At 43.1% G+C, this 265,969-nt stretch overlaps 4 protein-coding genes across 5 annotated transcripts; 2 read left to right on the forward strand and 2 right to left on the reverse strand.

Moving 5' to 3' along the window:
- The first annotated feature begins 42,303 nt into the window (after positions 1-42,303).
- Positions 42,304-105,770, forward strand: DYNC1LI1 (dynein cytoplasmic 1 light intermediate chain 1). Of its 2 annotated transcripts, XM_045005501.1 has the most exons (13): positions 42,304-42,527; positions 42,758-42,831; positions 66,195-66,311; positions 73,360-73,590; positions 83,410-83,579; positions 86,079-86,172; positions 88,418-88,553; positions 89,059-89,170; positions 97,078-97,137; positions 97,251-97,295; positions 98,773-98,893; positions 99,435-99,593; positions 103,015-105,770. In XM_045005501.1, exons 1-13 carry the CDS (start codon positions 42,391-42,393, stop codon positions 103,125-103,127), a joined length of 1,569 nt encoding a protein of 522 aa, XP_044861436.1. In that variant the 5' UTR covers positions 42,304-42,390; the 3' UTR covers positions 103,128-105,770. The 2 variants fall into 2 exon arrangements, with proteins under 2 accessions (XP_044861436.1, XP_044861437.1); XM_045005502.1 differs by lacking the exons at positions 42,304-42,527; positions 42,758-42,831 and adding an exon at positions 57,699-57,824.
- An 8,258-nt stretch (positions 105,771-114,028) lies between these two features.
- CMTM6 (CKLF like MARVEL transmembrane domain containing 6) lies at positions 114,029-135,858 on the forward strand. The gene is made up of 4 exons (XM_045003093.1): positions 114,029-114,271; positions 130,111-130,287; positions 132,926-133,024; positions 134,879-135,858. The coding sequence occupies exons 1-4, from the start codon at positions 114,155-114,157 to the stop codon at positions 135,017-135,019; spliced, it is 534 nt and encodes a 177-aa protein (XP_044859028.1). The 5' UTR covers positions 114,029-114,154; the 3' UTR covers positions 135,020-135,858.
- A 9,516-nt stretch (positions 135,859-145,374) lies between these two features.
- CMTM7 (CKLF like MARVEL transmembrane domain containing 7) lies at positions 145,375-181,176 on the reverse strand. Its single transcript, XM_045003094.1, has 5 exons — positions 180,809-181,176; positions 157,485-157,658; positions 152,459-152,557; positions 151,107-151,188; positions 145,375-150,781 (listed from the first exon to the last, which is right to left on the reverse strand). The coding sequence occupies exons 1-5, from the start codon at positions 180,956-180,958 to the stop codon at positions 150,768-150,770; spliced, it is 519 nt and encodes a 172-aa protein (XP_044859029.1). The 5' UTR covers positions 180,959-181,176; the 3' UTR covers positions 145,375-150,767.
- A 9,842-nt stretch (positions 181,177-191,018) lies between these two features.
- CMTM8 (CKLF like MARVEL transmembrane domain containing 8) lies at positions 191,019-238,255 on the reverse strand. The gene is made up of 4 exons (XM_045006931.1): positions 237,891-238,255; positions 204,284-204,457; positions 195,452-195,568; positions 191,019-191,115 (listed from the first exon to the last, which is right to left on the reverse strand). Exons 1-4 carry the CDS (start codon positions 238,050-238,052, stop codon positions 191,032-191,034), a joined length of 537 nt encoding a protein of 178 aa, XP_044862866.1. The 5' UTR covers positions 238,053-238,255; the 3' UTR covers positions 191,019-191,031.
- Positions 238,256-265,969: the final 27,714 nt, after the last annotated feature.

The following is a 265,969-nucleotide window of genomic DNA, read 5'->3' on the forward strand; positions in this document are numbered from 1 at the left end:
GAAACAGCTGTTTTGCGGTGCAAGCACTGAGAGCTAGGGGGGAAAAGCAAGCACGCAGCACGCTCAGAGGAGAAGGTAGAGGTGAGCTGGGCGGGGAGCTGCCGGTGGGTGCTGAATGCCCACCAATTTTTTCCCATGGGTGCTCCAGCCCCGGAGCACTCACAGAGTTGGCACCTATGTACTCCAGTATTGAGCAATACCATGTTATGCATGTCAATGAACTGTTTCAGGCATTTGCCATTATAATCCGTTTTCCTGCTTCCCCATAATTCATTTGGCTATTAAAGTCTCCACAAATAATATACTCGCCTTTGACACCCTTAACTAACTCTTCTAATTGTAGATTATCTAGCTTTTTACATGGGTTGTAAAGACTATAGGTTCCTACGAAGGTGGTATTATTCTGCAGAGGAACCTCTACAACATTGTACTCAAAACTTAAGTTCTGTACATCTATTTCAACATAACTAAGACCTTCCTTTGTAAATATACAGATCCCTCCTCCTCTTGTTATTCTGTCAGATCTGATTATATCTTACCCTGGAAGTCTTCGCATAAGTTCTCTCGCTAATCATGTTTCTTGTACACATATATCAGGTTTTCCATTTCAAAAACATTTTTCTTTAATTCCTGACCAAGTGTGGTTAAATTATGTGTGTTCCAGCAAAAAACTGTTAGAACCATGTTGTTTAAACTACTATTACCTTCATTTAAAATTACATGAATGCAGACTATTGAGAAATTGCCAATATGCAAATACTTTTCTGCCACTTTTGTTATAATTTGTATTCTTTGTCTTCCTCCCTGTCTTTCATCATAAATGCTATAAACTTCACTTTATCTACAAGCAAAACATTATCTTTCCTGCCCTAAACAGTGCATTGTTGTACCAGTAGCTGTTTTCCTTCTCTGGTATTTTCCTCCTTCTCCACATTCCACCGTGAATATCTTTTGGTAGCTACTGCATAGGAGATTTTATGGATAGTTTTAGTTTTCTGTTTCTCTCTAGCTCGTTCTGCTCCCACTGTGCTTATCCCCACAATTGCTGCATTTTAGTTCTGTTCCTTCCATACAGTTTTCGTATGCGTGTTCTCCTCCACATTTACCAAGCCTTGTTTTCCCCTTACGGCTTGTGGACGGCTACCACATGCCCAAACCTTGGACATTTATAACATCTCAAAGGGGCTGGGATATATGGTTTAAACCCAGAAGAGTTGATATCCTATACTAACCCTATTGGGTAGCATTGCATCTTTAAATGTTAAACCATGTCTCCCCCTTTCCGTCTAATTAGTTGCTTAACAAACAGCACTTGGTCCTCATCTGTACCCCTTTTAATTTTATCCTCAGTCATGCCTAGAGGAACTCCATACATTACCTCTCTTGCTTCTGTCATAAATTTAGGTAGCTGGCAAATTTCTTCTATTTTTCCTAAAAACATAGTTTTAAGTTTATCAGAGTGTTCCTTGTGTGTACATTCTAATAAATCTCCACCCTGCATTCTTTTAGCTCTTAATGTATCTGACACTTCACATTAGCCATTCTGCTGTTTCAAGGGATTAGCATCTCCTATCTCCACATCTTCAGCAAATGATTTGATAATTGTAAAATGTTGATCCTTTCCCTTATTCTTTGTATCATACCCATCTGCTCCCTTCTTTTCAGATACAGATATCGCCATTCTTTTTTCTTCTTCCTACTCTGAAGCCATTCCTCACCCCTTGCTGCTTCTCCCTCATTTTCGATCATAACTTCCAGCCTCTCCCTCTCAACCTGTATTCTCAGGTCTAGCCAGCAAGCCCAAGCTGTCTCTGAATTCCCAGCCCAGGCCCCTTCTTTTCTCAGGTTTATCCCTGAATACAGGCCCAACCTGCTCCTTCACAACTGAACTTCATCTTCCATTAGGTTTTATGAAGTCCTGGCTCTCCTGCAGGTGCTGTATGTTAATTGACCTAATTTAACCTGCTCTGCTTGGGTGGCATGGGCACCCATCACAGTTTCCTTATTCCACATTACCAAAAAGCTTTTGACCTCTAGGTGGCACTATATTACAAATTAATATATTTTCCCTTTAATACATATTTTAATATATATAAATGCAGCATTTTAAGGTGGAGTTATGGTTTAAAATGTAAGCTAATTAGTCAAAACATGTCATGTGCAGCCATTAGGAATTAATTTGGCAATCACATTCTATATACACATCACAAACTTGTTACAATTGTGGAATGAGTTCTTTTGAAGCGATAGGCAGCACATTGACCTACAGAATAAGGAATGGTGCTTCAGCACCTTTGTTTGTTTACATAGTGTAAATAAAATAACAATGGAACAGGAAGTCAGTGGAATACTTATGCTGCAACATCCTGAATAAACTTTTCATGGTGGTAGTTCTTGAAAAGAGGTAACTATCTTTCTCCCCAATCTTTGTACTCACCTTCAAAGCACTGCATGACTCTTTCCCTCCCCACACCTACATCTTTATTCTAATTTTTTAATACTATGTTTCTCCCATTTTCTCTCCTGAAAGATCCAGTGTTGTCCTCCCAGTAATTGGTCCAGTTCTTGGGAGCAGCTGAATTGTGCTTGGTGCAAAACTCGCTTGGGGTGGGGAACAAAAATGGCTTTATGGCTTTATGCCACCTTTGCAGCTCCCCAGTTTTGGTGTTGGCCAGAAGCAGTTTGGCCCCCAGTGTCAGTACTTTCAAACATCATGGGATTTAATTGGTCCTGCTTTGAGCAGGGGGTTGGACTAGATGACCTCCTGAGGTCCCTTCCAATCCTGGTATTCTATGATTCTATGATTTGGGGAAGAAAAACTAGACTATTCATATTCAATGCACTATGTGTTAAATGCTCCTCTGTGCAAAGGGCTACCACAAAGTCTATATTCCTCTCAAGCGTTCAAAATAGGATTTAAGTAAGACTTGAGTGATACTTTGCACATGGGAGCATTTCAGCATAGGTATATTATAGTCCAATCCTCAATGAGGCAAAATTTCCATTAAGGTCAACTTCCATGTGAGTAAGAGCTAAAAGATCTGGCCCTTTACTTGCTTTGACATATTTATGTAACCAAACAAAATGTCCCCTAGTTGATGCAAAGCACTGACATGCTTGCATGACAAGTTGATTTGTATCATATGCATCTGAACAATACTTTACATCCTGCCACATTGCTACCTTGTTTATTGACGAAATGATCTAAGATTCAGAAAATTGAAGACGTGTACATATATTGTATTAAATCTGTAGCCTTGAATAGACATTGGTCCTTGAGAATTTTCATTCTCGATGCTTTTCAATAAACTGTTTCATTCTGTGGAAGAGGTAAAAACTGAACATTTGATACCCTAGTGCATTTGAAACTTTAGTGAAACTGGGGGTGTTCAGTTAAAAATGAAATTAACAACTCTCCTAACATGAATGATAAATAAATGAAAAAGGAGAGAATTTACAGAATATTATTTTTTTGTTTGTGGTAGCGCTCATGATGTTTTACACATTTTTCCAGACATTCAAAAAGGAATGGGTCCTCCCTGAGGAGCTGTTGAAGTGTTTTCTCCAAAGATGTTGTCCATCTCCTACCCCTTCCACCAACTTAGGCCTGGTCTACACTAGGAGGTTAGGTCGAATTTAGCCGTGTTAGGTCGATTTTATAATGAATGCATCTACACAACCAACCCCGTTCCTCCAACCTAAAGGGCTCTTCAAATTGACTTCTATACTCCTCCCCAACGAGGGGAGTAGCGCTAAAATCTACCTTCCTGGGTCGAATTTGGGGTAGTGTAGATGCAGCACTGTGCAATTTGATGGTATTGGCCTCTGGGAGCTATCCCAGAGTGCTCCTATGTGACCGCTCTGGACAGCACTTTCGACTCTGATGCACTAGCCAGGTACACTGGAAAAGCACCGGGAACTTTTGAATTTCATTTCCTGTTTGGTCAGTGTGGTAAGCTCAGCAGAACAGGTGACCATGCAGTCCCAGAATCGCAAACGAGCTCCAGCATGGAGCGAACGGGAGACATTGGATCTGATTGCTGTATGTGGAGAAGAATCTGTGCAGGCAGAACTCTGATCCAGCAGAAGAAATGCTGATATATGTGCCAAAATCGCAAAGGGCGTGGTGGAGTATAGCGGGGCGGTTACCCTGCTCCGGCCTGGGAGGGGTTAAAACAGCCCTGGGAAAGGGCTGTCCCTGGGAGTCAATAGTTTAGGCTGATTGGGGAAGCTACCACAGCTGGGGCCACGCCCCAGTCATGCCACAGCTGGCCCTATAAAAGGCCAATGAGCCAGGAGCTGACACACTCTCTCTAGCGCCTTAGAGAGAGAAGGACCTGGCTGCCTGGGAAGGGTATCTAGGGTGGAGCAGTGTTGGGGATGGGTAGAGGGAGCTGGGGAGTTCCAGCCTAGCAAAGCCCCAGCCTGCAGGCCAAGTTAAGGGCCCACAAAGAGGGTACTAGGGCTGCAGAGGGGCAGCCCAGGAATAGACAGAGGCAGCTGGTCCAACCCCCCTTGCCGATGATGAGTGGTTTACAGACTGCCATCTGTCCCAGTGAGCAGGGGCTAAATGGAGACTGGCAGTAGCCCCTGAGGCAAGGTGGGGATATGGGGTTGGGGGTTCCCCTGGGTGAGGAGACCCAGATTGTGGGTTGCTGCTAGGGGGCAGAACCCTGATGTGAAGGGCACCGGGGTCCAGGAGGGACACAGAGGCCAGCGGTAGGCGAGACACTGGCCTGCAGAGGGTGCTCCAGAGGCTGGAAGAGCTAATTCCATGCTGACCAGCAGGAGGCACTGCGCCGGTGAGTCGTCGCCCTGCCGCATGAAGAGAGGCTACACCAGGGATGCACAGCAGTGCAGTGTGAAAATTAAGAAGCTCAGGCAAGCATTCCAAAAGACAAAGGAGACAAATGGTTGCTCCAGGTGAGAGCCCCAGACATGCCGCTTCTATGATCAGCTGCATGGCATTCTAGCGGGACCCTACCAGTACCTCAACACTCTGCGTGGACACCTGCAAGGTGGCAGCCTCACGCAACACGGATGAGGATTTTATGGAGGGGAAGAGGAGGAGGAGGAGAATGTGCAGCAGGCAAGCAGAGAATCTGTTCTTCCCAGCAGCCAGGACCTTTTCCTCACCCTGGAGTCAATACCCACCCATGGCCTATTGTTCCCGGACCCTGATGGTGGAGAATGCACCTCTCGTGAGTGCACATTTGTAACGACACTACAGGGGTTAAAAGCAATTGTGTTTAATGTTTGATTTGCCCTGGGATCCATTCGCGGCCAGTACAGCTAATGGCAAAGTCTGTTAACGTGGCTGGAGATTGAGCGGGAATCCTCCAGGGATATCTCCATGAAGCTCTCCTGGGGGTACTCTGAAAGCCTTTGCAGAAGGTTTCTGGGGAGGGCTGCCTTATTTCATCCTCCACAGTAGGACACTTTACCATGCTAAGCCAGTAGCAAGTGGTCTGGAATCATTGCAACACAAAGCATGGCAGCCAATGATCCTGGGTTTCGGTCGCATTCATGCAACATTCGGTCTTTATTTTTCTCTGTCAGCCTCAGGAGAGTGATATCATTCATGGTCACCTGGTTGAAATAGAGGAAGTTTTGTAAGGGAACAGTAATCCTCCTCTGTTTGGTGATCCCTGACACATTAGACCCCGGTCATGCTGGGCTGTTTGCACTTGGCTAAAAGGGATCATCCTGGAGAATAGCCACATTCACCCCAAAACCACAGCCCCTCCTTTTAAACGACAAACAAACTCCCATTGTGTTTAAACGACAAACACATTCCCATTGGTTGCTATGGGAAAGGAGGGTGCTGGAGTTTGAAACCATTCCCACATGTTATGAACGTGGAAGAAGCCAACCCCATGTACCCTTTGGCTTACCATGGCTGCCTGCAAACCAAATTCTGTTGCCCAGCCATGAGTGGTGTGTCACCATACCGGCAGGCGCTCAATATAAAAGGCAAAATGCAACCTTGTACCTAAAACACATGTTCTGTCTGCTGTGAATTGCTTGATTCACTGTGAAAGAGTCTCCCTTTTGTTCTCAGAAATGTATCTTCTTTAAATTCTACTCTCCCTTTTTTCCCCCTCTGCAGCTGCAAATGCTTCTGTGCTCCCTGCATCAACTCTGTCCCTGAGATTATTGCAGATTAGAAGGTGAAAAAAACACACTCGCGATGACATGTTTTCAGAGCTCATGCAGTTCTCCCACACTGACAGGGCACAGCTGAATGCATGGAGGCATTCAGTGGCAGAGGCCAGGAAAGCATACAGTGAGCATGATCAGAACACGCAGGAGGAGATGCTGAGGCTACTGGGAGAACAAACGGACATGATGCGGTGTCTGGTGGAGCTGCAGGAAAGGCAACTAGAGTACAGACCCCTGCTGCATCCATTGTGTAACTGCCTGCCCTCCTTGCCAAGTTTCATATCCTCCTCACCCAGACGCCCAAGAACGCTTGGGGGGAGGCTCTGGGCACCCTGTCCCTCAACTACAGGGGATGGCCCAAGCAACAGAAGGCTGTCATTCAAACAGCTTTCATTTGTAGTGTGGCTGCAATAAGCACTGTGGCCTTGTCCTTCCCCACCCCGTTATCAAACCCTTTGTACACCCCGGCTTCCTTTTACTAGTCAGAGTTGTCAGTGGTCTAAAGTTCTTTTTAATAAAGAAGGAATGGATTCAGAACAATAGGGACTTTATTTCCTGTGTCAGCTATGGTCGACGGGGGGAGGGAGATTGACTTACAGGGAAGTACATTCACCAAAGGGGGTGGCTTTGCATCAATGACGAACACACACAACTGTAATACCGTAGCCTGGTCAGTCATGAAACTGTTTTTCAAAGCCTCTCTGATGCGCAGCACGCCTAGATGTGCTCTTCTAATTGCTCTGGTGTCTGGCTCTTCAGAATTGGCCACCAGGCGATCTGCCTCAACCTCCCACCCACCATAAACGTCTCCCCGTTACTCTCAGAGATAGAATCATAGATTACACTGGTCTACAATTTTTGAGACGTCGTCTGCTTCAGAGATAAAATGTGCTATTTATTATGTATTTTGATGTGCTGAATTCAAATATGACAATTAAAACAACTGATTGGCTACTGTTTCTAAGATATTTAAGTTTTTACATTTTATGTCTATGTATATTGTGTAGATAGTAGAGTTTTAATCATAAATTGTAAACCTAGGTCTTTTCATGTGTTTATGGTTGCTTTACATGATAATATTTCACCTGTCCTGTTTATGTAACACTTTAAAAATCAGCAAAAGGGTTATATAAATAAAATTTATTATGAAACAAAAGGCAAAAAACTATTATGTACATAGTTTAGTCCTATTCAGTGTCTACTCAGCGCTTCTTGGCTTGTCTCTTGTATTCATTAAATGGAGCATCTCTTGTCACTGTCCAGCAATAGTCTGCAAGCATTGATGGGCTCCATTTGCCCTGATAGCGTTTCTCCATTCTTGCAATGTCCTGGTGAAATCACTCGCCGTGCTCGTCGCTCACTGCTCCGCAGTTCAGTGGAAAAAAATCTAGATGAGAGTGCAAAAAATGTATCTTTAGTGACATGTTGCAACCAAGGCTTTTGTATGTCTTGAGGAGGTTTTCCACCTGTAGTTGTCTGCCTTGTTGTTTCCGAGAAAATTTATTGCCACTAACTGGAAGGCTTTCCATGCCGTCTTTTCCTTGCCAGGCAGTGCATGGTCAAATGCATCATCTCGAAGAAGTTCACGAATCTGAGGACCAACAAAGACACCTTCCTTTATCTTAGCTTCACTTAACCTTGGAAATTTTCCACAGAGGTACTTGAAAGCTGCTTGTGTTTTGTCAATGGCCTTGACAAAGTTCTTCATCAGACCCAGCTTGATGTGTAAGGGTGGTAACAAAAACTTCCTTGATTCAACAAGTGGTGGATGCTGAACACTTTTCCTCCCAGGCTCCAATGACTGTCGGAGTGGCCAATCTTTCTTGATGTAGTGGGAATCTCTTGCACGACTATCCCATTCGCAGAGAAAACAGCAGTACTTTGTGTATCCAGTCTGCAGACCAAGCAAGAGAGCAACAACCTTCAAATCGCCACAAAGCTGCCACTGATGTTGGTCATAGATTATGCACCTCAAAAGTTGTTTCATGTTGTCATAGGTTTCCTTCATATGGACTGCATGACCAACTGGAATTGATGGCAAAAAACATTGCCATTATGGAGTAAAACAGCTTTAAGACTCGTCTTCGATGAATCAATGAACAGTCTCCACTCATCTGGATCGTGAACGATGTTGAGGGCTGCCATCAGACCATCGATGTTGTTGCAGGCTACAAGATCACTTCCATGAAGAAGAATGGGACAAGATCCTTTTGATGGTCACGGAACATGGAAACCCTAACATCACCTGCCAGGAGATTCCACTGCTATAGTCTGGAGCCCAACAGCTCTGCCTTACTCTTGGGTAGTTCCAAATCCCTGACAAGGTCATTCAGTTCACCTTGTGTTATGAGGTGTCGTTCAGAGGAGGAGGATGGGAGAAAATGTGGGTCCTGTGACATTGATGGTTCAGGACCAGAAGTTTCATCCTCTTCCTCTTCCTCGTCTGACTCAAGTGAGAATGATTCTGGTGCATCAGGAACCAGCAGTCCTTCTCCGTGGGGTACTGGGCGTATAGCTGATGGAATGTTTGGATAATGCACAGTCCACTTTTTCTTCTTTGACACACCTTTCCCAACTGGAGGCACCATGCAGAAGTAACAATTGCTGGTATGATCTGTTGGCTCTCTCCAAATCATTGGCACTGCAAAAGGCATACATTTCCTTTTCCTGTTCAACCACTGGCGAAGATTTGTTGCACAAGTGTTGCAGCATATGTGTGGGGCCCACCTCTTGTCCTGATCTCCAATTTTGCAGCCAAAATAAAGGTGATAGGCTTTCTTAACCATAGTGGTTATACTGCGCTTTTGTGATGCAAAAGTCACTTCACCACAAACATAGCAGAAGTTATCTGCACTGTTCACATAAGTACGAGGCATCTCTGCTCACTTTGGCTAAACAGAAATGTGTCCCTTTGCAAAATCAAACACTGACAAGAGAGCACGACACTGTATGATTTCTAGAGCTGATATAGGGCAATTTGTTCAGCAGAGTGATGTAAGCTTCGTTATGATTGCATCATCCATGACTTCTAGGAATAACATGATGCAGTTCATATCATGTATGACGCAATACCAGCTTCAGATTGCATCATTCATTGTTTTGCCTAAAAAGCAAGTACTGTCCAAACCCAGTCATAGATTTATTCATAGATCCAGTCAAAGATGTATTTTAGTCATTTCTGGTTTAAATTGAGATCCCTTCCCTTTATAACTCACTTATCCTCCGCTATTCCCAAGTCAAGGGTCGTATATACTGACCCAATAGCATATCTTGAAAACTAGAGCCAATCAACAATTTTAAGCATCATTTTCGTTCTCAGTGACCCAGAATTAGTAAAGTTTGACTACATTTATTTCAGAAGCATTTTGGCTGTAGAGCAGTGTTATTAGAGTTGGAAGGGACCTCAGGAGATCATCTAGTCCAACCACCTGCTCAAAGCAGGACCAACCCCCAAATGGCCCCCTCAAGGATTGAACTCTCAACCCTGGGTTTAGCAGGCCAACAGCAACCAGTAATAACAACAGGAATATTGCTTTCGCTGAGGTCTAACTTACTCCACAAACTGCGCCAGCGCCCTTTTAAACATCCAAAGGCACATTCTACCCCCATTTTGCACTTGCTTAGCCTATAGTTGAACTGCTTCTTACTGCTGTCCAGGCTGCCTGTGTACGGCTTCAAGAGCCATGGGAGCAAGGGGTAGGCTGGGTCCCCAAGGATAACAATTGGCACTTCTACATCCCCAATGGTAATTTTCTGGTCTGGGAAAAAAGTTCCTTCCTGCAGCTTTCCAAACAGCCCGAAGTTCTCAAAGATGCGAGTGTCATGCACCTTTCCTGACCATCCCACGTTGATGTAGATGAAACAGCCCTTGTGAGCCACCAGTGCTTGCAGCACCATTGAGAAGTACCCCTGGCGGTTTATGTACTCTTTGGCAAGGTGGTCTGGTGCCAAGATAGGGATATGCGTTCCATCTATCACCCCACCACAGTTAGGGAACCCCATTGCAGCAAAACTATCCTCTATGACCTGCACATTTCCCAGAGTCACTATCCTTCCTAGCAGAAGGGTATTGATTGCTCTGGCTATTTGGATCACAGCAGCCCCCATGGTAGATTTGCCCACTCCTAATTGATTCCCGACTGACCAGTAGCAGTCAGGCGTTGCAAGCTTCCACAGGGCTATCGCCACTTGCTTCTCAGCTGTCAGGCAGGTCTCATCTTGGTATTCCTGCGCTTCAGGGCAGGGGAAAGCAACTCACAAAGTTCCATGAAAGTGGCCTTATGCATGAGAAAGTTTCACAGCCACTGGGAATCATCCCATGCCTGCAACACTATGCGGTCCCACCAGTTTGTGCTTGTTTGCCAGGCTCAGAATTGGTGTTCCACTGTATCAACATGTCCCAATGCCACCATGGTATCCCAATTGCTACATCCCGGGCTTTCAGGAACGTCTGTGTCCATCTCCTCCTCATAATCTTCCTTGTGCTGGTGGCTCCTAGCTAGGTTCTGTACATACTGCAGGATAATGCGCAAGGTGTTTGCAATGCTCACAAAAGCAGTGTGCAGCTGAGCAGGCTCCATGCTTGCAGTGCTATGGCATCTGCACAGATAACCCAGGAAAAAAGGCGCAAAATGATTGTTTGCCGTTGCTTTCAAAGAGGGAGGGAGAAAGGGGAGACTGACGACATGTACCCAAAACCACCTGCAACAATGTTTTTGCCCCATCAGGCATTGGGAGCTTAACCCAGAATTCTAATTGGCAGCGGGGACTGTGGGATAGCTACCCACAGTGCACCACTCCGTGAGTCAATGCTAGCCACGGTATGGAGGACGCACGCTGCCGACCTAATGCACTTAGTGGGGACATGAACAATCGATTGTATAAAATCGGTTGCTAAAGATCAATTTCTATAAAATCGACCTAATTTCGTAGTGTAGACATGCCCTTAGTGTTCACCCTTTACTCTATTATACTATAACATTTGCAAGTATTTTACTAATAGGGTAGTAAACTAAAAGGGGATACTGTATTTCAGGGTTCGGCAACCTTTCAGAAGTGGTGTGCTAAGTCTTCATTTATTCACTCTAATTTAAGGTTTCGCATGCCAGTCATACATTTTAACATTTTTAGAAGGTCTCTTTCTATAAGTCTATAATATATAACTAAACTATTGTTGTATGTAAAGTAAATAAGGTTTTTAAATGTTTAAGAAGCTTCATTTAAAATTAAATTAAAATGCAGAGCCCCCCTGACTGGTGGCCAGGATCTGGGCGGTGTGAGTGCCACTGAAAATCAGCTCGAGTGCTGCCTTTGGCACACGTGCCATAGGTTGCCTACCCCTGCTGTATTTGCATTACTACCTACCTTTTACCAGATGTTACCTGAGCCAAAAAATGAGTCTCAATAAGAGTTCTCAAAGCAGACTATGTGCCTCCATATCGGAAAGAAAAATTTTAACATACTTTTTCATTACAAGCATTTTTTTTTTAATTTTCTAAAGATGTTTCAATAATACTGAAGCATTTTTCCCCATGCCAAACCTAACATAAGGCTGGCTATATTTTGTAGCAGTCATGCACTTTGCTAGAAGGCACTCGAATATTCCAATTAATTTTTTTGTTGCTGTTGATATAGAAGAGGCTTTGTTTATTTACTATTTTACTAACAGACTGATCCTCTGTAAAATTCACCACCCGGTGTTTTATAATACATATTTGCAGATCACATGAGTGACATCCAAATTTTTTGTTACTTATGTGAAAACCAGCAGGGAATCCATAGTTATTGACTCCCCTTATTGTGTGTGCCAAATCATATGGTCCTTACTCCAGATGGCTTCAGGATCTTAGCATGTGGCACTTTATGATTACATATGTTGTTGTTCTTTTTTGGCCTAGGTTTTAACATGCCCCGTTTTATAATATAATTAAATCCGTTGTTTGTAGCTCTGATCAATTCAGGGTGGAAGGATTTAGTAATGAAGTGTTTTTTCCTCAGGCAAGTGCACCGCAGAGTAAAAAACAAAACAAAATAGTATCTTCAGTTTATTTTCCAAGTTGCTAATACACTGAATTCTATTTGTATTTCACTGGAAATCCTATCAGCTTCTAAACACTCCAGCATCCTAACCTTTGCCCCTGGTTAATATATGTGGCTTCAGAGGAATGAGAGTTGTCCCCAGATTTTGATGCAGTCATCAAAATGCAATAGCAAAATATTTTGCCTTGTAGTTGTTTGCGGCTGCATTTGGCCCGCATATCTCCCCTTTTCACACTCTCTTTTTGTAGTTTCTAGGATGATCCTGGCAGTTCAAGTACATTTGCTCAGCTCTCTTCATGGCAACTCATATTTATCAGCCAAAATGGTAATTAGCATCCATGTTCAGCACATTGTTCACATTCCTTAAGTAAGACAACACTCACTAAAATGTGGACTAAACCAAATCCCCACACAGTTTCCTGAAGACGATATATAGCTCTAGAGACAAAGGTTTAGGATCACTGACTGTTGCAGTGTACAGGGGCAGGGTAATTCTGCTGACTTATCTTGGCATCCAGACCAGGTGCATTGTCATCAGATCCAATAATCATAGAAATGAGACATGTAGAGCTGGAAGTGACTCACAGTCCAGACTCAGACTTTAAAGTCAGAAGGGAGCATCATGATAATCTAGTTTGACCCCCTGCACAGTGTAGGCCATAGAACCTCACCCACTCATTCCTGTAGTTGGCACCATAACCTCTGAGTTACTGAAGTCTTCAAATCTTGATTTAAAGACTTCAAGTTACAGAGAATCCACCATTTACTCTAGTTCAGACCAGCTAGAAATGTGTACCCCATACTGCAGAGGAAGGTGAAAAATCTACAGGGTCTCTGCCAATCTGACCTTGGGAAAAAATTCCTTCCCGACCCCAAATATGATGATCAGTTAGACCCTAAGTATGTGGGCAAGAGTCATCAGCTAAACACCTGGGAAAGAATTCTCTGTAGTAACTCAGAGTCTCCCCCTCTACTATCCATCTCTGCCACTGGAGATATTTACTAATAGCAGTCACAAATGGGCCATATGCCACTGTAAGCAATCTCATCATACCATCCCCTCCATAGATTTATCAAGCTCAGTTTTGAAACAAGTTAGGTTGGGTTTTTTTTGTCCACACTACTCCCCTTGCCCACTTGGAAGGCTGTTCCAGAACCTCAGCCCTCGCATGGGTAGAAAATTTCATGTAATTTCAAACCTAAAATTGTTGATGGTCAGTTTATATCCATTCATTCTTGTGCCAACACTGACCCTTAATTTAAAAAACTCCTCTCGTTCCCTGGTGTTTATCCCTCTGATGTATTTATAGAGAGCAATCATATCTCCCCTCAGGCTTCGTTTTGTTAGGCTAAACAGGCCAGGCTCCTTAAGTTTCCTCTCCTAAGGTAGGTTTTCCATTCCTCTGATCATCCTAGTAGCCCTTCTCTGCACTGTTCCAGTTTGAATTAATCTTTCTCAAACATGGGAGGCCAGAACTGCACATGATATCCCAGATGAGGTCTCACCAGTGCCTTATATAATGGTAAGAACACTTCCCTATCTCTACTGGAAATACACTGTGTGATGCATCCTAGGATTGCATTAGCCTTTTTCACAGCTACCACATATTGATGGTTTATAGTCATCCTGGGATGGACCAATTCACCCACGTCTTTCTCCTCCTCTGTTGATTCCAACTGATACATCCTTAGCTTGTATAAAAAATTCTTGTTATTAGACTCTGAGTGCGTAACCTCAAGAAATGATCAAGTCTGTGCTGTAACAGGACGAAGTAAACCTAGACCATCCCTGGCCTCAGGTGTCTGTCCAACTTATTTTTTAAAACTTCCAATGATGGGGATTCCACAACCTCCTTTGGAAGCCTATTCCAGAGCTGAACTACCCTTATAGTTAGAAAGTTTTTCCTAAGATCTAACCTAAATCTCCCTTGCTGAAGATTAAGACCATTATTTCTTGTCCTACCTTCAGTGAACATGGAGAACAATTGATCACTGTCCTCTGTATAACAGCCCTTAACATATTTGAAAACTATTATCAGGTCCCCTTCAGTCTTTTCTCAAGACTAAACAAGCCTGGTTTTTTAACCTTTCCTCATGGATCAGATTTTCTAAACCTTTTATCAGTTTTGTTCCTCTCATCTGGACTCTCTCCAATTTGTCCACATCTTTCCTAAAGTGTGGCATGCATAACTGGACATGGTACTCCAGCTGAGGCCTAACCAGTCCCAAATAGAGTGGGACACTTACCTTCTGTGTCTTGACTATGACACTCCTGTTAATACACACCACAAAGATATTAGCTTTTTTCACAACTGCATCCATTGTTGACTCATACTCAACTTGTAATCCTCTATAACCCAGATCCTTTTCAGCAGTACTACTACCTAGCCAGTTACTCCCCATTTTGTAGTTGTGCATTTCATTTTTCCTTCCTAAGTGAAGTACTTTTCAGTAGGCTTTTATTTAATTTCATCTTGCTGAATTCAGACCAGTTCTCCAATTTGTCAAGCTCATTTTGAATTCCAATTCTGTCCTTCAAAGTGCATGCAACCCCTCCCATTTTGGTGTCATCTGCAAATTCTATAGGCATACTCTCCATTTCATTATCTAAGTCATTAATGAAGATATTGTGTAGTACTGGACCCAGAACTGACCCTTGCAGGACCCTACTACATATGCCCTCCCAGTTGGACAGCAAACCACTTATAACTACTTTTTGAGTATGGTCTTTAAATCATCTGTGCATCCACCTTATAGTAATTTTGTCTAGACCACATTTCCCTAGTTAGCTTATGAGAATGTCATGTGGGACTCTCTCAAAACCCTTACTAAAATCAAGATATATCAAATCTACTGCTTCCCCACTACCCACTAGGCCGGTAACTATGTCAAAGAAGGACAGAGTTTGGGTGTGGCATGATTTTACAAATCCATGCTGGTTATTCCTTATAACCTCACCTCTCGTCCAGAAGTTCTCAAAGATCATTGTTAACAGTTCTGAGATTGCTTCAGCTAGTTCTGTAAGTACTCTAAGGGTATGGCTACACTTGCAGCTGTACAGAGCTGGGAGTCAAACCTGTCTTCGTACAGCTGAGTAGGGAAAGCGCTGCAGTCTGTCCACACTGACAGCTACCAGCGCACTGTCGTGGCTACATTTGCAGCATCTGCAGTGGCATTGGGAGCAGTGCATTATGGGCAGCTATCCCAGCGTTCGGGGGGGGGGGTAGAGTGTAACAGGGAGCGTGGGGGAGAGAGAGAGTGGATTTTTGGAGCCGACACTCTGTCAGAAGCCGCAAGTTCTGCCCCCCTCCCCCACCCCTCTCTCACTCACTGAAAGCAAACATCCCTCTTTGTTTTTTTCCTCACAGACCAGATAAGCAGCCTCCCCGAAATGGACCCCCCCCCGCCCCCCGCACGCCGTGCTGCTTCTCTCCTTAAGCCCCCTCTCTTCAAGCAAACACTAGCTGTGGGCGTTCCAAAGGGAGCTCATTCACAGCAAACAGTAGCTGTGTTTGTTTTTTTGATAAGCAGCTTCGGGAGCCTGGAGTTCACAACAAAACAAACAGAGGCATCACAACAAAACAAAGAGCGTAATCTTTACTTAAAAGCATTATGGGAAGCTTCCGGAGGTCAGTTACAGAGTAGTAAGATTATTCCGTTTACACTGGCACCCCAGCGCTGCAGCACCAGTGCTATTCTCTTTATTCCTCTTGTCGAGGTGGAGTACATGCAGCGCTGTAGCCAGGGAGATACAGCGCTGTATGTGCCTTGCCAGTGTGGACGGGGAGTGAGTTACAGCGCTGTAAAGCCATCACCAGCGCTGTAACTCTCAAGTGTAGCCAAGGCCTAAGATGAAATTTATCAGTCCCTACTAACTTCAATACATCTAATTTATCTAAATATTATTTAATTTGTTCTTCCCCCTTGTTAATATCAATTGTGTGGAGTATCTGGGCACCATTAAACTTTTTAGTGAAGAGTGAAGCTAAATAGGCATTAAACATCTCAGCTTTCTTGATGCCTCAATAATTAGCTCTCCTTCTCTGTTAAGTAGAGGACCTATGTTTCCCTTCATTTTCTCTTGCTTCTAATGCATTTAAGGAACCACTTTTTATTGCCTTTAATGCCCCTTGTAGGGGCATAAAACTCATTTTGTGCCTTAGCCTGTCTGATTTTGTTCCTATGTGCTTGTGCTATTCTTTTGTACTCCTCCTTAGTAATTTCTCCATGTTTCTACTTTTTGTAGGATTTCTTTTTGATTTTCAGGTCAATAAAGAACTCCTGATGAAACCATATTGGCCTCATACTATTCTTCCTATCTTTTCTTAGCATTGGGAGTGCTAGTTCATGATTTAGCAGCAAGGTGTTCCCTGGGAAATATCCCTCCCTCTTCCACCCTCTAACTTTACCACCTCAACCAAGCTTCACAATCATCATAGCTGTGAACAGTATTAAATTGTTTGTTTAAAATGTATACTGTGTGTATGTCTATATAATATATAGTTTTTTGTCTGGTGAAAATTTTTTCCCTGGAACCTAACCCCCCGCATTTACATTAATTCTTATGGGGAAATTGGATTGGCTTAACATCGTTTCACTTAAAGTCACATTTTTCAGGAACATAACTACAATGTTAAGCGAGCAGTTACTGTAGATTAAATTTCCTACCAAAATATCATGGGCTGGATTCTGGATAAATCCACTGTGTAAATCCAGAGCAAATCCACTCCAGATTGACACTGATATAACTGAAATCAGAATCTGGTCCCAAATGTTTGAATCTCAAACAAACATGTAAGTAGCAGATCATCGAAGGAAGACATTTTATGGTTCATTTGCCTCTCACCTGTCCCAGCAATAAAATGTGTGTCTGTCAAGAGCTGGGGGAAGGAAAAGGAAAGCCTCTGGCCTGCATAGATTCTAGGTCCAGACAACAGCCAGGAGAACTTGTGTCTGAGAGAGGTTAAGTTAGGCTCTGTTCAAGTCTGTCATCTTACTGGGCAGTCTTTTGGCGCTTGCTGTTGAGGATTGGAGAGTGGGATGTTAATCATGGTTTCTGGTTCACTGAATTATCCTGTAATGACATTAGCACATATTTTGCATTCTGTGTGCAGGATACTGACTTTCCCTTTATTTGTCGCTCAGAACCAGTGAAGAGATAAGAACTGACGCTTGAAAATAATACAGTGCTATGACCCAGCTAGGATATAAGTAAGACAGTCTCATTGGATGCAGAGAATCCAGCAGCGTGAAGCGTTTTTGCCTTGTCCAGCTGGTGTCCTACACTCTCCAATGCAATTCAAAACACAAAGCTGCTTCTAGACAGCACTGCTTTGTTATTCACTTGACTTTACGAGCCTTGTCACAGTTAATTGGATTTGTGACGTGCTCAGATGTTTATTTCTTGACTCCTCTATCCTTTCCCCTTCACAACACACATGCATGTAGAAACTACAGTAGACAAAATGTCACATGTGATTTAATACAGGACCTAAAAATATGCAGCCATGCATGGATGTGCAGTGAAAACTTTAAAATGTACACGGTGTTGCATACTTAAAATATTTAATTCTGATACATTTAAATATATTTTTCACTTTGCTTCTGTTTGTTAATATTTGTACATGTGACATTGTCCTTTTATTTAATTATATCCAGGGTTATCCAGGCACTCAAATACGGACTTTCTTGATTATTTTGGACATTGTCACCATCCTGCTTGTCATTCTGACCTGTAACCTGGGCATCATCTTCAACTTGGACCTCTCTCTAGGTTCTCAAATCCAGGCTATGTCTAAGAGCTTGTCTTCACTAAGGGGTAAGTCGACCTAAGTTACACTACTCCAGCTATTATTCGACATAGCTTAGGTTGACTTGCCCCAGTGTCTTCACTGTGCTATGTCAACGGGAGATACTCTCCCGTCAACTTATCTTACACTTCTCGGAGAGGTGGAGTACCAGGGTTGACTGGAGAGCACTCTGACATCGATTTAGCGACACCCGCTGCGTTGATTGCAGCAAAATGGATCTCCCGGTAATGAAGACAAGCCCTAATTCTTGCTGATTCTTTCTGCATTCCTTCTCTGAGATATGGCCTTGCTTATCCATCCACAAAGTTAAAATTCTCATCCAAGCTTTCATCATCTTGCATCTCAATTACTGCAACTTTCTCCTCTCTGGCCTTGAAAAATGCAACCTTGCCCCACTCACATCCATTCAAAATACTGCTGCAATAATTATTTTCCTAGCCTGTTGCTTTGACTGTTACCCACTCTCTTTCCATTCCTCCACTGGCTCTCCCTTCTCTATTGCATCAAACATGTTTGTATTCACTTTCAAGACCTTCATGGTCAATCCCCACCCTTCCCATCATCTCTCATTGGCTGCTGAGCTGTGGATACCTGCCTCTGATCGCTCACTTGTTAAATTTTAAAACAAACACCTTTATGCTTTCTCCCACACTGCTGCACACTCTTGAGGAGCTCCCCATAAACATCTGCAAAGCTACCTCATTATCCACCTTCAAATCCCTCATCAACCCTCTCCTTTGCTGTGATGCCTATAAAAAACAACTAGGCTGATAGTGTGCTGAAGCTACCATTTATCACAATGACCAGTGCTGTCTCATTGTTTACTTGTGCTCCCTCTTCTATCTATAGCCACTTGTTGTCTCGTGTCTGACACTCATATTGTAGGATCATTGGGGGCAGAGACTGTCTTTTTGTTCGGTGTTTGTGCAGCACCAGCTCAATGGAGTCCTGGTCCATGACAGTAATATGGTAATACAAATAATAATCTATATAATCATCACTCTGTGTCGTTCTGAAGCCTAGAATTTCTGCGGAGTCAGTGTGAAGTGATGGAAACAGTAGAAGCATGGTTGAGGGATCTCTTTATTTTAGACCAGGGGTAGGCAACCTATGGCACGGGTGCCAAAGGCAGCACGCAAGCTGATTTTTAGTGGCACTCACACTGCCCAGGTCCTGGCCACCAGTCCAGGGGGCTCTGCATTTTAATTTAATTTTAAATGAAGCTTCTTAAACATTTTAAAAGCCTTATTTACTTTACATACAACAATAGTTTAGTTATATATTATAGACTTACAGAAAGAGACCTTCTAAAAACGTTAAAATGTATTACATGCATGCGAAACCTTAAATTAGAGTGAATAAATGAAGACTCGGCACACTACTTTTGAAAGGTTGCCGACCCCTGTTTTAGACTATCGCCAGGTTCAATCATTACTGGGATAGGTGGTCTGTTACCATCCAAGTTTTAATTTCTCAACCATTTTTTGTTTTTTTTCCTCACAAGACTTTACGAATTACACCTATGTTTTCAGCTACTAGTAATGAATAATAAAATAATAATAATAATAAATATCTAGAAAGATATTATTGCAAGCGTATGCTATTTTGAAAAAAAAACAAAGCACAGAAAATCCAAACTGGCTTTTTGGTAAAAATCTATAATTTATGGAATATTTGAGAAACCCGTGATGTTAAGCATGGCCACTGCCTACAACCATCATTTCATTATGTGTTCCATGTAATGATTTTCATTTACATTTTATAAGCCCTGATTTAGACTGTGAACTCCATGCTGAAAAATAGCTCTCAAAATGTTTACAAAGTGAATTGTGTATTACTTTTCACTACTAAGATACTTTGATGTCAATATTTGTAAATTAGCAGAAAAACAAGGAGATTGGTAACTGTGTACAAGTGACCACATGAAGCCCTTTAAAGGAAAAAGTCACGAAGGAGGGGAAATGCACTGACATCTATATACCGTAGGAAATCACTAGCAGATGTGCTAGACAGCAGTCCTTCAGCAGTATACAATGTTATAAATAACCGTGTATCTGGTTACTAAATGTTTCAGACAGACTGAAAACCCATGGCTATCCCATAAGAACTGGTCCATGCATGAGAGCTTAGTGACACAACCAACGTGACAGTCATAATGGATGTAGCAAGACCCTGTGCAGCTTCTATATTGTCTGGAGTTAGAACAATACTGAGTCATGCTTGTTACCAACACACCATCCATTCATGTATTTAATCAATGTACACATAGGGCTATACAGACCCATTTGTGTGTTTCTAACAATGTGTGTTACCATTCCTTCATAAGTTTGGGTTTAAATAATAAAATATAATGTTTACATAATGCAGTGAAGTACCAGTGTTACTAAAATATCAAAGAGAGAGCGGGACTTCAATTCAGAAAAGCATTTAAGCAAATACATAACTTTACATTTGTACTTATCTCAGACTGAAGTCAGTGTGACGGTATTATCCCCCACTCTGGGTTGCCACCTGATGTACTGGGGTACCACTGAGCCTGCCTGTTCCACCAGCCTGGGCTCCTTTACACTGTCCTGCTGAGCCAGATCCTCAAGCTTCCTCTAGCACACACACAGGTAGGGACACGCCCAGCTGCAGAAAGACAGACACATAAATCAGCTCTGCATGGGAAGAATCAGATAGGGAATTGCCCAGCACTCAAGGGCAGTCCCCCTTTGAAGAGTAAACTCAAAATTGTATCGTCTTGTGCTGCACAAAGAAGTGTACAGCGTAAGCTAATTGAATTTAGCCTCCTCCCTCAATGTGGATGAAGATATGCACAGCTTTTTGTCTTTCCCTCCTCCCATTATGAATTCCACAAACTGGCTTTAGAATAAACAAAAACAAGTTTATTAACTACAAAAGGTAGATTTTAAGTGATTATAAGGGATAGCAAACAGGTCAAAGCAGATTACCCAGCAAATAAAACAAATGTAAGCTTAAGACGCAAAAGAAACTGGTTACAAGTAGTAATTTCTCACCCTAAATGTTGTTTTAGGTATTTCTTTCACAGGTCAGACACCTTTTTCCAGCCTGGGCTCAGCTCTTCTCTCCCTCTTTTGTCTTTGTTTCTTAGATCTTTCCAGCAGTCATCCTGGGCAGGGATTCAGTGAAGAATGCACCCTGATTAACTCACTTCCCTGCCTTAAATAGGATTTACATAGGGCAGGAATCCTTTGTTTCCCAGTTTGATCCCCACCCCATATTAGTGGAAAAGTACTAGCAGTCCAAGATGGAGGCCAGGACTAGGTGACATGATCCCATGATCTGCAGTGTCAAAGCAGCCATGATTCAAAGGTTGTTTGCAGCATCCCAGGGAGGTGGGAGATCAGCATCTTCAAAGTCCTATCGTTCTCCCTAATGGCCCGTTTAGGCAGGTGTAAACCCACTTGTAATTATTACATAGTCAATATTCCTAACTTCATATACAGAAATGATACATGCATACAAATAGGATAATCATATTCGGTAAATCATAACCTTTCCAATGATACCTCACATGACTGATATTGCATAAAACACATCTTAGTTATACTCATATCATAACAATATCTCTCTGAACAATAAGGGGCATAGCGTCACAGTCAGTAGCTATGCAATCGGTGTTATGATTTACAGCAGCTGAGGATCTGGTCATTTGTAATAATATACTGCAGTAAGATCTGATATTAAATCTTTGTTCAGAAGTGTGGTGACACAACTATTTTTAATGCATAAATTTTACGGTGTGCAGTTTATGGAGATGTGAAATAGCAAGGTTCTGCTCTGTTATTAAACTGTACAAGAGTATAGGGAAATAAAAGAACAGTTGATTGATGATTAACTCTAATCACTCACGTAAAAGACAGTTGGCCTGATTCACCACTATATTACTCCAATTTTACATCAGCATAACACCACTCATTTCAAAGGCTGTAATATCAAAGTAAGCCCAGCTGTGAGTTCAGACCAAGCTTTGCTTCACTGTGTATCAGTCAATGAAGACATGCTAAGTATGTAGCATGGTCAGAATAGGAAACAATATACTATGGTGTATTAGAAGGAGATAGATGATAATACTGAAAATTGTATAATGCCTTTTTCTTAAATACAAGACGAGTCCCGGTCCACACTGCAGCTGTTTTGCACCAGTCTGCTATCAACAAAATGACTGTAATGTTAGTAGACCTGACTGTCTGGCGATTCCCCAGCCTGGGGGAAATGGAGGTCTGCCATAGTGACTCCTATGCTACCCTCACTTCCAGCCTCATTGTAGGGTGTATAAATAGGAAAAGAGGGCATGGCCAGGATATTTATTTTCCCTGATGATCCCCAGTTGTACCTCAAGACTGGCTTGGCATCTGGCCCCCCCAAGACCAGATTATAGTGGGAGGAGACATACAGGTAGCTTAATGCCACCTTTATTGCCCCACTCAACCAAGCTTCAGAATCATAATTGCTGTGTACCAGTATTAAATTGTTTGTCTAAAACTTATACTCTGTGTATGTGTATATATTGTGACAGGGTCAGGCCAGATGGCTACAGGAGAGTGACAGAAAGCAGATATATTAGCCCCAGGTTAAGTAGGTCCCCTTTCCCTGGGTACAGTAACAGGGAAGCTTCCAGAACAATCAGGAACTTTCTGGAAACAATTAAGGCAGACAGGCTGATTAGAACACCTGCAGCCAATCAAGAAGCTGCTAGACTCAATTAAGGCAGGCTAATCAGGGCACCTGGGTTTAAAAGAGAGCTCACTTCAGTTTGTGGTGCACGTGTGAGGAGCTGGGAGAAAGAGGCGCAAGGAGCTGAGAGGGAGAGGGAGAGGGAGAGGGAGAGGGAGAGGGTGAGGGTGTGGGTGTGCTGCTGGAGGACTGAGGAGTACAAGCGTTATCAGACACCAGGAGGAAGGTCCTGTGGTGAGGATAAAGAAGGTGTTTGGAGGAGGCCATGGGGAAGTAGCCCAGGGAGTTGTAGTTGTCATGCAGCTGTTACAGGAGGCACTATAGACAGCTGCAATCCACAGGGCCCTGGGCTGGAACCCGGAGTAGAGGGCGGGCCCGGGTTCCCCCAAAAACCTCCCAACTCCTGATCCAACACAGGAAGATCTCTGAGGCTAGCAAAATCCACCAATAAGCGCAGGACCCACCAAGGTAGAGGAGGAACTTTGTCACTATATATATATGTATATAATATAGTCTTTTGTCTGGTGAAAAAAATTTCCCTGGAACCCCACCCCCCTATTTACATTAGCTCTTATGGGGAAATTGGATTCGCTTAACATCGTTTTGCTTTAAGTTGCATTTTTCAGGAATATAACTACAACGTTAAGCGAGGAGTTATTGTACATTTGACTATAGTGTCCCTATTTATCATAGATATATTAACTTGCTAAAACTTGTATATTTATCATTCTTCTCCTTTTGTTTATTGTATTATATAATTCCATGTCTATTTCAGGTGGGATGGTTTTCCAGTGATTTTCTCATAGCTATAGAGTTTGACCTCTTTTAAGCCTTTCTTTTCATTGAGATCCTTTATCCACTTCTTTATCTTTGGAGCTAGCTGGTGGGGGCTTGGAACCAGGGTGGATCAGCAGCCCCCCTATCAGTTCCCCATTCCCCTAAGTTCAATTTACCATTATAAGTGGTAAATTATGTCTCCTGAGGTAAATATGGAATTGTATGATGAAATTAAAAGAGGAAAAGGAGTGTTAAATGTGCAATCTGTTTGTGATAATAAGGGACGCTATGGACCAATGTATACTAACAGCTCCAAAGATGTAAGACCAGGAAGAGTGGAAACAGCATTCTGCATTCCTTCATCTCGGACTCAAGAAAGCTGTAAGGCTATTAAATTTTGTAGCGATTTTGATGGCTGAATTGGCAGGGATAATACTGGCATTAAATTAGGTCACAGATGTGCACCCAGACACCATGGTCATTCTATCTGATTCCTTATCAGGACTACTAGCAATCAGAAATGGCATTTCACGCGGCAGAAATGATATACTTAATGAAATATTGCTGCTAACAACAGAATTGATATATTTGGATGTAATCATAGTAATAGCATGGATCGCAGCACATGGAAGGGTTGTGGGCAATGAGCTGGCAAAGTGACAAAAAATGCTGTCAAACCATGAGCAAGTTGATTTAGAGATCCCGTTAAGTAAAGTGGAGTTTAAAAATCCAATTAAAAATGAGTTAAGAGAAGAATGGCAGGAAATGTGGGCAAAAGAAATAAAAGGGAAAAGATTCTGTGAAATATGCCCAAGAGTTGAAAATGCTGATATAATTCAAGGCCATCAGAGAAACAGTTAAGTGGCTCTATTTATATTATTAACTGGCCATTGTTTCTTAAATAGTAATTTGTTTCTAATATACAAACATAAAGCTGGATTACGTGGGGTAGGTAAGATCCAGGAAACAGTTGGTACTCTCTTTACGCTCCCACAGGAGATCATCAAAAGGGGGTATTTATATGAAAAATGTAGAGTCCTTAAAGTATCAACATTTTCACTGTAATGTCTAATAAGAGCATCAGAAAAATGGGATCCTATAAAAAAGCAATACTGAAATTCTTTAAGAGTACTGGGAAAAGTGAAAGATTTTAATTCAAGAATTAATCTATGTTGTCCAGTGTTTGGCAGTCATAGACTCAGCAAGTGAGACTGCTTCACCATAAAACACAAGAAAAAGAAGGAGGCTGCAGTCACCCCCTGGGATGAGGGAGGCCGTTAGTGAGAATGAGGGAGTCCAGGGGAAGAGTAACCTCTGAGATACTGTCCTGGAGTAAGGAGTCTAGCAAGAGGCTAGGAGGGGGTGAAGCAGCCATGGGGAGGTGGGGAGGTTTCTATGGCAAACCAAGAAACAGACAAGGGAAAAGAAAGAGGCTGTGTAGGAAAGATCCCAGGAAAACAGCAATAGGGATGGAGACTGAGTAGACTTAGATTGCTGGTTATAGGGTCCCTAAGTTGGAACCCAGTGTAGTTGGCAGTCCCGAGTTCCCCTGCCAGCCATTAGTAAAGTGGCACAAACTCCTGAGCAGGGGCTGAACGCCATCTGGAGAAGGCATTTGGACAGCAGTCCTGCATCTTCTTGTCTTTCTCCAGGCACGGCATTGCCATCTTCTGCCAGCTTCTTTAGGAGATTGAGACAATGTCAAAAAAATATGAGTACAGTAGAGCAGAGTGATTTACCACAAACTAACCACAGTTTAGAGGATGGGAATTTTCATGAAGCTGATAGCACCCAAAAGCTAGATTGAATAAAAGCTAGATTGATGTCTTTGAGTATCAAACTGAGAACATGTGAAAGTTAAGGAATAATATCAGAACTAACCAGTTCCTCAGCTGGGGTAAATCACCTAGGCTAATTTCAGGCGTGGCGAGTTGTATGGGCCCGTGGTGCCCTGGCTCCAGCAAATTCAGGGCCCGGGGGGCCCGGCTCCACCAATGTTTAGGGCCTGGTCTCTCCCCCGGTCCTGCCTGCTGCCCCCGCACACCTCCCCCGGAGCGTCACCTGGCCCTGCCTGCCGGCACTGCACACCTCCCCCAAACATTTCTGCCTGCCCTGGGCAGCAGGCAGCTGCCCACTACAGCTCCTCACTGCACTCCCTTGCGGCTGCTGTTGCAGCCAGCTACAAGGGAATGGCGCTGGGAGCAGGCTGAGGCAGCTGCTGCGCCTGCGAAGGGAGGAGGGAGGCTCATTTACACCTGTGGAAAGTGCTACCACATCAGAAAGGTAGTATTTTACATCCACTTTGCATTAACTTTGCACAGGTGCAAATGACTGTGAAAGGTGCCAGAAGTGAAAAAAAATCAAGCCTTAGATGTCAAAGCACCTTACTAAGTTGGAAAGTATTATTATCCCCATTTTACAAATGGAGAAATGGAGGCACCGAGAAGTTACAGTGCATGGTTTACCCAGGAAAACACAGAGCGTCCATGGCAAAGTTATTCACAGAATCAAGGGTGAAATCCTGGCTACACTGAAATCAGTGGGAGCTTTGGTCTTAACTTCAGTAAGGCCAGGATTTTACCCCAGATCTCTTGACTTTCTTCCTCTGCTCTATTCGCTGTATACAACATTGTCTCCTCTCCTACTAGCAGAATCCAGTCCTGCTCCCATTTACTTGTCTCATGGGGCTCTGGCGGCAGGGCTGTTCCATTGCTGTGTAGACTTCTAGGCTCTGGCTGGAGCCCAAGCTCTGGGACCCTCCCATCTCTCAGGATGCTGAGCCCAGGCTCCAGACCAAGCCCAGAAGTCTACACAGCAATGAAACAGTCCCAAAGCCAAGCCCCATGAGCCCAGGTCTAGATGCTGTGTAGATTCACACTATCATCACTCTGAGAGCTAGAACCACGCTGGAGAGGACCCTGAAGGATGCCATCCACTGCCAATATGTGGAAAACCTGAAATGGAAGCTGGACCAGGGCAAGGCGTTCAAGGTGACGTGGAAGTGGGATGCCAGCAACCACTTCCTCCCCGGGGGAAGCTTCACCCGATTTGTCAACTGGAGGTTCATCCACAGGGCTCGGCTCAACTGCATCCCACTGAACAGAGGCGTCCGCCATGGGAATCGGGACAAGTGATGCAGGAAGTGCGGCTATGCCAACGAGACACTACCCCACAACCTGTGTAGCTGCAAGCCCCATTCAAGAGCTTGGCAGCTGCAACACAACACCATCCAAGATCGCCTAGTCAGAGCCATCCTGACACCCGTGGGGAAGGTTGCTGTAAACTCTGCCATCCCCGGAACCAACAGCCAACTGCGACTGGACATCATCATCACCAACGAGGACCAAAGAAGATCATCATGGTGGACGTCATAGTGCCGTTTGAGAACAGGACCCCAGCCTTCCACGATGCCTGAGCTCGAAAGGTAGAGAAATATGCCCATCTGGCTGAAAACTTGAGAGCTAAGGGTTACCAGGTCCAGATACATGCACTGATCGTCGGAGCCTTAGGCGCATGGGACCCCAGTAACGAGCGAGTGCTGAGGAAATGGGGAATCAGTCAATGCTACGCTCGGCTGATGTGGCAACTCATGGTTTCGGACGCCATCAGGTAGTCGAGGGACATCTACATAGAACACATCACCAGACATCGGCAATACCAGGAGGGATGAGCTGGAGTGCTGATGAGAAGCGCAGTCAGGAAAGTAACTGAAATACTTTCCTCATGGATTGTATTTTCTAAAGGGACAACCTACCTAATTCTCAATTATTGAGGGATAATCTCCACTCACTGATATATTTTGCGTTCCACAACCAAATCTCTGTACAACTTTTCATGAGCGATGTACCCGAGTATTTGGATTCTAATATCTAAGCTGTACTATTAAATCTATTCACCTAAATTTGGGTTATTGAGGATTATGTACTCTATTTATCATCTGACTTTTAAAAATCTAACTTTGTATTTGTGGATAATGTAAGCACTATACCTAGATGTACAGAAACTCTTTTCTCAATCTGTGTATTATATAATTTTTTTTAACATTAGCTTTAATAAAATCTTTATACCCTCAGAGAACAATTAGCACCTCACAAGATCAGGAGCTAATCAACCTAACCTTATATGCTGGTGTATACTGTGCACCTGAAAAGCTCAGATTTTAGTAGTCCATTTTTTAAATATGTTTCTTTCTGTAATATCAAAATAAAGAGCTTGCATGAAAGGAGTTTCTGTTATATCAGACTGCGTTAACTCTCCCATGAAAATACATTATGAATACAGGTTCCAGAATTGCCTTCTGTATTGGAGTCATAATAGGACATTCCATTTTGCTTTTATAAATCACAGTGGTTTCATTAAAGCACATATAGTCACTGCAGAATCTAGCAACTGTCATAGATGACTACCCAAAGGCATTGTAAACATGCATCTCCAAAGCTACCTGGGATCAGTAAACTGCACTACACTCTCCTTGAATGCTGTCATTGTGATTTTATTTAATAATCACACTTCTGAACTCCTAGCTGAGGTCTCTAGCCTTTTGCCCAAGGGTACACTGAATTCATTTTCTCTGCATGATTTAAAGAATAGTACATTAATATGTACTTTTCCTGCCACTGGCATAAAACCCACATACTCATGGGGGCTACGTGATATATAGTCCACAACCTTTTTATCCTCTCTCAATGCATTTTATTCAGTCCAAAAGTGAATACAAATAGAAAGAAAATTTCTCACAGAAAACTGAGAATATACTTACAATGCAAGATGCAACCTAAATCACCAAAAACAAAGTCAGGTTAATTACACTGCACTGTAAGTGTGCATAGGTGGAAGATGTCTGACAAAGAATGGAATCTCTGTCCCTAAGGAATTTACAGTCTAATAGTTCAGTTCTCCTCATGTCAGAGCTCTGTTCAACACAGAGGAGAGATGAGGCAAGCAGCTCCCTGATCCCGCACTGCCAAACCTTGGTATTAGAGTGGTTGAGAAGCTCCTCTAACTTACACCATTGATGCCTGTGGAGAAACATAGCAGAGTTCTGCTCCAGCATGTCCCCACTTTGCCCCAGAACACTTCTTCCCTTCCTTGACACCATGGGTGAGGGGGAGCTGGTGTAGGAGCTGGTTCTGCCTCCTGCACCCAGTATACACCAGTGGAGAGTTCCCCTGCCCAAAGGGGATTCTCCATTGGCTGGTTGTAGTTGAAATCTGTTCAGTTTGCAAGTGAATGTTGCTAAGAGAACCGAAAAGACCTGACAATCTAGCCTAAAGGCTCTGATCCTATAAACTGATCTTCATGGGTGGACCTCTGCTAGGGTGACCAGATGTCCTGATTTTATAGGGACCAGGGCCAGCTCCAGGTTTTCTGCCGCCCCAAGTGGCAAAAAAAAAAAAAAAAAGCCATGGCAGCGCGATAGTGCCGCTCCACTCTTCGGTGGCAGGTCCTTCGCTCCGAAAGGGAGTGAGGGACCCACCACCAAATTGCTGCCGAAGACCCGGACGTGCCGCCCCAATAGCGGCCGGAGGGCCACCCCTTGGTGTTGGCCACCCCAAGCACCTGCTTCTATAGCTGGTGCCTGGAGCCGGCCCTGATAGGGACAGTCCCAATTTTTGGTCTTTTTCTTATATAGGCTCCTATTACCCCCCACCCCGTCCCGATTTTTCACATTTGCTGTCTGGTCACTCTAACTTCTGCACCTCTTTGGAGCCCTATGTTTTGATTCAGAGAAGTTGCCAAATTGTTAGTCTTAGAGACTGAAAACTGCAAATTCTCCAATACACCTCTGTCATATGAAAACATTAACTGAGGTTCCTGGAGCCAGAGGATGAAACATAAGAGCCACAATATTAAAAATTAAGAGCACTGTGTGGGGTCCCAGGGAGCCAGGAGAGGCACAAGAAGTCTCTTTCTACACTTTTCAAACACTTTTGTGCAAGGACCTGCCACAGAGACTCTTGGAGCAGAGCCACTGCTTCATACTAGTGCATGTTCTAGCTTTCCCAAAGCTGGCAGGGAAGGGTAAGAGCGGGATCATAGCCAGTGCTTCCTCCCCACTGGCTAGCAGAACTGGTTAGGCTTGGAGGGAAAGGGAGCACCCACTGCACCTCTGAAGGGTTGGCAGAGCTGCCCTTGCGTACACTCCCCAGGAGCTCCAGGAGGAATTCTAGTATATTAATATTAAAAATTCTGAGGCTCCCATTGCAGTGAAGCTTCTGTGTCCCACCCCCATCCCCAGGGGCGGCTCTAGCCATTTCGCCACCCCAAGCACGGCGGCATGCCGCAGGGGGCGCTCTGCCGGTAGCCGGTCCCACGGCTCCGGTGGACCTCCCGCAAACGTGCCTGCGGAGGGTCCGCTGGTCAGAGCGCCCCCCGCGGCATGCCGCTCCAAGCACGCGCTTGGCGTGCTGGGGCCTGGAGCCACCCCTGCCCATCCCAAAGCCTTTTAGGCATAATCTAGCCCTCAATATTCATATTTCATCAGAATACATCAACATTCCTAAACATAATGGCCCAAATTTTCCTTGGAGTAATTCAACGAGAGTTAGTGAAAGCAGCTAACAAGAGCATAGCACAGAAAAATTCAGCATGCACAGATTCATTGCAGGAACCAGTGAGACCATCTTGTGCAAGCCTGGCACTTCTGTGAAAAACAGCCCTTTCATTAATGCGCTGGCAATTAGCTGGGTTTCTGTTTTCATTTTACATACCCTTGTTCCCTGACATTTCTTGTAAAGTAAAACAAAAGCTGTGCCCCTCTGCTTGTCAATGAACTGAGAAGTGAAAATGGCTTGTAGCTATAAGAACTGCTTTCAATAGCACTCACTTCTGCTAAATCTTCATGAAAGGTTAAGTAGATATGGGTAGTATCTCACCAGTCAAAACAGCAGCAAACAGATTGTAAAATGTAGAGTAGGTGCACTTTTCAGTGTGTCAGTAGAATCAGCTTGTAGTTATTTTTAACTACTTTGAAAGCTTAGCAGGCTGATACAGTTAATCTTTTAAAGGAATTGCAGGTAGTCATAGCTTAATAAATAAGGATAGTGGAGTTAAACCAATAGAAGATTGTAGTCATCCAAAAAAACCAAAACAAAACGCTTTTGTGCACTAGTATGCAAAAAACAAAAACAACACCCCTTCCCCCAACAAACACCAAAAATCTGATTATAAATCTTTTTAATAGCTTCTGGCAATCAGTCTCAATCAATGGCATGTGCCAGAGAGTCTTGTAGTCATATGAAATTGAAATGATAATTATACAAAATTATCAACAGAGTCTGTCAAATTAATGATCAAACAAGTGTATTTTTGTGTCTCCTCTCCTGTTCCAAGTGTTGCCTTACATATCCTTTGAGTAGCAAAACTGCACCCAGAGAAAACATGAGAAAGCCATGTTAACAAGCAAACACACCCACTAATGCAACATAGAATGGCCTGTACTGACAAAAACTGCTTCTTGATAGTGGAAAAGGAATGGATCAGACTAGTTTTAATTGCTCAGATCTGCTTGTATTCTCTCCTTCATAAAAAGCTGCCCAAGGTAAGAGAGGTTTAGGTGGCTTTCAAACTTTTTTACTGGTGATGCCTTTCACATAGCAAGCCTCTGAGTGTGACCCCCCTTATAAATTAAAACATTTTTATATATTTAACACCATTATAAATGCTGGAGGCAAAGCGGGTGGAGGTTGACAGCTCGCAATCCCCACATGTAATAGCCTCATGACTCCCTGAGGGGTCCCAACCCCCCAGTTTGAGAACCCCTGGACTAGAATGATGGGTGCTACTGTAAGGAACAATATTCACTGGCAGATTTGTACAGGTAAATTTGCTCAGCTCATAGCTCTATCACTATTATTTATATAGAACCAAGAATGAAAAATATTACAGTGATAACAGAAGTCAATGTTGCTGCCCCCAAATGCTTATAATCAGAGCTCTGCTACTCTTGGATATTTGGGCAGTTGAATTTGTCATCGAATCCACCACTTGAGCAGAACTGTGCAGCAGGTTTGAAACTTTCATTTAGAAAAATGTCCAACTCTTATGGTTGCAATAATAACCTCACAAATGTAAACTGAATGTAAATCAATGCTATGCTAAGTCCCCAGGCCTTCACAGAGCTTGAAACAGCTCCCTGAGAAGGATGACGTGCACCCAATCATCTCAGTGGGGTGGAAACTCGGAAACCTAATGATGACAATTGTGTGATATTTACCGGTATATCACTGCTGACCATTTGGTAAAAACACGTCACTAACGTGTTAGTGGAACATATGGAGGTACATAAGTGTACTCATCTTCAAGTTCCTAAGAAATGCCAGAGAAGGACAGAAATGTAGGCAGAGCAGTAGGAGCAGAAGATGTAGTGTTCACAAGTGGCTCTGCTTTTTTGTGTCCATTCTCTAGTACTCCCATGTTCTACTCATCCCACCATCTAGTCCACACTGATTAGCTGGCCATGCACTCCCTCCCTTCTTCCTGGCTGCGAAGGATCTGTTCCAGCCAGCAAACTTGCTCTTGTCAGCCATGCTACCACATAATGCTGCACAGCATCAGAGAACAAGGCCTCAGGCTGCCTGCCACTGACTTAACTGAGCCGACAGTTCCCTTTCACACTGGCTTTGGTTAGAAATGGCTTGTCTACACATGGAGTTATTCCTGATTAACTATCCCTAATTAACTTAATATGTGGACATTCTTATAGCCCTAACTCATTTTGAGTTGGGGAGGTTGGGTCCAGGAGTGGGCACAAGAGTAACTGATTGGTCAGTGGAACCTGTCCTGAGAAAAAAAGGAAGAGGGGACAGTTAGTAAACTTGAAGGAGACAGCAGCACAAGTAACATTTAAACTTTTAAAGAAAATCTTATGGAAGCAGCAGGACTCCCACCCCCCTGGAAATAGGAACAGCCCTAGGTTGAGAGGTACTGCCCAAGGGAGACATCAGGACACCCTTCCCCGCAGAAAGACTCACTGGGTGGATACATGACCCACTGTAGGAGGTGATGTATTATGGGGTGAGGGAAGAATGGCCATTACGGCAGAGACCCACACTGGAGGGATAGAGACCTCTGCTCCCCCAAGCAGAGCTCTGCTGGCAGGAGCAGGGCCATGTTCCCACCTCATTCCCTCCCCAGACCCTCTGAGCAGTTCCTGAGCTCAGGATAACATTCAGACCAGAACTCCTGATTTTCAAGTGCTTGAGGATGGCAATCCTGGAAATGAGCGCCGTGGATTACAGCAAGAGGATGGCTCGAGGAGAGATGGGGACAGTCACTCTCTTAACAGAGCATAGCAATCAATAATATTAATCATATTTATTATTTGCTGTTTTTATACAGTTAGGGCTTAAGTGGATCATTGTGTGTCACACATCCCCAGAGTGAACTCTGAGGAGATTGTCCCTCAAGAGGCACATTTCCTCCTGGAGCTCCCCAGTGTGCAGTGAGAGTGCTTACACTGCATCATCCCTTCAGGTGGTTCAGCATGCTTCTTTCTTTCTTAGTGACTAGCTAAGAGCTTTGCTGAACAGTACAAAGAGGGGGCAGGGACTTGGGCTCATCTTCTTCCCACCCCCATTTCCTTAGTTTGTGCCTCCCAAAGCACTAGAAGAGAAAAGAGAGCAACTCTCCTAGGTTCCCCTGCATGCTGGGACTGTAATTATGCCTGGCCTTTGCACAAGGAGGAGCAGGGCTCCTTATGCCCCTCCCCCCACACGTGCACAACTGTGCAAAGCATAGGCACAACCTGGCCTTTATATTTTTTCATTGCAGTACTAACCTTTAAAAATCAACATGCAAATCTTTTAGGCCTGGTCTACACTGGGGGGTGGGGTCGAACTAAGGTACGCAAGTTCAGCTACTCAAATAGCGTAGCTGAACTCGAACTACCTTAGTTCGAACTACTCACCCGTCCAGACGCCGCAGGATTGAAGTCCGTGGCTCCCCCGTTGACTCCGCCACCGCCGTTCGCGGTGGTGGAGTTCCGGAGTCGACGGGAGCGCGTTCAGAGTTCAATATATCGCGTCTAGATGAGACGCGATATATCGAACTCCGAGAAGTCGAACGCTACCCGCCGACCCGGGCGGGTAGTATAGACATAGCCACAGAGTATTGCTCAAAATCAATGTCATTCTCTTAAATGTTTCTGCACCAAACAGATTTACCAGGGGACAGTTCCAAAGCAAATGAAAAACATTTCAATTTCTTCTTCCACATCTCCAACATTTATTATTTTCTGTTTTGTTTTACTCTCATTTTTATGCACCAAATTCTTCCCTCATTAACATTAATGTAACAGAGTTTGAACCTCCATTCATAACTTGATTGCACTAGACAGAGTCACCTATTCATGTAATTTCAAGGATAAAACATCAATAGGATGTTTTGCCTTATTAAGAACTAACAGGTTGTGTCCTTAATGGAGAAATCACCATTCATTAGCTGCAGAAAATGGAAGGGAAATATTGCAATGAATGTCTTCCTCTACCATAAGAAACAACACATCACTGACTTAAAGTAGGAATTACCAGCCAAGAATTTCAAGGAAACACATATTTCTTAGCTCCACAGCATTTCAGTGACAGACTCTAAAATGGGAGGGGAAAAAAGGGAGGGGAGATCACTTACACTTGGGGCATATTGACTTATGTCAATAAACAAAACTTATATTATTTTTTGTATTAATAGTGAAATGGAATTAGAATTACCTACAGGAAAGTGACGAGATAACTTCTGGAGCACAAATATAATTGGATTCAGTGGGTGAAAGCTATCAGATTCACTAGCTACAGGAAATGATGAAAAGTAGAACACCAGTAAGCTTAGTTAAAATATTGCCATATTCAGAACATCGCAGTCAGGAGCCCAATGCTATGAAGTACTGAGTGCTCTACTCCCACTGATGTTAGGGTGCTCATTACCTCCCAAGAGGTGCTCAGAATTTTGCAGAATTAGGCCCCTCTGTTATTAGGAAGTAGCTATGAACACACTGGCTGTACTAATAATAGAGAACTATGGTAATACAAATAAATCATCATCATCATCCAGGTTTTTAATCTAGAGATTATCTCAGACCTGGTTATAGCCAGGTTGTACTAAGCACCTTTCTTTCAGGCCCAACAGAAGGAGCAATTAAATGCCTCTATGGAGTGTGATAGCTGGAAACAGTAGAAGCCACTACCCCAAGCAATGGGCCATATGGCAAAGTCTGATCAGAAGCTAAACCATGTAGGCTGACTGGTTCTCTGATTGCAAATGCAGGGGTGAGAGGATGGTTTGGCAAACTGCATGAGTGAGCCAGAAAGCCAGGAGAAAGTGGGCAGACAGCAAAAGAAGCAGTTGTGAGCATGGCCCTCAGAGAAAGCAGAGAGAGAGAGTTCCTTGCAGCATAGAACTGACTGAAAGGGCAGACCTGGAAATAGCAAGGAAACTGACTGCTGCTGTTTGTTTCTTCTGTGTTCAGGGAGACACCACTTTGTGAACATTCTTTGTGACTAAACAGGATTACACCAAAGAACGTATCAGACTTGTATCATCCATTTCTCTTCCTAATGCAAACAATCTAGCAAGCAAGGCCCTGAATGTTGGCTAATTGCTCGGGCAAAAGGGGCAACAGTATTTATCTTGTATGCACCTGGTCCTGCAAGATGTGGGAAACCTCCCTTAAGGTGATTAGTACCTTTGACTCCCCCTGAAATCAGTGGGGGTTAAGAACACTCAGAATTGCTGCATCAGGCCCTATATGGGATATTATGTTTTCCATGTACAAAAGGCAACTATACACTTTTGGTCTGAGGCCTCAATTCTGCAAAGCACTTAAGCACGTTTAATTTTAAGCACATGCTTAAATCCCATTGACTTCAACTGTACTTCAGCATATGCTTAAAGCTGACCATATGTTTAAGTGCTGTGCTGAATCAGGGTTTGACTGACTACTATTTTAGATTGAAGGAAACAACAAAACATAAAAGACAAAAGTAAAATCTCCATGAGAACAAACAGCCTGTGTTTCCTTTGTAACATGCTGCATTACTCTACCTCACAAAACTATAGCTATCCTTGCAGACTCTTGGAAATTTAAAAGTGTAGTAGTGTGTATAGAAAACAAAATCAGAGCAGTCACGTAGCTGCATGCTCCACAGCTTATATTACCCATCATCACGCAATATTATTGGAGAAATAAAATGATTTGTACTTGGCTCAATGGAAGATAGAGATATCATAGACAGAGCTGGTCAAATAATTCATTGTGAATAAATGAATAATATTTGTTATTAATTTATTCCATTTCACCACCCCAGATGTATTTGTTATTCTTAAGTATTCTGCAAATAGTTTATGTTAACCAATTTCAACCTACAGCAGGGGTTGGCAACCTCTGGCACGCGGCTCACCAGGGTAAGCACCCTGGCGGGCCTGGCCAGTTTGTTTACCTGCCTTGTCGGCAGGTTCAGCCAACCGCTGCTCCCACTGGCTGCAGTTCGCCGTCCCAGGCCAATGGGGGTGGCAGGAAGCGCCACGGGCCGAGGGATGTGCTGGCTGCGGCTTCCCGCCACCCCCATTGGCCTGGGACGGTGAACCGCGGCCAGTGAGAGCTGCGGTCGGCTGAACCTGCCAACGCGGCAGGTAAACAAATTGGCCCAGCCCACCAGGGTGCTTACCCTGGCGAGCCGCGTGCCAGAGGTTGCCGACCCCTGACCTACAGGTTGCTTGTATTTGCTAATTGTGGCATGTGATTGGTCACCTACGTAACATTGTCTTTTTTCTGCTTCTGGATTGGATTACTGAAGCTTTTTAAAATAATCAGTAATGCACTTCCAGTATGAATTTTCAGATGACTAATCATTCATGCTAAAATCTATGGCACTTTCAAGAATTACAAATGTTTTCATGAAAGCTCTCTGAATATTCATAACACCAAACTTGTCTTTTCATTTGCAAAAATGTTTACCTTTGTATTATTTGATGAGCTCCAGTCAAAGATATCAATGCATTTTCTTGGAAAGGCTGTGTATTCTGCTTCTTCATTGCTGCTATTTTAGAGGCATAAGAACATAAGAACATAAGAAAGGCCGTACCGGGTCAGACCAAAGGACCATCTAGCCCAGTATCTGTCTACTGACAGTGGCCAATGCCAGGTGCCCCAGAGGGAGTGAACCGAACAGGCAATGATCAAGTGATCTCTCTCCTGCCATCAATCTCCATCCTCTGATGAACAGAGGCTAGGGACACCATTCTTACCCATCCTGGCTAATAGCCATTTATGGACTTAGCCACCATGAATTTATCCAGTTCCCTTTTAAACATTGTTATAGTCCTAGCCTTCACAACCTCCTCAGGCAAGGAGTTCCACAAGTTGACTGTGCGCTGCGTGAAGAAGAACTTCCTTTTATTTGTTTTAAACCTGCTGCCTATTAATTTCATTTGGTGACCCCTAGTTCTTGTATTATGGGAATAAGTAAATAACTTTTCCTTATCCACTTTCTCAACATCACTCATGATTTTATATACCTCTATCATATCCCCCCTTAGTCTTCTAAGGGTTTGTCCTTGTCTACACTTATAACTAAACCCTAGTTAGCACTGGTTCAGCTAAAGCAATTGCTAACAACTAATGGCTGAAATGCTGCTGCTTCTTATTATAGACAAGGGCCCTGATTCTCTACTGTCTTGCACCTTCTTTAGTAATCTACATCTGTGCAGAGTGGATATAAAACTTTATCAGATCAGAATGGTAGAGGGCTCGACTACACAAAAGTTGCATTGGTTTAACTAAATCTGTTAGACCAGTGCAATAGTAGTGAAACTGGAGCAGCTCTTTATGTAGACAAGATCTCATACTCACTTTGCACAGGGTAAATGACTACACGAGGAGTGAGGCAGCCCAGAATCAGGCCCACTGCCTTTAAACTGGTTGGGGCAGCATTACGTTTAGTCCCCTTTTGCAATTTTGTTATGGGAACAAGCTGTATGGAAGGGCTGTTCCCATGCTCCATTCCTTTAATCACCGATTATGCCCCCTTTGCCACACACAAGATTTTTTTTATAGAGGTAAAAATGTGTAGAGGGGAGAAATCCCATGTAGTTGCTTTTCCCTTTCATGTAGCTGCCCCACCCTCGCCACAGTTTTTTCCAGTTTTGCTTCTCCTCCACACTACACAGCTGTAGGAAGCACAGGCAACATTGTGAGTAGCAACCTAAGTATAACAGAATCTTGCTTCTTCACAAAGATACTCTATCAAAGTAAAAGAGTAAATGTGGGCTTAATTTATCACTGTTTTGCTCCAGGCCAGATCTCACCCTGTTTCTTAAGATTGTACAATGACCAAGCATTTCCCTTTTCACTTTCTCCTTTGCAGCTCCTGAGGAAGAAGGAAAATGGGAGGATGTGTGTCTGTGTGGAAGGGTGAAGCAGTTATGCCAAACAGCCGTCATCAAGGCTGTCAAGCTGTGACAATATGAACAAGTGAGCTTTCAGAAAATTATGAGGGCATTGTGAATGTCTCTCTGAAGAGACATCCTCCATTACAAGATCCTCCATTACAAGTGGGTGAAATAGTAAAAACTACCTTAAAAATAAATCCAGAATGAGTGAAAGGGGGAGGAGCAGGGGAGAGGAAGGAGATGACTGTCTCTTTCACATGGAATTGGATTTGGCAGCTCAGCTATCACTAGATTTTTTTTTTTCAGAAAGGAATATTGATCTATGTGAAAACAGGAGAGCAGAGAAACAGCAGTATCTCTCTACAGTTCTTTCCTACAGGGATTCTTTTTTCATTATTATCATCATGTTCTTCCCCAGCACAAAGTGATGTATTTCCATTTCAGTCAGTCTTTTATGTGTTCTGTGCTTTTCTGCAGTATCTATTTATTTAAAATTGTGCTTGCTATGGTAGCCTCATTGGATACAGATATTGGTTTCATGAAGGTCCTAGGGGATGGTATTTACATAGATTTATTGCAATATATTTCATTACCACACAATCAATCTAATACAGGACACCTAGTATAAAATAGCAGGTAACACTGAGCAGCCACAATTTTATTTCCACCATCTAAATGAATTACTTGTAAAAATGTATCTCTGGCATTTTAAAAGATTCTCCACTTTGTAGGAGGGGTAGGAAGCCACACTCTCGACTGAAATAGAAAACACCTCATTCAGAGAAGGAATCTTCCCTTCCTCCTTCAAACACGCAATAGTCCAACCAACACTGGAGAAACCCACCTTAGATACTTCAGTCCTAGCCAACAACCACCCAGTGTCAAACCTCTTATTCCTAAGCAAGCTGATAGAGAAGATAGCAAAAGGTGAAATACAAGCTCATCTAACTGAAGCTAACATTCTAGACTGGGCTTAGTCTGTGTTCAGGACAGGACACAGAAACGAAACCTTATGGCACTGATGGATGATCTCTTCCATGGGTGGTGGGTGAACTCCACTTTGGGGAGGCTAGCCTGCTGGCCCCTCCGTTCTGCCCGAGGCCCCACCCCTGCCCATCAGAGCCATCCCCCGGTGGCTGGAGGAGCCCCAAGCCCCCCCCCCCCGCTAAGGCTCGAGCAACCCTGCCCCACCCACCCCAGCTGATCCCCCCCCAGCATTGGATTGACCCCCAATGCCAGGCTGAGCTAGTGATCCTCCCAGTGCTGGCCTGAGCCGCTGACCCAATTCCCACCCACCCCCAGCCAGTCCGACCCCCCCTGGGCCGACCTGAGCTCCACCCCGGGCCACTGGCAGGCCCAAGCTCCAGGCCACCAGCTGGAGCTGAGACCCCACTGGCTTCAGGGCACAGCGGGGAAGGATGGGTCTCCCGGTGGAACATGGGCGGGGCCACGGCCTGGGTCAGGGGAGGCTTAGCCTTTGATACCCGCCACTCATGATCTCTTCCTGTCAATGGTGGGCAGAGGAAAGTATTCTGAAGAGCTTGCAGCTATGGTACAGTCTCTGTTCATTGAATATACATACCCACAATTGGTCAATTCAGTCTGTAGTCTAGGAGTACTCTTGGATTCCTCACTGATACTAAGTAGCCTAAAGGCTACTTCCACCTTTTCATATTCTCTGTATGTATAAATATCTTCTTTCTGTGTGTTCCATTCTATTCATCCAAAGAAGTGGGCTGTAGCCCACGAAAGCTTATGCTCAAATAAATTTGTTAGACTCTAAGGTGCCACAAGTAAATAATAAAGCAAATAAAAGCGAAAATACATCTAACACATACTCTAGCAAGGTACAGACTTTGTTTAAGGTGTTTTTCTCACCTGTATTTAGTTACCTGAAACCACAACATGCCCCTCTCCCCTTGGTTAAATGATCCATCCTTCTTGGCTTGCAAGACCTCTGGTCTCTTGTGTCTGTCTATGATGGATGCCAAAGATAGCTTCTGTTTTTGCTTATATCTTCCAAAGTTGTACCTATCCTATAGAACTGGAAGGGACCCTGAAAGGTCATCAAGTCCAGGCCCCTGCCTTCACTAGCAGGACCAAGTACTGATTTTGCCCCAGATCCCTAAGGGGCCCCCTCAAGGATTAAACTCACAACCCTGGGTTTAACAGGCCAATGCTCAAACCACTGAGCTACCCCTTTGTTTCAAGAGGCAACATGCGTCTTGTGGGTTTCCCATCCCCTTATATGTAAATAGTTCTTCCATTGTTTTGATTCTGAAATGATTGTTTTGCTGTTTAATTTGATGTTACAGAGGAGACCTCTCCTATCTGGGAGGGAACCTGTTTGGCCACAGACTTTAAAACATAATATCATTAAGTATCCATATTTCCTCATATAGTTTTAATACATACATTTCACAATGATATTAATCACTGTGTGTCATTAGCTTTCAGAGAAGACCTCACTCTATATACTTTTATAATACAGTAATATTGTATACCACCAGTTGATTCAATTGCTTATTGCTTATTGCTTGAGGTTCAACCCCTTGGTCTTTACAGACCAGCAAACATTTGAAATGGATTCTTCTGAGGGTTACCCCTCAAAGTTAAGTTTATTCAAGCTGTGAGAAAGGTAACAGAGTCTGGTAGTAAAGGAAGAACCATGCTCTTTCCTCCCCCACTTGTGTTTTCTGAAATGTAAAATGTTGTTTCCTGACATTTCCTCCCACTGATGTCTTGATGATCCTGTTTATTGTTTATATGTAACCTGAGGTAAACACAAATTCCTTTGTTTAGGATACTCTGTTTAACAGCTCCTTCTGACATACCTAGTTTTCACACACTTTAGTCATAATTCAAGTATATGTTCAGAACTCTTAATGCTTACCGCGTACATACATAACCCAACATTATTAATGATCAGTGAGTTATTAGTTTTCAAATGATACCTCACAAGGCATATTTTGTACAAAGATCAGTACAATTGTGTGTAGGGTGTGAATACAGGAAGTGCTTAGTGTCATAAAGACACTTCACTGCACACACTTTTCCCTCTGGGGAGACAATGAGAGAACAAACAACATATGACAGATGTGTAGTCATGATGCCTAATTCACTGCTGGAAGGCACTCAGATACTACAGTTATGAGCGTAGTATAAAAACCTATATAGAAAAATGCCATCAAAGCTGCAGACAGAGATAAACATAAGGTTGTAATCTATTTATTAAATGAAATGCAAATCATATTAAAATATTGTTGCCCCTTGCAATCCAAACAGTTAACCAATATTCAGAATTGACGGGTTGTTTCTGTTACCAGGAGAAATTGATGATAGAATAAGGTATTTATTTGATGAAATCCTGTTCATTTACAAAGGATGTACACAAAGTCCTTTTTTCTTTGTAGACAGTAGGAATCAAAAAATCGGAGAGCTTCTTAGCTCACGGTTCCAAGCCTCTTTCCAGCCAGTGCACTGCCCCAAAAGCTCTCTCTCAGCACTTTTTCTTAAGGTCACACTGCAAGTGCTTTTCTTGCTGTTTCCTTGGCTGCTTCTTTCTGCATATTTCCTGGCTGCTGCTTCTCTCTGGGCAGCTCTACACTACCTACTTTGATATAACTATGTCGCCTAGGGGTGTGAAAATCCACACCCCCGAGCGACACAGTTATACCAGGTTGGCATGTATGAATATACACACTATGGTGGGGGTGAGGTGTATTGAACATTAACACATTATCCATGCATTTTAAAAATTGTATGTTTTATGTCTTTCCCAGACTTTGTCATCTTAGAAGTGTTTTTTCTTCAGGACAGGCAGTGTGTTACATTTGGAGACTGTGTAGCACATTGTACATAGTAAATAACAATGACAATCATTCTGAATCAACAGGATGGGACAAGGGACTATGATTTAAAGAGGGGGGATTTTTTTCTAGATCTTGCCTTCTTCGTTGGCCTCTCCCACGACTATCTTCTTAATAAGTAGTTTGGCCTGAGAACAGCTCACTCAGAGGACTTGTGGTGACAGAAAGGAAATTGCCTCCCTTCCCCCCCACCCCAGCTCTCTCCCAGGGAGAGTGGGTAACAGCCCTAGGTGTGGTTAGGGTGCCCATATGTCTCCATTTTATAGGGATAGTCCTGATAGTTGGGGCTTTGTCTTACCTATGCGCCTACTACCTCCTGTCTCATTCCTGATTTTTCACACTTGCGATCTGGTCATCCTAGGTCCGGTGTGTGGGATGCTGGGTGAGCCAGCCACCTGCCTGGGGCCCGCAAAAAATCCTCCCCAGCCCGTGGATAATCCCGGAGGCACGTGGAGGTGCTACTGTGGGTTCTACGCCGGGCGTGACTGGGCGCCGGGCCGCCCCCTGCGCCCCACACGCGGGTACCGGCCCCGCCCCCTTTGGCCCCGCCCCTTCTGAGCTCCCAACATCCGGGTCCCTGTCAGCCGGCCGCGCCGCCGCCCGCTCTCTGTTCTCTCTCATTGAGGCGGACGGGAGGGAGCGCAGGGAAGATGGCGGCGGCGGGGCGAGCCGGCTCCTTCGGTTCCTCTTCCTCCTCGCCGGGGCTCGGCGCGGGGGGCGGCCCGGCCGCCAGCAACAACGCGGAGCTGCGGGCGGGGGGCGAGGAGGACGATGGGCAGAACCTCTGGTAACCGCCGGGCCGCCGCCCGTTACCGTCTAGCGCCCCCGCCCCGCCAGAGCCTCCGCCCGGTGGGGGGGGGGGAGACACAGCTCCCTTCGCGGGGCCCCCTGTGAGGCCAAGTAACGGGGGGGGGCTGCTCTTGGCGGCGGCGCCCCCGCCCCCATCCCCCTGTGCGCGCCCCGCCCATCCCCGTGTCTGTCTCGGCCCCTTCCTGACCGGGCTCTGTCTCCTCTCAGGTCCTGTATCCTCAGCGAGGTGTCCACACGCTCCAGGTCTAAACTGCCTTCGGGGAAAAACGTCCTGCTGCTGGGTAAGTCGGGGAGGGGCCTGGCGCCGGGCGGCGCCCCGGTTGTGGGGAGGTGGGGCACAGTGTACGGGTTGCCAGGGGCTGGGCTAGCGCCCCACGGAGCTGCTGCTGTTTGTTGGGCGGGGCGAGTCGTGCCCCAAGTCTGGTAGCGCCTCCCCCCGTTGGGAGCTGGGGTTGCCCCCCTGAGGGGGCGGCTTTGGAGGAGGGTGGCGCTTGCCATCTGTCTTCCCTCTGGCGAGGGCGGGTCCGCAGTGTCTCTGGGAGGCTCCCTCAGCATCTCCCTCATTCAGGCCGTAAGCATGGCTGGAGATCGTGGCCAGCCCGTGTCCATAACACACACAATCTACGTCCAGAGCCCCTGCAGTGACCGCCCTGCAGTTTTTTGTTAATTGGGTGGGCGGGGTAGAGGCTGTTTAGGGGTCCCGGCTGGGTCCTGGCCACCATGTACAGGGCTTGTCAGCAGCCGTATCATCATGATGTTGTGCAGCAGCAGTGGCATCTCTCACAGTGGAAGTGTCCAAACCTTGGCTTGCTTCTGGCTGTACTTGGCGCTTACTGTGGCCTGAGGACGATCACAGTTATTTGCGGGGGGTCGGGGGGAGAACTAGAAGCTGTAAAAGTAAATAACATGCAGTCATGCAAAATACAGAAAACTTATCATGTGTGGGAAGGGACAGATTGCACTTCTTGACAGAAAAGCTATTAAACAGAGCCAAGAACAGACAACTTAAGCCTTAGGGGATGCATTGATGAATTTCTTGACTATCTTCCCTTACAACATACTAATACAAATCAGTTTGCAGAGCTGTATTAGGAAACCATGTCTCAAGATCCTGGAAGAGGCAGCTCTTGTGGTCTCCAGTGAATCTTTGTGTGGAGAGTTTGTCATGCTTATCTATTGGTTAATGTCCCTTGAGAGAGTGATTCAGATTAGTTTATTCAAAAAGAAATCAGTGTCCTTTTTCTCCTTCCCAGTATACATTTAAGTGGGGGACTTAAGATGGCCAATATGGATGAAAGTGTCATGTAAGGTTGAGGTGATGTTCTAGTGGAACTGGCATAGGTCTCATTAATTTTTAAACTTTTTTTTTGTTTTACATTGTGAAGTGGGATAGTGAGATTGATACTCCTTTTAACTGCCTCCTGTTCCTAGCTATACTGTGGTTTTTTGTCTCACATTTTCATGTATGAGATGACTGAAATGGGTAGTTAGCAGCATAGTTTTTATGGTAAGCATCTTTTGAAAGTTAAGTGGGTTGACTTATTTGTGCTGGACTGGGGAAATTTCTTTCCAGGTGTGGTCCTGGCTGCCAATATTACTCCTCTCCCCTTTCCTTTATTCTCTTCCTCTTCTAGCCTTAGAGCAGTGGTTCTCAAACTTTTTTTTTTTGTGGACCACTTGAAAATTGCTGAGGGTCTTGGCGGACCACTTAATGATCTTTCCAAATGTTTGTACTGTTGTAAAGCGCTTTGGATAAAAGTGCTATATTAAAAAAAAAAACTAACTTTTTTTGTTCTACAAATAAAAGCACACAATTCATATTTTAATATCAGTAGCCTTACCTTTCTAATGTGATGGACATGCCCTCTCTCCCCTGCCGTGTCAGCCCCCAAGCTGGGGCTGGGAAGGAAGGGGATCTCTCCCCTGCCACAGGGCTGAGGCTGGGAAGGAGGGCTGTCTCTCCCCAGCAGCTGCAGCCCTGGAGCTGGGGAAAGTTGCCTCTTTCTCTGGCCGCTGCAGCCCTGCACATCCGAAATTCCCCCCACCCTCTCTTCTCACCACATTGCCCCCTCCCACCTACCCCATATTTCCCCCAAGGCCACCACCTTACATGTGTGTCTTCTACAGTGTCCACCTAATTAGTGGAGCCACACCTGCGCGGATCCACTAATTAGATAGGTGGCCTTTCAGTTTCTTGTGTGTGGCTGCCCAGAGGAAACGTAGTTCCCTCTATCCGCGGACCACCTGAATGGAGCTCGCGGACCACTGGTGGTACACGGTCCACAGTTTGAGAACCTCTGCCTTAGAGCATATTGACCATCCATTAAAGGTCTTCAACCTTTTTACGCCCAAGATCACTTTTTGAATTTAAGGGCAACCCAGGATCTACCCTGCCCCTTCCTCAAAGCCCCACCCCACTCACTCCATCCACTCCCCTCTCTGTCACTCACCCTCACTCGCTTTCACCGGCCTGGGGTAGAGAGTTGAGGTTTGAGAGAGGGTGTGGGCTCTGGGCTGGAGTCAAGGGGTTTGCAGTGTGGGAGGGGGTTCTGAGCTGAGCCTGGGGCAGGAGGTTGGGGTGCAGGAGGGGTGCAAGCTCTGGGAGGGAGTTTGGGTGCAGGAAGGGGCTATGGGCTGGGGCAGAGGGTTGGGATGCAGGAGGGTACAGGTGCTGGCTCTGGGAGGGGGGTTCAGGGCTGGAGCAGTGTGTTGAGGTGCAGGAGGGGGTGGGGGTGCTGGCTCTGGGGGGGGGGTCAGGGCAGGGGCTTGGGGTGCAGGAGGCGGTTCGGGATGCTGGCTCCAGGTCAGGGCTGGGGGTTGAGGTGTGGCCTCCCGCTGGGCAGCACTTACTTCTGGTGGGTCCTGGTTGGGGTGTAGTGTGGCTGCCACTAAGGCAGGCTCCCTGCCTACCCCGGCCCCACTCCGATCCCCAAAGGGGCCAATGCACCCCTGCATCCCCGGGGGCGGAGGGGCGGCGGGCAGCATATGGCTCCACACGCTGCCCCTCTCTGCAAGCACTGCCCCTGCTCCCCAGGGCTGTGGGGCGCATTGACCGCTTCCAGGAGTGGTGTGGGGCCAGGGCAGGCAGAGAGCCTGTTTTAGTGGCTGACCCGCTGCGCTGCCAGAGATCGTGATTGACTGGGAGATCCTCTAGGAAGATTTTTTTTATACGGATCTGGCGGTTGTTCTTGTTGATCTTTATCATGTTATCAGGATGCTGCCTAATGCATATAGCTAGCAAAAGTGGGAATGTGGAAATGGACCCAATAGATCAGAGACTAGGACATACCTGACACTGATATCTCAATATCTGCTTCCTGAAAGCATCTAGAGGAGTGGCTGTTTAGATTGTCATCTCCTCTGCTCACTTTAGTATTGAAGGTAATAGGAGTGGTGAGGTTTGCCAATATCTCCTCTGGAGTTTCTTGCTGATAGTGGCAGGAAAATTTATATTAGACTTATGAGAAAAGGGAAGTCTTGTCCCTCCTAGTATAATTTTTATATACACATTGAACTAACTTCTGGAATGAAGGAAGGGGCAACTAATATTTTTAGCAAGTTGTCATACAGATGAATTGCAGCATGTTGAATATCATGTAGATGTCTGAACTCAGACATCTACAACTAATATCTTTAAGTAAATTGTGAAGTGGATTCAGTCAGTAGCATACAAAATTGTTCTAGTATGCACAAGGCAACTGATAGGCTCCCTAACCTGTAAGGGAACAAACCAGCTGCTTTGTCTCTGCCCACCTATTTCTCTACATTCTTATAAAGTCTATCCAGCATATTGCCACTAAAATTCTCAGCACCTGCTTTAACTATGTCAAATTCTTTGAAGCCATTCAATGAGTTCTGTTGCGTTCCACTATGCTAAAAGACATTCCTAACTTCAAGGGCTAAACACCGTTGCTCATGTTTAAACTGAATCTGGTTTTCCCCTTCTCCATGTATTTAGCTCTGCTTGATGTTCAGGATGAACAGTCTTAAGAATCAGTATTTATTTATTTTATTTATTTTTAGCCTTGTTACCTCCACGTTTTCTCTGAACCCCAAGCATCCCACTTTGCATGGCTAAACCATTTGAGTCTTTGAGAGTGAGACCCTGCTCCTGAGGAGTGGCTGCCAGGAGGTCTGGAGAGGGAATGGGAGGGATCTCAAGCCTAGCTTCCACAGTCTCCAGCTAAGAATTTTACGAAACTATAGCTAACTTATCTACTTACACTCTTCTGTTTTTGTAGTGGGGAAGGAATGGGTATGGCCACTGCTGTATCTTCTCCTTCAGCAAATAGTTTTTCCTCTGATGGAATTATTTCTGGATGACCTAGTGAGTGGCAGTGAGCTTCAGAAGTCTAGTCTAAACTTGTAAAACTCTCATGAGACTGTACCGTTCCAAGCTACAAAATCTACTTGCCTGACCTTACTATGATAATGTTAATGTGTTGGTGAAAATTTTGATGACCAAGTTTAATAGTCTGAATGAAAATAATTTCCCCTTTCATTTTAACTTGTGACATGTCGTCATTTAAAATTTTTTAAAATCATCATAGTCCTGTCAGTTCTCAAGTCATCCATAGTGTCTAAAAAAGACAAACTATACAAGACCTGAATTTTTTTTATGTGGGGGGAAAAAAAAACATAACAGAAAATTACATAAACAAAACATCTTTCAGGCCTTCTACATCATAAAGGAGCAAAAAGGCCTGTCTTTTTTTTTTTTTTTTTAAATGAGACTTAAGAAAGATTGCTTCTGCCATGTAGAGCATTGTCAACAACAAAAATGTGAGAGATGCTTGATTTGGGGAAAGGGGGAGAGTTTTTCCTTTTCCCTAGTATCAGCAGCCTATAGTCTCTTCTGGAGAAACCTGGCAGCACAATGAAATTTACAAGACTCCAGTTTTGCTTGCTGCTGCAGTCCATAACAAGGATTGAAGTCAGTGAGATTTCAGAACAAAAAAAAAAAATCAAGGTAAGGGATAATTAAAAGTGAAGATGCACACACTAGGCTGGGCAGGGAATAGCAGACACTAGATAAGGTGCAGAGATTGTGCCTCAACGAGGGTGGATGAGCATGCACTGCAAACTAGTGGTCATGTCTTACCCAGAGGCTGCAAAAATATGTGGTTGGGGCAGTAGGATCCGAGGCGAAACTTCAGTGGGAAACTTCGCATGCCTGGCTACTCCCAGCAGTCAGAAGAGTATTGTTCTGAGTGTTGCACTAGGATGCTGCCCTTCCTATATAGAATAGAAATAAAAACTAAGTAGTGGGCAGAGCTGTTTACTCGTAGCTTTGGATGAGTTTGTTTACTCTTTTGAAGTAGAGGTATTTTTAGCTGCTCTACAACTTAGAGTTTGGACATGAACCTTTCAAGCCATGGATGCAGTTCTTGTTGGCGGAAGCTGTTTTGAACGGAAAGCTTCAGCAGCATACCTGGCAGAGATTTTCTTTTGTGGGAGGGGGGCACAACCCATTTTGAACTGTATTGAATACAGGAAACACCTCGGTCTCTGTTCTCCAAGTGATTGACCATTCTTTAACATCTAGAGATGAGAAACAATGTATGAAAACTAAGTATTTTTACTGTTAAAGAGGTACTGGTTGGCCTTAGCTAACTATGACCTTTGAAGATGAAACTATTACCTCAGTACCAGAATTGACTCTGGGAGTCAGTGCAGAGCACACATATGAGCTGGCCAGCCTGTCACAGTTAGGAGACAGGCTGCAGTATGTTGTATAAGGTGGGGCTTCCCATGGCGCTCTCTACCAAATATAAGTGAACATGTTGCTGTAATCTAGTCCTAGATGTTACACAGACATGGATCACAGTAAATTGAAGGAGCGAAATGTAATCTTCCTAAACGAAGTTAGAAAAATGCATTTTGGACTGCTGTTTCTGTTTGTGTCTAGGTGTAGGCATGAGTGAAATAAGACCGAAAGTATACACCACTTTCACAGACCAGAAGGCAGATGCTCTTAATAGAGGTGCAGTTGTAGTTTCTGATAGTTAATCAAAATGCTTTGCCTTACTTGCATCACCAGAATTAAGTTGAACCAGCTACTTCTCGTATAAGCTCTTATTTCTTTCAGACAAGTGTCACCCACCTGCCCAACATCCCCTCTTTATGTAAGGGGGAATGCATGATTTCCCTCCTCTTTTAAACAGACTTCCAGGATAGCAAAGATGTTCTAAAATCAGTCTCATGAACAGGTCTTGTTCTTCCAACCATCCAATTATCATTTTAGTCCTATCAGCTATTTTTACTGATGCCTTCATATGGTCAGACTGTCTAATTAGGAACAGTAATTCAGCAAAAAATAAAAACTACAAGAGGATAGTTGCTTCTGATTCTGCCTTTTGTGGTTTGGTTCTTCAGGCTGCTGTTAATCTTTAGGTCTGTTCCACTGCACTTTCCCTCTCATCTAGGGTTTTTACTGCTTGTTAAATCAGAGATACGCTTTAAACTGCTGGAGATGTTATCTGTATGAATAAGACCATTTCTTACCTGTGAACTTATATAGGGAACAAGAGATCTGAGTTCTGTTTCTGACTTACAGATACAAGTGACTTTTCTGTTCTTATTTCTCCATCTATAAAATGAGGGTTCCTGTCAGGATCTTTGATATTTAGTACATCTTTGTAAAGCACTTACGACTTCTATTGAGCCTTGAATCCCAGGATCTCAAAGTATCACAGTTACTTCAGTCCAGAGGACCTCTTCCTATGCTAAAGTTAGATACTGCTTCTTTTTATTATCAAAGTATGGTCATATATTTATGAAATTCTTCATCAGTTTCTGTTTGAAGTTGTGGTCTATTTCATTTTTGTCTTGGGACCCAAAATACCAGCACAGTGCCCTCTATATGAGACTGTCATTATAACTCTGCCCTCTTGGACTGTTTTGAAATCTTATAAGGAAAGAGCACAAGTGAGAGAGCTTTTTTTAATACAGAACTTGAATCAAATGCATCACTGTTTACTTTTATAACTCCTACAGATATCTGCATGCTGTGCATCAGTTCTGACATTATAGTCAAAGGCTGCTGCAGGCAATTAGAAAGTTTCGGGCAGCTGATAATTAACCGTTTCTCACCTTCCACAAAGAGCAGGGCAGCTTGTGTTTCACACTCAGCACTCCTGGATCCTGCTTGTTGTGCTCCAACTGATTGGTATGTCACAGAATTCTTTGTAAACATATGTAGGGTCTGCTACCTAATGGAAAGTGGGAAAACAGCTTGCCATGCTTAGAGATTTTCTGAGAAAAGGCTCATCATTAGACAGATAATCGTGCCCAGTCATCTAATCTTGTTTAAGATTGCAGTTGGTCTCTCCTCCCTCCCCGTCCTTCCCCAAAACAAACCCCCTGCTTTCTTGATGTGAAAGTGCTAACACAGGATCCACTTCTACTTCCTTGTTTTGCTCTACCTGTTTAAAGCAGGGTGATATAGGTTGATCAGAGGCCATTTTATAGGAGCTCTGTCATGCTAGGAGAGATACTTACATATGTTGCAACCCTACCTCGCTGTAATTGTGAACTTCATATTGATTCTCTTTATTCTGAATTTTCTCCTGTCTGAGGTTCATTTGGTTTAGTGAGATGCATAATTTTTGATTGAGCATTCTAAATCAAATACTGAAAAGAGATTATTGACAGAGGATGTCTTCAAAAGGCTGTAATACCTACCTGGTCACAATCTGATAAGGGTTGGTTGATTTGGGTATTTATACTATTGGTTGCACTGTCAGTGTTCTGGTCACTTACCTTAAAGTTACCTTAAAACATTTGATATAATATGCTTGGAAAGTCAAGTGAATATTTACCACTTAATCTCTTCCAAAGTACAAAAGGATACAAATACTCAAATTTAAGTGGTCACACATTTAAAGAATATAGTATAAATGTGCATTTTTTGGTTTGTAGATAAAACGTTCTGTTTTCTTTAAGAAGATGAACAAGACACAGCTAAACAAGATGAGTTAACTGGGAGTTGACTTCATATGAGGCCCTGTAGCAAATATAATTGTTACACAAGTTATTTCTTGCTAATGATTCACCCTCCAAATAATGCAATTTGAAAAATGGGTGGATGTTTACTAAAAGTCTCCATGGATAAGGTGGAAGCATTTGCAAGTGAAAAAATGAAAAATATTTTTAAACTCTGATAGAAGACACAATTATTGATGATGTTATAAATCTTTTACGAAGAAAATTGCTCCCCCCATAATCCTCCAAAACTGTTTCCTTGTGCTGTGCCAGTTACCATTGACTTTTCTACGTCTACTCTAATTCAAGACAAAATTATTGGAGTGCTCCAGTAAAAATAAAACACCAGTTCATGCTGAAGCTTAACATTGTAGAGGTGACTTTAAGGTTTCAGGAATAGGGTATAGCTTTTGTACAGTGCTTGCTTATCTCCTTTATGGTATAAAATAAAATCTTGTCTGTAGAAAGGACATTCTGAAATCTTGTCTGTGCAAGAGAAAAATGGCTGAACTTTAGCCACTTCCATCAAAAGTATCTCTTTACTGGTGGTAGAGATGTATAAATGCTAGTATTGTAGACTGCTCAAGTGTTCAGAGAATGTTTTCATGACATAGTAAATATCTAAACTACAGGTCATTCTGTTGCTAGTACAGTTGGTGCTGCAGTGGTAAAGAAAAATGTTTATGAATTTTCCTAGTGTAGACAACATCTAATAGACTTCTCTACTAGTATGGCATTAAAGCAAACAAAAAATAGCATACAAAAACAGTAGCTGATTGTCCCTAAAACTAGTAAAACTAAATGACTTCTTTAAAATAATTATCATGAAGCCTCCTGTGCCACCACCTTTTCTGATAGACAGGTGAGGCTACCTTCTCACAGAAGACAACATGACAAAATGAATCATTCAAATCTTGGCAAAATTATAGCAACTTCAGCGACATATGTGCTTGCATAGCAGCTTGTAATAGAAAGTCTTGCCATTTGTTCATGAGTGACAAATTTAGGAAGCCCAGCTGAAAATTTGCAACAAAGAATGTAGCCATGGGTACTCCATTCCCAAATGGTGAGGGAAGCTTGAACTCTTTCTGTGGCAGACAAAAGTTTTAATTAGAACTAGCTGCTATACAACAAAATAGAGATCCTCACCGGGGGTGGGAATCAGACTACTTAAGTTGTGAAATCTGATTTATCTGCATTTTTGGAGAAATGGCTCTGCTTTTTGCTAAATTTAAAAGCAGTGGAATATCAGCTATATTTTGGCTTTTGCACTAGCGAAACTGAAAGATGTAACTTCACTTTAGTTGTAATTTAGTTATAATTCCCTGTTCTTACTTGTCTAAAATTTCTCAATTTTTCCTTTTGGTCTTAAAGTTTTTCATCTTGAAATGTTAATTAGATAAGCAGGACTTTTATAAAATGGAAAAATTCTTAAATCTCTTTTGGCACAAAACTAAACCCAAAACCAAACTTCAAAATTATAAACTTCACATGACTGGACTCACTGGGGAATGTAATTTGGGGCAAGTTTGAATTCTTTGTAGCTAAGGCCTTATCTACACTACAGAGGTAAGTCGACCGAAGTTACGCAACTCCAGCTACATAGCTTAGGTCGACTTACTGCAGCGTCTACATTGCGCTGCGTTGATGAGAGACGCTCTCTCATCGACTTACCTTACACTTCTCATTCTGGTAGAGTCAACAGGAGAGTGATCTGAGGTCGATTTAGTGGGTCTAGTGAAAGACCCGCTAAATCGATCCCTGGTGCATTGATTGCAGCAGCATTGATCCCTAGTAAGTTTAGATGTGTCCTAAGATAAGTGACTAAAATGCACTGTCACTATTCTGTGGTGTTATAAATGTAGCCATGAAATCCTGTGTAAAAGAACATTTATCAATCCCTGATGTATGAGAACTTTTCATTATGACGCATAATGGCAAAATGACTATCCAAAAAAAAATAATCTTCACATGCAGTCAATGCACAGAAGTTTGTGAGTGTTAACTATATGTGGGAAGCCTGAAGAGTCTGTTATTACATTAAGACAATTTGGGACAAAAGAAGTCTGGTCCAGGGTGCTCGCTCGCGCTCTCTCTCTCTAATATTTATATTTTTAGGACCCATTTTTCATTTTAACTTCTAGACCAGTTAACGGTTATTTGTAAATTCTCAGAATTCATTTTGTACTATCAAGTAAGTGCTTCTAATTTTGAGGAGGACGTACATATAGAAGATGGTGTAAAAAAGTGGCTAATGCCTGCTTTATGTGCAAAAGTCAATATAACATTAACTATGAAACTTCAAGTGGCACTTCCATAATACTGATTCTTATAATATCCCTGAGATGGGGAAACTAATTATTGAGAATAATCACTGGCAGCATTTGAACCAATTGTATACGTAGGTTCATGCTGCAAGGCTCATTGGACCTCCAGGCTTCTTTGGGATGCATAGCTAGTGTGAGGGAACGGAGAGAACATCACCTTTTTGGGTATTATTCTAACTGATTTTCATTGTAGATGTGCCCAAACACTTAAATCTTGGGCATAGTGTTAGGAAACACTAAAATAATTTTATATATTGGCTGGAAGTGGGTAGGAAGGAAGGTGTCAACAGTAACCTGTTTTAAAGCTGTGTTCTAGGTCTTTTAGGGGACCAAGTTTCCCCTGGCTTTATAAAATAAGGATATAAAAAACAAATGTGACCCCCATTAGATTGTCTTACCTGAGTAGTGTTCCATGCTGTCATACTGATATCCATGGTGCTTTGTTTGAAATAGTGTTCTTTTGTTTTTGTGAGTAGACAACAAGTTGGCTATTAAACATATACCTCATTCTAGCACGGAGTAGGCAAACTATGGCCCACAGGCCACATCTGGCCTGACAGCTGACTTAATCCGGCTCTCGAGCTCCCGCTGGGAGCAGGTGTGACATTCCTATCTGATGATATCTGGATCTTCTAGGTCCCTCCAATCCTTGACTCTGGGAGCCAGCCTTACCCTGCTCTGCTGTGAGAACCCCCACTCCTGGGCTGTTCACGCACAGCCTCTGGCATGTAAGCTGCTCCTTGGATTCTGCAACTGAATGAAACTGGCCAATATCTCCAGTCCCAGACACAACCCTAGGAACCTCCATCTTGCAGCATCCAGTGGGCATAACTGGATGCTGCTGCAAGCTTATATGCAACTGACTGTTATGCGTTTGTCAGTTTAACAAAGAAATTGATATGTATCAGGCTTGTTGTCCCAAGGGGGGCCTCTGACATACTGCAAACCAAACACTGCTTCAGGTAGAATAAAAAACCAAATGTATTAACTATAAAGATATATTTTAAGTGATTATAAGTCAAAGCATAACAAGTCAGATTTGGTCAAACTAAATAAAAGCAAAACACATTCTAAGATGATCTTAACACTTTCAGTGCCCTTACAAACATAGATGCTTCTCACCACAGGCTGGCTGGTTGCCCTTCAGCTAGGCTTTCCCCTTTGATCAGCGCTTCAGTTGCTTGGTGTGGTGTCTGTAGATGTTGGTGGAGGAAAGATCGAGAGAGCGTGGCAAATGTCTCTCCCTTGTATCATGTCCTTTCTTCCCTCTTGACTTTGCACCCCACAGTCCCTTCAGAGTCAGGTGAGCATTACCTTATCACAGTTTCAAACTGACCAAAGGAAGACTCCCTCCAGAATCTAACAGATTCTTTGTTGCTGCCTAGACCAGTGTCCTTTGGTCTTGTGAGGCTGGGCTGGGTTTGTCCCATGCCTGCCCTGCTGAGCTGTGAACTGCCTCTCTGTTCTTGGAGAGTTTTTTCCTGGGCTTATTTTAAGCCATGATGAGGCTGAAAATGTATTCTAACTACATACATGAAATTATAACCTTTAACAGTTACTATAACATCACTATAACAACCGTGCTCAGTGCATCATGAGCCTTCTGAAGACACCCGACATGACAAATTTTGCATTGGATACCACACTGTCATTTTACAAGGATGAACATGGGGGTGCTGGGTGTTCCTCTGAGGTACAGAGTGTCACAGCGGGCTCTGGGGCTTGCCCCCGCTCCTGCACTCCAGCTGGGCAGCGGGGTTGGTGGCCGCTCAGTGCAGCTTCCAGAAGCAGCGGCATGTCCCCCCTCCGGCTCCTACGTTTAGGGGTAGCCAGGGGGCTCCATGCACTGCCCAAGCCCCACCCCCACAGCTCCCATTGACTGGGAACTGTGGCCAGTGGGAGGTGCAGGGCGGCACCTGCCGATGGGGCAGTGCAGAGAGCCACCTGGCCACACCTCCACATAGGAGCCAGAGGAGGGACATAACGCTGTTTCTGGTAGTTGCCTGAGATAAGCGCTGCCCAGAGCCTGCACCCCTGCCCCCCTCCCGCACCCCTGCCCCAGCCCTGATCCCCCTCCTGCCCTCCAAACCCCTTGGTAACAGCCTGGAGCGCCCTCCTCCACCCCAAATCCCTCATTCCCAGTCCCACTCCAGAGCCTGCACCTCCAGCCAGAGCCCTCTCACACACTCCCTATACCCCACTCCCCAGCCCAGAGCCCCCTCCTGCACCCTGAATTCCTCATTTCTGGCCCTCACCCCCTCCTGGATCCCAACTCCAATTTTGTGAGCATTCATGGCCCGCCATACAATTTCCATACCCAGATGTGGCCCTCGGGCCAGAAAGTTTGCCCACCTCTGTTCTAGCAGGATATGAAATGCCAACCATAGCTCCAAAAGCTGTCTTTGCTGTTTCAGTGGCATGCAAGTGACTGACCTGTGTGTGGAATACTTAATCATTTTCTAGATACTAACTTTTGTATAAATCTTCCCAAATTTCAGTTAAATGTAAAGGTCACCAAAATATGCTATACCTTCTAGTGCAAGGGTGGCCAACCTGTAGCTCCAGAGCCACATGCAGCTCTTCTGAAGTTAATATGTGGCTCCTTGTATAGGCACCGATTCTGGGGCTGGAGCTACAGGTGCCAACTTTCCAATGTGCCAGGGGGTGCTCACTGCTCAACCTCTGGCTCTGCCTCAGGCCCTGTCCCCACTCCACCCCTTCCCACCTACTTCCCTGACCCTGCCATGCCGTAGCTCTTTCTCCCCCCCCCCCCGAGCCTCCTGCATGCCATGAAACTGCTGATTGGGAGGCGCTGGAAGGGGGGGGCAATGTGGAGCTGATGGGGGAGGCTGCTGACACATTACTGTGGGTCTTTGGCAATGTACACTGGTAAATTCTGGCTCCTCCTCAGGCTCAGGTTGGCATAGTACTGTTCTAGTGCATAGTATATTAAACATTACATAGCATAGACTGTATAAAAGAAAATCCACAGGTAGTGAGATAGGGCGATGACAATGTAAACATTACATTAATTGACAAGATAATAAAATTGCACATTAATAAAAGGGCTAATGTTCACAGGCTGAAAGTAGTGAGGTTCAGTTTGTATTAAAAGGGAAAAATAGATAAGAGAATATCTCAGTGTGAGTACAAATCAGATTCTGAAGACATTCGATAAAGCAGGAATCAGTCATATAAAAATCTTTTCTCATCCTCAATAAGGGGAAAGTAAGATTTTTCTATTGTATATTCTGAGAGGAGGAGTTTGAGACCTTCCAAGCATATCCAGCACATCTGTGTCATCTACTTCAGAACTTGGAAACTTCGCTCATGGTAAATACAGTAATCACCTCTTTTCATCCACAGAAACTTTTCCTTATATTTTTTTTTTTTTGTTGAACCAAACATGAAAATCATGGCTGGATTAGTTCATTTTGATGAAAGCACAGACTGTTGCACTTCAGGATTGAGGGAGGGAATAAGTTTCTCCTTTTATTACCTGTGAAACAATGCCTATGGCTAGTATTTCCTCACACTTTCCATTATAATCCCCTGTTTTCATTTGCTTATAATTTTGCAAAACTTTAACCACTCTGGATTAATTTTTCCATATCTGTTCTCTTTCTGGATGATGAGGCAAGGGTAGGTAGTGCTTCCAATGTTAATTTTTCTGATTGTTTTTAAACAGCTCTTGCACCTTTGGTTTTGAGCATGACTTGAAATTTGGCAGAGGGGAACAGTCCTGGGGTCAGAGAAATGCCTTTTGTGCTCTCCATGGAAAAATGGATGGATTTATCAGAATTATTATCCTTTCAAAATCTTCTTGTGCACATGCAACAGATTAATTTTTCTACTCTTCCTTTATTTTCAGACCATTTCAGCTGTACTGTGTGCATGCTCCCAGACCTTATGAGCTGCCTGCCTGCTGGCTTGCTCTTTCCCATCAAAGTATCCTTTAGCCTGCAGGAGGATACTCTCTGGGCTGGGATCCAGAAAATCATAAGCGTTATGCTGCAGTCTAGTTTCATGATCACATACATTGTTTTCTGGGATCACTGATTCATTCAGTACACAAGATAATGAATATGCTCCCTCAATTGCTGAACGCTATCTCCATTATTTGCTAGTACACCTCTACCTCGATATAAAGCTGTCCTTGGGAGCCAAAACATCTTACCGTGTTATAGGTGAAACTGTGTTATATTGAACATGCTTTGATCCACCACAGTGCGCAAACCTTCCCCGCCCCCGAGCACTGCTTTACCGCGTTATATCCAATTTTGTGTTATATCGGGTGTCATTATATCGAGGTAGCGGTGTACTGCATCAGACGTACATTCCAGAATTAGGTTTTTGCTTCCAGGACAGACTTCAGGAAGTTTGTCCTACAATGATAGTGGAATAGTTTTAGCAAGTCCCAACTGAACCCTGTCATCATGCTATACTAAATACACCAATCTAGTAAGTTCAGCTCACAATTGTTACCACAGAGGCAACTCTGTAGTACAGTGGTTTTCAACTTCTTCCATACTACAGCCACCTCCCATTTCCCAGTATGGGAGGTGTGGATTGGTTGCAACCTTGAGGTGGAGAACTCATTTCACCTAACTCTCCTTTGTGGGGAGATTGAACAAGTACCAGGTCCAGTGCCGTAACAAGGGCGAGGCGAGTGAGGCATTTGCCTCGGGCACCTAAAGCTGAGGGGCGCAGAAAGGCTCTAGAGTGTCCCTGCCAGAATGAAAGCTGCTGCTGCCTTGGCAACAGGATGCCAGCAGGCAGCCCAGTAGTCGGCTGAGGCAGCTGCTGCACGTCAGGAGGGGGAGAGGAGGGGCACACACATGTGCTTCTCAGCCCTCCCCTCCCCCAGCACCCACCTGGAGGAGATGCCGAGGGGGCTTCCGGTGGGAGACAGGATCATCTGCAGCCAGTGGATCTCACTCGCCTGAGCAGCTTCTGGGGCTTTGGTGAGTGTTTGACCCTGTGATCTGCCTCCCTAACTCCCTCCCCTGCCACCACTCCTGCAGACTAGGCAAGGGGCAGCCCCATCCCCCACCCCCAGTGAGGCTACAGTGAGGGGCAGCTGGGGAGGAAGGAAGCCATATGTAATTGCAGTCCCCTCCCCCACAGAGCCCTCCCCCCCCTCCAGCCCCCAAACTCTGTCCCAAAGCCTGCCTCCAGCCCTCCGCACTCCTGCCCAGAGCCTGCACCCATCCTGCACCCCCACCCCATGCCCCAGCCCAGAGCCTGCACCCAGCCCTCCATACTCCCTCCCAGAGCCTGGACCCCACCTTGTTCCCCAGCTTGGAGCCTGCACCCAGCACCCAAACTCTATCCCAGAGCCCGCACCACAGACTCCATCCCAGAGCCCAACCTCTCAACCGTCCTATACCCCAATCCCCTGCCCCAACCCAGGGCCTGCATCCCAGACCACCTCCCCCAACCCAACCTCCCTCGCAGAGCCTTAGGCAGGTATGGGGCAGAGTTCGGGGGTGTTGGGGGGGAGCTCTAAGCATTCTGGGCACCACCAAAATTTCTACAAACCTGCCGTCCCTGATACTTGGAGGGGGGGGGGGTGAGGCGGCGAATCGGTGGATCCATTTTCAGTATTTTAATTTTTGGTACTGCATTGATTGATGGCTGCATGCATTAATATAGTTGTTAGGTAAAAAGCAAGTCCTACTCACCTCTCCAGCACCCGAGTTTGTGCGGAGTTGGTATAGGGCTCAGAAATCTGTCAGAGACCAGACAACAATTCGTTGATCAACGGGCTCACACCATCCTTAGCTTAAAAGCAGAGCTTCGGAGTAAGTGTGGCAAGTTTATTAGGGGTGAGCATCAATGTTTATACACAGAAGTAAACAAAGTGATTAACAGATCATAATGGTAATGCATAATCAATCAAGATTCTACGGGATAAAACAGGTTAAAATGCAAATTGGAGAAGACAAAGGAGGAGATGGCTACTTATGGCTACCTATTGGGAGGGGAAGGGTCATGAGTAGTTCGCAGGTCAAAACTTTTGATTAAAAGTTTCAGACAGAGACATGTAGTCTGAGATAAGTTTCAGTGCATAAAGAGTTCAGACTCAACATTCCTCCATTTGTAGCTTTGGGATAACTATTTACCAAAGCTACACCCTATTTTAAGGAGCCAAAGGTTGCTTGGCAATTTCAGCCTGGGCCAACTTGAAGAGAGTAAGGCCTTTGGCTGAAGTAGAAAAAGAATAAACTGACCCACATGAGTTTATGAGGGAGGGGACACATTGAATACAGCAACACAGTATTATAAGGATTACTATGGCCCCAACAACACCCACCAAGAGTTTTTTAACCCACCCAAATCCAGGCAGCCAATTCCATAAGGCTCCCCACCAATCATAAGGTGGCTGGCCAGAGGAGTAGTTCTTAGCCATTTCCCTTAGATGTTTGGTACGTTGAAAAGTGTCAGGGTAGGTGTTGTTTACAAAAACACAGCATTTTTCATAAGCAGAAAATAAAAATAAAAAGGCATAATAAAAAACATACAGTTGTCAGAATAAAAGGTCCTCTCATTTTTTTGAGTCAATTTAAGTCTGATGTCTGAAAGAGGTAAGCTGGTCCACTGGTTAGAGGCAGTATCCTCAGTGGTGGCAAGAGCTGCTGGTTCATCACTGTGGTCCACTACGGCTGGCTTGACGTGGGAGTGGTGGATCCAGGATTTGCGTCCTTCCAGGAACACTGCAGTCTGGGTTGTTAAAAGAACCTGGTGGGGTCCAGTAAACCTCGGCTGGAGGGCGTCGCCACGAACGAACTTTTTGGCCCAGACGAAGTCCCCTGGTTGGAACGGGTGGATCGCTTTCCAAAGGGTACGGAGGCGAGCCTGTAGGGAGAGAAACTGGCACGCGGTAATATGATCCCCTCCCAATAGTGAAACATCAGCACGAGGTAGCTCCCCGCCTTTGAAAGGGGGGTGTCCATAGAGCAGTTCAAAGGGGGATAATCCCAATACACGGGTTGGGCGAGTACGAAGGTGAAACAGGACCAAGGGAAGTACCTGAGGCCAGTTTAACCCTGTTTCCTGACAGTATTTAGCCAATGTAAGCTTAAGCTCCCTATTGTCAGAGGGCAAACCAAAACAAGAAGGTGCTTTTTCCCAAAAGCCTTTGGCATATGTGCAAAGTCAATTTAAAGATGTTGAAATGGAGCAGCAGGCAGAGGTTTTTTACCCTTAATTTTGTTAAGAGGCGGAGCAGGTTCATTACGCTGACATGTGCTGCATGCTTTCACTATTGACAGGCAGTAGGGTTGAATGCCTGGAACATACCAAAAGCAAGCGATGGTGTCCACAAGGGCGTGCGTGCCGTAGTGACCCCCCTTATCATGGTGCCAGCGAACTGCCACGGGGTATGTGGAGCGAGGGAGGCAGGCTCGGCCATCCGGCATAAGCCAGGTCCCTTTGACCAGAGTGGCTCCAAGGCTTTCCCACGACTGTAGTTCAGCAGCGGGTACCAGTACAGGGTAAAAGCATACTTGCTATCAGTAAAAATGGTAACGGTCTTACCAGCGGCCAACTGGCAAGCTCGGGCCAGGGCATAGAGTTCGGCAGCTTGGGCTCCCCAGTTGCCTGGCAGTGAGGCGGCCTCTTGAATGTCCCATTCAGAGGTGACTGCATAACCGGTGAAACGCTTGCCATCAACATAGAAGGAGCTTCCATCCGAGAAGAGGATGCAATCAGGGTTGTCCAGTGGCACGTCAAACAGGTTGTTTTTTATTTGTAAGATGCTATGAACTACTTTCACACAGTTGTGCTGATCCTGGAGGACTGGCAGGTCAGGAAGCAAGGTAGCTGGATTAAGGGGCCCACACCTTTTAAAAATTAGGTTAGTGTCTTCTAGGAGTTTGGCCTCTAGCTGCTGCTGACGATGGGCCGAAAAGACTTGGGTCGTGCCCCTACGCAGAAGGGCTGACAAGGCATGAGAGATCCAGACCGTGGTAAAATGACCCAGGGTCAGGCTCTTTGCCTTTGTGATCAGCAGGGCAGCTGCTGCCAGAGTCCGGGTGCAGGATGGGGTTCCCTGAGCGACAGGGTCGATCTGCTGGGAGTAAAAAGCAAGCGGGAAATGGTGGGGCCCGCTCAGCTGGGTAAGGACGCCACTAGCAATTCCGCCCCTCTCGTGGACAAAAAGGTGAAAGGGTTTGCTGTAATTGGGGGGGCGGAGAGACATGGAGGAGGCCACACTGTCCTTGAGTAACTGAAAGGCTTGGATCGTGTCTGGGGACCACTGCAAAGGGTCAGGAGCAAGGTTAGCAGTGAGTCGGTGGAGCGGTTTGCTCAACTCCCCGCAGGACGGCAACCAAGGGCGACAGAAGCCAATTAATCCTAAGAAACCTCGAAGTTGTTTCTTGGTGTTTGGCAGAGGGCAGTTTTGGATAGTCTTTATGCGGGCTGGGTCCATTTGTCTCCCCTCTGGGGTTAACAGGAAACCCAGATATCGAACCTTTTGTGAGACCCACTGAATCTTGTTAGGGTCTACCTTGTGGCCTCTGGTGTGTAGGTATAATAAAAGTGCCTTACCATCGATGCGGAGGGCGGCTTCTTCGCGGTTACCTAGTAGGATGTCATCTACGTATAGGACTAACGTGGATCCCTGCGGACTGGTGAAGCCTTCCAAGTCGTGGCGTAGGCATTGGCTGAAAATCGTGGGGCTGTCTCTGTAGCCTTGAGGAAGTCGTTGCCAGACATAACTTTGTCCCTCCCAGGTGAAACCAAAGAGATATTGAGAGTCTGGGTGCACAGGAATGCTGAAAAAGGCTGATTTTAAGTCAATAACAGTGAACCACTCAGCATCCCAGGGGATTTGGCTGATGATAGTAGCTGGATCAGGAACTACTGCATGAAGAGGGACCACATAGTTGTTATTAACCCGTAGATCCTGTACAAAGCGCCAACGAATAGGGTCTCCGTCCTTTTTAGGAGGCTTTTTGACAGGCAGTATAGGGGTATTACAGGGAGTGCGCTGAGGGCGGACTAGCTTTTGTGCAATGAATCCCTCGACAATGGGGCGGATGCCTTTCCGGGCTTCCAGCGACAGGGGGTATTGGGGGACTGACGGGGGGGCTAAGGAGGGCTTCACTTGAATCCTTACTGGCTCTGCCGAAAGGAGCAGGCCAACATCAGTGTCAGAAATTCCCCAGAGGGTTAAAGGCAAGTCAGTGAGGTCAGGGGAGAGAGGGGGGGGGGTTTCCCAATTACCCTGAGCTGGGGCCGAATCTCCTAACACTGTCATCAATAATCCTACCCCTTCAGGAGTACAGGTTAAAGTAGCCTCAAGCTTACAGAGTAAATCCCGGCCCATCAAAGGGATCGGACAAGCTGGGGAAAAAAGAAAACGGTGAGAAAAAACATTTATCAGCATAAATAACATTTAGAGGCAAAGTGAGTCCCAGAGACTGTGGGTTGCCCTCCACCCCAGTTGCAGTTTTAACCTCAGAGGATAGCCAGGGAGAGGGGGCATGATTTAAAAGAGAGAAAGTAGCTCCAGTATCAATGAGGAAACAGACAGGCAGTCCCTGGACTGAAAGGGTTAGACGAGGCTCTTTGCTGGGAGGGGAGAAAGTGAGGAAAGAGCCGGCTAAAGACATTAAGGAAATAAGACCATCACATTGTTTGCCTTCGGCCCCGGGGTACCGTCATTGAGAAGGCTGAGTTTGCTGCAGCTGCTGCTGTTGCCCGTAGTTGATCCAGGCCTGAGGAACGGGCTGGGCTGGTGGTGCAGGGGTGTATTTGTCCCTGGTGTAAGTATCTGCGGATGCGACCGGACCCTCTGGGCGTCCCCAGGGGCATTCACGTTTAAAGTGACCGGGCTGTCCGCACTGAAAACAATTTCCTGATGGCTGGGGTTGCCAGGACCCTCTTCCCCGAGCACCCTGAAATTCCCTGCCACGGCCACGGCTTCTGCCTCGAATACCACCGCGAAAAGCTAAAGCCATCAACTTATATTCTTCCTTTTTCTCTTTCTTTTTACTACTTTCCCTTTCTTTCTCCCATGCAAAACTCCTTCCGAGGTGTGCCCCTCCAATTCCTCCTTATCCCTCTGCAGAGATTCCAATTTGGAGTCCTGCAGATTCCCCTCTGCGCTCTGGAGAGAGTCCCCTTGCGGAGGAATAGGGGCAGGTGCAGTGGGGACCAACTGACGAGTTAAAACACGCCGTGGTTTACACCCTTCATCGAAATAACATGGAGGGGGTTCACTCCCGGAAGAATACCTGACTGCCATAATTTTTAAAGATTTCCACAGCTCTGCTGCTGTGTCCCAACAAAACCAGTAACATAACTGTCCCGGATGGTCTTTTTCGATCTGGCTCCTTACTCCTCTTAAGGCAGCCTGTTCGAAAGAGCCATACGAAGGCCACCTCATCTCCGGGTCGGCCAATACCGCGGTATACCCAGTCCAATTCCTTACACACAGTGTGTACAACTTCCTCCTAGACATTCCTGTCTGTACTGGGAGTTTCCCTTCAATCCATAACTTATTTACAATCCCCAGCGGACTCTCAAGAGGCACGCTAGTCCCTTGACCCATGGTGTCTGACAGGAGCCCTCCAACTGGCGTTTATCCTGCTGTCCAGTACACGACCCCTCAATATTGAATTGGCTGGGAGAAATCTCCCGTGGCGCCTGCCAATTCGTATATGAGTGGTCTGACCACTGGACAGAGGCACCGCACCAGAAGGAATCCCGGACGAGCCCCCAAATTGTTAGGTAAAAAGCAAGTCCTACTCACCTCTCCAGCACCCGAGTTTGTGCGGAGTTGGTATAGGGCTCAGAAATCTGTCAGAGACCAGACAACAATTCGTTGATCAACGGGCTCACACCATCCTTAGCTTAAAAGCAGAGCTTCGGAGTAAGTGTGGCAAGTTTATTAGGGGTGAGCATCAATGTTTATACACAGAAGTAAACAAAGTGATTAACAGATCATAATGGTCATGCATAATCAATCAAGATTCTACGGGATAAAACAGGTTAAAATGCAAATTGGAGAAGACAAAGGAGGAGATGGCTACTTATGGCTACCTATTGGGAGGGGAAGGGTCATGAGTAGTTCGCAGGTCAAAACTTTTGATTAAAAGTTTCAGACAGAGACATGTAGTCTGAGTTAAGTTTCAGTGCATAAAGAGTTCAGACTTAACATAGTGACCCCCTGGGTCTTTGAATGAGGTTTTATACTTGGGGGTGGAGGGGTGAGGAGGTGAGCGTCAAGTCAGTGGCTAGAGGGGGGCAAATCTCCCAGGTTCAAAATCTGTGTCTGTTGGTCCTTTTTGCTGCTTTTCTCTGGGCTGCAAAGAGGGTGTTCCCAAAGGAAGGTGCTTGCTTGTAACCCCCTAGGCCATTAGTATGTCTGCTCTTCTCTAGTCAGACCACTTGACAAGTTTGATTGTTCTTGGTCTGGCTCCCAGTCCCTCTCCAAGGGTTGCAGCTGTCTGGAGGTGCCTGCCTTCCACACCTTCCTCATTCACACCTCATTCATTCAACAGGGCAATTGATTACAAAGTGGGGGGAGATCTTATTCTACTTGTAGCAAAAAGACATTTTTCTTTTACCTTAATTATGCTACCTAATACAAAAATGCATAATGCAGAGATTTATCTACAACTGCATTGATTGACTGCTGTGTGCAGTAATATAGTGACCCCTGGGTCTTTGAAAAAGGCTTTATACTTGGGGGCGAGCAGGTGGGCAAGTGGCGGGTGGGCAAAGAGGCTAGCAGTGAGCCAGCAGGGGCTCTAGGGGTGGACATGGGGGTTTCTGGCAGGGGAGGGAGAAGGTGAAAAGAGGCGAGTGGTGGGTGAGGGACTGACTAGGAGGGACGCAGCGAGCTAGGGGGTGAAAAGGGGTGTGATGGTGGGGCTGAGCTGGGAGGGGGCGGGTCCTGTTTTACTGCTGTGATCTGGTCACCCTATAGGTGCCGTTTCTCCCCCTCCCCTTTCCTTTTCGGCCCACAGCTGTTTTGGCAAGGTGCCGCTGGGGAAGGAGGGTTTGTTTCCGCAGGGCGGGTGGCACTGGTGTGTGTTTCAGGGGTGGGGGGGGGGCAATTTTATATGCTTGCCTCGGGCTCAAAAATAGCTAGTTACGGCTCTGACCAGGCCCTAGCATGCCTTTGCTGCAGCAAAATGATGACTTCCGTGGCAAAAATGCCAAATTCTCTGTCATGTTGGAAAAAATGCCATGGTCTCTTGGCTACAGAATTGAAGAGTTCACAGGGCCTTTGCTGAAATGGACGGGATAGTTAGCACTTCTTTAGAGCTGTTTCAGACTGCATGTGTATTTAGATAAAAGCAGCAAAGAGTTCTGTGGCACCTTATAGACTAACAGACTATTGGAGCATGAGCTTTTGTGGGTGAGTACCCACTTCTACATGCATCCAGCGAAGTGGGTATTCACCCACGAAAGCTCATGCTCCAATACGTCTGTTAGTCTATAAGGTGCCACAAGACTCTTTGCTGCTTTTACAGATCCAGACTAACACAGCTACCCCTCTGATACTTGTATTTAGATAGGCATCACTTAGTTTGTTTTTGATGTGATATCTGCAACCATAAGGGCTATAAATCCTTTTTTAAAGAGAAAAGAAGGAAAATGTGACACCCCTCTTCACACACACCACCTTTTAATCTGCCCTTGTAATTATTGCTTACCACCCTGATGGAGGGCTGACTTAAAGTCTGTGGTAGTGGCAACCAGGGAACTACTTTTGGGAAAGTTAATTTGCTGGAGAAAAACGTTGTTCATTTCTTCCTTTCCCAGTCCTCATCTGAAGACATTTCATTTAACTGCTTTTAAAAAGATTGTACAAAACATTAAGATTTAGACTACTGCACTTTGCAGTTGACTTTATAGTATTTGTAAGATATTTGAATAATATACTTACTGTCTGTTATCGTGTTCATATTGGAAAAATAATACTGTGCATTCTCATGGATTGAATTGAAATCTAGGCTTTTGTGGACTTAAACCATATTGAATGTCAAAATTTAACTTAAATAATTAGTGATTGTGCAATACTGTGAAAATGTTAATTAAGCTAGGAAATAAGAAGAACATTAAAAATACTACAGTAGAAAAACTACAGTGGTGGTAAATATATTATTATAAATAGACATGATTTGTATTTGTTATGTTGAGGCTGATGCATATGTTTGGAATAAATCGAACACTCATGTTTTCAGATTGCATGAGCTTCTAGCTGAGTGGCTGCCATCGTTACCTGATATTTCACTTTGCCCCAAAAGAAGTTGTCAGTAGGTAACATTATTTACTCAAAGATTTGATCTATATTAACTTTTGTCTTTTTCTAGGGGAAGATGGTGCAGGAAAAACTAGCTTAATAGGCAAACTTCAAGGAATAGAGGAGTACAAGAAAGGAAGAGGAATGGAATACTTGTACTTAAATGTGCATGATGAAGATAGAGATGGTAAGTATCAGTTGTCTCTCCTCAGCAGTGAGAAGATTTTTAATTCTAAACTGTATGGCTTACAGGCTAATAATGGGATATGGAGTTTTTAATTTCCTAGGTCACTTGCTCAAATTTAGCCCAGGTCTTTAGTAACACTTACCTTAAAGTGGCAGTTTGGTTTATGTGAAATGTGTGTCCAATTCCCAATAAGCGAATAGCTGCATAACAGAAATCATCATGATAGGTACCCTCTGTTTAGACTGTCAAGGATAGAATGGTGTTGTGTCTTTAGAATACTTATTATTGTATTACTATAGCCCCTAGGAGCCCTGGTCAAAGACCAGGACCCCATTAAGCTAGGTGCTATACAAATAGACAACAAAAAGATGGTCTTTGCTCCAAAGAGCTTACAATATATGACGACAACAGACCAACAGGAATGTGTGAGGAAACAATGAGATAGTATTGGCCAGCATGGTATAGAGTAGTCTCAGCACATCAGTAGCCTAGTTGTCCAGTATTTTGTAGACATCATAGCAGAAGATAGTTTTAAGGAGATATTTGATGTGGGAAATTGAGGTGGATTTGTGGATGTTTATGGGGAGCCCCTCCCAAGCATGAGGGGCAACCTGGAACAAAACAGGAAGGTACTTGTTTGGAATTTTCAAAAAAGTGGGTGATGTAGGTTGGCATCATGGGGATAGGAGGCAGGAAGTGACATTTCAGTAGTGAATGAGTGTAGGATGGGGATAGGATGTGAAGAGCCAAGAAAGTGACCACAAGTAGCTTGTGTTTAATGCATTAGTAGAGGGAGCAAGTGGAGGGATGGAAAGGAATGACATGGTCAAAACGATGGCCTAGGAAGATTATTTTTGCAGCAGCAGTCTGCATGGATGAGTGGAGAAAGATTGCATTTGTCAATTTCAGAGAGAAGGATATTGCAGTAATTGAGGTGTGAGATGAGAGCCTGGATGGATAGAAAAGGCCATATCCCCCAGATGTTATGCAGAAAGAAATTGCAAAACTTAGGGGTAGCCTGGAAATGAGGATAGAGCGAGGTCCGAGTCGAAGATTACACCCAGGTTACAGTCCTGAGTAACAGGCAGGTGATGTCTACAGTGATTGAGAAAAGAGGGGTGTGTGTGTGTTGGGGGGATGAATAATAGTCTGTTTTAGCTATATAGAGTTTGAGCTCATAGCTAGACATCCCTGAGGAGCTGTAAGAAAGGCTGAGATTTTAGTTTGGACAGAAGGAGACGGGTCTGAAGTAGAGAAGTAGATCTGAGAGTCATCAGCATAGAGAGAATAGTTACATTTGTGTTTGTGGATGCGATTACCCAGGGATAAGATGTAGAGGAAGAAGAGACAGGGACCCAAGGTCAGAGCCTTGTGGAATCTCCCTAGAAATTTGAAGGAGGGTTGAGAAGGGTCCTCAAAGGACATACTGAAGGAGTGTTTAGAGTGGTGGGAAGAGAACCAGAAGAGGACAGTCATGGAAGCTAGAGGACAAGATTTCAGAACCTGCATGGTTGGTAGCATCAAAGGTGGTTTAGGGGTCAAGGAGGATAAGAATAGAGTCCTGGCTCTGAGCTTTGAGGAAGAGGTTTTTGTAGATTTTGGTGAGGACTGTTTCAATGCAAGAAGCAGGATTGGAGTGGGTCTAGGATGGAATTGGAGGAGAGGAACTACCGACAGCAATTGTAGACCGTGTATTCAATGAATTTAGAGATGAAATGAAGATAGGGCAGTAATTAGAGAGACAAATGGGGTCAATGGTGGCTTTTTAAAGATGGGAGAGACTTACACATGCTTGTATTGTGAGGGGAAAGAGCCAGGGGCGATCAAGAGGCTAAAGTGGGGATGTGAGTTGTTGTGAGGGGGTGGGATGGGGTCACTGAGGGAAGTGGATGGTTTAGAGGAGAGCAGACAAAAACTTGAGTCTGTGATGGAGGAGGAGCATTGTAGGAGGGGAAGGGAAGGTCACACATTTTGTTAACTTTCTCTTGGAAGAAATTGACGAGATCCTGTGCAGAGAGAGAATTAGAGGAGGGAGAGGTTTTGAGGAATAAGTCAAAGGTGGCAGAAAGGCAGCTGGGATTGTGGGCATGGATTCAATTAAGTTAAAGTAGATCTGTTTTAGCTAGAAAGATAGCAGGAAGGAAGAGAAATTCGTAGTGGATAAAGTCAGACTGGTCCTGGGACTTCCTCCAGAGATGTTCTGCATAGCAGGAGCAGAGGAAGCAAATGTTGTGGGTGATCCAGAGGGGTTGGCAGGGCAGACCTTGCAATAGGAGAGGGGGGCAAAAGTTAAGGGTGGAAGCATGGAGAGAATAAACAACCATATTAATGGAAAAAAAGGGAAGAGGGGGCTGGGAGCAGATGGAAAAGTCATCAACACTGATGGAATGGAGGTCACAGGCAGTGACAGGTTGAGGGAGTGGGGTGGCTGATGCACAGTGCTGAAAAAAGGTAGGAGATCAGATCGGAGAGGGGGAATTTGGTAACAAATAATAGAAAGCGGTCCTTGGAGAAGACAAAATCCAGTGAAATGTCATTTTTGATGAGTGGGAGCATTGAACCAGGGCTACAGTTTGAATGAAGAGGTAAAATCAAGGAAATGTGCAGTTAAAGGGCTGGGTTAGGTCGTCATCATGGAAGCTGAAGTCAGGTAGAATAAACAGTTTTATTAACTACAAAGATAAAATGTAAGTGATTATAAGTCAAAGCATAACAAGTCAGATTTGGTCAAATTAAATAAAAGCAAAACTCATTCTAAGCTGATCTTAACACTTTCAGTGCCCTTACAAACATAGATGCTTCTCACCACAGACTGGCTGGTTGCCCTTCAGCCAGGCTCTCCCCTTTGATCAGTGCTTCAGTTGCTTGGTGTGGTGTCTGTAAATGTAGGTGGAAGAGAGAGAGAGAGAGAGAGCGTGGCAAATGTCTTTCCCTTTTATCATGTCATTTCTTCCCTCTTGGGTTTGCCCCCCCCCTTCAGAGTCAGGTGAGCATTATTTCATCGCAGTTCCAAACTGACCAAAGGAAGGGGGATGACTCCCTCCAGAGCAGTGGCCCCCAGCCTTTTCGGTGGAGCATCCGCCGAAATGCCGCAGAAATTCGGCGGATGCTCCACCACCGGCCAGGACGTGGGCACATTTAGATGCCCCTGTGGGCGCCATGGCGCCCGCGGGCACTGCGTTGGGGACCCCTGCTCCAGAGTCTAACGGATTCTTTTGTTGCTGCCTAGGCCAGTGTCCTTTGTTCCTGTGAGGTTGGGCTGGGTTTGTCCAATGCCTGCCCTGCTGAGGTGTGAACTGCCTCTCTGTTCTTGGAGAGTTTTTTGCCTGGGCTTGCTTTAAGCCATGGGATACATTTTCAGCCTCATAACTATATACACGAAATTATAACCTATAACTTTACTGTAAAAATTACTAGAACATCACTATAATAACCATGAGCCTTCCGAAGACACCCAATATGACACATTTTGCATTGGATACCACACAATCATTTTACAAGGATTAACATGGGGGTGCTGGGTGTTCCCCCGAGGTACAGAGCATCATAGTCATAGATTACTGTGATCTTTCTAGATATCTCAAGATAAAAGATGGAGGAGGAGGATGGGTGTGAGATTAAGAATGGTGGTATGAGAGGCATGGTGGGGAATGTAGTGGGTGGGGATGGAGAGGGCCAGGATTTGGGTAAATGTCACCAGAGGTCACAAGGTTGCAGATGTGGAACTTAGATTTGTGCTGGTGGGAGGAGTGGGGAGCTCAAGGTAGAGAGGAGGAAAGTAGGCAGAAGTGGTGGGGAACTGTAAAGGGATAAGGGTAACCACAAAAGTGGGGTTGAGTCACTGGGGAGGAGAGGAGGAAGATGGATGAGGCACAGTGGATAAGTGATGTGAAGTTTGCGCTTCTGACTATGCTGTATTTACCTGTTATGTGAATAAACAATACTCCATATCCAATGTTGTCAAATCAACACTCTTAATGAGCACTAAAAACAAGATTTTAAAGGAAAACTGCCCTCATTTTACTGAACCTGACAACTGTAAATGTTCCAACACTTTTAAATGGCTCACTGGGGGGAAAAATGTGTAATTAAAAATGAATGTTTATATTAAACTTAAGAGCGTAAGTATTTTTGGGAGGGGATATTTTGTATTTCTTGCAGATGTAGGGGACTAGCTGTAAAGTATCCCTGTCCATTTCTCTTCTCTTTTCCCCCTGCAAAAAAATTAGGTTTCTGTTTCCTGTAATTCCACCTTTTTCAAGGCCTGGTACTGTTTCTGCCCTTTTGGGCCCATCATGCCATGGCACACCCAGTCCCTAGTACTTATGGGTATCATAGAGAAGGCTATGTCTACACTACAGCCGGGATCAACAGCCTAAGATCAATCCACTGGCAGTCGATTTAGTGGGTCTAGTCAAGACCCACCAAATCGACAGCAGATTGCTCTCCAGTTGACCCCTGTACTCACCTTACTCTTCTCGTAAGAGGTAAAGTCGATGGGAGAGTTTCTCCCGTCGACACCCTGCGGTAACTCGACCTAAGGTACGTTGACTCCAGCTATGGTATTCACATAGCTGGAGTTGCATAGCGTAGGTCGACTTACCGTGGTAGTGTAGACATAGCCGAATAGAGAGAGGCAGAGACATTAGAGGGAGCCATATTGGATTGTGGCTGCTCAAAGCGGGGATGTAAAAGTGATCCTTCAGCCCTGATCTAGCTCAATTCTTAAGGGACAGCTGATAGTTTTGGGCATTGAAGGCCTAAATATTCTATTACTATAGTACTTGCTTTACACTAATACTAATGAAGACTAACATTAAGTACTTGCAGATATAAGTATCACTTACACAAGTGCCAAGTATTATGTTGAGGTAATGTGCTTTCACCTTCAGGAACTTGTTCTAGGGAAGTTAAGATGCATTTAAATAGATTCATAGACTCTAGGACTGGAACGGACCTCGAGAGGTCATCGAGTCCAGTCCCCTGCCCTCATGGCAGGACCAAATACTGCCTAGACCATCCCTGATAGACATTTATCTAACCTACTCTTAAATATCTCCAGAGATGGAGATTCCACAACCTCCCTAGGCAATTTATTCCAGTGTTTAACCACCCTGACAGTTAGGAACTTTTTCCTGATGTCCAACCTAAACCTCCCTTGCTGCAGTTTAAGCCCATTGCTTCTTGTTCTATCCATAGAGGATAAGGTGAACAAGTTTTCTCCCTCCTCCTTATGACACCCTTTTAGATACCTGAAAACTGCTATCATGTCCCCTCTCAGTCTTCTCTTTTCCAAACTAAACAAACCCAATTCTTTCAGCCTTCCTTCATAGGTCATGTTCTCTAGACCTTTAATCATTCTTGTTGCTCTTCTCTGGACCCTCTCCAATTTCGCCACATCTTTCTTGAAATGCGGTGCCTAGAACTGGACACAATACTCCAGTTGAGGCCTAACCAGCGCAGAGTAAAGCGGAAGAATGACTTCTCATGTCTTGCTCACAACACACCTGTTAAATCCATCCCGGAATCACATTTTGCTTTTTTTGCAACAGCATCACACTGTTGACTCATATTTAGCTTGTGGTCCACTATAACCCCTAGATCCCTTTCTGCCGTACTCCTTCCTAGACAGTCTCTTCCCATTCTGTATGTGTGAAACTGATTGTTCCTTCCTAAGTGGAGCACTTTGCATTTGTCTTTATTAAACTTCATCCTGTTTACCTCAGACCATTTCTCCAATTTGTCCAGATCATTTTGAATTATGACCCTGTCCTCCAAAGCAGTTGCAATCCCTCCCAGTTTGGTATCATCTGCAAATTTAATAAGCGTACTTTCTATGCCAACATCTAAGTTGTTGATGAAGATATTGAACAGAGCCGGTCCCAAAACAGACCCCTGCGGAACCCCACTTGTTATACCTTTCCAGCAGGATTGGGAACCATTAATAACTACTCTCTGAGTACGGTTATCCAGCCAGTTATGCACCCACCTTATCTAAATTATATTTGCTTAGTTTATCGATAAGAATATCATGTGAGATATTAAATGCCTTACTAAAGTCTAGGTATACCACATCCACTGCTTCTCCCTTATCCACAAGACTCGTTATCCTACCAAAGAAAGCTATCAGATTGGTTTGACATGATTTGTTCTTTACAAATATCTTCTTTAAAGTATCTCTTCTTTTAAAGAAACCAATTTGTTGGCTGATAAATTGCAGATATAAGGTACAGTAACTCCTCACTTAACATCCTCCTGCTTAACGTTGTTTCAAAGTTACGTCACTGCTCCATTAGGGAACATGCTCATTTAAAGTTGTGCAATGCTCCCTTATAACGTTGAAAGATTCTGTGAAAGAGCAGTGACTTTACAAGGGAGCACTGCACAATTTCCTCTTCTCTGCCGCCTTCTCCTCACTCCCAGCACTTCCCCCGTCTCCAAACATCTGTTTGGCAGCGCATAGGACTTTCTGGGAGGGAGGGGGAGGAGTGGGGAAGCACTGTCTCTCTCTCCAGAGAGGAGGTGAAGTGGGGGGTGGGAAGAGGCCTTGAGTGGAGCGGGGACGGGAAGAGGCGGGCCTGTAGCATCCCCTGGCAAAGTAGGCGCCTGTTCTTCTGGGGAGAAGCTGCCGCTGCATCCTTGCCTGCAGCGGGCTGTGCCTGTGTGGGGTAAGCCAGGGGCACCTTCCAACCACAGTACAGTATATAATGCCTTTTGTCTGCCCCCAAAAAATTTCCTTAGAACCTAACCCCCTGCATTTAGATTAAATCTTATGGGAAAATTGGATTTGTTTAACATCGTTTCACTTAAAGTTGCATTTTTCAGGAACATAACTACAAAGTTAAGTGAGGAGTTACTGTATGCAAAGATGGTGCATGTTCCTTGGGTTTTACGTACCGTGTCATGGAGGCCAGGAGCTAAGAAATCTGATATTAGTAGAACTGTCAACACAATTCTAATATACTAATCATGATCCTATAGACTACATTTTAAAAGGATAATTTACAAGACATAAACTAAAATCTGTATTTTCTACTTTTTATTACAGATCAAACAAGATGTAATGTGTGGATTTTGGATGGTGACCTGTATCATAAAGGTCTCCTTAAATTTGCAATGGAAGCTAACTCTCTAAAGGACACTCTGGTTATGCTGGTCGTAGACATGTCTAGGCCTTGGACTGCACTGGATTCCTTACAAAAGTGGGCAAGTGTTGTAAGAGAGCATATTGACAAATTAAAAATTCCTCCTGAAGAAATGAAAGAAATGGAACAAAAGTGTGAGTATTTTAAAAAATAGAAACTGCTGAAATTAATGCTTTTTTGATCTATTTAACTTCTGATGCAGACTGTTTTTATTCTTTGGAAACTCAGTAAAGTAACTATTTTGAGTTAGGTTATCTAAACTGTTCTATTAAAGTACCTTCAATGCACAAGTAATATTTCTCTGTTTAGAAAAACTTTGAATTAGCATAAAAGTTGTAACTTCTAAAAGCCTTGCTCTTCAAAGTTTGTGTCTTGCAGTTCTGTTCGACTGCACAGCTAGGTAGATATAAGGCATTGGGCTTAAAAGGCAGCATATAGGCACTGTTTCCACCTTCATCACTTGGGTAATACTAATTGTATTTGTTCAAAGACCTTGTCTATGCTGGAGAATTTTGAACCAATGTGCCTCTGTTCAGGCTTTCGTGACATAGTAAAAATGCCTGAGCCCTGTCTACATTAACTTTTACACCACTGATAGCACTAGTGCTAGTGAGCATCAGCTGCAAGTCAGATGTTGCAACACCAGGTGGAGCAGTATCTAACTACATTTAAAAATCTGGGCCTAAGTGACATGCTCACAGTGGTACAGGAAGTCTGTGGCAGAGCAGAGATTTGAACCCAAATCTCCGAATCCTAGGCTAGAGCCCTAACAGCCAGATCATCCTTTTTAGGTAGAACTGTGCTTTGACACAGTTCTGGAATTGAAACCTTAAGTTAAGACGATCTGCTCATTTATATATTTGGTTAAATATCTATTGGGGCTTTGTATAAGGATGGATTATCATTGTGAGTCACATTCAATCATTCCTTCAAGGATTTTCTTAAAGGACTGGCTTAGTGACTGTTTTTTATAGGGAAGCCCAAAACCTGCTCCAAGACCTGGTTTTATTCATTGGGTTGGAAGCATTATGGAGGCAATGTCTCTGCCTCAAGTAAAATAATGCTGGAATCTTTGCCTCTGGTTGCCTAATAGTGTCCCTTACTTGGTGAATGTCACTGAAAGGCTATAAAGTGTTCCATGTGAAAAATAAATTTTGCCTGCTTTCTTTAGTGCTTGTTTCTTTATTGAGCACATCTGGTTCTTGTGTTTGCTGTCATACATATATACAGGAACTCCTCACTTAACGTTGTAGTTTGTTCCTGAAAAATGCGACTTTAAGCGAAACGATGTTAAGCTAATCCAATTTTCCCATAAGAATTAATGTAAACGAGGGGGTTAGGTTCCAGGGAAATGTTTTTCACCAGACAAGACTATAAGTTTTAAACAAACAATTTAATACTAGTACACAGTGATGATGATTGTGAAGCTTGGTTGAAGTGGGAGTCAGAGGGTGGGATATTTCCCAGGGAATGCCTTACTGCTAAATGAACTAGCAGTTGACTGAGCCCTGAAAGGTTAACTCTCAGAACACTGTACAAGGCAGCAGGAAAGGAGGGAGGGCAGACAGAGACACACACCCTGTGTGTGAGAGAGAAAATGCACATTTCCCCTTTTAAGTAGCTGACCCCAGACTTAAGTACACTGCTTTGTTAATTAAATCAGCTTGCTGAGACCTGAGATGGCAGCTACTGCCTAGAAGCTCCCTTCCTCCGTCGTGTCCCCCCCCCCACTCTATGGAAGATGGGGTAAGCAGGGTGCAGGAGCAGGGGAGAGCGGGAGACACCCTGACATTAGCCCCCCTTTTCCCCTCTTCCCCCCCCATACAGCAAGCAGGAATCTCTGGGAGCACCTCCAAGGCAGAGGGCAGGAGCAGCACATGACATTGAGGGGAGGGACAGCTGCTGCACAGGGAACTTAGGGGAGTGGGGAGCTGATAGGGGGCTGCTGGTCCGCCATGGTTCCAACCACCCACCAGCTAGCTGCAACGCGCTGCTCTTCCTGCAAGCAGTGGACAAAAAGGCGGCTTCCAAACAACATTAGAAGGCAGCATTTCGCAACTTTAAATGAGCATGTTCCCTAATTGATCAGCAACATTAACCAGGACGACTTTAAGTGAAGAGTTCCTGTACATACATGGTTAACTCTAGCCACATAGCAAAAAGTGAACTAATAAGCCCTGGCCATAGACTAACCTAAGCATATCCTATAGAAGCCCTACCCTCCATCCATGCAAAAGTTGTAAAGGGTTGAGAGAGGGCTCTTGTGACCCTCCTAAGGTTCTGCTGGAGCAGGGGTTCTCAAACTGGGGGTCGGGACCCCTCAGGAGGTTGGGAGGTTATGTGGGGAGTTGCAAGCTGTCAGCCTCCACCCCAAACCCCACTTTGCCACCAGCATTTATAATAGTGTTAAATATATAAAAAAGTGGTTTTAATTTATAACCAGGGGTCACACTCAGAGACTTGCTATGTAAAAGGGGTCACCAGTACAAAAGTTTGAGAATCACTGTGCTAGAGAAACAGGAAATGAGCTCTTCTTCTGCAGCCATTGGTTCCATTGCTGAACATTCTAAGAATACATCTACATTGGGGTAAAAGACCTGCAGCTTGTCCATGTTGGCTGACTCAGGCTTGCGGGGCTTGGGCCGTGGGGCTTAAAAATGGCTGTGTAGACATTTGGGCTTGGGCTAGTGCCTGGACTCTGGGACCTTCCCCTCCCCCCGGGATCCCACAGCTTGGATTCCAGCCTGAGCCTGAACATCTACACATCAGTTTTTCAGTCCTGCAGCTGAAGCCCAAGTCAGCTGACCCAGGCTAGCTGTGGATGTTTAATTGCTGTACAGGTGTATCCTAAGTGTGTCTTCTCTGCAGCGCTAACTTAGGTGATTAGCACCTGGGTCAGCCTAACTCAGGTGTGAGCAACAACACTGAAAAGCCATATTCAAATTACTCTCCTCACTGGTGCTGTGTATCGCTAGGACTTCTATGGGCCATCCCATTGTGCTGCAGTAAGTTGAACTGCGCTGATTCTTTCCCTGGGAGAACTTGCCTGTAACTTCTGGGGACACAGAGGGAATTGTGGGCAGGCATTTGAGGACTGTCAGCACTTGAGTGATTAGGTTGAATCCTCATTGCAAAGTGGGTGGTTTATGAGCTCAAGTGAAAACCTCACTTGGATTTTAGCCTATATTCCCAGATGAGCCAGCTAACCTAGGTTGAAAGAACCACCATATTTGAGTGAGAGGATTTTATATAGACAGGAGGATGGTTTGAGGCAAGACTTGAGTAGGAGTCTGACTTTGCATGAAGATATACCCTAAGAACTTCACAGTAGAGCTGCTCTCTTTCAGGCTCTCAAAGGTCACAAGAGAGAGTAGGAGAAAAACTAGCTCATTTTGGGGATGAGGCTTGGGAGGCCAAGGAGCCCTTGATATGCTTTCACACAGAAAAAAGTTACATGCTGGGCTCGAAGTACAATGGTGTAAAGCTTCAGCAAGTTCCTGTTTATACAAAATATATATATTGTGCTTGGATCATAGTGCTTTTCCATGCAAATCCTGGTTTGTTTCAATGGCACCCATGCCTCCCTTCCGTACAATCTGGCCTGTCTAGGGTCACCATAGCTCAGACCTGCTAAGGAATGTAGAACTGCAGATGAGCAAGGCTCCATCTAGCAGGTCTATAGCTGGAGTAGGAGTCTTATGGAGCTCTCAAACTCTTCTGGAGGAGGGACTTTACTCTGATGGTCTTACGAAGTGTGACAGCAGGTGCTCCACAGCACCTGTGTTTGCAGGAGAGGTTTTTCCCTCCTGTGAACATGAAAGGTGTGTGGGACAAGGCATTTTTTGGTAGTATCCACCTAAATAGCTCCAAATGATGGAATTGGGGTATGGGAAGAATCTAGGAAAATCAGTTTAAAAAAAAAAAAAAAAAAGCTTGCATGGCAAGTAAGGAATTGAGTAAACTTTTACTATGCAGCCTTCATTATGTCCCTTTGATCATATTTGTTATTGTAGTCTTTAATTACCTGGTCATACATAATTTCTCCAGTTCAGAGTCATTTGTTATCATGTGCATGTACTCTACTATATACCTTTCAGTCCATGAAATTCATTTACATGAAAAACACACTGTAATCAATACTTATGATATACAATAAATGAATCATAAAAATCTAGAGCTGGAAAGGACTTCAGTAAACCATCTAGCCAAGCCACCCCCATACTGAGATAGGCCATCCCTGACAGGTGTTTGTCTAACATTTTCTTAAAACCCTTTAATGACATGGATTCCACAACATCCCTTGGAAGTCTGTTCCAATATTTAACTATCCTTATAGTTGTGTTTTCCTAATATCTAACCTAAATCTCCCTTGTTGCAGATTAAGCCAATTGTTACTTGTCCTACCTTCTGTTCTCTATGTCCAGTGTTGATCACTATCCTCTTCATAACCGCTCTGAACATATTTGAAGACTATCATCAGGTTCTTCCTTCAGTCTTCTTTTCTCAAGACTAGTTTTTAACCTTTTTCTCATAAATCAGATTTTCTAAACCCTTTATCACTTTTGTTGCCCTCCTCTGGACTCTCCAGTTTGTCCACCTCTTTCCTAAAGAGTGGTGCATGAAGTTGCACACACTACTCCAGATGAGGCTTCACCAGGGCCAAGTAGAGTAGTACAGTTACCTCCTTTGTCTTTCTTGTGGGGGGAGGGATAGCTCAGTGGTTTGAGCATTGGCCTGAGCATTGGCCTGCTAAACCCAGGGTTGCAAGTTCAATCTTTGAGGGGGCCACTTAAGGATCTGGGGCAAAAATCAGTACTTGGTCCTGCAGGAGGCTGGACTTGATGACCTTTCAAGGTCCCTTCCAGTTCTAGGAGATTGGTATATCTCCTATTATTAAGATTCTCTTGTTAATATATTGCAGAATGATACTAAACTTTTTTTTGCAACTGAATCACTTTATTTTTTGACTCTTATTCAGTTTGTGATCTGCTGTTACCCCCAGATCCATTTGAGTGGTACTACTGCCTAGCCAGTTATCCCTCATTTTGTATTTGTGCATTTGATATTTTTTTCCTAAGTGAAGCACTTTGCATTTGTCTTTACTGAATTTCATCTTGTTGATTTAGGACCAATTCTCCAATTTGTCAGTCATTTTGAATTCTAACCCTGTCCTCCAAAGTGCTTTCAACCCCTCCCAGCTTGGTGTCATCTCCAAATTTTATAAACCTACTCTCTACTCCATTAATCAAGTTATTAATACAAGTATTGAATAGTACCAGACAGACCCATGTGGGACCCCACTAGTTACACCCCCCTTCCCCCCAGTTTGACAGCAAACAATTGGTAACTACTTTCAGTATGGTCTTTACATAAGAACATAAGAACGGCCGTACCGGTTCAGACCAAAGGTCCATCTAGCCCAGTATCTGTCTACCGACAGTGGCCAATGCCAGGTGCCCCAGAGGGAGTGAACCTAACAGGCAATGATCAAGTGATCTTCCTCCTGCCATCCATCTCCATCCTCTGACGAACAGGGGCTAGGGACACCATTCTTACCCATCCTGGCTAATAGCCATTTATGGACTTAGCCACCATGAATTTATCCAGTTCCCTTTTAAACATTGTTATAGTCCTAGCCTTCACAACTTCCTGGGAGTTCCACAAGTTGACTGTGCGCTGCGTGAAGAAGAACTTCCTTTTATTTGTTTTAAACCTGCTGCCTATTAATTTCATTTGGTGACCCCCTAGTTCTCGTATTATGGGAATAAGTAAATAACTTCTCCTTATCCACTTTCTCAACATCACTCATGATTTTATATACCTCTATCATATCCCCCCTTAGTCTCCTCTTTTCCAAGCTGAAAAGTCCTAGCCTCTTTAATCTTTCCTCGTATGGGACCCTCTCCAAACCCCTAATCATTCTAGTTGCCCTTTTCTGAACCTTTTCTAGTGCTAGAATATCTTTTTTGAGGTGAGGAGACCACATCTGTACGCAGTATTCGAGATGTGGGCGTACCATGGATTTATATAAGGGCAATACTATATTCTCCGTCTTGTTCTCTATCCCCTTTTTAATGATTCCTAACATCCTGTTTGCTTTTTTGACCGCCTCTGCACACTGCGTGGACATCTTTAGAGAACTATCCACAATGACTCCAAGATCTCTTTCCTGACTCGTTGTAGCTAAATTAGCCCCCATCATGTTGTATGTGTAGTTGGGGTTATTTTTTCCAATGTGCATTACTTTACATTTATCCACATTAAATTTCATTTGCCATTTTGTTGCCCAATCTCTTAGTTTTGTGAGATCTTTTTGAAGTTCTTCACAATCTGCTTTGGTCTTAACTATCTTGAGCAGTTTAGTATCATCTGCAAACTTTGCCACCTCACTGTTTACCCCTTTCTCCAGATCATTTATGAATAAATTGAATAGGATTGGTCCTAGGACTGACCCTTGGGAACACCACTAGTTACCCCTCTCCATTCTGAGAACTTACCATTAATTCCTACCCTTTGTTCCCTGTCTTTTAACCAGTTCTCAATCCATGAAAGGACCTTCCCCTTTATCCCATGACAACTTAATTTACGTAAGAGCCTTTGGTGAGGGACCTTGTCAAAGGCTTTCTGGAAATCCAAGTACACTATGTCCACCGGATCCCCCTTGTCCACATGTTTGTTTGACCCCTTCAAAGAACTCTAATAGATTAGTAAGACATGATTTCCCTTTACAGAAACAATGTTGACTACTGCTCAATAATTTATGTTTTTCTATGTGTCTGACAATTTTATTTTTAACTATTGTTTCAACTAATTTGCCCAGTACCGACGTTAGACTTACTGGTCTGTAATTGCTGGGATCACCTCTAGATCCCTTTTTAAATATTGGCGTTACATTAGCTAACTTCCAATCATTGGGTACCGAAGCCGATTTAAAGGACAGGTTACAAACCTTAGTTAATAGTTCCGCAACTTCACATTTGAGTTCTTTCAGAACTCTTGGGTGAATGCCATCTGGTCCCGGTGACTTGTTAATGTTGAGTTTATCAATCGGTAGTGCTCCCACCTTGCAGTAATTTCATCTAGACAACATTTCCCTAGTTTGCCTATGAGAGTTCATGTTAGGATTATGTCAGAAGCCTTACTAAAATCAAGATATATGACATCTTCTGCTTACCCTTATCCAGTAACCCTGTCAAAGAAGGAAATTACGGTGCTTTGGCATGTTTGGCTCTTGATAAATCCATGCAGACTGTTCCTTATAATCTTATTCTCTAGCTGCTTACAAACTGATTGTTTAATAATTTATTCCAGTATCTTTCCAAGTATTGTGAAGATAGGCTGACTGGTCTATAACCTGTGGATTCTTTTTGTTCTCCTTTTTAATGTACTATGTTTGCCCTTCCTCTGTCTTCTGGGACCTTACCTATCCTCCATGAGTTCTCAATGATAATAGCTAATGGTTCTGAGATTGCTTTAGCCAGATAGTACCCAAGAGTGAATTTCATCAGGGCCTACTGAGTTGAATACATCTAACTTATCTAAATATTCTTTAACATCTTACTGTATTCTGGCTTATGTTCCTTCCTACTTGTTAATATTGTGTTAAGCATCTGGTCACAGTTAACCTTTTTAGTGAAGACTGAAACCAAATAGGCATTTAACACCTCGGCTTTCTTGATATTATCCATAATTAGCTCTCCTTCTCTGCTAAATATTGGACCTACACTTTCCGTCATCTTTTGCTTGGTCCTAATATATTACCTTATCTTGTTGCCTTTTATGTCCCTTGATAGGTGTAGCTCATTTTGTGCCTTTGCCTTTCTGATTTTGTCCCTATGTGCTTCTGCTATTCTATTTTATTCATCCTTTATAATTTGTTAATGTTGCTATTTTTTGTAGGATTCCCTTTCGATTTTCAGGTCATTAGAGCTCCTGGTGGAATCAAATTGATCTTTTATTATTCTTCCTATTTTTCCTTCACATTGGGACAGTTTGCTGTTGTGCTTTTAATATTATCTCATTGAGAAACTGCCAGCTCTCCTTAAGTCCTTTTTTTCCCCTCAATATTCTTCCTGTGGGACCCTACCTATCAATTCTCCGAGTTTGTTAAAGTTCACTTTTTTGAAGTCCATATTCCTTATTCTGCTGCTCTGACAGTTTTCTTAGAATCATGAAATCATCATTTCATGATCACTTTCACCTAAATTCCCTTCTAACTTCAGATTAACAGCCAGTGCTGTTACTCAGCATCAAGTGTAAAATGGGTTCCCCCTAGTTACTTCCTCCACCTTCAGAAATAAGAAGTTGACTCCAATGTATTTCCAATAACTCATAGGAGATTTTGTTTTGCCATATTACTGTACCAACAGATATCTGGGTAGATAAAGTCCCCTGTTACTACCCAGGTCTTGTGTTTTGGGTATGTGCTACTTGTTCTAGAAATGCCTCATCCATGTCTTCCTCCTGATGTCTATACCCCTACCATGATGTTGCCCTTTTATCTTCACCCAGAGAATTTTAATGTTATTGACTACTATGTTATTCAAAGAGTATGAATAACATAAGCTCATAGTTGTGAATTATAATGTCCTGCTGTACGAGCAAATTTTCATGAAATTAATCTCATAATTAACCATCTTGCTGTCTGAAATGCAGCTAAAGCAGGCTGTGTGGCTGTTTGAAAAGAAAACGTGTTTACACAATTAGTATAATACATAACTTTAAGAAAATAATATGCATATATGTACAGAAATGAAAAAAGTTTGAATGTCTAAGGTTGTAGAAAATATGGTGTATTTGAGGAATAAAATGTGGTTATGTAATTAGACTATTGCATGTGTGCAGGAGGGTAGAATTAAGGTTACAACCTTATGGTGTTATCACTTCCTAACTTTGGAATGCTTAGTCATGCCGCCTTAAGCTTTTCTTAATGTTTTAAGTGAAATTTATATGGCTTAAATTCAATCTCTGCATACAATTCTTATCTTTTTATCTACCACTATTCTGCCTGTTCCCTAGTCATTGTTCTCTGTACCATAATGAACTTTACAAAAAGGAGTTTCAATAGTAGTTTAGTAGAAGTTCTGTGTACTTTGTTAATCCATACAGTTTGTAATTCACACAAATAATATGGTCTGGTTTAGGCTTTCAGATATAATAGAAAAATTCTGTAGTGACACTCCTTCCTACTATAGTGTTAAAATATTCAGGGTATAATGTTAAACACTACAGTGGCCAAAATAAAATGAAATTACTTTGTGGTCTATCGGGTGAAGGGGGTTGTTCACTTTACCAATTGACAACAGATAGTTATTCTATAGTTAGTGGAAATTAGTGATGTATTGCTGTCTTACTGTGGTATATTCCCTTCTATTTTTGTTGCTTGTTACTGTGTATTTGTAAAGAGATGTAAAAATTTGGATGACTATTCCTGATTTTAGTTTCACTGGCACAACACAACAGCTAGGCAGATTGTCATAATTCTCACTGTTGCTATCCACCTTCATCTGCTTATATCCACTCTGTCTCATGATATACTTGAAATAGTCTCTGCCTCAAAGAGCAGAACTTACCTTTTCATTGGGTGTGTAGTGCCTTTTGCAGTGGGAAACTGACTGAGACCTCTAAATGCTTCCACAGTAGAATCTAAACAATAGTTGGATTTATAGTGTCCTGCATATTGACTGTGCTCTTATAATTCTTTAGTAAACTTAATGTCTTGCTGTACATTTCTTTCCAGTCATGGATGTATCAGATACTAGACTTACTAGTATTCTTCTGCACTGTACTGGCCAAACATTACTGGTAGCGTTTCATGCGCTTTTTTGAGCTTTTTAAACATGAACAAACACTTACTGTGTAGTGTACAGTAAGTGGATTTTGTCAGTGGGAATAATTATTGTTGAAATAATAAGTGGCTGCCATTAAAGATTAATATTTTTCTTTCATTTCAGTGGTAAGAGATTTCCAGGAATACATAGAACCAGGAGAAGATTTTCCAGCTTCTCCACAGAGAAGAAATACATCAATACAGGAAGACAAAGATGACAGTGTGATTTTGCCGTTGGGTGCAGATACGTTAACATGTAACTTAGGCATTCCAGTAGTAGTAGTTTGCACAAAGGTTTGTTTCAAATTTTAGAATTGTTTTTGCATATTTTACTTTAAAAGTGTGCTGCTGGTTATGGATGGCTGGCAATATTTGGCTCTTCTAAACTGAAGAAAGCATTCTAGATTATAAATACTTTGTTTTTTCCCTGATAAAATTTTTTTAAAAGCTACTTTTTGTGGAGCCTAGGCATTTTTCTCCCTTGAAATGAATTAACACTTTTCTGAATGTCGATGCTAGAGGTGCTATTGTTTGTATTCTTTTACTTCAGATATGTTCAAAACATAATGGCACTTCTGGGAGGAGAGTCAATTTTACTATCTCGAAAGTTGAAATAAGGGTAAAATCATGTAAATGTTCGGAGGCTACTTAGCACAGGATTGCAAATCAAGCGTCCTAAAGTAAGGAAGTACCAAATTTTAGGTTTTTCCTGAAGTTTCAGGAATTGGTTTATTTTTATGTCCTCAGGTTAGATGTGGAAGATGTAACTAAAAGCAGCGGACAGTACTTGATCACAGACAGGTCATTAATTTATAAATTAAAAAAATGCCTTGTTAACATCTTTATCATTCTAATTCTAGTGAATCTTTTGAAGATTGATTTAATCAAGCAAAATGAGCATAGTATTCTAAGACATTGGTTCTTCTGCTCTTGATACCAAACTTTGCAAATAAACAAACAAAAAACAATTTCTGAGCTATATCAAAATCATTATCCCCTGAGTCTGATTCATGCTTGTGGTGCAGCTGTTAGTCAAGCAGTTTTTCACGTGTGTGTGTGTGTGTGTGTATGTGCGCACGCACGCGCAGACCAGAAGTTTAATTCTTATTTAATTACTAATTGGCTCACTTCTGCTAACAGAAGCAGCTCTGTGATGTGTCTAGGCTTTCCAAAATAAATCTGACATGGCTACAGAAAATGCCGCCGCCACCAGCACATCTACAGCCTGATCTGGGTTTCTTTAAAACAAATTACACAAATACAATTCCATCTTTTGGGTAGGATTTTCTTATCTTGCTGAATTTTTTAAAATTGACTTGGCATATGAAAATGAAGCCACGTACATATTTTAACATACTCTGACCTCCCTCTTATAAATGGAGAGTATTGCAAAAAAAATTGAGTTGAGTTCTTTGGTTAGCAGTTTAGGTGTTTCTGCATTATATTTCCCAGTTTTTAGGATTCTTCTGATAATCTCTTCTCCTTAACTTTCATAAGTAGTTGGGTGACCCACCTTCTTAGCAAGATGGATTTGGGTATGGTTCTCTTGGGATCCGTTTCCTTTTGGCCCTTCAATGGTCATCGACATAAGCAAGCTGTATTTTCAGTGTGTCCTAGCTCAGGGAATGAGGGAATAAGCTTGTTGTCATACTATTACTGTCACTTCACCACTTGGCCAATGCTTTCACCTTTTTAGTCAAAACCCTGTTTTCTTGTGGTGTGTTTTTTTTGTTGTTGCAGAGCTAGATAGGATTTTTGTATGTCTAGGTGTTTCGATGGCCCTGATACCACTATAGCTAAACCCGCTGCAGAGAGTACCATGTTTTGATTTCAGCATAGGTGCAGTCCTCCGCTGTGTGATTCTTAGAGCCCTGCAAATCCAGGGCTATCTGCTTTATATCCGTGGACCGTTTCTGTGAATAGCGCAGATGCGGATACAAATTTTGTATCTGTGTAGGGCTCTGACGGTAAGAGCTGGGCAGACAGCTGTGAGGAACCATGTCGTGGACCCTCCACCTGCCCTGGGAGCCTGGGGGGGCGGGGACACAAGCCGGGGGGCTGATTGGGCCCCCTGCCTAGGGCAGGTGGGGGGAGGGGACTCAGGCTCCCCACAGCTACCAGCGCAGCTTTCCCTGACCAAGCTCTGGCCAGGGTGGGCGGCTCTCGTAGTCACAGCCCGGCCATGGTAAGAGCTGGGCAGGCAGCTGTGGGATCCACAGCGGACACTACAGATGCCCTGGGTGGGGAGCCTAAGCAGCTCCACAGGTCATCTCCCACCCCAGCCAGGCCAGCGTGGCGCCCAGCTGGGGAGCCACAGCGAACCCTCCACCTGCCTGTGGAGAGGGGGAGGGCGGAGCCTGAGAGCAGTCCCTGGCTGTGTCCCTGCCTGGCCGAGGGCAGGTGGAGAGTCCGCGACTCTGTGCGGCCTCCCCACAGCTGCCCTTGCGGCTCTCCCAAGCCCAGCTCCAACCGGGGGGAGAGGGAATGGCTCTTGGAGCTGTAGCCTGGCCATGGTGTAGAGCCCTGCAAATCCGCAGATGCGGATACACGTTTTTGTATCTGTATAGGGCTCTAGTGAGTCTTTCACTGCATCTGAAAAACTTGCAGTTCTTACCATTCCATGGCCAGTTGTAACTCCCTGCCTTTAGTGCTGGTTATAATGCTGCCTGTGTCAGCTGTAGGTTCCTTAATTTGTTCCATTTGGGTGGTTAAATGTCTTGATAATTTTTTTTTCTTTTCCCATCTGCTAATTGGAGGATGCAATATTGCTTGTTTGTCTGTTTAACTCGACAGTGTGATGCCATTAGTGTCCTGGAAAAAGAACATGACTACAGAGATGAACACTTTGACTTCATTCAGTCACATATCCGACGGTTTTGTTTACAATGTATCCTTTCAAGTTTGAAATGTGCAATAATGGCATATCTGTAATCCTTATAAAATGTGACAAACTTGTATGGCTTGAACACAACTATTCTAGGAACTAGCCTGAGTTCAGTACTGAGTGACTGGCTTAACTGAACCGAGGTCCCTAGGGAAGATTCTGTTATGCTGGGCCATGTCAGGTTTAACCTTCTTTATACTGTCAAGTGTTGTGGATTTTTTATTTTTTTTTTAATGGGGGTATCGGGAAGAGAAGTCCGGCATACCCTCTTGTCCATGGTTTCCTAGATTTTCCTTCATCAACCCTTTCATAATAAAATGCTGAATAGTTGCCCTAAAACTGAGTTTAAGATGTTCACTGAAATAGCCTACCAACTGCAAGATAATTCTCACTTCAATTTACATTTGAGTATACTTCAAGTACACTTGATTATAAGGCATGTAATCATTTTGGCCTGACTGTTGGACCAGTCTTTTGCAATACTGAATAGTTCTCCAAGACTTTTTGAATATTAAAGATGTAGAAAAAATGCATAACTTTACCTGGAAGTATAAGCTGGCTTTGCCTACTTTAGAGGCATGTGGATATATAGAGATCATATTCAAGCTGACTGTCAGCGTTTTTCTTAAGTTCCCAAAATTGTTCCAACACAAATGGGAACATTACAGTAGAACCTCAGAGTTACAAACTGACCAGTCAACCCCACACTTCCTTTGGAACAAGAAGTATGCTATCAGGCAGCAGCAGAGACTCCCTCCCCCCAAAAGAAATGTAAATACAGTACTGTGTTAAACATAAACTAAAAAGATAAAGGGAAAGCAGTATTTTTCTTATTCATAGTAAAAGTTTCAAAGCTGTATTAAGTCAATGTTCAGTTGTAAACTTTTGAAAGAGCAACCATAATGTTTTTTTTCAGAGTTACGAACAACCTCCATTCTCAAGGTGTTCGTAACTCTGAGGTTCAACTGTACTATGCACCATTTTATCCTTAGTCATCTAACCTTGCAAAGAGCAGGTCTAGAGCGCATTTAAAATTCCAGCAGCTTGTCCACACTATTTTACCAGCATTGGAGCTTCAGTGAAGGGCAATATTAAGAAAGGTAGCGTAGACAAGACCATAGAGAAGTTTGCATTTGTGGATAAACTATAGTTCAAGAACTTGAGGCCCCAGTCAGGATTGGCACAATGCCTGCCCCAAACCGTTTATAATTTAAGACCCCCATCCTCCAGTTGGGATCTATGCCAGCAGACCAAATTGCAGAATTGACACCCAGTACAATGCAAATGGGTATAACCAAAAAGGTGAGGGAGGCTATTAAGTGATAGTATACTGTTACTTCTATGTGTACAACTTGAGGTTTTTTAAATATAGGATATAAATCTATCTAAGTATTAGAAATCCCACTGGATATCTTCCTAATCATTATGAAAAAGGAAAGTTTTAAGTCGAACTACGCATACTGAAATGTACCCTTTACCTTTTTTGGAGATGTTCAGCTTCTAATATCCAAGTTTCAATTGTTTTAAGTTTGCCAGACCCTCTTAAAGAGTCCCACAAACTTCCAATAATATTTTATGATGCTGTAGAGCACTTAAAAAAGACAAAGCACCGTAAGTGTTAAACATTTTTCTTAATATTTATTACATAATTTAAAGACTGATATATAGCTATTTAGAGAAATGTCATAATTAAAAACTTTAAAGACTCTGAAAGAGCAATACCATCTTAGGGTCATATTGGTGTTGGCAGGTAGTTTCAGGCACATCAACTAACTATGCACTTCTGTGTTGGCATTATACTCACCCCTTGTAGGGAAACATATAACTTCATTTTATATGGTACAACTCTGCTCCTTTGCTTTAAAAAGAAATTATAGGATGCTTTAAGAGATCTTTGGCAATAACTACAGTACTTTTGAGATGACCAACTTTGATAGTTTACCATTAATGTTGTGCTAGCATTGTGGGCTTTTTGTTGGGGAGTGGGAAGAGCCTGTTGCTATAAAAGCTTACAACATACAACTGACTCACTGAGTAGAGGTATTTATTTTGCCTGGCTTTTTCGGGCACTAAATGAGTTTATACAATTAAGGTTAGTTTCAAATAGAATTTTTCTTTGAATAGTTCCAGCAGTTATAAAGTTCGCTTTTGGAAACAATGAGCAGTGTTCTAAAAAGATTAGTTGTAAACTTAATTGTTAGCTTGCACTAATAAAACTCCTGATTTTTCTTTTAACAAATGTGTTCAGATGGTGCAGCGCTTATTTACACTTCAGTAAAGGAAAATAAAAATATCGATTTAGTGTATAGATATATTGTCCAGAAATTATATGGATTTCCTTTCAATGTATCTGCTGCTGTTGTGGAAAAAGATGCAGTATTTATGTAAGTTTCTTTATTATTAAATATTCATGCATGTATACATTTGTATCTACACAGTATAGTGTGTGTATAAGAAGTAGTGGTTCTATAAAGCTATTTCCATTTTGTTTCAACATTAACATTCACTAAATTTCTGTGTTTAAGTGTTACAGATTCACCGTAAGAACAGGTTTGGGTTTTTCTGGATTGTTAGTTAATGAGTTAAGACTGTTGGTGAGGAGTAACTGTTGTTTTGAGAGAGGAAGTGTCAAGCCAATTTTTAAAGTGGAATGTTCCACCAGGAGAAAATCACTTCTCCAATATGTTTACACTGAGCAAAATAAAAATACTTCATACAGCTGACGCTGCTAATCACTGACTGGCTGCTGTAGAGGAAGGGAGTTATTAAAACTTTTGTTTTGGCTTTCAACAATGGTAATCTTTATCCACAGGTTGATATATGGTATTAGGGAACAACCAAGTGAGTATTTAAATTTGAAGATCAATATCTGTATTTGTTTACCTTAAGTCCTGCAGGCTGGGATAATGACAAGAAGATAGGAATATTACATGAAAACTTTCAGACACTAAAAGCAGATGACAGTTTTGAAGATATCATAACAAAACCACCTGTCAGAAAGGTAATTTGATTTCAGTAGGTTTCCTTTGAAACCTATTTTGTTAACCTGTAGGAATATAACACACATTGCAACTTGGGTGCCATACTTTAGAGCATTTCTCCCTTCCCTTGGTTGGCTACCCCATGCCTATTAACCACAAGACTTTTGTTTATTTTCTGGTTACCTTCCTTATGTGAGTTCTCCAGTTTGCTTTTTGCTTCCTCTTGAAAGCCACCAGAAACTAGCTCTCATTACTTACTGTTTGTGTTATAGTTAGTTGCTGTCCAACATGGAGAGGAAGAAACAAATGGGTGTTGCTGTATATAGCACACTACTCCCCTCAATATCTGGCTTATTTTGCTCAATCTGAGCAGCAGGGGTGAAAGTAATTTACAGGATTTACCGGTACTGCCAAAGTCCTGAGGGGGCGTGGCCTCATCCGGAAGAGGTGGTGCCTCTCAAGATTTAAAGGCCCTGGGGCACTGGCTGTGGCTGGGAGCCCCAGGGCCTTTAAATCAACCCGGGGCTCCCTGCTGCAGAGGTGGCTGGGAGCCCCTAGGGCTCCGGCCGCCACAGAGCTCTGGGCCCTTTAAATCCCCACCTCAGCTCCGGCAGGGTGCTGGTTCCAACAGCAGCTTTGGAAGAGGCATAAACATCTAACTCAAACTGTTCATGATGGGTTGTATTCTTATGCCTCTGCCTTCATGGAGGTGACTTGAACTGGATCTGTAGACAATCCTCTGGGTAATGGATGTGGTAAAAATGAAGGAACAGCCTTCCAGGTAGGATCTATGTCCTAGGTTCAGACATAGTTAAGCTAAACTGAGCCTTGTGTATGCAGATTTCTTAATTCTAGCTCTATAAAAAGAGAATACAGGCCTGCCATTTGCTCTCCTCAATCACCAGTGTTTCTTCTCCATTACTTAAAGGGTTTATTTATTTCATCCAACAAAGAAATGTTTGTAGAATTTTTTTTCCACCCTTCTTCTCCCTGTTGCCATTATTCTCTATAGAACTTTCTTCAGAAGAAAGGAAAACTTGATGAAAATTCAGAAACACAACCTAAAGCCCTCCCCTACATTTCATTCTTACAAAAAAGCCTCTTAAAATGTCTAGGATTACCTGGTAAAATGCTATAAAAAACCCTTCTGTTCTCTTCACCTATAGAAAAAGATACAGGGGGCAAAATCATTTAGCCATTGAGGTGTCTGGAACCAAACTAAATCAGGCTGCAGTACCCTAGGTGTCAGTTACTGACCTCATAATCTCAAATTATAAACTCAGTAATGAGTCAGAGTAGCTGGTGTCTTCCCTTCTCCCCAGTCTGCTCCAAATACTAACGCATCCCCGGCTCATTGATTTAAGACCCACATTATAGAAACACCGAAGATGTAAATAGAAAACTTCTTGATTTAGTTGCTTCTCAGTTAGTGAGACAAAGTGGGTGAGATAATATCTTTTATTGGACCAACTCCTGTTGGTGTGAGAGACAAGCTTTTGATCTTATTCAGACCTCTTCATTCCTTACTCTGAAGGAATGTCTACATTGCAATTAAAAACCCCTGGCTGGCCCATGCCAGCTGACTCTGGCTATCAGGGCTCGGGCTATGGGGCTATTTAATTACAGTGCAGACCTCTGGGCTCTCGGATACTGCAAGATAGGAGGATCCCAGAGCTTGGGCTCCAGCGTGAGCAGGAAAGTCTGCACTGCAGGTAAACAGCCCCACAGCCTGAGCCCTGTGAGCCTGGGCCAGCTGCAAGTGTCTAATTGCAGTGTAGACATACCAAGAGTGTCACAGCTAAATACAAGATGGAATAGATTGTTCTTCTTTCAGAGCTTGTTCATATCAATTCCAATCAAGTGCGTGCGCATGCGGTAGCCAGGAGATTATTCCCCTAGCAGTATCCGTCAGGTCAGTCCGGGCGCCCCCTGGAGTGGCGCCATCATGGCGCTCAATATAGGGCTCTACCGTCCCACCACCACCTCAGTTCCTTCTTACCGCCAGTGACGATTAGCTGGAACTTCCACTTGCTCTTGTCATGACAAGCGCATTTGACAGTCTGTGTACAGTTTTCATTAGTTCTGTAGTTAGTGTTAAGTAAAGTACCCACTAACTACTTAAGTTTCCTTTGGAGGAGCTTCCCCTCCAGCACTATCCCGGCACTAGGACATGCCGCAGTCTCCTGGCTTCAAAGCCTGTGAGAACTGCGGCAAGTATATGCCCAGAAGCGATCCTTACACTTTGTGTTTGAAGTGTTTCGGGAAGAGCCATCAAAAGGATTGCTGTAGGATCTGCAGGAAGTTTTGCCCCAGGACACTGAAAGATAGAAATCAGCGCCTGAAGATCCTACTAACGGAAGCAGCACTCTGGCCCCAGTCCGACCCCAGGTTGGCGTACCCGGTACCAAGTACCTCCTCATCAGTACACAGTGCCCCAGGCCACACTACTTTGGCCTCACTGCCAGAGACGGTCACGTTGACTCCTGCCCCCATGGAAGGGTGGTTGAGTCCGGACACTTCTTGCTTGCCGAGGCCGAGCCGACAACTTCACCTCCCGTCGACCCCGGAGGCGTTTGAGGCAGCACTGGTCCTGCTCCAGTTCACAGCACCATTCTCCCTGCCTAGATGGGAGAGGTTACTGACACCGGTTGCTCCCCCGGGATCATCAAGGGGAAAGCCCATAATGATGGCCCAGTGGTCTCCATCCTTGGTGCACCGCTCCCTGTGCCAAACAGGGTAAGCAGCCTCGTCGATCCCCAAGCCCTCAGCGCAGACCCTGGGTGCCTCAAAGTACTGCTCCTCTGTGGTCCTCCTTTTCTGAGATCTCTGAGTCAGACTCCTATCGATCTCGTAGGAGCACAAGTAGATGGTCCAGGTCATCACGAGACTGGCACCCTTACCTGGCACCATGGCCTATGCAGTGACAGCCCCCAGCACAGTGGCCCTTTTGGACTCCTTGGACCTTTCACCAAGGCCAAGGGTCATGTTCCAGGGCGGCATCGGTGGCCTCAGCCACTTTTATACTGCCTCCAGCATGGTTGGTATCAGCAGGATCAGGGGTAGCTCCTTTGCTCCCTCACACCACCATCCCAATCCTTTCTTCTGCCTATGTGGTGCAACACTCCAGGCTCAGACTCTGGCCTCTCCAATCATGGTTAGCCTCGGTGTATTGGCCAGCTTGGGACAGTTTGGACAGGGTCGTGACTCTGCCTTTCCCGGTGCTCGACTCTCTCCAGTGGTGGCTCGACCCACACGTAGTGTGTGCAAGGGTCCCCTTCACTGGTCCTTAGCCGTCCCTCTTGCTAGTGATGGATGCGTAGCCCTTGGGCTGGGGAGCACATCTGGGAGACCTCGGGACACAAGGCCTCTGGTCTCAGGCGGAACTCGCTCTCTGCATCAGTGTCAGCTGAGAGCAGTGCATCTGGCATGCCAGACTTTCCGAGCCCACTTGACAGGGAGATGTGCATCAGTCATGACTGACAACACCACGGCAATGTTCTAGATCAACAAATGGGGGTGCATGCTCCTCTCCCCTGTGTCAGGAAGCCCTCACACTGGGACTTCTGTTTAGCTCATTTGATACACCTGCAAGCATCGTACCTCCCAGGAGTACAGAACGACTTGGTGGACCGTCTCAGCAGGCAGGTCTTTTCATGGCTACAAGTGGTCCCTCTGACCAGACATCACGAACTCCATCTTCCAGTGGTGGGGCTTTTCCCAGATGGATCTGTTCGCCAGGTCATGCAACGAGAACTGCCAACAATTTTGCTCCTTCCTGAATCACAGACTGGGCGGCATTGCAGACACTGTCCTCCTCCCATGGAGAGGCCATCTTCTCTGCACGTTCCCGACCATCCCTCTCTTGAGCACCTTGTGAACAATACGGAGGGAAGAGACTTCAGTGATATTGATAGTTCCAGCCTGGCCTCACCAACACTGGTACACATCTCTCCTGGAAATGTCCATGGAAGCCCCAGTTACCTTGCTGTGCCTCCTGGACTTAATAACTCAGGATCACGGCCATCTCCAGCACCCGAACCTCGAGTCATTGCACCTCACGGCGTGGAAGCACCATGGCTGAACCCCATGGAGCTCTCCTGCTTGGACCCGGTTAAACAAGTCCTCCTTGACAGTAGGAAACCCTCCACCAGGGCTACCTACTTTGCCAACTGGAAGAGATTCTCATTCTGGTCAGCGCAGCATCAATCATCCCCGACACTTGCCTCTATACCACTCATACTGGACTACCTTCTCCATCTCAAGCTGCAGGGACTGTCCATCTTGTCAGTAAGAGTTCACTTGGCTACCGTCTTTGCCTTCCATTCTGGTTCAGAGGGCCGGTCAGTGTTTGCCAACGCTGTGGTCAGCAGTTTTCTGAAAGGTCTCGACGGGCTATATCCAGCAACCAACCCCGACCTGGGACCTCAATCTGGTCCTTTCCAAATTGATGGGTCCACCCTTTGAACCACTGGCAATGTGTGTTCTGCTCTGTTTGTCATACAAGGTGGTGTTTCTGGTAGTGATAACCTCAGCCAGGAGGTGTCTGAGCTCAAGGCCCTAACATCAGAGCTCCCTTCTATAAGGACAAGATTCAGCTCAGGCCACATCCAGCTTTCCTCCTGAAGATTGTCTCCCAGTTTCACATCAACCAGGACATCTTCCTCCCAGTGTTCTATCCTAAGCCATATTCAAGAGGCAGAGAGCAGAGGCTTCGCTCATAAGATGTCTGCAAAGCGCTAGCCTTTTACATTGAAAGAATGAAACAGTTTAGGAAGTCCATTCAACTATTTGAGGCCGTGGCAAACAGGATGAAGGGTCTTCCAATCTCCTCCCAGCGAATTTCCTCGTGGATCACTTCATGCATCCGTGAATACTATAACATGCCCTTCTGCTCACAGCACACTCCACTAGAGCGGCGATGTGGTCCTCCATACATACTTTCACCGCACATTATGCAATTACCCAGCAGGCTAGAGATGATGCGGCCTTCAGTAGAGCAGTGCTCCAGTCAGTGGACAGCTCCGACCCCGCCTCCTGAATTTAGGCTTGGGAGTCACCTGATTGGAATTGACATGAACAGGCACTCGAAGAAAAGGTTATTTACCTTGTAACTGTTCTTCAAGATGTGGTGTCCACATCCATTCCAATACCAACCCACCTACCCCTCTGTCGGAGTAGCCAGCAAGAAGCATCTGAGGGGGTGGCAGGTTGGTAGGGCCCTATACTGACCACCATGATGGTGCCACTCCAAGGGGTGCCCAGATCGACCCAGTGAATACTGCTAAGGAGAAAATCTTCTGGCTGCCATGCGCGCGCACGCACACTCACCTGATTTAGAATGGACATGAACAACAGTTACGAGAAGGTGAGTAACCATTTTTTTAGCATAAGTAGTTAACACATTTCTAGAGATGATTCAAAGTAAAATGGCCTGTTAACACCCCTCCATTACATTTCCTTTGTAGATCTTCACTGGAGTTTGATGCTTTACTTTGCCAAACTATGGCAGTTAAACCATTAGGGTTGCTGCCATACTCAAAGAAACAAAAATCTCTTATGCTTAGATTCAGATTCAGACTTTAAGACCAGAAGGGACCATTGTGATCATCATGTCTGACCTTCTGCACGCTGCAGGCCACAGAACCTCACCTGCCCACTCCTGTAATAGACTCCTAACATCTGGCTGTGTTACTGGAGTCCTCAAATCATGGTTTAAAGACTTAAAGTGTCAGAGAATCCACCCTTTACTCTACTTTAAACCAGCAAGTGACCTGTGCCCCATGCTGCAGAGGAAGGCGAGCCCTCCCCACCTCCCAGGCCCCTGTCAATCTGACTTGGGGGAAAATTCCTTCAGTTAGACCCTAAGCTGGTTGGCGACCCCCACCATGCAGACACCTGGGAAAGAATTAACTGAACCCTCCCCATCCAGTGTTCCATCTCCAGCAGGGGGAAAAAATATATGGGTACATCTTTAGTTTCCAAATGGAACCAAACATGTATAGGTCATTTTCATTATAATATGCCCCCAAAATAGTTTACTAACTCAGATTTTTTTTTCAAAAGCAGGCAAATTGAATGGACCGCATACAATGTAATAAAATGCAACATTAAAACATTTAATTTAGGTAGGCACCTCTTGTGCTTTTTTGCCATTGTGCCAGTGTTTATGAAACAGTGTTAAGAAATCACAGCCTCAGATAATTTCATATACGTATGTGGTATGCCTGCACCCACTATTTAAGAGGTTGATAACATTTGTGAAGTTTATTAACCTTTTCCCTCACTTCTTTTTAATTTCTTTTTGTTCAGTTTTTATGAGCTGTAGCTATAAATGCAGCTGGAAGCCCAGCAAATACATTTAACAGAAAAGCTGAGGCAACTTGACTTCTTTCAGACTTAGCTTCTAATTTCTAATAGGAAAAATCTAATTTAGGAATGTTAAATCAGTTTTAATTTCATATTTTATCATATTAAAATTGGAAAGGCTTCAGAGACTACTGGATACATCTTCGACTGCGAGCTTCCATTCAGCCTTCAGATGGGAGCATTGTATTTAAAAGTGTCTTCCTCTATCACTGCAGCCACAACACTTACGTCTAACTTCTGCTCTTTTGGAAAGCTAAATTGCATTGACTTATGAGTTAAATTCAGGATGTACTAACTCTCAGCAAACCTGAGTATTTAAAATGCCTTTATAAATTTCTTATGAACTAAAAAAAATCTTAACTCTTCCCTATTTCCTATGTTCTGTAGTAGAAACACATGGTTGTAAACAGTATTTAACACCAAAAGTAGGCAAATAAAGCCAGGAATTAAACAAGAAGATAAATCTATATTGGATGTACAACATATACAGCAAACTTTCTGTACTTAGTACATTTTATAAATACCTCTGTCTTAATTGTTCAACGAGATGCCATAAGGAAAGAACAAATAAGGGGAGAGGGGAACTAAAGACCAGTACTTCTACCTCTCACCTAATGAAGCTGATATTTTAGAATTATGCTGCAACTTCCCACTGCATGAGCTACTTACAAATGCTTAATGAGAAAAGTGACACTCTAATCTGCACAATCCTGGAGAAACCAAGATGTGTAGTAGTAGTGTAATATACCAGGTGCTCAACAAAATAATTCACCTGTTTCTACATGTATATAGACTTCAGGCCTGATTCTCAGTAAAAAATTTTATTTGCTTTAAGACACCTTTTGCCTGCCGGAGCATTTGTTGAGAAGAAGGGTGATCTTGTGATTGAGGCATAGAACTGGGACTCAGGATTTCTGGGTTCAGTTTCTAGCCCTGCTATCAATTTCATGTGATCTTGAGAAGGTCACATCTGTTTTGTTTTTCCTCTGTAAAACAGATATTTTCCTAGATCACAAGGTGGTTGTGAGGATAATTTGTTGTTTATGAGGCTCTCGGAAGGTGAGGAAGGTAAAGTGCGGTGGCATATCGGTACCTAGATAGTCCCCAGACATACTCTGAGGTTCTTCAGGCTAAATTAAATTTTCAAGATCTTTGATCAGTCTGAGAACTACATCGCTTGATGATCACGCCCTGTAAACTGAACACTTTTGTACTAAGTATGTAACAATGCCTTCCGTAGAGCATGTCTAAACTGTGTTGTAATTAAAATGTTAACAAAATAAAACACTTAAACAATGTCTCTTGCTTTACAAATAAATGCTGAGGTAAAGACATTCAGCTAGCAGCATGTGAAGATAGTTACCTTATGGTCACTCACATTGTGTTAACAATTAGAAAATGTGTAAAGCACCAGCACAGCTTTAGGTTGAAGACCATGTTGTCTTGAGTCCATTTCATGCATTTTTTGCCTCTTCATATTAATCTATAAATAGAAAAAGACGACATCTAGTTTTTAAATGACATCAGTCACAACCGTATTGAAATGTTTTTTATATTGCAGTTTGTGCATGAAAAAGAAATAGTAGCAGAAGATGATCAAGTGTTTCTTATGAAGCAGCAGGTAGAGTTACTTTGCATTTAGTTTCATTTAAACATGTGGTGTTCAATTAAATTTATTTTTGAGCTTGTTACAGTAAATGCAAACAGTAATGTGTAAAATATTTTATTTTCCAGTCTCTATTAGCGAAACAGCCACCTACTGCAGCTGGAAGGCCAGTGGTTAGTAACAAAGATTTTAAATACTAAAACTGAAAATAGCGCATTCCTCAGTTTTGATTAATACAATAGCATGTTTGGGTGAGAAGATTGCTGACTTCTAAGAGCACTTCTGATCTACAAGCTTTTTCTTAATGCTTTTCTACAATTTTCTTATTGCTGTAAAAATACTTAAGCCCAGAATGAAATTGAACTCCAAAGTGTGCAGACTTGTGTATACATGTGTATTACCTACATTTTAGATGGATTTCTGGAACTAGTATATAAAATGCTCAGCAGTGTAACTCTCGTTACTTATTTAAGTTCAAATTTAGAAAAAATTGCAAGACAGCTCTTGTAACCTTTTTTCAAGCGACAAGCAACTACTCAGTAATATGACCTATTAAGTTGCTTTTGTGAGGCAATGAAAGTAGTAAGTTTTCCACGCAGTTTGCTTTTGATTAAAAAAAAATTATTCTTTCCACCATATTTGCCACAACTTGCCTCAGGGCCGCCCAGAGCGGGGGGGCAAGTGGGGCAATTTGCCCCAGGCCCCGCAGAGGCCTCCAGGAGAGTTTTTCAGGGCCCCTGGAGTGGGGTCCTTCACTCGCTTTGGAGGCCCCAGAAAACTCTCACGGGGCCTGGGAGCTGCTTCTGCTCCGGGTCTTCGGCAGCAGGGGGTCCTTCCACTCCGCGGTGGAAGGGCCCCCCGCCACCAAATTACTGCCGAAGCGGGACCCGCCACCGAAGTGCAGCCCGGTCTTCGGCGGTAATTCGGTGGGGGGGGGCCCTTCCGTTCCGGGACCTGCTACTGAAGGGCCCTGAAGACCCGCGGCGGGGACTCCCCGCCGGCGAATTACCGGCGAAGACCAGGCTGCACTTTGGTGACGGGTCCCACTTTGGTGGTAATTCGGCAGCGGAAGGCCCCCACCGCAGGTCTTCAGGGCACTTCGGTGGTGGGTCCCGGAACGGAGGGACCCCCGCTGCCGAATTACCACCGCAGCAGGGGCCCCCCGCCGCTGAAGACCTCAGGCCCCCTCAATCCTCTAGGCGGCCCTGACTTGCCTTCATACTACGGAGAGCTTAGTGTAGCCTCTCCATGAACTAGGGAATGCAGTTTCCCAAACAACCAGAGCTTTGGCATTCTCTCGTCAGGGTGAAGTCCCCACCCTCTGCAGTGCCTCCAGTTGGACTGCAGTTCTTAGTTGCAATATTGTTTTTTTTCCATTAACTTTCAAGTGCTTTGCTAATGCATTATACATACTTATGTAAAAATGTGTATCTCACAGCATTTCAAGATTTCTCATTTAAAACAGATTAATTTTTTGCAACAAGTATTCCATTGAATTACATGATCAGTATTAAATGTACCTTTTTTTAAAAAAGTGGAAAAAAATAGCAAAATGTAATTAAATAGTTCTGCTTGTCTAGATTAATAGATTATTTCTGGAAGTTGAGTACACAAAATAGTTTGAATATTCAATCTTCTACTTTTGTGTAGGATGCTTCGCCCAGAGTTCCTGGAGGCTCCCCTAGGACACCAAACAGATCAGTAACATCCAACGTGGCCAGTGTCACACCCATCCCTACTGGCTCAAAAAAAATTGATCCTAATATGAAAGGTATATTTCTTGTGCAGGGAAAATGTGGGAATAAGTGAGCTATTCTTGACTGCTTACTTGAAATACTTTTGTATTTCTTTATACTGACCTAATATGTGTAAGAGACAAGGTGGGTGAGGTAATACTGGGGAGGCATTTTAGTACCCATGACTGTTTACATGGTTTGGACAAAGTGTTGTTGAATATAAAGTTATGGGTGAGGATAAAAAAAAGAGATTGTCAATGTATTTGGGATGGATTTCTGGACTTTGTCCATTGTCTTATAGATATTTGAGACAGGCTGCAAGCAATCTATCTCATCTCGTGTTTAGCTTGAATGCTTTGGTTTCCTTCTCCAAACCTGAAGAAGAGCTCAGTGAAGCTTGAAACCTTCCACCAACAGAAGTTGGTTCAATAAAAGATATTACCTCACACACCTTTGTCTTTCTCATATCCTGGGATAAACCCAGTACTACAACGCTGCAAACAACTATGTAGTCTGCCTTTATTTTGAAAATGTTGTTTTTCATATATAAAATACCTTTCTACTTTTTTGATGTAGCTGGAGCCACAAGCGAAGGCGTCCTAGCTAACTTCTTCAACAGTTTGCTGAGTAAAAAAACCGGTTCCCCAGGTGGTCCTGGCGTTGGCGGTGGCAGCCCTGGAGGAGGGGGCAGTGGAGGTGGTGGCAGCAATTTACCACCATCAGCAAAAAAGTCAGGTATGATTAATCATAAAGCATCACTGGAAATTTCATTTGTGCAAGGAATATCTTTAATCTAGCATGCAATATTTGTTAAAATGCAGTTAGAAATGTGGCAAGATAAGTAATACAACTTAAATGTATACAGCATTATCCATGGCTCAATGACGTAAAATCTGAGAGGCTGACAATGGTAAGCCAAGATCAGATCATAGTAGATCTTAATGTGGGAGGATGTTATGGGTGTATTGTGAGCCTGTGAGCTTTTTTTGGGGAAAATCATATTGTATTAATATCTAACTGAAATTTATTAATAATATCCTGTTCCTTACCTGTTAGTCCTTAGTATTGTGCATCTCTGAGGTTTTTAATTTTCCTTCTATCTGCTGTTTTCCAATATTTGTGTGCTAGAATCAGAGCGTTTGTGGGGAGAACAAATACAGACCCAGAGACTCTCTTGCATTCCTGCAGGGGAATAATGAGGATAAGTAATATGAATGCCCATCTATTAAGTCCTCTCTTTTGTTCCTCATTACCTGGATTTCTCCCTCCTATTAGGGAAGGTGAAGAGAGCAAAGAGGCCCTTCTGGGTAATAGCTGCATGAGCCTGTGGTGTTAGAAAATAAAGGAAGCATGCTAGCTATATTCATCCCCACTTAGCATGCCTGTAACACACATAGCATGCACACACAAGTGCTCCCAGTGGTGTTAAACAGGCTTTTACTACTGCATTTTCATTCTTTTCACCCACTTGTTGTCCTTTAAGATTCTAAGCTTTTTGGAGCATGGGCTCTTTTGATGTTTGTACAGCACTTAACGCAATGGAGGTCCACTTGCTTGGAACTTCTAGGTACCACTGTAATAGTCCTACTCTTCCTGTTCTCAGAATGCTAGGATTTTCAAAAACTCTGTGCTTCATGTACTTTGCCTGGCCACCATATGAACCTGCCTCGATGATCCATTAAGGCCTGCATCACAACTGAAAATACTCTTTCCTGGGCTGATTGCAGAGAGTATAGGGGAAAGATTCAGAATGGGCACAGATTTCATCAATAGCTTCTGCATAGTTTCGGAATCCTAGTTGTTTAAATCCCTCAGTGATCACTGAACATTGGTTGCCTAGATCACACAACTCTCACTATGAAGTATTGTTGTGCAAATCTACATGACATCATGGTCTTCCTGACTCCAATCTGGGGCCATATTGATCAGGAATTATCTAGAGTAGCCAGTTTCCCTAGGGATGCTTTTTCTTCCATGGAGTGATACTTCTGTCTTTGTTAAAGTGAGCACATCATAGAGTTACAGAAATTTTTTCTCAGTCTTAAGTTACAGGGCGACAGAGACATGCTGATCCTATCTCTAACTATCACACTTGTCTGGTAATAGTACAGACCCCAAAGTGTTGCTTCTACTGATATACATCTTAAAGAACTACACAGAGCCAGAATCTTCAGGGGTGGGAGGTATGTGATGGTTGCAGCATAAATTGTCAGCTGTTGCTCTTATCCTCTGGCCCTCAGCAGATATGCCAGAACACCCTCCATCTAATCACTGGAGCTGCCTCATGACTACTTTAGAAAAGCTGCAGCAGAAACTTTTATTGCTGAATACAGAATGAGAGCCTAGCTAAACCTGTCAATATGGACTGAAAACTCCATTACCCAGCACTAGATGTGTGGGCTATAAGGAGGATTGCCACACTGACTTCAGTTTTACTGTATGCATATACAGTTCTGCCATCTTATCCATATGCATTACAATACAACTTTGTGATACTCACTTCGGGAGGGTGGATGGGAATTCAGAGAGTCTTCAACTCAATCAAGAATTGGTGAATAGAGGCACAAAGGATCTCCAGCCTGTATTTGAAGAGGGGGGCAGTATCCATGTGGGGGGGGGTGTTACGAAGTTGGATTGTTCTTAATGTTTCCTCTGAATACTGTGTGAGTGCCTCAGTTTCTGGCCAACACTGTCTCCTGGCAACTAATGGCCCAGGCCCTTCCCCCCTGCAAGGGGATGCTAAAGGTGTGGGAGAACAAAGAGGTCAGGTGATCTCCTGGCCCAGGAAAGAGACTCAGCAGAGGAGAAGCTGGAGGGGGGGTTCAGTTTTGAAGCTGGCTGGGGACGAGAAGTGAGTGCAGACCTGGGTGTCTGGCTCGCTGCCCCCCAGGATGGACCTGGCTGAGGGGTCCTGTTCTCTGTACCTACAAGCTCTGTTTTAGACCGTGTTCCTGTCATCTAATAAACCTCTGTTTTACTGGCTGGCTAAGAGTCATGTCTGACTGAAGTGGGGGTGAGTGCAGGACCTTCTGGCTTCCCCAGGACCTTGCCTGGGCAGACTCGCTGTGGGAAGCACACGGAGGGGCAGAGGATGCTGAATGCTCCAAGGTCGGACCCAGGAAGGTGAAGCCGTGTGAGCTTCTTGCCCTGAAAACAGTCTGCTCCAAGGGAGAGGAGGCTCCCCAGAGTCCTGACTGGCTTTGTTTGGAGCAGTTCCAAAGCATCGCCTGGGGACTCTGTGACAGGGTGTATTCCGATTCATATGCAAAGACTGGTAATAGGCTTCTTCTGGGGAGGAAATTTCACAGATCTTTAATAGCTGAAAAGATCTGGTCTGCTTTTTAAGCTCAGTCGGCTAAGACTTATTAAGGATCTGTGATCCTTGAAATAAGAATTTTCATGTAAACATAGATAAAATAATCCTATTTCCCCCATGCCTGTGTCAAGGGAGGTAAGGCGATTGGGAATGTGAAGAGTTTGTTTTTTCTGTTGGTAAACTGTACGGTCAGTCACTTGAGAGCACTTTGGTTCATTATGAAATATACTCAAGAGATCAAATAATCAATATCAGTCAAATTCATTATTTTCTAATGCCAAAGTTGATTTCAGCTTTGCAAAGTGTTAAAGGGTACTTAGAATAAGTGAATAGATTTATAGAAAGACATAGGCCAATTCTGGCCATGTAACTGTTTGAAATATAAATCAGTGTATTGTTGTGTGCTTAATACATATTAATATGTGGTGTGAATAATACATACTGATAATGTGATTCCAACGTTCATTGGTCAACACTCCTAGAAATTTTAAGAGATGTGTATCATTTATGTTAGGATTTCATAGGATTTGCTTTCTACACACAGTGCAAGACTTTGAGAGAACTGTTGTAAAAAGGGCTTGTTAGCCAAACAGTAGGGTAACCCACACATCTAAAATTGCTACAAACTAAATATGTTCTCCATTTTACTATATCTTTACTCTAGTGTATGTGAAGTTTGTAAATGTGACATGCATGAAACAACTTCTTCAGTATTCTATTAAAGCAGGAAAACTTAACGTTTTTTAATGGATGTTATTACGAAATAACATAGTTGTGGGAAAACAAGTCCTTTCATTTTTAAGCATGACCAAGTGTGTGCTTTTTTTTTTTTTTGTACAGGCCAGAAGCCAGTCTTGACTGATGTTCAGGCAGAATTGGATAGAATTTCACGAAAACCTGAAATGGTCTCTCCCACAACACCTACATCGCCCACAGAAGGTGAAGCATCTTGAAGACACCAAATAAAGCAATTTATTCAGTTTTCTGGGATAATTTAAACTTGCCTCTGCCTCTTCCTTCAGTGACTGGAACTAGACAGCTGAAACACTTTTTCAGAGAAGGACAAACAGTTGATTTCTTGATTTCATGTGTTGCCCAGCTTTACAAAAGGGAGCTAATACAGATGGAAAACTATACCACAACATATAGGACTACTGTTCACGGTGCAACTTAAAGAATTAACTAATTCCTGGATTTTGTTGAAAAGTTGGTGTAATTGTGTAAAATGGCACATGTCCACTTAATCATATAATGTTAAAGGCTGCTTAAAGAGTTGGAAAATGATATGTAGCATGGGCACTTAATGTATATTGATCTCCCAACCTATTATAGTTGAATTTAATACAGGTTAACCTTTGAGGGATAGAACTACTAGTTTTGCTGGAAGAGAGGATAATCATTTGTTATAATTTTGTGCCCCAACAATAAACTAACCTGAATAAAATTCAACACTTCATGTGGAATATGACAGCAAACCTGTCTAATCTCCATTTGAGATTTTATACTGCATCAAAAACTTGGGCTAAACTTTCATTCCAGCATAAGACTTTAAAATATTGGCCAATTTGATAACTTCAGACACTGAATAAACTATTTGTGTAAAGAAAAAAGCAGAGGTTATCTTAATAAAAAATGTACAGATTATCAGTATCCAGATTTTTTCTGTATATATGGCTCAGCCTTAACATCCCCCCTTTTTGTTTCCCAAATTAGTTATGGTTTTAAATCAGACATTAAAACTGTGATCAGTTAATAAAGTATTATCTGCATTCAGATATAAATAGATTCATTGCATTCTCTTGTATTAAAATGTATATTAGCTAATCAAAATATTTAGTGTTTCACTCTTGAAGACTAGGTACTTTAAACGTCCCTCCCTCTTATCTGTCACCTTTCTGTGAATAATAGTATGGCCCAGCTTTAAGCTTCCCTAAAACGTGATAGTTCTGGAAGAAACAGATATGAGTCTGCTACTCATACAATATAGCATTGTACTAATATTCCTACGTGCAAAACTTTGATCATCAGATTTTGGGGATTTAGTCTTTAGTTTAAAAGCCCACTAGATATACGAAGCATCCTACTGATGATTTTTCAGTGCACTCTGTGGAATCATGTGTCAAAAGTTAGCATTTTATTGGTTATTTCAGCTTTCAGTACACAGTATTTGAGAAACACTTGAGATCATAAACGTAATGTGAGAAGTCTCCCACTGAAGCTCATGGTATACTGAGATTAGAACAACTTTCAAAGCTTATCCTGAGTATTTTTATTAACACTTCTTAAATAGGTGTACAATTTTTTTTACTACAACAGTGGGTATAATATACACAATTTCCCTAATTTACTAATTGGAAATCTGCTAAAAAGTGTTAGGAGAAAACATTAATATCCATAATTTTTTTCTGGGTATGGTATTATACTTGATATTGCTGTTTAAATTCCTACTTTTGATACAGATTTTTTTCTGATTCCCCAAAAAATTAATGTTCTTGAGACTAACATACTAGAATGTTTTGCTTTTGTTAGCTTTGATTTTATTGCTTGCTCTTCAGGGAACTTTTTAAAATATTGGCTGCTTATCAATGCTAAAAATCTGAGACTAGCTGTCTTATCTAAACAAATCTATTGAATTATTTTAAACATGGGATCTCATTAGATTTATTCCTGATCAGATTATTCAAAAGTACAACAATGTTAAAATGCTGCCCTTGCAACCAATAATAATGGTCCAACTCTCCTGACCAAATATGTGAACTGCTGAGGAATAACTATAGAATATATACATGAAGAAGGAAATGGTTTCTAATCACAGATGCATTGCATGCATTGCTGTTCCTTGAACAATTCACTACTGTGCTTACACATGTACAGTAATTTTTTTAACATAGTAATTTAAAATGTGCTTGACAGCTCTTATCTTGCTGATGAGATCACCAGTGTGTTTCCTATCTAAATTCTAGTGGTACACCATACTAGCATTAAAAGGCAGAAACTTAAGATTTTAGCATGTTTAAATTGCAAAACTATTTTTGTACTGTTTTAGTTTTTGCAAAGAAGACACTTTCGGTTTCTAAACTCTTCAGTTCTGTTCATTTGAGCACATCTGATATCAAAGTAAAGGCCTTTTGTGAAGTTGGACAAATGTCTCAAAAGAGATCAATAAACATCCATTACACAGTTTATTTTTGGGGCTTTATTTTAGAAAAAGAAATTATAATGGAGTCTCAGTACTAAAGAGCATGAAAACAGAACCTCAATTCTGCATATTTGAAGTTTTTGAAATATATGCATTGAAGGATTCCTTAGCCTCTCTTTATCAAGGACAAATCCGCTACAAAGGAAAAGGCAGTAGAAGGATGCTGTGTGCTCTGCCCTCATGTTTTAGAGAAAATAAAGACCGTGTTCTGTGGAAAAATGCATCAAAAATCTATTGCAAATAAGTAGTTTAAACACTTGTTTTTTTTTAAAGTGGCTGTTGCCAAATCACTATGAACTATATCTGTTGTACGATACCATCTGTTTAAACATACAATAAAATCATGATAAAACTGTAACTAAAAACAATAAAGCAGCTACAACAAAAAAAGAAAGGAGACTAGAGGCTATTGTCCTCTAACTGGGATTAAACACTCAGTTGCCACTCAGTAATCTATTTTATCATTCTATTAATGGGAGTAGAATGTCTTCTTGAGTCTAATTTCCTCTTGCTGTTTCAGCTGTCAAAAAGGTCCAGGTTGAGCTTAGCTAAACCATTTTTTCTGGAATAATTTTAATATGAATTTGCAAACCTGACAGCACAAATGTACTATCAATTAATAATAATGGTACACAAACAAACCCATCAACTCTGTAAGGCAGGGATCAAAACATAGTGGAGGAGGAGAATGGAGAAAACTGGGGGAGGGAACTATTGTGTAATTTATTAGAAATCATAAAAATACAGTAACTGCAATAAATTGTAGACCTGTAATAAAAGAAAATTATTTCCAATTTATAATAAATGGGGAAACTGATTTAATACAGGAGAGTCAACTAAACGTGAGTGAATGAATAAAGCCATTAATTATTTATATAATGCTACAACACAATCCTAACCCTGAAAAGTCTCCAGTCCAGCAGACCAGAATATGTACTAGGTAAGGAAAGATGTGGAGAGAATATAGGTTGAGGCCTAGACCCTCTGAAGGATTCATAGGAAAAAGTGGATCTTTAGTGGAAGGGAGAAAATTAGAAAGTTTTAAATAGCACTTTTAAAAAAATGTACTTTTCCATTGCTCTAAGCACAGTACAAGCATTTACAAACATATACCATAAACTCTTATCAAATTCCTCCCTAGGAATATTACTGCAGCAACAAGCAAATGGACTAGCTAGTGCATTGGCCTTTTCCAAGTCTTGTAGGATTCATTGGGACAATGTTTTTCTGAAAGTCTCACAAGCTGCTTGTAAATTCTGGGAATCAGCTAAAGGGTCCCTTTATTTCCAAGCAACACTTATCCAAACAGATATCCTGGATCTTCCTAAGGAGGGCTTTGGACCAAGGTATGGTTCAGAGAGAGCCGCAAGTTTTGCTTGTGACCTCTGAGCCACAGGCAAGTATCCATATTAATTTTTACTTCACTGTTCTTTCGAGTACATGTCCCTATGGGTGCTCTCCCAAAATATGTGCATGTGCCAATGCATGCTAAAGCAGGCTGAAAAGTAATATCCATGGGCCTGTGCCTGCACAGAGTAATGCCTTATGCTCTGAATAAGGGGATAAAGGAAGGCACAAGCTTGCCACCGCTTATTCCTTCTCAACCCGGGATGGCTCGAGACAGCATCTGCTGTTAGCTATATTCAGCTTCCTCCTTTCACCTCATGAAAGCCATTATCTATTTTGTTTGTTTTGCTGAAGCTTGGTAGCTCCTATTCTTGGACCTTTATTAGGGCTGGGGCACAATTTGTTATGTCTAAAACCTCGGAATTTAATCTCTGCTAGACTTGCCACAAGTCTCTTTCCCCACAGTGAGGGGCACTCTAGTTGCCTGCACTGTTTGAGAGACTCTCATCCCCTCAAGGTGAAAAGTCTGGCAGAGGGTCAAATGTAGGTCCAAAAAAGACAGGGAGACTAGACTAAAACTCCTATTTAATTTTATGTGCTTGTGTTCCAGAGGGGTCTGCTTCTTCCCCTCACCCATGTATGTTGACCTCAATGTTGCAGGCCCCTCTGGTCACTGTTTCAGCTTTGTCTGTGGCCACTGAGACAGACTTCAAAGAAAAAGTACATCTCTCAAACCTGAGAAATGAAGAAAAGGGATAGGTCAATCCATAAGATTCACTCAGGAGAATTAGTGCTCCAACTGAATCCAGTACAGGTGTTGGTACCATGTAAGAAGCCCCATATGAATAAGCCCTCTGCCACCAGAGCCATCTATCTCAGCAGAACCATCTGATCCCTGGCTGCACTGTAGTACACATAGGCTACCATGTGCCTCAGTACTGGTCTCTTACCTCATCTCTGAAGTGAGACAAGACCCTGCAGCTCCTCAGTACAGCAGTAATCTCCATCCCACCATTCAACATTTCCACTTCCAGTACCAACCCAAGCCTCAACCTTAGGCTATCAAAACCCTCTGCTGCCTGCTAGATTTCTGTCTTCAGAGGATCTTATTTCTGATTAGCCTGAGTCTCCGTTGTTACAGAGATCTATCAAAGCCCCCTCACCAGCACCATCCAGACAGTTAAAAGTTAAAACTTATCTAAGTCTTCAACCTTTGGTACTGACGATGATACCTGAGCGCCCCTCTTGCTCCTTCCCCCCAGCTTAGCTCAGGAGATGATTTATCAGACTCGAAAATTTTTGTACACAAATCCATCCTGGTACTGTACCACCACATTCCCATGAGTCCCTCTAATGAAGAGGACTCTAGGGGACCTACCAAACATTGTAGGCCAAGATAGTATGACCTTTCACCTATTCTCATTGGGGTTACTGGGACCCTGGGGGCCATTTCAATGATCTGTTCTACAGGATAAGAAAGGACTACCAGCACCAACTGGTACTGTACCATTCATAGATACCAACTGACCATCTCCCATTACTGCACACTTGTTCGGTACCAGATGATACACAAGAGAAACAAGAACCTCAGCCCAAGGAGATCTTACATCCTTCAGTCAGGTCCTCTTCATCCCCGGATAAAGGGGTAACATCACCAATGCCCTCCTGTGCTGATGATTTCAAGACCTTCGAGCACATCATGAAGCGGTTGGTAAGCTCTCTCCATTAGAAGAAATCCAAGAGTCACAACTCTTAGTTAGATATTTTGAATATCAATCCACAAGGGAAGATTGCTCTGTTAATGAGGCATTGCTAGTTCTTGCACATACCCTGTAGCAAACACCAGCTCCAGTTCTACACACCTGTAAAAAGTCAGGCAAGAAGTACTATATCCCACTAAAAAGAATGTAAGACTTCTTTTCCCACCCCAGCCCTAATTCCCTAGTGGTGAAGGTAGCCAACAAAAGAAGCCATCAGGCTCAGTCTAGACCTCCAATGAACAATGAACCCAAGTGGCTGGATTTACTGGGCAGAACAAGCTACTTGTCAGCTGTCTTCAATTTTGTATTGCCAACTATAAGGCCTTGATGGCAAAATACAACTTTACCACATACTCAAAATTTACACATTTTATTTACCACCTCCCACAAGTCCAAAGAGAGCAATGTCAGTCCATCTTGGATGGGCAGTTAATCTCAAAAAGCTCCCTCCAAGCTGACCTAGATGCCATCAACACAGCCTCCAGATACATGGCCGCAGCTGTGATTACGAGCGTGTCCTGGCTCAAGTTCTCTGGTCTTCCAATAGAGATGCTTGACAGAGCCAAGCTCTTCAGTGAGTATACAGAATCCTCTCTCAACACACTCAAGGATTCCAGGGCAACATTGCAGTCACTGGGGATTTACATGCCTGCAACAAAAAGGCAGTTTAGTAGAACCCAAACTGCTCAAAGTTCCAGGCCATTCCAGTACCATCATCACTTCTTTTCTAAGCTCCATGAATTATTCAAGAGAAGAGCCAAACAGGAAAAAAAAGGGGATCAACCACTCCTCCTTCTACTCAATCAGCCCCTCCTTCTAAGGGCTTGTCTTCACTACTGCACTAAATTGGTGCCGCTGCCATCAATGCTCTTGCATCTGTTTTCGGTTCCTCCCTAGAACATCTGGTTCGGTGATGGCCTTCATACATCTTTTAACACACACATTTCTCATTCACACACAAAACACATCAAGTTGCAATGCAAAAGAAAAACAATCATTGCATTCTTTTACTTATTTTAAAATGCTAAACCTACAACAAAGTGGTGATCCTAAAAGGTCTGTTACTGCCTTGAAATCAGCCCAGACACAGATTCTGACTGATGCATCTCTACCAATGGCACATTAGACCATTCCTTTCTGCTATTCAAAAAGGGTGGCTGGCAGGATATGGTCAAATTGTACATAAATACATTTAATACATGATACATTTTTATCTTATTATTCTTTATCCTTCATTCTAAATTGTACAAAATACAAACATAAAATCCTACTACTACACATCCAACTATAAGATAAGAGATTGAAACAGAGATCTTTTCTATTTCATTGTCCAACATACCAAGAAGAGTGAGAGAGGGACTTGTTCAAAGTACCAGAAAAGATTTTCTATCAAAAAGCAAGGAAGAAAAAACGTTCATCACCCTGGGGGGAAAAAGGAAAAAGAAAAGTGAGTCATTCTAGATAGAAACCTGCCACCAAATTTTAAATATACAAAGGAATAAATAAACGATCCAGCACACTGTGAATCCATCCCCTGAGCAGGTGCTTGATGTAATAATTATATATCCAATTTATTGGGGAGCAGGGAATCATGTTTGCCATAGCTTGCACTGGGAGAATATGGTTCTTTGTTTTTTTTCTAGTGCCTGGTCATCAAATGAGCTTAATTAATTTGCCGCAGCTGCTAGCTGCAGGAGTTAGGCACTCATCCTGCAGCTACTTAGGTTCAGAAGTAACTATATATATGAGTTAGAAGCCAGTTTATTGGACTAGGACTCAGGAGACTTGGATTCCAGTCCTGGCTCTGCTGGACTGCTAGGTGACCTTGGGTAAGTCACTTTACCTCTCTCTGTCTGTTTCCCTATTTGTAAACGAGGGGTAATGATACCTATCTCTTTTGTAATGTGCTTTGAGATCTATTGATGAAAAGCACAATGTAAGAGATGGGCACTATTGTTTAATGTTTGCCAGTCCCATTGACTTCTAGGTAGAACTATGTTTGCATGTAAACGTAAGTGCATAAGCGTTTTTACTGGAGCAGGCCCTTCATTCAAAGGGTAGCAGCATGTGCTTTAAAATTCCACAGTCAGCCCAAGTGGGGTGGTTTATCCTAATATGCCCTTATATAACCAATACGGGGACAGTCTCCAGCTTGCTTTCTCTCTCCATATGTTATGTTTCCTCATTTGTCCTCCCCTCCGTTTGTATGGCTTTAGTGTGTTTTGCTCCTTGGAGCAAGGGTCATTCCTTCTTTTCTGCTTGGATAGCACCTAATACTTGTTTCTATTGTAGTGCCTAGGAGTCCCAGTCATGGATCAGGACCCCACTTGGCTAGGGGCTGTACAAACACAGAACAAAAAGATGGTCCCTGCCCCAAAGAACTTACAATATAAATATAAGGCAAGAGACAACAGATGGATACAGACAGAGAAGTACAAGGAAACATTGAGACAACACTGATCAGTGCAATGGGCAGTGGTCACAGCACACAAGCAGCCTAACCATTGTCAAGTTTTTTGTAGGCATCGCAGTGAAGGAAAGGTTTGTAGGCGACATTTGAAGAACAATGAAGTGGCTTGGCAAATGTTTGCAGGATGTACCTCACAAACGTGAGAGGCAGCATAGGAAAAAGCATGAAGATGTTTGTCTGAAAATTTAACAAGTGGACAAGCTGATATGATGGGCCAAGTGAAGGTGGGAGTTGACTTTTGTTTACTGAATGAGAGGTGGGCTTTGAAAGTGAAAACATGTAGCTTACATATGTGATATGACAGATGAGGGAGCCAGTGGAGGGATGCAAAGAGGGGAAACATGGTCAAAGTGACAGGCTAGGAAAATGATTTTTGCAGCAGCATACATATGTATGTGAATGGGATAAGACTGCATTTGTCAAAGCCAGAGAAAAAGATCTAGTAACTGAGATGTGAGAAGATGAGAACCTGGATGAGAGTATCTGGTGTGGGTGGATAGGAAAGGCCACATCCTAGAGATGTTATAGAGCAGGGATCTCAAATTAAATTTACCTTAGGGCCAGTGCCAGTCCTCAAATCCTCCCAGTGCGCCAATAATGTCACTGAAGATGGTGTTCAGAAAAGAAAATGTTTATATTGTATTTTTTATTTAAAATTTCTTAGAAATAATAAAACTGTCATACAACTTTATACAATTCTTCACCTTCCAGAGAGTTTTTAGTGTTTGCCAGACACCTGGCAACACTTCAGTTCTGTCAGTTTGCTGATGTTTGGCCTCTGACTGCTGCAATCCTGAATGTTTCAACTGTTCAAGGTGTGCATCAGATAGTTGTGTTTAGTATTTTGACTTGTTTGTATTAATTGTGGAAAAAAGTGATGCTGCCTCCATGGCTGACTCTGCCCGGCAACTATTAATGCTGCCTCCATGGCTGATTGCCTGGCAATTAATGATGCTGCCTCCATGGCTGACTCTGCCTGGTGACTAGTGATGATTTCTCGGTCCTCCCCCAGCCAATGGGAGCTGTGGGGGACGGTGCCTGCAGCAGACATTGCCTGCAGAGTGTCTGCCTGCATCTCTCCTCCGCCAGCTGCAATGGGGAGGTTCTTGTGCTGCAGATGGCCTGCAGGCCGGGACTTTGAGACCCCTGATATAGAGAAAGAATCTGCAGAATTTTGCTATAGCCTGGTTGTGAGAACCTAGAGAGAGGTCTGAGTCCAAGATGATATCCAGATTATTGACTTAAGTGACAGCCAAGATACTACTGTTGCCCACAGTGATCAAGCTTGCATTGGGGTGTGGATTAAAGAGTTCTGTTTTAGCTTTGTAGAGCTGGAGCTGAGGGTTAGATGTCAGGAGGAAGGTATCAAACAGCCTGGCTGAGATTTGTTTGGCTGGAGCCAGCTTGGAGTAGAGATCTGATTCACCCACCTAGAGGTGGTAGTTGAATTTGTGTTTGTGGATGAGATTACCCACAGGTAACCCAGCGGAAATTGGTCCAATAAAATATATCCCTTCACCCACTTCTCTTGCTAATATCCTGGACTTCCAAGAGCTAAGCAGATCAAAGCAAACAGAGCTGTAAACTTCAAGACTTCTTATAAGAAATGGAAAGGGAGGTGGATATGTTTTTTTGCTGTTTTTTAAATTAAATAGGCAGCTAGTGTTGTTTTTTAAATTAGTATGAAGAACAAGTTGTTTGCCTGGACCGCTCAAGACCTGAATGCTTGTGTAGGAGGAACTCTTTGAGTTGGCTTCTTAAATACCTTCATGCTGTTTCACATCTGATACTCCTTGATGAAACATAGGAGCCTTGTCTTACAACCAGGGGCGGCTCTACCTTTTTGGCCGCCCCAAGCAGTCATGCGCGGGAGGCGCCCTGGAGCCGCGGGAGCAGCGGACCTCCCGCGGGCATGACTGCAGAGGGTCCGCTGGTCGCGCGGCTCGGCTGGACCTCCCGCAGCTGCGGACGGTTCGCAGGTCCGGCGGCTCTGCTTGAGCTGCCGCAGGCATGCCTGCGGGAGGTCCAGCCGAGCCGTGGGTCCAGCGAACCGTCCGCAGTCATGCCTGCGGGAGGTCCACTGGAGCCGCGGGACGAGCGCCCCCTCCGCAGTCATGCCTGCGGCAGGTCCGGTCGTCCTGGGGCTCCGGTGGACCTCCCGCAGGCATGACTGCGGCAGGTCCGCCGGCCCAGCCTGCCAGCCCCCCGGGAAAGGGCTGCCCCATGCGCGTGCTTGCCGCGCTGGGGTGTGGAGCCGGCCCTGCTTACAACAGGCTTATTCAAAGTGATACAAGCTACAAAAGTGAGATCTTGGAAGAGCATTGCTGTTTTCATAATGTGATAAAAATACGGTAGTGATAAACAATAATTAATAGTAAATAGTGTGTGATAAGCATGTCATAAAAACAAATTTTATATGTCCACGATCACTGCTTTTATAATTTTACTCAGATAAAGGAGAAAATCCCTGGCAATATTCATTTTTAGGAGGGGGTTTGTGAGACTTGACATTTTAGTGCCAGGGGTTCACAGGTTGTTAACGTTTGGGAACCACTGTTTTAGATGGATCATTTCAGGTTGGTTTTCAGGAGATGTTTTTACCTGCCTGGTCTCTCGCTCCCTCCGGAGCGGGAACAACAAAGAGCACCACAAACAACGCCCCCAAAGTTGAAAGTATCTTCTTTCCTTATTGGCCCTTCTGGTCAGATGCCAACTAGGTTATTTGAGCTTATTAACCCCTTCCAGGAGAAGTGAGTTAGCCCAGCTTCCCAGGAGGGATTTTATGTTACCCGTTTCTGTATGTTTATGACAACTCACTATGTCATCCGGCGAAGTGGGTATTCACCCATGAAAGCTCATGCTCCAAAACGTCTGTTAGTCTATAAGGTGCCACAAGACTCTTTGCAGCTTTTACAGATCCAGACTAACACGGCTACCCCTCTGATACTTGATATGTAAAACTCATACTGGGGGAAACGCCCCTCAGCACAGGTCACGGCGTCTGGGGGCAGGGGCACAGCGGGCTCCGCCTCTGGTTTCCCCGAAGCGGGGAGGGGAAGTCCGGGAGGCGGCGGGACCCGGGCGCTGCCTGATTCGCGCGTTTCCCCCGGCGGCGGAGCGACGTTCCTGCGCCCCGGTGGCGCCCTCAGCCCGGCCTTTGGGGTTCGCTCGGCCGCAGCTCGGGCTCCCGGAGCCTGCCCCGCCATGGACAACGGCAAAGTGTACGGCCAGACCACCGAGCCGCAGCGCCAGGCCCCCGCCTGCGGGTGCACCGTCACCCGGCTCAGCCGGCAGCGCCTGCTGCTCAAAGGGGCGCAAGTGGTGAGTGAGCCCCGGCCTGGGCGCCGGGCAGAGAGGAGCGGGCCCGGCTGCGGGCGGCGAGAAACTCGGGGTGTCGCAGCCCTGCCGGGGTGGTCCCGGGCGGCTGAGCGCCTCTCGCCCCGCGCCCGCCCGCCCCGCTGCAAGCGCGCAGCCCGGGGGGGCCCTGCTCTGGTCCCGGGCGTGGCCCTGTTTACGGCTCGCGCCAGGCAGGGCCGGTGTGCGGCAGAGCGCAGCGCTGCGACTTGTCCGCCCTGCCCGGCTCCCGGCGCGGGGGTGGCTGGGCTCGGTTTGTTTCTCCAGTGACGCCAGACGGCAGCTCCGCGGAAATGTCGGGGGAAAGCCTGGCGCTGCCCCAGCGCAGGGGGCTGGTCGGGTCCCTCGCAGCCCGGCATTGCTGGGGTTCCTCCCTGCCCTTGCTGTTGTCCCGACGCTTACCTGGGCCCCTGCCCTGTGCTATGGCGTGGGCTGGGTCTGGAGTAGAGGGGGGTCTGCTCCGGGCAGTAGGGGTGACACGTCTGTTGACTGTACAGTGCAGGGTCACACAGCAAATAAGGGGGGTAACAAACGTTAATTAAGGAACCCAAGATGGGGGCGGTAATCTCTTTTATTAGGCTAGTTTCTGCCGATGAGAGCAGGTTTCGATCTTACACTGGGCTCCTCTTCGGGTCTCCGAAGTGAAGAGAGGAGCGCGCCGTGCAAGCTTGAAACCTGGTCTCTCACCAGCAGAAATCGGTCCAATAAAATATAGCCCCTCACCCACCTTCTCTCTCTAATATCCTGAGACCAAGCGGCTACACCAACACTGCATACAACCTTAATTAATGTTTCTTAACCTGTTGGCTTGCGCAATGTCACGTTTCCCCGCCCCATTTCCAGTCTTCCTGCCTTTCCACACCACTGCCCTGCTCTTTGTTATTCCTGCTTTGTCACCATTCTCCATGTGTGCTCGGACATGAATGTTCAACTAGATTAGTTGATTTTCAAAAAAAAATCCGTTTGTTTCAAGTCCACTAAAAAGAAGAGTGTTTTTATGGTGGCTTTTATTTGGCTGTTGATACAAGTCTGCTTTATGTTAGAGGCATAGAAATCCTGGCTATTTTGGTTAAGTTTATAATTCTCTGTGATAAACTAAGCTGTCTAAATAAAAAGAGGACAAAATTGAGTACAACACAAAATGAATGTTTCCAGCTGTCCCTTCTTTGTGTTGCATGTGTTTTATTTGGCAATGAATATTGTTGCTATAAGTATGAAGTTGTAAATGTAGTAGTTACTGTCTACATTTAATGTTTTTTTTTTTCATTAGTGAGTTTTCTGTGTTTTTTTTCCCTGTCTGCTGTCTTTTACTGCCTCTTTTGATTTCCATTTTGTAGGCTATATCTATCATTGCACAAAATATCAGTGGTTTATAAAAATGACCAATAACATGTTAACACAAAACTTTACTCTAATAAACAAATCTTAAAAATAATATCCTAGACTCCTAAACAAAATAGAAGTTAGTACAGATACTTCTTTTAGGTGTAGACACAGAGCCACCATTTACTTGAGAGAAAATTTAGCTTGATCTAAAAAGTCTTAACTGAATTTAAAAAGTGAAAAAAATAGGCTAAATCAAATGGTAAATATATAACTCTTGGTAATATTAAATAGTACATTTTCAACTTTTAAATGCCAGTATATTGGTGAACTGGCATTGTAATTGTAATGTTTCTGCAGACTCAAACTATTATTACTATGGAGACATGTTCACAATACCAGTATGACACATCTATTTGGACAGTACACTCACAGACACTGACTGTTTAGAAGTTTGTGCTAGATTTAGCAAGTGATTTCAGTTGGTTTTGTAGGTTCGAATAATAAGCAGGATCCAGAGCTCGCAGTCCACTGTGGCACTGCTATTTCTGGTCTTAGCATTTTAACTTAAAATTAAACCCGTTTGAACTCATGTGAAGGCCTTAACATTCTGTACCAGAGGCTACATTCCATTAATATAGGTGGTAGAAAATCTTGGTTGAACCTCATTATATCGTGGTGAGCTGTTGGAGTGTTACATAGTGGTTCACTCTAAGTCATAAGAATCCTAAGTCTTCAAAGGAAGGGATACTATTCTGCTGGCTTTTTATGTATATTTTGTGTAATCTTTTGATCCTTATTCATAAATGTGGGAGGTTATAAATAATCTCTCTCAAATTTCTGGTTAATATATAGAGGAAAAAAGAAAATAGCACAGCATGGTTTGGATTTAGAGAAGACTGTGAAACCTAAATGGGAAAGGGACTCAGCTAGTTTTCCTGAAAGCTGAGTGGGTTTTAGTTTTAGTTCTGAAATGTCATAATCACAACAGCATCAGGTGATTTCTGCCTATTAATCAGGCACTGCCAAAAAGAGGATCATAACATTTTAAAACGTGAGTCATTTTAAAAAAGAAAAAGAATATGCCCAGTAATGGTAAGGGAACACACACAACTTCAGAAAGTTATGGTTTAAATTTATTTTTAAACAATTCTCAAAGCCCTAAATTGCTTTATATAAATATTTTTGAAGGTAAATTTCTTTGATTTGTTTTATTTTTTTTTGTTATAAAACATTTATTGTTAGATAAAATGAGCCTGCTGAGTATTACTGCCATGCAAACACCTTTGCTCATATAAATAATCCCAGTAATTTATATAGACTACTCATGTGCCTTCATAAAGACAATTACAGGTGCATCCCTCTTGGGCAACAGCTTTTCTGGTTGGGGGAAGAGAGAAACTACTAGAGCTGTTCATAAACAAAGACAAGAAAAGACTGCTGGACCCATGTGGGCACAAACTCGATATGTTCTTAAAGCTTTGGCAGTTTATGGCCTTATCCTGTCACTGTAGGGACACCAGAAGGGTGTAGGTAACCAAAGCCAGATTTCTGCTAAGCTCATCAGAGAGAGACTTTTTTTTTTTTTAATCTTTAGAGCCCTGCAAATCTGTGGATGCGGATATCTGCAGACCATGTTTGTGGATCAGATGCGGATACAATTTTTTTTTATCTGCGCAGGGCTCTATCTTGCTTCCTTCTCTCCCAAAATGCACAAGTCTTTGAGTTCTTGGTCCAGACACAAATTAAAAAAAAAAAATCTTGTACATTACTGTGGATGAAATTCAGGTAGCTTTCTATGACTGACATGCCCTTGTCAAAGGAAAGCATATAAATGCTGTGTTTTACTTAAAAATTATTTGTGAAATAGTTTTATTCATTTTGGAAATCCAGGTAAATATGTTAGTGTAATCTCTGCAATCTGTTGTAGTAATGTGGTCTAATGGATAGTGCAATGGGAGTTGGGAGAAGTGAGTTCTAATCCTGGCTTTACCATTGACCTACTGTGTGGCATTGGGCAGGTCATATTACCTCTCTGTCTCTTATTCCCCTCCCACTCTTTTGTCTATGTTGTCTGTTCAGCTCTTTGGGGGTAGCAACTGCCTCTTACTATATTTTTTATAGTAAATAGCACGTTGGGTTGCTAGAGACTACTGTTGTACAGATCATATGCAAAACAGCGATTAAAACTTCAGTACTGCAATCTTAAAATTGCAAACTAACTACCGCTTGTCTAGGGTGCTTTTTAAATAGGATGTTACATACAGCAAATCATCTGATTCCATTATATGTATGGTACAATATTCTCTAAAATACTATAAAGCCAACTGCAGAGAACTACTTTCCAGTTTTTAAGATCATGGCATGATATTCAGGATAGAGGGAACACTTTACTTATGACTTATAGTTGTTAGAGATAAATAATGATAGCATATTGCTGACTGCTGGTGCTGAAGCCTCTTTTTGAAACCACTTGTGTATCACATAAAAATGTACCTGCCAAAGAGATATTTGAGTTTTGCATGGAGTTCTTTTAATTTTGGTTAATACAAAAGGAATTTAGTTTCAATCCAAAACTGGTTCAAATTCTGTAGAAAGTTGGATAGGAGAAGGCACATTGTGCCAAGACCTAGGGTTCTAAATTAATATCTAAAGCAGTAATACTTGTCATTTAAGTGAAGGATTTAAAAATAAAAAGTATTGCATGCAGAAACCTTTGTGTATAATGCTAGACTGAAAAGGAAAGTTCTAATTTAAGCTTAAAGATCTGCTCTTGCTTCTGAACTATTCATTCACTGCACCAACCCTGCTTTTAAAGACTTGTGAAATCAGCAGAATCCTTTGAATATCAACCCTTGTATGCAATTTTAAACCAGAAGGTTTCTGTGGGGAAATGCCACAATTGAGGCTCTAGACAACAGTGGTTAAACAGTTACAATTTCATAGGCAAGTATTTCACTTTGTTTAACTTTCCTTTTGTTTTCACAACTTTATTTTGTATGTTCACACCTATCTAACATTAAGGCTATGCCAGAAACTTGATAGAATTATACATAACTACTAAGAGTGTATGTAATGTTAGCATCAATAAGTGACTATCATTCAAGTGATAAAGGAAGGTGTTAATATCAGGTGGATGGTTCTGGACACACAACATGGGGATAATGGTTTAAAAGTGAGCTGCAATACTTTTTTGACCACAATACCCTCTGCTATGCAGTGCACAGGGTAGCAAACTGGCATTGTAGAGGAGGGACAGAACTTGGGTACATTCTCCCTAGTGGTCTTCGGACAGTGTAGAACAGAGGTTCTCAAAGTTATTTGATCACACCCCTCTTCTTTATATCTGTAGCAGTTTACACCCGTCCTCCTGCCGACAAATATATATACACTGATTTTTTTTTATTTAAAATCAACGTGCAGCTCTCACTAAGTATTTAAAACAGTAAGGCATTGATTCAGACAGCCATTTAAGTGTATAGGCAATACATATAATGACACCCTTACTTATGTGCTGCTGGCGGCAGCATTGCCTTCGGAGCTGGGCGGTGGGAGTGTGGTGGCTGCTTGCTGGGTGCCCAGCTCTGAAGGCAGCACTGCTGCCAGCAGCTTCTCAAGCCCCTCCCACCCCCCCAATTTGAGAACCTCTGGTATAGAAGACTCTGCACAGTAAAGGCTCTGCAATTCTGGAAAGGAAGAGAAGCTAGGGAGCAGCCATTCTCTACATGTGGTTTACCCAGGGGTCTAAGATTTCAGAGTGCTAATTCAAACAAAAAATTACTGCTGGTTGAAAATCCTGAGGATGATTTTCTGTGCTTGTCTGGGAGGGACCCCATGGCAGCACTTTTTTTCTAAGGAGGTGTGGTCTCATGGAGAGTGGATAACTAGGGAAGTATAGTGCAGAGACATTTGTCCTCCAGAGGTACTTCTGCCCCAGTTAGCTTCTAAAGAGCTGTGTGGCTGTGAGGACCTCTGCAGGCTTTAAAGGCAGGGGACCCTCGACAATGATTCTGAGGAAACTGAAACGTGGAATCTCCTGTCCCCTATTGAGGAAAATCCATGTGTTTATATAGCATCTAGCGCCCTGGACTCTGACTGGGATTTTTAAGCTCTACCACACTACAAATAATGTAGGACAGATGGTGGCCCTCTGTAAATATGAGAAATAATTATTTGACATGTTAAATAGCTTTAACAGAGTACTATGAATATACAGAGTGAAAAATATACAATTAAAAAAGAACTACACCGCTACCTCAATATAACGCCACCCGATATAACACGAATTTGGATATAACGCAGTAAAGCAGTGCTCTGGGGGGTGGAGCTGTGCACTCCGGTGGATCAAAGCAAGTTCAATATAACACGGTTTCATCTATAACACGGTAAGATTTTTGGCTCCCAAGGACAGCATTATATCGAGGTACAGGTGTATTTAAAGTCAGTTCTTCCTTCCTCATTTTGCTAGTCAACTCCTGTGTTTTTGTTTTTCCCCTTGCAACAGTTTAAGGAGCATAAAGAGCATTGTGAGTAGTTAACTGCACCTTCTACAGTGTTTTAGGTGCATGTTGGATTAATTGTTGCAGATGAGTACAGTTAACAGAAATGCAGAAGAAAATACCAATTAAGAACAGAGCAATTAAGCATCTTCATAATTCCAGATAAAGAACTCAGTTGTGGGGGGAAAAGGACAGTACATTTTCTTTTAAATAAATTCCATCTAAAGCTTTTATTAAGAAATTGAGATTGAAGAAATAGTTACAAAAAAAACACAGCTGCCAATTTATGTAATAGGAAAAGCATGGTTGACACACGTTGTCAAATTCCTGCATGTAGGAAAAACCACTTTACCTGAAGGAAGTCATATACGTGGTGATAACCTTTCCTCTTCACTGATTTTAAATTTAACTGCGGCATGTTCATTAACATGCAAGCAGTTGAATGATTTTCAGGGACAAAAGGATGGCTGTTAGTAAACATTCATGAGCCATTTGGTTTTGGATCAAACTGAGGAGCATCTACCATTGCTCCAGAGATAGCGTCATGGTTATTTGGGTTTCTGAGCTCTGTTCAAAGTGGGTTTCTAGCAGTTATGTTGCTTCTTTTCTGCTCTACTTTTTCACTGGGTGGCAAAGGTGATTCATACTGAAACTCTTCACTGCTGATAAAGAGCAGAAATTATGAATGAAAATGAAAACACGTGACTCACATTTTCAATATGATTGTGATAAACATTATAATAAGGAAATGGAAAATACCTGTAATGGCTATCTTTGCTTTTTAAATTAAAAAGCAAGGGCAAAAAAGCACATTCCCCGTACATCCTCAAACAATGGATTTGAAATATTTTGGAGAAATCCATAGCAATCATCATTTTATGCAGACGTTGATTTCTAAGCAATCTGCCTTATAGCAACTACAGGAGAAAAAGGAAGTGTGCTGAGAAAATGGCCTTACTGTTTTTGTTTCTTAGCTGTAGTTCTTTTCACTCTTTAAGATGCATCCTATTTAATACTGTTGCGTATTCAATATAGAATATTAGTCTGAAATGTTGCCCTCTGGCACAGTTTAGATTGGGAAATTTACAGTTCACATGTGCTGAGCTGCTAATATTCATATTAAAGAAAAACTCAGGCTGTAAATTATTTTCCTTGACTAGGACCCACTATGTAGCACACGGGTCTCAAACTCAAATGACCACAAGGGCCACGTACATTGGCCTGAGGGCGGCATTTACTAAGGTAATAAAGGTAATAATTGGAGATATACCAATCTCCTAGAACTGGAAGGGACCTCGAAAGGTCATTGAGTCCAGCCCCCTGCCTTCACTAGCAGGACCAATTTTTGCCCCAGATCCCTAAGTGGCCTCCTCAAGGATTGAACTCATAACCCTGGGTTTAGCAGGCCAATGCTCAAACCACTGAGCTATCCCTCCCCACACTGCAATGGGCCCCGCCCCCACTTCACCCCTTCCATGAGGCCCCGCCTCTTCCCACCCCTTCCCTGCCCCCATTCCAACCCCTTCCCTGAAATCCCCACCCCAACTCCGCCTCCTCCCTGCCCCCAGGGGGTGCAGGAGGGGCGTGGAGGTGTGGCAGGGGCTCAGGGCAGGGAGTTGGGGTGAGGGGTGCGGGGTGCGGCAGGGGGTCAGGGTGCAGTGGGGGCTCGGGTCGGGGTGTAGGAGGGGGTGCAGCAGGGGGCTCAGGGCAGTGGGTTGGGGTGCAGGAGGGGTGCATGAGGGGGCTCAGGGAAGTGGGTTGGGGTGCAGGAGGAGTGCGGGGCATGGCAAGGGGTTTGGATGCAGGAAGGGTTCGGGGGGCGGGCTCTGGCCCGACACGCACCGGGGCAGGGCAGGCTGCCTGCCTGCCCGCCCTGCCCCTGCTCCGCTCTGGGAAGCTGACAGAACTTGGGGAAGGAGGGGCGCAGGGGTGTGTGTGGCTGTTGCTTCAGGCACCGCCCCCAGCAGCTCCCATTGGCCGCGGTTCCCTGTTCCCAGCCCCCTGTTCCCGGCCAATGGGAGATGCTGGGGGCGGTGCCTGAAGCAATAGCCACACACACCCCTGCGCCCCTCCTTCCACAGGTTCTGTTGGCTTCCCGGAGCGGCGCGGGGGCAGGCAGGGAACCTGTCCTGCCTCCGGTGCGTGTCGGTCCGGAGCCGCTCTAGGTAAACGCTGGGGAAAGGCCGGGGGGAGGGGGCGTGAGGAGCTTGCGGGCTGTGTGTTTGAGACCCCTGATGTAGCATGTGCAGCAGCTTGGTGTAAGCTATTAACTAGAAAATAATCAGTCAAGAGTAGCTGTTTTGAATTCCAACTCTTTAAATGGACACTGGCAACTAATTGTCCAATATAAGTGTTTAAAATTTTTCTGCCTTTTAGTGAGTCCAAATACATATTATTGTGCTATTATATGAAAATCAGAAAGTGAAACCTAGTGATTATTTAGAGATGTAAAGGGGGAGATGGAGATATTATGAAAACCTTTGGATAAACTGGGAAGATGGCAACCCTGATTCTTAGGCTCGCTCTAAACTTAAAAAGTTTTACTGGTGTAACTGTGCTGGCAGGCTGTGTGTGATATTTTACCAATATAGTTACGCCAGTAAAAGCATTGGTGTGGATGTGGTTATACCAATATAACTTATTTCACTTTGCTGAACTGGAATAAGGCCATGTCTGCACTACAGACTTGTGCTGGCATAGCTGTTCAGTCAGGTGTGTGAAAAGGTGTAGTCCCTGACTGAGAGAGCTCTGCCTGCAGAATTCTGTAGTGTAGACACCACCTGTACTGGGGAAAAAAGAGTTTACTGATATAGATTGTACAGACGGGGATAGTTGTACTAGCCCCAGACAAGCATAACTTTGTTAGTGTAGTTGCATTCATGCTAGGAGTGCTTAGCCAGTATAGGAATACCGGTATATTATATTGGCAAAGCAATCCTAGTGTTGACATAGCCTAAACTATATCAATCTAAGCACTTTCATATGGTTTAACTGCTTGTACACTGGGGGGTGGGGTTTGTCTGTTTAACCATGCCAGCAGAGGCAGTGTCAAAACTTAAGTGTAGAGAAGGCTTTGGAGAATACTGGTTTTCCCAAGGTTTTCTGTGTCCAAGGGCTTGTCTACACTACCAAGTTTTGTTGACAAAACTTATGTCGACACCCAAAAGTCAACAAAACAAAACAATAATCGCCAAAGGGTGTTCACACTTGCTCTCTCTGTCGACAGATCATGTCCACATTGGGGACACCATCGACAGTGTGAGCAATGCACTGTGGGTATGTATCCCACAGTGCAGTGTTGTGGGACGGAAGAGCTGATTGCTACACGAGTTCTCCCACAGCCCCCTTAGTTGCCAAGAGCAGCATCATGAGCAGCTCTGTGAGCTCTCCATGCTGAGGAGTGGCAATGCAGCGCAGCAGTCTGTCTCCCCTCCCCCTGCAGCAGCAGTCTGCCTGTTGTGGTGTTCCTAGTGCCGGGCAGAACAGGAGCGTTCCAATGATTTGCTTGTTCCTGTGACAGTGCATGACTCACTGCTGCAGCATCTCCTGATGGTCATCTCAGGGAATTAGCATTTCCAGCCTCCAGAGTGCCCTCTGCAGGCCAGTGTCCCGCTGCCACTGGCCCCCATGTCCCTCCCTGGATCCAGTGCCCCTTGTCTTTGGGGAGCTGCCCCCTGGCAATACCCCCCAGTCTCAGGGTCTCCTCACCCAGGGGAATCCCCAACCCTCTATCCCCACCTTACCTCAGTTATGGGCTACAGCCATGTCACCATCTAGCCCCTGCTCACTGGGGCAGACTGCAGTGTCAAAGCCACTCATCATAGGCAAGGGGGGTTTGGACCTGCTGCCTCTGCATACCCATGGGCTGCCCTCTGCAACTCCAGTACCTAATTGGCCTTCCACTAGGCCACAGCCTGGGGGGTTTCCAGCCTGGAGCTCTCCAGCTCCCTTGGCCTTCCCCCAGCCCACAAACTTTTGTAGGTTAATTTTGCTTTATAAATTAAAGATATTAAAACTAATAATGTTTTGTCTAGAGATGAGCATGCTGTCTGCATAAAGTCAAATCCCGGATTCTGGCCATAAAGTTGGTAGAGATAGGTGGTGCTGCAAAGGTGATGGCATTAGCTCTCTGTGGTCTGGTCTATACGAAATGTAAGACTAGGAGAAATATTTCCATGGTTTTGTTTTGAAATTTCAGTGGAAATTCCCCCCCCCCCCCCGAAAACCCCCAAACATTCTTCTGCAAACCAATTAAAAGTCCTAATTTCCTACTGTTGCATTCTGCCTTTGGTAGCACCACTAGATGTAGTTAAGACAGGTCTCTTATTTTTACCTCCGTGTTGCCTTAACCTGTTCAGAGTAGACTGGCACGTTGGTTAGATGATGTGCTGGTAAAAGTGCTGAAGACCTGTGTCATAAACAGATAGTTAAGGGTTAATGCCTCTTTTACTTAGACTAGCTGACACCTGACCAGAGGAACCAATGGGATGTTTCAAAAGGAAGGAGGGAAGTTCCCTTTGTCTAGGTCAGTTTCAGCCGGAGTGGAAAAGATCAAGGAACCAGCCTCTTATCAGAGTAGTAAGTTTTAGAAAAGAATAAAATAGGTTTATGTTTATTTCCTTTTTGTGACTTTGTCTTTGTGCAATTTGATTATTCCTCTAGTTGCACAAAGATAAAGTCACAAAAAGAAAATAAACATAAACCTATTTATTCTTTTCTAAAACTTACTACTCTGATAAGAGGCTGGTTCCTTGATCTTTTCCACTCTGGCTGAAACTGACCTAGACAAAGGAAACTCCCCCCCTTCCTTTTGAAACATCCTGTCCCCACATTGGTTCCTCTGGTCAGGTTTCAGCTAGTGTAGGTGAACTTCTTAACCCTTTACAGGTAAAAGAGGCATTAACCCTTAACTATCGGTTTATGACACCCCCCGCAAATCTCAGACAGTGTTGGACCACACTGGCTGTGATTTTTTTCCCCCTAGAACTTTAGAATAAACAGATTAATAAAACACATGCACCTTTATATATACTACTAATTATGTAAAAACTACAAGATTTTTCACATTTCAAGGACAATTTTAACAAGTTAACTCTGGGAAACTTTAACGGGAGAGTGCATCAGCTACTTTGTTAGAAGCTCCTGAAATGTGTTGAATTTCAAAATCAAAATCTTGGAGAGCTAAACTCCACCGAAGAAGTTTTTTGTTATTTCCCTTGGTGGTATGAAGCCACTTTAGCGCAGCATGGTCAGTTTGTAGCTGGAAACGCCGTCCCCAAACGTATGGGCATAGCTTTTCCAGGGCGTACACAATGGCGTAGCATTCTCTTTCGCTGATTGCCTAGTGACTTTCCCTGTCTGACAGTTTCTTGCTGAGAAACATGACAGGATGGAATTTTTTATCCAGTCCTTCCTGCATTAAAACTGCTTCCACACCATGCTGGGATGCATCTGTGGTTACTAGGAATTGTTTGTCAAAGTCTGGGGCCCTTAGCACAGGGTCAGACATGAGTGTCGCCTTAAGCTGGTTAAAGGCCTTCTGACACTCATCAGTCCATTGAACTGCATTTGGCTGTGGTTTTTTTTTTTTTTTTTGGTCAGATCTGTCAGTGGGGCAGTGATTTGGCTGTAATGTGGTACAAATCACCTATAATATCCAGCCAGGCCTAAGAAGGATTGGACCTGTTTCTTTGACTTTGGGATAGGCCGATTTTCGATAGCATCCACTTTGGCCTTTAGGGGGTTTATAGTTCCTTGACCCACCTGGTGTCCAAGGTAAGTCACTCTGTTTTGGCCTATTTGACACTTTTTAGCCTTAACAGTCAGTCCTGTCTGCCTGATGCGCTCAAAGACCAGGTGCTCCAGGTGTTCTGCCCATGAATCAGAAAAAATGGCCACATCATTGAGGTAGGCAACTGCAGATTCTCCCAGTCTCGCTAGGAGATCATCTACAAATCTTTGGAAGGTGGCGGGTGCATTTCGCAGCCCGAAAGGGAGCACATTACATTCAGACACCCCTGCATGGGTGACGAAGGCTGACCTTTCCTTGGCAGGTTTATCTAGTGGTACTTGCCAGTATCCCTTGGTTAAGTGTAAGGTAGAGATGAATTGGGCATGTCCCAATTTCTCCAGTAGCTCATAGGTGCGTGGCATTGGATAGTTGTCGGGATGAGTTACGGTAGCCCACGCAAAAGCGTGTTTCCCCATCTGGTTTGGGAACTAGAACCACTGGAGATGCCCATGCACTGTTAGAGGGGCGTATTATACCCATCTGTAGCATGTCCTGGATCTCCCGTTTTATAGTAGTTTGGGCATGAGGTGACACCCGGTAGGGTGGGGTTCTAATTGGGTGAGCATTACCTGTGTCAATGGAGTGGTATGCCCATTCGGTCCGTCTTGGGGTGGCTGAGAACTTTGGCGCGAAGCTAGTGCACAGCTCCTTGATCTGCTGTCGCTGCAGGCGTCCAAGGGTCGTGGAGAGGTTCACCTCTTCCACGCCACCGTCACTTTTCCCTTCATAGTAGACACCTTTAGGCCACTCTGCGACATCTGCTCCCTGAGCTGTAAACTGGGAAACCTTTAATTCTCTGGAATAAAAGAGCTTAAGAGAATTAACATGGGAATTGGGAATTCTTTTGTGTACTAAGTTTTTTGCCCAGGGGAACATCCTCTGTGTTTTGAATCTGTGAGAGTCTGTGAGAGTAGCTGGCTGGTATGCTAATCTCTCCTAGAGGTTTTTTTCTTTTACTTTTCTTTTCTTTAATTAAAAGTCTTATTTTTAAGAACCTGATTGATTTTTTCCTTGTGTTAAGATCCAAGGGGTTGGATCGGTGTTCACCAGGAAATTGGTGAAGAAGGCTATCAAGACTACCCAGGGAAGGGAGTTAGTACTTGGAAGTGCTGGCAGCAAAACCAGATCTAAGCTGGTAATTCAGCTTAGGGGTTCACATGCAGGTCCTCATATCTGTACTCTAAAGTCCAGAGTGGGGGTGAACCTGTCTACACTGCAACCTTTGCTGCTGCTACAACAGTAATAAATTGCAAATCATGCATTTGCCAGTGTAGATACAGCCTGTGAGAGGATGGGTGTAGAGATGAGTAAAGTCTTGTTAAGGGTGATACCTGCAGGTTAAGATCAACATTAATAGAGTCCTGAAGTTAAGCCCTCTACCCAGGAAGGCTTGCCGTGTTCCAAGTATTATTTGTAAAAAAGTGAATAGTTGGCATGGAAACAAAGCCTTTGTAGAGTTACCCTTAATTTTATGACCCAGTCAGATTCTCCCTTCCTGGAATGTCCTACTCCATTGAATCTTTACTGCGGGGGTTTGTCCCCTAGGTCAGTAATGTAGTATGGGGAAACCTAGCCATTGGGAAGTGGCCAAAATGAGAGAACTGAAAACAAAATGTTATGCAAGCACCCTTGAGAGGTTAGCAGTACAACTGTGTTCTCCTTTCTTCAAGCTAGAGAAACATTTCTTTAAGGTGACTTGTCCCATGGACTGTCTAGTTGTCATAAGTTCTTTTTTTTTAGTAGCTCAAATGACTTCTCTTTTAAAAAAAAAAATAACTCGTGTCCTTCCCTCAAAAATAAAATGGTCTGAGGTGAGTGTAGAACAGGGTTCGGCAACCTACGGCACGCGTGCCAATGGTGGCATGTGAGCCAATTTTTAATGGCATGCGGAGGTCCGAGGGAACCCACGCCGAGGAAACTCCAGGCCAGCAGCAGGCTGAGCGGAGCTGGCGGCCAGAACCCCAGACTGGCAGCAGGCTGAGCAGGGCCCCAGCCTTGCTCAGCCCGCTGCCATCCCAGGGTCCCAGCCCCCGGTCCCGCTCAGCTCGCTGCTGGCCTGGATGGACAGAACCCCGGGCCGGCAGCGGGCTGAGCGGGGCCAGCGGCTGAAACCCCGGCTGGTACGAGCTGGCAGTGGGCTGAGCCGCCAGCCCCCCTCAGCCTACCACTGCTCTGGGTTTCCGGCTGCTGGCCCCTTGCCAGCCGGGATCCTGACCGCCAGGACCCCAGCTGGCAAGAGGCCGGCAGCTGGAACCCAGAAGTGAAAGTAAGGTGGTGCGTGCACGCTCGGAGCTGGCTGATGCTGGGGCGCTCCACTGTGGCTGGAGGCACGGCGTGTGGCACGCTCCCAGCTGGGGTCCTGCTGGCTGCTGGAACTCTCCGGCAGGCTGGCACTGGCGTCCCCGTGCACCAGGCTAAGCAGCAGGCAGTCAGGCAAGTGAAAGGGGCCAGCGGCAGGTGCGGTGGAGGTGTCCACATCCCAGCCTGTCCTGCTGTCCCTCTATCATCACTGTGGCTGGTTACCAGGGCACTACAGGCACAGCTGCAGCCCCTCGGGGGGGAAGGGAGCCGCAGGCCAGGGGGTCTTCTGCTGACGCTCCCCATTTGCCTGCAGATGCAGTGTCCCCACACAGCTGGCCCACAGCTCCCTTGGCAGGAACAGGAACAGCGTGGGGCAGGGACCCATCCAGGTAACTTGGCTGCAACCAGGACTGTCCCACACCAGACCCAAGCTCCCCCGCCCCAGACTTCCCCCCTACACACACACCGCAACCCCCTGCCTGAGTCCCTCATGCCACCCAACCCTGACTCCTGCACCCCCCATGCTCCCAGCCCTGATTCCTGCCTCATCCACATCCCTAAGTCCCTCGCACCCCACCCACCTGCCCTGAGTGCTCCACCCACACATCCCCAGCCCCTGAGCTCCTCCCCCCAAGGGGGGTTGCAATATGACAGTACCTGTAAGAAATTTAAGTTACTTTCACCCCTGCTGGAACCCCAGACCAGCGATGGACTGAGCGGAGTCAGTGGTGGGCTGAGCGGCTCATCCTGCTGCTGGTCTGGGGTTCCGGCTGCCAGCCCTGCTCAGCCCATTGCCAGCCTGGGGTACCGGCAGCCAGCCCAGGGCTCTGCTCCTGGCCTCGACCCAGCGCTCTTCAGTCACCCCCTGCTGTAGCCCACGTTGGGGAAAACTCAGCAAGGAAAAGCGAGGGCAAGGATCACACTAAACTGATAAGATCTGCATTTTAATTTTATTTTAAATGAAGCTTCAATATTTTAAAAACCTTATTTACTTTAAATACAACAATAGTTTAGTTATATAATATAGATTTATAGAGAGAGACCTTCTAAAACCGTTAAAATATATTACCGGCACGCGAAACCTTAAATTACAGTGAACTTGGCACACCACTTCAGAAAGGTTGCCTACCCCTGGTGTAGAACTTCTGGGTAGATTGACCATTTGGTGTGTCTGACCTTAGTCTCAGCAAAAAAAAAATGTGCTGTTTGCTTTGGAAAAGAGCAACATCCCCATACTGCACTGGGGTGGGGAGGGTGTGCTTAATTAGCTGTGTACATTCTCTGAAGTATGGTGGGGGCACAAATGGTTCATCAGCATCAAAAGTAGAATTTCGAGAAGCAGCTGAGTTGGATGAGCTGCTTCTGCCATTTATTAAAAGGAAGCTGGGGCACTAGTTTTCATTTTCAGCTCTGGGCTGTACATGCCAGCCAATGCGCCTGAGACTACATTCAGGTCTTGTAGCATTCCCGATAGGCAGAAAGAAATACAATTTTGCTTGTCCTGAGTGAGCATCCGACAACCAAACACCTGTCTTCCTAGTCTGCTCCCTTCATTCACATGCATTAAACCATGAATTGGTAATGTATACTGTATAGCCACCAAGTGTGTGTCTGGTGTAATGTGTTCTGTTTAGCTTGATCTACTGTATTAGTTAATTTGAACAGCAAACTTGCATTTTTCTCTACATATCAAGTGTTTAATTTATGGCATTTTTGTACTTGTGTCATGGTTTGTCAGGTCAGAAACCACAAATACAAAATTATTTTGGCTTTGACATTTAAACTTTTTTTATCAGAGATAATTATTTTCACTGCTTTAATATCGGCTGACTGCCTGATACAAACATTGGAAAATTGATTAGATAATTTGAATAATCTTTATTTTTCCACAGCTGCTTTCCTTTTTGGCCTTCATCCTTGAAGAAATTGTGGAGAGTTGTAGCCTGTGTGGTGGGCTTTATTTCTTTGAGTTTATAAGCTTCAGTGCCACCTTTCTGAGTCTCCTGATACTGATTGTGTTTTGCACCTCTGCATATGAGAGGATTGAGGAGGATAGATTAAAGGCATTGGTAAGGAACTGCTTTATTTTTAATTATTTTCGCTTCTAAATGTTAAGGTGTTTTTTGTTAAAGCAATTTAAGTTACATAACTCTTCTGTCCAGACAATATGTACTATTTGGTAACAAGACTACACAATGTTAACTGAGTTATCTTCTTTATATTAGCAACTATTTACACATTTTCACATTGGCTACGGTGAGATACAGAGTTTCAGCTCTGGGCTGTGGAACTGGAAAGATGACAGCTTGTTTTCCAGGAAAGCTGACTGCTGGTTCTAAACCTGGGATAAACGACCCAGGGTTCAGACCAAAGCAGGTGTTTCTCCTCTGTGTGCCCCTTAACTAGCTAATAACATAAAGAGCGTGAAGAAAGGGGTTAACACTGCTTGAAAAGTCACTTGACAAAATGAGTCCTATGCCAGTGAATCTCCTCCCTGCATATTAAGGTGGGTGAGGGAAGGCACAGTGAATTTTAGATAAAATTGGAAAATACTATCTGGACATACAGTAAAGATTTTCTTATGTGTGATAATAGGTTTAGTTAAGGATCAATAAGCATGTTTTATTTAACAAAAGTTCTCTTGAGCATGTGTGCGCATCTCTTTTGTTACAGCTAGGTTTCATAGATTTTTAAGTCTGCAAGGAACTATTATGAACAACTAATCTGACCTCCTGCATAACAAGGCCACATGATTTCACCCTGTAATTCCCATATTTGCATTTCTGGCTCTGCAGGAGATTGCCATGTCTGTTTCAAGATCATTTTTGTAAAGTGAATTGGGATTCTTTTGGTATGAAAAGCTATAGATAAAATCAAATTATATTTCTAAAGGGGCTGTCCTGTGTTTTCTTGTCTCTGATAAAGTGAGCAAAAAGAGTTTATAGAAGGAGGGGGGGATAGCTCAGTGGTTTGAGCATTGGCCTGCTAAACCCAGGGTTGTGAGTTCAATCCTTGAGGGGGCCACTTAGGGATCTGGGACAAAAATCAGTACTAGTGAAGGCAGGGGGCTGGACTTGATGACCTTTCAAGGTCCCTTCCAGTTCTAGAAGATAGGTATATCTCCAATTATTATTATTTATTATTATTATAACTTCTAAAACAAGAAGTGCAGGTTTTCCCCCTGGTATTGCCTTAAGAAGTAAAAATGAGTAGAGGGGAAGAACAAATCAGAACTCACAAAATGTAAGACCAGGAGAAATATTTGCATGTGTTTTTGTTTGTTTTTTGTTTTTAAATTTCAGTGGAAACTTTTTTTTTCCCCAAAAAAACAAACCTTCTGCAACCCAAACATGGCAACACTGAGAACCTGTAATGAAAAGTAAATTAGATTATTAAAACTGGGAATTCTTATAATCTGTTGTGCTAGTGGCATAGGTAAGATGTGTGTTTTAATGAGATTTTTAAAAGTGACTATGTCCTTTTCAACTAAAATATAAATGAGTCATCTCCACCACACATGAACACACATACCCATTTGAAACTCATTCTACCTCCCTTTCTGGGGTTTTCCTTTATTCTTAACTTAAAACAATAAATCTAAACTTTCACCTGAGTTTTCCTCTGAACTCCCTGTTTCTAGGGTTTGGCTTTGAAATACCTCCTCTCTTGCCCTTTAGACTCTCGTTTTATTGAGCTGGAGCTATTGAGGCCCATTTAGTTTTGCCCTTGGGGTGGATCAGCAACATAGATCTGCATTTTCAGGCAGAGTCCTAGGACTTGGCATTCTGTCACACAAACTAATATTAAATGATATTATAGCCTCTATAGAGTGCAGTTTGTTGCCAGCACGTAATACTGGGATCCCTGTCTATCACATGGATTCACCCTGTAGAATATTTCATTTAATTACTTGGAACTTGCCTGTTTCCCTAATCTAATGTACAGAAATGTTTTCTTACCTCATGTCATCCTCCACCTCTTTCAGAGGCCAGTTATGCTCAGAATGCTTTTGAATTTCAGAAAATACAATATTGGCAAGAACACTATTTTGTGTTGTGAGCATCCACCTAACTTAAGAATTGTGTCATATAGCAAACAATATGTAGATTCTTTGACTGAAGGCATAAAGGTAGGAGAGTATCAGTACCAAGAGATCTGAATGAATGCACTTTTTTTTTTTTTAAGGATAAAATAAGATTTTTATTTATAGTCTCATAGTAAAGGGGAAGCCTTAACTTGCAAGACACTTCTGGGGCAGTATGTACAACATACTTCAGCTTCGCCCGAGGGAGCCAGGCTCTGGCCAGGAGCCTGCTACATGGTGTGCACTAGAGATCAGAGAACGCCACACTCGTAAGGCTCCCTTTTCCCCAAGGCCTCTAAGAACTTAATGAAACTACAATAGCTAAACAGACTTCTCTTGAATGTGGAATGTGCTGAGAGAATTTAGATGGATGTGAGTGAGGTAGGAAGGGGGAAGGCATAGAAAGAATAGTATGTCTTGCAGACTCCTTTCACATTGCTGCAGTTGACCGTTGTGCTGTATATAATTAGAAATATACATGTTTTCTAGATTTATAATAGTGCCAGGTTTCACATATGATTTCACTGTCTGATTAACTTGGGCATTTTTAATATACTGGTTCCTTTACCAACCAGTGCCTCCACTAGTTTGTAATTTTCTCTTTTTTTTTGTTATGATTGCAGGATTTCTGGGTCACTACAGTAGTGGGAGTTCTCTTTTTTGTAGCTTCCATTGTGTTTGCTGCAACCAATGACAAGTCATCTGTTGAAACTGTTGCAATTGTAAGTATGTGAAAACACCCCGGACTCTGTACCATGTTAAACCTTCAGTCCTCTGCTCAAGGTTTAGATGAAGGGACGCTCTGGCCAGGTTGTGGGCAGAAAACAGAAGGCAATGCATTTGTTGAGGTAAGGATGCAGGAAGAGGTGGCTACCTCAGGGCTCCTAAGACCTGGTACATCAACCTCTGCTACAACAGAGTGTGGGAGAACCACATGATGGGCACATTCTCCAGCTGTGGTCTTCATAAGGTTTGCTGGAAGCTTGGTGCACCCTAGGAGCTCCATAATATTGTGGATGCTGGGAAAAGCTCTTAGTCCCTTCAGTTAGCTTTGCAACCTTGGCCCTATGTTTTCTGGCCCCTCCATGGGTCACTATCCTCATTTCACCCTTCCCTCTGACCGTGGCCCCCAAGGTTCTACACCTTTTCTCTCAGACTCACCAGGGTTTGTTCTTGTTTTCTCCACAACAAAGAGACACCCGTGACTGGCCCATGCCAGCCGACTCAGGCTCGGGGGGGCTTGGACTGCCGTGCTGTTTCATTGCTGTGTAGATGTCTGGACTTGGGCTGGAGCCCAGGCTTTAGGACTCTGCGAGCTGAGGCCAGAGGTGGAGAGGGAACGAGGCTGGGCTGGAGGCAGAGCACGGGTTGGAGCGGAGCTGAGGCTGAGATCTGAGCTGGTCTGAGGGCAGAGTGGGGCTGGGTGGCGCGCCCTCCCTGCCCCGTCATGGGGGCTGGCCCGGGCCCTGCCACACGCCCCTCCCCCCCGAATGTTCCTCCACACCCCCATATGGGGGCACATACCCCAGTTTGGGGACCACTATCCTAGGGACTCTAGAACATTCTCATAAAGGCTGAGTGGGGAGTGGTAACAGCCATACAGCTGGGGAGTCAGTTATAGCAGGGAGGATACTTGCAGAGTTCAAGTGTGCAGAATATTCAGAGCATCTAGGAAGCTGTATGGTACCAGAAATAGTTCGACGAGCAGCAGGGCATGTAGCTCACAAGGAACACTGGAGGCTCTGCAGTTCTGGGATTCATGTGAAGAAGTCATAGTGTCTCGCTTCTCCAGCACGCTTTTTAAAGAGTCTTCATATTATTTTTGTGCTAAATTATAAAGCATCAAAATCAAAGAACATTCTTCTTGAATAAAGATTCATTAGAAAAGTAAAGAACTCTGATCCTATAATCAGAATGATCTTAGAATTTACAGGAAGAATACGTTTACCTTCTGTAATATTCATTTGTGTGTCAAATACTAACACAGACACTTTCATGGCTCCTCCTCCCTCCCTCCCTCCCCCGCAGAGCAGGGAGATGGAAGAATTCTTTCACTCTTAGATCTAATTGTTTATATTCTATTGTGTTGGCTCAAATCAACGGTATAAAACTTAACTCTCTGAAACTTCACTGAATCCCGTTAATGCTCAGGCACCAGTTTGACTCATTTTTAGTTGGCCTTGACTATATCTCTACTATGCTACTGCCTCACCCAACACTTTAAAAAAAAAATAGCATTAATCTCTGCTTCTAAGCTAGTATGTAAAAAGTTTTTACTCTGAATTCCTTGCAGTCAAACAGTAAGGTCCTGTACCATGCACACCTGATCCAAGAAATAAAAACTATAAAGTACAAAACATGTCACTATGATTTCTGATCTTTCTGTAAAGAACTGAACCACTGACTTCAAAAGACTGGAGACTGAATGTATATAGAAATACTACAGGAAAGCTGGGAAGGGGAGAGGTTGCATGAAGAAGATTGCTTGTTCTCTTGCTTCAGGTTCTCAATCAAAGTTGGAATATTATTAATGTTTATGTATACATTTTAAATAACTGTTTCTTTCACATTCACAGGTGTTTGGCTTTTTCGCAAGTATAGGATTTCTAGCTGATGGTATTCAAATATTTATGGAGAAACGTAAAGTGAAGGAAAATAAATTGGAGAACACTGGCAACACACACAACACACCAGAAAATCAGCCGCTGAATAACTAAAGCTAAACTTTAAAAAAAGTCCTTTAATTTCTGAGAGTTAAATTAATCAAGATGAAATACTTTCATTTCCCTACTTATTTCACTGCATTGAGGGTAACTTTGTCTTCTCTCTCTTTTGCTAGCCAGCTTTGTACAAGTCTGACCCAATCATAAGCTTTTATAGACTCTTAAGTTTTTTAACAATAGTATGTTGAGCATCAGGGTTTGTAATATTCTCCATCTAACTTGTCCTGACTAATAATTGTTAGAGGGACATTCTAAAAGGAAGATATTGCCTCCAAATAGATTTTTTTTTATTTAAACATAAAATAGACATCAGTAACTGAAAGCACTGAGACTTCTGAGAAGAATGACTGTAATACAGGCAAACTCATCAGGCTTAAATTCTGAGTTATGTTTTTAAAATATTTAAATTTTATGTAAATACAGCAGGCTAGAATTAGAATTCTGTTGCATTAATTCACACCTACCTATGTTGGTGATATCCAGCTTCTTGCCTCTGATACTAAGAATGACTTAGTACAGGGGTTCTCAAACTGGGGGTCGGGACCCCTCAGAGGTTTGCGAGGTTATTACATGGGGGTCACAAGCTGTCAGCCTCCACCTCAAGCCCCGCTTTGCCTCCAGCATTTATAATGGTGTTAAATATATAAAAACATGTTTTTAATGTATAAGGGGGGTCGCACTCAGAGGCTTGCTGTGTGAAAGGGCTCACCAATACAAAAGTCGGAGAACCCCTGACTTAGTACAATAAAATCCCTTTCTTGTTTTATCGGTTAAACTGTGAATGTAAAAGGGAAACTAAATTTTGCAATCTCATAGAGGTTTCTATCCTCAAATGAGTTGTTGTTTACTTTGATTTTATCTTGTGTGTCTTACTCCATACTTCTAGATTTGGTTTTGTGTCTCTGAAAGTCACTGCTCTTTTTTAAAGGCAGTCGGTAAAACAGATACAGCTAGCTTGTGTGTATTTGATAGTCAAGTGGTGTATCACAGAGTGACTTTTGCACTCCATATATGTGGAAGTTTAAAGCTGTAAGCGATGCATTCTTTAAAAATATCGTTAAACCCATTAAAGAAAGAAGAAATTTGAAAATTAGCCTTAAGAGGAAAGGTTAAGAGGCCAATATTTTCAGCCTAGAGGAAAGAAAACTGAGAGGAGACTAACTGCCTACAAACAGTTAAAGGCAGGGGTGAGCTGCAGACGGTTCGCAACAGTTCGCGCGAACCGTTTGCTAAAATTAGACGCCGGACAGAGAACCGGATGCTAAAGTTCTCTGTCCGGCGTCTCCACCTCCTGCCATGAAGCTCCTCCTTGCTTCTCCTCCCCCACGGCTTCCCGCGAATCAGCTGTTCGCGCGGGAAGCCTGGGAGGGCTGAGAAGCAAGCAGGCTTCCCCGGCCCAGGAAGACGACCCTAAGGTAGGAAACTAGGGGGGCGTGTGCCCCGGCTGGTCCCTGGCCGCGGCCCGTCCCCGCCTCCCCGGCCGCGACCCTGCCCGGCCCCGCGTCAACGACTCCCCCCGAACCCCTCCCCGGCCGCCCGGCTCCGGCTGCACCCCCCTCCGGCCCTGCCGTGCCCCCACCTACCGTCCCCGTGCCCCCACGCACCCCCCGTCCCCGACCCTCCCTGGCCGCGTTCCCGGCCGCGACCCTGCCCGGCCCCCCCCCGGCCCCGGGTCCCCGCCCGACCCTCACCGGCCTCCCTGGCCGCGTCCCCCCCCGCGTTCCCGGCCGTGACCCTGCCCGGACACCCGCGCCCCCCCCCCGTCCCTGGGTCCCCGCACGACCCTCCCTGGCCGCGTCTCCCCCCCCCCCCCGGCGTTCCCGGCCCCGCGTTTGCGGCCCTGCCCGTTCCTGGGTCCCCGCCCGACCCTCACCGGCTGCGGCACGGCCCCGCGTCCCCGACCCCCCCCCCCCCCGAACCTTTCCCCGGCCGCACCCCCCCCGGCCCTGCCGTGCCCCCACCTACCGGGATGCTCGGTTCTGGACACGGCCCCCCACCTCCAGCCCGGCCTGGCCCCGTGGCTCCAGCCGCCCCTGCTGTTTTGCCAGGGGGCCGGGCTCCGGCAGCGTGGGTCTGGGCGTGGCGGCGGCCCCGGCTGCCCGGCTCCAGCTCTGGCCGCAGCCCTCCCTGGCTCCACCTGGCCAGCCACCTGGCTCCGGCCGCTGGGCTCCCGCCGCATCCTCCGGCTCTGGCCGTGCGACTCCTGTCCTGGCCCAGCCACGTCCAGGCAGCGCGGTAAGGGGGCAGGGAGGGGGTGTTGGAGAGAGGGTAGGGGAGTTTGGGGGTGGGGGGGTCAGAGGGCAGGGAACAGGGGGATTGAATGGGGGCAAGGGTCCGGGGGAGCAGTCAGGAAAGAGCAGGGTTGGATGAGGTGGTGGGGGCACTCAGGGACAGAGAGAAGGGGTAGTTGTATGGGGTAGGGGTTCTGGGGGCCATTGAGAATGAGAGGAGGGGTTGGGTGGGGCGGCAAGGGGCAGTCGGGACAGGGAAGGGGGGATGGGTCAGGGGTCTCGGAGTGTGTGTGTCAAGGAACATGAGGGGTTGGATGGGGCACGACCCCCCCCCCCGGAGGGGGGGGGGGGAAGGAGGGAACCCGTTGTTAAAATTTTGGAGGGAGGAGGGAACCCGTGGTTAAAAATTTGGCAGCTCATCACTGGTTAAAGGGATATATTTAAAAAAAAAGAGGGAGCAGGGACCAATTAATCCTTTCAGTTCACAAGGGCAGCACAAAAAGTAATTAGCTTAAGTTTTTCCAGGGAAAGTTTAACTTAAAAATAAAATAATGAAACGTTGGCACCGTCCCAGTGCACATCACACATACTGTTAATGACATACAGTTTGTCCATGTGGAGTTGAAGATGAATGGTCATGAAAGTTGATTATTGTTTGTCCTTGGTCCTGCATGCAGCTCAGTTGGTGAACGGATAAATAAGGAAGCAAGCAGTTGTATAAACTTCTAGACTTAGGACAGCAGCCCCTGGGATGAAAAGGGAAGCTATTAGTGAGCAGCGGGTTAGGCACAAGCAGTGCAAGGATGCGAAAGACCAGACCGGTTGAGTCACATATGCAGGGCAGTGGTGAAAAGGCATTCTTCAGATGTTTGAAGGGTGGGGTTTTTTGCAGATTTTTTTTTTTCCTGTGGGAGGGGAAAACGAGATTCTTACACCTGCAACGGAGGGTTATGTAAGCAGGATAAATTGTAGTAAACTTCCAAGAGAGCATGAGGTGCCAAAATTTAACCAAAAAAACCCCAACCCAAAACACTAGTATCTTAGAGGCCTCATTATGTAAAACTAGTTTGTTGTCTGACTTTTCATGACACTTGCCATGTCTTCCATGATTTGAGACTATTAGCATCACTTTCCCAAAATGTGTTATGTCAAACCTACAGCCCTTTAAATCGTTGAGGCGGCACTGGGACGAACCCCTCTAGGAACAGGTTGTCTTCTACTCTTGCCCTATTTTGAGGACAGAGTAGTAAGGGCTTTAAAGTATTGTAAGTGAAATCGGAGGCTTTTTCTAAGGCTGCTACTTTCAGATGATCAGACATAATATGGTTGTAATGGTCTCCCTTTGTTAAATGTGACAGCTCACGAAGCGTTGATCCTGTTTGTGAAAGAAATCTGACACCAACACTACATTTTGCTGAAGGAATGCGGTTAGGTGGTGTAGAGCAGCAAGCTTAGCCTGAAGCTTACATTCAGAATAAAGGTTCGCTTTCCTTAGTGAAATTTCCTCATTTCTGAATGAAACGTGCTTGCTTAAGACGGACGTATTTATTTTCTCTGTACATCTGTACTTAAGGACCTACTGTCTCCTCACATGTATAGAACAGCTGTTGCCATCACTGGTAGTTACGTGCATAATAAGAGAGATAACTTTAAGTTACCTTTACAAGCAATACCCCTGAAAATATAAAACTTCCCAGTATTGGGGATCTCTGTCATACTGTGGAAGTCCTTCATTTAGAACCACTACAATGAATATCATTAATCTTTGGCTCCATCCTGTTTTGTTAATTTCTCTGTGCATGGTTTTTACTACAGTTTTACTTTTTGCATCAAAAGTGGCTATAAACACTGATCTTAAAAATAAAGACCTTGCTATAAGTAGAAAGTAGCATTCAGTCCACCCCCTTGTTATGTCGGGACTATTCCCTGCAGTGTGGGTTCCTAGTGTGTTGTCCAGTTTTAGTTTTAAATGTCCCAAGCAATGGGGCTTCCACCACTCTCCACAACAGATGGGTGACCTCATACAGATTTGAGTGTCACCTTATTTCTTTCTAAAATAAGAGGCTGAAAATGCCTTTTTCCAATAGAAAGGAATGAAAAACATTTATTATCAATTATGTCATGAAAAGGGAACGGATAATGTTTAGGAACTAGTTAGCTCTATTTTCTAAACTGCCATAGGCGTTCTCTGGGAAATGCAAGGCCCACTACCCTCAAAAGCACACCCAATTCTTGTCAGACTCGCAGTCTCTCTCATGTGGCAATAGAGTGCTACCACTAGACCAGCCTGGAATTGGGTTCAAGTGAGTTTATGCACATTGTAGTGGACATACAGAACTGGAATTACTAACTTAAAATGGTGTGTGCATGTGTGGTGTTGGCATAAGTTTTATGAGCATGATGTTGGTCTAAAACTCTTCATTTTTGTTTTTAAAGACTTTGGGATTACAACTCTTGTTTGAAGAAAGAACAGGAGTACTTGTGGCACCTTAGAGACTAACAAATTTATTTGAGCATAAGCTTTCGTGGGCTAGAGCCCACTTCATCGGATGCATGTAGTGGAAAATACAGTAGGAAGATTGTTCTCTGTGTAAGATATATACACAATCTTCCTACTGTATTTTCCACTACATGCATCCGATGAAGTGGGTCTGTAGCCCATGAAAGCTTATGCCCAAATACATTTGTTAGTCTCTAAAGTGCCACAAGTACTCCTGTTCTTTTTGCAGATACAGACTAACACGGCTGCTACTCTGAAACTCTTGTTTGAGTTTCTTTAAGTGAACCTATGAAGACTGAGCATATAACTTTTTCATAGATATTTGGAAGCAATTTTTACCAACTACTGTAGAAACCATATAAATAGAAAAGAGCTGGATGTAAGGCCTTCAGAACCCAGCCACACTTGTACGTTGGCTGGAGTGAGACTTTATTGCTGTAAAAATGGTTTTGAATTTTTTTCACTCTAAAAAAATATCCTATTTGATGTTTTTTTTGTCAGACTCAACTCTTTGTGCTCCCCCCCCCTTTTCTTTTAAAATTAGGCTTGGTCACAAAAGTGGAGAGGGGCAGTTTTAAGCAGGATTAAATGTCCCTGCAAAAATTCTTGCTTAATCAGTAATAAAATCTGTGGAAGAGAGTAATTACTATAGGAAGCCTACCTGTGCATTATGTCCTATCGCCAAGAGAGGGTCATCAGTAGTTGTCTATGGGATTATGGGCCTGCTGCCATTACTGTTGAGAGACTTAAACCTATTGCAATGGATCCTTCTCAGACACCAGAAGCACCTGAAAATTCCATGGTGACAAAGCTTCCCAATTTCACCCTCCACACCTGGAAAGAAGTGAACTATCTTACACTATTCCCAGAGTTCTGCAAAAGATGTTTTGACATAACAGCATTTGCCATCATGTTGATTTTTAGTTCCATTCAAAGCACAGAAACCAACTCGTACAAGAGAAATACAAAACTTCCAGTAAAGGGAAACAGTTTGTGAGGTTCTTTAAAAAGTATGTATTACTGATTGCCACAGCAAATTAGCTGGATAGTGTTCTATTTAAGATATAAAATGTATGTCTAAAAACACCTTTGAATATGTTCATTTGTTGCTGTACATGTGTAATGTATATCTAGATAATTTTTAACTGTCAAATTTAATTTGTATTTTCATTGCTTTGAGATTTAAGGAGGGTTTTTTTTTAATATTTACTGGGTTAGGAAAATATAATGGTTGTATAATTATGTACAGTTCTTTGGCCTGTACCGCAAATGCCTTGAAATTCCAGTTGAAGTTTTTCAAAATAGTTAAAGAATTTTCCATTCTAAACCTATGGCCTTTTGAATGTGCTATGCTTTTTTACTGGATTTCTAAAATATTTTAATAATTTTAAATAAAATATTAGTAAGTAACTTGCTTACAGTCTCTCATCTCATCTACTAATAATTTGGCATTAGTATCCACTTCTGCTAGAGGAAAATGAAGGAAATTACTTCCTCCTTTGTTTCTAGTTAGGGCCATTTGCCATTTGATGGAGAGGGCTTCCGTTGTCCTTGGACTGGGGAGAAGTGTTCATCTTAGTCTTACGAAGTTGGATATTTTCAATGGAAGTTCCCACAAATTATCGTCTGAAATATGCTTAATATTTGTGACATTGAAAAATAGTGCTAAAATGGCTTGTATTAAGAAGGCTCAGAAACGAAAAGGTAGTTGTAGGGATGCATTTATCCTAGTTTAGAGAAGAATGATCAAACTACTCAGCTGGGTAAGATTGAAATTAGATGTCAGTTTTGAAAATGCTTCTCTAAGTGCTAAAAAATTCTAAGTCAAACATGCAGGTTTTTGGGGAAATAGTTTTTAATGTTTTTCTCCTATTTCTGTTTTCATTGTTCTGTAAGTTCCTTCCAATCCACCAAGTCTGTTATGTTATTGCTCCCATGTAATGGTGACAGAGATGCACCTTTCTCTCTAAGGCTTCTTTTTTACTTATTTTTTCGCAAACCATGTGAGCATGGTATAACTACACACCTTTTTCTTCACCATATGCATTGAAATTGGTATAAAGGGTGAAGTGTACCTCAGTTTTTTGTACCATGAGGGGTGAAACCTGTCTCCGCTGAAGTCAATGGGGCCTTGGTTTTCAGATGAACGTATCAGTCAGCATTCTGTTAAGGATTGCTGGGACAAAAAAAAATTCTTGTGAATTTGAAAAGGGTTTAACTTGAGAAAAGTGTGACTGGAACAATTAGCCACAAGCACAAGAAATAAAGCACAATAATGTAACGGAAGAGTAACAGCTGTGGATTTATAGATAATGAACGTAACTTGAGTAGTGGGAAGGGCAATGCAGTTTGTTCTCAAGTACAAAGTCCATATTACTATTGACATACTGAGACACAGCAGGGCTTTGTCCCTGAGTAACTCCTGTACAGTCAGTGGAGTTACACCAGTGTAACAAAGCAGAATATGCCTTTAATCTGTTGGCTCACTAGATAATATGCAAGTAGCACCTGTATGCTATGATTCATCCATCTGCAATTAATTGCAGAGGTTTCTTTAGGGTAGGAGGGAGAGCTTCCTCTTTAGAGCAAGGAGCACGACATGCCACCTACGCGCTCATGCAATGCAACTTGTCCTTCCTCTCTAACACTGAAGAGTGGACACCAAGCGGATCAATCACATGGTTTTATTCCTAGTGAATTCAAAGGAGCAATTTCTCAATCTCTTAGACACATGGGCGACACACATAGGTTTGTGTGTTAAGCTGTCAACATTTCTCAGAATGATATTCAGGTTAGATGTGGCCTTCTGCTTCCTGGTAAGCTGCCAATGTACCCTCCATTGTACAGGCTGGGCACAGCCATCAGGGTAAACCCTAGGTTTCTTTGAACCCTATGTATAGTGATAGGATATAGATAGGACCTATGTGTGTTTACACAGAGGTGGAAGGACCTGGTCATAATCACAGCACATCCCGCTTTTCACTATTCCTGTCTGTATGAGATCTTCCCTACTTCTGCAATTATGCCATGCTTACTTTCTCACCCACCAGCTTGAGACTGTTGGTATGAGCTTGACACAGACACAGAGAGAGAGAGAGTCAGGCCAGGAGATGAAGAGCAGCTCCTGGTGATGGTGGCTGAGAAATTCCCTATCAGCTGAGGCCCACAGGTGTTGGAGTGAGATGAGACCATAGATGAAGAAATGATGGTGACCAAGCTTGGGGGGTAGGGAGTGTGTGTCTGTGAAAAAGAAGTTGGTGGTTGGGTCATAGAGACCTAAACCCCTCAATATACTGTACCTATAAAATTACTTCTCCCCCTTTTGACTAAATCCATCCCTTGTAAAGTCTATGGCCTTTAATGTTTTGTTTTCCATTAACTTTCAAAACTGTGCTTTGGAAGAATCCTTATGAGATTTCTGAAGGAGCCTATGGGAATTAGGGGCACACATCCCACTGACTTTCAATAAGACTTGTACTCCTAAATCATGTGAATGTTTGATACTCTTCTTTATCTGCCTGTCCCCTGAGCAAGCCAGGCTTTCTTAGATCAGCTTATTCAGACTAGTCCCATGTATACTTTTAATTCAGTCAATATACTAATAAGAATCTTCTTTCTTCCTCCTCAAAGGAGCTGGGCAGTTGTGTGTGTGCTCCAAGCAGCCAGAATAGCTTGGGCTCTCCCATTTGAAGAGGATGTTAGCTTTAGGCCTTTTTTGTAGTCTGTGCAGCTGCCTCTATTTTGCTGGAAATGTTTGTCAATTAAAGCAATTACCATTTGGTGCTGAGAAAGTGAGCTAGTTTTAAGTGCCCTTTATTCCTGGATTCTTCTTCTGTTGGCACAAAGGAGCCTTCTGCTTTCTGTGTGGTTACCCACCCTCCAAATGTTAGAGGCTGCATGTACGTTCTGTCAGGTCCTATGTGCTGTCAGCCCAGGCCACTGTTTTCATAGGTTACATTAATAAGCCAGCAGAGAAAGCTGCAGCAGAAGTTTGTCCACAAGAGGGCAAAAGAAACCCATCAATGAGAATTGCTTGGTATTAACTTTCAAAGTCCTTCCCTGCCCCTTTCTAGTTTTACATTAGTTTTGGTTTAACCTCACAATCCTTCTCTTGGTGAGTGTGGCTAAATGAGCATACTTGATATTTTACTAGTGTGAACTGATTTCTAACCTGTAACTCTAGGCCTTTTGAAAACGAAAGGATCAGTTCAATGATTTTCCAGGGAGGGTTTTCAGGTGTGTGTGTGGGCGAAGGGGGGGGGGGGCTTTTTATCTTCTGCTAGGTGGAAAAATTTTTTTTTTTTAAATGGGATCAACTTGGGGTAGGGCCTCCGATGTCTGTAACTATTACTGCACCTTCTGTGGTTTCATTCCCCATGCTTCAGTAGAAACACAGAGGTTAGCAGAGTCATCATGCACTATCTGACTTTCGTTTTGGTACAGTGATACAGCTTTTGCCATTTTCACCTTGTGACGCAGAAAAATTGCCATGACCATACAGCAGCCCTAATTACAGGGATGATGAGATCATATGAACTAGTAATTAGTTGACTGTAGGAGGGAAACAGGACTTGTGCTGCAACAGAAAAAAACATGCCTTTTTTAAAAATTATTAAAATCAAAGTCCCAATGTGAAGGCTGGAGCGGGGAGAGGACTTTCCTCTTTGGCAGGCAAGGCCTAGTGCTCTAGCACTCCTTTAGCTTGCTTTCCATCACCCTCACAGCTAGACTAATGCATAGTAAATAGCAAAGCAGAGCCAATTCTGTTGGGTATTTATTACCAGATGGGAAAGGGCAATGACTTTTCTGTGTTGTATCAAATATGTGTGCATTGCTGCAGCTGGGGTATGCTTAATAACTGCCATGAAGCCCCTCACTCAAACTTATCTTAAGTAGAGTACCTGGTTCATAATGTGTTCTGCAGATGGCTCAGCAGTATAGACAACTGGGTCTGGCACTCAGATTTCTCACCAAGTATTTAATAACTGACTAGTCAGCAGCCAGAATTGCTTGTCTTTAGCATATATGCATGTACACTCATGCTTTCTTGGACTGTTGGTACAAGCACAGGCAGGACATGAAATTCACCATGGTGTACAGTTCAATCAGTGCCCATTGTGCAGACAGGACCCAGGTGTGCTTTACCCCAGTGTTTTCTAGCCCCATTCAGAATAGGGGGTTGGTTGCTAAAAACACCTACCTTCTGTCTGCACTCCAGTCTCTATTGTTGCTTCCACCGGTGGTAGAACAAGAGTGGGAAGATGGCCCAAAATTCTCAATGCAGATACCTGCATGTTTGTTTCTGAGCTGCAGTTAATCACCTGCTCTCTTATTTGCTTCAGGCTGGTAACCAAACCGATGATGTTACATCAGTGTAACGAGCACCAGAGCTGTGCGTCTGCACTGCCCAGTCTGTTTGGCTGTAGGTATGCTTTGTGAGGTTGGAGGGCAGCAGAGAGCCCGTGGAGGTGTTCAATCAGGCCCACAGTTCCTGAAGCAGTGGCTTATGGGAGATTTTAGCAAGGAAATGTGGGAGCAGGGGTTTGACTTCCTGGGCCGCTTACCTGGGTTTCAGGTCATATCCTCCACATGGAAGCCAGAAGTGTATTGTGTCCATTTTTATTTATAGTAATACAGCAGCAAAGCAGCAGGTGGAATTATATACACAGGCCAGAAGGCAATGAGTGATTGATACTCAGTTTGAGATAAGCCCCTCCACCCTCCCCGCATGCTATATTAAACCTCATTGTCATTACACTTTATGACAATACCAAATTTTAATAAAGCTCTGACTACTGGGATAAAGTGGATGCAGAGATTTGGCTTCAGGGCCTGTAAGATTCATGTGGCTGAGCAAAGGACATAATACTTTGATAAAAACAACAAACTTGGCTAATTTAGGTCAATTTATATTCCGGGCAGTAGGATTCTTATTCAGTAAAGTGTGTTTATGAGTCAACAAAATGATGTTCCTAGCTTAATAGGGTTTGGATCTAACTGTAAAGCACTCAGGTCTGACAAACTACTGAACAGCACCACCCCTATAGTGCTGAAATTGTGGCAATTAAAGCTATGTGCTTGGTTTGGTCATGGTTCATGAAGAAGAAAGCCATGCATGAGTAGAGGACCGGAGCTGGTCTAAACTTACATTGGCATAGCTACGGTTCAGTGTGAAAAATCCACATGCCTCAGAGCACGTAGCTATGTCAGCCTAACCCCTGCTGTAGACAGCCCTAGCTGGATAGAATTTCTCTGTCAACCTAACTACCAGCTCTTGGGGAGGTGGATAAACATGCGGTACTGCAGTAAGTGCCTGCACGGCAGGTGCACAGCTGCAAGCCTGTAGCATTTTCAGTGTGGACAGAGCCTTAGAATGTCTCTTGCTGATAGCCAGAGCCTTTAGATAGGCATACACTATCCAGCTTCTGTTCGTGTGTGCTAAGCTCTTCTGGATCATTGATATACTGCTAACAGCAGTTGGTGATGGGTGCTCAAGGCTCAAAGAGGCCCCTCTCCATGAAAGGCCTACAGTCTTGTTAGCTTTAACAGTGCCAGGCTCTGAGACCCGAGTGAAGTGATGTGTGTAAGATAAACTGTACTAAACACACACAGGTAATCTGGTCCTTCAGTGGTTCAGCTGTTGCAGCCAAAGAAACAATAACTGACACAATAACAGTAGGAAATGTGAACCAGCCCAGGACAAAGGTTTTGTGCAAAAAAAAAAAAAAGTGTGATGTATTGCACATCCTAAAGAAGAGCAGGTGTACAGGACAACCAGACCATTTTTGAACTTCATTGCTGGGGTGAATGGCCCACCTGGTTCTTGTGCTTTGGGCAGCCAGTTCCTGCCAGTCCTCTTGGCCAACGTGCAGGTCACCGATAAGGTTTTTATTACATTGTTCCTATACAAAGGAATCCCTCACTGCTTTTCTTCAAGCACAGTTGTAACTCTGCAAGAGTGGTTTTTCTAAACAAATCATCAGAATAAACATTGATAGACTAGACCAGGTTAACCACATAACAGTTCTGTACACTCAGAGCACTTTGGACCCTTTTTGATACACTAATGGCTTTTAGCTACACAACCTGTTCACAGATGTGTGTTTTCTCATCATGAGACAAACTGCAAAACCAATCTGAGGCCTTCGGTCCCTCCTCAAAACCAGCCCTTTGCTCATTCCTGTCCCCCTGCACGCTTCCTCTTGCACTTAGGCCTTGTTTGTCCCTGTCTTCCAGAGTCAGGGACAGAGATACTCTTTTCCCACCTCTAAACAATAATATAGGGACCCACTTACAGCCACCAGCGTAGCATGTGGGGGCACTCACTCCTCTCTGATCTCTCCCTCTGCTGCTGGCAGGTTGATGTAGAATCAGGCTCCAGCGCTGCTGCTCCTCCCTTGGGCTGCAAGCAGGCGGTAGATGGCAGTTCACAAATACCCCTGCTGCACAAGAAGGGGAGGCACTGGCCTGAGCGTCATGCCCTACCAGCGGTTGGTGTCTGCTTTGGTCTTGTGTGGAGCAGTTTCCTTCACTTCCTCCTCCCCACCCTGGCTCCTGCACTCCATCGGCCACCATTGAGCTTGAGGGCACTGGGAACCAACACAGGCTCTGAGGTGGGACCTACGCAAAGTACCCTGAGGGTGAGCCCTCCACTTGATGAGAGTTCCTGATAGGTCTAAGTGGAAATATAGCCCAGTGCCCTGATATGCCTAAGAGGGACAACAGGCGACAGGCACCAAAAGAGTGTGCTAAGCTTTAACCAGAACATCGACAGCAGTGTGTATAAGCCATGCAGCCTGATTGTCACCTCAAACGGTGGTATATACATCTTAGAGCAGGATGCCCCCACTTTACCCAGCTGAGTGTTGCATTATCACCTTGATAGAGCATAAAGCCTGAAACTCCTTAAGTGTAAATAGACCAGGCTGCATCTTTCCTCCTGTACGGGCTATGGAGCCTACAGGTCCGAGCAGTAAATACTTCATCTTAAGGTACGTGATTCAGCTGCAAATTGATGCCGCCTTCCTCACGCTCAGGTTATGATTCGTAACATTCTCCTTTGGCTTTAGCAGAATGTATACTCAGAAGGAAAGAGGATGTGAAATATGAAAATAATGGACGAGAAAGGCTCAAAAGAAGCACTTCTCCAGCTCTATCTTGTTGCTCCTTCAGCTGTGCAACAACTTGATGAGTGGCAATATTTGTTAGCATCTTCATTACCATAGTTATGACAGGTGAGCACAGGCAGGGAGTCTCATTTAACTGTCAAGTTGGAATTCTGTAGTGAGCAATGTGTTTCTACACCCCACTGAAAATCCTTCACTCACAGTATCTGCATCAGCTACCATTGTTTGGTATCATCTCTGGAATTCTCCTAGCCTTCTTTGTCAGAGGCCACATGCTAACTACACTCGCATAGGGATTTGCTCTTCAAGGGTGCATGTTTGACACAGTAATCTGCTGCTCCTCCTCAGCCCTTTTTTGAAGAATGTTTCTCAACTGCTTTTACAGAACACATGCAACCGCTATTTGAAAGGTGCGCAATGAAAAACTGAACAATTTTAAAGCAATTAAAAGGAGAATTAAGCTGTCACAAACTGCATAGGCATCCTCTAACCACAAAGGCTCATTCTCAAGCCATAATCTTCTACAAGACAAATGTATCATTCATTTTTAAACACTTGTATTCAATATTATACAGCAAATTCACAGCATTTTGTTCTGCATACAGATGCAAGCCAAAGGGGGAGTTTCCATTAGTTCTCCAGAAAACACATTTCAAGCCATCACAGAATGATATCCAGCAATGCTATGGCCTTTAGGGTGCATTGAACTCCTAGTTGGGGATTTTTTCAACCTGTGGCAGGGGGAGGTGTCACCAATGGCAGTGCAGCACAGGGATCAGTGACATGATTGCAGTATGGAGGAAAGCTGTCTAGGAAGGTGAATGGACTGAGAACTGTGGGAACCTGCTTTGTTCTGAGAGATCTCAGCTTCTTGTTAGAACTCTCGGCTAATCGCTGCTTGCCTTCAGGCTATTCTGTTTGGCTACTATGGTCAGTGAGGATGTGGAAGCTGCATACGTAGGACAGCATGTAGCTGGCTTTGCTGTGTCAGAAGTCCATTTCCACGTGGCTGGGTGGGGGAAGTCCATTTCCACAGTAACTGAGTGAGCATTCCCTTCACAGGAGGGGAAGAGAAGTAGTATATCACTACTATTACATACTCCTCTCCTGGGCCTGGAAGAAATCTGTCCTTAAACCTCTGGGGCCCTAATCCAAATCATGGTCAGTGACCAGCCACCAAAAGTAAAATTACTCAGGGGGGCTTAGTCAGGGAGCGAGTATCATCACACAGAGCATCAGCCCTGGTGTTGGCATTTTCAGCAGAGCAGGCACAGAGAATGAACTCCTCTCAGACCTGCCCAGTCATGGCTGAGGTGGACTGGCAGGGCACAGCAAGGAAGCATGCGCCCTTCCTACCTGGGGGCTCTAGATAAATAGGGGATTATGTTTTCTTGAGCGGCAGCACTATTCCTGAGCACTAAATTCACACAATTTAAAAAAAGACATCCTATCTGCAGTGAACAGAACAAATACCAGACCCAGCTGTAAGGCACAAAGGCAGGCCAGAGTGGGATGTTGTTAAAAATCTGTAACATTTAAGGCACATTTACCCCTGGCTGTTTCATGAACCAGATTTACACTAGAAAAAATGTCTAATACAAATAGCAAAATTAGGTCAGTCACAATTTCATTTACAAACTCAGGAAGAGGAGAGCTCTGCCACACTTCCCCTTTTCTTGAAAAGGGCTCTGGGAGTTTCTGGCTCTGTGGAGATAGATTAGGAAAAGGCAGGGCGGGGGAGCTCTGAATTTGCTCATCTCCAGAACTGCAGAGGGGGATAGAAAAAGGTAAGTGCAGTATTAGGTTGCATTAACTGACACCATTTCCCTCTTCCTGCTCTGAAACCCCACTTTAGGAGGAATCCAGGAACGGCCACACTAGACACAGTGTCCCTGAAAGAACAGCTCTAACAGAGCAGAGGTAAGGGGCATCCATACAGATTGTACGTTAAGTAGGAGGAGCCAGATGGTTCTACTCTAGGGGAAATGCACACAGGCACGCACACACTCACTCCCTCACCCCCCACAAGAGAATAATTTCTGGGAAACTCAGAGTTTCCCTCTCCATGGGTTATTTCTGTGGAACGGAGAGACTGGAAATATGCAAATACATATATATGAGGAGGAAAGCAACAGACTTAGTGCACCACTAAGCATATGTTCTTCCATACCTATTGTACAGTACAGAGAAAAGAGTTTTCAGGGGGGTTATAAATGACCGTATATTAAAAATGTAGGAACAAAATTAATTATTTTGGCATCTAGAAAACTCAGTTTACATTTGCGGTTAGAAGGGAGCATTCACAGTGAGTTGTCCAGGACATAGTTCCTGAAAAAGTATTTTCTGACGCTGGCCAAACAGATGTAAAAATATCAATGACAATGAAAGAGAAAGTAAAAGAGAACTTAAGGCAGGTTTCCCAGGCACAGACTGGTGTGCAAGAGTTGCTTTGTTAAAGGAATTATTCTTGAAGATTAATAATCAGGTGAATTTGCAGAATTTCCCTTCTGCAAATGCATGGAGGAAATCAGAATTAATCTTTCCATCTTTAAAATTATACAAATCCTAATTAAACAACTCTCCAAAGGAGGTTTGAATATTCTCACTGCACGTAACTGGGAGCCACAGACCAGCTCATGAGACAGAAAGAGCACTTCTCTAAAGCTCAGAAAAAACAATTTCTCTATCAAACTGTTTTGACACCAAATTCTTTGGTTCCAGCATTGGTTGTTTCTCTCCTTGCATAAGATGTTCAAGTAAATCTTCAAATCTACTGAATATAATCCAATCACACAAATGTCAACTTTCTCCTCATGGCACATGGTGGACCCTCTTCTTTGATATCGCTTTTAGAAACGCACAAACATCTTGCAGTGGCCAAACAGTCATACAGCTGCATCTTTAAAAAGGAAGTCAGAGTCAGTTTGGTTTGCCACAGGCAAATTAATTTATTTGATTAAAAAACATGCAGGAAGCCACTATGAACTCTTTTTGGGGGTACGAGGAAATAGAGTATTCACTGATTATTACATGTAGGTTATGTTGTTATTGTTAGCTGTTAATAAGTTACTGTGTCAATTGACCATGCTAAAGTACTGTGTTGTCAATATATTGAGCGACATGATACAGAACATTAATAAATCCTTCCATACAAACTCTGCCATGGAAAATGTAAATATTCCATTTGTGAATTATTCTGCCTAGTATTAACATTTGATACTTACCTGTTGACTGAGTAATACATGAGATCTTGTAGGATAACCATATGCTCAAAGCGCAAAGGAATGTAGCTAAGAAACCAAACGTCTGTTAAAAGAAACGGTATATGTAAAAAGAAAGTGTCTTCAGTTAACAACACTGTAGAGAGTCCCATGCATTCAAATTCCATAATTATTTATTCATTGATGGAGAAATCCCCCCCCCCCACCTCTCACTATGCCTTCATGAAGCATATGAATCACTTAAGCCCACAAATTAGAGTTTACAAAGGCTTTAAATGGTACATAGATCTCATGCAGGATCTCTGTACACAAGTGAATTTAACCCTGTGCACCCAAAAGTGTGCTGAATGCTAATACCTCCCAAGTATTTAAAAACAGAAACAAGCAACAATCTCGCTCTTTTTTTCCTTTGCTGCCTGTAGCTTGATTCATTTTTAAGATTTCTATAATGTGTGAAAATGTAAATCATTTACTCAAGGGAAAGCTGAGTCAAAGAGATGAGTTGTACATTTAGGCCCAGAGCTTCAAAAATATTTAGGAACCTAAATACCTCTGAGGATCTGGGCCTTGGTGGAGTGAGTTTCACAGTCTAATTCCCATATATCGGAGCCTCCCCCAATCAGTCCCTTTGGAAGTACATGACTGGGGAGGCAGAGGTAGCTCGGGCCAATCCCATGGCGGGCTTTAGTTCTCACGACACAGACCTTGAACTGGGCTTTGTTAAGTGGGGAGCAAATGCAAAGAGCAGAGCATTGAGATGCTGTGCTCATGATAAGTTTTGTTGCTAAACTGACAAACTGCTGTGTTTTGTAGTGAAGTAAAGTTACTTAATCCTTCACCAAAACCAACTGGTTCTTTGTGTTTTGCAGCAGCTAGAGCCTTGTGTTTTACCTCTTTAACATGTCTCATCTCCCCCAGTGTAGGGAACTGGAATCCCACAGTAATCAATTTTCTTTTATTAGAGGGGTGGCCATGTTAGTCTGGATCTGTAAAAGCAGCAAAGAGTCCTGTGGCACCTTATAGACTAACAGATGTATTGGAGCATGAGCTTTCGTGGGTGAATACCCACTTCGCTGGATGCATGTAGAAGTGGGTATTCACCCACCAAAGCTCATGCTCCAATACGTCTGTTAGTCTATAAGGTGCCACAGGACTCTTTGCTGCTTTTACAATTTTCTTTTGTGTAGTTATGGTATGTTCATTGAAACAAGCCAAAGGACAGTACACCCACCAAGACCAAACAAGACAGGATTGTAAAGAAAATAAAGCTTCAAGCAATGAATTCCTAATGCACAGTAAACAAAGTAACAAAGTGTCAGGACTAGCAAACACTGTGATCTAACAAACAGCCTTACCGCTCCAGCTACGAGTCCTGCTGAATTATAGGTCTTAGACGTTGTCACAATAGAGGCAATGAGAAGCAGGAGCGTACCAATTAAATAATGGAGAAGTTCCTGAAAATACAAACATAGCACAGTTTAGAAGGGAAACTTATCAGAAAAGCATTTAAACAAACCAACAAGCAGGTAGACAAAAGGCAGGCTGGCTGTGGTGGCATGTTTCAGAGCAGCTCAGCAGGGGGAAGGAAACAGAATTAGATTTCAGGATGTGGTTGGTCAGATGTGTAGAGGTAAACAGAAGAACATGCTTCACCCCCCCATAGCCTCATAAGGTCTTTAACAGAGCTAAATTTTGCTTGATCTACAAGCAAACACAACTGGATGTAGGACAGGACCCATAAAACCAGACACCCACCTCCCAAACAAACAAGCTTCCACATATCTAATGTCAAGTTTCCAAAGAATCTCTCCAGCAGAGTGTACATTGTATGTAGAAGAGCAGCTAAATACTGGAGCTAGTTGAAACACTTTTTATGACAGCCTCCCCGCCCCCACTCATTTTTGTCAGAATTGAAGCATTTTGCAGGAAAATTTCAATGGCATTTTAGATGAGAAAAAGTTAAAACAAGTCGTTTCACCTTTCTCACTATGAATAATGTACCTTATCAAAATGAAATATTCTGACAATGATTTGTTTTAACTCTACTGTTTCAATTAATTTCACTTGGGCTTTTATATTATATTAAAATATTACTTTTATTATAATATATACACAATATATTTTATCATATATATGCATATGGTTTAGATTATGTTTTATCATTATCTAAACAATTAGATAGTATCAAAACAAAATGTTGTGATAATTTTGAACCTATATTTATCAGAAATTTTTTTTTGCTGGAAATTTCAGCTTTTAATTCCAATTCAGAACAAAAACAACATTTAAAAAATGTTAGAATTTCCCATATGATGGAAATTCCAGTTTCTCTTTACACTTTTCTCAAGCCCTGAACATATGTGAAATCTCGTTCACTTCACAAACACAGAAGAACACTCCTCCCAGCTCTGCTCTCTATATCAGTACTGCAAACTGTCATGCTGCTATTTGTGCCTTTTCCTCCTTCTTCCATTATACCTTAGCTTCTTTGAACTCCTGATCACTATTTATGAGTTCTGTGGAGCAGAAGTGGATTCTTTCTGGAGATTGGAACATGTGCAACTGTATTTTGGAGGGAAATTCTTCTAGTTTAGGAGTCTCTCTCTTCCTGGCTGAAGGAACTAAATCATGTTCAGGAAACTGCAGCTAACAAAATCTAATATGCTTCCCTCAACACAATTTTTTTAAACAAAAAGCTAAGATATGAAAATGCATACAGTCTTTTAATCAGGTGATCTATGTGCAATAGAACATGATATTTTGAGAGGACACTGGTTGTAATGAGAGATAAGCCCAAGTGACAGTATTTGGATCAGGATTTTAAGCACTTCCCATGTATGAAGGGTTTCAATCCAGGAGTTTGGTTTGGTTCATTGTAAAAACCATGGGCCTCTTGCAAGATTTGGATGTCGGTTTAGATTTTAAATCCCCATGAAGTTTGGGGGGCTATACAGATCCAGAATTTAGGTTCAGGTCCTTCTGTAATCACAATACTGAGAGACAGAGAAATTAAACATGAACTTCGGCCTACACTTTCAAAATTCTCTAGTAACTTTTACTAGTCAGTTCTGAGTAGTCAGCTGGTGAGTGACTCAGCTGGTTTTCAGATAAGGGGTTCTCAGCACATTCAAAGGAATAAGTCTCCTTTAAGGTGTCTCAAATTGGTCACCCAAAGTCACTAGTCACTTTTGAACATTTAGGTTGAACTGGTCTCTCATATAATCCACACCTGTAACATTTATCTTTAGGCAAAAACAGAGGAGGCCTGAATAGTTGGGAGGTGCATTGGCTGGGGAGGAGGGGGAAAGATTGCAATTCTAAATATATTCTTTAATAAAAATGGGAGAAGATGTAAAATTAATGCTGATCTACAGTAAGAAAGGAGTAGGTGCACATTCCTTAATCTGACATCAGTCTAGTGAATTATGTATAGAGTCTGCATCAAAAACAATCTAATTCCTTCTTTAATTTCAACATTTCCTGGCAGGATTTTCCCCTTTTTTATTCATTCTGAGACAGATTAATATGTCATTAGGCATAATGAAGGCATGTTGTAAGAGAGTGGCAAGATCTAGGATCTCGCACAAGGATACAGGACTCATCTGTTGATTGACCTGCTAGTGAGAGTTAGAGCCCTGTGTAAAGCTGCTAAGTAAGTTCTGCTGACTCACTGCAGTTTGTACAGTGTGTTAATTCCACCAGGATAAAAGAGGTGGACATGACCCTCTGCCATGGAAAACCAAGAGATGAGACAGGAACATCCTACAGGAAATCCTAGGAACGGCCAGACGGTGGGGTGGGGTGGGGTGGGGTGGGATGGGATGGAAAGTTGAGGGCTATATTTGACTTGGTACGGCATGGTAGACTATTTGGAACAGGGTGGAGTACATGAATTCTAATTCAATGATGAGGTAGTGTAACTAGTTCCTAGTCATGCAGTTGTAATATAACCTCCTCAATTCCCCTTTACTCTGTATCTTCTCCAGTTGCTAACACCTGTGCAAAGTGGATGGAAAATGCTACCATTCTGATCTGATGGTGTTTTGTACCAATTTTTCACAATCAGATCAGCAGTGAAGAATCAGGCCTGAAACTGTCCAGTGTAATGAACATGAAAGGAAAGATGCAATTGCCACATCTACGAAGACTAATAAAAGTTATATCAAAGTAGAAACAGGCTAAATACTTTGAAAGAAACTTGAAGAAGTCTTGCCTAGATTTTCTCCAGAAATTAACATAAGAATGCAAGATCCCTTTGTAACACTCATTATACAGACTAAAAGGGCCAAATTCTCATGTGGGGTAGCAGTAGATATACATTTGACTTGGCATTTCAGTGGATACCCAACAATCTCCGAGGAGCGCTTGCCTATATTTAATAACAGATCTAAGAATTTCTAATAGGCTTGTTTTCACATAAGCGTTATGTTATACGTAGTCACCAAATAATCACAACTGTGGTATTTAGCTTTGTGTTTCGTTTGCATTTATCTTCAATTTGTGGAGTTTGAAAACCAAAGTGATGTATAACATCGAATGTAGACTCCACTATATAATGGGTGAAATCCTGGCTCCACTGAAGTCAGTGGAAAAATTGCCACTGATTTCAATTTCACCAGCTATTCACTGTCAGCCAGTATATGTAATACAAGCTTACAGCTTTTTCCTGTTTGCGTTAACCAAGTACAAAATATCAGGTTATAATCAGAGAGTTCAACATGAGCCCCAGCTGCAAAATTCAGATCTGAATTTTGGCTATCTTGTAATATGCCGGCATATGGATCCAAGATTTGACCAGTTATTAAGGTTGTGGCCATCTGGAAAATTCAGATTTCAAACATCTTGTCAACATGAGGATCTGCAGACCTGGGGTTTTGGATGTGGCTCATGATTTCTACAGACTGGTGACCCATTAATTTGTTTTGCTACATTTCATAAACACAGCAATTCCTGATAAAACAACAACAAATAATAATGAATCTGCACCAACAACCAACAGTACATTACTTTGGGGGAGGAAGAGAGTGTGACATAACACATCAATAGTATGGAGGATTTTGAAGAAAGGAGAATGATTAGAGGAAAATAAAGCAAAGAGGAAAATAGAAGAAAAAAGCTAGTGAAAGGGAATGATGCCATAAGAAATAATCCCACAGAATAACTATTTCTGATGTGAAACTTTCCTTTTCCCATAGCTGCAGGCATGGTCAGTAGAGCTGGCCAGACACTGTCACAACTCACAATCTGATGGAATTTTTCATTGGAATTTCAAGTTTTGATGAAAAACGTTGAAAGACATTTTCCTGAAAATTACACCCCAATTGTCAGACAGCTCTGCAGAGGAGGAGTTGCTACCACTTTTCAGAGTAAGGTGAAAAAACCAGAAAAGTTTGTAACTGGCATGCAATCCATGTGGGAGAATGGTCCGATCTGGATTCAGCTCTGATACTAATGTGTGTGTGATCTGGGGCAAGTCACGTAACCAGTCTGGACCTCAGCTTTTCTTTCTGTATTACAGAGATAATGAGATTCGCCACCTTTGCAGAGGTCTGTGGATGAAGACTGGTACAGAAGTGTATTATGATGATGATGATGATTATGGTGCACTTGTCCCCTCACCCTGTCTTCTGTGAGTGTCATCAGTCCCTCCAGTGCTTGAGATCAACAGCAGAAAAAGCAATGCAGCTCAGCAGTTGGAAGCACAAGTAACAGGACAGTAACTATGCAAGTTGCTGAAATAAATCTTGCCAAGGAACAAAGAAGAAGAAGTGGAGATCAGCTCCAAAAACACCACATAGTTTAGAAGAAGTTTTAAAACCAGAAACAAATGCACAGTAAATACCAAACAAACACAACCCCCCCCTACACCCAGAGACTTTTTTTCCAGCATGTCTTAAAATGGGCAATCTGTAGCTTGTCAATTACTCTGCCCTCCAGGAAGTAAAGCTTCCTTATCCCATGAGATGGGCTCCACAGCATCTGTATACAGGACAACAATTATGCATGTGTTTAACTTTCACTCATCCTTAACTTTAAAATGTTTCTTGACTCAGGGCCCATCTGCTCAATGCTAACTTAAGAGCACAGAACATGAAGATCTCTAATTTTCTTTCATCTGCATCAAAGTAACTCTGTTGCCTACAAATAAGTTAGTTCCAGTTTATACTGTGTAAGGGAGAGTAGAATCAGGCTCAAGGAATGTGGGAGAGTGCCAGCATGCTCCAGTTCAGCAGGCAGGATGAAAGATGAAGTGATTGGTCAAAGGATTCATGAAGGACAAGAAGAGAGGGAAACAGAGAAAACCACAAATAACCAGACAGAGTAACTAAAGAGGTTAGTGCGTGAGAGGTGCGGGGTAGCAATCCCACCAATGTCACTTACCGCAAGTGGCCAACTAATACAGGTGAGCATTCTGTATGCTCTGAAAAGGTAGACAAAATAAAAAACAAGAATCATAATCAAGTCACACATGGTGACAATTTCAAAGTAGATGGATGCACTGTAATTTGTCCATGGTGAATTCTTTACACAGATGAATCCAATCAGCAATGATATCTGAAAGACAGAATAAGAATAATACATTTTATTTAGCAACTCCCAGGTGATCAGAGTGCTGTACAGAATATGAAGAAAAATTCAAATACATACATCATTTAAAAATCAAGCAGGTAAAAAGCACTTTAGATGGGCTCAGTACAGACAGAAGGAGGAAGTGATGAGCATAGAACCAACAGTGAGGATAATAAAAACCCCTTTGAAATAAATATCTTGAGATAATTTTTAAAAGTGTAGAGAGATAAAGGTCAGAAGCGAGCAAGTTCCACACCGCAACACCCCACCATTAGTAAGAGCACTGCCACGGGCCAGGGGATCCCTAAGAGGTGGAGAGGTCTCAGAGTGTAGTGAATAACCAGAAACAGATCTCAAATACAGACAGGCTGTAACATTTTCAAAAGGCTCTCAGTGACTGAGGTGCCTAAATCCCATTAGCTTTCACAGGGTTTAGGCACCTAAGTGCTTTTGAAAACGTTACTCAGGGCCTAAACTGTTAAAGATTGTAAAAACCGAGGCCCTGAAAAAGAATATATAAAAAAGTAGAGGAATTTTATAGTTTGTCCCATCACCTGTGAACTACATATAATTGTCACATTTCGATTTGAATATCAAGTAGCTTGTACTCACTGTGGTTTAATGTCATGTGCTGACTTACAAAGGACTTGACTTAAAAAAAAAGAAAAAGAAAGAAAGAAAGAAAGAAAAAAAAAACAGCTACTGTTATTTGCCTACTTATTCCTATGGCTGCTTCTAGCCAGAGTAGATAAAAATCTAGGAGTTAAAAATAAATTTAAAATACTGATTTTTTAAATTTAATTAAATACAGGTTTATTTTTAAAAATACACCTATTTATAGGTAAATTTTAAATTGACAACACATGACAAGGCCTAATAAAATAACATTAAGCAGTACATGTTTGCTGCCAAGTTTTAAAGAAAATCATGCCAGTGGGCTGGTGGAAGTCACTGGCTAAGCACCTGGAACCAGAGTTTGTTGAAATGCTAAACCAGCTTTTGACAGCAGTAGCCTCTTCTGCAGATGCAGACAGAATATTTTCTTATTTCAGTTTATTCAACTAGTTCAGTTCAGTGATTAGTCCATTCAAAGTTAAGAAAACAATTGGGAATCGAAGAAGCAGGAGAGCCTGTTTTCCTCTTTCAATCTATGAATAAAAACTAGATGTGAGAAGATGAGATCCACCAGTTCTAAAATCTTGAAGGACATAGTGACCAGAAACAACTAGTTCAATTCACTAACTAGAGATAATATTGCCTTTGTTTAATAAATCAGTTAGTTTTAAATGCAAAAAAATGTTTTGATAACATTTTTGATCAACTTTTTTCTTCTTATGTATCCAGCACATTTAAGGCAGATTTATTTAATAATAATAATAAAATGCTTTTTTGTGCATTTCAATTGAATTTGAATTTCCATCCAAACAGCATTTGATATAAATTGCAAGTAAAAAATTAGTCATCTAATAAATAAGAAATGCATCATTCACCATTTTCTAACACAGTAAAAATGTAAAAATTAAGAAGCTGAATAAATGTAAGTTAAGCTCTATCACTGCTTATATATATCACTGGTTATCAAAAAGATGCACCAAATTTAGTGCAAAGGCAATATTTAGTTGCAAATCAACATGTTTTAATAGTTTTTAACCAATGACTATCAACCCTTCTTCAGGAAAATAACTAAAATACAAATGCAAAACTCAATTAAAATCAATTATTTAAGTCAAGACTTTCTACTGGCTGATTTAAATCACGATTGAAATCAGTGATTTCACTTGCTTTGATTTAAATCAACCCACCTGCTCCTACCTGAAAACCACCTAGAAATACGTTGTTTTCCAAAGATCGGAAGTGAGTTTAATAAGATTAATATATAAGAATGCACTACTGTTTAAATAAAAACTATAATAATAAAGGAGTATCAGAACATCTAATATAGATTCACTCACCTAAAGAATTTTTTGTTTTATAATTAAAATTCTCAAGAAAAAAGCAACATACACCTTGAGGTGGCAGTATTGAAAATATTGATTTTTTTTAAATGGCAGTTTTTCATTCTGTTTTTTAAGAACATTTGTTCACCTGACAAATCACAATCTTGATAGATAAAATAGTCTTAAAAATCCCCAAAGCTCAAAACAGGCTGAATTTATTACATATTTATACTTAATGCACAAAATTTTGCCCTCATGTGTACCCCCGGAATCCCACTGAGCTGCACGGGAGAGCACAATTTAGACCAATCTGTCAAAACAATTCTAACCATGACATACGTCAGCATATTCTTATTATAAACTTTGTTAGTGTTAATTTTTTTAAGGCCTTTTCACTTTTTCAGTTCCTCTTAAGTCAGTTAAGTGCAGTAAAATACTGATTCCGCAAAATGTTCAAGAGTTTTCTAATTTAACACTACATATTACGCTTTACATTGTTGCACTGTAATCCTTCAAATTTCCACTGAATGGATCCTTTATCAGAATAATTTAAACATGCTCAGGAGAAAACTGTAGTTCATATTCTCATCCACAGAAGACATCTGTATTTTGGAGGGAAGAGGGGGCTAAGACCTCAACTTCTAATCAACTGCAACCAAAATCTACATAAGTTAGAATCTGAAATTAAATTACACCCTTAGCCATCTCTACAGAGTGAGGACACACTCACATAAAAGGCTAATATGTATGTATAATATTGCCCTCTACTGAAAGAATGTCAGTCCATCCTATCGTCTAACTCAGTGGTTCTCAACCAAGGGTATGCATACCGTGGGGGTATTCAGAGGTCTTCCATGAGGTACGTCAAGTCATCTTATTTGCATAGTTTTACAACAGGCTCTAGAGCCCTGCTCTCTGACCCCCCCACCCCCCAGCTCAATAAGATTCTGGCCACTGATGTCTAGAATGGTCTGTGAAAAAGTTATTGCATTACATACATACAGATACATGTCATCAAATTGAGTGTAAGGTCTTTGAGATAGCCAAGTGGACCAGACATCTGGAAGAACTGGAGAATAAAACTGAGAAACTGGGGGCATAAGAGAGAGGGGGAAAGGACATGGAACTAATACCTGTAGGCTGAAAATATTAGCAGAGAACTTCTGAAATCAACGATGATGCTCTCTACTAAGATTTCCAAGCAGCCAATGCAACACGAGTGCAAGGCTGACTAAAGTTCCATTAGAAAAAAAGGGCTTAGACTTAAACACAGATTTGCATGAGGAATCGAGTTACATAGTAAGACTTAGAAGACTGAGACTTAATGAGAAATTCTGGTGGCAGTAAGGCAGGGGAAGCTGCGAATCTGAATCTTGCAGCTAAACCAAGATAAGGACAAAATTTCTTTTTCAGTTTTGGCTGGTAACAGAAATCCTTTATTCGAGTGTCAAATAATACTTCATTCTCAGTCTCCGCCTTACTGTACAAATCAAGAAAGAAAAGCTAACCGGGATCAACCCCATATTGTCACATCTTTTACTTGGATTGTAAGCTCGTTGGGCAGGGACTGTGTTTTTTGTGCATATACAGCGCCTAGAACAAGAGGGCTGGGGTCTTTATTTGTATTATGGTAGCATCTAATGAGAGGCCCTGGAAGAAATTACTGATTTAGCAGTGCTTTACCCTCATGGAGTAGAGGGTACAATACAACAATTTTGTCTCCAAAATTGAGACATAAAAACCGTTGAACAAGCAGAAAGAGAAGAATGAGCACTCCGAAGACTAGGACAGCAAAATCCATCTCTGATGTGACTCCACACAGCCCACTTATCCCATAGGTGTAAGGCAGTAGAGAATCAGGCTTAGAACCATCTGCTACAGTTCTTCAGAGTGAGTGGACATGGGATTTGAAGACAATCAACTCTCTCTTCCCAATGTCCTCCCAGATTAGAACAGAATATAAGAAACAATTCATGGAAATTCTTTCATTCTGGAGGTGCCCCGCAGTGTCCCTGATAGGTGGGAGGCAGTTGCTGCAGGGCTGGATATATTTCAAGGATTGATTTTTTTTTTTTTTGTGAATATCAGTTTAATGCCAGAAGAGATTTAAACTGGATTTCTAACAGATTTCCTAATGGGAGATTTGTAAATCATAAGCGCACTATTTCCCTGCCTACTCTACAGGAAGTATAAGGGAAGGGATCAGCCACCCTACTAAAGCTGTAACTGTATTTGACACAATATGTTAGTGGCTCCAAAACAGTGGGTCATGACTCCCAAATGGTGTCACATCAGCAGATGGGGTCGCGGAAATCCCAAGTGTGCAGAAGACGCCATTTTGCTCCGCAGAGCAAGACTTCGCCGCATGTATGGTGTGTGCACGTTCACACTGTGCAGCGGACACCATTTTGAGCAAAGTGGCATCCTTCAATGCTTTCCTTCAATGCTGCTCCACACCACCCTCAAGAAAGGGCTGTGCCTAACAGGAGGAACCACTGAACCCAATGTTAGATTTTGTATTAGCAGTTTGCCTAACTCTGGCATGAATCTGTTACATGTGCAGGACAAAATTTGTATTTGATTTTTATGCTAGAAACTGAACATCTGTAGATAGTCTTGAATTTCATTAGGAGATCTGGGCTGCCATAGAACAAATCCCAAAGAACAGTAACTTCCCCTGTAGTATTGGACTGTAAAATTCCTCATTTGGAAAAAAATAAATTAGCTTTTGTTCAGCTAGCAGTCCCATTAAGTATTCTCTTATTGCCTGCTGAAGGACTACAATTCTTTTGACCACGGCGAGAAACAATTTTATAACCCAAGAATAAATCTGTGTAAATGCTTACAATGATCTTTCTTAATGTTCTGCTGTATTTGATGTAATAAATAAAGCTATGGCTCAAGTAATAAAAAACACTGACATTTTACTCTGTTAGAACATCTGGAGGGAATTCAACTTTCTGCTGACACAGCCACTTGCAGTAATACAAACCTTGCATGGCCTGGGGTCACTAATACTGACAGAGTTCTGCTCTAAAGGTAGGTCCCACACCTAGTTTTTCTGAACTTTAGAAACTGGGTTTCATGAATTAACCATAATGGGTTAGTTCTGGGGTTAAGAGTTCCATTTCTGTCACCATCTCACTTTATGTCAGAAAAAGTACTTGACCCCTAATATCTCGCAGATTTAGCCTATTAGTTAGGGTGAAAAATACCTTTGTTGTCATGCCCCATGCAGTTTAAAGCACTTGTATATCATCTGCTGGGTGCAGTATTTAGTTGTGAAATTGTCAGTCTACTTTCTATTTCATTATTTTTTTAAAAGTAACTTGACTACTTCTTTCCCTTCCTGGCTTCACTCCACTTTTTCCTGCTTTTCTTTCCCAGAATAGATAATGGTGCATCTTTTCCTGTGTTGTCTGTTTCCTCTTCCTCCCACTCATTAAATTCCTCGCTCTTTCTTTCCCTGCCTGGTGTTCTGTACTCCTTCCCTTACATCTGCTGTCTCTCATTTTATCCCTCTCCAAATCTTTCTAGATATATACATCTGCACCACCCCCCATACTCTCTTTTTAAAAATGTCTCTCTCCACTCTCCAATCCACCAGTTTAAACATAGGGCTTAGCTAGCTGCTAAAGTTTCTAACCGAGGACTAAACCTACTAGCCAAAGAATTATTTAAAAAGGTGTGTGGGGGAGCTGACACTACCTACAGGCAATATCCAGGTGAGAAACCAACCTCCCACGAACCAGGACATTACCATCAACAGGCTCGGTGACTCATGCCGAGATGAAACCTACTTAATAGTGCCTGTGCATTTCCAAACATTATACCCTAATGGTATGTGAGCTGTGAGCGTGTCTCCCAGGTCGGGTAGACAGATTTGCACTTGTGCTCTAAAAATAGCAATGTGGGCATTGTGACATGGGTGGCAGCTTGGCCTAGCTGCCTAAGTCCAAGCCCTTCGACTAGCCTGAGCCACCACCTGTACTACAATATCTATGCTGCTATTTTTAGCATGTTAGGTCAAGCAAAGCTAGTGGGTGAGACTTTGTCTACCTGGGTTAGGAGGCATGTTCCCAGTTACAGTGTAGACAGACCATACACAGCAAAGGTGACACTAGTACATTTTAAATTACTCTCTGCTGGAAAGAATGAAAGTATTTGTTTGGATGGCTTCCCAAACCAGAAAAGTGTGCAGGGCCTCAAGACCAAGGATACAAATGTTGGTTGTGAGTGACGGGCTCAGTTATTTTGAACAACAAAGCTGATTTCTGCATGATCAGTATTTCCTTTTACTACACTGGAAAACTGGAAACTTGAGATGTAACAGCTGAGCTTCCATTAGAAAGAAAGATGAAGAGCCCAACCAGTTTAAAACTTCAGGAATTAAGTATGGAATCAGTTGCCTTAGACTTTATGATTCTATGAAGCAGTAAGTCTTTATTTGCATATTAATCTCTCAACCATTTCATCTAGGCAGATTCTCTTGTTTCCTGCCTGCATTTCTAAAATAAGGAGATCATTAGGTAGTGGATAAGGGATTTGTGTGTCTCACCTCCTTTCCAAAAGTATTTATTGAAGATAAAGGTGTTAGAAAAAAAATTAATGGATCTTATTCATATCCTTTAAAATTCAGATAGTAGTAATACATCAATTAAAACATCATGTAACTGGAGTACACAGTTTTGTAATTTCCCCATGAGTTTCAAAACACTAAGCTGAATTACATTTAATTTTAAACTATTGTATAAACGTCAAACAAAGAAAAATCTACTATCACTTCTGTAATCTATGACATGGTCAGAGTTTGTGCATCTGGAGAGAAACTTCACAGGAAGCCAGGGTTAATGGGGGGGGGGGGAGGATGAGGGGCGGAAGGGGGAAGTGAACCCTCTGGGGGATTTCTAGTTATTTTACAGGATTCTGGTAAAATACAAACAGAATATAAACATGATAGCGCCTTCTTTGTTTTGGCTCCAACCAGCAACCTGTTTTCTCCCCAAAAGTAGTCTAGTCTCTAAGGTCTGTTCTACACTACAGACCTATATTGATAAAACTACGTTGCTCAGGGGTGTGAAAAATCCACATCCCTGAGCACAGTTATACCAAACTAACCCCCCAGGTAGACAGTGTTATGTCAGTGGGAGGGTTTCCTCTGCTGATATATCAACCATGTGTCAGGAAGGTGGATTTAGCTGATGGTAGAGTTCTCTCCTGTTGGCTTAGAGCATCTTCGTTAAAGCACTACAGCTGTGCCAATGCAGCATTTTACGTGTAGAATGGCCTTCAGATTATCTGCCTAAATAGGTATAGCAGAGTCTAATTAACAAGGCCATGTCTACACTAAAAAGTTAAGTTGACACAAGTTACGCTGATGATCATAAACCGCTATAATTACATTGCTTGTGCATATTCACACAATGCTCCTTGTATCGGTGGAGCACATCCACAGTTGGTGCTTTAGCACTGAAAGAGAGCAGTGCACTGTGGGTAGCTATCCCACTGAGCAACTCTCCACCTTCTGCAGCTAGGAGTTCTGGGAATGGAATGTGGTGTATCCTGGGTGCGGGCTCATGATGTAGTTTTCTCCATCCCATCATTCCATGGGCTTCCGACTATGCTGTTTCACGCCATTCTTCAACAGACCCTGTAAACTGTGTGCCTGCCATCTCTGTCTGAAAGCATGGATCCTGTTTAGTGCTCTCCAATCTTGCGATAAGCGTTATGGACACAACGTGGCTGATCCTGCAGTATTTCATGAGCTGCAAATATAAACAGGAATGTGCAGTGCCTGCCCTGCTGTGTGCCACGGAAAGAAACAATTCCAGATTCCTTTTGGCATTCATGGAGCAGCTGCAGATGGTGAACCATTGGGCTTGAGAAACAAGCACTGAGTGGTGGGATCTAACCTGCCTGGGTTAGGAGGTGTGGGATGAAGAGCAGTAGATTCAGAACTTTTCAGATGCTCAAAGCCACCTTCCTGGAGCTGCGTGCGGAGCTCGCCCCTGCCCTCTGGCATTGATGCCAAAATGAGAGCTGCCCTCGTGGTGGAGAAGTGAGTAGAGATCGCTGTGTGGAAGCTGGCAACTCCAGACTGCTACCGGTCAGTCACAAATCAGTTTGGAGTTGTGAAGTCCACCGAGGGAGTTGCAGTCATGCAAGCATGCAGAGTCATTACTCTCATCCTGGTATGAACTCTGGTGTGACTCTAGGCAATGTGCGGGGATAGCTTTGCAGCAAAGGGATAAATGGCACGCATATACCAATTTTGGCCCCAGACTATCTTGCGACGGAGTACAATGGAAAGCACTACTTCTCCGTAGTAATGCAGGCACTGGTGGATAACCAGGGTCATTTTGCATTTGGCAGATTGAAGGGTCGCTGGCACTGCCTTTTTGGCAGGTTAGACCTCAATAAGGACAATATTCCCATGGTCATAGCAGCCTGCTGTGCTCTACATAACATTTGTGAAGCCAAGGAGGAAAAGTGTCCATGGGGTGGAGCGTTGAGGCAGATCACCTGGTGACTGATTTTGAGCAGCCAGATACCAGGGCTACTAGAGGGGCTCAATGGGGAGCTATGCAAATCAGGGAGGCTCTAAAGCAGCATTTTGACAATGACTCCCAGTAATACGTCTTTCTGTAATGCATTCAGCCAGGCATTGTTTACTTGCCGCTTTGAATGACCCTTGTAATGCTTGGTGCCTGATCATTAATTGTAGTCTGAAAAAGTGCTGATTGCCACCGTGTATGAATTCCAGCAGCAACCACCTTTTGTAGGACACAAATAAAGATTCATTTTATTTGAAAGGAGTATACTTTTATTATACAGCAATACATAGATTTCCATTTCTTACAAGGGACAGGACACTGGGGAGGTTCTCAAAGCTGTGTGTAAGTCCAGCTTTCATTCTGAAACCTGTCCCTAGGGGTGGAGCATAAGGGATACTGTGACAGGCCGGGAACTTACAAGGAATGTGTGTGAGGAGTTTGAGGAAGGCATGGAATGCAGTTCTGTTTGGGGTGCAGGGGGAGTCGAGCATGCATGTGTTCTGACTACAACACAATCAGGGACCTTATCACCTCAGTTTGGTCCTCCATCAGCTTTATCATCGCTTCTGCCCCTCCATCATAAACTTCTGCCTGTTTCCTCTCCTGGCTACCCATTTTTAAATTTTTGTTTATTGTCTCTCTCCATGCCCTGTGATCGTGATCTGCAGCATCAGATGATTGCAGCACTTCTTTAAACATGTCCTCCTTGCTCCTCCTGGTTCAACTCCTTATCTGCTAGCAGCGCTCCACCAGTGTGTAAGAGGTGTCCTTCAAAGGCACATCTACAGAAGCAGAAGAAACAACAAAAAGAAGCAGTACTGCGAGTGCACTCACAGCCTTGAATCATAATAGCGAAATACACTTCTTTCTCACTGTCCCTTGGCAAGCACACAGCTTGGCAAACGCCCTAAACATGGTGAGTTCGCTCCAGGGTGGGGAAACGGCCAAGATGGGGCAAAGGGTCTGGGTAGTTAACAAAGGGAATCACAACTAGCGCCATGGGGCCTTATTATAAATTCAAGCACCATTTTCCACAGGCAGAAGTGATCAAAGCCGATATCTCACTCCTGAGGGTAACTGAGGATGCAAGGGTGCATCTCCTGTATGCATGCAGCTTCAGAAGTTCCTGCAGCAGAAATTGCTGATTAGTGCAGTAAAACTGCCTACAGTGAGGGAAGAAACAAAGCAGCTCTGCCAAGGAATGGTCAGCAGAGGACTCCAGAATACCTCCAGGAAAGTTTCCTAGAGATCTCTATGGAGGAGTTCTGTGAAATCCTGGTCTGCATTAACCAACTTTTCCTAATGTAGCTGCATTAGGGAATGGGAAGCAAACACAAACCGTGCTAGGCTTATTAATTCTATCCCTTATCCCTCTTCTAACATCTAACAAAATAAAGGAAAGCTCTACCTCATGGCACTGTGCAGTCTCAAATCAAAATGAGTACTTACCAGAGCTCCCACTCCTGTGTCAGGCATCCAAGAGCCGGACTAGTGTGACTAGCTAGATCCCTCCAGAGTCAAAAAAATCCTGACTTGCCACGCTACTGGACAATCCTCTCACCTGTCCCACATCCTCCTCTAACTCTACTTCCTCATCTACCACTTCATCCTCAGGGTTGACTCCACTGGCCACTGCCTCCAGCCCCGCTGAAGTGTCCGCAGGGCTCTTGAAGGTGGAGGTGGGGTTGTTGCCGAGGATGGTGTACAGCTCCTTGTCAAAACAGCGTGCTTTTGGTGCTGCACCAGAGTGACGGTTGGCCTTCCTTGCCTCTGATATGACTGCCTCAGCTCCTTGATCTCAGCATGGCACTGCTGCATGTCCCTTTTATACCCCTTCTCCAACGTGCCATGAGCATTCTGCCTGTAGGTATCAAAGTTCCTACAGCTGGAGCAGAGCTGCAACTGCACAGCCTCCTCTCCCCCTAGATCCAGCAGATCCAACAACTCCAGTGTACGCCTGCTGGAAGCACATTTGGGAGTCAGCATGTTCAGCTGGGAAGATGTGATGTGAGCTGTTCATGCTGAGCAAACAGGAAGTGGAATTTCAAAAATTCCCGGGCCATTAAAGGGGGAGGGGCACATACCTGGCTGCAGGCAGCGGAGTTCAATGGGCATTGTGGGATACCTCCTGGAGGCCACTTAGTGCTACATAAGCAAGTGCGATGTCTACACCAACACTGTGTTGCTCTAACTTTGTTGCAAAAAGCTCTATGCCTCTTGTCCAGGTGATTTTATTATGTTGGTGCAGCAGGAGAGTTAAATTGGCAGGAGGAGCACTGCAGCGTGTATATCTCCACTGTTTTGTTGACGATAGCTGATTTTTGTCGACAAAACTGTGTACTGTACACAAGACCTAGGAGTGCCTCCCTGACCAACTCTGAAACATCCTGCAGGGATTTAATTAAAAACCCCACCCGTTTGGTTTGGCGGAACATCCCCATCTAAGGGTATTAGTGAAGCAGAGTGCACCATGACTACAAGGGGGCTCTGCAACACGTGTAAGCCATGTCACATGAACCATGATCTACTCTTAGGGACTGTCTCCGTTAGAAAATCTTATTACATATGAATGTGAATGGAAGCACTAGAGTAGAGGTGATGAGGTAGAACAGGGGTTCTCAGACTTTTGTACTAGTGACCCCTTTCACACAGCAAGCCTCTGAGTGCAACCCCCATTATACATTAAAAACACTTTTTAATATATTGAACACCATTATAAATGCTGGAGGCAAAGCAGGGTTTGGAGTGGAGGCTGACAGCTCGTGGCCCCCCATGTAATAACCTTGTGACCCCCTGAGGGGTCCCAACCCCCAGTTTGAGAACCCCTGTGGTGGAGTATGGCAACAACCAGAGCAAGTCATGTTGGGTATTCTATCATCTAGTTCTGGTAAGGCCCCATCAGAGGTATAAGACTGGGACCAAGGTTTAATCACAACTAGATAATGGTGAATAGGATTTGCTTTGATTTACACTGTTCAAAGCCATGGTCAGCATCACATCTTACTAGAATGCTTAGTCATATTCTGATCATTTTTTTTAAAACACAGATAAGCTCTCAGTGGACACAGTCTCATCTTGAGGGTGGTGTGTTCCTTTCTCATTTGACCATCATGGAGCTTAGTGTCTTCAGAATTTTTTCTTTCACACCTAGTGTTACTTTACACTAAATTCCTTTTGGATCATGATTAGACCTGAGGGCTATTTTCAAACGCGCAGGAGCCATGGAACACAGTAAAGGATGTGTCTGACAGGATGGGTTTTATTTTATAGAAAGGATACACACTGATAAAGAGCACATTTGCTGAGATCTGATTTCCTAGTCTTTATCTGAAGTGATGAATCTATGGCAGTGACTGATAAATGAAGGGATACCAAAGAGATGAGAGTGAATGCACTGCTTTGGAGCTGGTTACACGAGAGTTAAACACTACCAAGAACCATGCCCATTCTGCCACATCCAGTATTCACAGCAACTTTGTACAGCTTACTTCTATTTTAAAATGGTGATTGTAAAGCTAACTTCCGGTAATTTAAAGGTGTTCAGGAAACCACTACCAATATATCCCACTGCCCCTTCAATCATGCAAAACAAATGGCCCAGGTGATGTATTGACTTTCAAGGCTTGGTTTCCTTTCTTTTTTTTTTTTTTAAAATAAATGCACTCTTTACCCTTTGTCTGATCATTTCTAATATGGTTTCCTGTACACTAGCATGCAATGAGGCTGCCAATTAGCAGCAATACTGCAGGTGTTATTGGGCGGATCAGCTGCACAAAGCCAGCTGGCTCTAATTCACTTTACTCTATTTGGGGTATGTAGAGATTACCCACCACATACATTTATAAGAGAGATTAAGAAATGCAACTTTAATTTATTTAACTTTTAACCCTAAAGGTAATTCCAATAATTTAATAGCAGCCTACAAAATGTATTGGAGTCAATACCTCAGCCTTTGCAATAGCATAATTACTAGTCTCCTTTTACAAAAAGTAGATCAGATTTAAGGAAAAAAAATAGAAACAGTAAGTGTACAAGACCTCCAGTCTACACAAGGAACAGAATGGATCAAAACTTTTCTTTGTCCTGCCATCAAACACTTGATGGTGTGCGACTTGGCTAAGAAATTTAAATGCAAGGGTCCATATGGGGATTCTTGTACAGCAGATACACATGAAAACACTGATGACTAGGGCAGAGATGAAAAAACCCACAACTTTGGGGAATTGTTTGCTTTTAGTTACTGAATTTGTTATTCCTTCCTTAAGCCCTCCTACATTCCCTGGGTCCCCATCCCTGGTGGTCAATGAAAAGTATAAAGGTGTTAAGGAATGCCTCAACATTAATCCTGGCTGTTGTCATTCAGCAGATGTCATCCAGGTTCCAATCAGCAGGTCTGCTGCTAATGTACAAGCTGTGCTCTGGTTGCCCATCCCAGACCACAGAAAACATAACGTTAGCTGGCTTTAAAAGGGCCAAAGTTTCGAACATGGCGAAGGATTTGGCTTTCCCTGTCCAGCGCAGTGGAGTATGAGAGTGGCCTCGCCCAACCCCAAACAGAACTGAAATCAGTTAGCTACTTCAATGTGTATATTTAGTCTTGATCTGAAAATTTAACTGTATTGTTGACAAACCCATTCTCTCTCTCTGCTATTGTCAGGGCTAATGGTTTGTCATGCAGTCATGGGGCGAGGTCACCTGCACTTGTTGGGAGTTTTCTTATGTTTACTCTATAACTTGTGACTTTTGCCTCCTCCACCACCCAACTCAGACTCTTTAGATACAGTTTACAATTTCAAAACTCCGATGGCTATTAGTTCTACAGGTAACATTTTCCATGTTTTCTGATATCAGCTAGATCAAAAATTTCTTTTATTCAAAAGTTAATTTAAGTATAAGCATAATGATACATGTAGGTGCATAGTCCTTCTGGCAAAACCTGTAAACTTATTATTGACTTGGAGAAGAACTATATGTGGATATGACAGCAGCATAAGCGAAGTCAGAACCCTAATATATACCAAGGATCAAAAGACCGGTTTAATGTCTCAACATTTTGGCACACCTTCAATTCCCCCCACCCCTCTGTAGGGTAAAGAGAACAGAACTACCTGCTGTGTGGCAAAGTCACTTATATTTTGTTGGAAAGAATTAGAAGATTTATTTCAATCACCTCCAAGAATAGAAAAAACATGTACATCTCAAGGCCAAGATTTAAAATGTAGATTGAGTAGTTCTAAGCAAGTCATTCAACACAGCAATGTTTAGTTCTGTACGATTGAGCGATTAGGATTTCCTTTTACTACATGGGTGGAAAAGCAATATTTCCTCCTGAGCTTCTTTTGAAGGGAAAGGTATGTCTGACTACAGCTTAAGATTTGGAAGCCTAACCAAAACAATACAGGGAGCATCAGAAGTGCATGCAAAGCTCACGAGAATATTTTGTAATTAGTTACTCATTTTAGCAGTTCCGCTTGTGTGAGTACATACAATACTACAGCTAATTATTTCAGAAGAGACAAAAAAAGAAATCACACTGGGAACAGAGACAATAAGGGACTTGAACAATGCTACAGTTAGCAGCAAAGGCAGCAGTAGAATCCAGATCTCTTAACCGCCCAAATCTGTGCCTTAACCAGAAGGTGCTCCCTTTCTCTCTCTTCATTTAGGTGCTTTTCTATCTGTTCTTGCTAGCTTTCCCTTTTTGATTATGTAACCAGAAACAACAACAAAATCATAAACCATACTGATGGAAAGAAGAAAGATTAACTGAACAGGAGAACCCAAAAGGAATTCTGCAGTCCTCTCTCTTCTGAACTTGTCTTTAAAAAAAAAAAAAGTGCTCAGATACCATGCTCCTCACCGCAGTACAGATAACTAAACAAGAAGAGTTTTCTGACATCTCTTTTTATTACGACATGAGTAAACACTATCTCTCACACACATCCTGTTCTGTGCAGATCAGCCTGCTAGCTTCAGCATCTCCTACCCCCTTTAAAAGCAAGCAGCTTTGCACAGAAAGCTGTGTGTGTAATATAGGCAACCTGCAAATAAATGGTAATTGGGTTCAGATATAGAAGACTTTCACACTTAATTGACAAAAATATAGATACAAGGTCTCTGTCCAGAGGAGCTTACAATCTAACTTGTTTAATTTTCAACCACTGAAGTTATTTTTATGATTAATAGCTCTTGAAGCAGGATGGAAATTTCAAATGAGGATTTTCATGATATCTAGCATCCAGAAGCAAGAGGCCTGATCCTGTGTGGTGCTTGATAATGAATGAGGCAGGGGATGGCAGAAAGAGAAAGGATAGCCTCATGGTTAATGCAGTTGGATGCTGCCTGGGGAACTGGATTCTATCCCTTCCTCTGCCACAAAGTACCTGTGTGATGCTGGGCAAGTTGCTTATGTCAAACTTTTCACAGGTGGTCACTAACTGTGAGTCCCTCATTTTCTTATTGTTTGACTCCAGGGCCGGCCTTAGGCACCGGCAAACTAGGCGAAAGCCCAGGGCATTGTTATAAACGGGGCACCTTCAGAGCAGGGGTGCCCCTCCCCCTGCTGCTTTGCAGGCATCTGCAGCCCCACGGCTCTTGCCCACTGCCTTAGAGCCTTCCTGGCCAGATGCTCTTGGGAGCTTCCTGTTTGCTATACGGAGGGAGGGAGGGGGCAGTGGGGGCACTGATGTCAGAGTGTCCCCTGCCCCCGCACCCATGTACCCCATCTCCGCAGAGCGAGGGGGGCATGTGGGGCCAGGTCTCACCAAGAGAGGGACAGAGCTGCTGGCAGATGCTGCTGCTGTGACTGAAGGAGCTTTCAGTCAGACTGGTGAGTGCCGTTCTCTTAAAGGGGCAGTGCACAGTCTCTCTCACACTCTCCCAGCTCGCACACTCCCCCAGACCACACACACACACACACACACACACCCCAACATATACCTATATTGTTGTTGTTACTTCCTGCAATGCACATATAGTCTCTGTAATTTTATTCTTTCAAAGTGCTGTTATTTTAGTTTTTTGACTGGTCTGTGCATTTCATAATTTTATTTCTCTCTTATGCTTACATTTAATTTTTTGAGTAGTGAGTTCTAAAATGCCTAACCTGTCCTGGCTGGAGTAATTATCATTATTACTTTTATTATCATATTGTGCTTTGTCATTCATTATTTAAAGTAGTACAATCAAATAATAGTATCCTCCTAGAATGTAACTTTAGCTTGTACTAACCTTAGCAGTGCCAGTTTAAAAAAACATTAGCTAAACGCACAACTTTATACACTGGGCAGATGAAGGCTGTTTATTTTCAAATGTATTTTTAGCTATATATGTAAAACAACTTCAAATTGGCATGAAAATAAATGCAGATCCATCTATGATACCAATAGCAATTATGGAGTCAAATATTAGTGAGTCACATACATGACTGTGATCGGTAAACATAAATGCCAAAATAATTAGAAAAATAAATGCCCTTTCTTAATAAAAGAGAAAAAACCTTAATCACATATGTTAAAATTATGTTTTTAGTGAAAGACAATTGACTAAAATAGAGTAGATAATAGCAGTAATAGAGTGTTTCTGTTAGAGAAAGTAAGCAGATTGTATTAATTTTTATTTATCTCTACTAAAGATAGTGTACAAAGTATCAAATGTGTGTTTCTGATATCTGTGTTAAAGCTCCAGAACTGATACCTCAAGGCTTGGGATTGGGAATATCTTGCTGTATTATCTCCTGATTTTTCTAAATGTACATATAAACTTTAAACGTGGCTTTAACTGGAGTTTGTATATATTTTTTCTTTCCTTATATAACAATTAGATACAGTGCTTCTGTCAGCTAATTCCTAAATTATTACCTGCAAAAACCCTAGAGTTTTCAGGTGTCTAAGTAGTCCCTGGAATCACAGCTAAAGTTTCCTTCCAGCCCCACAAAATCTGAAATGGTGCCCTGGGTGGGACAGGAGTGACCAGAGGGCTGCAAGAGGGCCGTGCCTCTGGCAAGATGCAGCCCCAGTGTGACAGTGCAAAGCCTGCCTTGAGCCACATGCCAAGCACCAGGCACCACAAGCTGCAGCAGCAGCACAGAAAGGTGGCAATACACCATATACCATGCCACCCTTACTTCTGCGCTGCCACTGCTGGCAGTGGTGTTGCCTTCAGAGCTTGGTGCCTGGCTAGCACCCACCAGTATCAGGCTGTCCTGCCAATATTTGTGCCAGGGCTGAGCTCTAGCCTCTGGCATCTCTTTCAATACAAATTAAACATTGGGGGAGGCAGCGGGGCAAAAAGGTGATGGGGGATGGGGAATCCCAGATAGCCTGTGGGGGCCAGGAGTGATGGGAGGGCGCCAAAATACAAGTTTGTCCAGGGTGCCATTTTCCCTAAAGCTGGCCCTGCTTAAGACCCTGGGGTCTGATTTGCAGAAGTGCTGAATAGTGTGCAATTAATAAGGCCTGGGGGGGCCATACACTGATTGAGGAGAAAACAAAATATTTAATAGTTGCTCATTAAGTAAACACCATCCATCCTGTGCACTGAATGAGGCTGAATCAACATTGTACAAGCCTCCTTAACTCTGGCATTTCCTAACTTTTGAGTGCTTCACTTTGCAAACTTAATGTTCTCTTAATATAGCTTTTGTGTATGTGTGTAAATTACACACACCCCCCTCCTAAAATTTTCAGAACACTTTATAGTAAAGTTATAAACCAAGCTAAGATTACTTTTATTAGAATTAGAGGGTGCCTTGTTCACGGTTCAAATATCAAGCACATAATTGCTTTTGTCAAGACAAAACTTGGAAACTACATATCTACACAACAGGAAAGCAATGTCTTTTGTTATTGCATTAGTGCTTTTCCAAGGAGTTAAAAAGGAAGCTGTCAGGTCATTTTTTAACTGGTTCTATTATTTTTTACCTCAGGATTGTTTGTAAAAAACCTCTTCCAGAACCTTGAAAAGATAATTGTGTTCCGTATTGATTTTGTTCTTTTCCATCTAGTAAGGATTGATTTTTTTTTCCTGGTTCAGATTGAGCTGAAAATATCATCACTGTTTTTAGCTTAAGCACAACTTCAGTTTACAGTCTCTTATCATTCTACAACAGGTTCTGTCTGCTCAGGAACAACGTCTCTGTCATGGGAATAATAGCCTGGATTCTGGGTTGGGGCCAAGCTCAGTTTGACTTTGCCCAGAGGGGAGTGCTGTCTGCCACCTTCACACTTCTCAGACTCTATAGGTAGTTTGGGAAGAGCTGGCCCTGGTGTAAACCAGAGTGGCCCCAAGGGCTACACTAATTTATATTATGTTACTGTGGCCTATGTACACAATAGCTCTGGCCATGCCTTCTTCCTCTCTTGGTGCACCACACTCTAGCATACCCCTACACCATGGTGCTTTGTGATGGTAGTGCAATCAGAGCCATTCTACTGGCCCTACACAACTGAGGAATCCCCTTAAACTGGTTTTATACTAGCTTTGCTGCCCACCGAGCTGGCATACATGGGCTTTCATGGAGGCCAAAATCTGGCCCAGTGTCTGTAAACTCCTTTAGGCAAATGTTATAATCAAGTTATAATCTGCTTTTTTTATGATTAACTTTTGGATATAAATTTCTACTAACGCGACACCATCAGTACGGAATCTGGTCACTTTTAAAAGACTAGAGTCCCCTTCTCAACACTTGTGGTTTTACAATCACATGCTCATATTTAAAAAAAAAAAAAAAAAAAAGGGTTTCTCCCTTTCCTGTTGATATGTAAAAGACCCCTCACAAAAAATGACACAGGAAACTGACTTGTTTACCATATAAGAGAAACTGTGAAACTGACTATAAAGAAAATGCTGTCAAGTGCACAAAGTAAACAAACTGAAAAATAGAGAAATATTTTTCCCCTTACTCTCTTTTGTTTATATCAGTTTTAGACCATGATCCTGAAAGCTCAGACACATGGGCAGATTTCAGGGACTCGATGCAGGCACAAGGGCCACCCGTGAATATAAACTTACAGGATCAAGGCCTAAAATGTTACATGTAATACTCATAAGGTAAAACATTTACAAGTAGAAGTATATTTCTGTAGAATGTCCCTTTAAACAACAAAAATGTAGGACCCTACTGTACAATGTTTGTTCCCTCTTTGGAGTTGTAATTCTTTTGCAAGATTAGAGAAATTATATAGTGGAAAAGTATCACAATTTCCAGTAATCTTATAGACGGGAAACACACTTTTGTTACTTCCTATTTCAGTCCAGGTTAACCATCACAGACGACCATGAGTGCTTTGATACCCGTAGCAGAATAATCCTTTATCTTCAAATTGACTACAAGCCAGTATTCACAACAATGTAATAATATTCAGATTGCCAATCAGGCTTTCAAACCTCTATTAAACCTGATCTTGTTGGTTTGTTTTAAAACCTTTGACAGAAAGCAACAGCTGAAAAAGCATACGTGGCAGAGGGATGCCATAAAGTGGTCCCTCGTCTCTTTCCTGTGTGTGATGACTTTCAGCACATTCAGGCGATGTACTAGAATTATTTTATATATATTAAAGAGACACTATCATCTTAAAAAAAAAAAAAAAACCTTCTTCTCTCTGAATTTTTCCTTGCTAGTATTACAAGGACCATCTAAGGTTACTGTATATTAAAAACGAAAGTAAATATTTCTCTCTCCTTTTCATTTTGTTTACTTTTTGGCCTGAGAAGAGTGCCTGGGGAAGCAGGGACATGGCCAGGGCTGCGTTTTCATTGCATAAATGCTAGCATTCAGAGGGCCAGTCAGTGGGAGTGCACATGGTATACCTTCAAAAAGTGCTGCTAGTAAGCATGGTGCTCCCAGAAGGCATTATACCCACCTTTGGCCTCCACTGGCATAACACTTCTATCACTGATCAGACTGCTACTCTACCGGCATTGTAATTTAACCCTGTATAATTAATTAAGGAATGTATATTGCTTCACTGTATACAGTGCTTTACAAACTCAGGTCCCAATCCTGCAAAAACTTACTACGGCGTGAATTAATTGGCATCATGAATAATTTCATGGACACAACGGCATAGGCACCAACTTTCTCCAGCGCTGGTGGGTGCCTGCGCCCCCCCACCCTTTTCCCCGCCCCCACTCCATCCTTTCCCCGCCCCTGTCCCCGCCCCCATTCCAACCCCACCCCCAAAGTCCCCACCCTAACTCTGCTCCCTCCCTGCCCCTATTGGATCCCTTCCCCAAATCCCTGCCCCGGCCCCGCCTCTTCCCCCAGTGCACCATGTTCCTCCTCCTCCTCTCTCCCTGCCCCACGAATCAGCTGTTTCGCGGTGCAAGCGCTGGGAGGGAGAGAAGCAGGACGCGGCAGCACGCTTGCAGAGGTGGTGGAGGTAAGCTGGAGCAAGGGGGGCGGGGTGCTGCCGGTGGGTGCTGAGCACCCACCAATTTTTTTCCATGGGTGCTCCAGCCCCGGAGCACCCACGGAGTCAGCGCCTATGCACAATGGAACTATTTTATGAGACAAGATAATATGATTTAAAAAAAAGTTTCGCAGAGAGAATATTTCATTGGCTGCAGTTGCTCATTCAGAACCAGACTGTTCTGGTTATTTCTAACCCTAGTACAGGGGTCGGCAACCTTCAGCACATGGCCCATCAGAGTAATCTGCTGGCGCGCCGCAAGACATTTTGTTTACGTTGATAGTCCACAGGTGCGGCACCCCACAGCACCTAGTGGCCGTGGTTCACCATTCCTGGCCAATGGGAGCTGCGGGAAGCAGCGCGGGGACATGCTGGCTGCTGCTTCTCGCAGCTCCCATTGGCCAGGAACAGAGAACCGCGGCCACTGGGAGCTGCAGGGGGCCATGCCTGAGGACGATCAATGTAAAGAAACTGTCTCGCGGCCCGCCAGCAGATTACCCTGATGGGCCGAGTGCTGAAGGTTGCCAACCCCTGCCCTAGTAAGTAATCTTTCAACAGAATGGATTCAAGTTTATTAAGCATCATGACATCACTTCAGAAAGAGACTCAACTGTCCAAAGCTCAATAGATTCCTGAGGTCACCTCTACCGCTCACACTAACAGTGAAGCTGACAAGCAAATCCTCTGAAGGAAATGGAAACACCTCATCCTCATGATTTGCTCGGAAGCCAACTGATCTTTCTTTACCTCGGTAGTTTCACAGTTACCTCAAGAGTGATAAATGACACCACTTTCAATCCAAGAAGGTTTGCTGCGTCTTGTTAAAATCACTGCAGCAAACTGCCTGCTTTAATTCTGATAGTCTCAGCCACTGTACACCATGATAACACTCAGAGAATGTCGTCATGCCCTGTGAATAACCCCCACTATCAGAGTTTGAGAAAAACAAGCTGAAGAAAAGAGGGTGCACTAGAGAACAGATCTTATACAGTGACCTCAACTCATTGTGGGAGAGGACTTTGGAGTTTAGTGGCCAAGGTATGATACTCATTGAATACATATATGCCCCAATAATGTTCAGTTACCTGTCTCAATACAGAATAATAGAAAATAGGAACTAGGACTGAAGGGACTTCAAGAGGTCATCTAGTCCATCCCCCTGCACTGAAGCATAATTGGACCATCTCTGACAGGAGTTTGTTTAACCTGAGTTACAGGTTGCAATTTTCAAAGGCAATTGATAGATTAAGCTATATAACTCCCACTGAAATTAATGGGAGTTGCGAGGTTAAATGCTCAAATTACTTCTGAAAATCAAACTCATTGGTTTGATTTCATTCTGTCGTGACATGAGACATTACAGTTCTTAGCTTTTACTTTGAATTTAGCACTGTGTTTTTCAACAAGTCACTTCATCTCCTAAAAACTTATTCTAGCCAAGACGTTAGGTGGAACATAAAACACTGTTCATAAATGTTGCTATGCTAGGTACATAATCTGAATATGACTTTGTATCATATACTTTAGAAAAATCAAACAGACTGTTTTAACTGACAGTTAATTTGAGTTTCACAAGAACAAGACGTCTTTTTGTTCTTTCTAAAACCAAGAATAAAAATTCACACAATATCCTGTAGTTAAATAGTAACCCGGGCGAATCAGTGACAAAATAAACAAACACAAATTTATTTCCAAATATGTAAAAGAGTAACTAAAAAAATAATCCCTCATTATCTCAGCTAAATTTACAGCTGAATGCCTAGGAACAAGAATTCTGTAAAAGGGTTGGCCACTGCGGGGTCCTGGTCCATGACTGGGTTTCTAGGTGCCACAAAAATGCAAGTTAATAACAGTAACAGTGAGTGCCTCAAATGGTTTTCTCCATGTCCAAGAGAGGTTGAGGATCTATGGAATGAGGAACAGGATTCCAGAACTGGAGTCTGAAAATGACCTCATCCTGTGGGTCTGGATTCCAAGCACTAAACAGGACTATCTGCAGGGTGTGTGAACCCCACAGCAGTACGTAATTTGAGAGGCTTTGGATTTTTAAATGCAACAGAACATTTCTAGTGACCACCCAAAGGAGGCAATTAGGGGGTGAGAGAGGGAGAGGCCAGTTATGTGGCCAAGAGATGCTTCTCCTGCTACAAAGAATCATAGAAGTGTAGGACTGGAAGAGATGTTGATAGGTCATCTAGTCCAGTCTCCTACACTCAAGGCAGGACTAGGTCAAAGCAGGATTACGTGGTGTTTGTTTAACCTGTTCTTAAAAACCTCCAATGATGGAGATTCCACAACCTGCCTAGGCAATTTTCCCAGTGCTTAATCACCCTGACAGGAACAGGAAGATTTTCCTAATGTCCAACATAACCTCCCCTACTGCAATTTAAGCCCATTTCTTTTTGTCCTATCTTCGGAGATTAAGAACAATTTTTCTCCCTCCTCTTTGCAGCAACCTTTTATGTACTTGAAAACTGTTATCATGTCACCCCTCAGTCTTCTCTTTTCCAGACTAAACACAGGAATTTCAATCTTTCCTCATAGGTTATGTTTTCTAGACCTTTAAACATTTTTGTTACTTTCCTCTGCACCTTCTCCAGTTTGTCTAAGTCTTTCCTGAAAGGTGGCCCCCAAAAGTGGACACAATGTGCCAGTTCAGACATTATCAGCAGGGAATAGAGCAGAAGAATTAGGGACAACACTCCTGCTGGTACATACAGGAACTATGTTGGCTTTTTTTTTTTTTTTTTTTGCAACAGTGTTACATTGTTGATTCATATTTAGTTTGTGATCCACTGTAACCCAGACCCCTTTGCACAGTATTCCTGCCTAGGCAGTCACTTCCCATTTTGCATGTTCGCAAGTGTAGGGTAGCTAGCTAGGGCTGTGATTTATCGCGTTTATACTCTCCAGCCCACAGCACAAGTTAGTCCCCGGGCTCAGGAAGAAACTTCCCCCAGCGGCTGCTGGTTCCGGGTTTCTGGCCCTCGCCTCTGAGGCTGTGGCCAGGGGACGAGAAACCAGGCGGGGGCGAGGGGCCCCAGCTGAGCCCGGCCAGAGCGGAGCGGCAGTCGCCGGGGCTCTGCACGGAGACAGCAGGAGCCGCCCCGGCTCGCAGAAGGGGAGGGGGGGGGAACATGGCGCCTCCCTCGGGATGCTCCGCGGGGACCGAGCCCGCTGGCTGGGTGCCCCCCGGGGGCCGCCGCTCCCCGGCCCGGCCCCCCGCTCCTTACCATCTGGGCGACCTTCAGCATGGCCGAGCAGGAGCGGGCGTAGCCGCCGTCCAGCAGCCCGGGCTCCGGCCCCGGGGGCGGCGGGCAGGAGGAGCTGCCGGGGCCCGCGCTGCTGGAGCCCGTCCGGATCACCCGGGCCCCGTGAGACATCGCTCCGCGCTCGAGCGGCGGCGGCTCCTTCCTCCTCGCGGCTGGCTCCGGGGCTGCTCAGTCCCGCCGAGGGCGGGGCGGGGCGGATGGATGGGCGGCCCGGCCCTGGGGCAGGAGGCAGAGCCGGCGGCGCGGGGGCTGTGGGCGAAGGGGCGGGCGCAGGCAGCAGCCGCGCAGCCAGAGCCCGAGCGGGGCAGGGCGCGCAAGGCTAAAGGCGGGAGACGTGGGGGTGGGCTGGGGTTTTCCGGGGACAAGAAGGTTCCAGCGCTAAGCAGGAGACGGCCAGAGACAGACACGTGGCCGGGACACTTGCTTGGCCCCAGCCCTCAGAAGCGGGCGAGGGGAAGGGAGCCCCTGCGGCGTCCCCAGCGCGACACATCTGCCCGCAGACTGCTCATGTGACAATTACCACAGGAACCCCCCCACCCCCGGCCCTCGGCCACGCAACCCGGCCTCGAGTCTCTTGGGAGAGGCACATGGGTGCGTGCCAGGACTGAGATACAGCGGGCTGAGCCCCAGGTGGCTGAGTGGGGCATAGACAATAAGATACCATATAAGAGGATCCCTTGTTGTCTCTCTCTTATTTATAATCCTCATCCTACCAGTACTTCTTGCCAGCCACTCAAAGCATTTTGCAATTGGCATCAGCACTGGGAGGGGTTGGATCATTGCCATTTTCCTGATTGGGAAACTAAGGTCTGTTCTCCACCACGAAGTTAGGTCAACTTTAGCTGCCTGGCATCAACCTAGTTGAGCATGTGTCTATGCTTACATTTGTCTCCCAGGCTCCTTTACAGCAATGCAGTACCACCACCTCCTGGAGCAGTGTTGAGCCATGGGTGATGTATTAGGGCAGTGGTTCCCAAACTTGTCCCGCCGCTTGTGCAGGGAAAGCCCCTGGCAGGCCGAGCTAGTTTGTGTACCTGCTGCGTTTGCAGGTTCAGCCGATCGCGACTCCCAGTGGCCATGGTTTGCTTCTCCAGGCCAATGGGAGCTGCTGGAAGCAGCATGGGGCGAGGGATGTACTGGATTTTCCAACTCCAAAATGATTTCTGACTGACCAGTAGCAATCCAGTGTTGCAAGTTTCCGCAGTGCAATCCCCACTTGCTTCTCCACTGTCAGTGCAGCTCTCAGTTTGATGTCCCTGTGCTGGAGAGCTGGGGCAAGCTCAGTACACAGATCCAGGAATGTGACCTCGCACATCCAGTTCTGCAGCCACTGCTTGTCATCCCAAACCTGCTTTATGATGTGATCCCACCAGCCAGTGCTTGTTTCTCAGGTGCAGAAGTGGCGCTCCACCCTCTGCAGCTGCTCCATGAACACCACCACTAACCTTGAATTGGTTTTTGCCATGTCCCACAGACATCTGTCCTGCATGAAATCAGCATGTTCCCTACTGATTTGGTTCTTGCAGCTCTGCAAATACTGGAGGAGAGTGTGTCCTGTGCTTGCAACGCTCCTGACAATAGTGTCAGAGATGGTGGACAGCAAGGAGGGCAGCACAGGGTTTTTGGGTTTTTTGTTTTTTTAAAAGGTGCAACAATTATGGGATACAGATGACATTATGGGATGGAGAAAGTTGCCTGCTGAGAAGTCGACCCCTTGCTCCCAGTCACCCCTGCATGACTCTTTTCTGTCCCAGCATACACAGGCAAAACTTGGACAGTGGCAAGTTTTGGATGGATCAACAAGTGCACATGGCACACTGTGGTATATGTTGAAATGATATTATTGCAGTGAGGGTGCTCTCAATATTTTACTTGAAACTTAGTTTCAGGTAATACTATAGCTTCTCATGGAAGACTAATGCTAACAAAAAAAGCACACTTTCTGATTCATGTATTGTTACTCACAAAACAAATGTTTGGAAAATGGAAGCATTAGTGTTAAATGGTCACAGGAACCAATAAAGTGTAATGCTCAAATCATTGTAACACCCACACAGCTGGAATGAATTCATGCAGAAAGTCTAGCAAAGCTCAAAAGAGGAAATTATACATTTCCTCATGTTTAAAAATACATGCTTGTTTTTCTTTTTTGAACACATTTTCTGTGTGATTCATCACAATATGTCAAGTATCAGAGGGGTAGCCGTGTTAGTCTGGTTCTGTAGAAGCAGCAAAGAATCCTGTGGCACCTTATAGACTAACAGACGTTTCGCAGCATGAGCTTTCGTGGGTGAATACCCACTTCTTCAGATGCAAGTAGTGGAAATTTCCAGGGGCAGGTTTATATATGTAAGCAAGAAGCAAGCTAGAGATAACGAGGTTAGTTCAATCAGGGAGGATGAGGCCCTGTTCTAGCAGTTGAGTGAAAACCAAGGGAGGAGAAACTGGTTCTGTAGTTGGCAAGCCATTCACAGTCTTTGTTTAATCCTGAGCTGATGGTGTCAAATTTGCAGATGAACTGGAGCTCAGCAGTTTCTCTTTGAAGTCTGGTCCTGAAGTTTTTTTGCTGCAGGATGGCCACCTTAAGATCTGCTATTGTGTGGCCAGGGAGGTTGAAGTGTTCTCCTACAGGTTTTTGTATATTGCCATTCCTAATATCTGATTTGTGTCCATTTATCCTTTTCCTTAGAGACTGTCCAGTTTGGCCGATGTACATAGCAGAGGGGCATTGCTGGCATATGATGGCATATATTACATTGGTGGACGTGCAGGTGAATGAACCGGTGATGGTGTGGCTGATCTGGTTAGGTCCTGTGATGGTGTTGCTGGTGTAGATATGTGGGCAGAGTTGGCATCGAGGTTTATTGCATGGATTGGTTCCTGAGTTAGAGTTACTATGGTGCGGTGTGCAGTTACTGGTGAGAATATGCTTCAGGTTGGCAGGTTGTCTGTGGGCGAGGACTGGCCTGCCACCCAAGGCCTGTGAAAGTGTGGGATCATTGTCCAGGATGGGTTGTAGTTCCCTGATGATGCGCTGGAGGGGTTTTAGCTGGGGACTGTATGTGATGGCCAGTGGCCTTGTCTGTGGGCGAGGACTGGCCTGCCACCCAACCTGCCAACCTGAAGCATATTCTCACCAGTAACTGCACACCGCACCATAGTAACTCTAACTCAGGAACCAATCCATGCAATAAACCTCGATGCCAACTCTGCCCACATATCTACACCAGTAACACCATCACAGGACCTAACCAGATCAGCCACACCATCACCGGTTCATTCACCTGCACGTCCACCAATGTAATATATGCCATCATATGCCAGCAATGCCCCTCTGCTATGTACATCGGCCAAACTGGACAGTCTCTAAGGAAAAGGATAAATGGACACAAATCAGATATTAGGAATGGCAATATACAAAAACCTGTAGGAGAACACTTCAACCTCCCTGGCCACACAATAGCAGATCTTAAGGTGGCCATCCTGCAGCAAAAAAACTTCAGGACCAGACTTCAAAGAGAAACTGCTGAGCTCCAGTTCATCTGCAAATTTGACACCATCAGCTCAGGATTAAACAAAGACTGTGAATGGCTTGCCAACTACAGAACCAGTTTCTCCTCCCTTGGTTTTCACTCAACTGCTAGAACAGGGCCTCATCCTCCCTGATTGAACTAACCTCGTTATCTCTAGCTTGCTTCTTGCTTACATATATAAACCTGCCCCTGGAAATTTCCACTACTTGCATCCGAAGAAGTGGGTATTCACCCACGAAAGCTCATGCTGCGAAACGTCTGTTAGTCTATAAGGTGCCACAGGATTCTTTGCTGCTTCATCACAATATGTTATCTGGTTTGGAAAGGCAGACATACCCCAGAAAAGGGAACAGCCAGTCTCTCTGCATGGCATATGCCATGTGTGGCCAACCTGTAGCTCCGGAGTCATATGCAGCTCTTCAGAAGTTAATATGTGGCTCCTTGTATAGGCACCAACTCCAGGGATGGAGCTACAGGCGCCAACTTTCCAATGTGCCAGGGGGTGCTCACTGCTCAAGCCTTAGCTCTGCCACAGGCCTGCCCCCACTCCACCCCTTCCCACCCCCTCCCCTGAGCCTGCAGTGCCCTCACTCCTCCCCCTGCGCCCCAGCCTCCTGCATGCCACAAAACAGCTGATGGGGGGGAGGGCGCTGATCGGTGGGGCTGCTGGGAGCAGGGTGGGTTGTGTGTGGAGCTGATGGGGGGTTGCTGATGTATTACTATGGCTCTTTGGCAGTGTACATTGGTAAATTCTGGCTCCTTCTCCGGGTCAGGTTGGCCACCCCTGGCATATGCTGTTAGGTGTAGTAATTATTCACGAGTGCTATAGCACTGGCCCTCTGTTTCTCACTGTGCAAGAGATCTATCAATCAAGAGATTTCCTTAGCTAGTTGGGGAGGAGAGATTTGAATGGTTGTAGGAAGAAAGAACATTAATGAGGCTTCAACATAGATCATGGCTTAAAGTTAAGAGTTTACAGAGGAGGAAAATATCCCCTCTATTCTTTGCTGACCAGTAAGACGATTTCTTCCCTCTGCATCTCTCTCCGGAGTGCAAATTCAGCACTCTTGGGTGTATGTTTCTCTCCTCCTTCTTGGAATAAGATTCTAGTAGTGTCTTTTCTCCTCTTTCTGTTAGGGAATCGGGAGATTTCTATACCACTGGCTGAGTTTTCATAGTTCTCCCCCATTTTCCATGAGTGGCTGGGGTGTACACATGTGATTGGTGCACCACTATGTTGAGCTCAGTCCATGTAGAACAGTATCACCACCACAGTAAGGCTGGTTGAGTAATGCACGTAGTCATATTTTGCATGCAGAGGAATAGAGGAAACAGCTTACAGTGAAGATTGGTACAAATTCCCCACTCTAGAACATAGGTCGAGGAACCTCACTGTACTGAGTTTTAGGTTTAACATTTGGTTATAATTTTCTTTATTTGATTTACTTGCATCGTGTCACATGCTTTACATATGATAATAAGGAGTAAAAATGGGGGAGAACTAAGCTTTTTGTAAAATGAGTCCTGGTGACTATAAATTGACAGCAGCATCCCACAAAATACAAGCACTTAACTTGAGTAGAAGTCTAGCTATTTTACAGTGAGAATTTGTTACACATTAATAGTTTTATATTGCAGATTTAAAAAATATTCTAAGTGGAGAAAAATATTAATAAAATATTGAAGTAGATAAAAAATTAAGTATTTTACTAACAAGCTAATTACATAATGGTTGGGGGGGTTAAATAAACTTTTTTTCTATCTTTAGGAGTGCACAGATGTACCTAAAGCCACAACTCTTCTGTTTTAGCACTTGTATGACAGAATCCAAACTAATTTTCTCATCCATATTTAATTAGGGAGGGAAAAGAGCATATATACATCTGGGCTAAGATTTTGTAAATCCAATTACACCAGAGAGTAAATTTCTATTAGATTTCTATAGCCATTGATGGGAAATCACTGATAAGGTTTTTGATTTTAGCTACATTTGAAGGCATATTTACAGGTTTTATCATTTGGACCATTTTTATATGTTTGATATTTATTTGACCACCAGAAGACCCCATAAAATTTTAATGACAAAAATCTTTGATCTGTGTAGATAGGCCAGCAACTATGCATTTGTCTTCACTGCCTCTGCAGGGGGCAGTCCAGTATTTGATCTTCACTGCACAGACATGTAATAAATGCAAGTATTTAAATAACTTGGCTTCCCTTATGTTGAAGGATTTTGCCACTCAACAGATACATCAGCTGTGTGATCAACATGTGAAACGTGAGAAGGCAGAGTAGTTATCTTATTTAAAGGGAAGAAATATGTACTTCAAGCAGGTTCTATTCCTTTAACCCTCAGATTTCCCCAATACAAATTATAATGAGTAAAGATATGATTTTTGTCACAGATTCCATGACTTTCATAGACCTCCATGACTGTTGGCTGGAGCTGCTGCCCAAGGTAAGGTTGGAGCTTTGCCTATTAGTCCTCCCCCCTCATATTTTTAGTAAAAGTCATGGACTGGTTGCAGGCTTCTGTGAATTTCTGTTTATTGCCCATGTCCTGTCCTTGATTTTCACTAACAATACCAATGACAAAAAAATCAATCTTAATATTGAGCCAACTACATTTTCAACAGCTGGAAGGGTCAAATATTTCTGAAGTGCAGGAGAAGGGATTTATCTGTTACAATAGTACTAGATGTACAGGATTGGGGAAACCTAGCTCTTTAAGGAGGCATGAATCAGGCTAGAGGGTGTCTATATTATGAAGACTGCACCTGCATAGCTATGCTGGCAGAGGTTTTTCTGTCAGTGTAGGAACACCACCTCCGTGAACAAACGTTAGTTACATTGACAAAAAGCACTCCCTGGGGCTATGGGAGCAGAGCTTTGTCAGTTATGAGTCACTCACTTGCAATTCTACTTCACCAATACAAAAGATATGTAAAAAATGAGATACACAACGTAAAAAAGAGTAATTTACAAATTAACAATTTGGAGGTGCTGGTAACAATTTCCACGCGCAGGGCCAGGTAGGCAGGCAGAGCTTCAGCGTCTCAATGCGTGGATGAGACGATGGTGTAGAGAGGAGGGGTTCACGTTCATTAGGAACTGGGGAAACTTCTTGGATGGGAGGAGCCTATACAGGAGAGATGGGCTCCACCTAAACCAAAGTGGAACCAGACTGCTGGCACTAAACATTAAAAAGGTTGTAAAGCAGTTTTTAAACTAGGAGATGGGGGAAAGCCGACTGCTGCAGAGGAGCGTGTGGATCGGACACAGACTTCTCTTAGGGGAGAGTCTGATGATAGAGAATCTCCAGGTTATAGTCAGGAGCAGAGGACTGAAAAGCATAATATAAGGGCCGGATCAGATGATAAACAGTCACATAAAAAAGAATCTGGCACATCAGAAAAAGGCAGGCTAATAAACAGGGACAAGTTTTTAAAGTGCTTGTACACAAATGCCAGAAGTCTAAATAATAAGATGGGTGAACTAGAGTGCCTTGTGATAAAGGAGGATATAGATATAATAGGCATCACAGAAACCTGGTGGACTGAGAGCAACCAATGGGACACAATCATTCCGGGGTACAAAATATATCGGAAGGACAGAACAGGTCGTGCAGGGGGAGAAGTGGCACTATATGTGAAAGAAAGTGTAGATTCAAATGAAGTAAAAATCGTAAGCGAATCCACATGTTCCATAGAGTCTCTATGGATAGAAATTTCATGCTCTAGTAAAAATATAACATTAGGGATCTATTATCGACCACCTGACCAGGACAGTAATAGTGATGATGAAATGCTAAGGGAAATTAGAGAGGCTATCAAAATTAAGAACACAATAATAGTGGGGGATTTCAATTATCCCCATATTGACTGGGAACATTTCACTTCAGGACGAAATGCAGAGATAAAATTTCTCGATACTTTAAATGACTGCTTCATGGAGCAGCTGGTACGGGAACCCACAAGGGGAGAGGCAACTCTAGATTTAATCCTGAGTGGAGCGCAGGAGCTGGTCCAAGAGGTAACTATAGCAGGACCGCTTGGAAATAGTGACCATAATACAATAGCATTCAACATCCCTGTGGTGGGAAGAACACAACTGCCCAACACTGTGGCATTTAATTTCAAAAGGGGGAACTATACAAAAATGAGGGGGTTAGTTAGACAAAAGTTAAAAAGTACAGTGACTAAAGTGAAATTCCTGCAAGTTGCATGGGCCCTTTTTAAAGACACCATAATAGAGGCCCAACTTCAATGTATACCCCAAATTAAGAAAAACAGTAAAAGAACTAAAAAAGAGCCACCGTGGCTTAACAACCATGTAAAAGAAGCAGTGAGAGATAAAAAGACTTCATTTAAAAAGTGGAAGTCAAATCCTAGTGAGGCAAATAGAAAGGAGCACAAACACTGCCAACTTAAGTGCAAGAGTGTAATAAGAAAAGCCAAAGAGGAGTTTGAAGAACGGCTAGCCAAAAACTCCAAAGGTAATAAAATGTTTTTTAAGTACATCAGAAGCAGGAAGCCTGCTAAACAATCAGTGGGGCCCCTTGATGATCAAAATACAAAAGGAGCGCTTAAAGACGATAAAGTCATTGCGGAGAAACTAAATGGATTCTTTGCTTCAGTCTTCACAGCTGAGGATGTTAGGGAGATTCCCAAACCTGAGCTGGCTTTTGTAGGTGACAAATCTGAGGAACTGTCACAGATTGAAGTGTCACTAGAGGAGGTTTTGGAATTAATTGATAAACTCAACATTAACAAGTCACCGGGACCAGATGGCATTCACCCAAGAGTTCTGAAAGAACTCAAATGTGAAGTTGCAGAACTATCAACTAAGGTTTGTAACCTGTCCTTTAAATCGGCTTCGGTACCCAGTGACTGGAAGTTAGCTAATGTAACGCCAATATTTAAAAAGGGCTCTAGGGGTGATCCCGGCAATTACAGACCAGTAAGTCTAACGTCGGTACCGGGCAAATTAGTTGAAACAATAGTAAAGAATAAAGTTGTCAGACACATAGAAAAACAAACTCTTGAGCAATAGTCAACATGGTTTCTGTAAAGGGAAATCGTGTCTTACTAATCTATTAGAATTCTTTGAAGGGGTCAACAAACGTGGACAAGGGGGATCCGGTGGACATAGTGTACTTGGATTTCCAGAAAGCCTTTGACAAGGTCCCTCACCAAAGGCTCTTACGTAAATTAAGCTGTCATGGGATAAAAGGGAAGGTCCTTTCATGGATTGAGAACTGGTTAAAGGACAGGGAACAAAGGGTAGGAATTAATGGTAAATTCTCAGAATGGAGAGGGGTAACTAGTGGTGTTCCCCAAGGGTCAGTCCTCGGACCAATCCTATTCAATTTATTCATAAATGATCTGGAGAAAGGGGTAAACAGTGAGGTGGCCAAGTTTGCAGATGATACTAAACTTCTCAAGATAGTTAAGACCAAAGCAGAATGGGTAAGAATGGTGTCCCTAGCCTCTGTTCGTCAGAGGATGGAGATGGATGGCAGGAGAGAGATCACTTGATCATTGCCTGTTAGATTCACTCCCTCTGGGGCACCTGGCATTGGCCACTGTCGGTAGACAGATACTGGGCTAGATGGACCTTTGGTCTGACCCGGTACGGCCTTTCTTATGTTCTTATGGTGGTAGGCAGAGGAAAGTTGGAGGGAATTCTTCATGCTTACCACCTCTACTCTGGTGATTACCCTAAAGAGAACACATTTATATTTTTACTAGCATTCAGGTGACCCTGTGGCAGGTGGGATAGATTTATTTACTATTCAGTGCCCATTGGCAAAAAAGAGGCAACATCTTCAGTAGGAGTTTGACGATATACTCAATATGTTCAACTTAAGCCAAGTGAAAAAAAACAAGAGACCTGGGCTCAGTTCTTGGTTCCACATCTCGTGATCCTTAGGCCTGTTGGGTACAAGAACACTATCAAAGGTAATGTGCTCAGCTTCTGGAGGCAACAGTTCCTCTGGCTAATTTTGAAGCTCAGTTAATAGGCTCTGTTGCAGCCCTCCTCGGAGAGCAGAAAGGTGATTGTAGACGAAATGGAATACACAAATTGGGAATATCAAGGTTTTGCATATTATTTTAATGAAAAAAAATTGTCTCTCCTCCTACCCCCACCCCCGCAAAAAAGTTGAATACATGCAAAATCAGGACATTTATTTTAAAGCATTCTTGTGCTTAGTTTTTCATGCAAACAAAAAATGAGACAATATCTAAATCTCATTTTTTATTTTGTGGCATTTATTCAGAAAGTACAGCCGTGACAAAAAATAGTTACATTTGAAAAAAATTGGCACATCATCTGGGTAGATTTTATTAGCAGCTTAATTGCTATAGCTATATAATTTCTAGGAAAATACCATGTTAATTTTAAAAGATAAAAGACAGTATGAAATTTTGCTACTTGTACTACTTTATCATACAATACAGAGAAAATCTGTTAGTCATTACTAAAGGCAATAGTATATTATAAATAAGTATCCATTTTAATTACAGCTTAAATAATTTTCTCATCAATTCTAATGAAAAATAGTATACAAAACCTCAACCTTTCGGTCACATAGTACAATCTTCCTGAGATCTTATATCCACAATTTATTTATTTTGTTAAACAAAATATTTACTGTGAGGTCCGTGATCTCCAAGATATAAAACTAAAATAGGCATTTCCTGCATAGCAGAAGGTAACCACAAAGGCGAAGAACTATAGAGAGAGGGAAAAGAAAAAACAAACATTAGAAAAAATTGTATTTTTTTAGCACATTTTAATTTTATGAACAGAATTCGATAGAAGAGAAATAGTTACATTAATAAAAATGGTGCTCATTTAGGATCTGATCCTGCCAATTTAACTCACAAAGAGAAGCAACTTATTTTATTATTCCAATAGGACCATATTGATGGAGGAAGGCACTACTCAAAGTGAATACGGTGACAGAGTCAGTGGTGAGCTGGAGCCGGTTCACATGAACCGGTTGTTAAATTTAGAAGCCGGTTTAGAACCGATTGTTAAAGGGGTGGGCAATTGGGAGAGGGAGGTTTTTCTGTTGTTACACCGGCCCACGGGCCACATCTGGCATTGGCCCTGGCCCCTCCCCTGCCTTCCCATCTCTCGCAGAGCCTCAGCGTACCGCACCGCCAGCGCTCTGGACTGCTCCTGGGCATCTCGGCAGCTCCTGCCGCTTTGAGCGGCATGGTAAGGGGGTGGGGCTGCAAGCTCCAGCGGGCCACGTGGCATCCATACACACTGCCCTGAGCAGCATGGTAAGGGGGCTGGGCCAGGGCTGGGAGGAGGGGTTGGATAAGGGGCAGGGAGCGGTTGGAGGGGGTGGAGGTCAGGGGACGGGGGGAGTTGGGTAGGCATAGGAGTTCCAGGGGTCTGTCGGGGTGGTGGTGGATGGGGGGGGGTCGGGGCAGTCAGGGGACAGGGAGTGGGGAAAGTTGGGTGGGGGGGTGGGGTCCTGGAGGGCAGTTAGGGTGGGAGGTCTGGGGAGGGGGTAGTCAGGGGACAAAGAGCGGGGGGGTTGATGGGTTGTGGGTTCTGAGGGGGGCAGTCGGGGGCAGGACGTGGGTGGGGGGGGTCAGATGGGGGGAAAAAGGCTGTTTTTGGAGGCACAGCCTTCCCTACCCGGCCCCCGATACAATTTTGCAATCCCAATGTGCAGGGCCAGCTTTAGGAAGTGCGGGGCCTGATTTGACGGGGCCCCAGCAGGAATGACTTAAAAAAAAAAACACGTACAAAAACCACATGCGGCTTGTACTCACCGGGCGGTGCTCCGAGTCTTCGGCGGCACTGAAGGATGTGCCACTGAAGTGCCGCCGAAGACCCGGAGTGAGTGAAGGACTCACCGCCCAAGTGCCGCCGAAGACCCGATAGGGAACCGGTTGTTAAGATTTTGGCAGCTCATCACTGGACAGAGTCAGACCATTACTGTAAATACAGTACTTAACTTTTGCAAGCTTTTACTGTTCTTTTCCCAATTTCTTACATTGTATACTTCTTCCCCCTCCTCCTTTAAACTTTTTATGTATTACTCGAATAGCTGCACATCAGCTATTCTATATATTTTAATACCACGCAGTGCCAATGGTAAGGCTTCTGTTATCACTGAAAGTTATTTAAAATAGACAGCTTATGTTAAGCAATGATGAAAATTTAGGACCAAACAGGGTTAACAGGTACAATGTATCTGGTTCTATATGTTGTCATGGGCCTGATTCCGTCACCCTTACTACTGGCGCAAAGTACCACTGAACATGTATAAGGGAAGAAGAATTAGGGCTCAGATTAGACACCTTTATAATGATGCTAAAGAGTACATAACATCTGTTGGTGAGCTTTGTTTAATCAGAAGCACCAAACAAATTGTAGGAATTGGTGTAAAATATGGTTAATACATAACATTGTGAGACTGTTGTTGCATTCTTAGTTTTGGGAAGTTTTGAGTCTTTCCTGAACTGCTCATAAACAAAAATCTGAATGCTTTCTTTTAGTTAAGAGAGCATGTTGGGTGGAGATGATTTTGTTATTACTGAATTCTTAAAAATCTCTTTTTAGGAATAAGCAGGGGATGGAGGAGCGTTTAACAAGCTCTCAGAGTAATAATCCAGGTTTAACAGTTAAACAGCACTATGTGCAAGTAGCACTAAAAGCGATCAGAAGAGGTCCCAGGACATCTCAGATGATCTGACTGATCTGTGGAGCATTAATGCATTCTGCTTAAAAACCCGAATCAGCACAGAAACTTGTATAGCACCAAACAAGTTCCTGCCAAAAGCAACACCCATTGAGTGACAGGCCTTTAGTTATGAGGTGCCAAGAGGGAAATAAAACACTAAACACCAGAGAGGTGAGAGAGAAGAGGTCTTCCGCATGGGTGGCGGGTGACATTTCCCGTTGTGGAGCCTAGCCCCTGCCTAGTCTCTTCCAACTGCAGCCCTGCCTCTTCTGGCTGAAACCCTGCCCCCACTCACTGCTCTCAGCCCTCCCATGGCCCTGGTGGGGGGAAGGGGGAGGGGCGAGGGGGCCTGAGACCTTGGTGAGGTCCACAGGTGGGGGCTGAGAGCTCAGCCCCAGCCAGAGCTCTGAGCCCGGAGCCCCTCCCCCATTCTGCCCCTTCCACACATGGCCCCACTCCATTTCACCTCTTCCCCAGGGGCTCCGCCCCATTCCACCCCACTCCACCAAGGCCCTGCTCACCCCTTTCGACCCCTTGCGCCCCTCCACTGTGGCCCCCAGACCAGAAAAGCTCTGTGCCCCAGGGCCCTGTTAGGGGGAGATTTTCCAGGGGCCCCAAATTGGCAGGGGGCCCCTGGTCAAGGCCCGCGTGTGGTAATCTGGCACAGTCCTCCCTCCCTGGTAGTGCAAGGCTATGGGGGAGGGATAGCTCAGTGGTTTGAGCATTGGCCTGCTAAACCTAGGGTTATGAGTTCAATCCTTGAGGGGGCCATTTAGGGATCTGGGGCAAAATCAGTACTTGGTCCTGCTAGTGAAAGCAGGGGGCTGGACTCTGACCTTTCAGGGTCCCTTCCAGCTCTATGAGATAGGTTGTTAAAGTTTGGGAACCACTGTCCTATGAACCTCTTTCACTAAAATGTCAAGTCTCATGAACCACCTCCTAAAAATGAATATTTCCAGAGATTTTTCTCTTTTACCAGAGTGTAAATTATCAAAAGCAGTGATCTTGGAAATATAAAAGTTGTTTTTATGACATGCTTATTACACACTATTTATTATTAATTACTATTTATCATTACAGTATTTTTATCACATTATGAAAATGGCAACACTCTTCCAAGATCTCACTTTCATAGCTTATATCACTTTGAATAAGCCTGTTATAAGACAAGGCTCCTATGTTTCATCAAGGAGTATCAGATGTGAAACAGCAGGAAGGTATTTAAGAAGCCAACTCAAAAAGTTCCTCCTACACAAGCATTCAGGTCTTGAGCAGTCCAGACAAACAACACGTTACAACAAAGCTTAAATTTGTTCTTCATAATAATTTTTAAAACAATACTAGCTGTCTATTTAATTTTAAAAAAGATCAAAAAATATCCACCTCCCTTTCCATTTCTGATAAGGAGTCTTGAAGTTTAAATCTCCTCAGTGTGATAGATATGCTTGCTTTGATCTGTTTAACTCTTGGAAGTCCAGGGGCTCTGGGCTGCTGGCCCCGTCCTGCCCGGGGTTCCTAGGGACAGCTCTGTCCACCATTAGGGAATGTTTCCCCCCCCAAGAACTCCCTGTAACATTTTGTGAACCCCAGTTTGGGAACCACTGAGATAGGGGAAACTTAGCCTCCCCCAACCTCCATTATGCGCTGCCCGTCGTCCTCCAGTTGCAAGAACACAGTAGAGCTGGTGTCAAAGTCTCTATTTTGATCACTGCATTTAAAAACCACACAAGACAGGAATTGTGACTGTCTGATAGCAGATCAGGTTAGAGAGCCACCTGAAGCTGCACGAATAACCTATAAAGTAGTTGTAATTTGGAGCTGCTCCATATAAAAGAATCAGATTAGGGGCATCATAGCAGCCAACGGGTCATGACCTAAGTCTCACCAAATGATTGGTGGTCTTTTTACTGACTTCAGTGGGCTCAGGATCAGGCCCAAGGAGAACTTCCAAATCTACTGACTGTTTTGGATTTGCAAACATTGTCTTCCTATCTATGGCCAACAATTTCAGAAATGACCAGTGATTTTGGGCACCTGCCTTAAATCACCTTGAAGAGATCTGATTTTCAGAACATGCTGAACACCTCTCTGAAAATCAAGCCACTTGAAGGCATCTTTAAGTTGGGTACCCAAAAAACAGACACTCAATATCACTAATGTAACTTAACTAATGGTCTAAATTTTCATATTCTCTTCCTCTGAATTACGGTGCATCATGCACCATCACCATTCTGTAGATTTACAAAACCTAAAACAGGATATTCCCATTTCAGCTCACACTTTTGAAAATTCCATTCTCGATGTAACGTTGTCATACATAGAATATATTAGTTTTTAAATTATTTTTTTAAAATAACTCACTGAAGAAGCTGCCCAGCTGTTGTAATTGTGGCTGTTCTGCTCATTGGTAACTGAAGATGCATCTACAATGGCAGCAATGAGGTACAAAATAAAGGCACTTCCATTAAAGCACAGACCCTAGGCCAGGACAGGAAGAACAACAACAACAAAAAAAGATTAAAAAACATTTGATATTGAGTACATACTTTTACTTGCCATGCTCTACAACTACAGGGAAAAATTCTCCTCTCAGTTAGATCTGAAAACTCTACTGAATTCAGGGGGAGTGCACTGGTGCAATTATGAGGAGAAGTTGGCCTCTTGTGTGAACACCCCCACACCATGTAGCTGAAATACAATTCCCAATTATCCTTACTACTGCTGTAATTAAAATGACCCAACAGCGTTATAACTATAATGGCAAGTGCTGCTCATGAAACTTAATATAAACAACATTTGAATGTAATCTTAATTGTTTCACCTTGTAACTCTGGATATTAGTAAGAACACAGCCAAATTTTATGTACTTTAATACAACTATTGAGCCAAAATCTGCTTTCCTTTACATCATAATAAATCCAGAGTAACACCATTAAAGACAGTGGAGTCCGTGGATTTCCAACAGTGAAAATGAAGGCAGAATTAGACTTTATTATATCAATATTTTAGGCAACAGAAATACAAATACCAATACACCAAAAAAACCAAAAACAAAAGCCACTTGATTAAGTTTCTAAACATGAAGAAAGTTCTGCATATGAATTAACCACAGTCAGAATGCTTGCAGTTTTATGCTCCTCCATTTTTGGGGAGGTCAGGTAGGGAAGGGAGTCACTCTTCCAAGATGAAGTTTCCCATCATGCACTCTGGCCCCCTTTCCGGTCACAGAAGCAGAGGCGGCCCGTCCATACAGGCAAACTAGGCGGTCGCCTAGGGTGCAAAGTTAAATGGGGTGCCAAATTCGAGGGAAAAAAACCACAAATTAAAAAAAATGAAAGATGAAAAAAATACAAATAAAGCTGTCATTTCAATTCCCATGCACGTATGGAGGAAATATGAATTGTAATTAATTTCTCTACATTTCTGAGAATTAATATGCCAAATCTTTTATTTACTGCAAAAATAAATAAGATTTTAACAAAAACTTTTTCAGTTTGCGACGGAGGGTCAAGATGCCCCAATCCACACTTTTGATATGCAATAACTCAGCCACAATTAAACACATCTGCCAGTGGCAAGATCTGCAATGCTAGTGACACCTAACTCGAATATACATCAAGGTCGCATAGCTGGAAATTCATGTGGCGCAAAGATATCACAAGAGGATACATGTCAAATGGTCATTTTAGCATTCGTCGCAGGTAGATGGTTAAGAATTGAGTGAATACTGTGGAAAATTGTGTTTTTTGGTGCCAAAGAATAAAGAACAACATCTTTCAGAATTATAAATCCAAAACATGAGTGAATATCTTTAAGCGTTATTAAACCTTAGTGTTATTATCGGGCTGTATAATTATGAACTTTTCTTTGTTATATCTGGTTCACATGTAATAAATAAGGTCCATAAAACAAAAGTAACAGCATTAATGCTTAATAGACTACGAAAGTGATGATGTCACACTCCAAGCGGGTAACCGTGAGGAAGTGGATTACTTTCCAAACAACCAGTGTCAGGTTATAATGTTGAAAAAGGTAATTTTGTTTGCGTGTAAATGCTGTAACTGTTTTAATAGGGGAGTGTATGTTACTAATCATTGAACCTTTAAGCAGTAAAAAGACGTGTTGGGATGGCTGCAATGTGGTTTAAATCGCCAACCATGTGGTGGGTGTGTCAGTCATCCTTAATACTATAATGCTTGCAGTTGGGAGCACAGTACATAATATTCAAATACCCCATGGCAGAAAGAGGAAAAAGAAAACCCTCAGGAGCTGAATATTGTAAATGAAAGGCCGAGAAGGAAAAGGCCCAAGCAAAACAGTAGAGATCCTTCCTGAAATATCTTCTCTTTAATCCAAATAAAGATGAAGCAGTTCACAGCATCCAGATGAAGGAATTTTACTTTGAGATGAGGATAGCTCACATCCACACAAAAAAAAAGCAGTTTGGAAACTCAAGATGATGGAAACTTATTTCTAGATGAAGGCAGCTCACAGCATCAGACTGATATGGAAGTGGAGAAAATTTATTCACCTTCAGAGATACATGCAGAAATTGAAGTAAATGAAGTAGAAGGAAGAAAGGATGAGGAAGCTAAAAACAAGTTACAGTATGGGGACCCATATTCATGGCCCAGATCTGATGACAGTGTGCGGCAAATTCTTGTGGAACATGGACCCGAACAAGTTCATGAATTTCCCTTCCCTAAGGATGGAAATAAAAGAAAGTTCTCTGCTCAGCATTACAAGAGGAAACTCATTAATGGGGAAGAAATTCATTGAAACTGGTTACAATATTCAGTGTCAAAAGGACTGTGTTTTGCTTTTGCTGCAAGTTGTTTAGAAATCAAGCAATTGGTACATCACTTACTCAAAATGATTCTAAGGACTGGGAAAACATATCTTCAATTCTCTCTTCACATGAAAGAAGTATAGAACATTTGGAATGTTTTCAAAATTTGAAAGAACTTGAACTACGATTGAAAAAAGGAAAAAACTAATCGAAGAAAATTTGTGTGTGATCAAAGAAAAAGAAGAATATTGGCAACAAATATTAGAGAGTGTCTGATTGCTTTAGTGAGAGTTCTCAGTGGGCAAAATTTAGCATTCCGTGGCCATGGTAGAAATGAAAAAAATTATACACTCCAGGTTATGGAAATCTTGTAAAATTTGTTGAATACCTAGCTTTGTTTGATCCAGTCATGAAGGAGCATCTACGTAAAATAACTGATCATGAAACACAGGTTCATTACTTAGGAAAAAAATATGCAGATGAACTGATTCAAATCCTAGCAAATGCCATTAAAAAGAAAATTGTAGAAGCTGCCCATTCTGCAAAATACTTTTCAATAATACTGGACTGTACACCAGATGTGAGTCATGTTGAACAAATGAGGACGATCATTTGTTTTGTGGATATGGAAAAGTCTACAGATGAAGATAATGTTGAAGTGCTCATAAAGGAACATTTTTTGGGTTTCATACCACTGAAGGAGATGACTGGAGAATTTATGACAAACTATTCTACAAGAGCTTGAAACAATGTCATTATCTGTTGAAAATTTACAAGGCCAAGGCTATGATAATGGGAGTAATATGAACGGTAAATACAGTGGTGTGCAAAGGAGAATGATGGAAATCAATCCTAGGGCCTTTTTCGTTCCTTGCACTACGCATTCTCTGAATTTGGTTGTCAATGATGCTGCTAGAAGGCAAGTTTCTTTGACCTGGTGCAATGTGTTTTTTCTCAGGCTCAACATGCTGTTGGGAGATTCTGACTCATCATGTGAATTCTCTAACTGTAAAACCACGTAGTCAGACAAGATGGGAGAGTCGCATTGATACTTTGAAGCCTCTTTGCTATCAACTTGGAAACATTTATGATGCCCTAATTGAAATTTCTGATACTATCTTTACTGGATTATCTGGCAATATGGCATGTTCAGATGCAGAAGCTCTTGCAAATGGCCTTTCCAAGTTCAAATTTGTGACTTCACTCATTTTGTGGTATAATATCCTTTTCGAGATTAACCTCACCATTAAGCAGCTTCAGGAAAAGAACTTGAACATACATTCTGCTATTCAAAAACTGCAGCAAACTAAAAATATTCTGGAGGAATTCAGAAGTTATGAAGGGTTTGAAAGAACACTGGTAGATTCTCTCGAGCATGCTGAAGAAATAGACTTTCCGACAGAATTTGAACCAGAGCCAGTTCGTATTCTGCAAAAGAAACAGCAGTTTTCGTATGAAAGACAAGACACATCCATTCAGAACCCAAAACAACGGTTCAAAGTGAATTTCTACTTCGCAGTCCTTGATACTGCTAGTCACTTGGTTGATGAAAGATTTCAACAGACGCAGCAGCTAGAGTCAGTATTTGGCTTTCTAAATGATATCCACAGCTTGCAAAAGAAAACAGCAAAACAGATAAGAGAATTTTGTATAAAACTGGGGTTGGCATTGACTCATGAAAATTCAAAAGACACTGATGCTACAGATTTGTGTAGCAAGCTTCAGGCTTTTTCAAGACAAGTTAGGAAACATTCAACTCCTGAAGAAATACTGAAGTTTGTTTGTGAAAATAAACTCTCAGACAGTTTTCCAAACATTTTTATAGTTCTACACATTCTTTTAACTTTGCCAGTTTCCATAGCTAGGGGGGAACGTAGCGACTCAAAGTTAAAAAAGTGATAAAAACATATCTGTGTTCAACAATGGTGCAAGAGAGACTTGTTGGACTTCCCACAATGTTAATAGAGCATGAACTCGCTGGAAAACTGGATCTAAAAGAACTAGTGACTAGTCACGTTTTAAGAGCAACAGAGTTTTTTATTCAGAGCGTTTTGTAAATACAGGTTAAAGTTCATTGAAGAGTTTTCTTATTTCTTTCTATATTGGATGTGGTGGTAATAGCCGTTAAAGCAGGATAGTGTAATAATTATTTTTATTACAAATCCAAAATCATCTAACATTTTTAATGCATTTTTATTTGAAATTGGACTGAAATATCATCTAGCTGTCATTACAACTCTATTCTGAAAATTTCGTGTCTTTATTTTATCTGATCTCAGGAACATTGGTTGGACGGATGGACAAACCGAATAACTACGCCTCTGTTTAAAAACACTTAAAAAAAACATTCAAAGGAAAAAAAGGGGCAAAATGTTTCCCAGTTTATCAAAAACCTCAGCCTAGATCTGCCCTTGGGTCTTGGGGGTGGGGGCTCCGATTGCAGGGTTCGCCTAGGGCGCCAGTTGCTGGCAGCTAGTCTAGGGCTGCCCCTGGACAGAAGGGAGATCCCTTTTGGGCTGTACTCCTCCTCACACTCCTAGATTGGCTAGCTAGGTTTTAGAAAGGTAGCAGCCTAGACACTTCCTCACCATAAAAACAAAGTGTGCTACTTTGCTCTACCCACAGAGCCCACAGTAACTTCCGATTCACAGAGCAAGAGACTAAGCAGGGGAAGTTACTTCAGACTGAGAGGAAAAAAAAGAGTGGGGGTGTTTTTAAATTTGTCATCATTTAAGTACTCAGTATTTCAAGATCACTACTAGAGGAAGTTAAGCCCTGTAAGAAAACACTACTTATACAAGGCTAATGAACATGCCCTTTTACAATCTATATATTGTCCTTCTAATTAACTGATTGAGGATACATTGGATTGGAATTATTATGATGTACTCTATGTAAATTCATAATAGCAGGAGTTCCAAGCAGTCACTTCAGAACCAATCCCGAGTGCACCCAACTCCCATTGACTTTTAGGCCGTACATTTGCATTTTAAGATGTTATTGTGAACATCCTGTCCCCTAAACCACATTCAAAGATGTCCCCAGATACATCTGGTGTGGCTCCAATGGCTGAGTGTTTGTGTGAGCACAATATTACATGGGCGCCCCTGCACACTGTGGAGCCCAACTCCATTGCAGCTCCCTGTATGTTGTCATAGGGGCTGGGGAGAGGGCAGAGGCTACTTAATTCACCAGTCAGTCAGTCATTGACCCTGGCAGAATTCACAAAAGCTACTGCAGCCTCAGAATTGCAGTACAAGTCACAGCTGCAGAATGTCTGCTGCCATTCCATGGGGTGATGGGGAAGCAGCACTTATCCACACATTTAAGCAGAGAGCCCAGCCTGGCCACTCAGGTGGAGCCCTGGGGCCCAGGATTTAGGATTAAATGAATGTAATTAGTCAGGATAAAATTAAAATGTGTAAGAACATAAGAAAGGCCGTACCGGGTCAGAGACATATTATCGTCTTTGTTTTAGTGCTTGTCTTATTCAGAAGCTTTCAGTTTGCACGAATACAGTATCAAGGTAGCAATTTAATGACTGGATCCCATGAGTCATCAGCTCAGGTGGAATTTCATGAAGTGGCCCTTTATTTCCAAGTCTTCAAAGCTGGTTTGTTAGTTTTTTGTTTTTCCCTCCAAAGAGACCCAATTATCCTAGAAAACTGCAAATCCCTGCAGTATCTTGTCATGTATAAAGGAAAGAAGAACATCATTTTTGTAAAGTGTTGCTTTGGGAGATAACATTGTGGGAAAGAATGGAGCTGAAAGCAAGTTTAGTTTACTGTACCTCTATTGCCAATGTATATCCAAAACAAAGGGTTCAAGTTACCACCTGCTTCTTAAATCCAAATTCACCACAGTTTAAAATCTTCCATTCATTATTCTTGGTGAAGACACACACACAATTTTGGAGCAGGTGTCTTTTGGTTAATTTGCAGTAAAGTAACTGCATCTTATATGGTTAGGTGATGTACTTACCCTGCAATGAATTAATTTATGAAATAGGAATCCATATTAAAGTTTGGACACTGCATAAAATAAATGTGTCTTTGGGCTAACAATCCCCTCAGGAGACAATTTCTGGAGTATAGAAACCCATCTAATTTGAGATATGCTGGCATCTTGCCCTCCCAAAGGAAGGCATTAACAATTTACACTGGAAGCAGACCCAGGACTGTATTTCTTCTGACCAACCACAAATGGCATGGGTCTAATTCAGGGGTAGGCAACCTATGGCACGAGTGCCAAAGGCGGCACACAAGCTGATTTTCAGTGGCACTCACACTGCCCAGGAACTGGTCACCAGTCTAGGGGGATCTGCATTTTAAATTTAATTTTAAATGAAGCTTCTTAAACATTTTAAAAACCTTATTTACTTTATATACAACAAGAGCTTAGTTATATATTATAGACTTATAGAAAGAGACCTTCTAAAAACGTTAAAATGTATTACTGGCACGCCAAACTTTAATCAGAGTGAATAAATGAAGACTCGGCACACCACTTCTGAAAGGTTGCCGACCCCTAGTCTAATTAATTCATAGGTCATATCACAAAGCTCTTCTAGTACCACTGTGCAAAACAAGGGGGACTCCAAGTATTTGCATGTGTCCCCTGCCCCTACTTCTTCCCTCTGAAGTTCTTCTGTCATGGAGGTGGGCTGCCATTTTGGTCTACACCTAAACAATCTTATCTGTAAAGCAGGTTGAAAACTTCTCACAGCAACGAACACTTGGCTCTATAAACAAGTGGAGACATCTAGGTGGTAGACAACTTGACATATCAGAGATCAGTAAGCTACTACCTTGCCTGATTCTGCTGCTAATAGATAAAACTAATGGAGGCAGTGATCAAAATGATCCAAATTGATGGCAGCTGTCTTACCTTTGACTACATTCATGCCAAATGTAATTTAAAAAATAAAACCTCTAAACACATCAAGATACTAAAATGTTGGATTATTTTACAGCAGTACTGTAACAGTGTTATAATTGTAAAGGCAAGTGCTGCTCATGAAACTTGAAAATATAAAAACTATTTGTACATAATCCTAGTTCTACAGACCAGTATTGCTACAGCAAGCTATTTCTCATGGCAACACACAGGAAAGTCATGGCAAAAAGTAATACTCTAACTCTTAACATTTTAATAGTCATGGCACACAATATTTTAATTAATAGCAAGTTTGTCATGTGAAAGTAAAATATCCTTTATATTACAATAAAATGGTTTAAAACCGTTTAATGATCTTTAAGTATAAAAATAATATATTAGACACATACTACAATAAATTATAATACTTCATGATAGAGTCATGGTGAGTAGCAGCTGGTTGAGGTAACAAAGGCGTCTAGGTTTTTTTTGTTTTCCTTAAAGTGTCTTTGTTATGGAAGTCTTGACTGTAACAAATATACTGCCATTTCTACTAGGGATTGCTCAAACTAGGATCTGGATTTCAGTTACCCAGGAATTACAGCAGCGTTCAGATTTTTAATTGCTACCTGCCCAAGATTTACTGTGAACAGGATAAACTACTAATAGAAAGGATTTAATGAGAGAAGGTTGGACTGGCATGCAATTTAAAATAGTTCACACAAATACACTGCAGCACTATGTCCCCCTCTAGTGGCTAGACCATATATGCGTTTATGAGTCTGCTGCTGCCTCTGAGTCCATCACTTGGTCCTTTAGCTCAAAAAAGTGCAGGCTCAGGCTTTCAGATCCAGAGGTTCTAGGTTCAAGCCCTATAGATGATTCAACAAGAGTCCTTTATGGCTTACCTACAGAGCCAGGTCCATTAGCTCAGAGGCCAGAGTCAAAACTCCATATGGGGTCTAGCCACTACAGGGGGACAAAGAGCCACATTGTATTATAGCATGTGTAACAGGTACACATTTCCATTCTTGGAAAATAAGACATTGGATAGACCAATGACTAAAAGGAAATGAGTTAAAGGAACCATGATGGTTGGGCAAATAAAGCCTGACAGTGTACTACACAATATGGATATTCCTGCTGGTTAGTCCACATAGTAAGAGTAGCAATAACTTCACAGTGAATTTGCTCCTCCGGTCTTTTGAGTGAGAAAGTGGGTGTTGCAGTCTAGGAATGGAAAGAAATGAAAATGAAGATAGAAGGATCTCCAAGGTACACCCTACCTAGTCTGGGTGTGAGGAAAGGGGTTTTGCAGTAGACCAAGCTTTAGATGAATTATGTGACAACAGCCAGTGTCAGGAACATGGATAGATGTTAATTATAAATAAAAAAGGAAGTGTGAAAGCACATTATAGTTCCTTAACTACAATTATGGAGTACATGAATGTCTTCTTCTCTCTTGCACAAAGTAAACAATAAAAAAACCCCAAACAAACGCAGCAACAACAAAGATTGTGCATACTTACCATCGTGGTCCATGGCACCTGGGGAATCCTAGTGTAGGTCATTGTCATGTAGATGATTAAAAAGAAGACCGTAAGAACCCAGTAAAATACGGCTACAAACATCACCCAGCCGAAGGCAGGATACAGGAAATACTCTGTTCCAGCGATCAGTGTCCATACCAGCAGCCCTAGCACCTGTAAAGATTGTAGAGGGAAAAAACCATCATACAGATTTAGAACACACACACACATTTTAGAAATGTAGTTTTCAAGCAAACATCCCTAAGGACCTTTGAGTCAACACTGTACAGTGGAAAAGGCATTGCCCATCTCTTTTATGCAACAATAAAGAGCTCTAATTAAGAGATGTATTGGACTGGATGTTGTGTAGTAGAAATATGGGCACAAACATCCTTTAAAGAAGGCATGAGTTAATGTGATTTTGTAGCTATTGAAGAGATGGTTCATTTCTTTCTGAATTACTCCTTTCAATAAAATTGGGGGATGGGGAGGGGAGAGAGCGGAGGAGGCAGGGAAATGGAACGTAATTGAAGTCACGCCTGGCAATAATTAAAATAATGGAAAGGAATAAAATTCTCAAAGTATTTTATGGAACTGAAGAGACTAAAACCTGAGTAGGCTGATGTGTGATATTTGCCAGAATAGGGAAAAGGAGATAGACTGACATTCCTGCACAGAAATAATGGGAGACAGCATTACGGTGAATGTTAGTAACTGTGTTTGAATACTAGCTTATTAGCTATAGTGCACAAATGTACGTTTTGTTATAGTAGCAATATCAGTGAAGTGACATTTCTTATATTGAGATTTCTTCCATTTATACATTTTTGTGAGTTGCCCATAAATTATAAAACCTCAAGTATAGAGAAGAATATAATTTTAAGTTCTTCACAATGGTAAATAATTGATTTCAGCAGGGCCAGAATCTGGACCTAAATTTCTTATATTTTAAAAGAAAAGAATTTTGATTTCTTCCCTGTTCCACACCACTCAGATTCCCCTGCAAGTCACCTAACAGGGAGAAATGGGACAAGATGATGTTCTCCTGCCTATTGCATATTTATACAATTGGGAAAAATGCAGAAAAATCAGATAGTTTTGCCACGGTTTCACTTCCATCAGGTTTGTTCCTGCTCTAATGCAATTAAGTGGCCACGCTCCCACTGACTTCAATGGTGCAGGATTGAGTCCATAAAATCACTTGGATTGTGTGATGTGGTCTGGATGAAAGCTGGAGTCATGTAGGTAAGTATAGCGGTCAGCAGGTTTCCAGTATAGGGTGCTGTTTATGTGACCATCGTTTCTTAGCACTGTAGTGTCCAGGAAGTGGATCTCTTGTGTGGACTGCTCCAGGCTGAGGTTAATGGTGGGATGGAAATTGTTGAAGTCATGGTGAAATTCCTCAAGGGCTTCTTTTCCATGGGTCCAGATGATGAAGATGTCATCAATGTAGAGCGAGTAGGGGCGTTAGGGGACGAGAGCTGAGGAAGCATTGTTCTAAGTCAGCCATAAAAATGTTGGCATACTGTGGGGCCATGCAGGTGTCCATGATAGTGCTACTGACTTGAAGGTATATATTGTCCCCAAATGTGAAATAGTTGTGGGTGAGGACAAAGTCACAAAATTCAGCCACCAGGTTTGTCGTAACATTATTGGGGATACTGTTTCTGACGGCTTGTAGTCCATCTCTGTGTGGAATGTTGGTGCAGACGGCGTCTACATCCATAGTGGCTTTTAAATAAGTACTGTACTTAGTCCTGGAATATATCTCTAAGATATAACAACCTGTGATTAGCATCTACCACCACTGGAGGTCAGCATTGCCCAACAAACATTTCAAGCAGCATTAACAGAATAGTTCTAGATCTGTTTCTATAGGGTGACCAGATAGCAACTGTGAAAAAACGGTGTGTGTGTGTGTGTGTGTGTGTGTGTGTGTGTGTGTGTGTGTGTAAAATAGGCCCCATACAAGAAAAAAAGTCCCAAAGAACAGGACTGTCCCTATAAAAATGGGACATCTGGTCACCCTATATTGTTATCCTTTTATAAATGTTACCAGCTGAATATCAAGGTTTCAGATAGTTCTTTATACTTCTAGTTTTGACAACATTCTACAAGCTGCAGCAACTCAGTTATCTAATGCCTCAAGTTGCACAAACTACGATTGATTACATTAATACCAACAATCAAATGCTAATACAGCAACCACTTTAAAAATCTGTTTAGCCAATTAAATTTCATTATCAGCTTCTCTTTCTTGGGGTACAAAATGTATTTTTGTGTCTAGTCATCACTTTATTCAAAATTTATTACCTAGAAAAGTTATATCAATAAATAATTGTGATATAGGTTTAACAAGTAATTGTCTGAACCCCATTTTAACATGGACCTAATTATTGGCAACATACCAAGAACAAAAACATTGAGGAAGAGACCAAAAACACCTGATAAGAGTACAGCATTATCTACTTGCCAAAAGTGTGTTAGTTTCTGGCAGCTTTTAAAATAGGCACTAGGCACCTAAGAACGATCATGGATCACACCTTAAGTCTCATTTTAAAGCACGTGCATCCCATTTTTAGGCATCACTGATCTGCAAAATGCCCCATAGCTGCTGCCTAACCCTGTAGATGCCTGTGCTTCTGCCTCTGGGCATATGCGCTGCTGCCCGGGCCAGCACCCCCAGGGAGAGCCACCCATCAGCGCTTCGGGGGCCCCGGCCAACCAGCTTCTATCTCTGAGAGGGATGAAGCTTAGCACATTCCCCTCCAATTGGCATCTTTATTGCTTAACTGCTTAGGCAGCTCCCCAACAAACGTGCTGATTTTACAGATCTTGTTCTAAGGTGCCTATCTCTCTCGATTCATTGTACAGCAGTCTAGGCACCTAACTCAGGCTTTGTGGATCACAGTGTTCTTGCAATTTTCTAGGCACCACAATGCTCAGCAAATGTCAAAGTCCCTTTGCAGATTTGGGCCTTACTGCTTTTTGCATATTTTTGTTTCTTACAAAAAAATTTCCTAAGGCCTAATTCAACAAACATAGGATGACCAATAATGGGACCCCCATTTTCTACAGGAAATCATTTGTGCTATGGTTAAAAAAAATACACACAAACAGTATATTATTTAAAAAACTTCTTTCAGGTTATCGAGGATGTTAATCTTATACAATCACAAAATGCACCTAGCAAAACATATTAGCTAGTTTGTATTCTTTTTTGGCTGATCACTGTTTTTCCAGCAGTATTTTTAATAGATATTACTCACTTCTCTCAGGAACGTGTGCATTTCAATACTTGTTTGGCATGCATTTCAAAGAATGGATTTTGAATTTGTATTTTATTATTCCTTTGCTAGTCCCCATCAGTGGTAAGGCAATTTGTTTAAGTAGTAATTAAGATTCAGAACAGATATTATTCCAGGAAACTTGTAAGATATACACTCTAAAAGGTTATTTGTTCATATTAATCAGAATGACAATAATTAAGTATTGGAGTATATTTGACATTTTTAATTGGATCAGGAGACGGTTACTGTATATTATAGGAGCTGACAGACTGAAATAGTATTTCAGAGGTCTAGATTAGAACTAAAAGGTCAAACCATTTCATGGTCACTGACTCACACTGGGAACCATAACTCTGTTTTGTTAAGTTATACAGCAAATGGGTTTACTGCAGATGTAGATTGGTACTGTAAATTGGTTGAGTTCATAGTGGCAGTCAGCATTTAGCAAAACAACATCTAAGAAGTCAAAACAACATAGATGTCTAGGATAGAGAGACTAGAACAAGCCCTTTCATTGTTACCCATCTTCATATTGAGCTCAGCATGCAAAGTAGTTAAGAGTTTCCGCAATGATGAGAGCCTGTCTCATAATATTCTGTTTGTCCCTGACATTGGGGCACTTGTTCTTTCAGTGGACTGGTTAGAAAATGGCTGCACTCATGCATCTGCTAAAGCACAGAATGCTTTGCTTTTATAGTTCCTCCTGCAGACTAGATAACAAATCTCAGCTGGGGAGAGCTGGACTATCCTCAAATGCTATCTCATATGTCAGGAGTACAGAATTTCACCAATAACAGATAGGTACCATAAAGAAGAGGATAGCAACCAAGGCACCTAGGGGGCCTTTTCACATTGCTTAATTCAGCGTGTATGTAATAATATAGGACTGAACTACTTCAGATGCACTGTGAGACAGGGGGCTGAAAGCTCCATACTTGAGAACACCGCAGATTATGACCAGATACTCTGGAGTGTAATATTAGCTAAATATTTGCTTTAAATTTAGAAATTAATAATACAGAATAACAGGCTTATTTATAATTATATAACAACTCTGGGATCCTGGAGCAAAAAAGAATTCTGAAAAAAGTTAGCAAGAAAAGAAGAAACCAATGCATGTGTGAGCTAGCGAGAGAGGCTATGGGCTGTAAAGGGTAAGTGCTTTGTGAGTTTGGTCTTGTTTTGCCAGTTCTAATAAGGTGTAGGGATTTTGCTCTGCAGTACATCATATGGGCAGGTAATTTTTCCTCAATGTGCATTAAGGTCTAGGATTTTACCTGGGATCTCAATGTTGTGACAGTTTAGCCGTTCCCTGGTTAGGTACCTCCATTACTTGCATGCATTAAACATACAAAATATATTAATACTGTATGTTTAAGTACCAAACAGACACCATAAGGAGGAAAGGACTTTGTGACAAGGCCAACATTTTCAAACTTGGGTCTCTAAAATTAGGCACCTATGTACTTATCCCTAAATGAGTGTCCTGATTTTCTGTACCTTTGGGAGCTCAGCCAAGAATGCAAATGCTTTTCTGAGACTGCGGGGACAGCTGAAGTCACCACCGCCTGCTGAAGTCACCACCTCATTAAGGCCTGGTCTACACTATGCGTTTATACCGAATTTAGCAGCGTTAAACCGAATTAACCTTGCACCCGTCCACACAACTAAACCCTTTATTTCGATATAAAGGGCTCTTAATACCGATATCTGTACTCCTCCCTGACGAGGGGAGTAGCACTGAAATCGGTATTGCTATGTCAGATTAGGGTTAGTGTGGCCGCAATTCGACGGTATTGGCCTCCGGGCACTATCCCACAGTGCACCATTGTGACCGCTCTGGACAGCAATCTGAACTCTGATGCACTGGCCAGGTAGACAGGAAAAGCCCCGCGAACTTTTGAATTTCATTTCCTGTTTGCCCAGCGTGGAGCGCTGATCAGCATGGACTGTACGGGAGATACTGGATCTGATCACTTTATGGGGAGACAAATCTGTTCTATCAAAGCTCCGTTCTAGAAGACGAAATGCCAAAGCATTTGAAAAAATCTCACGACAGAGGCCACAGCAGGGACTCAACACAGTGCTGCGTAACAAGCGTAACGGAAAGCCAAAGAATCAAATGGACGCTCATGGAGGGAGGACTGAAGACTCCAGCTATCCCACAGTCCCCGCAGTCTCCGAAAAGCATTTGCATTCTTGGCTGAGCTCCCAATGCCTGAAGGATCAAAAACATTGTCCTGGTTGGTTCAGGGTATGTGTCGTCAATTTACCCCGCTCACCCCCCGTGAAAGAAAAGGGAAAAAATAGTTTCTCGCCTTTTTTCAATGTCATCGTATGTCTACTGCATGCTGCTTGTAGACGCGGTACTGCAGCGCTGAACAGCAGCATCCCCTCCCCTTCCTTTCCTGATGGCAGACAGTACAAAAGGCTTGCCTGGGCAAAAATGGGAATGACTCCTGGTCATTCCCTTCTTTAAGCTTCTCCTGGAGAGGCAGCTGGTGCAAAAGGCTTGGTAACTGTCCTCATCATAGCAGCAGGAGGCTGAGCTCCTCCCCCGCCCCCTTTCATGTCTAATCAAGATTCTGTCCTGCCTGGACTATCATAGCAGCTGGAGGCTGCCTCCCCCTCATTTTATCTCACTAAAAAGTCAGTGTTTCTTATTCCCGCATTCTTTATTACTTCATCACACAAATGGGGGGACACTGCCATGGTAGCCCAGGAGGGGTGTGGGAGGAGGGAAGCAACGGATGGGGTTGTTGCAGGGGCACCCCCTAGAATGGCATGCAGCTCATCATTTCTGCGGGATATCTGGGGCTCTGACCCGGAGCGGCTGTGCTCTCTGGTTGTCTAGTAGACTTGCCCCATATTCTAGGCAGGACTGACTATTTTTAGACAAAACATAAAGAAGGGAATGACCTGGGGAATCATTCCCATTTTTGTCCATGCGCCCCCGGCCGACCTCAGTGAGGCCAGCCAGGAGCACCCATGACAGCAGCAGACGGTACAAAAGGACTGGTAACCGTCATCGCCAATTTCCAAAGCAGCAGACGGTGCAATAGGGCTGGTAACCGTCTCTGCTACCTTGCAAAGGCAAATGAATGCTGCTGTGTAGCACTGCAGTACCGCCTCTGTCAGCAGCATCCAGTACACATATGGTGACAGTGACAAAAGGCTAAACGGGCTGCATGGTTGCTATGCTATGGCGTCTGCCAGGGCAATCCAGGGAAAAAAGGACGCGAAACGATTGTCTGCCGTTGCTTTCACGGAGGAAGGATTGAGTGACAACATTTACCCAGAATCACCCGCGATACTGTTTTTGCCCCATCATGCATTGGGATCTCAACCCAGAATTCCAATGGGCGGGAGAGACTGCGGGATTTATGGGATAGCTACCCACAGTGCAACGCTCCGGAAATCGACGCTAGCCTTGGTACATGGACGCACACCGTCGAATTAATGTGCTTAGTGTGGCCGTGTGCACTCGACTTTATACAATCTGTTTTTAAAAACCGGTTTCTGTAAAATCGGAATAATCCCGTAGTGTAGACATACCCTAAATCAGACAACTTTAGGCACCTAAGTATGAAGATTCTGACCCACTTTTTAAATGAAAAGTTTTGTAGCACTGTTGGTATAACAAGCAGCTAGTCATATGTCATGGGTGCCATCAAGGACGAAACTATGTATGAGTTAGAACTTGGATGGCTAAATCTGGCTGTTTACAGCTATACTGGAAATATGAGACTGAATCTGTGCATGAGAGAGAGAGAGAGAGCGTGCACATGCACAATCACAACAGCAAACTTACTAAAAAGCAAGAAGTGGATTATGTGAATGTACCATCCTTGAACTGCCCTATGACACCCATGTTACAAACACTGTAATGCTCCACTTTAAAACTGGTATCTTCCATGGTTTGTAGTGTTGTAGCTGTGTTGGTCCCAAGATATGAGAAAGACAAGGTAGGAGAGGAAATATCATTTATTGGACCAAACTTCTGTTGGTGAGCCCTGAAGACAACCTCTGTGAAGCCTGAAAACTTCCATCAACAGAAGTTGGTCCAGTAAAAGATCTCTCACCCACCTTGTGTCTCTCACTAAAATGGATGTCATTTCCCTTTTGCATTCACTTGTTGGCTCAGCAATGTAATTTAAAATCGCTGTTCAGACACCCTAAAAAAAACAACCCACAACACACACCAACCACAATCCCCTCTCCCCCTCACCCCAAAAAACCCCACTCATCATAGCAGAGACAATGAGGGGAAAGTCCAGGTTTCACCCAGTTTCATAAAATGAAAAGCGTGGCACAGTTGCCTGAAACTTATCACACTTTTCCATCCTAGAAGTGCATCCAAGGGATCCTTTAAGGGCTCCCATGTGCAGGTGCATTGTGGGATACATACAGGGTCAGCACTAGTATGGACAGAGGGCACAATGGAAAGAACCTGAAAGTGCTACCAGCAGGTCTGTTCATTTGGTGGAGGAGTGATTTCCTGCAGCTGCTAACATGAAAGAAACTTAGACATGGCCTGAATCTAGCAGGGAGGAAATGAGGCACCAGATCTCTTTCCTGAGACCAAATCTGCCAGCTGAGACACAGCAGGGGCAGCTGAAGCTAATTTGCCTCTCCCACTCCCCTTTCCTCTTCCCCAGGCTCCTTCCCCAGGGGTGCAGGAAGCCCTGGTAGCTCCTCCTCTTCCCCTTGGGGAGCGGTCACTCTCTCTCATCTTGGTTGCCCTGTGGCACCCTCAGTCCATATTTCTGGCCTTTGGGGAGGGGAGGACTAGAGAGTCTGAAGTCCATTGGGTCACTACATGGTGAGGAAAGACCACCAATTCTGCATTTTCAGTGACTTCCCTTCTTTCGTGGTAAACATCCCACACAACCTGTATCCAACAGGGAACATTTGATCTGATTTAAGAGTAGATTTCCTATCAATGTTAACAGAATGGGTCAGACATTGATACAAGACACCCCAAAACAAGACACCTTTGTCCTTTATTTTTCATAAAAGATGGGACACAGAAGGGGTACCTGTGACATTTGGGTGGTGGGGAGAGGCAGGTGTGTGCTAGATATTGTATAATGTTTTTTTCCTGCAAAGCCAGAATATAATTCAGATGTGGTTTTTTTCCTCAGAAACACTATTCAAATAGCTTCTCCAAGAAGAGTTTTTGAATCCAATTCCCACCATCCTCTTGGTATTGTATGTAACAAAAACAACTTCTTGTTTAGCCACTAGAGGGAGCACAATCACTGCTCTTTCTTAAAAAAAGATTTTGGAACATTTTAGTATAGCACTGAAAGAGTGACAGTTTTTCTTTCCTTTGTTAAAAGAAAACACTCCTTTAAACACTAGAATTATTTTTATAAAAATTCAGAGCCAAGTCTTAGAATACCTGTAATATACAAGTGGCAGTTTACATGTATATGTATGTATGACTCTTACTGTATGTAGATCAAAAAACTAGATACAACAGAATAAGGCCATATTCCCGCAATACTTAAGCGCCTAAGCCACTTGACTCCAGGAGACAGGCTCCTGTCTGTGGATTGCTAAGCGGGAACAAGCACCTCCCACAGCCCTTAGGTGATTTCATGAGAGGATCAGGGCTTAAGATACACCCCTCTGGCTGGCATCTCCCATCAGGTAGCTTAAATGGCTCCCCACCTACAGTGCTGGCTTTTGTGGACTGCATTCTAAGGCACCCTATCTTGCCCCACTCAGTGTATAGGGAGGCTAGGTGCCTCACTCAGGCTTTGTGGATCACAGTTTTGTTCCTGTGATTTTCTAGGTGTCGGAAAGTTAGGCATTTCAGTGCTGAGCATCATAGCACTTAAGTCCCTTCGTGGAACTGGATATATCCCGTATGGGCAGTCTTTCATCCACATTTCCTCATGGTAGCATGAGATTATATATAATCTCCCTTGCGAAAATGTGGATGAAAGACTGTCCATACTGGATAAATGAACCAGAGATCAATCTAGAGATTGATCAAGTCATTATCTTGGAGAAAAGAGCTTTCAGGAATTAAACTAAGTACAGTAAAAACCACGTGATCAAATACCAGAGGGAAAATTTCTTAAATCTATTTTAAGGATACATTTAATTTAAACTTCTTTTGGAGCAGTGTCAGAGTTCCAGAGTCAAGTATATGACAGAGAGATATTTTCCTAATCAGCTACAGTGATGCAATTGCTCAGCCTATCCATCTTCTGTTCTAAGTCTCATACAAATCAGTCTATTGTTAAATGTGAAATTTAATACAAGTACTTCACAGTACAAAAAGTACTGTAAATCAGTCCCTCCTCACCAGCCAATCAGCATTCAGTATGCATCAAAATCCTGAAGCAATTACTTTTGCTGAGGGGAGTGGGGTGCCTCAGAGCTTTCTGCAATGGGGGTCTCTTGATTAGCTACTTAACAAGCTGGTTGTCCTCTTGGGGGAACAGCCCTGTATATAAAATTAATAATTCTACATACAAAACAGAAAGTCACTCCCAATCATATATAGTATTTTAAGTATTCACCCAAAGGACCATAAAAAGTCACTTGCCTTAGAGTATAAGCTTTTTTGGAGACAGGGACCGGGTCTTCCTAATGAGGCTCAAGCTTTGCATCAGGGCATGACATGTCCCCGCTACTTCAGAAAAGTCTTGTTGCACCTCTGCATCAAAGAGGGAGGCGCATCAGCCTCCCACCCCCAGCCATAGACACTAATATAAATTCACTTGAGCGTCTTTGCCAAGTCACCATCTCTCCTTCCGGAGCAGGCTCAGAAGTGGAGGAGATGGCAGCCCAGGGTTTCTGGGAAATAGCTGAGTATGGCGGGGAGGGGACCCAGGAGCTGGAGCCCCTAATCTGGCTGGTCACTGACAGCTTCAATTACTGCTTTTTACCCATCTTCAAGGGCTGGCCTGGGGTGAGAGACTGGGTGGGACTCGTTTCCCCATCACCCCTCCCACCAGAGAGACCTCCCAGACCAGACTCCCTGTCTCCCAGAACCCTGCACTGTTTGAAAGAGGGCTACATTAATGTGAACTAGCTACCTTTTAGTTCCCTCCAGCAGCATTCACACAGGGCAGTTAGCATGCACCACTTTGGTGAGCTCTGCAGATCACACCGTGAGGCGGTGTAGACAAGACCTTAGATAACATTGCAATATTAATTATTAATATTTAGATAGGACACTCGTGCCTCTTTTCAAAATAAAGAATAAGGCCTGGTCTCTACCCCAAAGAGCTCAATATCCAGCAAAATATTTTTCCAGTTGGGGCACATAAAGAATGGGTCCTCACAGATTATTTAGATTTGACAGCGGTTCATTTTCTAATATAGAAGGCTGAACTGCAGATGACTGATTACAAGTGAATTGATATTGCCATCAACAACACGCTCATCTATGACGCGTTTGAATGCAAAAAGCAAGAAGGATGGGGTGGAATGTTGCTGATGAATAATGGTCAACTTCATAGGGAAAAGCACTATTCTTCCCCATTCTCCCTCTGGAAGGGCACTTGGTGGTAGAACATTTAGAATGCTGTAGCCTCCATCCCCATTAATCTCTAAACCTGACCTTATTACAAGGCGATTGTCTGGTCCATTCGCTAACGATCATGACAGATGTGAATGAAAGGAATAGTGCCTCCTCCCTTTTCCTTCCACCTCCATGGTGGGTCGCTATGGGAATTACAACTCCTCTCCCCCATCTCACATTTGTAGATTACTTAACAAGGAGAAGGTGCTTAATCTTATTGATTTAGAGTTCAGCTTTTAGTGTAGCTACATTTTCCTGACACACTTGGGTGAAACGGCATTAGTAAGGCAAATATTGTGGGCTGCAGCTCATGACAGGAATTCCAGTGAATAACTCCTGAAGACTAAAAGTAACCTGTTATGCTTTGCTTTTTAGTGGCAGAGAAACAAATTTAAAGCAAGACAGGGATATTAGACCCAAAAATAAATAAAAATAAATAAAAATTTCAGCACAGTTACCTTGTGCTGAAATTCTCTCCTTAGTGTTTCCAAAGGTAGATTTTAAAGATTTTTACACACACACACACACACACATACCCCGGGGGTCGGCCACCTTTCAGAAGTAGTGTGCCGAGTCTTCATTTATTCACTCTAGTTTAAGGTTTTGTGTGCCGGTAATACATTTTAACGTTTTTAGAAGGTCTCTTTCTATAAGTCTATAATATATAACTAAACTATTGTTGTATGTAAAGTAAATAAGGTTTTCAAAATGTTTAAGAAGCTTCATTTAAAAATTAAATTAAAATGCAGAGCGCCCCAGACCGGTGGCCAGGACCCGGGCAGTGTGAATACCACTGAAAAATCAGCTTGCGTGCTGCCTTCAGTACGCGTGTCGTAGTTTGCCTACCCCTGCTCTATAGCATATTACATACATACGCCATATGTAAATATTTTAAAAAAGTGTTGTATTTGTACATACCCATGGATGTGATTTTGATGGAAGAGAGCATGCAACAAAGATTTGGTACAAACAACTTCAGTCTCAAGAAAAATTGAGGGGGAAAAAAGGCATTGTACATCAGAAAATTCAGGTTAAAAAAAAAAAGTCAGATGAAGTAAAAAACAGCAGCAGCACCTGAGTTTGTTTATTTTTAACATAAATCTCCAAAATGCATTATCATTTTAATTCCAAAGTTGTAGCTGGTTTCTCCAAAGAACAAAACACATTATATTTCAATTTGGTGAGCTGACTTGTCATTACTCCCATCTTCAGTGACTTCAATCTATATCACATGATTTTGTTCAGGATCAGCTCTAATTCTTAGATATCTCCATGCAATACAAGCATAATGCAAGTTTGAGGGTGGTACATTGGTGGACTCCATCAGCTCCTCACTGGCAGTGAGGGAAAGAGCTCACACAGCTGCTTCACTGCAATAGTAGTGACAGTGGACATTCAATGGCTAGCTGAAAACTCTTTACTTGCAAGCTAGGTGACGGCCAACATTGATATTTAAGCCACTGCCTTTTATTAGTTTGGCCAGTGCGGGAACATCATTGGCAAAAGGTCCAGGTGTAACAAAAAAGAAGAGCCGCACAGGCAACTTGTAAAAATTCCACATTTAACTCTCATTTTGAGATTTGGATTTGGAGTGGAGTTCGGATAGAATTTTTTTTTTTTTCACATTTAGAAAGAGTCCCTTGCCATACAAAGTTTGAGTTCTCACATTGGAAACAAAAAGGTTTTTAGTCTCAGCTGGAACTGCTGAGAAAGATGACCTGAAGATTAAATAAAAGATAGGATAGGTGTAATGTACTAGCTTTGTGTGTCTGACTAAGTGTATAATGTTTTTCTAGTACTGGCCCACAGAGAAGATATAGAGGTTTCTACTGGAGCAGTATTAGGGCCTAAGGTCAAGTGGTAGAGGCTGTACTTCTGGAGATGAAGACCAGGGTTCTGGTCCAAGATCCCTGGGTGTACATCTGTGATGCACACAAATTCTGTGCATGTGGTCTGCAACACAGATTCATTACAGAGTTTTCTAGAGGCTTTCAGAAGCATGTTGGGAGTGAATTCCCCTAACACTGCCAATGGAAAAATTGGATGGTTTATAAAAATTTGTTAAAATAAATTAAATTACTGGTGGCAAATTATGTGTGCAGAGCAGGTTCTAAATTGGGGGTAGGGAAGGTTAAAATTGCAACTTACTCTCTTTTAAGGAAATAGGATAATGTGCTTTTGGCAGCATGTGGCTTTTACAAAATTTGGAATGTTAGAAGTATTTAGTTCCTGTTTGTTTAGGGAATATGGCATACTTTATTAAATGTGTATAACTGGAAAGGACTAACAGTTACCTAGATGTGTTCTTTTACCTTGATCTTGTCCTTCCTAATTACATCTGGCTGTTGGCAGTCATCCCCATCCCCCTCTTCCTTGTTAAGAGCCTAGGCTATAAAATGCATCTTTCCTCTCCATCCCACCCCCATATGCATATTCAGGATACTGAATTCTCATTGGGATGTAAATCACAACTGCATTCTTAATTAGGTGGTGGAAATTGGTTTAGATTATTTTAAAGATTTTGTATATACTACAAGAAAAGCGGGCTCCCCCTGCTCCCTATTCCACTTATTCGGATGATAAATTGAGAAATAACTACAGCAATAATACTTCTTCCCCTCTCTAATCCCCTTCCTCCCCACTATATTCTTCCAACAATAGTTATTTTGGATCTCTCTCTCTTTGCAGTAGTTTTGCCATTAAGTGTTTGTATATACATTAGCACAGTTATTTTTAAAAGAATTCCTAACAATGGTGGTTTGTGACTGAAGACCTGAGCAATCAACTTTGTTTAAACAATATTTAAAAAAATTTCTTCAAGAGAACAATGCTCTATACAGCTGCTTTATTAATAAAGTCACTGATTCTTTGTTATTTTTAAATCTCCACCTTCCTGTTAGGCCATGTAAACAGAGATGCCTATATTTAGCGGAAACCAGTATTGTTTCATGGATCTCAACAGTTCTTAATATAGGAAAACCTTTACAAATATTTTATGGGAATAACTGTTCTTTTTCTACCCCTACAAAGCTGTCTATGACATAATGGAAAATTAAAAGCAAGTATCTGCTAATGAAGCCTATCATTGTATTCTACCTTTAAAATATGACTTGTTTAGAATAATTTGTTACTTTGCTTTTTAAAGTGTGATTAAATACAAAGATCTTTCCATTTCCAGATCGCCTCTCTCTCTATCCTGACCCATAGACAGACTTGCTGTCCTAAGCAAAAGGAAATCACATCACCCCCAAAGCTCAATCATAGTTCCCCTTGTAAAAATAAGCTAGCTTTATATGTAAAGGGAGAGAACAAATGTGAAAGCGAGTCTGGATATGGGCCTACTCCTGCCTATCTAGGTACTTATATATGCCCCTATAACTGAAATATCTGAGCATTTATGGATCTATTCTCATAACACTCCATGAAGACGAGATTAGGACAAGCATTAAATACTTGCCACTCAAATGTGACACCATGCTCATGATGCTTCAGGCTCAGGAGTATAAGTCTTTATTGTCATCACTTATATTGCAATTCACGTGCCATAAAAAAACATAACTGAAAAATTATTTGCCATCACCTTTAAAGATTGTTTTCCTTCATGAAAACATTGAGGATTATTAAATGACAATGTAGAAAGGGTGAGGATGGGTGGCTTTGCTGTACACATTCTATATTTGTACTTGTTTTCCTGGAGTAATTTGGATTAATACATTTTAAGGACAGGAAGGGTCATTACAATAATTAGTTTCTGCCTCCTACATACATTACACTGTCCAAAGAACCTCACCCAGTACTTTCTGAATCAAACTCATAAATTTTGTTTAAGATATAGCATGTCTTTTAGAAAAAGATATCCCAGTCTCAAATTAAAGAGTGTAAGTGGTAGAGACCCTACCACATCCTCAGATAAATTGTTCCAATGGTTAATTACCCTATTTTTAAAAAATCTGAGATGTATTTCTTGTCTGAATTTGTCTAGCTTTATCTTCTAATCAGGCCTTATTGCCACCATGTCTTTTTCTGATAGATTATGACTAACTAAATAGTAGATGACTTTGTACCAAGGGCAGGCCTGGTTAGAACAGCTAACAAGACACAAATGGACTGGAGCTGGTAACTATATTTATATTGGGGGAGAGGTTAATGAATCTCTCACTCTCTTATTATTTTTAGATAGATGAATGAATCTCTCTTATTTCTCTCCCCAAATTTTTCAATCTTTGAAAAAAGTCACAGTAATTCAATGAAAGTTTCTGTAAAAATTTTTGGAGATTGGTTTTTCAAACAAGTTTTGGTTTTTGACTTTAAATTGGCCTTCATTCTCAAAGGGAATGAAGCACAGGATTAGCCTCACAAAACATGGGTTCGATACCAAAACTTCTTGTATGACCTTAAGCAAATCACCTAATCTGTCCACGCCGCTGTTTCCTCATCTGTAAAATAGGGTTAATAATATTTTTATTTTATTTGACAGCATAACAAAAAAAACCAAAACAAATAAGCCAACTATAGCGCTAGCAAGTAACTCCTAAAGTAAGTATCCAATTTTATCTGAAGTAGTCTGGATAAGATCATAGGACTAAAACAAATTCAAAATAATCAAGACAGAGAAGTTTTTTATATATGGATTAACCAGTGAGTGTTAGAAGCCTTATTTAGATGGGGCAGAGATCATCTCTCCCTTTGTGTTTATGGAGTGTCTAGCACTTGGAGCTTCTAGGAACTATTGAATAATTTTCAGAAAGTGAATTACATCTCATTTTCCAAAGTCTCATATCTCAGAAACCTTTTCTTCCCTCATTCACCTTAAGTTTGATTAAAATATGAGCTTCGGAAAGACCATAACTGTGGAATTTTGAGAGAAAAGGGCATACTTTGAGAAAGGGAAGGTAGGATAAGACTGGAATTGAGCTTTTAGTGGAAAGCTATTAAGAACTACTACCACAGTTCCATAATTTATGTTTGCAAAGGATCTTGGGATCCTCTGGGATAAAAGGTTCTATGCAAGTGCAAAATATTAATGCAGAGGAGTTGAAACTAGACAGACAGACTTGACAGGCATATAAATAAACTCCAGGCATAGCAGCTCAGTAATGCTTTTAAGGACCTTCTTGATTCAGTGCCCCATAATTTGATTTTTATGCCAAAAGAGTTGCAAAGAAGAAGTTGCAGAGCCAGCCTGCTCTTTGTGATAAACAGAAGAGTCGTCAATCTAGCATGGGAGAACAAAGAAAAGCTCAGTGTGATACTTGACACTGAGGATCCCAGGAGCAAAGTCATAAATCAGTAATGTGTGTGTGTGATGCTCTGCAACAGTTTCAGTGGGCCTTGTGTTGATGAAGAACTAAACACTTAGCTTATAAAAACAACCTTCTAGCACAAAGAAGAAACTTCAGTCAAGAGAATGCAAATCAAATAAATAAGGATACTGAGGGAATATCTACCCTGGAATAAAAGACCTGTGGCATGGCCTGGGCAATTGACTTAAGCTCATGGGGCTCAGGATGCAGGGCTAGAAACTTGCAGTGTAGATGTTTGGGCTCAGGCTGGAGCCAGGGCTCTGGGACCTTCCCACCTCTTGGGGTCCCAGTGCTCAGGCACCAGCCCAAGCCTGAACTTCTACACAGCAATTTTACAGCCAGGCAGCCTGAATCAGCTGACCCGGGCCAACTGTGAGTATTTAATTGCTGTATAGACGTACCCTAAAAGTCAATTTTCAATGGTGGTCTAGATATGCCTTCTCGGGCATTCAAACACAGCTAAGTGAAGATGCAAAGAGTTAATATTCCTAACCTGCTCTCCTAACATTCACCAGCTTTCAGAGTTTGGTTTTATTAACCCAGAAATTACAAACACAAAGTTCAGCCCAGACCTTCCTTTTTGGCTTCACCTGCTAGCACAATGTTTGGGGTATTTTTCCCCCAGGCAAACACAGATTAAACAAATTGCATTGGAAAACCATGATTAGAAAAAAAAAATGAAATGCAGCCATTTACCCATACTCTTCTTTCCCTCATATATCTATATCTACAGATACTTGAACTGTTGCACTCTGAATTAATGTCTTTAGAAAAAGAGGCATTTATGGGAATGACACATTACAGTGGTATGTCACAGTGTCATTCTCAAAAACATTACTCCTAGTATGTCATCTCCAGGAACAATGGTATACCTTGGAAATTAGTTTGTTATTCTTGTGCAGGGTGATCCTAGCGTATGTAACCCCCAAAACACTAAGCTAATGTGACTATATTCCTAGCACAGGTTGGTACTTGTTTCATTAGCAGTAAGTGACCCAACAAGCAGGTATTTGTAAGAAGATCTTTATTAAGCATGTATAGAGGCCTGTGTAACCAGCTGAGTGGCCTGTGTTTGTTTAGTAACATCTTGCACCAGCTTGTACTCCTTAGTCCCTGGTGTCCCACCAAACTCCTGTGTGATCTTAAGCAACGTGAGCCTCTTTTTCTAATTCTACTCATACTACATTTCCCCCCCCCCCATTTTATAAACCAACACACAATAGCTGATGAACTTCTGTTTCCACAAAACACCTATAGGCCACAGGTTACTGTACTTAGCCTAGATGAGCCACATCTTTACAGCAGACTCAATTAGGCCTATACTTCCCAAGATAATTTAGTTTTTTCAAAGGTGACCAGACCTGGACCACACTACTTCTGCCACTTTCACTCTTTTCCATATCAGTTCTCTCGATTCTCCTCCTACTCTGAAAGATTGTCCAAAGAATTAGTCTGAGCGTCTATGCTCTCTGGTACTTGTGGCATTTCAATGATTCACATGCAGTGGTTTCCTGTGCTTCCCCACTCTATCTGTTGGTTTGTAGATGCTTGCAGTTTTGTCATAAAACTTGTCCCTACTGAGTGTTCACCTCATGTGATCTGGGAGCCACTGCCCTACTTACAACTCCATTAGTTCACCTTTTCCTTTGTCTTTCCAGAGGTTGGATCCATTCTGGAGTGCCCTGTTCCAGAGCTGGTAATTCTTTGGCTGAGCAGTTGTACTGTGTCACTTGCTTCCTCTGACTGGTCATCATTTCCATTCTGCAGTTTTCTATTTTCTGTATGACCCTACTGTAATCCCTCCAGTGCCCAACTCTGTTCTTGCACATGCAGCTAAAAAATTGTTCCATTTCCCCACACTGATGTTGTCTGAGCACAGGGCACTTTTGTTTCACCCACTTAGGCTATCTACCACAGTAAATGCAACTCACTATAGGTACAGACCCCTGACTGCCCTGGTCCTGGCCTGCTCTTCCTTTCTCCACCTCAAAGCATGCACCACTGTGGATGCTTGAAATCCTACAGTTTTCTATCCTGTGTTGAGTCCTCTGCTGCACAGGCCGTGTCCAGAGATCTATTTGAGATGAGATCCCCTCTTGGAGCAACAGCTCAGGCAGGCAGTGGTCCCTTGTGCCACAACCCATTCAGCCCAAGTGAGGAAGTCTGCTAAATCTTCAGCATTGCACGTAGTCACCGATATCCATAATGCTGTCACATAGGGATCTATTCCTTCCCCCTCATATTTGTCCTTTGTGAAGAACATATGCACCCTCACAGTTTCATTGCACTTGGGAGAACAATGGTCTCTACAGCTCTGAACAGTTGCTACTGCTGAGGCAGTGGTGCGCTTCAGTCTGGCTTACAGTTCTCTACCATGCTCCCACATGAGATAACACAAGATTAATTTCTTCCTTTACTCCTCATCTTGGTTGGCAAGATCTGTGAATAGCTCAAACACCTGCTTCCTTCAGGTCCAAACCTGGGCTAGGTTCTTGTCTGCAATAATCAAGGACACCTGGGGGTGATGTGTGCAATGATTCACGCTGCTACATGCTGTGCTCCGCAGCTTCTTACAGATAAATCACTGTCACCGTGTTAAAAATAAGTGATGTGGCAGGCAAGCAGGCATTTGTAGGAAAGTTATCTTTACTGAGCATGTATAGAAGCCATTGTTACATTTGTCTGGTGGTAGCTTGGCCCAACTTGAGCCTTTTGGTGGCACACCAAACTAGGTCCCTCCTGAAATCTGACCCTCTTCCTCCAGTTCCTCCATCATACACAGTGTTGACCTTGTCAGTGGCATTCTCTGTTTACCTGAAGTCCAGTTGTTGATTAATCAACTTGTGATGTCCCCAGCTCTTGTGAGGAGGTATACGAAGTGGATTTCATCCTGTCTCCAAGCACAACTTCAATAAACAGTACATTCAGAGCTCCAAGAAGTCAAGTACAATGCCTAGTCCAAAGCGTTAAATGGGGATACGTTTAACAGGACAAGATAAAAGGTAATACCTTATCAAACAAACACCGCCTACATCCCAAGGCAACCCTGTCCCTAGTCCCAGAGGCCCAAGTGTGACCCTATTGTCCTACTAGAACAGGGATTGGCAACCTTTCAGAAGTGGTGTGCCAAGTCTTCATTTATTCACTCTAATTTAAAGGTTTCGTGTACCAGTAATACATTTTAACGTTTTTAGAAGGTCTCTTTCTATAATATATAACTAAACTATTGTTGTATGTAAAGTAAATAAGGGTTTTAAAACGTTTAAGAAGCTTCATTTAAAATTAAATTAAAATGCAGAGCCTCCTGGACGGGTGGCCAGGACCCAGGCAGTGTGAGTGCCACTGAAAATCAGCTCGCGTGCCATAGGTTGCCTACCCCTGTACTAGAACATCCATGCATGTTAAACACCTGTCAGGGATGGGCAAACTTTTTGGCCTGAGGGCCACATCAGGATTGTGCAACTGTATGGAGGGCTGGGTAGGGAAGGCTGTGCCTTCCCAAACAGCCTGGCCCCTGCCCCCATCCACCCCATCCCACTTCTCGGCCCCGACTGCACCCCTCAGAATCCCCAACCCATCCAACCCCCTCTCCAGGTTCCTTCCAGTCCTAGGATTCTATGCTCAATCTTTTTCTCAGGCCAGACAGGAGGAGCTGAAAAGTGCAGTCAATGGCAGTGATGCCAACTCTGAAAGATTCACAATAAAATTATGAGTATTTGATTATTTTCTTTAGGCCCTAGCTCCTGGAATCGCATGATTTCATGAAACTCAGCTTTCATTAAAAAAAAACAAGCACATTTCTAGCCTTCATGGCTGCAGAGAAAAGCTTGAAAGTGTGAACCCTAAAGGCTCAAAAACTACCAGGCAAATAAGAACTCAATGTGTTGCCTTTTTTTTTTAAATCTCATTCTCTTTAAGTAAATAGGATTATTTCTTGAGGCCCGGACTCATGATTTTTGAACACTTGGGGTTGCCAAAAAGCAGCCTTAAATAATGTGGTAACAATGCTGAATGCATCTCACAAACCCACAGTTCAACACAGAAAATCCCATGTCAAAATTCCAGGATGTTCAAGTCCAATAAAAAGTAACATCCTTAAGTGTTACACATGACTTCAGTGGGTGCTGTAGCCAACAGAACTTGTAGGTTCTCAGCACATCTCAGGATTTGACCCAAATATATTGCTTATTTATTTTTTTCCCTTTCTTGAAATAAAGAGTTAAAACAGTTACAGATACAATTGGTGTTATAAGTTTTTGTTTTTTCCTCATTTGCTTATTTCAACTACTTAAGTCTGATTCAGGACTCACTCTTGAGTTCTGGTGTTTCCATTCAATGAAAAAAAGACATTCAAGTCCAATAGATGTCTAACAAGTAGTCTTGTACATTTTCAATTAAGGAATGTTATTACAGGTAGCTTGTGTTTGCTTCATGTAACCTATTAATACCACCAAATAATAAAATGTTATCTGAAGTTAATTCACTTTAGTAACATTTCCTAAAGTGCAGTTTATACTCCTCAGGGACTTCTGCACCACTGAGCACATGCATAATTCATGTCCGGCGCAGAATTTTTTTTTCCCTGCACAGAAAATACATTATTTCTGAGAAGTGCTGCAGTTCCTCCTTTTGCCCACCAGAGGCTGCTGTGGCACCAGTAGTAATACCCAGCAGCCAGATGTGTTCCTCAGAGCACCCTGCTCACAGAACCAGGTTAGGAGGCACAGGATATTGAGGGGGGTGGGAGGAGAGAGAGACACAGACAAAGTAGCTTCAGAAGGGCTATGGGTGGGGAGACTGGGTCAGGGGCTCAGAAGCTAGTGGGCTGACAGCACTGTGCCAGTGGTTAAATGGGAGGAGGATTGCGGGGCCACATGTGGCTGACTGAATGGGACAGACATGGGGTCAGTCAGGGTCTGCACAGGGGAGGCTCCCCAACAATCCCCGCCCCCTGCCACAAGAAAACCCTGTTCCATACTTTTCCCACCCACACCCAGCAACTCTCCAGGTTCACTCCCAGTATCCTTCCCTCTCCCTCAGCTCCTCTGTTACCCCAACTCTCCCAAGCACTGCTTCTGAGGAGGGCAGGAAATAAGTTTCTGTATTATAGTTTAAATGAATTACTCAAAGTTCTGTATTGATTTGCATTGTAAGGAATCTATTTGTCCAAAAAAAAAATTCCTGAATCTTTTTTTCCCCCTTGTATTATAGACTTACTTGCTGACAGGTATTTTGAAATAAATTACCAAATTAATTGAAACTAGTGTGATTATATTGTGTTACTTTGACAAATAAAATATGCAGAATTTTAAAATATTGTGTGCAAAATTTTTTGGCACAGAATTCCCCCAGTAGTAAGTTTAGCTCTGAATATAAAAATGGCATTTGTAGTATTCGACCCTCAACCTATCAATCATTCCCATATCAAGTATGCTGTTGACCAGCTGTATTTTTCTAACCCCAAACCTTAAAAACTCAGCCTGGGATTCTGAGCTATGACATTATTTGTGTGAAGCATGTTTTTTGGTGTGACTTGGCAACGTTCATTCCAACCATTGAAAACATCAGTCTTTCCTCACCATTCTGATATCTTCTACCAAATACTTAGGGCAAACACATCAGAAACAACCAGAAATATCTATTGGGAAGAAACTGTTGATTCATAAAAATCAGACAAACAATACAAGTGTTGATCACTAAACCCAAATTCCTCTCCAACTACTCTTTGATGTCCTTCTCTCTCAAAATGCACTTATTTTATTTTGTACGTGGAGTCACTACGGGCAAATCCTGGCCCCACTGAAGTCAATGGGAGATTTGCTATGGATCTCCTGGGAATCAAGAGCTGATCTGTTATAATCACATCTTTGTAATGAATGCAATGTACATACAACTTATCTTAGTTATTGAAAACAAATCTAGTCTGATTTGGACACTCTCTGTACCTTCAGTTATTTGGTAATCTTGTTTGCATGCACCATTTGTATAGTGTTATGATAAAAAAGAAAAGCAGTATGTTAAAGGATAATTCTCTCTCATACTTATTTTTTATTTACATAACTTGTAAAACATTTATTTTGGAGATCTAAATTGAAGTTGACAACATCCCCCTAAATCAACAGAAAATGCAGGTTTTTAACCTTTAAAATGAAAGTTATTTATCTAGACAGATCAACTCTGAGACTGACATTCCATTATCTAGATTGATAAGAACGTGAAAAAATAAATGTAACCAAGCTTAAAGAATTCTGTTTCATTTATTGCTTGTGTGGTCTACTGAATTTTAACTCAGTCCGATGGGGGACTTTCTAAGAACGCCCTTCACCTTTAACAGATTATCTTGCCCTGCTTATCCAAGGCAAATATTTGCCAAAAAAGTCTCTGTTACTGCATGAAAAGGCAGACCAATGTGTCTGCTTGACCAGACACACTGTACAAAAGACAGGTCTTCTGTACAATGTGTCTGGTCATGTTTTATAATTACCAAATTCTGGAAAGAAATCTCTAAAGAGCTTATTAAAACATTATATAGAACATTCTAAATAAAGTCTGGATAGATTACTCTAGTGTGTAGAGACTCAATAATTCTTGCCTTTGAAACAAATATTTAAAAAAAAGTGGAAAAGTCTTTTAAATATGCTGAATGAAATTTCCTCCTGGTAAGATAACTTTACCTTCTGAAGAATAACACGGCATAAGTATAATATCTTATTAAGAGTAAGGCCCTGAATCCTGGAAACACTTATACATGTATTTACCCTTGTCCACCTGAGTAGTCTAAATGAATTCACTGGGATTTCTCAGATGCATAAAGTTAAGCATGTGCTTAAGACAGATTGCTGCCCAGTTGTAACATACCAAATAATGAGAGAGAGATTTTCAGGAGTGGTTCATTTAAAAAAAAATTAATTGGATACCCTCTGTCTTGTATTAACATAGATGAATTACCAACTTGACTTAAAAAAGTTGTTTTATTATCCCTGCCTCATGAACCATAGATATTTGTGAGTTCATGTAGCATGCCTAATACTAGTTTTGCACAGTCTTTGAAAAGGTTAGATTTTATTTTATAGCAAAAAGTTAACACAAAGATGTATCTGTTTTACAAATTTACCATTTCAGATGTATACATTCACATTGTACATTAAATCCCCAAGCATTGGTCAGCAGGACTTAAATAGATAAAAATACATAAAGAGACTTTCCATTCTCTATTATCTCCTCATGTATAAATTAAACTGGATCATTTAATCAAGGTATAATTTTAATCTCCTCCCACCCATCACCCTCTCAAGTCAAACCGTGTCAATGCAAGAATCAACCCCAAACACAAAGGTCAGTTTTACTGGAACTGGTGTGGTTTGTGTAACTACAACATTTATTCTTAGAAGGAGTATTTCCACTTGGAAACTTTACAGGAATATAGAAACAGCCACAGCATATACCAGAACAACAACAAAAAAAAATACTCTGTCTAGCTTAGTATCCTGTCCCTGACAATGGCAAATTCCCCTTGCATTAGAGAATGATGCAGAACACCTATTATGCGTTTACTTGTACTGCAATATACTTCAATACAAGCCCATAGGGAAGAGGAGATTTTTTTTGAAGGTCAATTGGTGGTCAGTTTATTCACTGACACAAAAGGATTGACAGCATTTGTAATTCAAAACCCAACATTTTAAAAATACCAGTCTCTTCCTTCAGCAATGGTAGATAACCACTTTTCTACACCTGCACCTAATGAATGCACTATACACCCAGATACACAAAATGTTTGGAATTCCATCAAAGAACCTGCTAGTGATTAAGATGGCTAAGAACTTTTTTGCCTTTTTCTACAGGAGTTCTTTAATAGTATAAATCCCCTGCAGCTTGATTATTTTAGGAGTTTGGAGATAAATAAGGCGCCATTGTAACAAAAACACAGTTCCTGGCTGACAACACCCAGCTAGTGGCAGATTTTACAAAATGAGCCTATCCTATCTGCCAAATGCATAAGACATAGAATCATAGAAATGTAGGGCTGGAAGGGACCTCATGAAAATGGCAAAATTTTATATTACGATGCAATTGTAAAAATTGCATCATAATATATGTACAAGGGGGCTGAACAAAGGTTGTACAAGAAATATTAATTCTGGCACCTCCTAACTTTTGAATCCTTGACTTTCCAACTACAGTAATTTCTTTAAACATAGTTGCATGTATAATATATGTATATGATCTTGATGCAAGCAATTAAGTTACTTGTAGTAAGATGCATTATGTTTACATGATCTTTAAAACATTAGACCAACAACAGATCTAGAGGTATTGTATTCAGTAAAATATTTGAAACAAAAAATACTGCCGTCTTTTAACAGTTGGATTCCGAGCATTCAGAGGACAATAGTGCATTTGTTTTTACGTTCTATTTCTACAGCCGTGGTCATGGGCATTCAAGCATGGATTCACCCTCACCTCACCTAACCCTTGCTAGAGTCTGTGCTACCAAGGTCCTCAATAGTCTGAGAAAGTAACTCAGAAGTCCAAGACTGATCAAACAGTATCATGAGGTTTTACCAACTCCTTAATTCCTGGATGCAACATTTTGTCCAGTTAGATCTCCTCTACTCTTTCCCATACTTAAGTCACAGCTACTCTGCAGCATGACACAGCTCAGAGCCTACGGTTTACTGTTTGCAGCACTGAAGTCTTGGGAATGTCACTCACAGTACAGAAGAAAATAAACAGAAAGGGAATTCGTTATTGAAATTTCTGTACAACACATGCACATATACACCGCACACCTCTGTATTCTCTGGCAGTCTAACTCCCTGACTAAACAAACACATAAACACAGTCTGAGCTGCAGAGCCTCACCAGAAGTCTCCTTAAATCCTGGCCTGGACAAAGCAGTCATGGAAAGGGATGTTGACTAACAAGGCAAGTCTTGTGTTCAGGCATTTGGTAAGAAGCAGAGGTCCTTCATAAGGGTCCTTTTCAGTTGAGCGTGTCAAGTCATCAGCTAAAACACAAACAGCCCCCGTTATGCCTGTTGATGCTATTCTCTCCAAATAGACATTCACTCCCAACAGTTCTACAGGATTTTTCAATATATATTTTGTATTTGACTGGGATCTGTAAACAGATTATTAATCTAGTCCCCATGATGACATTTTGTTAGTTTTACTAATACCAAGTTAACTGGTTCTCTTAGTCCCTTTCACTTTCATAGTTTAAGTCTAATACCAATCCCTCCTAGGACCTGATCCAACTCCTAGTGAAAGCAGTGACCTCATTCTCCTAGCACTGTGTAAACCAGGAGTTGCTCCCCTGAAATTTCATCACTTACACCTGTGTCACTCTGTTAAGTGACAAAAGAATCAGGGCCAATGACTCCAACAGGAACTGGCTCCTACCCTTACTGAGCAGTGCTGCTCCTTAGAATATGTGATAGGTTATAAAATTTATTTGTTGTTTGACCCTAGGAAAGAGGGCTTGGTGCTCCTTCAGACGCACAATTTCTACTGCTTTATTGGAACTAGAATAGGAATGAGTGTGGAGAATGCTTTGTACCCTATTTTTCTTATACTTTTGGATAAAGCTAAAAGAAAAAGAAAAAAAAAAAAAACACACACACACACGGTACCTTAATTTATGGCAGTGTTACTCCCAGCAGAGAACAACAGGCTGAATGAGAATGCATACGCACCAGCAGAGGAAAACATGCCAAGGGACAGACAAGGATAATGCTTGGTACCTTTTCAGTTCTGAAGGTCTCAGAATTCATGTGAGGAATTTGTGTTTGTTTTGAAACTTTAATCTTTATAGCAGTAGTGAGAGCTTTTGCAAGTGCTGCTTTTAACTCAACCTTTTGCTATCCACTTTGCATGTGTGCGATGTGTGTGGATTGACTTCAGGAGTGAACAGAGAACTCCCATAATTGCAGGGCAGGAAGGGATGTTCACCAGCAGTGCAAGGCAGCTGCTGTTGGAGTGGAAGAGTTGTCTCATGGTTAACACACAAGGCTAGGAGTCATAGGACATAGGTTCCATTCCCAGCTTTGCCAGAGTTGTGTGTGATTTGAAGCAAGCCATTTAACCTGTCCGTGCCTCAGTTTACCTAGGTGTGAAGTAGGGTAATGATGCTTCCCTACTTCCCAATGTGCTGTAAGGCTAATTCATTTGTGTGTGTAAAACACTCGGAAACCCTCAAATGGAGGGTCCTATAGAGGCACAAGGAATTTTTATTAACCAACTTAATTTTTTTAATTTGGGGATGGGGGCAAAGAAGGAAAATATTACAGTGATAAAGGGGAAAGGCAGTGATGAGAGGGAGAGGCATGGAAGAGGACGCACCAATAGGAAAGGAAGTCCAGGATTTTGTACTATTGTCTTAGCCCTATGTTTAACATAACAGCAGGGTAAGGAATCTGCATCCCTTGTGTTGTAATTCTACCAATACTGCTACCCAGTCTCTTCACTAGCAGTCTAGTTTCAGTGGTGGATTTTAAAAAAGCCCAACTCCCCCAGGAAAGCCTTCACACCACCTAGCAACAGAGCACCCCTCAACAGCCTCCGATGTCACCCTCCTCACATATATTGTGACACTCAGCCACTGCACCATCTTGAACTAGGGCTGCAGGAGACTGGATCTACTCCACAGGAACTGCTGGGAGCCTGGGAGGGCTATACATTACTTCTTCCCTAGCAGAGCACCACACTGGTATCAGCACTCCAGAAATGAACAAGAGTCCATCCGCTCCCTCTGTACCATAGAGCCTTCATTCGGGCTTCTGAGTGAGCTACAAAAGTCCTCTAATCCAGCTCTGTACTTTAATTAGAATTAAAGCATTCAAAGATTACTGCAGAGATTTTACTGCTCATCTCTAGAATAAATGCCAACAAGAATTATTTCAAAACTGACATTGAAGAGGCATAGAAATTTTGATTAGACTCACTACCCATCCAATGACTGAATTTATGTTTATGAATGTTTTTTAAATGCATTTTTCTCATGACAAAGTAACAGCACTGGAGACAAATTCTACCTTAAATTTTGAGGTATTGGGAATTTCTCACGTTCCTGAACTTTTGTAAAGTGTCCCCATTCATTTCAAGTTCTGTTATCTAACACATCCCTGTCAATCCCACTATTGTTTCTGTTCATGCTCCGGGCACATTCCACACATCACCTTTCAAACTTAGTTTTCTTGTATTTCACCCACATAGTCCTCTTGTTCCAAGGAAATACACTGATCTAGTCCAGGACACTACAGACCTTTCAGGAAACAGAGCTTTAAACAATGATGTGATCCCAAAGGAAGATGGAAATTATACGTATATATTTGCTGAAGCAGTGGTGGTTAGTGGGATGATGGAATAACAGTCTAAAACGCAGTGAGGTCTGAAACCTGACTTCAGCGGGAGTTTTGCCTGATTAAGGAATGCAGGACTGGGCCTAGAATTCATGCCATGCATTTTCACATTCAGTGTGTATAAAAAGAATCTCTGAAGTTGACTACTGCAGAGGTAATTTGTTACACTCAGTAATAAGTGATTAATTTTAAGCATTTGCTTAAGTCCATCCCTATTCAGCAAAGCACTTGCTTTACTTTAAGAATGTGCTTGAGTTTCAAGCATATGTGCCCAGTTACTAGGGGAAGTATTGAGAGTCACACCATTCCAAAAGCCGAAGAGCAGACTTCCTGCTACTCCTGGGAGAAAGGAGGGGGGCTCATGCTGCTGTCTCTGCCTCTCTCAACGGGCACTCCAAGTTGTGGGTGGGGGGAGAATAGGACCATTGCCTTAATCAAGCCCTGATAATTCATCTATGTGATGTGCAAAGCATAGGGCCAATGAGGAGATGCTGCGCCAATAAAATGTTTTTAAAATGGAGTAAAACTTTTGTTTTACACTTGCCCAAGTAAAGGCTCTCACTGAGTCATTCCTGTCCACAGTTCTTACTATTTTATTTATTTCATCCCTCCTAGTACTAGCTAATTCACCGGAACAGTGCTAGAATTTGATAAGACAGACAGTGTGCCTTCTAGGATGAATTCTATTAAACTGAAGAGATGTTTCAGGGATGCGTGTTATAAAAATGCTCTCTCACAACTCTGGATCTTTTTGTTCTAGTACTGTGGTGAGCCTCCAGTTTTATCAAAGCAGCAAAGAGTTCTGTAGCACCTTATAGACTAACAAACATATTGAAGCATGAGCTTTTGTGGGTGAATACCTACTTCGTCGGAGGCATGTCATCAAGTTTTATCACGAGAACCAAGTACACGTGATACCTACTTAATCTGAGACTCACTGTACCATCAGAATGAGAGATAATTCATTGGGAATCTTTCTGGATTATACCCCAGAGTCAGACATCTTAAATTTGGATAGGGGTAAATAAAATAAATAAATAAATAATACCTAGTGACTTAATTGAGCCATAATCATGATGTATTGCCCGGAAATGCAATCAATGTACAAAATCCTGTATAGCTGCAGAACTGCAAGAATAATCAAGTTAATGAAAAATCCAGAATAAGGATGTAGATTCATAAGCACTACGTAACCCTGCAGAGTGTTTGGGTGTGATATATATGTGAAAAAGTGAGTGATCAGCCTGGTCACACTATTAAAATCTGGTAAAAAGAATGCCAACCCATTCATCCACTTGCAGCAGCACAACAATCTCCTAAATACTTTAAGCTGTATTTGTTTAAAATAAATATCCAACATAAAGACTAAATGCACTAAGACAATTTTTAAAAAAAGAATACTGTATCCAGCAACATGTTCGCGGCAGCAACAACCTGGAGGAATCACTGTCATTATTCAAAGTAAATATTTTTATAACTATGCTTAGCAACCAGAAAATTCTCCACTCCTGCAAAGTGTTCCATAAGAGTTGGCTTGAAAAGCTGATTTAGTACTCTGAGGGGGCACTTCTAGTCATTGTTTCACTGATCCATAAAATTCCTGAGAAGACAAACATGTCTTTCTAAGCCATCATCCTGTCTTTTGAGAGGATATTTCTGTTCTGGACAATGCTGGAAGTTGTTTTTCTGACTTCTTTGAAGATGCAACATGATACCTTCGTGGGGTTATACTAAAGAAATATCTGCCACTTCCTTCTACTAGGCCAGGGTATAGCTTCACTGCAGAGTGAGTCTGGGTAATCAGCAGCTGGATTTGAACATGAAGTATAGTTTATCTTGGGTTTGAGTAGCTGCACAAAAAAGCCACACTGAAGTTACTCTTGTCTTCACTGTCTGTTGTCATCTATGTGTGTTGCTAAACTTCTGGGGGGGGGTGCTATCCCATAGTTCTTTGATCTCCATAAGCCAAGCTGCTCTATGATTCTTTCCCAGTGAATCATGGGAGAACCCATCTGTTCTTCTGTCCACAAACGAGAGAATTGTGGGAAGGCACTAGAGAACTATCATCACTGGTGGGATTTATCCTGTGTCCAAGTTATCTGAGCTTTAGCTTATACCCCCAGCAGTGCCAGCAACCCAAGGTTTAAAGCACCACTAAACTCAAGAGGAGAGAGAGGGTGTGTGTGTGTGTGAGAGTGTGTGTGTGAGAGTGTGTGTGTGTGTGAGAGAGAGAGAGAATGGGAGGTGGGGGTTAGAGGCAACACCTAACTAACAGCGTGGCCTAACTCTGCAGTGAGACATAATCCTAAATGGTACAATTTTGATATATGTTCAAGTGCGTATCCATTCTCTTTGCTAGTTGAACCTGTGGAATTCTTCCTTAACCTCACACCAGGTAAGATCTGTAATTTTAGGACTAGAAGTGATTAATTGTATTCTCACTGCTACAGGTATGTGGTTGACTGATAATTTATGCAGCAACATAGTAATAAAACTGAGCTTTTAGAATTCCTGATTAAGGGATCTGGATTAGTCTTAAAGTGGACTTTCAGTGAGTTTGGTACACTCCCATCCAGAAGTCTACACAAGAGCCTGTGTGTGTGGATTGTTCAAGCAACTAAGTTTAACTATAATCTCAGTCTCAAATGGAATTCATGCCATTGTACCTATGCTAGAGGCACTTCATATAGTACTTTCATGAGTTCTGTATCACACTTTACTGAGGTTCCAATTAACCTATTCAGATTTCTCTTATCAGAGAAAGCATGAGTGGGCTTGTGAACCTTGTTGCAATAAGAAGTGGAAAGGCAATGGGAAGGAATGTGGCATCTCTTTTGATTACAGTTACAGTGACTATAGCTTGATTATTTTTATTTGCCTAATGTTGATACTGGAATGTTCCCAATATTTTAAAACTTGAATTTGTTTACATTTCAGGTGCCTAAGCACTCTGGATTGTTCTGACAATATCTAATAATTACAGCTCCACACAAGTATTTTGGTTAGTAACAGAAGTTACTTTATATTACTTCCTCATACTAGGCAGTATCTTGTAACACGATTCTTCTCTGGCTGTTTCTGCCAGAGGTCCAGTAAGGATCCATACTGCACATAAGCCCGGAGTTCCATTTGGCTGGTTTGCTTTGATGATAATGAATAAGATAATTATGCCACTGCTGGGTCAGACTTTTGGAAGTTTATAATAGTTATATTCTCAGCCCTTGAAAGTGGTTGTGGTCAAATAAGTAACCTTTCCACAAACCATCGTCAAAGCAAAACAGTCAAGCAGAAACTTACATGGTGGATTGAAATGCTTAAAAAAAATGTTTAAGATTTCTAATAATTAATTAAATACATAGGCTAACTTAAAAAATTACAAATTAATTTACAGAGAGGCAGTGTGTCTAATGATTCAGCGCACAGGACCAACAACTAGGAACTCCCACATTCTAATTCCTGCTCTACTATCAATTTATTATTTGGCCTTAAGCAAGCAACAATCTCATTTTGCCTGGCACCTGGTATAGTTATTTACATCTGTGCAAAGTAACAACAAAAGACTAAATCTGTTACCATTTTGGGGTGAGCTTGCAAGACTTCTACTGCACTTGATGGCATGTCTGTTTGGACATTTGGCTGTTTAGATGTAATGTGATAACTTTTGAACACCGCATCCAATCAATTCCAAAAGTTCAGGGAATGTTTGAGGCAAGTTCCTGACACCTTGAATGACTTGTCTCCCAGAAAACAGAGAAATAATGGTTGGGGAGTGAGGGAGGCACAGAGCCATGGGGGTGGGGGGGAAGAATGGGAACCCTGGTATTGGGGCAGGGGGAGAACAGGAGCATACGCAGAACCCTTGGCATAGATTGTAATAGGGGAGAACAGGGGACCATGGTAAAGGGGAAAATGGGGATATGGGAGGGGAAAAGCAGAATGGGGGGGGGGAGTAGAGGCATACACAACACCTGGCATCGAGCAGAATATAGGACACACAGGGCCCCTGGCAAGGTGTGAAATGGAGGTCACTGGTAAAAGGGTGAAGGGCGTGGAATGGGAGTGCACACAGAGCCTCTGGGGGGAGAGGAGCTTGGAATGCACACAGAACTCCTGCCATGGGGACAGAATAGGAGACCCTTAACTGGGAAAATGGGGCACAACCAACCCTAGCATAGAGGGAAATGTGGGGGCACACGGAGCCCCTGACATGAAGTGGGGGTGAAGAGAGTTCCAGAGAGTCTCTGAAAGTGAGGGGGATGGAAGGGTGGCATGCAGGAGCCAGGAGCAGAGAGGCAAATGAAGGAATATAAGGAACCCCTAGTGTGTGCAATGAGTTGATCTACAGAAGCATCAAAGCATGAAACCCCCTACTAGAATAACTCTGCACAGGTGCAACTAAGCACTAATACAAAGAGCAATGAAATGATGAATTAGTCCCTTATCCATCTGTAAAATAGGGCTGATGTGTTACTTAGTTTCTTATAAGGGCGTTGAGAGAGTTAATTTATTAATATTACCAATGCAGTGTATAAACACGTAAAACAAAATATTTGAAAATCTGGTCCTGATTGGCCAAGACTGTTTTTCCCCTGCAAGAGTTGTTGACATTACAAACACTAAAACAGACAAAAGAACACATCCCCTGCTCTGTGTAGGTGTTTATGTCATCAAGTTTTACGTCTTTACAAGACTAGAACTTAACATTTAGCATTTAAAACTACTTTTATTTTGTTACCTAAGTCAAATGCTCTGTTACTGATGAGATTCCAAACAGAATATTACAAGCATTGTACTCTAGAAGCACCCAAACCACTGGCCTGCAGGAGTTTTGATTGTAGTGCATTGCAGCTTTTGCAGTCAATGAACTGGGGGGGAAAGTTTGGTGGAGACTAAAAACCACAAAAAAATGAGCTTCTCTGTGATGATCCTAAAGAGTACATTTTGGGGGCCAAGCTCTCAACAGTCCTATGATCCGTCTGTAAAATGTGTAATTTAACAGACCCTGATAGAATAGAAAAGTTATTGTTTCTGGATTACTCATTTAGACCCCATCAGCTGATCTGGGTGGATAGGCCCACATGGTGTGTGTGTGTGGGGGGGGCATAATTGTCTGCACATATGGATCTGTTTGCAGGGTCTGAGACTAAAACATTAAAGTTCTTCATTGGTGATTATTCAACTTTAATTAAAGCTGGATGGAAATTGATTTACAACCTCTGATGTTGACATCAGAATGATGTTATATTTCTGTAAGATACACACAAGAGATTCTAATATAATTGTAATTAAAATAGTCAATTGCAACTAGGCTCAGCATTTACAAGTATTCAATGCATGACATATTAAAACATTTAGCATTATACTGTGCAAAAAGGGTATATCTGACTTTTCAATATTAAAAACTATTTTGTTTTTTGCATTGGTCTGCAAAATGCTTCAGTCTCCAATTGTCCTGAACCTGGAAACTAGCATATTTGAATGAAGAAACAGAACAACATTGTTTGAAAAGTTTGTTAGACTCATCTTTGAACAGGTGGTGTAAAGGCATAGGCTCCAGCCCCCAGTCCTGCAATGAGCTCCACCCAGGCAGATCACTACACTGGGACAAGTCCTTCTGAAGTAAAAGGGGCTATCCTCCTACAGTCTGCATGCTGGAGGGAGGTTTCTACAGGGATAGCCTTCCCCGGCCTCCTCACCAGCGGTGGCTTCTTTGTGGGATTAGATTCTGACTCAGCGGTAAGGCTGAGCTAAAGTGCATGGGGTCGATTGGAGCTCAGCGACTCCGAAGTTGCTCCACACCTGCGCTCACAACGCAGCCCGGAGTAACCCGCTACTTAACAGAATCAGCAGCTCACCTGTAACCGGCTACTCTGGCAGCTGGGTTTCTCCCCAGCAGCAGCGTGCTCGCGAGGGGCTTTAATGTTAAAAGCAAAGTCACCGCAAAGGCGAGTCCTTGTGCAAAGCCCCCGTCCCCAGGCTGCTGGAGAGAAGCCACAAAGCGTGGGAGGGAGAGTCCAAAAGTCCCCAGGAATCCTGCCCGGGAGCAGCAGCAGCAGTCAGCCCCGGCGGCTCCCCCGCCCCACAAGCCGAGGGGACTGGGGTTACTCACGATCTCGGCCAGCATGAGGACGCCGGGCGCGGTTCGCAGGAACTCCCTGTCGTAGGCGAGGGTGCTGGTGCTGGCGCCGGCCGGGGAGAAGCTGGCGGTGAAGGAGCTGCTGGTGGTGGTGACCGTGTGGGCGCCAGGGCGCTGCTGAGGCGGTTGCTCCATCCTCAGCCGCCGGGACCCGGGCTGGGCAGGCTGCGGCGCGCGGTGCAAGCCCGGGGTGCGCAGGGCTCGGCCCGGCCTAGGGGCGCCGGGAGCGGGGCGGCGGCGGGCACGTGAGCGCAGAGCGAGCGCGGCTTTGTGCGGCTGCCAGCCCGGCGCGGCCCCCGGCCCCGGGGCACCGCAGCCCCCTGCCGGGCGGGGCGGGGCGGGGCAAGGCCGGGCGCAGGGCGGGGTGGCCGGAGGGCGGGCGGGCAGGCGGTGCCGAAGGGGCGCAGCCCCCGAGCGAGGAGAGGGGCGAGGAGAGGGGCGGCAGCCCGCTGGCCCGGGGAGGCGGTGGGACCTGGCTCCACGGGCTGGTCACTTCAAGGCTTGTACCTGGGGGGTGGGGGGGCGGATTCCGGCCCCATTGAGGACCATGGCAAGCCGCCCCCTCCCCTGCCCTCCCCAGGGCAGGAGCGCAGCCCTGCCCGGGAACGATGTCGGCTTTGCGCTGGGGCCACGGAAAGGCGCTTTCTGCCTCCGCTCGTGTAAACCCTTGTTTTGGGGCGGGGTTTTGCCTTAGGGAGCAGGCTAAGGGACGTGAGCGTCTCTTTCCTCCAGCGGAGCCCCCTTCCGGCGCTTGGCTGGGGCTCTCCCCCGCGGGGTGTCAGGCGCCGGTCAGTGGACACCACATTTTGACCATGAGCCCCCGACGCTGTTCCCTACCCACCCTGGTTGTCCCCCGCGGGTAGCCACGTCTACCAAAGGCGCACGGGACGCTTTGGAGAGGAGAAGCATTTAATCCGCGTAGCTGCTGCTGCAGGGTGCTAGCAGCAAAATAGAAAGTGGGGTGTGACAGGTTGGACCTCCCCTTTCCAGGGTGCCACCTGCTGTGCTGGGATCCCACTGAGCCCACCTGTCCCACCAGCCTGGGTCCCCCACACTCTGTGCTGCTGTGACAGGATCTCAAGGCCCCTTCCAGCACACACAGGTAGGGACACACCCAGCTGTAGAATCCCACACAGGCTACAACAGTGGTGGGTAGCCTGCAGCTGTGGCTGCCCACAGCTCCCAGTGGTTGCATTTGCCATTCCTGGCCAATGGCAGGTGCGGGAAGTCAGGAAGGGCAAACTGCAGCCACTGGAAGCTGTGGGTGGCAATGCCTGCGGATGGTCAGTGTAAACAAACTGTTTCATGGCCCACCAGGGGATTACCCTGACGGGCTGCAGGTTGCCCACCACTGGTCTACAATCAGCTCTCTGTGGGAGGACTCAGCTCGGGGATTGCCAAGCACGCCAGTGCAAACACCCTCTGTAGTGTAAACCCAAAATTATACTGTCTTGCATTGTGTGGAGATCTATATAGTATGAGCTAATTAAAATCACCCCCTCCCTCAATGTGGAGGAAGATATGCACAGCTTTTTGCCTCCCCATCCCTAGTTATGACTTGCACAAACTGGGTTTTGGAATAAATATGAAACAAGTTTATTAACTACAACAGTAAATGTTAAGTGATTGTAAGGGATAGCAAACAGAACAAAGCAGATTACTGAACAAATAAAACAAAACATGCAAACTAAGCTTAATACACTAAGGAATACCGGCTACAAATAATAAATTTCTCACTCTAAAAGTTGTTTCAAGTAGATTGCAGAGTTTCTTGAAGGTAAACTGCACTACTTGCAGCTTAAATCTTCAGGTATTCCTTTTACAGGCTGTTTTCTCCCCTGGACTCAGCCCCCATCTCCCCAGCTCAGTTTCTTTGTTTCTTCAGGTGTTTTCAGCAGTCTTCCTTCTTGGGTGGGGAGGCAGTGGAGAAGAGCCCTGATTACCTCACTTCCCAGCCTTAAATAGGATTTACCCACCGTAGGTATCTTTTGTTTCCTAGCCTACCCCCTTCCAGTGGAAAAATACCAGCCCTGGGACCATGTACCAGGTGACATGATCACATGACCTTGTAGTGTCAAAGCAGCATCCCATGAAGCTTCTTAGGAAGGTGGGAGATTAGTATCTTCAAAGTTCTATTGTCCTTAATGGTCCATCCAGGCTGATTGCTTAATGTCTGGTGGGAGTTCCCCCAAGTACACACACAGTTGTAATTGTTACATAGTCAATATCCCTAACTTCAGTAACAGAAATGGTACATGCATACAAATTGGATAATCACTTTCAGTAAACCATAACCTTTCCAATTATATCTCACATGACCCATCTTGCATAAAACATATCATAGTTATGCCATATTCATATAACAATATGTTTATGAAGACTATGGGGTGCCGTATCACAGGGTGGGGGAAAGGAAGTATGTGTAGAAGATTTCAAACCTCATGAAGGGTGACATTAGGATTTATCTGGGTCTTCAAAACAATCAAGGGGCGCCTGCTTACTCCTCCATATAGAAGATTCTGACGGGTTTGCAAGGGTATATACCAGGGTCGGCAACCTTTCAGAAGTGCTGTGCCGAGTCTTCATTTTTTCACTCTGATTCAAGGTTTCGCATGCTGGTAATACATTTTAATGTTTTTAGAAGGTCTCTTTCTATAAGTCTACAATATATAACTAAACTATTGTTGTATGTAAAGTAAAATGTTTAAGAAGCTTCATTTAAAATTAAATTAAAATGCAGAGCCCCCCAGACCAGTGGCCAGGACCCGGGCAGTGTGAGTGCCACTAAAAATCAGCTCGCGTGCCGCCTTTGGCACCCGTGCCATAGGTTGCCTACCCCTGGTATATACAAAGGCTGTAAAAGTCAGACAGGGAAAGTTATCAGAGACTCATAATGACCTAACATTTTTCATCTATCTTCATGACAATACAGGACTGTTCCCTGCCATCCATTGTCTAGTGGTTGTCCAGTCCAGTTTTATGTCCCAATAATAATAAAAAAATAATTATCATAAGAAGAAATAAAAATCCTATACAAGTCACTTAAGAGCTTCCTATGTTCAATGTCCTATTCAGAAAAAGAATCAGCAGGCATGTGTTACATAAGAACGGTCATACTAGGTCAGACCAAAGGTCCATCTAGCCGAGTATGCTGTCTTCCAACAGTGGCCAATGCCAGGTGCCCCAGAGGGAATGAACAGAACAGGTAAAATCATCAAGTGATCCAACCCCTGTCACCCATTCCCAGCTTCTGGCAAACAGAGGCTAGGGACACCATCACTGCCCATCCTGGCTAATAGCCATTGATGGACCTATTCTCCATGAACTTATATAGTTCTTTTTTGAGCCCTGTTCTAGTCTTGGCCTTCACAACATCCTCTGGCAAAGGGTTCCACAGGCTGACTGTGCGTTGTGTGAAGAAATACTTCCTTTTGTTTGTTTTTAATCTGCTGCCTATTAATTTTGTTTGGTAACCCCTAGTTCTTGTGTTATGAGAAGGAGTAAATAACACTTCCTTATTATTCCATGTTATTTTATTTCCACTTTCAGGGATTCGCCCGTCATAGAAATATGTATAAATGGCAATTGCATTTAAAGGTTAAACACCCCCAGAAGTGTCTAACCCCGCCATTGCCGCACACACTCAAATTTAAAAATTAATGTTAACTCCTTCCACAAATGTAAAATGTTCTCTATAGAGCTGGTTGCCGTTTTCCTTCCACTGTTTACTGATGCTGTCCTACTAACTCATGAGAAAGCCATTGGTTTGATTTTTCAGTATCATCTTTCATTGAGAGGTTGAATTGAAAGGGGAAAAAAAAGGTGATGGTACTATTCTAAGCTTTGCCCACAATATAAGTTCTGCCCATGTGAGCAGAGCAGATGGTGGTGCTCGCAGTAGATTGGGCTGATGTTTAAAATAGCATTGTGTGCTACCATCTGAGCTCCTCTGGACTCCTAGAGCTTGGCTCCCCCTCCTGCAGGCTTCACTATGCCCATGGCTTTGCTGGGTTCCTTTCTGACTGGAGGGGGGAAAAAGTGGTGGCATCTACCAAATGCCACCCTTTGTGGCAGTTAAAATGAGATGTTGCTCATAGTATATTGTGCAGATCTGTGATTCCTCCTCCTTTGTTACTGGAGCAATGAAATAGTTAGCACTGTTGACATTTATAGGATCATTTGGGGCATTTGACTTAATATTTACCAGAGATGAACAGGGCAGTGCACATCTGTCACAGCTACTGTTGCAGGCTCTCTGTAGATTCAGCTGTGTCTCTATTGCTTACACTCTATTCTCCCTTTTAATTTTTTTTAATGAAAGCTGAGATTTTAAAGAAAAAGTCAGCAACTTCAGACAAGTATTGATCTGTGTACCAGCCCTGCTTTCAGGCAGCTTCCAAATAAAAAAAAAGGGGCTTTAGCTGACGGGCACTGCCACTGCTCCCCAGGAGCTCTTCTTTCACAACAACACTGAAGTTATTCTAAGACCATACTCTTGTTGTTAGTAAGGAGCCACCATAACAATGCTAACTTTCTGTCCTAGAGGAATGAGTCTTTCCTTTTTAGAGCTCCCAGCCCACCAGATCTGGAAGTACAAAAACCCAACAAACAAATAACAAAAACAAACAACACCGGTGTAAGATGAACACTCGTGCCTACAGCAGTCCTATAAACAAGACAAATTACAAATACAGGACCAATCCTTCACATGACTTTCCCTTCTTGAGAAACTGATTGTTTTCATTTAGGATTCCATTCCATGAGTATTATCATTGTGTTTCAAGAACCTGATTTGGTGGACCCAGTTTTAATACCAGTAAGTTTTAGGTGCCACAGAAATGGATACTACCAAATCAGTAGCTCTGCTTTGTTCTCTATCCTTTAGTTTTCACATCAGGGGACACAATTTTTCTCCATTTCATGCATCACAGCAACAAATCCCACTATGTTCTCAGTTTTGATGTCTATCATCTAAGCATCTCCAGGGTGCTCTGCGTTTTTTACAAATAGGCAAGGCTTTTTTTTAATTATATCAAAGCAATTAGCCCATCAGGGAATAAGTTTCCTAAGCATGGTATAGAATTTTAGTGGTGTGACTCCAAACAGGAACTAGATGGCTATATCCCCATGCCACATTTTGAAACTCTCCCTGTGGGTGTCAGCCTGCCATCCTTAACTAGCAAGTTTTCCTTCAGCAAACATATATTCTAAAAATCAGTTCCAATAAAAGGACAAACACATCTAGGAAACAATTTTCACTGCTTATTTTGGCAGTGTGATAATTTCTTAATCCTCTGTGACTCTTCTTTTTGTTTTGCATCCCTTGCAGTGAAGAGCAAAACTGAAAAGCACTCGGAAACCATCTAAGCTGGGCTATATTTTCTTACATGGAGATAGCATCAGAAACAAAATAATTGAACGCTGCAGCTTGAACAATCACCCTTTTATTGCAGCACAGCCAGAATAAAAGAGGGGGCCTATTTACCTTATTTTCAGAATTAACCTTTCAAGGGAAGGATGGGTATCACTACAGAATATCAGTCAACACCCCCACCTACATTTGCCAGTTTTTGTAGCTCTTCTTAAAGAGAACAGTGATTAGAAAAATAGTACAGCATAAATAAACCCTTCCAATATGTAACTGTGTTTGCTAAATTAGAACAACCAATACAGATATAATCAAGTTCCAAAGTTGAGGGCACTTCCTTGAGAATGTCCTGCAAGCAGGTTCCTCCCATTTAAACTAGAAGAGGACTGTTAGATCCTGTGCCTCAAATGCTGAGGTATAACATGGGGAAGCATGCCAATTTCTCAGGTACTCAGGTGGAATGTGCTTCCAGAGGCACTGGGGGGCAACAGTTCGGTTTAAATTTTCTGAATTCATTTTTTGTTATGTTGGGAAAAGGTCTTTTTTCACAAAGAAATTGTTGGCAGTGTCAAAATGTTCCATTTTGTACAAAAATTTGGTGACATTTTCAATAAAAAAGAGGTTTGAATAATATTGAAATGGTCATTGACATTTTTCATGGACCAAAAAAATGTGGTTTTTGTTAAACAAAAATTTTAAATAATTTTTTTGAGGGAAAACGTGATAACTTTTTTTTATTATTATTTTCACAAAAACACCCAGTGGCTTTCTCCTGAAGAAGTAGACCAGCTGCTGAAAACAGATGGGTGAGGATGAGTTTAATGAAGTTGACAGCCAGAGGACTAGCAGAGATCTAAGAAAATGGAGAGAGCTTATGTTGAAGGAGGGAGCTATATTTATAATGGAGCATAGCAGGTCACATGTTGTAAGGAGTGTGGTGGTGCTCAGGATGAATATACATCAGTGCAATTTACTGAGGATGAGATATTTGTCCGAAGAGTTAAACCACACTCTTAAAAATATGTAATAAATTAATTTTCATTTTTTCTTGATGTGACACTGTGGAATCTGTGAAGCATGGAGGTCCATCAGCAAACACATTGAGTAAATAATTAACAACATACTTTGCTCTTCAACCTTCTGCCTGACTGTATTAAAGTTCAACCAGAATAGGGCAATCTGTTACATCAGGAAAAACTGATTTCTACTAATATCAACCAGAAATACTTGATTTGTGCTTTGGTAATTATCTAGCAATTTATGCCATAAACAAGTCCAATGATTCTTTGGGGAAAACGACACTGGTTTGTGTAGTATGAACGGAAGTTTATCATGCAAAGTCAAGATAAAAAAAATCTTAAATTACAGATTTCATAATCAGAAAAATTGAATGTTTGCTCTAACAGAGAAGATGCTGTGGATGGGAAGTCTACATTTGCAGAACTGACTATTAATTTTGGGTGCCCAACTTGAGAGCCTTTAGAAGATGGGCCCCATTTTCAGTTGCATGGGTGCTCTCTATCTTCTGAAAATCATTTCCTTCAAAGAATTTCAGATAGGTCACCCACAAATTAAGGTGCCTAAAATCACTAGTCAATTGAAAATTTAGTCTGAGAGACCATGGATGACAGTAAATATTAATTAGGTTTGATTGTCAGCCTTGCAAATTACTGCTCTCTTGCTGGAAAAACAAAATATAATTGAATATTATAATGCTCCTGGCTCCTCTTGCAACTAATTACTTCTAGAATGAAAGATGAGCTTCTTTCTTTACAGGGAGAATTCTTGAATTACATGGACAGAGGCCATGCAGATTCAGGGAGACATACCAAATTATAATAAACTCACAGTCTTTTTAAAAACATACACACTCTACACAAAGCATATGCACCTCCATATAGAGAAAGAAAGCTCCTGTGGTGAACAGCAATATACTGAATTTCCTGAATCATCTAATCTCTTTTTTAAATCCTATTACTATGAAATTAAGTGAAACTTTTTGGCAATGAAAACTGTGCTAAGAAAGACAAATAATTAGCCTCACAAATTATTTATTACACTATGCATGTTAGTCTTTCACCAGCTATTCTCCCTAGTTTATAAATCTAAACCCCCCATAATTCATATATGTACAATTAGTTAAATGTGTGTTCAGGTGTTTTACATAGCATAAATCTGACAGCCTCTTCTGATATCTTAGGGTATGTCTACACTATGAAATTAGGTCGATTTTATAGAAGTCAATTTTTAGAAATCGATTTTATACAGTCGATTGTGTGTGTCCCCACTAAGTGCATTAAGTTGGCGGAGTGGCTAGCATTGACTCATGGAGCGGTGCACTGTGGGAAGCTATCCCACAGTTCCCACAGTCTCCGCTGCCCATTGGAATTCTGGGTTAAGCTCCCAATGCCTGATGGGGCAAAAACATAGTTGCAGGTGGTTTGGGGTACATGTCGTCACTCTCCCCTCCCTCCCTCTCTCCCTCCCTCCATGAAAGCAACTGCAGACAATAATTTTGCACTTTTTTGCCTGGGTTACCCATGCAGACGCCATAGCATAGCAGCTCACCACTGCTGTTGCGAGCATTGTAAACACCTCACACATTATACTGCAGTTAAGAGACGGCTAACAGACGGAAGCACAAGAACGATTGTGATGAGGACAGGGACAAAGACGTTCCTGAAAGCATGGGCTGTGGCAATTGGGATATCATGGTGGCATTGGGTCATGTGATACAGTGGAATGCCAATTCTGGGCCCGGCAAACAAGCACAGACTGGTGGGACCACATAGTGTTGCGGGTATGGGATGATTCCCAGTGGCTGCGAAATTTTTGCATTCATAAGGCCACTTTTCTGGAACTCTGCGAGTTGCTTTCCCCTGCCCTGAAGCACAGGAATACCAAGATGAGAGCACCCTGACTGTTGAGAAGAGAGTGGCAATAGCACTGTGGAAGCTTGTAACACCTGACTGCTAGTGCTACCGGTCAGTCGGGAATCAATTTGGAGTGGGCAAGTCTACTGTGGGGCTGCTGTGATTCAAGTAGACAATGCAATCACTGACGTTCTGGTATCAAGGGTAGTGACTCTGGGAAATGTGCAGGTCATAGCAGATGGCTTTGCTGCAATGGGTTTCCCTAACTGTGGTGGGGAAGATAGACAGGACATATATCCCTATCTTGGCACCAGACCACCTTGCCAATCAGTACATAAACCACAAGGGGTACTTCTCAATGGTGCTGCAAGCACTGATGGATCACAAGGGATGTTTCACCGACATCAACGTGGGATGGCTGGGAAAGATGCATGACACTTGCATCTTTAGGAACTCCGTGATGTTTGAGCAGCTTCAAGAGGGGATTTACTTCCCAGACCAGAAAATTACTGTTGGGGATGTTGAAATGCCAATTGTTATCCTTGGAGACCCAGCCTACCCCTTGCTCCCATGGCTCATGAAGCCATACACAGGCAGCCTGTAAGGAGCAGTTCAAATATAGGCTGAGCAAGTGCAGAATGGTGGTAGAATGTGCCTTTGGATGTTTAAAAGCTCGCTGGTGCTGTTTGCTGACTAGGTTAGACCTCAGCGCAACCAATATTCCCATTGTTATTACTGGTTGCTGTGTGCTCCATAATATCTGTGAGAGTAAGAGGGAGACATTTATGGTGGGGTGGGAGGTTGAGGCAAATTGCCTGGCTGCCAATTTTGAACAGGCAGACACCACGGTGATTAGAGGAGCACAGGTAGGCGCGCTGCACATCAGAGAGGCTTTGAAAACCAGTCTCATTACAGGCTATGGTGTGACAGTTGTGTGTGTTTCTCCTTGATGCAAACCCACCCCCTTTGTTGATTTAACTCCCTGTAAGCCAACCACCCTCCCTCCTTTGATCACAGCTGGCAAAGGAAATAAAGTCACTACTGTTTTGAAACCCTGCATTCTTTCTTTATTAATTAAAATAAAAGGGAGATAACTGATAAGGTATCCCGAGTGGGGTAGGGAAGGAGGGAAGGACAAGGCCACATTTGTAATGTGGCTACAATAAGCAATAAAAAAACTGATTGATTGACAGACTTCTGTTGCTTGGGCCATGCTCTGGAGTGCAGTGGCTGGGTGCCCAGCACCCCCCCACGTTCTTGGCCATCTGGGTGAGGAGGATATGGAACTTGGGTAGGAGGGCAGGCAGTTATACAGTGGATGCAGCGGCGGTCTGTGCTCTTGTTGGCTTTCCTGCAGCTCCACCAGATGTCTGAGCATGTCCGTTTGCTCCCCCATTAGCCTCAGCATTGCATCCTGCCTCTTCTCATCACGGTCACTTAATGCTTTCCTGGACTCTGCCACTGAATGCCTCTATGCATTCATCTGTGCCCTATCAGTGTGGAAGGACTGCATGATCTTGGAAAACATGTCATTGTGAGTGGGTTTTTTTCACCTTCTAATCTGCGATAATCTCAGGGATGGAGATGATAGGGGAAGCATAGAAACATTTGCACCTGTGGGGGGATAAAAAGGGAGAGTAAAATTTAAGATGATCCTTTTGTTCTCAGAAATGTGAGAATCTCTCAATTCACAGCAGACAGCACATGTGCTTTAGGTACAAGGTTGCATTTTGCCTTTTATATTGAGCACCTCCAGGTATGGTGACACATCACACATGGCTGGGCAACAGAATTCAGTGTCCAGGCAGCCATGGTAAGCCAAAGGGTACATGGGTTTGGCTTCTAACACCTTGATAACATGTGGGAATGTTTTCAAACTGCAGTGCCCTCCTTTCCCATAGCAAGCAATGCCGGTTGGGTTTGCCATTTAAAAGGAGGGACTGTGGGTTTTGGGTGGATGTGCAGCACACACTTCCCCCCACCCCTCTGTGTGGCTACTTGGGATGATCCCTTCACCCCATTCACCACCGTGTGGCTATTCTCAGGGATGATCCCTTTTAGCCAAGCGCAAACAGCCCAGCTGAACCGGGTCCTTTTACTGTTCCCTTACAAAAATTCCCCTATTTGAACCAGGTGACCATGAATGATATCACTCTCCAGAGGCTAACAGAAAGATATAGACTGAATGTTGCTTGAATGTGACCAAAACCCAGGACCATTCGCTGCTATGCTTTGTGCTGCAATGATTCCAGACTACTTGCTACTGGCTTGGCGTGGTAAAGTGTCCTACCGTGGAAGACAAAATAAGGCAGCCCTCCCCAGAAACCTTCTGCAAAGGCTTTCAGAGTACCCCCAGGAGAGCTTCATGGAGATGTCCCTGGAGGATTCCCACTCCATCCCCAGACACATTAACAGACTTTTCCAGTAGCTGTACTGGCCATGAATGCATCCCAAGTCTTCAGGGCAAATCAAACATTAAACACTATTGCTTTTAAACCCTGTACTGTAGTTACAAATGTGCACTCACCAGAGGGGCCTTCTCTGCCTTCAGGGTCAGGGATCCCGCCTTGGGAGGGTATCGGCTCCAGGATGATGAAAAGGTCCTGGCTGCCGGGGAGAACGGATTCACCACTTGCCTGCTGCGCATTCTCCTCCTCCTCCTCATTCACAAAATCCTCCTCCATGTTGCGTGAGACTCCCCCCTTGCAGGTGTACTCGGACAGTGGTGGGGTAGTAGTAGGGTCCCCCCCTAGAATGCCATGCAACTGATCATAGAAGCAGCATGTATGGGACTCTGATCCAGAGTGACCATTTGCCTCCTTTGTCTTTTGATAGGCTTGCCTGAGCTCCTTGAGTTTCATGTGGCACTGCTGTGTGTCCCTGTTGTAGCCTCTGTCCATCATGCCCTGTGCGATTTTGGCATCTATATTAGCATTTCTTCTTTTTGATCAGAGTTCTGCCTGTACAGATTCTTCTCCCCATACAGCAGTCAGATCCAGTGTCTCCCATTCTCCCCATGCTGGAGCTTGTTTGCGATCCTGGGGGGACTGCATGGCCACCTTTGCTGCTGAGCTCGCCATGCTGACCAACAGGAAATGAAATTCAAAAGTTCCCAGGGCTTTTTCTGTGTACCTGGCTAGTGCATTGGAGTTCAAAGTGCTGTCTAAAGCAGTCACATTGGAGCACTCTGGGATACTCCTGGAGGCCAATAAGGTCGATTTGCATCCGCACTACCTCAAATTCGACCCAGCAAGGTTGATTTTAGCGCTACTCCCCTCGCCGGGGAGGAGTACAGAAGTCAATTTTAAGAGCCCTTTAGGTCAACGGAACGGGGATGCTTGTGTAGACAAATTCATTATAAAATTGACCTAACGTGGCTAAATTCAACCTAACCCTGTAGTGTAGACCAGGGCTAAGATACAGTTCTGAGGGAAAGCTTCTCATCACTACTGTGGAGTATTTATACTTAAGTCCTGATCCTACAAAGACCTTTGTATGTGCTTAAATGTTTGCACTGCAGATAGCTCCATAGCAGTTAAGAAAACCACTCACAGTGAGTGAAGTTAAGCACATGTATAATTCTTTGCAGGATTGGAGCCTTAGGCTGAAACACTTTTGGGGCAGGGACTATTTTTTGTCTTGGGTGCACAATGCCAGCCACAGTGGGGCACCAGTCCCTGGCTCTCTGGACATTAATTCAATACAAATAAGTAATGATAATAACCAGTAAGGATTGCTTCAGACCAGGCATTTTCACTAAATACATGCATATGTATTTTCACTGAATGTATGTGTGATTATGCATTTTATATAAACATAGCATCGGCTCTCTGAGCTAAGAGGTGAAAACATTATCTAAAAGATTACTCAGTAACTGAGTCCAACTCAAACAGCTGGAGGAAAATACCATCTTCAATAGCTACCTGTACAAGGGTTAGCCGGGGCTCAACCCCCTCCGGGGCAGCGGGGAGCCACACCGGCTCACTGCACACAGTTGTCGTTCGGGGAGAATTAGTCTGTCCACGGGGCCTCCCTCGGCAGCCCTTGCGGTAACTGAAACAAACACTGTGAGCCCAGGCCCTGGGTCAGGGCAGGGCAACAATGAGTCAAGGGCTCAGGCCCTCACGCAGGGCTGAGCAATAACAATAGGCCCAAGCCTCCTCAGGCCTGGGAGAGGGGGAGTCTGCTACCTACAAGTTGGGTGGCAGCGGGGACGCAGGCCCTCCCACTCCACTGCGTCCCAGCCCAGGGCCCTAGCAGCGGCAGAAGACCCGCTGCTTAGTCAGTGGGGATCCTGGCCGCAACACACTGACATGGGCTCTGGCAGTGCTGCAGCCAGACTGGGGTCGGCTTCCCTGGGCTACTTCCAGACTCCACCTCGGGTTGTACCTGGGTCCAGGTGCTGTCCTCTGGGGGGTCCAGGACCATGGGTTCTTTGGGGCAGTCGCTGGTTGGCAGGCCCAGCAGCTCCTCCGGGTAGTGAGTGCAGAGCAGGCCTGGCCAGTCCTGGCGTCCGTCTGGGGCCGTGGGGTTTTCCCAGTCGTGGGCTAGGCTGGAGACGTCTGGTCTCTTTGGTGGCTGGGGCCTTACTAAGCTCTGAAGGCGAGCCTTTATACTTCCGTGTTGTGTATTTGGTTGTCATGGGTTTTGTTACTATGGCAACTGAGTTAGACTATTAAGGGATAGCTCAGCTGGTTTCAACCGGCTGAGTGAGCTCTCTGTTTCTGTAAATAAAATGGAGGTTTTGGTTAGCTGTCTGCTCTCTGGCCTCAAGTGATTGCTTCCTACACCGGCTGCCCCAAGGATATAACACTGGCGACGAGGATGGGATCCTGGTGCTGCTCCAGTAACAGAAGGAAGTAGAAGTCAAGGTAAAGACCAAACAAAGAAAAAAAAGCTGCTTGTTTGCACTGCCTGTGAAAGTGAAACTAAAAATCATGGCTACTCTGACCAGGCCCCTGGAGCCTTTTGATGAGAATACAGAGCAGTGGCATGTGTATACTGAGCGTTTTGAGCTTTTTGGTATTGCAAATGACATTACAGAAGCGAAGAAGGTGCCAATATTCTTAACTGTTGTAGGGGCTAAAACCTACTCTCTGCTACGCAGCTTACTACACCCTGTTAAGCCTGAGACTAAATCTTACAGTGACATTGTGGAAATCCTGGGGTCTCATTTCTCCCCAAAACCACTGGTAATTGTTGAAAGATATAGGTTCCACAAAAGAGACCAAAAGGAAGATGAAACAGTTGTACAATTTGTAGCCATTTTAAAAAAGCTAGCAGAACACTGTGAATTTAAAGAGATGTTAAATGATGCCCTGCGTGACAGGTTAGTGTGTGGCCTCTGCAGTGAAGCTATACGGAAGTGCCTACTGACAGAGGCTCAGCTTACATTACAGAAGGCTGTTGATATTGCTGTCTCCATGGAACTGGCTACAAGGGAAGCACAGTACATCGGTGCATCCCCTAGGGTGCAAAAAGTGTCACAAGAACTGACCCACAAAACGTTGCAGAGTCAAGAATGTTACCGCTGTGGTAAGCTGGGTCACCAGGCATCAGAATGCTGGTGTAAGGACCTGGTGTGTCGACACTGTGGCAAAAAGGGACACATTGAGTATGCCTGTAAACAAAAGAAAAAGAGGCCTGTGGTCTGGCCGACAAAAAGAGGAACCTTGCATACCCTAGAGCAGACCCAGGATGATCAAGGTGACACCTCCTCACAAGAGGAAGTGCCACTGCATGTTTTGTCTTTGGCAGCGGGCTCACATGAATACTGGGTAACCCCCTTATTGGAGGGCAAACCTATACGCATGGAACTAGACACCGGTGCAGCTGTCTCACTGGTTCCTGAGACTGTGTATAAGGAAAAGCTACAGCATCTTCCGCTTAAGGCAACAAAAACTGTTCTGAAGACGTATACAGGTGAAGCTGTGCCCATGTTGGGCACTATTGATGTTAAGGTGGAGCTCAATGGACAGGCGGCTAAATTGCCACTGTTTGTGGTGAGAGGTGACTACCCAGCCTTAATGGGTAGGTCTTGGCTTGGGAAGATTCAGCTGAACTGGGCAGAAGTGCACTGGATGACTAAAGAAGAAACCAGTCTAACCCCTGAGATCACAGATGTTAGAACAGCTACATTCCGGTCACTGTGGAATAGTGCGCATGAAGGAAATTGCACGAAGCTATTTTTGGTGGCCTAGATTGGACAGTGCTATTGAAGAGAAGGCAAAAGCTTGTATGTCATGTCAGAGTGTAAGAAATGCACCCCAGTGGGCACCCCTACACCCATGGGACTGGCCTGAAAACCCGTGGCAACGTATTCACGTTGACTTTGCTGGCCCCCTTGAAGGAAGCATGTTCTTGGTGGCAGTAGATGCCCATTCTAAATGGCCAGAAGTCTCTATAATGCAGTCCACTACTGCAGAGAGTACTATCCAAAAACTACGAGGACTCTTTAGTCGTTTTGGTCTGCCAGAACAACTTGTGAGCGACAACGGACCGCAGTTCGTCTCTCAGGAGTTTCAAAATTTTATGAAGGCAAATGGGATACACCACATCACGTCAGCACCATATCATCCGTCCACCAACGGATTAGCTGAAAGATTTGTGCAGACAATGAAAAACGCTTTGAAATCAGCAAAGGGACAACACTCCATTCAAAAGCGTCTGGATACCTTCTTACTTTCCTATAGAAACACACCTCATGCTACGACCCAGGCTTCCCCAGCCTTTCTAATGATGGGACGACAGCTGCGCACTTGCTTTGATCTGCTGAAACCTTCTGAACCCAGACAAACTGTGCAACATCAGCAGCAATATCAAGTAATCAGACGGGCACCCAGAGCAAAAGACCGAACCTTTAGCCCAGGGCAGCCAGTTTTGGCTCGGAATTATACTTCCAGAGCTAAATGGGTCCCGGCCACAGTCATCACTCAAACAGGACCTGTTTCCTATACAGTCCGGACTGCAGAGAATCTTACCTGGCGGCGACATGTAGATCAGCTGTTGCCAGGTCATGCCAATCTTCAGGACCCATCTGCAATTGAGGGGTCTGACTTTACCCCTCCTGGTGAGACACCGAATCATGAGTCACCTGTTCCTGACTGTTCTCCTCCATTACTGCTGGCAGCTGAGATACCCCTTTGCCCAGCACGAGCTGATACCACCTCCTCACCTATTCGTGCTGCGGACCCTGAGCCCCTAGTACTTTCGGGTGCAACAACACCAGAAGTTCGCCGTAATCCACCTAGAGACAGAAGGCCTCCTCATCGGCTGGATCTTTAGTTAGGGCGAACCCACGGTTATGGGGCAAAATAATCCCCAGGGTTTAGCCGGGAATGGAGGCAGTCTACCCTCCTTCTCTAGTTTAGTGTGTGTTTTATTTAGGGGATGTTCTTATTAGGGGGGGAGGAATATGTTGTGTATTTGGTTGTCATGGGTTTTGTTACTATGGCAACTGAGTTAGACTATTAAGGGATAGCTCAGCCGGTTTCAACCGGCTGAGTGAGCTCTCTGTTTCTGTAAATAAAATGGAGGTTTTGGTTAGCTGTCTGCTCTCTGGCCTCAAGTGATTGCTTCCTACACCGGCTGCCCCAAGGATATAACATTCCGGGTCACTGCCTGACCCTCTGAGGGGCGGGCTCAGAGCTCCCTAGCTCCACCCACTCCGGCCTCCGGATGGGCTCTTCCCCCTCCAGGGTGGCGGGGAGCCACACCAGCTCACTACATACCAATAGAATATTTATTTCTTGATAAAGAGTGAGAGACAAAAGCAGATGAGCTGTCCCTCCTGTGATCTCATTACAGCAGCAAAAATATTGCTGTTGGATTAAGTTCATAGTCACCTTAAGACTTTCCAGATTCAGTCAATGAAGAGTTTCAGTTGTGAGACTGACCTTGACATATATATGTGATATTCAATTCCTGGGATGTTTTATTCAATTCCTGGTACTGCTCATTCAGACTATTTCAACTGATGTCCATAAGTGTTCATAGACTGAACAATTAACTACAACTGCTGACTACTGGCAATGTAGCATGTTATAGGTCTAAGTCAGAGGTCGGCAACCTTTCAGAAGTGGTGTGCCGAGTCTTCATTTATTCACTCTAATTTAAAGGTTTCGCATGCCAGTAATACATTTTAAAGTTTTTAGAAGGTCTCTTTCTATAAGTCTATAATATATAACTAAACTATTGTTGTATGTAAAGTAAATAAGGATCTTAAAATGTTTAAGAAACTTCATTTGAATTTAACTTAAAATGCAGAGCCCCCCGGACAGTGGCCAGGACCCGGGCAGTGTGAGTGCCACTGAAAATCAGCTCGCGTGCCGCCTTCGGCATGCGTGCCATAGGTTGCCTACCCCTGGTCTAAGTCCTTCTTTGTTATTCTGAAGGAATGGGATACCATGCCAAGAGGAAGATGGGATAAATGATTTCCAAGAAGTTGAGAAAGAGGAACCAGGTCAAAAATTAAAATGAATTATTCACTCCCTTTAAATATATATATTTTAGTAGAAACGGTAGCAGCTGGACTCACTTCTGTAAAGTCATTTAAAGACAGCTAGTAGAAGCAGCCATACTGCCAGTGCTGTGGTTGATATGAAGACAGCTAATGTAGCTAACCCTTAAGGAGTTCAATCTATTATGCTACATTATTGAAAAGAAGATTAAGAGGTGATTTGATCATGATCTGCAAGTACCTACACAGAGAAGATATCCGGGAACCAAAGAGCTCTTTAATTTAGCAGTTGAAGACATAAGATCCAGTGGCCAGAAACTGAAATTAGACAAATTCAGACTGGAAACCAGGCACATATTTGTACCCCTGAGGATAATTAAACATTAGAACAACTTACCAATGGACATGGGGGATTCTCCATCAACTGAAATCTGTACATCAAGATTATATGTCTATCTTAAAAATATGATATTAATCACACAAATTATGGGAGGTGATATTGGAATTAAGGATGAAATTCTACGGACTGTATAGGTTATCGCAATGTCCCTTCTTCGTTTAAAGTCTATGAATCTTGACAGAATGACAATTGGGTAAATTCAAGAGGAATTGCAAGAGTGGGGAGTGTGTGGAGACAATTTTATGAGGGAGAACCATCGGCTGCATTGTGTTGCCCCTGGGCACCTTCCATCTTGGAAGCACAAAGAAATTATTAAAAGTATGTGAGGTTTTTTCCCTGTCAGTTCTTGAAAATGTTTTTATGTACCTGCAGCCCCTCCCATCTCTCTCTTGCAATTGAAACAAATGGCTAATATTTCTGTGAAAGCTATTCTTACACACCAATTTTCCTTTGCATAACTTTATGGCTTGCTAAAGGCCTTTAAGTTTGTTCATCCCCCGGAAAAATAGTATATCTTTTATCCTCTGGGGGACTGAGCTTTCCTTGTAAATCAGGATCCAGATACCACCTTTGCTAAATGTTAACACTGAGTAATGATATCTGTTTGCACAGCACTTGTCAGAATATGATCAATAACATTTAATAGGTATGAATAAAATAAAACCAAATTAAAATAACACAACACATAGGCCATATAAAGCTCTGATATCTAACCTAGAGCATGAGGAACATAGAAACAGTATATTCAAAAGAGGAATGGATATCTATGACCTTGCAAACAGATCAGTACAAGAATATTTCCATAAACACAAAGAACAACATGACCTTATGATTTGTATTCATAAGACATTTTGACACTTGGAAGAATGCATTAAATAAATGGGCCAGATGCATCCCTAGTTTAAGTATACATTTAACTCAAGGTTGATCAACAGTGGGGCATAAAAGTGTAATCTGATGCTTTAAAATATATAAAAAATTGATTACGTTCTTAAATTGTTACTGCATACAGAGCTTTAACATTGCAAACAGATACATTAAAAAACAATCTGAAAAGTTTTTGCTACCTGCTAATAAAGACTCCAGTCCTGCAAGATCAAGTGACACCTGCAGTGGTTCAAGAGGCTAAATTCTGCACCCTGATTTAAGTGTCTCATCAACTCTTGCAGGGAAAGCATGGAAACCTGAATTTGAGTCCTACAGGCAAATACAGGAAGAAATTATTTTAAAATATATAATTCATAGCTGTATATTTAAATATTTTTAGGTGTACCCAAGTATTCTGTGATTCAGTCTCCTAGCTCCATTAGGCTCCTCTGAAATTTCCAGACTTACACTGTATTGTTTAGATGTTTGAAGCCCTTAAAATGTAAAACAGAAATAGAGTCCTGATGGCAAATCATGTCAGACTGATGAGAAATACTGATTCTGGCATCAATTTAGGCACTGTGGGTTGTGTTTGTTGGGAATAGGAGTTTACTCAGTACAAAGACTGTCCCATTAATGTCGTCTGACATTGGACAGATACCAAAGTTAACTTTGCACGGTCAACTCATCTATCAACCCAGCTGACAATATATTGAGTTACGTTATAAAAAGGCTTCCATGTTAATTTAATGAGAGTGGGGAAACAGATTGGGTGCATGTGTATCTCAAGAGAAGTGAAGGCTATTGACAGGATTAGCCAGGACGTCAAAGGAGCAATGTAAATTTACATCAGCTGAGGATCTGATTCTAAGTATAAAAGGGAAAATTCCACCCTGGCTATAACTCTAATTACTTATACATGGGGTGAATTTAGTCCATAGTAATTTCTGTAATGTCTGACTTAGATACATACATAAATTCTAAGGCCAGAAGGGACCATTTTCCAGCAGTGGCTACACCAGGGGCAAATACAGAGGTAAAATAATCTCTCTACTCTTCCAGATTCCCCTGTTTATGCATCCCAGGTTTGCATTTGCTCTTTTGGACACAGAGTCACAGTGGGAGTTCATGTTCAGCTTATTATCCACCATCAACCTCAAATCTTTTTCAGTCACTGCCTCCCAGAATAGAATCCCCCACCCTGCAAGTATGGCCAGGGCCAGCGCAAGGAAGTTTTGCGCCCTAGGCAAAACTTCCACCTTGCACCCCCCCAGCCCTGCGGCAGCTCCCTGCCCCCCTCTCCGCCCTGAGGCCCCCCCCACGGCAGCTCCCCCCCGCCCTGAGGTGCCCTTCCCACGACAGCTCCCCCCCCCAGGGAGCCATGCAACACCTCCCCACCCCAGCTCACCTCTGCTCCGCATCCTCTCTGAGCATGCCACCCCTGCTCTAATTCTTCTCCCCTCCCAGGCTTGCAGCGCCAAACAGCTGATTGGTGCTGCAAGCCTGGGAGGCGGAAGAAGTGAAGCAGCGACCGCGCACTCGGAGAGGAACCGCTGTAAAATAATAATTGGGGGCACCGCTTTTTGGCGCCCCCAAATCTTGGCACCCTAGGCTACCGCCTAGTTCGCCTTAATGGTAGCCCCGGCCCTGAGTTTGGCTTACATTCTTGGTTTCCAGATGTATACATTTAGCAGTATTAAAACACATATTGTTTGCTTGCACCCAGCTTACTTACTTGCTACTGACTTACAATCCCCCATGTCCATTGTGATTTAAAAAAAAAATCAATACGAAATATTTGTAAAGGTTATCTATTCGAGCTGGGTGAACAATTCACAAACATAGTCAATGAATAACTTATGTGATTAATTTTGCTGTACTTCTCTGAATTCAAGATTAGACAAATAACGTTTTGTTGTTCACCCACTTCAGAGGCATTCGGTCAGACAGTCGGACTCTGAGCTATCGTTTTGTGGCCAGATGCAGGTCATTCACCAAATGGCTATTCTTTCTTATTATATTATACTATTTCTATTTTGGTGAAGTAGTAATCAGGAAGATCCTATTTCTCTGTTCATTATTCACATAGCATCAAGTAATAGGAGAAAAATCAAAATTAGAAAAGATAATTCAACAGTAGACAAATGCTTCTTTAATTAGGCCTTAAATTAGGTCTGTATTCAAGAAACCTCCCAACCCAGAAGCCTGTTTTGACAGTTATATTGGAATATATTGAGAGGATTATGAAGCAATATGCTAATGGGCAGGGCGAAGAAGATTAAAAAAAAGTATAATCATTGCTAATATTTACAAGAAAAAACACACGCTTTAATAAAGGATCCTCATGCATAATAACAGAAAGAATCAGGATGTTTTAAGATAATCTCATTTGAATGTCTTATCAGAAGGTGAAATATATTTAAATAAATTCTGTATAGGTTAAATCCTCCAGGAAGAAGAATGGGCCAAATTTAAAGCAACAGAACCATACATGAGTGAGCCAGGAAGAGGAAGGGATATACAGAGATCCTGTGCAGGCCCTTGTGCCACGGAACTACGTTCTTCAGCATTTCTCCCCACAAGAGCGCAGAATGGGAGGCTGAGGGAGTGCTGGATGGGCACGGGAAGTAAATCAGTGTTGCAGAAGGAAAAACTGCGGCAGATATAGTCAGAGAACAGCAGGCCAATGGGCTTTAGCTACAGCAGTCCAGCTACTCAGGTTCTTCACCACCAGCTTCTGAGTTTTGGGGTGGAGGGAGAATGGAGGATTCTATCCAGGCCCGGCTCCAGGGTTTTTGCCACCCCAAGCAGCAAAAAATAAATAAATAAAAAGCCGCGATCGCGATCTGTGGCACTTCTGTGGTGGCTCTACCGCTGCCGCTTCATTCTTCGGCGGCAATTCGGCAGCAGGTCCTTCACTCCGCGAGGGACTGAGGGGCCCGCCGCCGCCGAATTGCCGCCGAAGAGCCAGATGTGCTGCCCCTCTCCATTGGCTGCCCCAAGCACCTGCTTGCTGCGCTGGTGCCTGGAGCCAGCCCTGATTCTATCCTCCAAACCCTCACTCTGAACTATCTCCTGTGCACGCCTGGCTGGCACAAGGGGATTAGGATTTCACTCTACCTCAGCAGTAAGTTTCAGTTGGATGAGAATGACATTAAGAAAACAAAACTATGCCAGAAAAAGCCATGAACTCATTATAATAAACTAACAATTCTGAACTGAAGCAGGCACAATAAACCCTCTGTGTTAGTTCATAAATAGCAAAACAAAAAAGAAATCTGAAATACTTGAAGCTCAGCTGTTTTGTGGCATCTGCCTACAGTATTTCAATATATTTTTACTAATCACCGCAAACCCCACAGTTAAGACTATAATGCTTTTTCAATTTAAAACTAATCTTTCCAAAATTCCCTCTTTAGCTTAATAAAAAATTGTGACTGCTTAGTGAAAGCAGGAATCCTGTATTTAAGAGATAAATCAGGGGCTATCATTGTACTTTCAAGCCTAAAGTGTTAAACTTGGAAATTAAGTATTTTTGCTATTAAAAGAACAGGAGTACTTGTGGCACCTTAGAGACTAACAAATTTATTTGAGCATAAGCTTTCGTGGGCTACAGCCCTCTTCATTGGATGCATAGAATGGAACATATAGTGAGGAGATATATATACAGAGAACATGAAAAGGTGGGAGTTGCTCAACCAACTCTAGAGGCTAATTAATTAAGATGAACTGTTGTCAGCAGGAGAAAAAAAACTTTTGTAGTGATAATCAAGATAGCCCATTTAAGACAGTTTGACAAGAAGCTGTGAGGATACTTAACATGGGGAAATAGATTCAATGTGTGTAATGGCTCAGCCATTCCCAGTCTCTATTTAAGCCTAAATTGATTGTATCTAGTTTGCATATCAATTCAAATTCAGCAGTTTCTCGTTGGAGTCTGTTTTTTAAGCTTTTCTGTTGCAAAATTGCCACCTTTAAATCTGTTACTGAATGGCCAGAGAGGTTGAAGTGTTCTCCTACTGGTTTTTGAATGTTAGGATTCCTGATGTCAGATTTGTGTCCATTTATTCTTTTGCATAGAGACTGTCCAGTTTGGTCAATGTACATGGCAGAGGGGCATTGCTGGCACATGATGGCATATATCAATGAATCATAGAATCATAAGACTGGAAGGGACCTCGAGAGGTCATCTAGTCCAGTCCCCTGCACTCATAGCAGGACTAAGTATTATCTAGACTATCTCTGAAGGTGTTTGTCTAACCTGCTCTTAAAAATCTTCAATTATGGAGATTCCACAACCTCCCTCGGCAATTTATTCCAGTGCTTAACCACCCTGACAGTTAGGAAGTTTTTCCTAATGTCCTACCTAAACCTCCCTTGCTGCAATTTAAGCCCATTGCTTCTTGTTCTATCCTTAGAGATTAAGAAGAACAATTTTTCTCCCCACTCCTTGTAACAACTTTTTATGTACTTGAAAACTGTTATGTCCCCCCTCAGTCTTCATAGGTCATAGATCATGTTTTCTAGACCTTTAATAATTTTTGTTGATTTTCTCCGGACTTTCTCCAATTTGTCCATATCTTTCCTGAAATGCGGCGCCTAGAACTTTTCCAGTAGAGGCCTAATCAGCATGGAGTAGAATAGAAGACTTACTTCTCATGTCTTGCTTACAACACTTCTGCTAATACAGTGTGTGTGTGTGTACAGAGTGCTCTCCCATCAACTTATCGTGTCTTCACCAGACTGGTAAATTGATTCCTGTGCATCGATCACAGCAATGCCAATTTAGCCCATAGTGAGGACAAGCCCAGAGGAGCCAGAAATACATCAGAGAATCTGTCCATTTTCTAAACATTCTTACCATCCGACCTTGACCAGTGGCAGCAACAGCCGGAGCATCAGCGTGGATTAGGCACTAGTGGCCACTAGCATTCTAATCGCTGGGTCAGACACACAGTGGTTTAAGTAACTATGATTGCTGGTGCTTTGTCTACACTAGGGCTCCCATTAGTGGAGTAACAACAGTGGAAAATTTTAGGCTAGCATAGATAGAGGGTGTTAGGAATGAGTATCATCCGCTAAATCACAAACATAGCATCCTAGCTTTGACTTGAGGTCCCATCAGTACTTGGACTGTGACACAAAGGAAAAAAATAAACCAAAGAGTTCTGATCTCACTACATTTTTGTCTATAAAGTTTTCACGAATCCTCTCACATGCATGTTAACTCCACCTCCTTTGTTTGTACCTTTACCTTTGTTGGGGTAGAGATTTGAAAAAAACATATCCAGGCCAGTCTGTTATTGCAAGGCAGCACATGATCACAAACCAAAAGGGGCTAGTTTCAACCACTTTTTTGTCCACACATTTTAGTATATGTTCTTTTACTCACTCAGACTCTCTTACCGCTCCCCAGTTAAAGCAATATACTGAATTCTTTCCCTGTCACCCTAAAATAAATGATATTAGTGCATGTGAAAAATGTCAGAAGTTGAAGTGCTATTTACTTACAGATACAATCTGGGCAAAAGCAGTTCAACCTTCTTCACACTGATTTGCCAACATGTCTCAAACCCTAACATGCAGAGATTGCCTATAGGGATGAGAAACATGTCACAGCAGGAACTCTCTGTTACTACATGGATGTGCATGGCCAAGTACAATGTGGCTCTGATACTGGGGGAGAAAAATGAAGATGTAGATGGCAGAAGGATGCAAATCAACAGTGGGAATTCAAATTTCAGATGGTCTTAGATTCTGCATAGTTACCAAGCCTACCAGGTGAATCAGAGACAATATAATAAGCCAGATGGAGATATTGATGTGCCTACCATTTTTTAGTTGTACAGATTTAGACACTGGTAGTAAACCAGTTGCTACTCTATAGAAGGCCACAGCCTGGGAAAAAGTTCAGGCTGAAGAAACCCAACACAGAAAAAGACCAGCACAGCAAAGCAAAGATTAATCAATTTTATTGCTACAACAACTAAGCTTGAGGGTGCTGAGAAAAACAACAGCGCAAAGCAGAAGAGAATCATTATTAAAGCTGCAAAACAGATGTGAGTCCAGTTTTAAAATGTGGGCATCCTTGTCTCTCTTTTTGACATGCAAATACATTTGTTATACCTAAGTATCAATTAGAATGTCCAAATATAGGGTTTGAAAATTGGGCCGGCATTCGAAGACAAGATGGATCCAAAGATGGATCCATTTATATGCCTATAGCACAGTGGTTCCCAAATTGGGGTTCATAAAATGTTACAGGGGGTTCTCAGGAAAAAATTCCCTAAAGGCGGACAGATCTGTCCCTAGGGACCCTGACTAGCACAGGGCCAGGAGCCCCGAGCCCTTGAACTTCCCAGAGCTAAGCAGATCAAAGCAAGCATAATCTATCACACTGAGGAGATTTAAACTTCAAGACTCCTTATAAGAAATGGAAAGGGAGGTGGATATTTTTTGCTGTTTTTAAAATGAAATAGGCAGCTAGTGTTGTTTTTAAAAATTATTATGAAGAACAAGTTTAAGCTTTGTTGTAATGTGCGTTGTTTGCCTGGACTGCTCAAGACCTGAATGCTTGTGTAGGAGGAACTCTTTGAGATGGCTTCTTAAATACCTTCATGCTGTTTCACATATGATACTCCTTGATGAAACATAGGAGCCTTGTCTTATAACAGGCTTATTCAAAGTGATACAAGTTACAAAAGTGAGATCTTGGAAGAGTGTTGCCATTTTCATAATGTAATAAAAATACTTTATTAATAATAAGAATTAATAATAAATACTGTGCAATAAGCATGTCATAAGAAATTTTATATTTCCAAGATCACTGCTTTGATAATTTATACTCAGGTAAAGGAGAAAATCCCTGGAAATATTCATTTTTAGGAGGGGGTTCGCGAGACCTGACATTTTAGTGAAAGGGGGTCACAGGTTGTTGAAGTTTGGGAACCACTGCTATAGCACATAGCAGCCTACTCTGGACTCAGTCTGTTGGAATACTTCCAATTGTGTACTATGAGCTCATAAAATCAAATGTAATAATAAACATTGGTTAATCTTTCTTTGTAAAATAATGGGGCTCTAACATAAGAAGTAAATTGCTCAATGAGGAAATGAACAGGTTGCATTGGGAAACAAGGTGTTAAGAAGAACTGAGTTATGATCTGAGGATTTACATATTTAGAGTCTGTACTTTAATATTTGCCCAGTGCCTTATAAATATCTGCACATTATTTAATGCTTCCATAGCAAACAGTGGCAGAATTATTTGTCTGAGTTAGATCTGACTTGCATTCTAGTTCCTTCCACACTTTCTAAAAATCCACTGTTTTATGCAGCTGAACCTGTGAATTGTTTATGTTTAATAAGCATCTCAGACATTTGTAAACTGTTCCATTGTCATGTAACAACCATTCTTAGGAGATACACCGCCAGCTTTTCACTGTGTGATGTCAAATATATTGTTAAAGCCACCAGAATACAAAGGCACCTTCAAGAAGCCATCTATTACCCAGAAAGCCTTAGGGCTATCATGATAGAGGAGATCCGACATTTTTTTTAGTTGTTCATTTTTCTTTTGTAAAACTAGATTTAGGGAAAAGGTAAGAGAGCCCAGTAATGAACTCTCTTTAAAAAAAAAGAGAACCTTTACCCGGACTTGATATATTTTGCTTCCAAAAGAGAATGTAGGGTAGTATAGAGCTTTGGCAGTAGGGAGAGTGTGTGTGTTGAAGGCAGGGAGTTGGCATGACAAGTACCTATTTCCACATATAATATCAGCAACACTCCCAAATAAGGTGGTGGGAAGACTGTGGGTTACTGGGAGAGAATGAAGGATGGTTCTTGAGTGGGGGTTGTACACGGTGGCTTTGCCCCTGAAGAAATGTGAAAAACTTTAAATGAACTTTTACAATATTGCTAATATGAATATTGCTAGCAGTTAAAGACAGGGGCCCTCATGCTGGCCTCTGTGACTACACAAAACTTGTGCACACTCATTTATGAGCACAAACTATGCAATTTCTTGTGCAAATTATTTGCATATGTATACTATCAGGGGTTTACTGACAAACCTGTACACAGAAAAAGGACTTTATCTTAAAGATATTCATTCACAAGCAACAGTGTGCAAAACTACCCATGTAAAAATAGCACACACAAGCACCTGGTGTGTAAAAATGGAGCTAGGTTGGAGTTGCTTTAAAGAAGAGCAGTGGAGGATTCTAAATGATTCTATAGTGATCACAGGAAATGGAAACATCCACGTTTAAAAAGACCAGCATGGCTAAAACCAAGAAAGTTAATATGGGCTATAATGAACAGGTGATGATTGGAATTTGAAACTTATATGTCTGAACACAGGCTGTTCACATTCAGTAACAGCTAAAATACAGTGAATCAGTGTCTTGAACAATGAATTTAGAATGCACAAACACCCCCCAAAAATATATTAAAAAAATTCCCTTCCATAACTGTTGTTGGTTGTGGATCTTATCAGGAGGTTGTTTTAAGACATGTTTTATTCAGGACAGAAGTTATACTAAACAAACTACTACATTGAAAGAGCTGTTTATAGTAAGAATGCACAACTCAAACCAACAATTTATTGTTGCTAGTCATTTATGTATATAAAACACTTGAAGTATAAATTCATATTTGTACACCACCTGTGCAGCTCAGAATGCTTTTACAATTAATTTGAACACCACTCCTCTGAAGTAGGTATTATCCCCGCTTTTAGAAATGGGCACAGAGATGTTAAAGTAAGAATTTCAAACGTGCTCTGGATTGGACTAACTGTGCTCCCATTGAAATCAATAGGAGTTTTAGAATTGACTTCAATAGGAGCAGATTTAGGCCAACCAAAACAGGGAGTTTAAAGGCTTGTTCAGGGTCTGACAGCAAAGAACAGGAATAGAACTCACAGTCCAGTCATCTGACTTCTAGACTATGCAACCTTTCATTTGCTTTTTGTGGAAGAGAAGGCAGTTGCTCATCCCATACATTATTCAAAATAGAAATGTTATCTTTTTGTTCTCACATTTCATATAGTCCATCAGCTAATGGCAAACTGTATGAGAAATGAAATAGACGGTGGTCAGAAGACAGGCCAAGAAAGGTAATTTTTCCAATGTCTTCCAACAAAAAAAAAAAAAGGTTTATATGTTAGGGAGAATGTTTTTTATTTTCCATTAAAGACAAACTGCAATGTCTACTGACTTGGTTCATGATTGCCAACTTGAAATAAAATCCAAGGTCGGAATTATTTATTTATGCAAAGATGGGAATGCTATGAACAAACAGCAGAACAGGAAAACTGAGGCTGCTGTTTCATCTGTCACATTGGGCATCTGCATGAATTTTAGATCCGTAATTTGATTGGCATGTTTCACGTCCTTGATTTAGCACCCAGATTATTTATGCTGAGACAAATAAAAGAAGTTCCTGAACTGATTTACAAGGGCTGATAAAACAAGAAACAACCACCCCATTAGCCACCAACTATAGGAATACGACATTTATAGAAAAAGATATTTATCAGTCTAATTCTCTGCTGTGGTTTCTGCCTTCCTATGCACCCAGCCTCCCCGTAATTAGGAAGCCCATTGTACTTGGATTACACTTCCTGGACATATGGAGATTGGTTTTACCAATTTGTCTCAGGCACCCTTTCAAAAAACAAAAAAAAAGTAGCCACATCATTCTGAACCGTTGATTACAAAGCTAGCTTAGCATTGTTTACCACAAAATGGCCAATGGCTTTGCAGCAATGGGGCCCAGTGGATAGAGCTTAGGAGGAAGACTCAGGAGACCAGGGTTCTATTTCCAGCTCTGCCACTGGCCTCCTGGTGACCGTGGGAAAGTCACTTCCCCTCTGTTCCTCAGTTTCTCCCCCTCCCCCATTTCTAAGATGGGGATAGATACCGACCTCCTTTGTCAAGTGCTCTGAGATCTATGGATAACAGGTGCTATAAGATTGAGCTATTATATTATTGTTTGCTGAAGAAGCCTACATTCCTGTTAATCCCAGTGTTTCCATTCATCATAGTGTAAATTGTCACTGTGAGGCTGGATCCTCCTCTTCAG

The sequence above is a fragment of the Mauremys mutica genome, chromosome 2, assembly GCF_020497125.1.
Source record: "Mauremys mutica isolate MM-2020 ecotype Southern chromosome 2, ASM2049712v1, whole genome shotgun sequence".
Taxonomy (NCBI): Eukaryota; Metazoa; Chordata; order Testudines; family Geoemydidae; genus Mauremys; species Mauremys mutica.

Bases quoted from the DNA above. Each gene is read 5' to 3' on its own strand.
- CMTM6 (XM_045003093.1), top strand. From the start codon at position 114,155: ATGGACAACGGCAAAGTGTACGGCCAGACCACCGAGCCGCAGCGCCAG. The intron at 114,272-130,110 runs GTGAGTGAGCCC...ATTTTTCCACAG, and splicing joins TGCTCAAAGGGGCGCAAGTG to CTGCTTTCCTTTTTGGCCTT. The intron at 133,025-134,878 runs GTAAGTATGTGA...TCACATTCACAG, and splicing joins CTGTTGAAACTGTTGCAATT to GTGTTTGGCTTTTTCGCAAG.
- DYNC1LI1 (XM_045005501.1), top strand. From the start codon at position 42,391: ATGGCGGCGGCGGGGCGAGCCGGCTCCTTCGGTTCCTCTTCCTCCTCG. The intron at 42,832-66,194 runs GTAAGTCGGGGA...GTCTTTTTCTAG, and splicing joins GAAAAACGTCCTGCTGCTGG to GGGAAGATGGTGCAGGAAAA. The intron at 88,554-89,058 runs GTAAGTTTCTTT...GTTTACCTTAAG, and splicing joins GAAAAAGATGCAGTATTTAT to TCCTGCAGGCTGGGATAATG.
- CMTM8 (XM_045006931.1), bottom strand. From the start codon at position 238,052: ATGGAGCAACCGCCTCAGCAGCGCCCTGGCGCCCACACGGTCACCACC. The intron at 204,458-237,890 runs GTGAGTAACCCC...CAATCTTTACAG, and splicing joins TCCTCATGCTGGCCGAGATC to GTGCTAGGGCTGCTGGTATG. The intron at 191,116-195,451 runs GTGAGTTATTTT...CTCTCTCTATAG, and splicing joins ACAGCTGGGCAGCTTCTTCA to TTCTTCGCCTTTGTGGTTAC.
- CMTM7 (XM_045003094.1), bottom strand. From the start codon at position 180,958: ATGTCTCACGGGGCCCGGGTGATCCGGACGGGCTCCAGCAGCGCGGGC. The intron at 157,659-180,808 runs GTAAGGAGCGGG...TCTGTCTTTCAG, and splicing joins TGCTGAAGGTCGCCCAGATG to ATATCATTGCTGATTGGATT. The intron at 152,558-157,484 runs GTAAGTGACATT...TTGTATTTTCAG, and splicing joins GTATTAGTTGGCCACTTGCG to GAACTTCTCCATTATTTAAT.